At 61.8% G+C, this 281,630-nt stretch overlaps 1 protein-coding gene and 3 long non-coding RNA genes across 19 annotated transcripts; 3 read left to right on the top strand and 1 right to left on the bottom strand.

Annotated features, from left to right (window-relative positions):
• Positions 1-88,046: 88,046 nt before the first annotated feature.
• LOC113600446 (uncharacterized) lies at positions 88,047-90,306 on the top strand. Of its 2 annotated transcripts, none has more exons than XR_008292556.1 (3): positions 88,047-88,108; positions 88,843-89,598; positions 90,030-90,306. It is a non-coding gene; the product is annotated as an uncharacterized LOC113600446 (long non-coding RNA). The 2 variants fall into 2 exon arrangements; XR_008292557.1 differs by lacking the exon at positions 90,030-90,306 and adding an exon at positions 89,834-89,988.
• Positions 90,307-99,607: 9,301 nt separating this feature from the next.
• TSNARE1 (t-SNARE domain containing 1) lies at positions 99,608-253,162 on the bottom strand. 14 transcript variants are annotated; one of them, XM_027063777.2, is made up of 15 exons: positions 235,852-236,961; positions 215,932-216,057; positions 209,327-209,476; positions 207,818-208,312; positions 195,678-195,755; positions 194,769-194,838; positions 183,826-183,916; positions 181,099-181,173; positions 180,561-180,620; positions 170,189-170,350; positions 158,707-158,779; positions 157,049-157,480; positions 153,333-153,415; positions 112,813-112,919; positions 99,633-99,806 (listed from the first exon to the last, which is right to left on the bottom strand). In XM_027063777.2, exons 1-14 carry the CDS (start codon positions 235,859-235,861, stop codon positions 112,824-112,826), a joined length of 2,001 nt encoding a protein of 666 aa, XP_026919578.2. In that variant the 5' UTR covers positions 235,862-236,961; the 3' UTR covers positions 99,633-99,806; positions 112,813-112,823. The 14 variants fall into 14 exon arrangements, with proteins under 14 accessions (XP_026919580.2, XP_026919578.2, XP_053064686.1 ...); XM_053208711.1 differs by lacking the exon at positions 99,633-99,806 and adding an exon at positions 112,081-112,623; XM_027063779.2 differs by lacking the exon at positions 157,049-157,480 and having other exon boundaries at positions 99,608-99,806; positions 170,189-170,347; positions 235,852-236,980.
• On the top strand, positions 248,662-252,080 carry LOC128312918 (uncharacterized). The gene is made up of 3 exons (XR_008292875.1): positions 248,662-248,839; positions 248,996-250,208; positions 251,133-252,080. It is a non-coding gene; the product is annotated as an uncharacterized LOC128312918 (long non-coding RNA).
• Positions 253,163-253,286: 124 nt separating the features above from the next.
• On the top strand, positions 253,287-260,779 carry LOC106989392 (uncharacterized). 2 transcript variants are annotated; one of them, XR_008292642.1, is made up of 3 exons: positions 253,287-253,999; positions 254,289-255,353; positions 255,693-260,779. It is a non-coding gene; the product is annotated as an uncharacterized LOC106989392 (long non-coding RNA). The 2 variants fall into 2 exon arrangements; XR_008292641.1 differs by having other exon boundaries at positions 253,287-254,472; positions 255,145-255,353.
• The last annotated feature ends 20,851 nt before the right edge of the window (positions 260,780-281,630 follow it).

The following is a 281,630-nucleotide window of genomic DNA, read 5'->3' as shown; positions in this document are numbered from 1 at the left end:
CCAGCAGCGACACAAACCTGAAGCCGGCAGGAATCACAGTGAGACGCGCACGTCCTCCGCGGGGAAGAAGACGCGAAGGAGGCACGGGGTCCAGCCAAGCAGGAGGTGCTCCAGCAAGGGTGAGACACGCCTCAGGATCTCAGGGCTGTGCCAGCAACGGCGTGCTCGGAGCTGTGTTGGCAAGTGTTCGTCAACAGGCCCTACAGCACCACTTAAAGTTTTTAAATAAGATGAAAATCCCTGCTCATCAGGGAAAAATGGAAATATTGATTTATTGTGTTTACAGATTTCTGTGGTGCAAACACGCCCGTTATGGTGCATTTCAAGGGAACAACGTGAATTAAAGCGGCTTGCAAAGTTCCAGAAGACGTCGCACAGGCCTTTGCGAGCCAGTGCCAGCGGACCCTGCGCACCACTGGGGGGCCGCCCACCCTTCCCATCCGCCTGGGTTTGCAGGAGGCCCCGGACCACAGAGCAGGCAGCATCTCTAGCACCGGAGGCCACTCTGCAATGACATGCCCCGCCCCAGAAGCACCACGTCCCTGCCGCTCACGCTCAGAGGCAGTCGTGGGACCCCACCTCCCGCAGGGCAGGAAGTGCCATGTGCCTGTTTCCAGAAGGTGAGCGACCTCTGCATGCTCGGTGCAAAGCGCCAATGACTACCACCTACGCCGTGTCCGTTAACGAGAAGACTCCATCCCATCATGATGTGAATTTCCCCCCAAATAGTCTTTAAAGTCATTACATTCCAATCAAATTTCAATAGGGTGTTTTACAGAACTACTAGAGATTCAGAAAATTAACAAGGAAAAATAAAGGGTCTAGAACAGCCAAGATTCAGAAGGTCAACGTGTCCGTTCTGGACTCAACGGTTGGCGAGTGCCAAGAGCGGAGTCTTCGTATCCCCGGTGCCAAGATGGAAACGGGCGACGGGGTCGAGGGGACGCCCGGCTAGGTCTGTCTGCACCTGCAGAGCTGGGTAAGTGTCAGAGGCGGGGTGCAATCAACGTGGAATATTCGTAGGAAGTGGCTCTCCATAATAAGATAAAGTTACGTCCTTACTTCATACCATGCACAGAAATAAATCCCAGGGGGAGTAAATCCCTAGTATAAAGTAAACTTTACGGAGAGAATACTAGATCATATCTTCCTACACTTGAGGTAGGAAAGGTTAATTCAACTAGAGTCAAAAGGCCCATGACGTTCAATAAAGAGTCATTTTGACTCAGTGGAAATTAAAACGTCTTCTACGACAAAAACTCTGCAAGCAAAGGAAAAATACAGGAAAAGATACGTGCAGGTGCACAGCTGACGAGAGATTAGCAAGGAGTAGACGGAGCAAACTCCTGCTCCTCAGTTAGGAAAAGCCCATCAGTCTAGAAGCAGGAAGGTGGGAGGGCAAAGCCCGTAACCGCTCACGCAAGAGGACCCGTGGATGGCCAATACCTACATTTGTAAGTGTTCAGCCTCACCGCTAATCAAGGAAACACGGTTAGAAGAAGAGTCACTCACCCTTTAACGCCCACACATTGAGCGGAATCTGTCAGCTGATGACGTCCGCGCTTAGTGAGGAAGATGGGGCGGGGGGTCCCTGCAGCCACCTCGGTGAGCCGTTTGGGACATTCATGATGCTGCTGCACGGGCTCTCCCACCCAGGGTACCTTCCACCGCAAGCCATACGCTTAGAGAAGGCCACCCAGACGCACACAGTGACACCCAAGGAAGCGTTACAAGGAGAAAAACGGAGGAGCCAGGAAGCAAGACCCCCAGGGACGCGGGAAGCAGGACCTGGTTCCCCAAGACGGGACTGACGTCCCACGAGAGGCTCTGTGGCCAAAGCGGGGGCCAGGGTGCAGCTCTAGAGAGGCTTCAGGGAGGGCGGTGACCGGATCACTGTCCCTGGAGGTTGCGCCCTCCCTTTGCCGTGCAACGTTGCGGTGGCCGGCACCTAGGACTCAGACGCATCTCAAAGTTTGCGTTGTCAGCGGGACAGTCTGGAAGAGTCTTGAGAAGCGTTTGCACAGTTTGGCTGGGCCTCTCGTGTTTCTGTCATTGGCCACGGAAGACGATGCCTCGGTAGCTGCTATTTCTAGAATGAGGGACACGGTGGGGGCTGACCCGTGCCTGGCTGACCCCAGCCAGACCCAGCAGAGCACAGACACCCCCTAGCCCCGTGAGCAAGAAGGGTGTGTGACGTCGTGGGGCGTGGGGACCCCCGTGTGCGCTACACGGGGCCACAGCCCTAGCAGCTCACAGATGCAGGCAAGGAGGCCAGCTCGGGCGCGGGTCTGGCGGAGGAACAGTGGTTCTCGTGCTGACGCAGAAAGCTCGCCCCGGGACCGTGACCGCTGCGCGGGTCCCAAGAGCTGCCTCACCGACCCCGGCGCTCTGGTAACACGACACAGGCAGTGAGCTCTAAGACGGGGCAGGGATATGGGGAGGGGAGCCCAGAAACGGAATGAGCTGCCGGTTACGCTCAGGTGGGTGATAAAGATAAAAACACAGCGCCCGAAGGACAGGTTCGCGGCAGCTTCGTGACCTAAGTGCCGTCACGGCGTCGCCTGCGAGGGCGGAGATCCAGGCGCTTTATTTAGCATTGCCGTAGTTCATACCTAGCGGCTCCTGGGCCCTGTAGCTAAATTCTTAGAGTGTTTCTGCAGCTTAAGTATTCCCCTCCTGCTTGTCGCTTTTGGGTCTAAAATAAACATGTGCCCCGAAGATAAAGGAAGAAATCCAAAGCTGTGTCTAATTATATATTAATAGCACAAAAATGCACAAGCTGAGGGCAAAAATAAATAAGTGGGAAGAGAAACCACGTAAAAAAAAAAAAAAGAAGAAGAAGAAAGAAAGAAAGCTGTAGTGTGAAGGAAGGCGTAAGGTCTGAGGCTCAAGTCCTGCTCCAGCCCTGACGGCCACTCCCTGAGCCAGCCCTTCTCCTGACTCAGTTTCCCCACCTGTCACAGGTCTGGACGGCGTCCATGGTCTCAGACGCTGAGAGAGACACTCAGCCTCTGCACCTGTCATGCAGCTCAAGGCACAGGGGAAACCAGAGAGGGCGTGGGAGTCACCCAGCAGTGAGCTCCCCGCGGAACGCCTCGTCCTCTGGACCTTATGCTTCAGCAAAACCGGCTTGGCCTCCAAGGATGAGGCCTCTCCTCTTATATCCCCAAAGTCACCCATTCTGGTCTCAGGTCACGTCCTGCCTCCCCCACGAGCCTCTGCGTGCACCTCCCGTCCCTTCTGGCCACCCCATGCCGGAGCCGGCAACCTTGACCCGCATTTGGAAAACTCACTGCCTCTGGCAGCAGGAAACCAGACCCTGATGCTTACTGCCAGGGGTGTGCACTCTGACCTCGGAACCCCACGGCCTGAGTCACCTTTGTCCCCTGCACTGAGATGCTTGCAGCTGTCATTTGGGGGAAATGGCGCTGACCGGTTGCTATGACAACCCACGGGCACGATGCATGTGGAAAAATACTTGGTAAATAGTAGAGCACTTTGCAAACGTGCACCCAGGACTGGCCAGGACGGAGTAATGGCACCACCTCAAAGACAAAACAGGCAAAACAAGTAATTTTCGAGATACAGGACACCAGGGACCGAGGGACTGTGATCCCCCGAGATGGGAGAAGGGCAAGGCTGGGCCCACTGCCGTGAGCGGGTGTCAGGCCGTGGCTCAGGGAGCGAGCCCAGGCTGACCTCGGGGCTCCGGGGATGAAGAGACAGAGCCAGGGGTCTGGGGGGACCCAGGAAAGAGCTGCACACAGAGAGAAAACCTCCAGCGACCTGCAGAGGCCCCCCAGAGAGCAGGCAGACGGGGCATCCCCTCTCACGTAAAGAGACGAGCGGGGCCAGAGGAAGAGCGACCCAGGGGACCCGAGGGAAAGGTGTCTGCTGCTCACATAGCCCAGAGGGGCCCCGCCCCAGCAGGCCAGATGGGTGGGCCTCGACCGTAAAATCCAACCTGAAAAATGGGCAAAGCAGGAAACAGACATTTCACCCACGGACAAAAAGATGCTGGACGTCGCGGATCCTCCCGGAAGGACAAATCAAAAGCACGATGAGATCACACACGCCTATTCAGAGGCTGCAGGAGCCCCGGCCGCCGTGGGGATGCAGAGCCGTGTGGCTGCATGGGGGGTGGGGGGGGGGGGTCCGGTGGTGTCGGACCCAGTGATCACACGCTCACCGTATGGCCAAGTAATGCCACCCAGAAAATCCTAGGCGTCCACCAAAGTGAAGTGAAAACTTATGTCCCCACAAAGATGTGCACAGAAACGTTTATAGAAGCTTTTTCACAATCACCCCAAGCTGCAGTCAAGCCAGGCGCCCTTCCGGAATGGGATGGATACTCCACATGGCGCATGTCTGTGCAATGGAACGCTGGTCAGCAACGAAAGCAACCGACTGCCGACTGTGCAGCATCCTGACCCTTAAATGCATTTTTCTAAGAGGAAGAAGCCAGACCCAAAAGGCTACTGACACCGTGATTCCATTTATAGGACCGTCTGGAAAAGACGGGACCAGGGAACAAGTGGCCTCGGGGACCGAGGGAGAGCGGGGGGCCTCGGTGGCCGAGGAGCCGAGCTGCGCGAGGCAGCTGGACGAGGAGCCGCTCCGGACGGGACAGGGATGGCAGGTGCTTGGCTGGCTGCGTGGGCGAACCCCACGGAAATGCGTATCGCGAAGAGCGAACGTCACTGTGCCTCCGTGAAGCAAAAATAAGTGAGGGGGGCCGGGAGCCCCAGGACGGAATGCAGTGCAGAGCAGCGGAATCTAACGGTATCACAGGCTTAAGGCGTAACCTCACCGACACACGCAGCTCAAAGGAAGCCGTGATTTGGAACGGATTCCGGAAGACTAGAGGTCAAAGAACCGTACGTATACTCTTGCGCTGGCGGTAAATTACTGAACACAGAAAGCACACATGGGGCTAACGGGGGCAGGTGGCCCACTGCCGGGGGTGGGGGTTACCGGCAAGCAGGAGGGGAGGGCTGGGGTACACCCCACGGGCCCGGCTCGGGGTCAGAGGCAGCGGATGCACTCGTATTTATTTTCCGGTAGACGTGCAGAGGCGCCCCCAGGACGGGGGACGGAAACGTTCACGCACGTGGGGCGAAGCCCACACGTGCATCCCAGCTCTGCCCCCTGAGGACCCCCCACTGCCCTGAGCACACCCAGGCCCCACCAGACACCAGTGCCAGCCCTCCCCAGATGGATCGTTCCGGAACTGGAGCAGAGGGAATGTGAGATGCACCCGGGGCGTGTTGTGGTGTCTGGAAGCCAGTCTCAAGAAGGTGGGGGACATGGCCCACGGCCAGTGGGCACCAACTGAGGCCAAGCCTGAACCCGGGGGCCACAGCCGAGCAGTTTGAGCGACGAGGTAACCAGGACCCATGTGCAGGACGACCAGCCACGGGTCCGAGCCGACAGAGAGAAACGGTTGAATAAGGTGAGGGGGAGGGACAAATCTTCCTTGGGGAAGAGTTCCCAACGCTACACGCAGAAGGAGCCCGAGAGCGGAAATCCCCACTGACCTTCCCCGTGACAGTCCCTTCAGGCAGGGGACGCACTGACGGACGTCAAAATCAGACGGCAAATGTCAAGAAGTTCTTTCAGAGTCTGCATCAGCTTCTGCAGATGCTGTAACCTGGGTCCATGAGCGAGCGCTTTGATGCGCCTCCCTCCAGGGGGGTGGCCTGTCCGGCTCCCCCGGGACTGGGCTGGGCCTGAAAGACGCCAAGGACGCAGCCGGGACCCGGGAGCCTCTGGGTGCCCCGCGTGGCGGGCCAGGAAGGGCGACCAGCCCCGCACCGGTCCCTTAGACCGTGAGTCTGAAGGCAGCACCGTCCTTCTGGCAAACACACGCGGGGGCTGAGTGGCTGTGGGCAGAGATCAGAAGTGAGCCCTCGTGCCAGGTCCCGCACCCCCTGTTTCTGTAAACACAGCTTCGACGGAACACAGCCACCCCGGTCCATGTGCACACGGCCCGCGGACGGGGTGAGGTACGGCGGCGGCCGAGCTGACGGCTCCCGCAGAGACCGTGTGGCCCACGACGCCTCAAGTATTTACCATCGAGACCCTGGCTCGTAAAGTGGAAATTAGGTGACACTGGGCCACGTTGGGGCCAGGGGCCGGGCGGCCCAGTCCCGCCTGCAAGCTTCCGGCTTCTCCTGGAGGCAACGTGTCGACAGGTCAGAGCGCCAAAGGGCAAGGATGGCATTACCTTATCTGAGCCTTTGACCCCAAACTGTGAGTCGGGGCTTTGGGGTGCACAGGGGACCCGGGGAGGGCCTCTCACCCAGTGTATGTGGTCTGTATTCATGACAGGTGTTCAGTCTTGGGTGTCGGTGCCCGAGGACGTGAGTCCCCACCCGGCAGATGTTACCAGCGGCAGATGGGCTGCTGAGGGGGGATGCTTGTTCGTCCACTAAGCTGCCCTTGCCCACGCCCCCCGGCCCCCAACACAATCACGCCCTTGGCCTTGGCCCATGTGGTTTCCTGGAGCCCCCCACTGTCCACACCATCCCCCTCTGGGGAGAACAGGAGGCAGGAGAGGGAATGTCTTTCCCAGGACATCAGTGTGGGCCGCGGGGCAGCAGGGATTTAAGTGAAAGATCATTTCCCAAGCCCGCCATTCCAGGCACCCGGGTCTTGGGTAGCTTATAAGACCTTCCTGAAGCTTCCTTTCTATCACAGGTGGGTGATGCCGGGCGGGGGACACTCGGTGAGGCAGAGAACATTCCAGCATTCTGCAGACAAGCATGCCCTGCACAGTTCCACTCTCAGCTGCCTCAGCCAGCCCTTCCCTCTGTAGATGGATGAAGCCGCTGTCCCACGGCAGCCTTCGTTCAGATGCAGCAGACATCTTCTGGGTGGGCCAGACGTCTGGCCTCCACAGGGTTCTGATAAGGGACCCGTATGAGGTGAGGAAGGGAGGCCGGCCGTCATAGAACCTCACACCTCCCTGCCGGCCAGATGTGCAGACCCGGCTTCACCCACCAGGTCCCCCACTTTCTACTGCCCTACAACAATCACACAAGGCATTTAAAACCCACTTTATGGATGACGAGACCGAGGCTTGCAGTGACTGAGTCAAGGGAACCCGGATTCATGCACACAGTCTTCTCCCGGCACTGGCTTTCTCAAGGTGAGTCTCTGATGAATCAGTAACTCCAAGACCCACGCCCAAAGGAAAGGAATTCCCGACCAAACACCCCTTGTGGCCCCTCCAGGAGTCACTGTGGATAGAGCCAATTCAAGGCTCTGAGAAGTCCTGCAGCCAAGAATTCTACTCACTTCTGTTTTAGCAGCGTTTTAACTTGGCTGGCCACAGGGCTGCTTTTTTTTAGTAACATCACTCGACACCCCTGTTAGGCTTATCCTCCGGAACCCACCTCCATGAACCCCGTCCTAAAGCTTAACGTTGAGCAACTAAGCCAGAGGGTTACTCGTTAATGCTCCACGAGCTACTGGGAGATCAGAGTTTTGGATTCCTTCTTGAATTTGTATCATCATTCGGAAAATAAGAATCGACAGAGCAAGCTGTCAGGGATTTTCACGCTTCTGGGCCAGCGGAGCTTATCAGAACACGTCTCCACTCCAGTGGTGACACCCGTCCTTTCTCAAAGGCCACCTCACTTTTCTTTTAATTTTTTAAAATGTTTTTATTATTTATTTTTGAGAAAGTGAGAGACAGAGTTCAAGCAGGGGAGGGGCAGGGAGAGAGGGAGACACAGAATCGGAAGCAGGCTCCAGGCTCGGAGCTGTCAGCACAGAGCCCCATGTGGGGCTCGAACCCACGAACCGCGAGATCACGACCTGAGCCGAAGTCGGACGCTCCACAAACTGAGCCGCCCAGGTGCCCCTCAAAAGCCACCTCTCTTTAATGACCATGGCAGGGGCCACCCTGACCCGCCCACTGCTTCCCCAGCTGCTCCTTTAGATGTGTGTGCATGTGTGTGTGCATGTGTGTATAACTGGCTCCTGATCAAACCCACACAAGTGTGTGATTTACTCTTAATAGCAAAGGACAGAGGGACACAGAGTCTGCGGGACTCCCCCAGACACGTCTCCTGAGACAGCCGCTTTCATCCACCTGGGGACGTGATGCTCCTGGTGGCCAGCGCTGGAACTCTAAGTCACAAGCTCTTACTCTGGTGTTTTTCACTTGCTAATCATTTCCTTGTCGACTGACTCCCAGGGACCTCCGACTCCAGCTCAGGGATGGAGAGGGCAAGAGAGCCGTCACTCCCGTTCCTACAGCAAGGCAAACGCTGCAAAATGGCCTTGATCGAACCCGCCAGAGAACGGACGTCACAGGAAAATCGGGGACCCCGAAATCTGGAAAGGCAGGTGGCTGCAGGGAGAAACAGGTCCCGAGGAGTGGCCGACACCACACAAGCGGCTGAAATGTTTACTCATTTCGCCCCAGGAAGACGGAGTGGGGCTGCCAGGAACCCCTGGGGGCTGCACCTCCTGTAGAATTTTCTTCCACAGACCCCACCGTGAGCTCACAAGGAAGACCTGTGACCTCCCCGAAAAGGCTTCCCCACCAGGGCGCCTGGAGGAAGACGTCTGCTCAGATCACCTGTGCTACTTCTCCAACTGTGGGAGGGAGAGCCAGGAAAAAAATCGTCACCAAGGGCACTGATGGAAACCCATTGCCACAGAGACAAGAAGAAATGTGAACCTAATAGTCCCCAGCGCGTGAGGTGGGCAGGAACACGAGCTCTGACCAGAATTACCACTGGGGGAGGGGCAGGAGCCCACGTGCAGCCCGCACCCCTGGAATCTGCAGCCTGGGGTGCATGGAGGGCAGGCATCGCCACGGAAAGCCCCAGAGCCAGCCCGGCTCCTGACCAGATGAACAGCCCTTCAGGCTAAAGGCCCAACAGAGAAGCCAAGCCACATAAACCCGCCCCCAAGCATGCAGATACTCACCTCCGTATCTCCCGCCCTGAACAACAGGCCCACCTTCCAACAAAACCTGGGAGGCGCACAGAGAGGCAAGACGAAACGCGTCCCCAAGGGACCCGGCAGTTGTCAGAACCGCACTCGGCTATGACACGGAGGCTGCAAGTCTCGGTCAGGGAAATCGGAACAACTATGACGCGTGTGGTCAAGGTTCTAACAGAAAAGGCACATACACCCCATGCAGACTCCGGTGGGTACTTCCAGAGAGAAATAGAAAACTCCGTCACAGAGTTGGGGAGAGCTCTCGAGAGCCCCTTCAGGAGGCTTGACCCAGCCGAGAAAAGAATCTGTGAGCCTGAAAATACATCTACAGAAATTACCCAGCTGGAAACACAAAATGGGGGGGGGGGAAGGGGGGGAGGGAGGAAGACAGAACAGGGCGTCCGCGAGCCGTAGGAAAACTCCAAGCGGTCTAACATACGTGAGATTAGAACGGCACAGGGGCAGAGAGGGTGGCCGAGAAGTATTGGGGGGACAGCGGCCGAGAAATTAATGGTGAAAGACACAAATCACAGATTCGAGGAGCTCTGAAAACACCCAGCGGGAGGAACCTCTCTTCTCCTTCCCCAAAACATTCAAACTTCCAAGTAGCAAAGCCAAGAAGCTCTTCAAGGCAGCCCAGGTGCGGGGAAACACGCGTGACCTACAGTGTCACCATGGCAGGGATCCTATTGGCTCCTCATCGAAGTCGTGCATGCGGGAGGACCGCGGGAGGCAGCTTAAAAGTGATGCGGGAAAGTCCTGTCGACCCCACGCTCTCAGGGAAAAACCTTCCCCAAGTGGTGCACCTGCACGCGATAGTGAATTTCAAACCCTGCTCGAATATTTGACCGCGTAAACGAAACGGTGTTAATTTTTCAGTGTGATACAGCTAATTTTTTAAGTGTTTTAAATCCCTACCTGAAATGATTTGAAGTCATTATCTTTTACAGACACATTCTCAAATTTTATGGCAGATATTAAAAGGCTTTCAGGAGGAATTGGCCGGGTGTTGAGGAAATAACATGGGCCGGGAGACGGTCACTGTTAGCCGGGGAAGATGGCTTTGCATCATCGTTATGTGAAACCCCAGCTTTGGAATCTTTGATTATATAAATGAGTCAAGTTCATAAGACAAATAAAAGAGGGCTTGAGACTTTCTCAGACAAGTAAAACCTGGGGAAATTCATTGCTGACCGACCTAGTCTCCAAGAAATGTCCAAGGGAATCTTTCAGGCAAAAGGAAATCTATTAGTCAGGGGCGCCTGGGTGGCTCAGTCGGTTAGGTGCCCGACTTTGGCTCGGGTCGTGATCTCACGGTTCGTGGGTTTGAGCCCCACGTCGGGCTCTGCGCTGACAGCTCAGAGCCTGGAGCCTGCTTCGGATTCTGTGTCTCCCTCCCTCTCTGCCCCTAACTTGCATTCTGTCTCTGTCTCTCTCAAAAATAAATTTAAAAAAATTTTTAAAAAGTAATCTATTGGCCAGAAACATGTATTTACAGAGAGAAACAAAGAGCATTGTTGGAGATGACATTAATGAAGGTAAAATAAAATTCATTTTTTCTTTCATTCTAAGCGATCTAACGTAGGGGTAGGCAAAGGTAGGAAGATATTTTACAGTAAATGTTTTAGGTCTGGGAGCCACGGGTCTGTGGCACAGCCCAGCGGCAGTAAATATGGGAGCAGGAGAGCAGGACAGAGGGCAGCAAAGGGCGCGGCTGTGGACCAAGAAACCCTCGTCGACAAAACCAGGCTGCAGACCCTCACCCGAGAAAGGACCTAACTGAGAAAGATTAGTAACCTTGTGCTGTGTGTTTACAGAATCTGCAAAACAGCAGCAGCAGAAAAGGTGGGAGGGCGAGACCGGGGAGATCACGTCACCCGATTGTCACACGACATAAGGAGTCACATGAGTTGCACACAGGATCGCACGTTCCAAGGTAGACCCAGATGTCTCGAAAATGCACGTTGTAAACCCTAGGGAAACCACTAGGATGGTTTTAAAGAGAAATAAATAATAAGCCAACAGAGGACAAAACGAAATCATAACACGTGCTCAATTGAATTCAGAAAAGGCAGACAGAGGAGGAAACACAGTGGACGTGAAGCCAGCGGGAAAGATAGCACATTTGTTACAATTGGTTCGCGCGTGCATGGTCTAAGCTGGGTGGCGAAGAACCAGATAATCACGTTGCATCTTTCAAGGGGGAGACATCACATTCTGTCTACAAGAGACCAAGTTTTAATATGAAAATATAGACCCAAGGAAAAGCATGGAGAAAGATACCACGCAGCCACGAATCAGAAGACAGCCGAGGTAGCTAAGTGTGTGTCACAGGAAGCAGAGTCAGAACAAGGACGATCAGCAGAGATAAAGAGGAACACAGGGGAACGAACGACACAGGGGCCGATTCCAACGCGGCTGTACCTGAACGACACCCGCAAAACACAGCGGGCGAAGCGGGTGCAGCTGGAAAGACAAGCCCGCAACTCAGGTGGGGGCGTCGGCCCTGCCCTCCCTGTGGCTGCTGGGAGAAGCAGACAACGCTCGGGGCCGAGCAGCACCGTCCCCCCACGAGGGCAAACGGACGTGGATCGAGCTCTCCGTCGACGACTGTGGACGCACGTTCCGTTCAGGCGCCCATGGAGCGTTCACCAAGACGGACACAGTCTGGGCCGTGAAACAAACAGCGACAAATTTACAAGAAGAGAAGAGTCTAGCGCATCACAAAGCAATTAAGCCAGAAATCAGAGCCGGCAGGCCCACGCTGCGGTGTCGCGGTTTGGGCCAAGTCCCGCCGGAGGACTGACTCAGGGCCCCGGCTTTGAGCGGGCACACGGCGGGTCCAGGCTGCAGCGTCGGCGGCCGGACGCGTGAGCCCTGCGACACGGCGCACCCTGTGCGCTCGCAGGTGACAGAGGGGGCATCCGTGGCAGGCCCACCGAGTCACGGGGTAGGCGGGCCCCGCAAAACCCATCATAACTGGGGACTCGAAGAAGGTGCTGTCTTCGCAAGCAGGTAGCCTAGACCTCGGGGCCTGTCACCTTCGGCTCACACGTGAGGCCACACAGGGAATCCCAGGGGAGCCACTGAGGGAGGAGGAAGAGTCCAAACCTTGATCCTGGGTGGGTACAAGCTGCACCCCAACCTCCTCAGGGTGACCTCGGAAGACTGTGGGGAGGGAAGGCGTCCCGGGAGGCTGACCTCTGGGAGGTGCACCTGTTCACCCACTCCCTGGTGAGCTAGTGGAGTTGCCCTGGGGTAGAAGGCACCCAGACCACAAGCAGGGAGAAATGGTACATACAGCTGGTTGGTCAGGAATCTGACTGACCAAGACCGAAAGGGATGCGGGAGGCTGGGTTCACGTGAGCTGGTGAGCGGGAGAGGACACGAGGCCTGAAGTTCGTGGAGTCTCTCATCAGTGCCCTGCAGTGGGTCCAAGATGGAGACGCTCGGTGCACAGCGGGGCAGGGGTAGTGACCGGGTGAGTCACCGCCACCCCCAGGGCTGACCCGTGAGCACTTGGATGAAGCGTCCACAGAGGCAGAGAAGGAGGTGGCCCGTGGACCCAACAGCACGAGCTCCCGCCCCTCCGTGCTGCGCCCCGCACCTGCCAGCCACGTAGGGCTCGGTCCTTGAGGGGACCAAATGACCACTTGGTGGCAAAGTGGCCACCCTGGGTCCCTGCCGTCCTGGAAGGGCCTGAGGTTCACAGGAGATTCTGGGTATGGGCTGGCCTCCCAGACTGCCGCCCGTGGCACTGAGGGCTCCTGGGTGTCTGGTCCGCTGGCTTGGCCCCCTCACACCGTCGCGTCGGGCCAGGAAGCCCGTCGTACAGCAGAAGAGGTGGGGAGCAGGCCCGGGACCACAGGGACCCTGGGCCGATCCCACAGCGACCACCCAAGAGCCACAAGCTGGCGGATCCCTGGAACCACTTGCCAGAGGCACTTCTCTGAGAGGATGGGGTACCGCCCCCGCCCCCGTGTTTGCACCAGATGAGAGCCCCTGGCCTGGGCCCCAGGAGGACACCTGGGAACCAGGGGTGCGAGCAGGCAGTGCGTGTTCGGGGCCCCCCAGGCCCGCGCACCTCACCCCAGCAGCTCCAGGCTCTGTGGACTTGGAGGTCCCGGTCCTGGCGGGGCGACGGACCCCATCCGCAGGGCGCAGGGAGGCCCCAGTGCTGGCACACGCACGGCGCCCCCTCGCCCAGCCGTGGCGGTCAGTGGGCAGGCCCAGCAACCCCGGCCGAATGTCACAGCGTCGGGGCCTCGGACCCAGGTGAAGGAGGTCTGGGTCACACTCCGAGTCTGGGCCGGGTGGGGGCGGCCACCACCGGCCACAGCTGCCGCCTGTCAGGGGTGCTCATTTCCTGCGTCAGGGCCGTGGTGTCACGGCGCCTGAGGACGCGGTCGTGGCCGTGACTCCGCGAACGAATGCGCGGAGGGGTGAGAGAGTGAATGAGGCCGGCACACAGGTTTGGACGTGAGGCGCCCCAGAGCCCGCGGCTAAGGGAAGCCTTGGGACGGGTCTGACCCTCCCCTTCTCTTCAGAGCACTGGGAAATCAGACCGCCCACATCTGAGAGCAAGTCCCACGTCTGCCGGCTGTGCGGCCCAGAGCCAGCTGCAGCCCCTCTCTGTGCCCCGGTCCCTGGAAAGCCCCGATGACGCCTTTCTCACCATGCAGGTGCAACACGTCAGCATGCGGTGAGCACAGGCGGGGACAGTGGGCCGTGACAGGCACTGAACGCAGGCGTCCGTGATGACTTTTTGTTACTTCTTAGACCAGGAGCCACTGCCTGAAGGGGCCCAGTGACTTCAGCGAAGCTACACCGGGAGCCAGGCGCCGGGCGGCGGGATTTCGTGGCTGTTCCAGGGCTGCCTGGGTCCGGACGCCACCGTGTCGCGGTAGGAGGTGACAGTCCCCGGGCCTCTGGGCGCCTCCCGGTGTAGGCGGCCCACGCTGGGCCGGGAGAGCCCCTGCAAGCAGGGCACACGCGTCCTGAGCTGGAACGAGGCCGCCAGACCGGGAGAAGCTCTCAAAGCCGTTGCCGTGCAAACCGCAGGCCACCGTCGTCCCAGACAGGAAAGCAGGAGGCTGGGTTTCAGCCGCCACGTGATCTGATCCTCGGGTCACTCACGGCTCGGTCACGCGTGGCGACTGGGATAAAAGGTTCACGAGCATAGACGGAGCTGGGAAGAGCCCTTCGTCCTGCAACTACTCACAGGGACCCAGAACCTTGTCCTGGACGGACCCGTGGGGTTTCGGGCACAGCTCCCGGGCTGGAGGCAGCAGGGACCTACCGGCCTGCCTGCGAGGCCCCAGGCTTCTCGTATCCATAACCGTGGTAGCTGCTGGGTCCCGTGGACAAGCACCGAGGAAATACAGAGTTCTCTGCCCTTGCTCCCGTGCTCGGCTTTTCTTGTCACTGTTCCGGAAAGGACCGGGCCAGGCTCTGAAATTAGGGGTGAGACCGGATCCCCCACCTGCTGTGGCCGAGGTGGGGACAGCAGGGGTGCGGGAGTCCACATCGGGCTGGGCGAAGGCCCCCTCCAATCAGTCCCCCCACCTGCCCTCCCCAGGGTGCCCTGGGCTCCCCTCACGGTCCTCCCCCCTGCCCCAGCTCACCCCTGGGTCACCCCCACTCCTTGCCTGAATTATGACCTTCCCAGCTTCGTCAGGGCTGATCTGGAGCCCGTGTGGTCAGCTCTGCCCCAGGCCACATCAGTGTGTGTCACGTGGCTGCTTGAGGTCGGCCGTGGTGGGAGTATTTGCTCCGTAGAAGTTGGTCAACACTGCAGATCAGAGCTTTTTCAGCTCCGGTGACTGGTTATTAAAGCCTCACCTGCACAGGGCTGGTTCCATGTGTGAAACCTCCTGCGAGTGACCCCGAGCGGGGCGTCTCTCTCTACGGCAACCCGCAGGGCTGCATGCAGGGAGGAGGGTGGGAAGGGCCCCTCACAAGGCATCCGGTGCCCTTCAGGGAAGTCCTACCAAACACAGACCGCACGCGCACACAGGCCCTGCCCCTTGCTGCCCCCAGCCTCCCCCACTTAAGAGGCCCTGGTCCCCAGACCGGCCTTGGCCATCGTTCAGAGCCCCTGTGGGAGCCACACCTTCCAGAAAGTCACCCTGGCCCCCCATCAGGGCTCAGCACCACCCCCAGCAGGGCAGGGCCCCAGGCGGCCACCCATCACCAGGGCCCCTGGGCTCCCTGACCTGGCACGTGGCTGGCGTGGTCGGCCGGTGTGGCAGATGGGAGGGGGAGCTGCCGTACTCGTCCGGGGCTCCGTGAAGGCTCCATCGATGCAGGACGCTGCACGCACCTAAGCCCTGAAGGTCAAGGTTGTTCCAGAACCCTCCCGGCCCACCTTTCCAGCCTGGCTAAGCCCCCCAGGTGGAGCCTGAGCCATGGAGAGAGGCCTGGGGACGCACAGGGTGCACAGAGCTCCTGACTGAGAGAGGTCTCGAGACAAAAAGGTGGAGAGGTCAGAACTATTATTTGGAGCAAAGCCGTGGTTCTCCATTCACAGACCTTTAATGCTGTGTTACCTTGAGCAAGTGTCTGAACCTTTCTGCGCTTGGTTCGTTTCTACAGGGTAGTCCGGATCATCTTGAGGACCGAATGAAATGAGCCCCCGGAAGGGCTTCCTGAAGCTCTCGCCGACTCCCTGGGGTGCAGAGCCCAGACTCTGAAGTCATGACTGGTGTTTGCTCTTGAACTCACTTGCTTCCGTGTTTGTTCTCACTGGCTCTTAGTTCTGATTGAAATGTTCTTTCTGACAACGTCAAGGCGTTTCCGCTGTGTGGGGAGTACAGTGCCCACGAGGCTTTTGTCCTCTCTTGGGCCAGACAGAGACGAGCGGGCCTGGCGCTGCGGGGGCAGCTGAGGTCAAAGGGGGGCCGTCGCTGCAACACGAGCGAGCAAAACTCGGCACGGGCAGCGTCTGGACCCTTGTCAGAGCATCTGTAGCTGGAGCGGGGTCCCGGGGAGGGGGCTACTGCTATTCTCAGATTTTCGCTCCCCGGGAAGAAGGGCCAAGGAGCAGGTGCCGGGCGGGGGGTAAAGGGGGAAGTGAGAGCAGGAGGTGGTCGTATTACTGGGCGCTTGCTGTGCTCCGCATGTATACACACCCTTCCTGCCTGGTCCCAGGAACCCGTGCCTCTGCAGGGGCGCTGGGCTCAGGGATGCTGCGTCCTCTGCTGAGAACCACACAGCAAAAGGGGCAGGGTCTGGATTTGCACCGGGGACGTCTGACCCGTAGTCCGTCCAAAATACCACGCTAACGGCTGGGGAAACGTCCAGAGAGGGAAGGGGATTAGAGAGGGAGACCGAGGCCACCAAAGGCCACCTCGGCAAGCATCTGCCCCTCTCCCTCGAAATGTCTGAAAACAGAGAGAGAGACCCGAGTGGGCTTCCCAGAGGAGGAGAGGTGAGTGAGACGTCACCCCTGCCCTCCCGCGGAGGTGAACCGCACTGGGGACACCACTCCCAGTGCCCAACCCTCGGTTTCCCCAAATTCCCCTCCTGTGGGCCACCCGCCCCCATCTCAGCCCAGCCCGCCCTTCATGCACTTTCCCCTCCTGACTCAGGGCCTTTGCACCTGCTGCGGCCTCCACTCCTTGAGCCTCCAACTCCTGATCACCTCCAACTCTTGGTCCCGAGAGCCCCTGACCCCTCCCCAGCCTAAACCTGATGCCTGCTGGTTCCTCTGAGAACGCCAAGCGCCCTGACCTGGTGGTGGACTCACAAGGCAATACGACAGACAGGCACCCACACAGCCCCACCGGGAGCCGCTCGGGGTTCGAATCCCGGGCCCGGAGCTGAACGCCTCTGCGCCCCGTCTCCTGGCCTGTGAGATGGGATGGCAAGAGCACCGAGTGAGTTCGTTATGTGTGAACTGCTGTGACAGCCCGGGTCCTGGGGCCCCGTGGGGGCTGTGGCCTTGCCATCAGTGGTTCCTCCAGCGCTGGACTCGAGCCCCAGCGGGCAGGGTCGGGCGGCCAGTCACCACGGCCCTCAGAGCCTGCGGCACATGGCGGGAGCCCGGAGAGGAGTGAGGATGGACGGAACACTGAGTGGTGGCCTGGGGGCGACCAGGGAGAGGAGGGGCGGCTGGGGGGAGGCCCCGCCCCCAGCGCCCAGCCCCCTCCCCTGCCACAGCCTCCTGGTCAGCTTCCAGGGCCAGCAAGACCTCCGGGCGGGGCCCGTTTAAATCCCTCTCGCAAAGCGCAAGCTGCAGTGTGAAATAGTTCATTAAAATCTAATTAGCCAAATGGATAAATAATCTCACGTGAGAGGAACTCTTTCCAGCGAGCACGGTGCTTGCTCCCCCGAAGGAGGCAGGCGAGCTGGGCCTCTGACCTAGTTAGAGCGTCTGTCCTCCTGAACCTGGCAGGCCACCGGGTTGGCAGGGGCTCCTGAGACACGCTGTCATGTTCTCTGAGATGGTGTCCGTGTGACGGGAGGGCGCAGGCATTCTGACTGACCTTGACCGACAGTATCCTCCCTCCTGCCCTGGATTCCCGTAGAGGACAGTCCCCACGCAGAGCCACGAGGGCCTCCTTTGTCTCCTCCTCCGATGTGTATGCTGATCAGTGGCCTGGGGCCGAGGAAGCGCAGGTGTTCAAGACACAGGCTTTGCCTTCTAGAAGTTCCTGGTCTGATGGAGGAGAGAGAGGCAAGCAAACCAATAATTAGGACACAGGAAAAATTTAAAAGGAGCCATCTAAGCATGGGGGTGAGAGTTCCATCCTGTCTGAGGGCATCAGAGAAAGCCCTTATGCCTTTGCAGGGTTTTGAAGGACGAATAGGAGTTTGCCAGTTGGGGCATAAAGGCACTCAAAAAAAATGGAATAGCAGTGCAAAGACTCAGGAGTAAACCCCTGTATTCTGTATATCTGTGCAAGGACTACAAGCAATGGGGGGGGGGGGGGGTCAGGTGCCGAGCTGTAGGGGCGCGAAGGGTCAGACTCTGGGCCTTCCGGCCTCTATCTGTGGGGCTCAGGAGCCGCTGAGGCCCTGGGGGAGGGACAGGTGGGAAGTGGGTCCGAGCGGGGCGGGCAGGAAGGCAGGACGCCCAAGGAGGACGCAGCCCGGACAGTCCGGCCCAGGCTGCCACACGCCTGCACCGGCCGGCGGGGTCGCTCCCTCCAGACTCGCCGGCCTGCTGGATGTGAGGCCGAGGGAGAGGAGGAGGGAGGGGACCGGGGGTCCGTGCGCCGTGTGCGTGGCCGCTCCCCTGGGAAGAACAGGAGGCCCACGCAGGACCCGTTGAGAGAAGGCGCCGTGAGACCTCCTGCAGGTGCATCCAGGGGGCACCGACGGGGCCAGAGGGGGCAGGCAGCTGCAGAGAGGGCACAAAGGGGGGAGGGGCCTCTCCCTGAGGCCCCCCCTGGGAGGCAGAGTGGGAACGGCAACGGTCACCCCGCACTGAGCCAAGGACTCTCCTGCAGCGCCCTCTCCTATGAGGCCAGCTCCATCGTGAGCCCCAGGGAGTCGCGGCGATTGCGGGGACGGTGCAGTCTCAACTCCCAGCCTTGGACTCCCCCCCCAAGCCTGGTTCCTCCTCACCGCTTAGATGCCACTCCAGCCGCCTCCTCCAGGCAGCCTCCCAGAGTGCCCCCCACCTGCTCAGGACCCTCCCCCGAACTCCTCTCTGTCCCTGGGCCACAACACACAGTGCGCCTGGCTCAGAACGTGGACGAAGGAAAGAAGAGACCAGGGAGGACGAAGCGTCTCCAGGGAGGACCATCCACCACCAAGCAGAGGTCTGTCCTGTGCTGTCCCGACGGGCCGAGGCAGCTGAGCGGCTCCGGCAGGCGGGTCGCCAGGGACCAGCGCCTCCGTTTCCCGGCACGGCCGTCCCCTCCTGCGCCTCCCTGGGCCCCGGCCGGGCGCGGAGATGACCGCGGGCCGTGTCCTCAGCGCAGGGCGCGGGCGGGCCCCTTCTCCCCCCTGCTCCACTGTGTGGCCCCGTTTGTCCCTCCCACACGTAGGTTGTCGTCTAATGGGCTTAACGTGCATTTTTTGGTTCAATTATGTTTTGGCAAGATGTGCATCGTGACTCGTGTCCGTACTTCTAATGTTGGGGAACTGCCTCCCTTGGGTTTTCTCTGCACCGAACCGTTGCGGGCTTGCGCAGCACTCTCTCTGCACCTCGGCCGTGCGTGCCACAGGGACGCCCCGTGCCTCCCTTCCCCGCCGTGGGGCGCCCAGCTGACCTCCAACCCCCACACACAAATGAATCCCAGCACTCAGCCACCACGAAGCCCCTGGGTCTGGGGCTCCCACCCAGCTCCCAGCTCCCAGCTCCCAGGGCAGGGCAACCCCAGGCCGGCTGGCTTGGGCTCAAGTTCCGGCTCTGCCATTTGCCAGCTGTGTGACCTCAGGGAGGTCACGCTACTGCCCTGAGCCTCCAGCTTCTTCCCTCCAAAGCGGCGGTCACAGCTGGACGCTCTCTAGAAGGGCGTGGCAGGATTGAATCACACGGTACCGCGCTTCCAGAAGGCTCTGGAAGATTTCGAGAGCAGGGCAGGGGAAAGCTCTCGTCTGAGTCCATCATCCGCTCAGTCATCATCGACCCCCGGGGTCGGACAAGGGAGGGGAGGATAAGGACCCTCAGAGCCACCCTCCCTGACCCAGCACTGCCAGGGGGCAGTGAGAGGCGTGCACAGTGCCAGCCTGAGGACAGCCTCAAAACCAGGGGTCACGTCCATGTGGGCCATCAGGAGCCCGGAGTCTCTTCGCCTGGCCCAGAGCAGGTTGCACACTCTGGGCTCACGTCTTAAGAGGGAAGCTGACAAATCACAGCACACCGGACGGCCCAGAAGGCCCCGGCCACCCGCCAGGGTCCCTGGTGGCAGAGCATCTCCGGGGACTCGAATGCTGCTCCGTGCTTCCCGGACCTCTGGGGACAGGCCCGGAACTCCTTCCTGGCTCGCAGGGGGCACGGGGGCGGGGAACTGGTCAGCAAGCGACCAACAGCCCTGCTGGAATCCCTCTGCTTCTGCGACAGTTCAGACCACACCCGCTCTTTGGAACACTTCCCTCGGATTCCAACTCACTTCCAGTTGTCCCTCCCTAAGGGTGGGCGGCCCTCTGTGAACGGCAGAAGGACAGACAGGACTGTCACAGGGCCCGGGGGGGCCCCAGAGGCCGAGCGTCCGCTCACGCCAGGCCCGTCTGCAGGCCTCGCCGTGTCACCACGTCGACCCGTTTCCTGGTGACGGTGGGTCTGGCGGGGCCCCGGCAAGGGAACGCGGCCTCAGAGACCAGACAAGCAAGTTCCTCACTCCCAGAGCAGCCCGGGCCGTCGCCCCTCAAGGACACAGGCCTCCCTTGTGCCCCACTGCCCGCCCAGCTGAAGACGCCCGAGAACTAGCAGGTGACGAGCACAACACCTGCTGCTGGTGACCCCTGCTCCCAGCCTTGCGGCCGGGTGAGGGGGCTGGGCCCAGGTGAACATGGGGGGGGGAGGGGAGGCTTCTCCTGAGCTACTCCCTGCAGGGGCAGGGGCAGGGGCCCTTCCAGGGGCAGGTGGGGCCGGGAGAACCCCAGCCAGGACTCCCACCGCGTCTCTGACGCGGGGTCCACTGCTCTGTGCGCTGAACCCATGCGGGGCGGAGCCGATTCATCCAGGCGGGGCCGCGTCTCCCTGCAGCATCACCACAGCCACCAGGGCTCAGCTCTGATTCCCACTTTCTGCAGCTTTTACGGGAGGTTGAGCGGACACTCCGGGAGGCCCATCGAGCAGAGGACAGGGCACTCGGGCGAGCTCCTGCCCCAGAGCCTACACCTGTGGCCGCCTGGGGCGCTGGCTGCGGAGATGAGACCGCCCAGCAGCGGGCGGAGCCTGGCGGCCCCAGGCACTGCCCATGGCCTTGGCCAGCCCCTCCGGCACTCACACCCCCCGGAGGCCCGGGAGCCCCGCTGAGGCTTGTTGCGGGAAAGCCCTGGGTATGGAAATAAGACTTCGATGAGACGGCACGTGTCTGGGGACCTGCCCGACGCTGCCCCACCTGCCCCGTGGCCCCGTTTCGCAGATGGAGACACTGAGGGGGTCTCAGGGGCGACCAGGCCTCCGTGAGCAGCCCGCAGCAGCACCAGGCTCTGAGCGCCGGTCTGTGTCCACAGGCATGTGTGCCGTGGCTTTACACAAGGACCTTGAAGTCCCCAGATGTTTCTGGAATGCCTGGTGCCCTCAAAGCCCCCACCCCTCCAGTGATGCTGGGAGGCCCTCTCTCAGCCCCCAGCCCCCTCCACCTCCCACACCCTCTCCTTGCCGGTTGTGCCCTGTGGACACCCGGGGGTGGATGGGCCTGCTGCCTGCGTTGGGGTGCAGACCTTGGTCCCCTCCCGGTGTCCAGGGGCTGGCTCAGGACCCAGTGCAGGCCCAGTGCTGGGGGGGGTAACACAGGGGGCCTCAGCCCAGCGCTAAGTGGGCTCAGCCCTGGGCAGTGCTGGCCAGTCACCCCGTGCACCTGTGACAGCTGTCGAGGGAGACCAAGGGGGTCTCACGATTAGACGCCCTGGAGGCCCAGGAGCCACAAATAGCGGCAGACCAGACCTAACACACACGCGGCTGGTCCCGGGCGCCCGTCACCGCGGCAGGGCCTCAGCTGCAACAACAGCTGTTCCCCCGGCAGCTGGCGGTGCAGACAGGAAGGAGGCAGAGCGAAGCCAGTGGTTGGTACTCGCCTGCATTCTTGGAGAACATGAATTTCTGCAAACATCCCTGTCTGGACTCAAACGCTCTGGAGGAGAGTGAGGGCCTAGACCCTCGTCCTGGGAGCTGCCGCACATCCCCTGGGAGCCGGGGTCTGCACACGGCGAGCCCTCCGCAGGTGCGCGTGGGAGCCGAGGTCCGCATTCAGCAAGTGCTCCATAGGTGCGCGGTGAGCTCACGAGTGAACACAAAACACTCACCGAAGAGCGAGAAGGCGGCGCGGCAAAGTGCCTTCAGGCCATCGTCGTATGTTTACAAATCCAGGAACATCCCCGCCGCGAGCGCTGAACGGAATAAAGCGCCAAGGGAAGAAGAGAGATCTGCTGAGACAGCCCTGAGCGTCTCCTGGGGGCTGTGCCGGGAGCCCCGGGCAGGGAGCCGATCCGTGCTCCACTGGGGCCGCATCCCGTCCCCTGGTGATAGGCCCTGTGTCCAAGCCCCGCAGAACCAGGTCTGCCTCCAGGAGAAGGTCTGGGTCCGGGATGAGCCCAGACCGCGAGGTCCGTTGGGGCAGGGCCCCCGCCCTCTCCACCCGCACGTGAGCCAAGAAACGGCACGGGGACCACGGACGACGGAGTGACCTGGCTCGTGCATAGGCTGTGGGGTTTCCAGAACCTGGGAAAGACCAGGGAATGGTTTTGGGGGAACCCACCTGTCTTTCTGATGCAGGCACTGTGTCTCTGAGGGTGGAGGTGACCTGACAGGGCCACATCCTGGCTGTTGGCAGAGCTGGGACTGGCCCCAGGTGCCCTGCCCTGAGGACTAGGGCTGAGGTCCCAGGGAGAAGCTCTCCGAGTAGGGAGTGCAGACACAGCAGTGGGGAAGGAGAGACCCGGGCCCTGTGCCTGTGGATCTAGCACCCAGCGTCAGACACCCGCCCTGGGCCAGGCCTGTCATCAATCACTTATTGATCCACTCACTCACTCACTCACAGACACGTCCTCTGGGCCGGGCTCTGTGTTTCATGCACAGACGTGACAGAGAGCGGGGGTGGCTGCAATTAATCCCACAAATGGGGTAAGAAAGATGTCCCTGGGGCGTGAGATCTAAGCATTGCGGGGTGGTATCGATCTCCCTGCCAGAGGCCAGAAAGCCAAGTTCGCCGTGTCCTCCCCAGCACAGCGGTCTGTGACCCACAAGCTCCCGGCCGAGAGGACGGAGCAGCCGGCTGGGACCCCTTGTCCTCTCTCCTGCCCTCACCTGCAGAGGCCCAGGACTGTCTGCAGGGGGGGCAGCCAAGAAGCCTGGATGCGAGCTGGGCAGGGCGGCGAGGGACGGGCCAGGAACAGTGAAACGACACCGGAGGCGAAGTTCCGAGGCCGCCAGCGCCTGAACCAGCCGCTGCCCCCCAGCTGCCTACAGGACCACGAGAACAAGGCCCACGCCACTTTGAGTCAACGGTCAACATGTTTTGCAAAGCGCTTTCCGGGTGGTGTGTGAGAAACGGGGACCCAGCGACATCGGGAAGCCCGGTCCTGCAGCTTGACCCGGGACAGGTCAGAGCCTCTGGGCATCCACATCCTCATCTGGTCGCTGAGGGTGAGCCGGGGGCCTCGTCACCTCCCGAGGCAGAGCCGCGGAGATAAAGGCCCGCGAAGCCACGCGGTGCCGGGCGGCTTCAGGCAGTCACCCAACAGGTGACAACGCAGAGGACGGGGGCCCGGCTCCACTTTCTGTGTCGCCCCAGTTTTTGGCAGGGCACCTGCCACCTGACAGAAACCCGGCCCGTGTCCCCTTTGTGCCCAGGAGCGCCATGGACCGTGCTGGGATCCTCTGGGTGTGGGAGAAGTTGATGCGGCAACTTCCGTGTCGTGCCCTCGGAAGACACGGGCCGTCAGCCCGCTCCCCTCGCCTCCTGTCCCCGCGGGCTGACGGCCACGTGCTGGGCGAGAGCCATGCCAGAGAGGGCGCCTGCCGTGTTCCCCCCGCCGACACCTGCAGGGTTACACATGCTGAAGCCGCTAGAAATTCGGGTTCTCCATCACAAGGAACCCAGAACCTAACACACCTGCTGACCACATTTTTTTTCACTGACTTGTAGAAATCCAGCCACCTAGTGCAACCACACCCTTTTATAAATCGAGAGCACCATGGGGCCCAGGTTTGGCACGGGCTCGGTAGGTGCACTCTCAGATTCTTCCAGTTCTCAAAGCAACTGTGTGTCACAGACACACGGTTCCCAGGTGACAGGTGGAGAAGGCCAGGACCCCGCAGTCTCCAAGTGACAGGTGGAGAAGGCCAGGACCCCACAGGTCCCAGGTGACAGGTGGAGAAGGCCAGGACCCCGCTGGTCCCAGGTGACAGGTGGAGAAGACCAGGACCCCGCAGTCTCCAGGTGACAGGTGGAGAAGGCCAGGATCTCACAGGTCCCAGGTGACAGGTGGAGAAGGCCAGGACCCCATAGGTCCCAGGTGACAGGTGGAGAAGGCCACAGTCCTGCTCATAACCTGGTCTGCACGTGGCCAAGTGTGATACAGACCCTCTTCCCTCATACACACAAGACCTCTGCTCATTTATAAAATCATTCTGGACCAGATGATCTCTAAAACGCCCTATATTTCTGAGATTCTACTACCCGAAGGAAAAGAGGTCCGACTTTTTTCTCTGGCTCTGCACACCTAAGCTTACCAAACCAGCTGGCTCCGGCTAAGTTAGCCTTGTTTCCTTTCAGTACACACAGACTCAGGACAAACGCCTGGGTCGTGTGACCTCAGGCAGGCTCCATAACGTCTCTGTGCCCACGTGTAAGCTGGGAATGGGGTCTGCCTGGCCTCTGGGTGTGGTCAGGAGGACAAGCAGGAGTGTTCGCCGCTGCAAGGGTCCGAGATGCTGCCCTCTGTCACCACTGTCCCCAGCAGTGTTGGGAGCAGAAGCCACGGGAGCCATCATTCACTCGATAGCCGCCCCAAAGGTCAAGGCTCCATGCCAGGTGACGAAGGCTGTGAGGGTGAACCAGACATCGATCCTCAGGAGATGGGCACTCAGGAAATTAGAGAACAAAATAAACAAAATGCCAGACCCCTGCACACAACAGAGAGTGAGATGCTGCAGGGCCTGGAGGGAGAGATCAGTGTCGGCTTGAATTACTGGGGACAGCGTCCCAAGGTTTATTGAATGTGAGTTTGGGCCAAGAAGGAGAGAGAGCAGCTGGGCACTCGAGGCTGACTCTTACAGCTCTGCCTGTCATTGATGTTGGCATTTGGGTTTGCTGATGCCGACCGTCAGGTGCACGGCCCGGCCTGCAGAAGACTGCGACCCCCTGGACAAGGGCAAGGAGTCTAGTCGTCATACAGGCAGGGACGGCAGGGGCTAGTAGAGGTCAACTATAGACAGAACTAGATCCGGTGAGGCGCCTGGGGAGCTCGGTCGGGTAAACGTCTGCCTCTTGATTTCAGCCCAGGTCATGATGTCACAGCTCACAGGAGCAAGCCCCACATCAGGCTCTGTGCTGACAGCTCAGAGCCTGCTTGGAATTCTCTCTCTCTCTCTCTCTCTCTCTCTGTCCCCCTCCCCTGAGCTGGGCAGTGAACTGAGTCCAAGGCCAGGTGAGATCTGAGTAATGTCTCTGCACTTACCCAAAGGTGTTGACTGGGCATTGCTGGGCTCAGGTTCTGCTCAGGGCACAGAGGAAATAGACCAGGGTCTTTGGCTCGATGACCTTGTACTCCAGTGACGGGCATGTGCAGCCAGTGACAGTGGGGCGGCCAAGAGGTCCCACGGATGCCCCACAACTGAAGGTAGACAGCCGCCCACCCTGATCTGGGCCCATCGTGGCCCTAGACTGGAGAAAATCCACACCAGGGAGACCCATGCCAGGGGACATGGCTGGGGATGGTTTCAACCCCACAGAGAGCTCAATGGGAAGCCTTTTATGGAGATGCTGACCTTGGCCCCAGCTTTCTGCAACAATCCCACCCTTCGTGGTCCAGGAATCACAAAGGTTCCTATAAGGCTGACCTGAAGCCTGTCAGAGTCCAGAGCCTCACGACCAGGAGGTCAGAGATCATGCCCGAGTCCTTGAGGGACATCACTGCCCTGGGCCATAGCCTGTGCTCTCCAAGGATGTCTTCTGGGGTATCTGGAGGGAATGGTTAGGGGCTTGTGGTTCTGGGATGCTCCAGGCAGGACCATGCAGGGTGGGCCTGAATTTTCACTGAAGAGGTGACCCTGGTCTCCCCTCGGCCTCAACCCCCACCCCGGGAGCCCCACCAGAGCCCAGGGTAGGAGCCGGATGGACCCTGAGCCTGTCATGCAGGTGTCGGCCTCGTGTGTGACTACATGAGTGTGACAGAGAGCGTCCGGCCGAGTCTCCGCCTTTGCTCCTTCAACCAGGTGGCTAAGTGCCTGTGAGCTCCTTCCAGAGTGAACAAAACCAAATCAGGCAGCTGCCCCCTCATCCCGGGCTGCCCCAAGGACAGGTACGACCTTCCCCTTTAGACCGCGGGCTGCCTGGAGGGCAAGGACCCTGTGTCTCCAATCCTAGGGAAGGCTGTGTAACCCCTACCAGGGCTGTGGTTTCCCTGGAGACCAGGGGCTCCCAGAAGATGTAATCTTGCCTTCTTTGCCTTTGTCTTCCCAGCAGGGGGGCACATAGGACTGAGAGCATGTCTCCCACATCTGACCAGCAGATCAGGGGCTATGTCTCCTCCATCAGACCATCAGATTGGGAGGTTATGTCTCCCATATCTGAGCAGCAGATCAGGGGCTATATCTCCTCCATCAGACCAGCAGATCGGGGGCTATGTCCCTCCATCAGACCAGCAGATCAGGGGCTATGTCTCCTCCATCAGACCAGCAGCCTCCATCAGACCAGCAGCCTCCATCAGACCAGCAGATCAGGGACTATGTCTCCTCCATCTGACCAGCAGATCGGGGACTATGTCTTGTCCATCAGACCAGCAGCCTCCATCAGACCAGCAGATCGGGGGCTATGTCTCCTCCATCTGACCAGCAGATCAGGGGCTATGTCTCCTCCATCAGACCAGCAGATCGGGGGCTATGTCTCCCACATCTGACCAGCAGCCTCCATCAGACCAGCAGATTGGGGGCTATGTCTCCCACATCAGACCAGCAGATCGGGGGCTATGTCTCCCACATCTGACCAGCAGGTTGGGGGCTATGTTTCCTCCATCTGACCAGCAGATCAGGGGCTATGTCTCCTCCATCAGATCAGCAGCCTCCATCAGACCAGCAGATCGGGGGCTATGTCTCCCACATCTGACCAGCAGGTTGGAAGCTATGTCTCCCATATCTGACCAGCAGATCAGGAGCCATCAGACTGAATGATGCCCTGAGGCGGGGCTGTGTCTTCATGTCCTCTGACGTCACATGCTCTTGTCGTAGGAGCCCTGGCTCTGCTCGAAGGGGGAGGTGAGGGGCACGTCACTGACCGGCAGGCGGACGGGGGCTGGTGGGTGCCGGGCTGGCCCCTGATAAAGCCATCGGCGAGCGGAGCTCGAGACACCTGGCGTCGGGGGACTTATCTGGACAAATGAGTCCGCGGCACAGCTGAGCAAACAGGAGGAGACAGTGATGCTTCTTTTTTAAAGAAGAAAACATCGCTCACGAGATGAGCCGGGAAATAGCGTCATTTATTTTAACCTCGATGCCACAGAAAATAAGTCAATTTCTCACGAGAGGTGCTCTGAAAAAAAACAACAACAACACGAGAGGAGACGGATGGACGTTTGGCACGCGGGAAGCTGTTCTGGGTCCCCTGAAGGCGCAGAGCCCCTGTCCCGCCCCTGCTCACCCCGGGCAGAGCCTGGCCGCCCTTCAGAGCCCCTCGCTGGGCCGCTCGGAGCCAGAGCACGGCTCTGGGAAACGGCCCTACCCCACCTTAAGGTGTGACCTTGAGTCTGTGACTTAACCTCTTGGGAGCCACAGGGCAGGACCGGGTCAGACGCCTGGGGTCTCGTCCCCGATGCTGCAGAATGAACTCCTCAGGGAGCCGCGGCCTCAGGGCCTCAGGCGCTCGGATCCGCGCCGTCACAACCGCGTGATGCACGTGCCTGTCACCTGGCACTTTATGGAGTTCTTCTTGCCCCCGTCAGGAAACCGGGGACAAGAGACCCTGAGTGACAAGCAGAGGTCACACGGGCAGGGTCCCTGCATCCCGACGTCCACTTTCCCCTCAGAAGTTCCCCACCCCCCGGGGGCCCAGGTGTTCCGGCCTCCCTAGACCTGGGGGGACAGTTGGAAGGGCGCGCTCCCATTCCCTCCCCTCATCCCCTCCCCGGGATAAAGATATTACAGTATCGATCCCCGCAAGGCCGCAGGTTCCCGGCCCATTCATCACCGCCCGGCGCTGGGACGGAGGCAATTATTGGAGTCACTGGCTGTCCTCGGTCCACTGCTTCAGGCAGGAGCTCAGGCACAGGTGCCAGGACCCCCTCCAGGAGCCGGGGAAGGACGGAAGGGGCTCACCAGTTGGCGGGGCCGCTCTGTGCCACGCGCTTCCCAGACACGCTCCGCGGGACCCCGACCGCAAGGCTGCAGCCCAGGGCTCGGCGGAAGGTGAGGAAGCCTGGGTGGGCTCAGCAAACACGGGGCCCGTCCCCCCAGGCACGAGGCAAAGCTGAATTCAGACCTGGTGCCTGAGGCCCGGGGCCGGGCCCACTCAGGCCTGAGAGGACGGCTCACTCGGGAGAAGGGGGGTGTGAGGGCGAGGCAGCCTCAGGACCAGTGGAGCGCCACCGCCCCCCATCCCCGTCCCCTCACCCACTCGAGCACATGACACCCGTCTACCTGCTCAGAGCTCAGCGCTCAGGGAGGGAGAGAGGGTGGGCAGCGGGGAGGGCCTTCCATGGCCGGCCCTGGCCCATCTCCCCCGCTGGCCCTCCCGGCCTCTTCTCTGACCCGTGAGCCCGCCACGCCCCTTCCCGCCTCCAGGCCACCGTGTGTGTGATTCCTTCTGCTGGAGCGCCGTTCCATCCGCACCCCGGGTCCCTGATCCTCTCCATCCTCAGACCTCAGTGGAAAATCACCTCCTGCGGCCTTTCCCGACCACCCGCCTCCCGGATCCTCAGCCCCCGGGAGTGGGGCCTCGGGGACTTTACTCGTCAGGAGTGACTCCTGATGACCGCCTCCCTCGAGCTAACCTCCGCGAGGGCAGGGTCCACTCTGTCCCTGCCACGGCCGTCACCCGGCACCTGTCCCAGTGTCTAACCTAGGGCGGTGGACCCACAGATACCCAGGGAACAGACAGACCCACACGCGCACAGCGGCTCAACTCTGCTCGGAAGTTAATTCTCACAAAACGCACAGGGGCGAGCTTGGCGGGCAGCTCCTGCGAGGACACGGGGACGATCCCCAGGCGCCTCCCACCTCTGGCTACGATCTGCTTGTCCACGACTGTGCCAGCTGGACGAAGGGGACGACCCTTGGATGCACATGCCCTTATCACACCCCACGGCCCGGACGCAGTCACCTGGCCACACGTGACGGCAAAGGAGGCTGGTGAACGTGAATACGCCCAGAAGGAGGGCAAACAGGTTTTTCACTGGATGCGAGGTGGTCTCTCCACAAGGGTGACTTTTACTGGCCATGGACAGCTGGTGCTGGGGAGAAAGAGAAACAGTGGGGTCAGCGAGTTTCCTTCTAAGTCGTACAGACCAAGGCCACTGAGGCCAGGGCATCGGGGGTAAGCGTTCCTCTGAATCAGCACGTGCTTTTTCACGCAGCCCCGTGGGACATTTTTCAGGAACTCGGTCAGGTACAAGAGGAATGCGGACCCACCGTTGGTCTTAGAAGGACCACACAGTGTAAACTCCCCACCCTACTGCTTCCCGCTTCCTCCCCTGGCCCCTGCGTGCTCCCAGCGCCCCCTGCTGCCCATCAGTGTCATTGCTGCTTCGCGGCTGGAGGAGCTGTGGGTGGCTGAGCGGAGGCATCTCCCCGGGGGCACCCACAGGACGGCGTCCTCCAAAGCACCCAGCTGGGGATGGGGAGAACGGGTGAGTGAGAAGTGTCCCCGGGGTTTCTAATCAAAACGGGAACGATACAGGACATGCCCACGGATGATCCCGTGACTTGGTGCTCAGGCGGATCTGAGGTGGGCTTCCCTGGGCCCCTCATCAAGCCTGTTGTGTGCAGATGCCCCGGTGACTCTCGGAGAGCACGCGGCAGGTGCGGACACACGGACCGTTGAGCCTGCTCTTGGGTGGGTGAGTCGTGCACTGACGTTTGTGAGAATAAGGACTGACACTGACCGCTCCTCCACGCAGTGCGTCCCTGCAGGCACGGGCCGAGGCCCCGGGGGCTCTCTTTCCTTACTATTACCTGTCATTGTTACTAGGGTTCAATCCCCCAACAGCTGTCCGAGGCAGAAGCTATAACCCCAGCTTACAGATGGGATTTAGGACTGAGAGGTAAGTCAAGAGGCCGCACAGAGAGTCGTGGCAGGACTCGAACCCAGGTCTCCTGCTGCCCGAACCACATCCCCAACAGCTCTAGAGGCTGCAGACTCCTGTCTCTCCAGCAGCCAAGGTCGTGCCCCCAGGGGGGGGCCTGGGGGCAAGGACAAGGGGAGAGAGGGGAGGAAATGGGGGAGGGCGAAGGGGGGTCCAGGGGCGTGGAGGGGCCTCGTCCTCTGGAGCCCAGCATGCGCCGGCCACCCTGCCTGCCCGCCCTGCAGGGCCTCCTCCTCTGCCGGCCACGGACACACCGTGGCCGCTCGGACCCCCACTGTCCACAGAGGGCACCCCGGCTCCTCTGGCAATGTGGTGACCGGCTGGATGCCACGCGGCCCCAGGGGCCCTGTGCGTAATGTGTCAGGACATCAGAAGGGTGCAGAGGGCGTCGCAAGGAGCCCAGCCCCCTGGGCTGAGCACACCGGGGCACTGGCTGCGTTCTGTCAGCAACTCGGCCACAAGGAGAAGGTCTCGGATGCCCCCGGGGACGGGGGTCAGGTGTCTCATCTCGGCCTACGAAGGACAACACATTCGATTAGGCAGCGTTCCTGTAACCCACTTAGGATCGATCTGGGTATTAATAGGTGGCAAGGAGCCGGTCCTGGCACACTGCAGGGCCCGCACCCCCAGGGTCACACTGAAAGGCGCGCTGCGGTCACTCCCGACGCAGGACAGAGACACGGCTGGACTTGGTCCCCGGTCCCCTCTGTTTGTGTCGCCCCCTCGCCTGTCTGCCCGTCCGTCATCTGCCCGTTGCCCGTCTATGTCATCTGCCTGCCGTCTGTCTGTCCCGCACTCGTCTGTCTGTCTGCACACCGTGTGAAGCGTTCGTTCCTTCCCAACTAAACTCCAAGGGGGAGGAGCGTTAATTATGTATTAGCTGCGCAGGCCTCCAGACCCATCGATTTTGTTTCTGGTTCCCCCTCGGATCCGGTACTCAGATTCTGGTTTGATCGCATTAAGTCTCTTGAATAATTAATACGGTAATTTAACCTGAGCAGAAGGAGCTGAGGGCGTGGGAGACCACAAGTCCCCGGAGGCAGTGTTCCCAAATCCCTATTGTCTCCAGAAACTTCCAAGGGTCCCACGTGGCCCCTCCTCCAAGGCAGGGAGACAACGCCCGCCCACCCAGGAACCACAGGGGCCTCTCATCACCCCCCACCCCTGTGTGCACTGGCGGCCGTCCGGCATCGTGCGCGGGGTCCCCTCTGCCCGCCCGCCCCACACACGCCCACGCTCGGACGCCCTCCTACTTCCTCTTGTAGCTGCGCCCTGGCCTGGGGGTCGTGACCACAGCAAAGCAGAGTCGGGGGACACGGAGCCGCCCAGACCCGCCGACAGATCTAAGAATCAAGGGGCTGTGGCAAAGGAAGAGGTGGGAGAAACTCCCCGGGACACAGTGGAGAAGGCCCGTTGTGGTTTGTGGGCAGAGCGTCTCCAGGCCGCGGGGACGTGCCCTTTGCCCCCAGCATGCGAGTTCCCGTCACACGTGTCGAGACACATGTCGGTGCCCTCAGGGGAGCTGTTCTGGCCCAGGCGAATCACTGGTCTGAGCCCGCGTCTCTCCCCCCGGGGCTGCTGTGGCTCCGGGGACTTGGGAGGTCTGTGCACCTGCAGGCTCACAGCTGGAGGGAAGGTGCTCCTGGTGACGCGCGGGTGGAGCCCCAGGGCCCCAACGCTAACCCCACAGCGCCCAGCACGGCCCAGCACAGTGGCCCAAGGGTTGGGGACTGTGCCCAATGTCATCCCAGAGTCCCCGCAGGGAGGCAGAGCAGCTGAAAGCCTGAGGGGGTGTGGGAAAGGGGGGAAGCAGGGGCTGAAGCGGTGCTGGGGAGGGGCCCACAGCCCAGCTGAGCTGCCCCCCGGGTGTGTGACAGGCGCACGTGGCCCCTTGGGGACAGACAGGCTCTCATTTCTGTGTCCCCGGCAGACCGAGTGCCCGCAGCACCTTCTGTCCCACCCTTGCTGTTATCTCTGACCCAGAGCAAACTTGTGAGGAGTGAACAGCCCTGTGCCCATGCCAGTAAAACGCACGAAGGGGGACACAGGGAGGCTGTGGCCTGGTTGGGGCTCCTCTGTCCCCCTGAAGACCACCTTCTGGAAAAGGGTTCCAATCACCACCCACCGCCCCTCCTCCGCCACGTGCCCGAAGTTGGTGCTCACTGTGCACTGGGCCCCCAGGGGGCTGTCGTGAGACCCCATCAGGATAGGGTTTGTCGCCCGTGTTAATTTCCTGGAGGAAAACCACAAACCGGGAGACATAAAACAACATAAATCGATTCTCTCCCAGCCCCGGGGGGCACAAGTCTGAAAGCAGGTGCAGGCAGGGCAGGTCGTCCCTGGAGCCCCGGGGGGCAAGACGGGCTCCTGCTGGTACCCCCGTCCTCGGCTGCCAGATCCCCCCAACCTCTGCCTCTGTCCTCACACGGCCTCCTCCCCCCCGTGCGTGTCTGTGGACACGTGTCTGTCTACGTGGGGACCCCAGTGCAGCGGGAGCCCCTCTTATACCCCGATGCCCTCGCAAAGACCTATTTCTAAACAACGTCACGGTCACAGGACTTGGACATGTTTTGGGGAAGATGCAATTCAAACCACCGATCCCATTTTAGAGAGAAAAGAGCCAAGGCTCAGAGAGTCTAGAAAGTTCCCCAGGGTCCGAGCGGTTAGTCACTGGCCCCACCTGGACCCTGCCGAGCCCCGCCCACCGCCCACGCGTCGTCTGCAAGGCAGGTCCCGGGAGGCGCCCGAGTATATCTGCAGGGCTGTGGTGACACCCGTGCACGAGGCTGGCGTTTGCCCTGTTTGCAACAGCAGCTCTCACGCCTCTGGGGCACCGAGCCCGGCCTCCTGCTTCCACGCCTGTCACCCCCAGCGCCACCCTCGAGGTAGCTTTGCCCTCCTGTCTGTCCAGGTGAGAGGCTGGGGTAGCGTCTGCAGACCCCAGTGACCAGCCCTGCGGCCCGCAGGGGAGGTGAGCCTGGGGGCAGATTGGAGGGCAGGCTGGACAGGATCTCAGCCAGGGTCCCAGGCTCTCCATTCGGTGGGAGAACACCCTGTCCCCACAGCTGCAGCCTGAGTCCTGACCCGCGCACGGTTGGTGGGGCTGCAGCTCAGGCCACTGGGCCTACCCTGCCCCCCCCCCCCCAACCCGCCCGAGTCAGAAGAGGAACGCAGGGTCCATGGGTATTTTAAGGCTCGTCCACTTAGTAACTGGCAGGGCCCCCCTCCCCCAAACCCCAGCTCCCTGCTTTGGTCGTGAACCTAGTTCATGCGCTAATATGATGAATGCAAGTGGGTTTTTTAACCAGCATCAATCATTTCTCATCTTGCATAAAAAATGATTAGAAATATCTTTGGAGAAACTGAGCCCATGTTAAGCACCTACGTTGCTAAAGCATTTTGTGCTTTTCCACACTTAGACATTCAGTCCTTATAATGGTATCATTAGTAGACAAGACAGGAGTCATTTTCATAAGCGAGGACACAGTGAGAGACAGAGACGCTGACGAATTAATTGTGCCAGGCCACAGAGCGGGACAGGTCAGGGCCGGGACAAGAGCCCAGGTCTGACCCCATGCCTCGTGTTCTTTCTGCGACACTGTGGATCTCCCGGCAGAGGGCGATTCCACGGACAGTCCAACTGGCCAAAACCCATACCCCTCCGTGACCCACACACACGTTCGTCGCATTCACCGAGCTCCAGTTCTGGCAAAGCCTCGTGCCCTCAAGCTTCCAGCTCTCCGCCCCCAACGCCTTCAGCCAAGTACAGCCTTGTGTGTGTCCAACCATGACACGGGTCTGGCCCGTGAAACAGGAGCCCACACCCTTAAAGTCCGTGCGCCCCTGTCCCCGGAAATAAACTGTGTGGTTGCCCTCGACATATGGCGGCCAAGCTTCAGCTGCTCCCATGTCCCTGGTTTCTTATCCCCATCACTCACCCAAAGCAAGAACGTTCTAATTCCGAACAAACTGTGAACCTTTAGTCAGGGCCAGGGGGCGGGTAGCGGGGGAAGGTGCAGGCGTACCTGCGCTGATGGGGGGCGCCCTTTGTCAAAGGGACCCTCCTCACCTTTGAAACACGGTCCCCCCAGACTGGGGATGGCCCAAGAGGGGGAGCAGACCGAATTAAATGCCTCTAGGCAGGGCGGACCGAGATGGCTTACGCTCCCACGTTGAACCCACACACCCCTGCTCACATGCGCTGTTTCCACAATGAAAGGAGCTGATTTGATTTACGTGTGGGCACCAGGAAGAACACCGTATGAGGGCAGAGGTCTCATCCAGATGCTATCCAGGCCTGCACCCTGCTGTCCGGATCCGCCCAGCCCGCACACAGGCAGTCTCTGGTCTATCTGACCAGGAAGCGACCGCACTCACGCAGGCCGGCCCCTGCCCTGCCCTGAGGGCAGGTGGCTGCTTGAAGGCAAGGAGTCGAAACACACGCTTTCCCATGACCACGGTCTGTTGGCGGGCCCACCCCAGGGTGCTGCACACAGTAGGTACTCAGGCGATGCTAGCTGTCTGCTGGGGGCACAGTAGGCGCCCGGAATCTCTCTGAGGGGCACTGGAGCCCCTGGCAACTTGGGAGCCCCCGCGTCCTTCAGCCCAGGGGCTGCCGGTCGGCCCCAGGTCCCCTGTCCCCGGTGCGGACGGTGCCGGCCTGGTGGGCTGCCTCCTCCTCTCGGCGCCGGGAGGGGCCCCGGCGGACGCTTTGTAAATGTTAGCAGGCTCCCGAACTGGCTTCTGAACCAGCTCATTTTTCTGAGCCCAGAAGCGCCCGCGGCCTGGACGGGGAGTTGTCAGAGGTTATAAATGGATCTCTCCCGGAACGAGTGGGGCCCTGGGAAAGATGTTTTAAAATTGGAAGCATGGGGTTTTTATTTATTTATCTATTTACGCCCTGCCTTGTTCGAAAAGGATTTAGGGCAGCTTATGAAGATACATAAAGTGGAACAAAGGAAAATAAATGGGGAGCCTGAGGGGGAAGGGAGCAGCGCCACGGTGGGCGCTTCCCGCGGCCAGGAGGCCACGGCGCCCACGGCGGGATCCCGAGCCACACTCGGCGTCCTTGGGCCTCGGCTTCTCAAAGTACTGCCAGGGAACCTCTGTGTCTCCAGAGAGGATCTCCTTTGTCACACCCAGAATCCTAACGTGTCGCCTCTGAGTGTCACAGGGCACACGGACGCGTGCACACACGCACGACTCGACACGCACAGCACACACAGGCACACAGTTGCACACACACCCCCGAGGCCCCGCCCGGCAGGTGGGGGACACACACGCACTCAGCTTGCCCTGGCGGTCCACACGCAGAGGGCCCCACGTGAACCCTGACGGCCCGTCCCCACCCCCGTCCGGGCCCGGCCGGCTTCCGTTCTCTCAGCTACTTTCTGCTGAGTAAAACTACGCCCCTGCCTGGACCGCGGGAACGTCGGATGGGACCCTGTTTGGAAAAAGAGTCTTTTTAGGTGTAATCGAATCACGGATCTCGACCCGAGATCATTGCACGTGGGCCCTAAATCCAACCCATCCTGAACGACATGGGAGAGACGGGGACACAGGGCAGGCGGCGCTGTGAGGACAGCGGGAAGAGGCAGGAAGTCCCCCCCACCCCCGACCCACATCGGAGCCTTCAGAGGAGGGTCCTGCCCCACCTGGGCCGCAGAGCCCGGCCTCCGGGCCACGCGAGCGGCAATGGGCTTCCGCTGACTCCAGCCCCTCTCGGGAACCGACACGCTCGCTCGGCCGGTCTGTTACCTGCAGAACATATTCGTGCCCGTGCCCCCCAGCACGCGGGGCCCCTGTAGCAATTGTATCTAAGGGTTTCGTCTCCCACCGTCTGTTCCCCGGCTCCCCTGCCCAGACTGTCCTTCATCCCCAATGTGTGACGTCTGCCAACTAAGCAGACGTCATCGCGGCCTCCGCAGCCTTGACCCGCCGGCGGGGACGGGGCCGCTCCTCCTATCTGTCCAGGGAGAGCGCGTCTCCTCCCCTCCCGCCCGCTTCCAGCTTTCCCCTTCCTGGGGCGGGCGATCCGTGCGCCCCCGTCCTCAGATGCTTCAAACGCCGAACTCGCGTTGGCTGAGCTCGCCGCACGTACCGGTCTTCATACTTTGTCCTGATGGACACAAGTTCACGGAAGACGCGGGATTCGAATGAATGTATAAACGAATGAGTGAGTCAGTGAGAGAGTCATTTGCAGTCCTGGCTTGTCCCCCAATCATCACATGACATCGGGCAAGTGCCTTCACCTCAGCGGGACCGGGTTCCTTGCTGCCAACATGGGGGCCCGGACCTGACCCGGCTCAGTGTCCCCCACCCGACACGGATGCCGAGGCACAAAGCAATTTCTAAGCCTTTTTAAATCCTTTCTGGAACATAGCGGAGTATAAATAAATAAATACTTCCCAAGCAATTTCCATCTGCCCTCCCCCAGCTGGGACTCTTCCAGATCCCTGGCTGTGGCTCCTGAAATGGCCTGCAGCCCTGGGGCCGTGTCGCCGCCCTGCCCCGGGGAGCCCCGTTCCCCTACCTGGCCCCGCCGCGCCCGCCCTCCCGCCCGCTCAGCTCTGCCAGCTTCTCCGCAGCCTGGAGCCGCCGGGAGGAATTCGGCTCTGCAGACAAGTAATCTCTTTACGGCCCGTTTCATTGTGAATCGTCACCAGACAACTATTAATCTGCAATCATACTTTTATCAAGTGTTTATTTTTTCCCCTCTCTCTCTCCCCGAGACGGGGGATATCAATACAGCAGCTGTCACGGGTCGTTACCAACCTCGTCTTCCCCACTATTCCAGTGAAATAAAGCCAGAAAGCGAAAGCAGTCGGACTGACCGCTTATCCAGGCGTCCGAGAGAGCGTCTGGCGAAAAGACACCGTGCTGTCGTGTGTGGGCACGTCGCTCCCCCGAGAACAAAGCCACATCGGATGCCATCGCCCCGTACAGGTGGCCGTCCCACCGGGGGTAGCTTGCCCGCCACCATTCAGGTCTGCAGGTTAGGACTTCAACAAATATATCTGGGCGACACAAGTCAGCAATGACTGGAGCCCCCGGGTCCCCCCCAGGCACCCGTGTCCCCGCCACAGGGCACAGGTGGCCCTCCTGGACCTCCTCCCATGAGGAGGGTCATTCTTCGCTAAACCTCTGTCCACATCCCTGGAAGGTCACATCGCAGACCAGACTGTAACCCTCGGGCACGAGTCTAAGGTCACGAGAGCCGAGGGCCCTCACAGTCCAGTCCCTGAGTGCGGGGCCGCTTTAATGCGGGGTTTGGGCCGGAGAGACCCCGAAGGAAGGGTCTGGAGTCGCCCGCCCTGCACAGGCTGGTCCTGCCTGCCCACCCCTGACCTCATGGGCCCACGTGGGGAGCCCCTCCTTTGCCGGGGTGCCTTCTGCAAACAGAAGTGCCTGCGATTCGGGGCACCCTCCAAAGAACCCCACCATCCTGGGAAACATGAGAGGGGAAGGGCCCGGAGAAGGTGGAGGAAAGGTAGGGACCCGCCCTCCGCTTCCCGCCTTGCCCGCAGACATGGCAAACGGAGCCTCCCCGGCTGAGCCCAGACGCAGCCTCGGAGTCTTTTTCAACACGGCCCTGCAGCCGCCTGAGCTGTCCGGGGGCAGGGCCTGAGCCGTGGGCTGGAGGCAGGTGAGGGCCCGGGGACGGGGCTGGGCCCGGGGAGCCCGTGGGAGGGCTCCCCGCAGCGGACGGTGGGGGGCCCTGGCACCCCGCCCGCCACAGGCACAGGGAAATGCTGGGTTTGCTCTTTTTCCAGCATCCGAGCACAGCCACCCCCACCGGCTCAGGGATCTTGGCCAGTGACACACGGAGGCTAAACGCGCCACTGCCCCAAACCTGGACACGGTCCCTACCGGCCCTAGCTGCCACCAACTCCGTCAAACTTGAATTAACACCATCGCGCTGCAGCTCCGTGAGCATCAGGCATCCGTGGGGTCAGACCCCCGCCCACCAGCATCCCCTTCTCCCAGCAGGACCTGCAGAGGCAGAGGCTGCAGGGGGGCTTCGGAGATGGGGAGAGGCCAGGCGGGTGCCCGCTGGACGGGAGGCTGGCCTCCACGGAGGCCAAGGGCAACCACCTCGCTCCCCCGGCTCGGCCCGCCCCCAGGGCTCTCTGGAGGGCCTCGTGGGAGCAGAGCAGCCCCTGGAGACGGGACACACTGGTGCTGGGGGAGACACGCTCACACGCACACACACTCACGTGCACACACTCGCACCCGTGTACATGCTTGCTCACACTGGTGTACACTCACACCCAGGCACACGCCCGCTCACAGGCGTGCACTCACGCCCATGTGCACACTTGCCCTCACACGTGCACACTCCCACGTGTGCGTGCTCACTCGCACGTGTGTACATTCACACTGGATCCTCACTAAGGCTTCCCTCTCTACTGTGGACGCGGCAGGGGGCCCACCCCGGGACACCGAGCCAGTTCTGGGCCCCGAGAGGGCCTCCCCATCCTAAGCCAAGAGCGTGAGGGAGCCTGAGCAGGACCGCTCCCAGGACAGGACATCGGGTCCGGCGTCCAGGGAGAGCACGAGCCTCCCCCACCCCACGAAGAAGACAGGTCAGAACAGGTCACCAGCAAGCCCTCTGGGGAGAAGGGCCCAGCGTGTGGGCACCGTGGCCTCCCGTGGCCTGCCAGGGCCCGCTCTCCTTCTGCCATCACAGCCTTTCGATCCCTTCCTCTGCCTGAATTCCAGGAGGCCAAAGGGTAGGACAGTCTGGGCTGGGCCTTCTCTGCCCAGGGATAACAGCCGGACCAGGGGGGCCTCCGAGGAGGCCTGGAGATGCGGCCTGGGCCTTTGGGAGAGGCCTGCCACACCTCAGGGTTAAGACTGTGGGGACCTCAGGGCGGGGGCCCACCAGCCCACTCACCGGGAGGCCGGGTCACAGGAAGCTTGCAGCAGCCCCACAGCAGGGCCGTGCGACCTTGGAGCCTGCTGAATCGTGGGGGTCTGCCTCTGCAAATGCTCCTCTTCTGGCCCTCGAGGACCTGGCCCGAGGACATGCCGATGCCCCACCCAGCTCGTCGGCCCCGTGGTTCATCCATCCAAGGTCAGTGGCCTTGCCCAACACTCCGACTGGCTGCCCGCGGTGTGACATGTGGTGCATGTCTGCCCACAGGCGGGCCCCAGGCTGGGCTTGGAAAATGGGGAAGCTGGAGCCCAGACCATCCCTGCAAAGGAGGGAGGTGTCCCCTGACTCAAACGGGTGCAGCTGGGACTCAAACCCACGTCTGTCACTAAGGCTGTGCTTCCTCCTGGACCGCTCGCCTCCCCTTCTCATGGGACCCTTACCATCAACTGGGACAGCTCTCCCTCCCTCTCCTCAAGGAGGAGGCCGGCTGATGCAGCATCCAGGGAACTGTCCCCTCCATGGGGTACTCACCACCCTGGGGATCCGGGGTACGGCCGCCCCAACCAACCAGCCAGCTCCTGAGAGTGGCCGCCACGCCACTCAGGAGAGGAAGCTGACCGGCCCGAGACAGCCAGAACCAGCACTAGCTCCGGGGCCCCAGGAGGGGGACAGAAGACACAGCTTTTGCCACCTCCCTCCTGCTCCTCTCTCTCTGATGCATGCAAGCCGTAAGTGACTTTCTGGACAGCACTTCAGTGATTTAAAAAATATATTCAGAACAGTAACTGCGAATTAATCCCAAATATACAGGGACACAATTATGAAAGAATTTGGTTCCAAAGCACACAGCATGGAGGCAAAAGCCAGCATCTGGAAGGGGGTGGTCATCAACTCCCCTAATGAAAAGGAGGTGATTATTTCCAACAAGTGCAGCCCATAAGAAAACCCCTTCCGCCATTGTGTTGGCTTTAAGAATGACAGGAGCCACATCTTATACCCATCCACCCGTGCAGCCAATCATCACTAATATATTCATCCGTCTGTCACTCATCATGGGCCAATTCGTCCATCCACGCATCATCACCCAGCCATCCATCCGTCCACTCAACCCACCCACCAGCCCATCTACTCATTTACCCACCCATCCACCCATCCATCCATCCACTCACCCACCCATCCACCCATCCATCTACCCATTCACCCACCCATCCATCCACCCACCCACCTATCCACCCATCCATCAATCCATCCAACCACCCACCCACCCATCCATCCATCCACTCACCCACCCATCCATCCATCCATTATCCATCCATCCACCCATCCACCCATCCATCCACCCACCCACCCATCCACCCATCCATCAATCCATCCAACCACCCACCCATCCACCCATCCACCCATCCATCTACCCATCCACCCATCCACCCACCCATCCATCCACCCATCCATCCATCCATCCATCTATCCATCATTCATCCATCCATCCACCCACCCACCAGTCCACCCACCCATCCATCCACCCATCCATCCATCCATCCACCCATCCATTTATCTACTCCTCCATCCATCCATCCACCCATCCATCCATCCATTATCCATCCATCCACCCATCCACCCATCCATCCACCCATCCACCCACCCAACCATCCATCCATCCACTATCCATCCATCCACCCATCCACCCACCCACCCATCCATCCATCCACTCACCCACCCATCCATCCATCCATTATCCATCCATCCACCCATCCACCCATCCATCCACCCATCCATCCATCCACCCATCCACCCACCCATCCACCCATCCACCCATCCAGCCAGCCCACCACCCACCCATCCATCCATCCATCCATCCAGCCAGCCCACCCACCAGTCCACCCACCCATCCATCCACCCATCCATCCACCCATCCACCCACCCATCCATCCATCCATCCAACCAACCACCCATCCATCCATCCATTATCCATCCATCCACCCATCCATCCATCCATCCATCCACGCACCCACCCACCCATCCACCCATCCAGCCAGCCCACCACCCACCCATCCACCCATCCATCCATCCATCCACCGATCCATCCACCCATCCACCCATCCACCCATCCACCCACCCATCCACCCATCCACCCACCCATCCATCCATCCATCCATCCATCCACCAATCCATCCACCCATCCACCCATCCATCATCCATCCACCGATCCATCCACCCATCCACCCATCCACCCATCCACCCACCCATCCACCCATCCACCCACCCACCCATCCATCCATCCATCCATCCACTATCCATCCATCCACCCATCATCCATCCATCCATCCATCCACCCACCCATCCACCCATCCATCCATCCATCCAACCACCCACCCACACACCCATCCACTCATCCAACTATCCATCCACTTCCCATTAAATTAATATTAACTGAACTGCTGGTATGCCCAATACTGTTCTAAATGCAGGTAATAGAAAGATTAAGAAGTTGCCTTGACCTCTGAGTGTGTTGTCTCCCATTATCTCCCTGATTAAATCCAGACATCTGTGCCTGTGGCGTAAAGCTCTCCAGACCCAAGCCTCCCTGTCTGATCTCACCTCTTAGGATAGCTCTACTTCACTGTCACAACAACCTGGACCACTTGCTGTCCCCCGAACATGGGCTGTCCCTCCTCTCCCATCCCCTCCCACTCTGTGTCTTTTGTCTACGATACCCTTTCTCCCACCACTTTTCCCCACCAAGAGTCTACCCACACATCAGTGCTCTGCTTTAGTGCCACCTCCTCCAGGGAGGCTTCCCAGATTCCCTCAGTAAGATGGTGGAGACCATTGTCTGCCATTATCCTACAGCTCTGTCACACAAGTCATCCTAAGCTGGTTTAGGAATGACTTCCCCTCACCCACCTCATGAAGCTGGAGCACTGGTGGGTGAGGGACTGGGGTGGCAGCTGTTGTCACAAGAGCCAGCCAGGGCGTGGAGGGTCATCCCCAGACTCGGCGCCAGCATTCAGGCCCTGCCCTGTCCCTCCCCAAGTGTGACCAGGCAGCCCCTCACCCTCAGCCCTCTGTCTTTTGTGGACCGAGCCTCAGTTGCTCCTCCTGTCACATGGACACCACCTCATCGATCTCCCGGCTCTGGTGGGAGTAGCCAGGCTGGCTCATGGCTGCAGGTTCACCGAGCCTTGACCCCCAGCCCTACCTCCTGTGTGACAGTGTTTTTCACTCCCCTGTCTGTGGACAGTGGCTGCTGGCCTCAGCCAATTTCAGGGACCACTTGAGACCACAGAGAAGCAGGCAAGGGGCTGGGGAGCCCGTTAACCCCAGGCTCCTCTGTCCCCGAGGGCCATCTCCAGGATGCCCACGTGGTCCAAGGACCCCCACAGGCAAGACCCTCCTCCACCTGCGCCCGGGGGTGGCAGGACCAAGTGTGACCCGCCCCATCTCCATGAGCCGTGACCTTGGCGGGACGCTCTGCCTCCCCGAGTCTTGCTTTGCTCCTCTGCAAAAGGAGCTTAAAGCGGCCCCAGCTCCGGGGGTCCCAGAGAACCCCCAGCAGGAGAGGCCCTGCTCACCCTCCTCCATCCCCATGAAAAGACAGAGGGGAGGTGGGGGGTGGGACAGCCAGAAAGCAGACTCGGGCTCTCTCTCTCTCTTCACCTGCAGAGTGGAGGACCGAGCTGTAAGGGCACCTCCGATGCCCACGCAGCCCTCTGCCGCCCGTGGACTGGCTGCTGTGTGCCGAGCAGGGTACGTGCAGCCCCCAACAGCCCATGAGGCCCATGAGGTCATTGCCACTATGTGCGGACGAGAGTCTGGGCCGACCAGGACAGGCCCTCTGTGCCCCTGTGCCCTTCCTGCCACACCTCTCCCTGCCTCTGGCCGGGAGGAGCTCCCAGGAGGCTCCCACGGGGCTCTCCGAGGGAGGATGCCTCCCAGGCCCAGCACAGGGGGACAAGGGGGCCCCTGTGCCCAAGCGAGTGTCCCACACAATAGCCCCACCAAGACCTGGAGGAGGAGAGGACAGCGCCCGGGTCTCCCGCCTCCCCCAGCCCTCCGGTCACAGCTTCCTTCCTTCCAGAAGATTCCTGCTTCATCTCTCATTCTGAAATATTTATTTCAACACAAATTATTTAGTATTTAGGAGCAACTTCCCTGCCTCTGACTGTCGGCAGGGATCTCAGACCGCCAGGGCGCTCCAGGACCTTCCAGGACCCACATCCTCACAGGTGGCAGCATGGCCATCAGCCCTCAGGGTCCTCGGGGCCCCCTGGGCGCCTCAGACACAGGCAAGCCCTCCCCACCGTGTGACAGAGTAAGGCTGCCCAGAGCCCCCAGGCCTGATCCCCACCTGGGATCACTCACCGGGACCGGATGACGCAGGCTGATGGTCCAGAGGACAAGGGTGAGGCAAGGCCTGGGGACAAGCCCAAGCAAGAGAGAGCCACTCACACTGCCACACTGTCAGAGGCCCCCCCGGTGCCCTCAAGGAAGCCCATTTCCACCCCGCCCTCGGAGGCCTTCCTCTCAGCCCTTTCTTCCCCCTGTCCGTCCGTCCGTCCATGCTCCCTCAGCTTCCCCGAGTGGACAACCCCCGCCTCCGCCTGTCTGGAGCCTGCCCTTGCCCACCAGCCCGCGTCCCCGGGATCGGGGTTTGGCACCTGTTTCCTGCCACGGGCCACCCGGGAACCGCTTCCGGTGCCACGAGCCGATCTCCATCACAACTGCTCCGTCCCACTGTTGCGGCCCCACAGCAATCACGGCTGACGCACAAACAAGGAAGCTCTCCGCGTCCCAATAAAGCTTTATTTACAGGAAAAGGCAGAGTCTGAATTTGGCCCCTGCCACAAAGGGTCCCCCAGGTCGCTGGAGCGACCCAGAGGCTCCCACGGGCCTCACGGTGCAGGTCCCGTGCTCACACCCCACCTGGCAGCCGGTGCCTGAAACAGGTGCCCTGTCCCCCGCCTGGTGCCCGCAGCTGGCTCCCCTGCCAGGGGCTCCCTCCTGGACCCGTGGTGCTCTCGCCGAGGACTGTGGCTGGATATTCATCATCAGTTGTCACCTAATGAGGGCTGGCTTCACGATCCTGGTCCTTCTTGAAGGACCTCGGCATCTGTGGAGTCCCCGCCCGTGCCTGGCACACCCAGCCCCCACCTCCAGTGGGAACAGCACCCACTGCCGAACGCAGGTGCTCGGGGAGGGGTGGGGGCCCGGGGCCTACTGCCCCCTGCGCTACCGGGACTCAGGTTTCTGGGCACGATCGGAGCCCTGCCGGTGGCCGCACCCCCACTGCTCAGTTTACGGGTGACACAGCTGAGGTCCGGGGCCGTCCCTGAGCCCAGAGCACCTCTGCTTGAGCAGACACTTTGCCTAGGACCTCTCCCCCGCCAAACTAGCGCGTGTCGGGTGCGGCAAGCTTAACCCTCGCCAGCCTTGTCCCTATCCTGTCCCCGTGACACCACAGCCACTTGGGGAGCCTGAGCGGATCTCACGTGCCAGAGTGCACCCCACATCCCCTCCCCCCATGAGCCTGGGCAGGACGAGCCCCAGCGTCAACCCTGCTGCAGGCTAGCTTGCGGGGACACTCGGTGGGCGCTGAGTAACTACAGCTTGTTGAGCTGACCCCCCCGCCTTCCCCCCACGCCCTCAGTACCCCCTTTGCACCGACTCTGTGCCACCGCCCCCACCAGACGCTGCGCTCCGCATGGGCGGGGACCCTGTCTGTCCCTAGCACAGTGGCCGGCATGCCTCAGGGGGACGTCAAAGGCCACGAAGGGAAGGAAAAGCCCACAGGACCCAGCTGTCACAGCAACGTGGTGACAAACACTTAGCAAGCTGTGCTTTGTGTGCGAGGCTCCAGTCCATTCAGCTAGTCCGTCAGCCTGACAAGATGCTGATTTACTCCGCCCGCGGCCGGATTGAATTGACCTGCGGGGGTGGATAGGGCTGGCGGCAGCGGGAAGACACCAGAAGGGAGGGCTGCGGCACGGGCACCGAGGTCCACGGGACGGCCCCACGCCAATCTCTGCAAGCCCCCCCTCATTCCCGGGACGCCCTTCTCTGAGCCGCCTGCCCGGGCCAAGCAGACTGTGTGCAAGGTCCGCCGGCCACGCGGGAGGCCCCTGGGACGAGGCTCGGGGTGGCCCCGAGCCCTTGAGAATCTCACCTGGGGCACGTCTCCTTGCTGTGTATTCCGCCGTCCAGCCCCACACACGTCTTCGTTTGTTGCAGCCACGGAAAGAACGTCAGAGCCGGAAGGGGACCTGCTTCAGTCCATTGTGGGCCGCCAGACGCTCAAGCATGAGCTGCACCGCTGGGCGCTTGCGGCCATCGTCGCCGCTCTGTGCCCCGGCTCCCGCGTCCAAGATAGCACCCCCCCCCCCCGGCAGCACTGGGGCGACACCGTGGGGCCGGATGGAGGGGTCCTTGGTCAGCTCTTAGCTGGCGGGGAGCAGGTGTCACGGCCGCGGCCGGGGCCTGGAAATGGCTCCCCGAGAACACCGGCGGGGCTGGAGGTTCAGAGGGAACCCCATTTTCCCCAATGTTACGGGCTCAGACGGTCATCTCCTTCGGAAGAGGAAGGTCACGCTCAGGAAGCCCGAGGGATTTGCTCAGGACGAGAAACTCGCCTGAGGGTCTGGTTTCCGCGACCACGATGCTTTGCGGCCACGGTCCTGCCCACACGGCGTCCCGCCACGGACACGCTTCCTGTCCCTCTCCGCCGGGCGGGAGGCAGGCGTGGCGCTGCCCCGGGGCCTGTGAGTTCAGGTCTGCTGCACGCGCCTCTCTCGTCCGGGGGCCCGTGGCCACCAGCACTGCTGTCCTCACGGCAGGTGACCGAAGCGCAGAAGCCAGGCCCAACCTTCCAAAGACAGGAGCCTCGCATCCTGTCCGCTAACAGCTCGCCGGCCAAAGCCGGCCAGACCGGCAGGAACTTTCCGGACAAGAAGGAGGCCGGCTGCCGGTAAGGACGTACGGCCGCACATCCACATCGGCTAGGCTCCAAGGACGCTCCCTCCTCTGACCCGAGAGGCCCTCGAGGCTGGGAGCATCTGGGACCTCTGCTCTCCAGGTGCCCGGGGCCACCTGCTGCCCGCGGCGGGAATCCACGGTGCTGCCCCTCCCAACGCTCCCTCCCGACGCCCGAGGGCTTGTTCACTCTGCCACCCCCGGCCCTCAAGGGCTGACTTCATCGCGGGGCCCGACATGGTTCCCCCAGGGGCCCGTGGGCGGCCTGGCTGAGAGACTGGCCCGGCCGCGCGCGTCCGACACGGGGGGGGGGGGGGGGCCCCCTCAGCGCGGTCTCGCGTGACTCGGGCCTGATGGCCCTGGAACCTGGGAGACACAGAGGAGGAAACCTGGGCCGTGCTCTCAGGGAGTACAGCCCTCAGTCATTCCCCAAGTGACCGAGGTACGGGCAGTGGCCGTGGAGCAGAGAGGGAGGGACAGGGAGAGGCCGACTCGGCGAGGGTGACGACGGCCCTGCCAACGACGGTAGAGCTGAGGAGGCGGGAGTGACGCGGAGCAGCGGCCATAAAACCTCAGGAGGACGTGTCGGCCGTGGGCACGGAGCGGCGGTGGCGATGGTGACGGTGACTGTCGTCACGTCAGAGATGCCGGCGGCGACGACAGTCAAGGAGGAAGATTTGCACTCTCAGGACCGTGAGCCCCTTCTCTACACATCTCGCCAGCCTCCACTGACCATGGGGTATTTGTTGTCCCAGCAGGTTGAAGGGCAAAGCAAGCCCTCTCGAGTCCGCGGGCCCCCACCTCTGTCCCCATGCCATATCACCCCCCCGTGCTCCAGCGGAGCACGAAGGTGGCGAAGGTCACGAGGCGTCTCTTCCCCAAACTGCATGCTCTTCTCAGGTTCTGTTGTGTTTATCGTTAGCGACATGTTAGAAGCATGTGAGGACTCGTGGGCGTGGGGTCGGGAGCAAACTGGATCCTGATCCTGGATTTTCAGCAAATGTTTGGAAAACCCTGGATTCCCTCCAGACACCCTTGGCTCCCGTGGGTGGGGGGTACCAAGGACTTCTGTCCTGTGCGGCACAAAATTGCAACCCGGGTGGGGCACGTCTTACTTCGTCCCAAGAGGGAAACGCTCTGCAAAGTTGACGTTGGTGATAATATATTATGTCAGGCGAAATAGGCAAGAAGTTAATTAAAGTCAGAGAGTTAATTAATGAGATCCAGCGCACATTAACGATCATCACCTCATCTGAGAAGAGTAACTCAAGTGGTGTTGCGGTGTTTTTCTCTCCTAGGTGCCGAGTTGACACATCCCGTGAGTCACTCGGTGTTGGAGAGGCAAATCTCCCTCCGTGGCAGCTGGGACAGTCAGATGTATCAGCCACGGCCACTGGGGTCTGAAAAGCGGCCTGCTCTCGCGAGCTCCGCGTCGGGTGGAGTGGGCCGCCACGAGCAGCCGTGGATGGGAGGCACGGCCAGCACGGCCCCTGCAGCCAGGTGGGGCCCTCCGGAGGGGATGCTCCGCGGCCAGGGGCCTCCCGCGTCGCTGAGCCCTCCTCTTGGCGCTTGGGCTCACACAGTGCTGACCTCTGGTGGGGGAGACGGGACCCCGGGGCACGAGCCCCTCTGTGACGGGTACACGCGCACCCGCAATTTCCTGTGATGTGACCCCGCTTCCCTCCGGCTGCCTGGCCCCGGCTCCGCGCTGCATGATTTCCGCCTTTGTTAAGGGTGGCCCAACGAGGGAAGGCCGCAGGAAAGCCCAGCATGTAAACCAGACTCTCCGGGGGCGTGGGGGTCCTCTGAGGAGGGGCCCGGGCGCCCATGTGCCCTCCCCTCAGATGCTGCAAGGCCACCTTTATCAGATCCTCTCCTTTCCAGGAACGTCTCCCATCCAGGACACTGCCCGGCAGCTCCCTCCTGGGGCCTCATACTGTCCCAACCTACAGGCAGGAAACTGAGGCCGGGGAGGGACCAGCCTGCACTGGAGGCCCCCCACTCCTCCAGGAAGGGCAAAGAGCAGGTTCTGGCCCAGGAAGGAGCCTTCCACCTGCCCCAAGGCTGGGCACCCACAGCTGCCCAGAGAAAGAGGACACCGTGATGAGCTCCGGGCGAGCCGGGCAGCACGCAGGGGGGCAGGGAGGCGGGGCCAGCTGTACCACAGAGCCGCCACGGAGCCAAGCCATCAGCCGTGGGGAGAGAGGCTGTACCAGGAAGAAGGCCGAGAAAGAAGCACAGAGAGGCAAGAGACCCACCTAGGGGACCCCCAAGGCAGGCCTAGGACCCCATCTCCAGGTTGACGTCCTCATGCGGCTCAGAGCCACGTTTGAGGCCCTGCTCCCCACCTTTGGGAAAAGCACCGGCTACTTTGGAACTCAGTGTTCCCATCTGCAGAATGGGGCACTGACCAGACACAAGGGTGCCATACCCCTCCGGCCCGGTATCCTCCAGGAAGGAGGCGTCTCCCTTCCAGAACCAGAGTTCCCGGGGCAGGAGGACCATATCTCTCCCCAGAGCTCTCCCACCCCACGGGATGCCACCCCCTGACCTCAGCCCCTCCCAGGAGCAGCAGGGGCTCCGGGACCCCTGCCTGCAGACATGTTCTCCGCCGGGGCTCCAAAGAGTTTAAGGTCGTCAGGTGACCTGCCTGCCACACAGCGCCATGAGCAGTGACCCTGCATGCGGAACCTTCCAGAACATGGGGGTCTCTTCTGCACCTGGGAGATGGGCACTCGAGCAGCCTGGGCTCTGAGCCTCCCCTCGGAGGGCGCAGGGGACACCAAGCACACCTCCTCAGGCCCCCACACCCCCCGGATTGCCCTTCTCTCTCCTTGCCTGTCTAGGGGGTCTTGCACAAAGCAGCCGGAACTGCTGTCTTCAAGCTCCGTCACCCGGTGGGAGTCGTGTGCCGGACGTACAGCAGAAGCACCCACTTCCGTGAGCCTCTGCCAGAGCCCCACAGCCAAGCCTCTTTGGGAGCCCAGAGGAGGCCCCGCGTGGCCCGAGGGCTGGCCCGACGGCACACAACAGTCCAGTCCTTGCTCTGCTCCCGGACTACCAGCTCTGGGGGGCAGGCACCCCTCCTACTCACACGGGGAGGCCGCACCCCCAGGCGCCCGGCCGATCCGGCAGGAAGCGCAGAAACCCTGTGGGTGCCCTGCAGGCCAAAGAACGGGGCTCAGGGTGGCCCGCGGCTCAGGGCTCCCATAAAAACAAATTGCTCGTGGTTCTGCATAATTAACAGTATCTGGTAATTAGGGCTGGAACTTCGCAGGATTCGCGGACCGTGGAATTTCCAAACTAACAGCAGATAGACACGAGCACGCCTGAGCACACGCACTCACACACGCGTCAACCCCGGGTGCTGGGCGCTCTCCGCGGGACACCCCTGGGCCCTTCAGAAACCCAGGACCAGAGTGACCGCAGCACCTACCTGTCACCTGGCCATTCCGGCCCGGGGGGAGCACGCTGCCTGTGAAGAACCCCCCCGCCCGCAGTGAACCCCTTCCCCACCCAGCCCCCAGACCCCCTACACCTCCACCCTGCCTGCTCCCTGGCCCCCGGGAGATGTCTCATCCTGCAGGCACGCCCACCCACCGCAGGGGCCTGGCTCCGCCCAGCTCCTGGCCTCCCACTCTGGCCTCACCTCCCTGGGCTGCGTCCCTTCGGCCATCCTGCCCGGCAGCCGCTGGAGGACTGACGCCTTCCCGGAACTGCAGCTGGGGGCCTGCGCGGCTGCCCTCCCACCAGATCCCACCCGGCGTCTGCTGGCTGCTCCCACACCACCCAGCGGCCCCAGCCTCAGTGTCACCTGCCCACGAAGCTTTCCCCGCCTGACCCGGGTGTCCCTCAGTCCCCATGATGGGCCACAAGCCCCACCTGGACCGGAAGGGACACCATCCTCCCCATCGTCACACCCCACCGAGCGCCGACAGCCCCCAGGTTGCCAGTCACCAGCTGTCCCCAACCCCAGGACTTGGCCGGGCCCGACACCCCCCGCATACCAGCCATTTGTACCTCGTGTCTCACCGGCCTTCACTCTGTCCCCTTAATGAACGAACACAGAATATGTACTTCTGCCCCAGGGCCTTGGCACCGCCGTTCCTGTTTCTCAGGTTCTTTCGTGGCACATCTTTGCATGGCTATCTGTTCACAGCATTTGGGTCTCGGCCCAAATGTTCCCTCTTCAAGAAGCCGTCCCAGCCACCGTCCACAGACCCCCTTCTGCCAGGCGGCCCCTTGCCCGTCCTCACAGCACAAGACGTGTCCCTCCCCACTGCTCCTCCAGGACTTGAACCTGGGGGCGGGCCTTGCCTCCCCTGCAGCTCTGAACAGCATTGTCAGCATATGGAACAGAAACAAGACGGGCCTGTTTCTCGACCACAGGATGAGTAAGTGGGGAGTGAACGAACCCCAGAGGGCTCACCCCAAAGTGCGGGGGGGTCGCCTCCTTCAGGAGGTGCCTCGCACTTCTGCCTCACCCTGCCCTGGGCCCGCGACCCTGCCCCCCGCCCACCCCATCTCCCTGCCCTGGGCCCGCGATACCAGTTCATGGACCCCTCCACCCCCAAGGCAAACTCGCCCTGCGCCGTGTCGCCAGAAGCCCCTCGAAGCCGAAGGGCCCAGCCCCAGGAGGCCGGTCTTCCTGCTGTGGCCAGAGGAACGAGCACCCACCCACTCCCCGGGGGCGCCCCCCCGGGAGGGGCCGGAGCACACGCCCCATCCCTCCCCAGGTGCGCAAGCCGAGTCTCCAGCCCAGAGTGCGGGCCTGAGGCCCTGTGCTCCTCTGCACAGCCGCAGGTGAGCAAAGTGCCCCGTGACTTATGCCACGCAAACGCGTTGTCTCCCCGGGGACGCCGTGGCCCTCCTCCAGCTTCGGGTGGCGCTGGCTGTCCTTGACTGGGGTCCCTTCTCGTGGCCGCGCCAAGCCGACCCCAGCGTCGGTGTTCACGCGGGCCTCTCCCTCCGCGTCTCCGAGTCTGCTCCGTGCGGTCTCTGACCCCAGGCCAGCATGGCCCCATCTGGGGATCTTGACTTTACTCACACCTGCTCAGGCCCTAATCCCTAGGGAGTCCGTATTCTGAAGGTCCGCGTGGACGTGAATTTGGGGGGCGCTGTTCAACCCACTGCAGACCCCAGTAAGGGAGGGGTGCAGGGACGAGCACAGCGGGTCCTAGGTGGGGCGGGGCCTGTGAGGCGGGCTGGCCGCGACCCTCCCAACGCCGCTAGGGCCCCGGGCCACCCCGGGCTCCCCTGCAGCTGAAGGGACAGCCGTCCCTGCTGTGTGCCCACCTCACCGCCTGGCTCTGCTCTGACCCCTGGGCACTCGGGCACAGCAGAGGGGGAACGGGTAATGGGCCGGTCAGGAGCCACTGCTGATGCCGCCAGATGGCACCAGGCTCAGGAGGGCGCTTGGGGACAGGACCCCAATGACCGCCTGGCCCCCGGAGTCAGGACCCCTCCCCCAGGTGCACCCGAGAATCTCCTGGGGCGCTTTTTAAAGGTTCAGACACAAGACCTGCCCAAGAGAGTCTCTGTTGCCCGACCCCAGGGAGGGCCACGGGCCTGGCCCGACAAGCAGGTGCGTCCGGTGCCCGGACCAGAGAGCAAACGGGCAGATGGCCCCCCGGCAGGTCTGCATACACATAGCAGACACCCCGAAAAAGTTGAAGAAACGCCCCACTGAGAACTCTGGCCCAGCTGGGTTTACCCCTCACAGTGGAAAATGGAGCCCGTAGAGGAGAAGAGAATGTACAAGAGGGGAGCCAGGTCCTGGGGGGATGCCTCTGGGCGGCGAGGACCCCTGGGCCCCCCCCACATCTCCCTCCATCTCTGGCAGCCAGGCTGGCCCTCGCCGGGGACACGCAGGACAAGGGACAGTTGTCGGCTGCGAAAGCGATTTTAAGTTCTCTGGTGCGGCATCCGCGGGCAGCTTAGCCCCTGGTCATGTTTATTCTTTGCTTCTCTGGGACACGCTCATGCATAGCCAAGAAGATTTAAAATGTTTATGCATTACGCGGGCCGGAATAAAACGAGCCGAGGTGCTGTTATCGCTGGGTGCTCAGACTCATAGTAAGTGGGTTCCTGGAGACGATAATACAGACAGAAACCTGCGGACGCTGTGGGGCCCTTTGGGCGCAGACTGGACACGGAGCGGGAGCCCCCGCGCCCAGGCAGAGGGAGCTGCACACCCCCAGGGGCCCGTGTCTGCGGGGCTGGCGTCCAAGGGCCGAGAGCCGCCTGGCCCCTCCCCCGCTGACCCGTCCACACCACACGGCAACCCCATTCTGGAACGGGCAGAGCGAGAGGGCACAAGGGCTGATAATTCTTGAAGGCCCACGTGTGGTTCTCACACATGTTCTCTCATCTATGACCCACCCAGCCCATGCCCCATTTTACAGGCAAAGTGACGGAGGCTCAGGCGGGTTAGGGGACCTGTCCAAGGTCACGTACTGAGCGGCAGAGCGGGTTCGCGCCAAAACTTGAAGGCCTGCAAGGCCACTCCATGCCCGCCTGCTCCCCGAGCTTGCTCCGGGCCACCCTCCGGGGGGGACACCTGGGAACCAGGCACGAGCCCTGAGAGGGAAGATGTGACCCTCGTCACCTGGAAAAGGAAGCAGTTGGGGTCCACGAGGCCACTGGTAGCAGTGGCACAGGGGACACACAGGGCAGGTGCAGGCAGTGGGTGTGGGCTGGGGACACGGTGAGGCCCCGTGCTGTAAGCGCCCGAGAGAACCCAGCTTCTTCCCCTCGCTGGACCGCCTCCCTGCAGACATCTGTCTCCCCCAGCCTTGGCTTCCCGGCTGTGACATGGGGCCGCTGCGGGTGGTAACGGGATGGAAGCAGCTGTGGTTTCTTGGCCCCATCGCGGCCCAGCCCCGGTCCCCGCCCTCTGCCGGGGGCCTGGAGACATGAGGCCTCTCGGGACCACAGGTGCCAATTCAATGGAAGCGGTTTTAAACCCACTGCCCTAAACCAGCAGGGGAGCGGGTTTTGTTCGTGCCCGTGTTTCATCCTGCTTGGCAGGGCTGGTGCCGGGGCCCCTGGCACACGTACCTGGGCATCCAGCGAGCGCCCCCACTCCCAGAGGCCCTTCTCCAGGCTGCCGGGCGGTGGGCCCTCCAGGGCTCAGGTCCCAGCCTTGCCACCTCTGGAGCCGGGGCCACGTCGGCCTCTCCGAGGGTTCCACACGCCCGCCGTTGAGGGGATCCACCCAGCTGGGGGCGGGGACGAAAGGGAGCAGGCGAGCCCTCTGCCTGGGGCAGGCAGGGTCCGTCGCTCCTTCGGCGTCTACGAAGCACGTTGCTGTGAGTGGGGAGAGGGTGGTCCGACCAGGGCCCACGAGCCTCGGCCAGAGCCGCCTCCTGCCGTCCTGAGTCCGGGGGATGGAAGGAGTGGAGTGCCAGATTCGGCCAGCCGCACACACAATGCTCTCAAACTGAAGAAATATTCCTTCTGCGTCGGAACTCGGATCCTGTGTTTTAGTGTTTTCTCTGCAGGGGGTGGGTGTGGGTAGGAACTTGCCAGTCCCAGAGGTGCCCGATGGCCCAGCCTTTCTGCGCACAGCCCGTCCTGGGGGCCGTGAGCACATGTATCCCTTCCCCGCGCTGTCCCCAAACCAAACAGCAGCGCAAGGAGCCCAGAACCGAATGTTAGCCTCCTGAATACGCCCGCACTGGCCCCTTTTCCCGAGCTGGGTCCCCGGAGGAAGAAGGCCGGTGCTCTCAGTCTCCTGAACTAACCTGTCAACCAGCTTGGAGAGTCCCAAGCTACAGGGGGAGGGCAACAGTGAGGCCCCGGAGACAGAGAAAGAGCCCCGAGGGAGGGCACCTCCCTCTGATGTCCGGAATCGGCGGGAGACTCACCCCCCTCAACAGCGGAACCTCCTCTCCAGGAAGCTGGGAAGCTGCAGGGGTGGATGCGGGCCGAGATGTGGGAGCCCTCTGCCACTCGCCCCATCCTCAGAGTCTGCCCTGATGCTGCTGCAGGGACAACACTTCGTGGATGAAGTGCCACCAGGTCGGCCTCCCGGCCGGGCGGCTGTGTTCCGCTTCTGTGGGACGTGAGCGGTGCAGAGGCCGAGCGAAGGTGCCCGGGGCGTCTGCCCCACTTCTCGCGCTGCATGCGAACCCACCCCCAGCTTCCAGCTGAAATCTCAACCCTCTCCCTTCCTGCTTCCACCTGCTCACGCTCTGAAAGGTGCCTTTCACTTCTGGCCCCTCTTGCTCTGTCCCTCCTTCTCCCCTTTCTTCTCCCCTCCCCCCCCCCCACGGGCAGAACCTGCCGGAACGGGAGGGGGAGTGGCTCACTGGCACACGGCATAAAGGTCAGCCTCGCGAGACACAGATCAGAGGGGAGGTGACGATGCTGGCGACCATGGTGGTGGCGGCACAGTGACAGGTGCCAGTGGAGCAGCCCCCGGGGGTGACGGCACTGGGACAGCAGCCAAGGTGCCATCGGTGGCCTCGACTGTGAGGCCGTCGCTGTCTCCACGCATCCCAGAACGCGGCCTCGGTGCGTGGGCTGTGCTGTGTCCACCCTGAGACCGCCGAGCGTGACTCCCCTGCCAGCTCAAGCCAAGCTGTGCGCTCCGTAGAGACGGGTCCTCGGTTCGGGAAGGCTCCCCGCAGGAGCACCGTGTGAGGGAAAGCAGACGGGGCGTCCGCCTGGCTGCCACGCTCATTAGGCCCCGTCCCCACCCTCTCGGGAACAGCCGTCCTTTCCACTGGCTCCTCCAAGCTGTAATCTGGCTAATTAGAGCCAATTTGCTTTGCATCCAAACAGCATTTGCTGTCACAGGCAGGCAGGCAGGGGACAGTGGAGAATAGCCCTCCAGACGCCCCGGAGAAGAGAGAGGAGGGCGTGCCCCGTGCCCACGGGCCGTGCGAGCAGCGGGAGGGCGCTCAGTCTCCCCCGGGGCCTCAGTCTCCCCTGCACTCCACAGAGGTCAGGAGGGCCCCTCCCAGGGCCATGAGCGTGAACAAGGTGACGCTGGCTGAGGGCCACGGAGCCTGCCGGTGGGGGGGGGGGGGGGCTCACCTCACCCACCCCTCCCTTGGCCCCAACCGGCAGCATCCACACCATGGACAGGAACCCCTCTGCGTCCAGAGTACCCTCCTTGGTGAACGCCCGCCCCGCCCTGACCCTGAGTCTGCCCCACACAGGGGCTAAGGGTGCCCAGGGATTGTGGCAGGGCCCCAGGCTCCCGGCCCTGCCCGGCGGCAGGCCCGGCATGCAGTCCGCCATCAAGTGAGAACAGGGATACTTCTGCGCTCACGCGAGCCCCGTAACTACCGGGGAACCTGGAATAAAGGGCACAAGAGAAAACCCGCTCCCTGGCCCCAGGATTTGCAGCCCAGGGGAGACCCACCTCCATCACATCCTGAAGACGCAAGTCAGGACATAAACACTGGCTTGGGTGCCATGGGACTCAGAAAAGTGACGGCACAGTCCGAGCGGGCCACCTGGAGGAGGTGGTGAGGACGTGTGAGAGGCGTGTGAGAGGCGTGCGGTCCAGGGGCAAGAGCGCAGGGGTGGGGCTCGCAGTTCTGCCGGGCTCTGCCCCTGCCTTGCTGTGGGATCCCGGGACAGTCCCACGGTCAGCCGTAAAGTGGAAATCTCCCTCGGGCGGCTTAGGGATGCAAGCAGGGGGTGCCCAGGACGCCCAGGAGACAGAAGGGGTTGCCATGGGTGTTTCTAGAGCTGCAGGGAGAGGAAGGAGCGGTGATCCCGGGGTCAGCGCGGCAAGCCCTGGCGCTCCTGGCTGAGCCGACGGGACGTATCTGAACAAAAACACCTTCGACTCCGGGAGAACGTGTCGAGAGGCAGTCGGGTGCTCAATTCAATCTCATAGGCCACCGACCCCTGGAAACCGCCAGTGGGCAGGCAGCTGGGCCACAGGATGGTCAGAGGGGACCCAGGGAGCCGAGACGGTCCTCAGAGCTTCTCCCTCGGGTCTGATTCCGGACTTGGAGACCAGCTGGGCTTGCCACCCCTCCATGCGTGCCTCAGGGCATGGCGAGGGCGGGCTTGCAGATGAGAGAGCCCGGGAGGGGTGACACCTGCCTCACCCATCCAGCGTCCCCCCCCCGGTAGGGTTCCAGGTGAAATACAAGAGGCCCAGGTTGACCCGAATATCAGATAAACAGTGAGCGATTGTCTGCCGTGTGCCAGGAGGGCTGAGGGTGGCTAGGACACACTTATAATAAGAATCATTCATCCTGCTTCTGAAATTCAAACGTTCCTGGCCGGCCTTCCTAATCTGGCACCCTTACTCAGAGGTCCCCCCACCAAACCAAAGCCCTTGTGAGAAGAGTCAGGCCTTCCCCAGGGAACCCCAAAGGCAGAAGCTGTATGCCCCTCATCAGCATGCGGTGTCCCCCCAGAACGGGATCCGTCTCTCCTGCCGGACGGGGCACCCTGGGAGTGAGGACACGGAACCCCCAAATGTCTGTCTTACTGAAAGGGGCAGCTCTGTGGCCAGCCCACCCCCAGGCATTAGACCCCGACCCCCACCCCCAGTGCTAGAACTTCCCATCACTCTGGGGGCCCCAGGATGGGGAGGCTGGCCAGACACCCTAACGTCTCCCCACCCCAGTCCCTGGCCGCTTTGCCCCCCGCCTGCCCTCAGCCCCACCAGTGCTGGGAACCCCCCCCCCCCCACACCGAGAGCCTCAGACCTGAGAGGCCATGTCTCAGGATCCTACACAGCTCCAGTCCTGGCAAGTCTGTGTTTCTTCCATTGTGTTCCATCAGCCGCGGAATCCCTGCCCCGTGCCCCCCACGTGGGGCCACCCAGCATCTACTCCCCTCTGGGAAAGGCGCCTCCCCCCAGGACGGCCCGTTCCATTCTGGAACAGATTTGGCAAGCAAGAAGCTCTTTCCTGAACTAGACTCCAGCTGGCACCCCTGTGGCCACCACCCCCACGGCACGGAGCTGCCCCTGGGCTCTGGGTCCAGTGCCCACAGAGGGAAAGCCCCCTGGGGCACGAGAGCAGAAGCATGAGCCTTTCCTCCTGGCGTGCTCCTCTGGGCCCTGGAGCAGCCCCCACAGAGCTGTGTGTCCGGCGGGGCCCCAGCCCATCAGCTTCTGTTGTGTTCTAGAAGATTCCACAGCATCCTGCCCCCCAGCGGGCCCACGGGAGGCTCCTGGGACTTGTTAGTGCGAGGCCCCGAGGAGTGTGCAAACTGCTTCAGCCCGGTAATGAGAGGGTCGGGCACCCACAGCCCGGGGTGTGCTCCCATGTGTTCCCACCGACCCCCACCTGGCCCATGGGACCACACCTGACTCACGCAGCCAACAAGGCTGCCCGAAGGCGGAGGAAAAATCAGGCTCATTTCAGGAAGGCTCTGTCAGAAACTAAGGTGAGCGGCAGCCCGGCCCAGGAGAGCTGGGGTTTTCCCCGGGCACAGGCCCCAGGCCACGGGGGACAGCAGCCCACCGCAAGGGCAGAGGGAGGGGGCCGCCCAGCTCCCCAGGAGCGTCATTCCCACAGGCACGGCGGAGGCAGGCGTCAGGACTGGCGCAGCAAACGAGTCACTGGTGGGGTGGGACTGAAGAAGCTGGCAGGCTGCTGGGCACGGAGTCGTGCCGGGCCTGTCCCCGCGGCGGCCAGGAGGACGGCTGGGCTGGAACAGAGCGCAAGGGGGTCACAGGCTCAGACGAGGCAGCCTCGGGCCTGGAGAGGGTGCACCGTGCCCTGCGTGTGGGGGCCACGGTGGTCCTGGGCGGGGAGGGAAGCGTCGGTTTCAACAGGCCCGGCTCTTGGAGAAGAGCAGCATGTTAAGGCGGACACAGGTTCCCAGGTGCGTCCTCCTCCCGCACCCACCCGCTCGGGGCGCTCGACTGGAGTTCTCCAGCGGGCGTACCTTAAACCGTGTGGCACGCAGGGCTCACTCTGAGCTGGCGGCCCCCGCTCTGGAGACCCCTGCAACCCTTGGGGTGATCAGGGTGGCCCCTGTGAGAGGCCCCTGTGAGGCGCACCCCCACACCCCGAAGCAGGGCGAGCCCAGGCAGGGAGGCGTCTGAGCCTCGTGGCCACCCCCCCTGCATCTCACGACCCCCCCCCCCCCCCGCCCCAGGCCCCCGCTGGACTCCACCAGCAGCGGGGATGGGCTGATAGGATGGCCCCCTGCATGTACCTCCAGGGCCCAAACGGCACAGCCCAGGACAACGTGCTGCACGACGTTTGAGTGAATAACCAATGGGGAAGTCAGTGGGGGAGCCTGGGGGCTGGGGGCTTCCGCTGCCCTGGCCACCAGGGAGGGGGCCATGTCCCCCAGGGAGAGCTCCCGGCCGCTCTCCTGGGCGTCTGGGGGCACATCTACCCACAGGGCAGGAGGCCGGGCTACTTGAATATTGGGGAGGCATGGCCCCTCTCTCGGATCAGGAGAGGAGAAATCATTTCATCAGGTCGGGGCAGAGCCCTCAGGAAGCAGTAATGACACAATTCTGCATAATCGCCTCTTAAAAGCACTTTAACTCCTCAGAGGTGAGGGGCCTTTCGGTTTAATTGATCCTCAGGGCACCTAAACGGGGTTGGCAGCAGGAAAGGGGTCCTGACCCCAGCTCCTCCCGGCCTGCCGCCTCCAGCTCAAACCGGGGTCAGAGAGAGACAGAGCACGCGGGGACAGAGACCACGCTGGGGGCACCATCCCTGCGGGCCCCCCTCCGACCCCCCCAGCTCCCTGGGCTTCACAGTGTGCCTGCCAAACACGCGGGGGACCCGGAGAGGCCACTGCCCTGCAGGAGAACGTAGTCTCCCTGTAGCCGTGACCCCCGGGTCAGGGGTGGCCCTCTACCCACTTTTCTCTGCACAACAGGGTGGCCTTCCCCCACTCAGCCCAGGAGGGCTCGGGATGAGGTCACCTGGGTTGTCACAGCCGCAGCAGGGCTGAGCCGAAGAAGCCATGCCTGCACAGGGGACTCGTGGACACGGGCCGACCGCCGCAGGACGGAGCCCCACCGAGCCGGGTTGGGTCTCACAGGAGTGGGTTCAGCCGGGCCGAGCCGCCACCAGCTTGAGGGAGGGGACAACCTCGGGCAGAGTTGTCCACAGGGGCACCGAGATCTCAAGGCTGGACCCAAGAGAGTCAGTTGCTGATTTATTCTTATGATTGATAACAGTGATTATAATGTCAGAGAAAATGATAATAAATGGCACTCAGGGAAGGGGAAATGTAGCCGTAAGTTTGAGCGTTAGGAAGGAAGTCCAACACAGCGTCCAGCTCGAGGGGGTGCGGCCGGGGCAAGAGAACGGGTAGAGAAGAGAACGGGTGGCCAGGGAAGAAACAAAGTAGAGTCAGATGCCAAGGAAGGTGCAAAAAATAGTCCCCGATATGGATTGGTGGGAGAGCGTTCTGCACACTGGCCACCTACCTCCTTTCAGGACTGTGGGCCTTTCACTCAAGGAAGATGGGCTCTTTATAAAAGTATGGTTGTTTTCAAAAATAGAGACCTTGTCTCATTTATCTGGGTAAATTGTCCCCCCCCCATCTCCCCATCCCACCCTAGGTGGGAAAGGGGTCCCAGCACACAGTAGACACTCAAAAAATAATTGGTGAATGACTGGATGGCAGGGTGGATGGTGGCTAGATGGTGGGTAGATGGATGGAGGGATGGATGGATGGAGGGATGATGGATGGAGGGATGATGGATGGAGGGATGATGGATGGATGGATGGATGATGGATGGAGGGATGATGGATGGAGGGATGGATGGATGATGGAGGGATGATGGATGGAGGGATGATGGATGGATGGATGGATGATGGATGGAGGGATGATGGATGGATGGATGGATGATGGATGGAGGGATGGATGATGGATGGATGATGGATGGAGGGATGATAGATGGAGGGATGATGGATGGATGATGGATGGAGGGATGATGGATGGAGGGATGATGGATGGATGGAGGGATGATGGATGGAGGGATGGATGGATGATGGAGGGATGATGGATGGATGGAGGGATGATGGATGGAGGGATGGAGGGATGGATGATGGATGGAGGGATGATGGATGGAGGGATGGATGATGGATGGAGGGATGGATGATGGATGGAGGGATGATGGATGGAGGGATGGATGGATGGAGGGATGATGGATGGAGGGATGATGGATGGAGGGATGATGGTTGGAAGGATGGATGATGGATGGAGGGATGATGGACAGATGATGGATGGAGGGATGATGGATGGATGGATGGATGATGGATGGAAGGATGATGGATGGAGGGATGATGGATGGATGGATGGAGGGATGGATGGATGGATGGTGAATGGATGATGGATAGATTGGTGAGGCAGTGTTATCTAGTCCAGCCCCTTCCAGACTGCCCAGGGTCACTGTGCCAGGATCTGTGCTGTCCTCCTGGCCTCAGTCTCCTCTTCGCCTACCCCCACACCGAGGCCGGCACACCCTATCGCTCTGCTGTTGTCCTTTTGCCTTTCAGGACCCTCACTCCTGATGATAACCTGCCTTCTGTCTTGCCTCTTATTTACCTGCTGCACCCAAAGAATGTCTCTGATGGCCCACTCCCTGATTTGCCCCAGGTGCCATGGAGCTGCACACCCGTTTCACCTCCCAAATCCCTCTGGGCCAGTCCAGGCCCATCACAGATGCCCCCTTCCCTAAAGCCTCTCTTCACCTGCCGACAGCTGAGAGCCTTGCTGCCCCCAAGTCCCCTCCCCTGCTCGAACCTGGGGCCAAGCTGGGCCCCTGATTCATGGCACTGACGAGTGGGTGAACGGGACCCAGCAGATGCCTGGGAGGGGACACGGCTCGAAGCAGAACTCCAGAGAAGACGGCTTGGCAGCCGTCCTCCCTGGCCCCGGGCGCGGAGGCTAATGTGCCCAGCAGGAGGCTGCCTCCACTTCCAGGCGAGCCCATCAGGGCCCAGAGAAGGAAAAGAGTTTACCCAGGGCAGCCCAGCATGGGCCAGGGAGGCTAGCCCACACCCCTCCAAGGGTTGTTCCAGGCAGAATTCTATGATTCCAGAGGCACAGCCTGGCTCCCTGGCTCCTGCCTGCCACATGGCCCACGTATGTCATGTGTCACACCTAGGAAGAAGTCCGTCAACAGCCAGGTATGCCCTGCATCTGTCCTCAGAGAGCTGAGGAGATCCACAGCCGGGACCGAGGAGCCCAGGCTCTGGCTCCAGTGTGCTGTGTGCCCTAGGGTGGTCCGAGTTGCCTCTCTGAGCCTGTCTCTCCCACAGCCACGTTTGGGTGTCCACAGTCAAGAGCAAGAACTCAGCAGCCGCTCAGTCGCACAAGCAGGGAGCTTGGGTGCAGGACGGGGTGGGGGGCGGCAGGGAGGGTCCGCACCAGGCCAAGACGGCAGCCCCCTCCGAAACCCCCGCTCCCCGGGGCTCGCCCGTGAACCAGCCCCCCAGCGAGTTTATTCACAAGCCCGTCTTGCCTGCGCTGCGGTGCTCGAGCTGGCGTTCACAAGCCCATCTTGCCTGCGCTGCGGTGCTCAAGCTGGCGTTCACGCTCTCGGACACCCCGCGGGTGAAGCCGCCACACCGTCTGGACCGTCTCGTTCCCCGCGGATGCTGCTGTTTCGAACCCGCTGTTGCCGCGTGGACCGACAAGGGGTCCGTGTGCAAGAGGGCCGACCTTCTCTTCCCGCTCCTTCCTTATTTCTGAATGTGTCGCAGCTTAAATCAGTGCCGTGAAGGAATCAGACACACGCAGCCCGGGAGGCCTGACGGTGGGGTCCTCAGTCGCAGCAGAGAGCCGGAGACAGTGGGCAGGGCTAGGCGGGCCACGCGGCAGCCACAGGCAGGGGCACGGGACACTACGAGCACGAGAGCCACGGCCTCGCCGCCACTCACAAGCAGACAGACGTCGGGGCGCACGGAGGCCGGCGGGCCGGGGCTTCACGGCTGTGGGACACTGGGGGAGTCCTTGTGACCCTACACAGGGGCTGCAGACCCCACCCGGCACCCGCCAGCTGCTCTGCTGGGTGTGAGGGCCCGGGAGGTCCAGGCAGCAAGTTAAGGGAGCCCTGGGCGGGGAGGGCCGAGAGCTGCACGGGCCTGTGGGGGCCAGGCCAGTGCCCGAGACCCTCGAGGGCAGGGCCACCGTCTGCCCGGGGCCAGCCCACAGCAAGCCGCCAGCAGGCAAACAGGGTGCAACGGCGACCTTCACGGTGACCCTCATGACGACCCTCCGGGGAAGCTTCCCTCTGCTTCTCCGGGGGCCTGTTCTCCAGTTTGGTAAGTCTGGGGGCCACCCCGGGAGCCTGCTGGGCCCAGGGAGCGGAGGGTGGGGGAAGGTCTGGTGCAGGAACCACACCTGCTCACCGCCTCCAACGTCCCCACACTGTCCCCCCAACTGGCGGCCGCGGCTCGGGCTCAGGAGGCTCAGAGGCCACGGACGTTGCTGGAGCAGGGCTCAGCTAGAGCAGGTGTGGCCGCGGGCACCGCGCCCCCGGGGAGCTCACCCTTCGCCGCCCTGCCCTGGGCACCCCGGACTCTCCGCCCTGTTTTGTGTTTCACAGTTTACAGGAAGGAAGAAAAGAGGTCACTAACTGATGGTTTAATACATTAAGGACAAATGAGCAACGTTCTTTTGTCTCAAGCATTTCCCCACAAAAACTAGCACGCAGCTATCTGCGACAAGAAAAATCAAACGCCAACAAGAAGGAAGGGGGAGGGGGTCCCGCACAGTCCCAACCCCCCACCCGCCGAAGGTAGCTGGGTTTGTTTTTTTTTTCTAGGCAGAGCTTTGTCTTTAAAAAAATAAATAAACAAATGTTGCATTTATTCTTTGTGATTAAATTCCTCCAAGAACCCTTTCTGAGAAGGAAGCTGGGCCAGAAGGAATTTGCACATTCAGTTATAGGGTTTCCTCGAACCCGCGGGTGCCCCGTCAGGGGGTCCGGCCCTCCCCATAGTCAGGGCCTTCGTCAGAGGTGAGGACGGGGATGTGGTACCTGCCCAGGGTCCCAGGACCACTCGCCCGTCCTTTCCTGCCGTGACACTCTGGGACTCAGAAACCTGCGGGCTTCAAAGACCCCTCCGCTCCTCCGATTTGCTTCTGGAGGGCCCGAGGGACAGCGGGCAGGGGGACAGCCCTCCTGTCCTCCAAACCCATGAGCCACCACATGGCTCGGCGTCCGCTCCAGACCCTCCTCCCCCGACTGGGCAGCCCCTGCTCCGGGCCATTCCTCGAGCCCCTTGTGCAGGGAGCCGTCTGGGGACGCGCTCCTGCTGCTTCCTGAAGGCACACATCAGGGGGTCTCCTGCCCAGGTACTTACTGAGCTCTTTCCAGAACATCCTGTTCCCTCCACAGGGGGTGCCCCAGGAGACGCACACCCAGAGCTCTGGCCAGCTCAGGTGCAGTGACCCCCCCCAACGCCACGCCTGGATCACCCCTCTTCCTCTTCTTCCGATCACTACACAGGCTCCCGGAGACTGCCCGCGACCTGCCTGGCCCTCCGCCCTGGACCTGCGCGCCTCCCCGCTGGTGGGGACCGGTGCATGTCGTGTTGGGGCTCCGTGCTCTCGGCCCCGCCTTCTGCGCCCCTGCTCGGCTTCAGAGCTGGCGTGTCCTTGTGAGTCTATGCGGAGGAATTCAGAGGCCGGCCTTCTCCTGGGCCTCAGGGTAACGGCCCGTCCTTTGCCCCAGCAACTTCCACAGGGCCTTTCTTGCTCTGGCGTCCCCACCTCAGCGAGAAGGGACCCCCTGGACGTTCTTGGTGCTGCCTCCTGCGGGAGAGGGTCGAACTCCCCACGCAGGGGCTGGCAGGTGACAGCACCCACCCCGTTCGCTCTAGGACTTTGGTGGCTCCCATCCGGGGCAGGTGGGCTGTGGGGGCGGGGGGGGGGGTGTCTCACTCCACTGCCCAGCCCCTGGTTCCCCCGACTGGCTGCCGTACAGCACCGTGTGCCTCTCCCTCTCCTCCACACTTAGGGGAGCACCTCAGCAAGAGAACAGCGGCTGCCGGCTAAGCCCCCCCCACCCCGTGTCCTCCTGTTGGGGCTGGGACGCGCTCTGGCCATCCCAGTGAAGCTCACCCTCCAGGGGCACCACGCCAGTGGGGGGGGGGGGGGTACAGGCCTCAAATGTCTGTCTGGGACAGGACCACAAGGACGGGGCAGAGACCTGATTAGGTTTTTCCACTGTGCATCCTGCACGCAACCAGGGCCGCTGTCCTCGTGCCCAGTGTCTGCGTTCTTGGGAAGGGTCACCACAGACCTTGTTGTCATGTGATGGTGACCCTTTCAGCATCCTCTATGGGAGGGTTGTGTCCCCGTGTTGGGCAGGGACCACCTCACACCAGAAGTTTGGAGGAATGAAGGCCGGGAGGGAATGGGCCCGGTCCTGGAGAGGCTCGTCGGGAGAGAGCCAGGCTGGAGGGAGCCTGCCGCACCACCCGGAATCCGGATGTGGTTCTGCGCCCGGCCCACCACGCTGCAGGGAGGCCCTAGGGGCCGGGTGGGGGCACGAGGCCCAAGGCTGGTCCCTGTAGAGCGGCAGGCAGGGAGCGGGGTGCCGGGTCCCCCCTCTGCGGGCCCCCAGAAGGAGCCGCTACACCGCTGGAGGGGAGCCCTCGCAGGCCGCAGGGGCGCTGCCCAGGACGACCACCGCGAGCTCCGTGTGTGTCGTGTCGGAAATTCTGGGCAATGTTCGGGGCTTCAGCTTCAACGTGAGACACCCACGAGAGTGTAGTCGCCCGCCGTCAAAACGGCGATGCGCACGGGGACGGGTCGGCCCCTCTGAGCTGCAGCTCGCTAAATGACAAGTCCAGGCAAGCGAGCGGGAGTCATGGCACGATCCCACCCACCCGCGCGTCTGGCCCGCTCGCTGCGGGTGCTCCAAACGGGACAGGTGTCACCCACGGCCTCGGGGCCACGGCTGCCGCCTTCCTGCGCGTGTCACCCTTCGGTGCGTTCCGGTGAACTTACACCAATGTGGGGATGAAAACCAAGGGTTTGGAGATGGGGGGGTCTGTGGCCCTGCCGCGTGAGGCTTCTGAGCGTCCGGGTCCCCAGGGGGAGGCCGCAGGCAGGTCGGCCCGGTGAGCCGACGGGGCCAGACCACTTCGGACACTTGGCCGGGTCAGCTCCGGCCTCGGCCTCCCGGCCAGTGTCTTTTCTTAGCAGCAATGAATCAGCGATCCCATTCCCAGAAGCACCCCGCACCCGCCAGAGAGGGGAAGTCGGGGCCGTGAGCGGAATCGTCCACACCGGTGTGGCTGAGGGGCTTCGTGGGCTGGTGTCTGTGAGCTCCTCTGGGGAGACCTCCAACCCCGCTGGGCCCCAGACGGGGCCACCGAGACGGTTAGACCACCTGCTCGTCCGACACCGGTGCAGGGGCTCACGACAGCCAGATGTGGAGCCCCACACGGACCCCACGTGGACCAGGCTCTCGGCGTGCCCCGCCCCCAGTGCTGGAAGAGGCCACACCCCCGGTGCCTCGTGCCTCTTCCACGCCTGGCTGGCCCTGGGGCAGGCCAGCTCACCCAGGGTCCAGCCGAGGCAGGCCGTCCTTGCGAATGTCCCCCGCTGTCTTGAAGCCGGTCCCCATGCTCGGGTCCAAGCCACCCTCACTTCTGGCCAGTGACAGGGCTGGCACTCCCAGCCCTCCCCCCCATCCCCCAGTCAGGGACACAGGCACAACAACGCCCAGTTAAGTTTCAGTTTCGGACAATGAATTTGTTTCATTAGTATAAGTAGGTCCCCTGTGATAGTTAGGAAATCCTACACTAAAAAGTTCCTTGCTGTTCATCTGAAATTCAAATGTAACTGGGCATCCTGTAGTTTCTCTGCAACCCCACCCCCAGCCGGCTCTTCTCTCTGAGGCTATGGCCACCTCTTTCCACGTCTTCTAAAAACCCTTCGCGGGCTCTGCCCCGGCCACCTGGAGGAGGCCGGGTCCCCTCAGGGGTGGAGACAGGTGCTGATGTGTTTCACGGCACCATGTAGGTGGCCGTGTCTGGCCTGGCGAACGCCACGGGGGTGACACTGTTGACTGGCAGATGAGGTGACGGTGGTGTGGCCGGCCCATCCAAGTCGCAGCGCCCTGGGTAAAGTGGCATGCTGGTCACCAAGTGGCAATGACCGTCACACCGGGGCCACCAACATGGCAGGTGTCGGGGTGCGGGTAAAGGCAATTGAGCCAGAAGGGAGTCTTGGATACGACCTGGGGAAGGGACCTGGGCGCCCCAGGCCCATTCTGAGTCGACTGGCTCTGCCCCGACCACCAGACGGGCCTCAATACACTCTCGGGCCAAAGTTCAAGAAGGGGCCCACGTTGGGGGGGGGGGCACGGCTTCCTGGGGCACAGAGGGCATGAAGAACGCACAAGGCATAAATAAGACATCTAGTCGCGTCTCAGACGAGCCTGAGCCAAGAGTCACAGGGAGCTATTAACTGTGGGCGAGGCTTCTCTCGGGAAGGATGTGATCTATGAATAATGAAAGGCCCTCTGTCTTCCGTCTCAGGGCGCACCGTGATGAAAGGTGCTGTTCTGGGGCTTAAAAAACACTGACACCTTAAATCAACCTGAACGAACCTGCTGTCATCCAGGCTCGGCCCCCACGCGCGGAAACCGGCCATCCGCGTCGTGCGGCTCAGAGACTGTCTTCTGGCTGCCGGGTAATCAGGAACCATGGCTGTTTCCTTTATTTGCTCCTTTTCTGCTATCATTTTCAGCCTGAGCGTGGCCCGTGGGCCTCTGCCTCCTCCGTGCCCCTCCTCGGCCCCTGGCTGCCCAGGGCGCCGATCTAGGGCCCGGCCCCGGGGACCTGGGCCCATCTGCGACCAGCCCACGTGTGGGGAGGCAGGTGCACAGGCCTAGGACCGCCCGGTGTCAGGGCAACGGTCTGTGACACCTGGCGATGACTGTGAACAGGGGGAAATAGCACGGCAACCCGGGCCACATCCTGCCAGCCACCACCAGGGGAGCGGGGGAGGGTGGCGTGGTGGCCACGATCTACTGGGGGGCCTGCTGGGACCCCCGCCTCCTCAGTAGGGGTGCGCCTGGGGCACGGCCACACACACACAGACGACAGTGTCACATGCCTCAAGCTAATAACCGTGTGGCAAATGAGGAAACCAAGGCTCTGAGCAGCAGGGCGCCCACTCCGGGCCGTGGAGCTCCCAGCAGAGAGGAGAACCGGCTTGGCACTTGCTGTATACCTGGCCCCTTCCACCCATCACCTCTGTGGCCCCACAGAGCCTCGCCTTGTCTTCCTAGGGCATTGAGACTGTTCGGAGATGGGAAGCTGGGAAGCAAAGTGACTTCACTGGTAAGTGGCTTGGAATGGCCTGTTCAGATTGGAACACGCATGGCTACGTTACGAACGCAGCACGGATTCGTAAGACGCAACAAGGGACGTCAAGGAAGCACCAAGGCGCTTACGTTTTCCTCTTCTCCTCGCTGGGCTCCCTGACTCGCCGGGGCCAGAAGTGACCCTCACGGGGTCCTGTGATGCAGACTTGATTCTGGCTAATGAGAAGGGAAGTCGTAGAGAACGAGAGAGCAAGCTACTAGCTCAGGGTCACCCAGCAGCTAATAGGCAGATTTGGAGCTTGAGCACGTCTCACATGGCCCCAGAAGTGGGTGCCCAGAGGGGGCTACAGCCCGGGCAAGGCAGGGACATGGGGAGGTCTCGCCAGACGCAGGGATTGGAGCCTCCCTCCCCTGAATCATACACCTGACTGGGCAGTGGGACACCTGGGACTGACTCCATTGTCTCTGTTTCCAAATGTGCGTCCTGTCCCTTCTGAGCCTCAAGGGCCTTACCTCTACAGAGGGAGAAATGACACTTGTCACATGGGTCTACAGGAAGGCTGGGCGGGGACACGTGTGGACAGCAGCCAGCCTGCACTGGGGCATCAGCCCTCTTGTGTCACCCACACCCTCGTGTGTCATCAGGTGTGTGCCCACTTATCTCACAACAGCCTTTTGCCTACAACGGCCCTAGCAATGCCTTGTTCAAGGGTATGGATTCACAGCCAGGTCACTGGTCACCACCACCAATAAATGCAAGGATGGACGAATGGGTGGGTGGAAGGATGGACGGATGGATGGACGGACCAACAATGGATGATGAGTGGGTAGGCGGATGTCACGTGCAGGGGACGATGAGGAGAACAGATCAATGGGGAAGTGCCTTCTCCCAAGATGACCACCAGCTGGCCCTATGCTGACCCCTGAGGCCCTCACCCTGAAGGTCCCTTTGTGGATCTCCAAGGTCTCAGAATGGCGGAGGGTATTGGCCCCAGAAGGCAGGGTTGTACAGATGGGGTCACTTCTGAATCCCCCCTCCAACTGGGTCATCACAGAGGATCTTCTTCCGGCTGGGAAGGACAGTGACCTGAAGGAGTTCCACCACCTTCTCAGCACTCAGACATGACTTGGGACCCATAGGTGTCCCTAAGGATGAACCGTTTTCCTTCTGGATGCCACCCTCCCTGTTTTCCAGAGGGGAAAACAGAAGGCCTCGGGGTTCAGGGGGTCACCTTTGTCCCCAAGCCTTCTCCGCACTGGAACCCTCAAGCAGAACCCAGGCCGGGAGCAGGGGTGGGTGGGCACTGGTGTCGGGGGCAGGAAACGAGGAAGGGCAGCCCCCGCCACCACCCGCCCCTACCTGGCTGTGAACGGGGGTGCCCTGGACCCCGGGTTCCCCAGAGGCGGCCTAGCCTGGTAGGAGAGCCACAGCCACGGAGCCCTGTCAGCCCACCCTTCCTGGCCGTGGGAGCTGGGGGTGCCCGGTCCCCCTCCGGGAAAATGGGGACGTAACAGTGCCCACGGTGCAGCCCAGCCCTGCACACAGAGCCTGACTCCCCCGGGGCCCAAAATGTCAGCTGTTTGTCCTCGCCAACGAGAAAAACAAGGCCTTGGAGAGGCGGAGGTCCCCTGCAGTGTGGCCCCCAGAACACGGGGCCCCTGGCTCCCGGCCGAGCCCAGCCCCAAGCAGACCTCCCCCTCAACCAGGGCGCCTCCCGCTCTGAGCTCCATGCTCTGTGCAAACTCCACTGTGTGCAGGGCGAATCTTCCTCGACGGCGCGTCCCGGGCCAGTCCCGTCCGCGGATGGTGAGAGGACTCGTGGGGCGGAGTCTGCGTGGCACTGGCTCAGCGTGTCCTCCGTGGAAGGACGGGGGTGGGGGCAGGGAAGAAGAGCTCGGATTCCCGCCCAGCACGGACCTGGCCCATAGTAGATGCTCAATAAATGTTTGCTCAACTGAACTGAAGGGGAAAATTGACTTTCTGTGCCGAGTGCAGCCCAGAGCCCTCTAATCGATGGCGGCCATCGCTCCCTCCTGCTTTAGTAAGTGGCCGCAGTGTTTGTGTTCGTAATGGCCAGAGAAACGAGGAGGCATGTCTCCGACTCTAGGAAAACCATGATCTCACGCCATCGTGTTGATGGGGCCTCAGGCAGCCTCTGACTCACGGGGTCCAGGGGAGAAGGGGCCGTCCGCACAGACGCAGGGATGGGGTTTGGGCCACCACTCCCTGTGGTCCAATCACTCCGTGGCCGGGAGGAGCGGCCCCCTGCTCGGACTGTCTCAGAGCGGGAGACGACAGCCTGACGACTGAGGTGAGCCATCTGCCAGGCAACGGGGACCCAGAGGGGACTCTGCTGGTCCCCCTCCCTCTCCCCACTGCCCTGCCAGCCTGCGGAGGAGGGCCCGCCCCCTTCTGGACTCTCTCTCTCTCTCTCAGCCCCTCTTGGCCTGCACCTCTGGCTCCTTTGTCCCCCAAGGCCAGGGTCTAGCCATCGGGGGCAGCCCCAGCCCCTCCTTCATCACTACCCCTGGGCCCTTACCTGGCATCCGAGACCTGAGGGTCCCGACAGACTCGTTTCAACAGGCTCCCCAGACCCCCCCCCCCGACCCTGTGTGTCAGGCCATGTGCCAGGAGGTGAGGTGGGACCCGGGGGCAGACCAGGACCCCGCCTGGAGCTGGGATTCTGGGGCCCTCCCTCTCCACCACCCTGCCCACCGCCCTGTCCCTCCGACACAGTGACACCCACACCCCACACCAAGCTTCAGTGAAACTGGGAGTCGGGTGCTGGCACCCATTCTGCTCGGCAGATCAGGGGCACGCGCCCCACTGCTGTCACCTTGTCACCTTCCCCACCACCAGTGAGGTCACCCAGCCCACCTCCTCCAGCCCCCAGTCACCACCTCCACGATGTCATCGTCCCCACCGGCACCCTGTGCCCGCCGGGCCGGGGTATGTGATGTGCCCAGTGCCCGTCCCTCTGTCCCAGCTGGCCCCTGCCCAGAGCGCCCGGGGACACCAGCCCATGAGCTCAACAACGGCGTGACTGACAGCATAGACCCCGGACTTGAGACACACTCTCAGCCCTGCTGTCTGCCAGCCACGTGACCTCAGCCAACCCCCTTGCCTCTCTGAGCCTCAGTTTCCTCCTCTGTAAAATGGGATGGCAGTGTCCACACCGCAGGCTCAAGGGGAGACTCGAAGGGCGTGAGATAAGGGAAGGCCAGGGGCAAGGTGCAGGTGAGAAGTCCTTGGGTGCTGAGCAGGGAGAAGAGACTTGGCCTGCCGGAAACAAGCAGGGAGCCACGGAGGGCACTGGAGCTGGGGAGTGACACAGGCAGCCTCTCTCCCCTGTGGGCACGCCCCCAGGCCTGCAGCCCCTTCCCTCTCCCTAGCACGTGGGGACGGGGACAGAGCCCGGGTTTTCTCAAGGGGGCCCCGTCCAGGAGCCTGCTCAGGAGCAGCCCGCAGCTGCTAGGGACAGGGCCGTCATCACGGGGACCCGCGGTGTCTGCACTCACTGTCTAGGTCCCCTGGTGGCTCCAGGGGCCACCCAGAGGGGAAGCTGCTGAGTGAGAGAGGAAAAGCAAAAATAGAAGCCCCTGCCTCACTGGCAGCAAGATGGTGAGAGATTAAAAGGAAGAAGTTGGGGCAGGGGGGCAAGGGGGCAGGCGGGCTGGGGGGGTGGGGAGCCAGCTGGGAGATGTCAGGTGGGATATTTCTGGAATTCTCCAATAAAAGGCTGGGAGGGCGCATATATTTATGATTCAAAGTGTTTCTCCTGAAACAATCAGGCTCCTTGGAAATGTATGCAAATTCATTTAAATGCATCGGGAGGGAGGGGGAGGGAGAAAGAGGGAGGGGGAGGGAGGGGGGGCTGTGGGGGGCTCTGCAGAGGGCAGGGCAGCCAGTGACCCTGGACACAGCCCGGCCACCGGGCAGGGGTCGCGCTCCCTGGAGGGTCCTGCAGGGCCAGCCCACCCTCCTCCTTGTCCCCGGATGAGGGCTCGCCTTAGGCCCGCAGAGTCTCTAGGGCAGCGGGGAACCAAAGGTCACCTCCTCCGGGAAGCCCCTCTCCTCTTTAGTGTCCTCTCTCCTGTGAGGACAAGGGTTTCCAGGGCACTGTGCACCCTCCCCGCCATCACTTACCCATGAGTCTCTTCTACTCGAGCCCTACAGCCCTAGGGGCAGGAGGACCCTGACCGTCTTGCCCCCAGCGGCCCCCGCTCCCTGGGACGCACTGCCCGCCCCTCGATGGGATGGGTGAGGGAGAGACAAAGGAGCGAAGGAGGAATACCACCTCCCCCCTCCGCAGCCAACTCACCCTCAGGGAGTCGTTCACTTTGTCTCCAGAACAAGCTGGTGAAAGAACTCACTTTGCGGCGAGAAACCTGGAGCCGGGGGGCATGTGGCCACCTGCCGCGGTCTGGGTCCCACAAGGCTCTGTGCTCCAGGGACGCGGTGCCAGCGCTGGACACAGACGCCCGACGGGTCTTCCTCTGGGACTTGCCGGCCGCTCACGCCTCTCCCGAGACCTCTCTCCGTCTGGGGGCAGCAGTGGCTCCACTGTGGATCGCCTGCATCCCCGCGATGTCTCCAAAATCCCAGTCATGCGTCCGACACCTCGGGGGTGACCGTGTCCGGAGATGGGCTTTGTGGAGGTGGTGAAGGCACACAGGGTCATTGGGGCCCCCATCCGAGCTGGCTGCTGTCCTCATGAAAAGAGCCCAGGACACAGACACACCATAGGGCCGCTCAAGGGACGCCCACATGAGGACACAGGGTGGAGGCATGTCCACACGTGCAGGAAGAAGGCTCAGAGGACCGGGCCCGCCACACCCTGGAGCCACAAGACCACACGTTTCTGCCGTTTGAGGCACCTGCCTGAGGTGCTTTGTTACACAGCCGAGCCGACTGCTACACAATGTGGCTTGTAGTAAAGGAATGACCAAGGAGAAGCAGTCGGAGCAGCAATGGGAAGAGTGGGGCCAGGAGACAGACCTCGCTTGTCCCCCACCCCCCTTTTGATTTCATTTTATAATGAATCGGTTTCAACTTAAGTAGACACATGCGGCCGGTGGCCGGCACCCCCGACGGTTTTAGTTGGATCCTCTGGTGACTGGGGGGGGGGGGGGGGACGGTGTGGGGACAATGGGTGGAGCTGGGGACCGGCCAGGACCTGCTCATGAGGTCGGCCAGTGAGATTCTGCCAACAGGCCCTGGTGGAGACAGACCCAACCTGGAGGCCGCGCACCCACGTGGGTGCCTGGACGGCTGTCCTCGAAGCAAGAGGACACTCGTGTCCACAAACCTGAAGGGGAAGATCCTGCATCCGCGGAGTTTCGGAGATGTCCTCCCACCCCAGTCCCCACCCAGCCTGCCGGATGCTCCTCCTGACGCACGGGGCCGGCTGGCACACCCGGAGGTGGGTGATGGGGCAGCGAGCGGGGGAGGGCAGGGGAAGGAAGGACTTGGGGGGCTGCCGCGGAAGAGTCCCGCGCCCTCCTAGCTGAAAGCCCCCGCCAGCCGCCGCAATTAACACAGAGCCGTTGGCATCTAAATAATATAACAGTTATCATAAATAATATGCAGCCATGATGAAGATCAAGTTATTTATAAAAGAATTAATATTCGCTACGTGAGTTCACGGATGGATGAGCATTCGGTGGGGACACTGCCCAGATCCCTGAGCAGAATTTCTGTGGGGAATAATGAGTCCCAGAAGAAGACAAAGACCTTGAAGCTTCCTCGGCTATTTACAAACTCATTCCTGGGAACGAGGAAATTACTGTGGACCGTCACCGAGCTCTGCGGACAGAAGAGGCTGGACGCACAAGCTGGCCCCGGCATCCCGGCCTGGGGACGGCCACTTTGTCTGTTGTTCCAGAACAGGATGAATCAGATGAGCCTCTAGACCAAAGGGCCGGCCGCCGTCCAGAGCCTACGAAAGCACAGACCGCCCGGACTTGGGGTCTGCGGGCCCTCCGGGGCAGGGGCTCCGCACAAACCAGAGACAGAGGGGAGATCCTGGGGGGCGGGGTCACAGGATGCCCCCGGAGCCGGACCGGCCCAGGGGCTGCCAGGAAGGCTGCCTCAGTTTACCTCTGTTGCCAAGGACCTGCCCCACAGCGGGAACAATGAAGGAGTGCCTGGTTTCCGGATGCCAGCCTGCCGCCAAGGCCCCCTTCCTCGGTCCTTCACCTGGGACTCGGGCTCCGGGGACCCTGGGACGAAGCTTCGCAGCTGGCGGCTTCAGCAGGAGACATTTACCGTCTCAGCTCTGAAGGCCAGCAGTCCCAGACCAGCTGTCCAGGGCTGGTTCCTTCGGGCGCCTCAGGGACACTCCGTTAGGGGCCCCTCCCCAGCTCCCACAGCACCCACCCTTGCCTTACAGAAGCCCCAGCCCCTGCCTTCCTCCTCCTGTGGGGCTCTCTCTGGGAGCACATCTATACACGTTTCCCTTCTGCATGAACCCCAGTCCTATGGATCGCGGCCCACTCTGCTCCAGTTTTTCCTGGAACAACCTCATTCCAAGTACAGCCATACTCCGAGGGGCCTGGACCTGGGACCCCAGCATGAATTTGGGGCGACGCAATTCGGTTCCGGACACCCGCGTGGGCAGGGTCCCCTGGTGACCGTGGGAAAGGGCGGGAGACAGCCCAGCCGGATGCTGGCAGTCTCGAGGTGCAGGAGGGCGGCTGGGCTGGGCACCTCGGTCCTGCACACCCTGTGTGCCCTGCACAGGCGTGGCTGCCGGGGGAGGAGGTTCCACACCCGCCCCCACGCCCCCACGCCGAGGGCAGAGGTCAGGATGGGGCTACTTACTCATGTGTTTGTTTTCACAGTTTACATGCCGACCAGGAGGGTAGATCCTTGGAGTGGAGACGGATCCCCCCACCCCCGACATGGCCAGGTTCACAATGCCGTCCAAGTCGTGATCCGGTCCCCAAGGAGCCGTGCAGTGACTGTGGGGACACGGCAGGGGAGGCAGAGGTAGGAACACGTGTCCGCGAGTCTGCTCTGGGCCTGGTGACCGCAGGACGGTCCTCAGTTTGCTGTGTATCAACCAGGGCGGCCGCATCCCCTCTTTACAAGCGAATAGGATCAGAGAGGCTCTGGGACACACCCAGGGTCACACAGCCAGCTGGGACAGGTGGCCAAGCACTCCAGGCTGTGCCAAGCCCGCCAAGCCCCTCCCCGTCACCTCTGGGTGCCCTTCCCCATCGAAGACAGAACGCCCTCCCTGAAGGGGCCCTGGCTCTGGTGTCACCTGTAAATCGGGGTCACAGGACTCACCTCACTGCTGGTGGGACGCCACCATCGCCCTTCCACACACAGTGCCTAGCAAGCCTGGGGCCGGGAGGACAGCTCCCTCCCCCCAGACGGCCTTTTAGAGACCCTGAGCTGCCCCCAGAGAACTGCAGAGAAGCCTGGGAACGTTTCCCAAGCCAGGAGCACTAATGGAGCCCCACTGCATACCGGAAGCTTCCCAGCCCTCGGGCCACAGCCCTGCCCAACCCCTCCTCTCTTCCAGGTGCTTCTTTCCTGCAGGCGCTGCCTGCCGGGCTCCCAGCCTTCCATGGAGGCTCACAGCCTTTCCACGATGCATCGGAGGCCCAGGCACCGCAATCTGGAACTTACCTGCTTCGAGCCCTCCGACAACGCGCCATACGAATGGGAAAGTGATGAATTGCCTGCTCGGAGCGCCACCCCCTCCGCGGACACCCAGCTTCCCTAACTGGGCCTGGGGGGAGGCAGCCGCTCGGGGCAGGGGGTGGGGGTGGGGGGGGGTGGCGGTTAATGCTGAGCTGGTTTTATTGTCGCAAACAGAGCCTCAAATCACGAGTCCCGCAATGGGGTCAGACCCACCCCTGATCTGGGCAAAGCCCTGCCCCCTCAGGACCTCCCTTTCTTCCTTTGCAAAGACAGGCTGTCCCCCAGGGACATGGGAGTCGGACAGTTGAGGTTCCCGTAATGCTGCTCACTGGGGAGGTTTGGTCCCTCCGATGCTCGCACGCCTTCCACCCATCTAACCTTTCACCACTTTCCAGGATTCTCCTCAGAGGTTACCTCCTCCAGGCAGCCTGCTGGGCTCCTTCCCTCTGCTTCACTGGCATCACCTGCCCTGCCCAACCTCTCGTGTGGCCTTAGACCCGTCCCTTAGGCCTCTCTGGGGCTCTGTTTTCTCTTTGTCAGGGCCACTTTGTAGGACCGTGAGGATCAGCGAGGTCATGCACGACAAGCACAGGGCCGGTGAGTAGTGAGGTGCTGAGTAAGTGTCCACACCCCCTTCCCACCTCCAACCGCAGGACCCGGGACCAGGGGATTCCTCTTCCTGGACCCAGATTGGGCGTGCAGCGCCCTGAGGCTGGGACCAGCCAGAAGTAGGCCCGGACGTTCCCCTCGGGCCGGACTGTAATAGAGACCCACCCGGAGGGGTCAGCGAGGGGCAGCGACAGGGGAGGCCCCTAGGCGACTGTGTGGGCCAAGCCGGGTGGGGCCAGCTGCCTCAGTCAGACCTCATTCACGGCTCCAGAGCTCAGGGGGGCAGCTGGCTGCAGACCACCGGTCCCGACCGTGGGCGACCAGGAGGGACCAGCACCCAAGGCATAGCCCGCCCGCCGTCCCTAGGTCCCCAGGACACGGGACACAGGCTCTATCTTTGCCGCATTATTGCCTCCAGAGCACGGACGGGCCTCGGTTGCGTCCCTAATTGTAAGTGTCCTGAAATACTGCCAGAAACACAACCTTTGAGACGTTTCCTCTCATTTAAATTCTTCCGTGACATTTGCACGGCAGTGAACAGAACAAAGCACCAGTCCCTGTTCGAGCGCAGAAGGGGGAGGAGGAGGGAAGGGCCCGCGCCCAGGGCCAGAGAGGGGCCGCGCAGGGACCAGGCACGCGGGGGCGGCGGAGTGGGGCGCCCGGCTGGGGCTCACTCGGCCCGGCAGCCCCGGAGGGGAACCAGTCAACCCCATTCCTCGGGAGGGAAACAGGCTCAGAGGGCCCGGTGGCCAAGGGCGCACAGCCGGGAAGCTAGTTAAAGCTCATTCTTGCTGCTGTCCGGCAGGAGCACGATTCGGATTCAGATACACAGAATCCAACAGGCAGATGCGGCCGCCTTCCCCCGGGGCTTGGCACACCAGCTCACTGACTCCCCTCAGATGCTGGGGCCAGTGCCTCCCGCCTGGAACGCAGCTCTTTGCTCTGGTGCAGGGAGGGGACGGGCCTGACCCACCCCGGCCGGCCCTGTGGCCTCAGGCCGGCTCCCCCAAGACAAGATGGAGAAGCCCCGCCCGAGGACGGCTGCTGGCCCAGATCCATTCAGGGTCAGAGAGCCAACCGTCCCACGACAGCTGTGTCTAACGGTGATGCTCAGGGTGCCCGAGACCCCCAGTGAGGGGTTCTCTCGGCCAGCGGGGCCTCCCCCGTGACAGCGATGTGTCTTCTCAGAGTATTTGGGATCTTGTGTATCTGCAGAAGGGGGGCTTCTCCCAGGGTCATGGCCCCAGGGAAGAGTAGGGTGCAGCCAGTGCTCCCGTGGGAGCTCAGGGGCTGGGGCAGCCACAGACGGCTCTCTGCATGGCCCTCCCGCTCTTGCCCGGGAGCTGGGGCAGGCTCCCCCGAGCGTCTGCCCCTCCCTCCGGCTCGGGGCCGGGGGCCAGCCACAGCTCAGCCACCGGCCCACAGACCCACGACCCTCGGCCTGGGCAGCACGGGAAGGTCACCAGCGACCGTCCCACAGCCTGGGCTCCCTCTCAGATGCCGGCACTGCATGTGGTTAAAGCTCCTGGGGCCTGGAGGAGCACCAGGGGGGTCGCAGGGGTCCCCCCTGAGCCACCGACCTGGGTCCTGGAACATGAACTGCCCTGCTGTCACCCTGGGCCTCCGCGTCCAGCCTGGACCGGCCCGGGCTTTGCGAGGCCCAGGTTCTGGGTCCTCTCCGACGGGCAGCCCCGGGGCACATCCTCGGAGCTCCGGAAGCAGCTGTCAAAAAACTTTTTCCGGGACAGTGACTCATGAGAAGAGGGGAGGCGTCTTCAGTGCCCCGTTGGACGAGCCGGTGACACTTAGTGAGGAAAGGGCGATGCCCCTCATTCCACAGCCCACTGTGGGCTGTGAACGTGCCCACAGTGTGTGGCAGGCCCAGCAGGACACGGGAGAGGGACCCAGGCTGGCTCGTAGGGCCTCACAGGGCGCTACTGAGACCTTGGGAGCCTCTGGGGAGTTTGGGACAGGACGAGGGACGTGATCTGACCCTGGTACTGACCGGGACCCCTTGGGACTCTGTTGGAAATGATCGGAAGGGTACCGTGGGTGCAAGGAGGCCCTGAGAGGCTGCAGATGCTGACAGCAATATGGACAGCATGGACAGGGAAGGCACAAACAGGGCAGGAGGGGCCGCCTCTGGGTCTCCCGTGAAGACACAACCCAGCCCACAGGGCCTGTCCACAGATCAGATGCGGGGGGTGGGGGGGTTCCGGGCAGCGCTCTGGCTCCCGAGTGTCTGGAAGGAGGAAGGACAGAGCTGTGGACGGCACACGCAAGGTCTGTGGGAGGAGCTGGTGGGGACAGGCTGTGGGGCCCAGGGCGGGGATGCTGCACCTGCGTGCCCGTGAGCCCCCGGCAGAGGCGGTGGGGGCCGCATGTGGGGGTCCTAGAGGCAGGCCCGGCGGAACAGGGACACGAGGGAGCCGGGGTGGACTTGGGGCTCAGAGGGAGCAGGGGCGGAGCCGGGGGTGGCGCGCAGGCCTCGGGTCACAGCTGACGCTGGCCCGGCCGGGAGGGGGCGCCCCGCAGGGCCGGGTCAGCAGCTCCGGAGGCAGGACGAGGCCTCGGGCAGGACCCCGAGCCTGGGCTCTCCCCACTGGCCAGGGCAGACTGCCAGCCGGGCAGGAGGGGGGCTGGGCCCATCTCAGGCCCAGCGGGTCCTTCCCAAAGCTGCATTCCGGAACGCCGGTTCCCAGGCCCCGTCGAGCAGGCGGGGTGCGCACTTGTTGTTTTCCCTTCCTTCGATACAATTATAGATTAATTAGCTCTCACCGGGCGATATCTGACCTACATCGGCGCCTCTGTAAGACGCGGAGCCAGGAGAAAGGAGCACCGCCTATATAAAGACAAGCGATCTATTTTAGAAGAGGCCTGTGTGTGGAGAGTCAGCTGTTCCACGGCCCTGTTACATAAGGCTTATTTAAAGGCGGCAGGCGCTCTCGCTGCGCGCAAGTCACGGCTCGGTAGCTCCGAGCGTGGGGCTGATCGCCCGGTGGAGTCTGGACTGACCGTCGGGGCTCTGGCAGGAGAGCGGCCTGCCTGGGCACACGGAGGCCACGGGCACGGCCTCACCTCCCCGTCCGAGCACCGGCCGCGCCGTGTTTAACCGTGGGAGCCTCTAGGCCAGGGGCCGCCTCTCCGAGCCGGCGTCCCCCAACACCGGGGAGAGCCTGGGAGGCGTCACCGTCACCGTGGAGAATGAAGCGTGCTAACCATTGCGATAGGCAGGTGCTAATCTCCCCTGATGGCCTGGCCCCTGAGAGGTGGGCCACCTCAGAGACCCCCACGCTGACCCGCCTCCTGGAACTTGTGTCCCGGGTTCATTCCCTCCCCTCGACGTGGCCGGACTGCTTGGCTCACGACTGGCTTCCAGGCAATAGAAGGGGCAGAAGCGACTTTTCCGAGACGCCCTGCACGTGGTCCCTGCACATGCCCTCTCCCTCTGTGCTGCAGGACCAGGGGCAGAGGTCTGCCAACGACCACACAAGTGAGCTTGGATGCTGACCGCCCCAGCCAGGCCACCCTCAGATGAGACCACAGCCCCGGACGGATGGCAGCCTGACAGCAGACCCCGCAGGGGTCCCGGGGAGGCCATGCCCGCCTTTCTGGCCCACGGACGCCGAGGGAGCATAAGCCGTGCTGTGTCAAGCCCCCGGGCTGTGGGGTGACTGGGTCCACAGCAATCGATTTTGAGTACACGGCCTCATTTTCGAACTGGGGGCACGGACACCCCGAGACGTTGACTCAGCTCAGGTCACACCACGTGGCCAAGCCCGATTCAAATTCAGATTCTAGAGTGTGCTCTGGCCTCCCTGCTCTCCCCGCACCTTGCCCTGCCCTCAGCAGCACCAGCAGAGACCTGCCCTACCCGCCCCCCTCTGCCCGGGGATCACACCCACCCCATCCCCTCCACCCAGGTTCACATCTGTCCCGCTCCAGGCCAGAAGACGGGCCAGCCATTCCTTCACCTCCCTGAGCCTCTACCTCACCTGGAAAATGGGAGGGGACAGAACAACAGCTCCCCAGGCCCATCAGGCCCCAGCCCAAGGCCCTGAGGGGCCAAATGGCCCTGCAGAGGACGAGGCAAGACAAGTACACCACGCACAGGCTGTGGGTACAGTGGTCCCCTCCCTGGTGGCCCCGGCCTGGTGGCCCCGTCCAGGTGGCCCTGTCCCAGTGGCCCTGTCCCGGTGGCCATGTCCCAGTGGCCCCGTCCCAGTGGCTCTGGCCTGGGGGCTCGCGGGGCTGGGGGCCACACGGGGCTGGCAGAGGTGGTGGGGTCCGACAGCGGGCCCCCTGCCTGTGGGCTCGCTGGAAGTCAGCACGCACATTCTCTCGCCCCGTATTGTGTACTCCTTCAGCCACAGTCCACGCCGCTGCTCCGGGCACTGGGACCGCAGCAAACAGAGCAAAGTGCTGCCTCGTGGACACCATGGTCCGGGGAGTGACAGGCTGCGGAATGCACGCGCACGTCGGGGAGCGAACAGCATCTCACAGGAGGCAGCAGTGGACGCGGGGCTTTTCGGTGACGGACCGGCAGGTGCTCTCTGTTACCCCCCACCTGCTACAGGAAGTGACTCGGACCAGTAGGTCCCGATAAGAGGATCCCTTTGTCTCGTCCCCTCATCTTCCTGGTTATTTCCAGCAGGGCCCCAGCTGAGAGGCTCCAGGGGCCACGGCCACAGGCCGGAATGAAATAACACAGGTCTGTTTTCACTGTGTTTCCAACCGTTTGTGGAGAAGGGGAGAAACCCAAGGTCTTTCCATGTGTAGACAGGGTAGAAGCACCCCCAGGTGATAAAAAAACACATTGTAGGAACGATGTGAGGTCTTTGCGTATCTGTGAAGACCGTGGGGACAGGTGTGGGCCACTGGGAGGGAGGGAGCTTGGAGGTATGGCCCCTGTGACAGGAAGAGCTCTGTGCTGTCCGCTGTCCGAGGGCACGGCTGGGGAAGGGGCCTCCCAGCTCCCAGACCTGCCCCGGCACCCAGCTTGGCACAGGCTGGGCCCCCGGATCCTGGCCAACGCCCCCGGAAGGAAGCCGGCTGCCCCCTTCCTAACGCAGCCTGAGAGCCAGCTCTCCTCCCCCCACCTCCCTTGTTCCAACTGCCTCCTCTCCTCTCCCTTGCTGCGACTATACTTAGGTATCCCTCTAGCACGGCACTCGGTGACACCGTGCTTGGGTGTTACACACGCCACGCAAGCCAGAAGGGGACGGCCGGGGACGTTAAGTCGCTTGCCCGAGACGCACACCAAGAAGCAGAAGCAATATCTGCGCCCACACCCCCAGGCTGACGACCCCCGCCCTTTCCAGCGGGGGCCCGCCTCCAGCACAAGCCCGGGCACAGACTCAGAACCCCCACGTGGTGAATCCCCGCCTCCAACAACCCTGGAAAGGTAAACGGAAGCCAAAGTTCGATTCAAATCGGCAGCATCCGGTCCAGCCGACGGAGCGGGGCTCTGCGGAGCTGGGCAAACTGAAGGACTTTTACAGACGGAGCCAAGAGGAGTGGTTGCTCGCCTACTTGCCTCCAGGGGCTGTTGGGGGTCCATCAGCAGATGACCTAGCCCTTGCTGATCAGACGGGTCCTGGCTGTCTGGCCTAAGACGCCACCTCCGGGAAACGGCAGGAAGTTAGCCTCAGCTTAGCGATGTGTGGCCTTGGCCTGAGCGACTCCATCTGGGGGTCTGTTGTCTTGCTCTTGACAGTCTGAGCATTGACAGCTTTATAAACTGCCCGCGCTCTCCCGCCTAACACGGCAGGGTCGGAAAACCCCTATCGCTGGGGGATTCCTCACCGAGCTTGCTCTGCAGAGTGGAGTCTGGAGATCAGCAGGGCCGGGGGCACCTGGGAGGTGGTCAAGAAATGCAGAATGTCAGGCCCGGGCCCAGATTTGCCCGGGAACAAACTGGATGTTGACCGCACTCTACACGCGGAGGGTAGCTGTGGAGGGCAATGCCTCCTGCCCACTGAGGGTGGGATGCCGGGCACTGGCGGGGAAAAATCGGGAATTCAGGAGGGACCGCCGAGTCGGCTAATATTACGCCTGCTGACGGCTGCCCGCAGTAACGCTGGCTCAGACAGCGAGCCTCTGGCCAGATGGGCCCTGCCCAGGCCCGGGTCTTCCGCAGGGTCCCCAGGCCCACAGGCCAAGCCAGGCTGTTGATGGAGTCTGGGCTCCTGGCCAAATATCATTCTGGCTTTGAGAGCACTTGATGTTCCTTCAACGTATTATGCATCCACGTGAATTGCAGAGTGAATCCTTCAAAGCTGTTAAACAGACACACATGTACACACACACACACACACACACGTGCACACACAAGCTAACCTAGTAATCAAGATCTGTCTCCAGTCATCCCCATTTCCACCATATCTGACCCCCGGGCCCAAACGTACTTCCCAGCTTCTCTCCCCTGACTCAGTCCAGAAAGAGCCAGGACTAGACGTTCTAATGTCTGGACCCCAGTTTCGACTCTGCTGTGTGACCATAGAGAAGTTGCTTTGCCTCTCTGGACCAGACCTAAGTACCAAGACTCCGAGAAGCTCAGATTGGAACGAGTCTTGGGGCTCTCCCAGGTCAGCAACCATAGCATACCCCAATCCTGTCAACAGCACCTAGTTCGGAAGGGGACCCATGGAATGCTTGAATACCTCTGGGGATGTGGAGCCAACCCCCACATAAAATCGGAGACTTAGCACAGATAACTGAGGCCCCCAGCTGTGAAATCTGTGATTCTGCCATTTCCTCCCTGCTCTCCGTTCCCTCTGCCCAGAGAAATATTCTGGCACTGGTAGGTTGCCAAAATACCAAATAAAATCAGGATGACGGGTAAGTGATCAGGGAATTGTTGATTGGGTTTCTTATCCTTTTTTTTCCCTTTCTGACACTTCAATTATCTCAGTTATGACTTTTTCATAAAACAGTTCATAGATTGCAGGGGAACAAGTAACCTTTAAATCTCCCATTTAGCACATTACAATAATTTCCTAGGAAATGCATTAGAATATCACAGGTGCTCACGTTGTGTGACCTACTGCAGGCGCTTGATCAGCAAATTAATGTTGAGGTTAATTCAAACTTTGGGGGAAAGTGCAAACTTGACAAAGATTAATCCAGCCATTCACGGTGACGATCAGGGCAGCCCAGGCAGGCTGCCGGTGCCTTCAACGGGAGAGCAAGCCTGGGAGGCAAGCGAGCCTGCGGTATTTCATCAGAAGTTTCAGTAAAGAGCGGGCATCCCAAGATCAGGTTCCCTGGGTTCAAATTCTGGCTCCAACACTGGCAGACGTGGGATCTCGAGCAAGTGAGTGTGCCTTTCCCGACCCCAATCTCTTTATCTGAGATATGGGTAGACAAGAGCATCCATCGGGTTGCGAGAATGAGACGCGTTAATACATAGTGGTATTCGAACCATCATTCATGTAAGGACAGTAAGTGATCCCCGGCATCACTACCGTCGTCAGAATCACCAGCATCACCAGCATCACCTCAGCAGGTCCTAACAGCACCCCTACCATCCTGCTGCTGCCTGGCCCACCAGACCCTCGCAGGCCCGGATCCAGGACTCCACCCAAGCCTGCCCGCGTCACAGACCTCAGGCAGCACAGCCCCTCCCCCCCAGTCGTCACCAGCCTGTATCCGTGTACTCACGGCACCTCCCTAACGGCTTGTTTGCAGCTGGCTCTTTCTCCTCCCGGGAAGGGAGCATCCCCAGGACCTAGAACACTGCAGACAGAAGGTGTTCAGGGAAGGTTTTGAATAAATTAATTGCCGAAAGAGGGGATGCATGATCCAATGAATGACCCAACGAGAAGTCCCATTGCTTCTCCAAGCGGAAGGCCAGCATGCCTCCCTGCCCACTTCCCTACCTGGGAGAGGAAGGAGCCTGGACCCGATGTCACCAGAGTCTGAAGCTGCCACACGCTGTCGCCTCTCCACTTTACTCAGGCAGACAACAGCCCGAGAAGACTATTTTACAGATAAGGAAAAGGAGCTCCTGGGGGTCAGGGGTCCGGGGACCAGGGCTCAAGCCCATTACTAGTAAATGGCAGAGAAAGGTTTTCCTGAATCAAAGCTGTTCCTTCTCTACCTTAACGCCCTTCCCCTCCCTCCCCTAAATCTAAGAGCCAGGAGTCACAATCAGGATAAAGGACGCCTGTCCCCTCCTCTCCTGCCCTCCTCGGGTGCCATGGTCTCACTTCTGTGGGCTCTGAGAGGCAGGACTGTGTCCTCATCCCCTGGTCACCAGCGCGGAACCTGCACACAGCAGGTGCATAACTAAATCTCAGATGGGGTCTCTTGAATTGCCAAACCCGGGACAGGATAGGGACAGCGGCCATTGGGGTGGGATGCCCCACGTCCCCAGATGCAGGGGTGCAGAGTGGCAATGTTCTCCTGCACTCACCCTGGACAGGCTGCATCCCAGCTGTGCAGATGGGCAAAGGTGCTGGCACCCAGAATCCTGGCAGAGGAAGGGAGCCCGAGGTGTGGAGAAGTATCAGGAAGGTCTGGGAGGGGCCAGGGCAAAGGGGCAGAGCCCAAAACCCCACCTGGGTTCCCCGGTGCCCGGAGGCCTGGCCCGTGCAAGGCTCAAGGTTCAGCTTCCTCCAGGCCAGGGTGAGCCCGTCAGCAGGACACTCTCCAGAGACGGGTGTGGGACAGTTTCCCCTGGGGCACAGGGTGAGGAGCTTCTGGGGTTCCCTGCACCCCAAAATTATGACTATTCACTAACAATTGCCCACAGAGCCATAAGCCCCTGGACAGGGAAGAGCTTCTCACAGTGTGCCCTTGACCCTGGGGACCCTGTGACTGAATGGATTCTGATTCTGTAGGTCCACAGTGGCCAGGCTCCCGGGTGACGCGGCCGCTGCAGGGCCCAGAACCGCACAGACCGGCAAGGCCTGGTCCCAGGGGAGCAGGGCCAGCACATAGGACGCCCAGGGAGAGCAAGCTGGTGGGATTAGTGGGACACAGGGGACAGAGGGGGACTCAGCTGCATCCTGGGAGCATGGGGCAGGGGCAGATGTCCAGGGACCGTATGGCCCATTACCTCCTAGGGACACAGGCCCTCAGGGGACTGCTGGCTGGGGCTGGGAGCTCCTGGGGCCCTGCAGTTGTGGGGAGGGCGGAGTCCCCACACGAGCAGCAGAGGCAGCAGTGGGCCGCACATTCACCACCACGGGCCCCAGGAGGCGCAGGGCTCCCCATCAGCAGGACAGTTTAAACCTGACCTCGCTCTTGGCCGTGACTTGGGAGAAGGGCTCAAAGGTCTGATGGGGGTTGGGCTGGGCTCCCACAGGACCACTAGGCCGGGAGGGGCCGGCCGAGGCCCCCATTGCATCGGACCCGAGAAAGTGTTTCCCCAGCCCGGGCTCCCCAGCCGCCCCCTGGTGCAGACTCCCTCTGCTCCTCTCCCTCGGAGCTGGTTCCGGGCGCACCTCACGGGGGCTGGTGGGGGGGGGTGGGAGCACAGAGCTCACAGGAGACTCCAGGGGGGAGGCAGGGGGAGGAAGAGCATTTCTAGCCAGTAAGTGGTATCAGTTCCGGAGAAAAACCTACCAAGTTGGGACGGAGGCCCAGGAACCAGCGACAGCCGGGGGGTGCGTCCAGCTCCCCCAAGGGGCGTCTCCAGGAAGGACTTGAGGGCCTGGGGCAGAGACCCTGAGCAGAAGCGCGGCCGGGACCAGAGAGCAGAGGGCGGCTGGAGACGAGACTCCCCCACCGTCCGTTCGTTCCTCAGCAAGTCAGAGCGACACGTCGTCGCCCCTACAAGTCCAGGCAGGTTCGCGGTCAGAAAACACGGCAGGCGGCCTGCCGGCCGGTGTTTGGACAAGAGACCCGGGGATGCCCGGCCGTGCCCCAGCCCAGTCACCCCGAGGGGCTCGTGGAGGGGCTGTGCCCCTAGAGAAGCAAAGACAGCAAAGGGCCCACTCAGGCTTAGTCAGCTTTGTGCCTGGACCCCCTGCTCGGGACATGTGTCCGGCTAGACCCATGGGCCCGGTGAGAGGCCGGGTGCCCAAGAGGACGCGGGCAAAGAGCAGCCACACCCACACACCGCCCCCTCCGCACGCTAACCCGGTCCTCCCGCGAAGGAGGCTCCTCCTGGTCCCAGACAGGGCAGGCGCACTGGCTTTGCTCTCTGGGCGGGAGGTGGGGCCTGCCGGTCCGTGCTCTAGGCCCTTGGTGACACAGACCGTGAGGCAAGCCACCTGGGGGACACGCCGGCTGCCTCCTGACCCACAGTTAGCCCCACAAGCAGGCCCCAGATCCACCCGGCCTCCCCTCCAGGCTCCCCAGACCCCGCCTGCGGTCAAATCGCCACCATCAGCAGAAAGGTATCTTCACTCAGAGGTCAAAGGGACAGCACGTGCCCCGGACCCACAGCCGCTGGGGCTGGCGGCTCCCGGAGCAGGGCCTGGGCGCACGGGCTCTGCCCGCAGCCTCCCCGCCCACGTGCACCCACGGCCTCGGGTTCTGAGCCCAGCCTCCCACCCAGGGCCACGCGCTCAGCAAGGGCAGCCAGGATTTGCCCCGTCCAGCAGGGTGGCCCAGAGAACCTGGCCAGGCGTCTGACGTCAGCACCAGCACCATCCAGGCAGGGCGGAGGGGGTAGGGCCGTGGGGCAGAGTCGGGGACGGCATGGCCTCCAGGCCAGGACTCGACCTGCTCCCTCGGGGGAGAAGGCCATCAGCAGGGCGCCGGGGCCTCAGTGGGCTCACCTTGGCTGACCGGGCCAGGATTCCAGCCCTGCGTGGACACTGCCACCACCCTGAGGCAGGGCGGCCCGTCAGGCCCCGGCTGTGGCTTCCCCCCCCACGTCTGGTCACATGGACCTTTTGCAGAATATCCCCTCCTCCCTTCCCTGGTCCCTCCGCACCTCTTCCCAGCTCCGAGCTCCTGCTGGTCCGCCAGCCCAAGCGGCTCTTTCGGCTCTAAGAAGGGACAGACGTAAAGTGCGGCTGACGACGGGCCCTCGTCAGCGCACGGACCGGAGAGTTCCCAGCAGACGGGCGTTCGGCTGGATTTTGACGGATGTGTAGGAGTTCACCAGCTGGTCAGAGGGCCAGTGAGAAGCATTTTGAGCAGAGACGCAGAGGGTGGAAAGTGGGGGGAAGGAGAGGGACCAGCAAGGCTCACGTGGAGAGTCAGGGCCGGGGAGGCCTGGGAGGTGACAGAGTCCCCGTAGGCGTCGGGCCCAAGGCTCCGGACTCTCACTGGCAGGAGCGCAAAGGGGACCTCGGAGGCGTGGGAGGGGCAGGGTCACGTGGCCGCTGCTGCCAATTCTGGCCGGACCCTGGTCCCGTCGGGCCCGCCAGGGCCATTCAGGAGGCAAAACAAACGGAATACTTAGTTTTGGTGCTTTTTATAGATTCAAAGTCACTTTGTTAGCTTGAGAACATAAAAATGTATAAGGCATGGCTTGATTTGTTCATAAAATTACCATGTTTTGGTCTATTTAGAGAGAAGGCCAGAGGGAGGGGGCCGCGTGGGAGGAGAGTGCTTTCTCCAAGGATTTGTTCAACTCACTTTTTTCAGGTCTTTGCTGCAACGGCAACCTGTCATCTGGGTTACGCTGCAGCGTGTCAGGGGTCAGAGGTGGGAGGTCAGCCCGGCGGGCGAGCCACAGCCCCTGGTCCCGGCCAGCGTGGGGGTGGGAGGAGGGACACCTCTCAGAAGGAGTCTGGGGAAGACAGATGGCCAGCTATCCTGGGGTGGAGGGGGGGGGGGAGGCGGGCTCCTGCCGCGGGACCAGCCCCTCCCACAAGCCCCGGGGGGGTGGCCTTGGGGCCTGCTCATAGGCTGGGGACAGCCAGGCTCCGAAGGAGCAGAGGGAGCACTCCGGGCCTCTGCTTGATTTTCCCACCTGGAACCCACTCTCCCTGGGGAGGCTCCTTGCCCCCCACCCTCCCCAGTCCTGCTCTGAAGGCCATCCCTCGCCTGCCCGTTGGCTCCTTTCCTGGGGGTTGTGTCTGATGGTCCCGGGGACCCCTGCTGCCCCGCCCAGGACCTGCCTCAGCAAGGGGCCACCACGCGTTTGTTGAGTTACTTGATGACGGGCCTCTGGCTCTTGGCCCAAAGCCCCAGCCAGGAGGGCCCGCGCTAGGGTCCGGCTCCTCGGCTCCGGCTGGGGGCCCGAAGGCGGAGCAGGAATGAGAACAGTCTCCTCGCCCCCCCCCCCCCCGAGTAGTTTCGGTGGTGGAAGTGATGTCTATTGCTGAGCACGTGTGCTTATGAAGACATGTGACCCCTCAGCAGAGCCCGGGGATGCCCACGTTGCACACGTGGGGACTCGGGTGCAGGGAGGTGGCAGGGCTGTGCCCGGGGTCACGGCCGCACAGGGGCAAGGCCTGGATTTAAGCCCAGGCTCCCTGACGGCCCGCTGCACTGCCTGCCCCAGGGGAAGGGGAAGGGGAAGGGGAAGGGGAAGGGTAGGGCCTCTGACGTGGGTGGGGCAGGGGCCTGGGAGACGGCCGGGGACGGGTTGTGCCCTGCCGCCTCCTGGAAACGGAAGGTCAGCTGGACACTGAAGCGGCCGTCCCCTCGCCCGCACCAGGGCCGACCAGCCAGGGCCCCCAGGCCCCAGGCCCTCGCTGCCCGGTGTGAGGGTGGCCGCTGCAGTGGGTCCGCACGCACACCGCAGCGGCCGGTAAGGACCCAAGGGGCAGGTGAGGGATGGTCTGCAGGGCAGGACTGGGGAGGCTGTGGGGCAAGGACCCTCCCCAAGGCAGTGACAGCGGCAGCAATGGGAGCCCCTGTGCCAAGTGTTCTCCAGGTGAGAACGTTCATAAATTTTTGTAAAGTTTATTGATTTTTGAGAGACAGGGAGCAAGAGAGAGAGACAGAGCCTAGTGGGGGAGGGGCAGAGCGAGGGGGACCCAGAATCCGAAGCAGGCTCCAGGCTCCGAACTGTCAGCGCAGAGCCCGACGCGGGGCTCGCACCCACGAACCGCGAGATCACGACCGGAGCCGAGGTCGGACGCCCAACCGGCTGAGCCACCCGGGCGCCACTGTTGAGCAAGCATTATTTCGTTCTGGTTTTTCGGGGAGCTGTGACTCAGGGGGCTCTCGCCTGCACAGCCCACCGACAGGGGCGGGTCACGTCCCCGCGTCCAGCCCCACGATACGTGAGCACCGTCTACAGACGGCAGCGAGGGAGTGCCTGCCTCGGCCTCCCCGGGACCTGGGGCTCTCCGAGGAAGGGGCAACTCCCCCCCCCGCCCAGCCCCTGGGACCCCGCTGGTCGGGAAAAGCAAGCCAGCGCCCGGGGCACCGTCAGCTCCTCGGAAGAGGGAAGGGTTATTAAGCAGAAGAGCCATAAATGTATTCTGCTGGGTGTCCTGCCGGCCCGGAGAAGATCGATTATTTCTGGTTTATGGACAGCTTACCCGCGAATGTTGCCGGAGCCCGTGACGCCCCATTGGTTTGTCTCTGCCTCTCCCGCCCCGGGACCGGCGTCAGGAGCCTGGAGTGCTGTGATGGATGGCACCGGCCGGTGCTCCCGCCGAGGCCAGAGTCCGCTCTGCGTGTGCAGGCCGCCCCGGGGCCTCACGCGGTGCCGCAGGTGATCACGGGGGCACTGCCAGGCAAGAGGGCTGGGGCCCGGGCTCTGCCTCTCGAGCGCTGTGTGGCCCCGGACAAACGTCCTGGCCTCTCTGGGCGCCTGTGTGTGACTACTCTCCTGCCTCCCTGCTTGGGCTGAGGGTCCGTACAAAAATGGGGCGCCGTGCGTGAGCCTCGCCTTCGATGCAAGCTCCCCTCGGGCCGGCCATTCGATCCAGAACCTTCCGTGCCTGTGCTCGCCTCACCCCCAGGCAACTCCGCAAGGCTGCCCACGTGCCCCAGCACAAGCGACCCCACGGTGGACTCGGGCCCGGACTCCGTGTGTCTCTGAGACTCACTTCCTCTCGGTGTCAGGTGGCGTGGAGGGGCGTCGCCGGGCCCATAACCCCAAGTGCCGGGTTCAATGTCATCACCCCCAGGCAGGGCCACGGAAGGGGAGGCACGGAAGGACCACGTGGTCAGCTCCACCCCAGCGGACGCAGCCTGTCTTCCTGCCCAGGAGCTGGGGCGGCCCCTGCACACCGGGGCCCCCAGTCACGAGGACCCGGCTGCTTCCAGGCATGAGGCGAGTCCCCCGTGAGTGCTGGTCCCTCTCCCTTGCCAGCTCTGTCCTCGGCCCAGTCCCACTCTCCCTCTCCCCGCTGCCCCTGCCCTGTGAGAGGCTCTGATCCCGCGGGATTCCTGGCACGTCCCAGGGACTCCAGGCCATGCTTCTCGGGGACGGAGGGAGGGGCCGCCAGCCCTCTGGGGACAGGGCCGTTTTGGCACCTGCTAATTGGGAGGCCTGGGTTTGAACCCACATTTTCCGCAGGCTGAAGGAGCCTCCGCACTGATTCTGGAAGAGGCCAGATTCCTCCTTCCACATTTCCAGCCCTGCCCCACCCCCTTCCCTGGAGCCCTTATTCTACAACAGGACCGAACCACCCGTTATTTAATAAAATTGTCAGAACAACTGATCTGTGCGACATACACAGCTCTCTCTCTCTCCCTCTCTCCTTTCTTTCCAGATTCGATAAACCCTGAGAGTGTTCCAAGAAGCCAGGAAAGTGATAGGAGGCATCAGTCACACGTGAGATAACGTGGCCGTGCAGCACCCAAGCCCAGTGTGGGGAAGCCCACCCCAGAAGAGGTCAGACCGCTGCTCTGGGCAGGGGAACTGGCCGCAGGCAAGGGCAGCAGCTCACAGGGAGGACAGGGGAGTGGAAGAAGCTTTGGAGGATGGATGCAATCCGGGGAGGCTTCCTGGAGGAGGAAACACCAGCACTGGGTCTTGAAGCACGAACAGGAGAGTTTGCCTGTGGGAAAGGGGGGGGGGGGGGACTTGCCCGCCAGAGGAACACTGAGTGTGCACGGCCACAGGCAGGACAGCAGGGGCTATGGGACAATCCTTGGTGGCCGAGTGTGAGGCACCTGGGGGGCCAGGTCAAGGCCACAAACTGGATGTGGACGTGAGGTCCTTGATGTTGGTGGCCCTGAGATCACTCAACAGCCACAGGATTTCAGGAGAGAGGGTGCTCTTAACCACAGGCCCTGGGCCCTTCACCCCCTGAGGGCGAAGGCATGCCCGGAAGCCTTCTCCTAACTGTTGCCTGGAGGGCGTCACTCCCCACCCACAGGGCTGTCTGGGTGGACCCTGTCCCCTCCGCACGTCTTCAGCGTCTCCTGTCCCCACACTTTAGGGCCCTGAATGGGTGACAGTTCTGGATTCGTGGGCGAGTCCTAGTAGTCACAAGGGTCCTGGCGGGGGGGGGCGGTGGCAGAAGGCCCACCCACACGAGCAGATGTGGCCACAGACCAAGGAAGGCAGGCGCCTGCAGGAGCCAGGAGAGGCAAGGAGCGGGTTCCCCCGGAGCCTCTCGGAGGAAGCAGCCCCCTGGCCACGGGGGGTTTAGCCCCTGACCCCCAGGCTGGAGCTCTGGACCGGCTGCGGCCGCGCAAAGACTCACGCAGGGCGCCGGCTCCCAGCCGCAAACCTCAGCACCGCTCCTTAACCTGGCTTCTCCCCACCAAACGCCGCGGCCCCAGGATTTGGGGAGGACCCCTGCCCCGGCCGACACACGGCCCGGGGGCGGCGACATCTCCCTTCCACGCCGAACAGGGCCCAGGGCTCCCGTCAAGGCCCCGGTGGCCACATTACCGGCAATGGCTGGGTGTTTTATGCCGAACATTAAAGATATTTTACACGGGAGATTTACTACGGAACATTAAGAACCATTGAGATCACTCATATCAATTGAAGATACAGTAATTGAACCCCATAAAGATTACTGAGAAGCCGGGGCAGCTCTGAGGAGAGATGCGCACAGAGATAAACTGGGCCCCTCCCCCCCTCGCCGCCCCCCCCCCCCCCCCCCCGCCCCCGGACGCACTCCTTCCAGAAACGCAGGGGCCACTCCCCAGGGGCTGCGGCGGAGACCGGGGCATGGACAGGTGGGCCCGAGGCCGCTGGTCTCAGAGGGCCTGAGAGGTCCGGAAGTTTCTGTGCATTTCAGATATGTGGCTAACGGAGAGAGCAAAGGGCCCGGGACATTAGCAATTTCATTTCATGAGGCCAGAGTGTCTCGCTCTGTCACAGGGCAGTGCCCCATGCCCTGACCCTGGTCAGACCCTGAGTCCCGACCTGGTAATATGATGAACCCTGACTTTCTTGCCCAGGAGAGTCCTGATCCCAGGGGTGGAGAGCCCCTGATGGCACACACTCATTCACCAGCCCCTCCCCCAGCGCCCCGTGTGCCCGGCCCCGGCTGCCTCTGTGCGTCTCACGCAGGGTCCCTGCCCTCGGCGAGTTTGAACCATGGTGGGGGGTGGCAGGGAGAGACAGCTGTGGTCGCCCCAGTGTTGAGACACGGTCCCTGGCGCACCTCCATGGGGGCAGGGAGCCCCCCCCACCTCCCACTCCCCGGCCACCAACTCTGACGCCAGGGCCCTCCAGCTTTGGCTGCCCCTACTTGGGGCCCTCAAGCAAACCGAAGTCCTGCTCCTGGATGTCTCCTCCCTGGTGCTCTGTGCGGGGTCCCTGTCCTAGTCTGAAGTGTGTACAAGCCGAGGTCATTCAGGCCAAGCCCTGGGGCTGAGCCCAGACCCTGCTGCGGGTCCTTACCCCTGCTGCCCCCCAGCCTAGTTCAGAAAAGCTGAGTGGGAAGGAAGGTGCACCAGTCAGTCTGGCTTCGAACCCCCAGTCTGGCCCTTCTGCGTGTGACACCAGAGCAAGTCACTTAACCTCCCTGAGCCTGGCTCCCCCCTGCAGCCCGGGATGATGATCCATCAGATTCCCGGGGCAGGGGGTGGGGGTGAGCATCATCGCAGGGGACCCAGGTAAACCCTCAGCAAGTCCCTGGGACACGCAGCCCTCGTGAGCTGGGCTCTGGGCCCAGGTCCAGCGGCAGTGACCACGGTGGGTGATCGGCCGTTGCCCCCGCCGCCCCACCAGGTTCGAAGATCTGCCCCAGTCCCCTCAAGCCGACACCCAGCCAGGCTGCCTACACCACCTCCTGTATTTCACTTACAGGCTGGTCTGCTGCCTGACTCATAACCGATCTGTCACCCTGAGGGATCGATGCATTCCTGGGGAATCACATACATAACACCTGGTGCGTAATTGGATTTGGGCTTCCTGGCATCTCGGTGCGGTTCAGGGCCCCTCCTGCTCCCAGCCCGGGGCACGGATCCCGCCCGGCCCCGGCACACCGGAATGGGGTGTGATCCCAGCAGCAGGGCACAGGAATGTGATGTCGAGGACAAGGGCAGGTCGGTCAAGGAACCAGTCGCTTCGGTGACTGGAGGTCACCCTGGAGGTCCCGCCTCTCTCTTTGACCTCACTTGGAAGGGCCTCAGAGACCAGCCCCCCAGGCCCGAGGGCACGGGGGACAGTACTGGCCAAGTACCTACCTACGTTGTCTCGGGTCATCTGCTCAAAACTCTTAAGGAAAGCCATCATTTTCCCATCTTATGGATAAGGACCCTGAAGTTGAAACGCCAGCTTCCCCGAGGCTGAAGTGCTGGCTGTGAGCCCGTGTCAGGGCCCCGGGGCCTGCCCCCTACAGGGGTGCAGCCGTGCCTGCAGGCGCTCTCCCGTCCCCCAGGCCGTGGGGCTTGCTCGTTCCCCGGCCCAGCATCCCTGCCGACATCACCTGCAGCAGCTGCAGCCAGGCCAGGCCCTCCCCTCCCCCAGATCTTTCTGGAAGGCTGTGGGGCTGGCCTCCCAGGGTCAGGCTCAGCACAGGGCGCCCGCTCGGGGCCCTCCCCTTCCTCACACTCCAGTTACTGATTCTTCCTTTCACAGACGGGGCGCACAGGATGATAACGACATCTTGGCTGCTACAAAGATCTATATCCCAAAATAGCAAAAAAATCCCCATTGTGCAAGAATTTTTTAGGTCGAGGCCGTGCAGGATGGAGTTATTGGGCTGTGTTTCCACAGGTTCCTGATTTATGGACACACCTAGCCCTGGGGACCGCCAAATAAATCTGCTCGGAGACCCGGGAAGCCATTCCCCTCCCGGGATGCACCAGGGTGGGGAAGGCTCCAGGGGACAGAGGCCAGACTCTGGGCCTGCTCGGCCATGGTCCCTGTCCTTGGTTTCCCCATCCATCACAGGCAGGTGACTGACCCCTGCCCCACAGTAGTGTAAGGGTCAGGCCACATCTGCACATCTGTAAAGGGCCACACAGATGTTCCTCATCCACAACCCACATCACAAATGAGAAACTGAGGCCCAGACAGGGACATGAACTGCCCCAGGTCTCCCAGGGTAGGCCAGTATGGAGCCAGGACGCTGTGCCCTCAGGCTTTGAGAACCGCCCTGGTCACACAAGCGTGTGCACACACAGGCACAAAGAGACACGCACACACATGCACGCACCCAGAAAACAGTTTTGTTTCATGTTTAGGGGAGTGGCCATGCGATCATGGCCTCTTGTTCCCTGGTGGCCTGGCCTGCAGGGTCACCCCCTGGCCGTCTGGGTGCCGAGGTCCCCCACGCCTCCCACAGGACATGCTGGGACAGGGTGTGGGGCTCAGCCAGAGAGGCGTCTGCACAGCCACCCCGCCCTGGGCTCCAAGGCTTCCCAGACGCGGGCACTGGGCAAGTCCACACTCTGTCCCATCCCTCTGACCCTCTGTTTCCCATCTGGAAAGCAGAGGTGGTGACGATGTCCACCTGCACACCGAGGTGGCCTATGCCAGCCCCCAGGCACGGAGCCCAGAGCGGACAGTCCCGTTGGAGGTGACAGTCCCGCTGGAGGTGACAGGGGAGGGCGATGGGCAGAGGAAGCCCCTCTCAGAGCAGCTGTGCGTCACAACAGGAGAGGCTCTCCAGGCAGGACAACACGAGGATCGGGGTGGGGGCAGGGGGGACAGGGGGGCCACAGAAGGCCCGATCCAGCACCACGTCCTTCTTCCTGATCCTACTCACAGAACGTCACAGCCGCAGGACCCCAAGACCTCCGGCCCACCTTGCAGATGTGGAAACTGAGGCCCAGAGAGGAGAAGAGCTTTGCTCAGGAATACTCAGCAGAAGCAGAGCCCTCAGAGCTGAAAATGCCTCTCGCCCGCCTCCCTCCTGCAGGGGGACCCAGGAGCAGCACTGGGCAGGGCAGGATCCCCGCCTCCCCTGGTGGCCTAGCGCCAGCCCGCGGGACCTGAGCGGTGATGGGGGAGCCCCCTGGGGAGACGGGTTTTATGGGGGCCGCAGATCACAAGGGGTGGCAGTCTGGAAGGGAGGACACAGGGAAGGAGACGCCGAGGCCGCGGCAGCTCCGGGAGCACAGCCTCTGTGAATTGTGGCAATTCGTTATCCTTCTTCAGTTGATGAGGATGAACTCCAGGACAATTAGTCTCGGAATGACTGACGGAGGAGAACGTTAAGAGAAAAATAAATTAAAAAGAAACCCATTCACGCTGTAATTGTAATACCGCGTATCATAGTCAATTGAATCTCAAATACATGCTGGTCCCTTGTCAATTGATTTCAGCGAGTAAACAATTTGGGTATTTAAATTGGAAACTCACAGGGGAAGGGAGCAGGGATTTGGTGAAAGGGAGAGCTGAAAACTTCGGGCCCAAAGTTGGCTCTGAGCCTCCGGTGCTGCTAGACTGAGCCAGCAATTCTGGGCTGGGAAGAGGTCACTTGCTCCTGCCCTGCCCGCGGCTCACGGGTCACCTCTGGGTACCATCCTAGACCCCAGCCGAAGCAGACGGCTCCCTGCTCTGTGACACCTCTGTTCCTGTGCCCTTCCACTGCGCCTCCACAACAGATTATGGCTTCTCTGTTTACATGTGTGAATCGGCCTGCACACCGAGAGCCCGTGGTAGGAAGGGGTCCTGGTTTACTTCTTGAAACAAGACCAGGTGGGAGGACATGCAGCTGATAAGAGGATACATAAATGGATAAATGGATGGTGAATGAATGTATGGTGGGTGGATGAATGGATGGATGATGGGTGGGTGGATGGCTGGGCGGGTAAGTGGATGGATGGATGGGTGGATGAATGATGGGTGGGTGGATGGGTGGGTGGGTGAGGGGATGGATGGATGGATGGGTGGATGAATGATGGGTGGGTGGATGGGTGGGTGGGTGAGTGGATGGATGGATGGATGGGAGGATGAATGGATGGGTGGGTGGATGGATGGATGGGTGGATGGATGGATGGGTGGATGAATGATGGGTGGGTGGATGGGTGGGTGGGTGAGTGGATGGATAGATGGATGGATGGATAGATGGATGGATGGGTGGATGGGTGGATGGATGGATAGATGGATGGATGGATAGATGGATGAATGAATGATGGGTGGGTGGATGGTTGGGCGGGTAAGTGGATGGATGGATGGATGGGTGGATGGATGGGTGGATGGGTGGATGGATGGATGGATGGGTAGATGGATGCATGCATGCATGGATAGATACATGGATGGACAGAATAATTGATAGATACATGGATGGATAGATGGATGAATGAACAATGGGTGGGTAGATGGTTGGGTGGTGAGTGGATGGATGGATGGGGGTGGGATGGATGGATAGGTAGGTGGGTGGATGGTTGGGTGGATGAGTGGACAGGCAGATGCATGGATACATGGGTGGATGGACAGATAAAAGAGACTGACGGATATTTTCTGAGCTCTTGAGGACAAGTGGCCACTTCTCTGCAAGAAACTTTGTGCCTGAGACTCTGGAGCCTTCCTCAGCTTCCAACTGAGAAACCCTTTCCGAAGCCAAAAAAGAGCAAAGCAATGCATGATGCTCAGAGGACCCACTGGTCTCCCCATCACCCAGAGCAACTAGCCTTGAGCACAGTGGAGACCCACCAGGGACCACACAGCATCAGGAGCGGGCGCCATCTTGCAGGACGGGCGTGTGCTGGGGCCCCTTCCCCCACCGTCAGAGCAGATGAAGCTGGTACCTCTCAAAGTTACGCCCCCCGCCAAGTTACAACGTCTCCACCCGGGGACTGCCCACGTTAGTGCCCGAGGGAAGAATGTTCCTGCTGGCGGTCGCGGGCCCGGCTCTGCTGCAGTGGGGGCCACTGTCCAGTGCCACTGCGGGCAAAGAAGGCACGGAGGCCATGGCCAGGTGATTGGGCCCGACAGCCCAGAGCAAGAAGGTGGGGGCAAGGCAGAGGCGGACGGAGCCCAGAGGAAGTCCCGGTGCCGTGCGTGTTAACGCGGTCGCCAGCGGAGGATGCCTCGGCCCCCCTCAGGCAGGACCCCCACGCCGTGAGGCCCTCAGAATGAATACGGAGGAAGAACTTCCAGCCAGCTGAGACCGAAACAAAGGAGAATTGGGGCAGATTGCATCTTCTAAACGCAGTCATTCGACCCCTCCCAGCGAGAGGGCTCGTCTCCTGGCCCTCCCCTGAGACCCGGACAGCCACAGGAGCGCTGCAGAGGGGATGCTGAGACGGGGTCCCATAAAAGGACACGGTTTCTGCCCCGCTGTCCCTCAGGACGCTCCTGGGGACGCTTGCCCTGGATGTGTGCCAGGCTGCGAGGAAGCCCTGACCACGGGGGGAGCCACGGCCAGCAGCGCCCGGCAGGCACGTGACCGAGCCAGCCATCAGGCGATCCCAGCCCCACAGGCAGGTGGGGGATGCTTGGCACCCGGTCTGTCACGGCAACTGGCCGTTTCCCTTCTTTACTGCGCCGCTCCCCGCCCCACCCCCCTCCAGCACCACACGACCCTGCGGGGACTAGTTTGCCACTTAGCACAGGACACTGCGGTCGCCTGGTGACAGCAGTGCCAGCAAGTGTGCTGATTAAGAGCAAAGACGCATGGACGGACCTGAGCACCCGCCCCCCCACGGGAGGGGGAAGGGGTTTTGCTCTCTGTCGTCTGTCATTTGCTTGTTCGCCCGAGTTCTATCCTAAACGGAAAGGCTGGGGACACAGTGTCCGCCCTGAGCTGCAGGGCACCCTTGCCTGTGGCCCCAGTGGGGGCTGGCTCGGCTGGGGGCTCTTGCAGACCCACGGCTCACAGCCAGAGGGGCCCAAAGCACCCGGGGCCAGCTCCTGGGCAGAGGGTCCCCACGGCAGGGTCCTCGCGGGCTCCTTTGGCAAGGAGGGTGCCAGACGGCCCAGCCAGGGTGGGATGGAGGCTGAGCCCCACACCTCTGCAGCCTGCCCGCCCCCCACCCCCCTGTGATGGAGGTTCTACTCCCCTCCCCCCTTCACAGCAGAGGAGCTCAGGCTCCTGAGGGAGGGAGGGAGGGAGGGAGGTGTGCGGGGGGCTGCGGGGTTGGGGGGCAGGGAGGTGTGGGCTGACAACGAATGGGGGAGGGAAGGCTCCGGGGTTCTTGAGATGCGATCCCCACACCTCGGGCCCACCGCTGTGTGCTGAAGCGGCGTTCTCTCCTCCCCCTGGCTTCCCCAGAAGGAAGTGCGACGGCCCACACCCCCCGGGGCCCCCAAGAACCCTGTCCGGCCTGGGAAAGTCTGGCCTCCAGTCTTGCCTGTGCCTCACGGTCCCTCTCTGGGTCCTCCTTCCAGAAGGGGGATGGGGAGGGTCCTTCCACCCCGAGCTGCCAGTTCCACCGGGTCCACGCCGTGCCCACACCAGACAGGCACCCGCAGGCGTCCCGGCCTCCCTCTGGCTCTTAGCCAACCCCTGCCCCCTGCAGCGCGGGCTGAAGGTCACTCAGACACGTCACTCGAGAGCTCGGAGGCCGAGTCCGGCCAGCTGGTGGCAGCGGCTGCCTCCATCAGCACTGTCCGCGGTGCCCTCCGCCTGGCCCCGTGCTGCCCTAGGCCCGCCGGCCTGAACTCCTCACCTCAGAACACCTGCTCCCACCAGGGCCACCGACAAGTGCCGACGGGGCCGCGGGGGATGCCTGGGGCCCTGTGGATCCCACCCCCACGTTCCAAGGTCACGCAGCCAAGAGGGAGTCCCAGCCGGTCTCCTCCCCGGGAACACTGAGGCCAAAACCCCAGCCCAGGGACCTCAGTGTGCGGCCCCTGAGCCATTGCCCTCCACCACTCTGGTCTCCCGGTCCCCCATCCCCAATTCCAGGGCTGGCCTTGCCCCCGGGGCCCATCCTGGACGCGGCCAGCAGCTGCAGGTCTGCGGGCTCAGACACGGGCTGAGTGGCCGGCTGTGTCTTCGTGTCTTCCCTCGCACCTGCAGCTGGAGGTGTAAAATTCAATTTGCTCCCAACGCCTCCTCTGGATCCCCCCGGGGCTTGGCCGGCCGCAGCCACTGCGCAAAGCTGACAAGGCGGCCACAGCTCAGGCGTCGGGCGGGGGTGGGGGTGGGGGGGTCCGTGCATGCCCACCTGTCCCCGCTGCCCACACCTCAATGGTGTCGCCTTTCAGGCCCCTGGAGGAGAAAGAGCTGAGACACGCAGGGCTTCACAGAATCTTCTGAAGCATCTTTGGAACAAAGCAGCCTGGATGCAGAAGGCTTTAGAGCTGCCCCAGCCCCAGCAGAGGACCGGGGCTGCGGGAAGGGTGGGGAGGGGTGGGGAGGGGTGGGGAGGGGTGGGGAGGGTCAGGGCCCTCCGCTCCTGCCCATCTGAGCTGAAAGCAGATTCTGGCAGGCCTTTCTGGAATGTGCCTCCCAGGTGGGCTCACCCGGGGCATCTGGTGGGCAGCCACGCACCCCCTCCCCCCGTGAGGTCCTGAGCTCGGCAGGGGCTCCGGAAGGGCACTGCTGACCCTGCACTGTGCCGTGGGGCCCTCAGTCCCCCGCCCGGTGCCCACTCCCCACCGTGAGAGGAGCTGCCTCTTGCCCTCTCCCAGGGGCCTCTCTGGCTCCAGCCCCTCCTATTTAGGGGTGCCTCCCCCACTCCCTGCCCCCTTCTCCACGCCCTGCCCCTCAGCGGGATGCCCGCAGACAGAGAAGCTTCTAGCTAGGGAGCAGGAGGGGTTTCAGGGCTGCATCCCACCCCCAACCCCCCGGCCACTGCTTCCGGGGTGGGGACACCGAGGTCCAGGGAGGGGCTGGGTCCCTGCTGTGGGGGGAGGGGCAGCCCCGGTCCAGCCACCCGGGTTTCACACCCAGGTCACCATGCCGCCTGGAGCACACTCACGACACGCACACACACACAACCACACACATTCCCACTCCGGCCACGGCCTCTCCTGCCCACTGCGGCCCAGGGTCCGTCCCCAGGGGCCCCGGAGCCGGAAAGGACGTAGACCGCGGCCAGCAGCGCCACGGCCAGCGAAGCGGGCAGTTTATTAGGCCAGGCCCGCCCAGAGGTCAGTGTAGAGATGTCCGGTAGTGCCCTGGAGGGAGGCAGGCAGGTGGCGAGCTCTCCAGGGTCCCCGCAGGCCAGGTCACAGCATCGATCTGCAAAACAGACTCCATCAACTCCCAGCTGGGAAAGTGGGGGCTCAGGCGTGGGGAGGAGGCCTGGGGGGAGGATGGGAGGGGGGGGCGCTGGCTCCCCCCCCCCGGCTCTCTCCACCACGGCCCCTTCCTCGGGGAGCCCACAGCTCCCCCACAAAGTCAAGTGGGGCCCCCCTTCCGGTTCACCCGGGGCGGGGGGGGGGGGGCTGGGGGCTGGGCAGGAAGGCCTGAGGCAGCAAGTCCACCCTGGTGACCCTCCCCACCTGCCAGCCTCGGGTTTGCCCCAGGAGGGCGCCCCCCGCCCCGAGGACAGGTCTCTATTTCACGGATCAGAAGCCAGCCAGTGACTGCCGGGGACCACGGCTGCCAGCACGGACTCTCCCGGCCGGGTCAGGATGCCCTCCCGCCCCGCTCGCCCCGTCCTCACCCCCGGGACCCGCCTGAGCCCCCGACTCCGCTGCCCTTTGTGCACGCGCCTGGGGACCCCACCAACAACCCCAGCTCCTGGGAACCGGGGAACCTTGCCCATTTCTCCAGGGCTGCAGCTGCGCCGGGGAGGAAGGGACGGAGCTCCGTGACCTCTGCGAGTCTCTCTGGGTGGTGAGCCCACCAGAAAGCGGACTGTCCGGAACATAAGTGGACACCGGACAGAGGCCCCCCTGCCTGCCCATCACGCTCGGGCCTCGGGTCAGTCAGGGGGGCCTCTCCAGCATCCTCCCATGACAGGCCGGCTCCCACGTCCCTCCACAGGACTCCTCAGGCCTGGGGAGGGTCCAGAGGCGCCGGGCCTCAGGAAGGACCGCCCCTAGCTTGTGTCCCAGCCCACAGACTGGGCTCTCTGCCGGGGCCCTGCCTGGGGTCGCCTCCACCTCCCAGTGGTTACACGCCGTTCCTTCCATCTGGAATGCTTTTCCCTGAGATACTGGTCAGCTCTTCAAACGTCACCCTCTTGACGGGCGGCCCTGAGCACCCTGCCGAAAACCACGAGCAGCCTCACCCCCAGCCCCGAGGTCAGGAGGCGCACCCCCTGTCCCCTGATCCCGGGGCCCAGCCACAGGAGGTCCCCAGCACAAGCTGGGCCCAGGCAGGCCCTGTCCCGACAGCCGGGTGCGGGCCACGCCTCCTGAGCCTGGTTCCCTCCTCGACAAACTGAGGAAGTCTCAGCTGGCACCCCTCAGGCTGGCTTCGTGGCTCCAGGGACCTTCCCAGAGGGCTCGGGCCCGGCTGGCCCATCCTGGAGTCAGCAACCCTACCCCAGCCCCCTGCCTGCCTCTGGGCGTGGGGGCACCTGCAGTTGAGTGGCCTCGTGCCGGACGGGGGTGGGGGTGTCTCAGGGGGGGACCCACCCCATTCCCAGCTCTTCTAGGTGCCTCCTGGCCCCAGGACCCCAGCGCGGCGCCATGGCAGTGTATCCCCAGCCCTCAGGCGCCCAGCCAAGTCCCTCCTCAGACGGAGCCTCAGCCACAAGCCACACAGATGGATGCCGTTGAGCAGCACCAGCACACGGGATTTGGGTGGACCACGGAAGGGACAGGGGCGAGGCGGGGGTGGGCAGGGCAGGTGACGCCCAGGCTCTTCCTGAACAGCTGGGCTGCAGGTGGCCCCTGGGCTGGGGTCCTAGAGGGGCCTCTGGGACCTGCACTGCCAGCAGGGCATCTGCTCTCAGGGGGCTGGGGCTTGTCCGTCTCCAGGCTGCCCCTCCCCCTCCCTGGTCGGTGGCCCCCCTACACCTCTTCCCTTGGCTGGGGCCCCCCAGAGCCACCCCTCCCCGGGCCCCCCCACACACACCCTGCTTCTGTTTCTGCCCCGTGTTGCCTGTCGACTCTCAGAGAATCCTCACGCGCGGCCACCTTCTCCGTAGCCACCTCAGATACAAACTTCCCTGTCCTGTGTCCCTCCTCTGGCTCATGCACGTCCCCACGCGGGGGCTGGTCGGCACAGGAGGGGTCAGGGAGCCCCTCCCAGCTGCTGTCCTTGGGCAGCCCACTCACCGCATCTTGAAAACGGGCGCACGTTTTCACTGACCCCTCAGGTTGGATTCGATTCCCCTCCCAAGCGGCAAATGTGCCCGCATCCCTGGGCCACACAAACTCTGGGGTGACCCAGCAGACTCGCAGGCAAAGTCCACAGGGAGCCCGTGGATGAACACAAAGAAGCTGCCCAAACTGGCACTGGGCAGAGAGCGACAGGGCTACTAGTAAACTGGACGGTCCCTGCCCGGCCCAGGGAGGGCTCGGGGGTGTCCCTCACCAGCTGTGCCACCCGCTGTGTCACCGGAGCGTGTGGCCGAGGGCCAGGGACCGCGGGGACGTCGGGAATGCCAGGTCACAGGACTTGGGGCCAAGGACGAGGAAAACAGAGCACCTGCCGCGGGCAACTCCATAGGCCATGCTCCATGATGGTGGGGCCCTCCAGCCCCAGGAGCCAGATGCCTGGGCTCCCAGCTTCACTCCTCCCACCTGGCTGACCCCCAATGGCTGAGTGGGGGCAGGGACAGTGGGTGGCAGGGTCCAGGCCTGCTCTCTGGCCCTCCAAGCCCCCCTGCCTTCCACCCTGGAGCACTGAGCCCAGCCCCTCTCTCCCAGACCCCTGTCCCACCAGTGAGGCCCACACCGGCCTCCCCAGCAGAGGCTAGGCAGAGGGCAGAGGCCGCTCCTCCCAGCTCCCGGGAGAGCACCTTCACTTCCAGCGCCTGTGGAGGGACGGAAGGGGCCTGGGGGGCCTCTCACCCGGACCCGCAAATGCCCCGAGCCCCACGATCACAACAGACCACACTTACTTCCCAAGCGCCTGTCACACGCTAGGGGTTCCCCTGGGTTTGCTCATTTATCCTAAAAAGAGCCTGTAGGGTGGGGGGGGGGGCAGAGCTGGGACCCCGCTGAACCCGAGCCCTGACCTGCCAGGACGCTCAGGGGAAAAGTTAGGCACCACCTCCTCCTCCGCCCCCTCCACACCTCCTCCCTGCGCCTCACCCCTGCTCACTGGCTCCTGTGGTGACTTCTCAACCTCTCCTGTACCCGGGACGCCAGCTGCCAGGAGCCCCGGGAGGGGCGGACGGCCCTGCCGCGTGGGCGGACAACATGCAGGACGCCAGCCTCCGTGTCGCGGGAGCGGTGAACGCTTGCGTTAGTGCAAGAACGTCCCAAACGTTGCACGGGGCACACTCACACCAGCAGATGGTTTGTTCTTGATCGGAAGTTCACACTTAACCGAGCTCTTTTGAGTCGGCTGCATCTGGCGATTATGGTGGGGGTGTCGACTGGCTGAGCTCTGCCTGGGGCCTCTCGGTGCCCACTGCTGCGCGGCCCCCGACCGCGCCTGGGGGATCGGGGCGCTGACACAGAGCCCCGGGGCTGAATTCGGGTGCGGGGCCAGCTGGGGCCGAGCTGAAGGCCGAAGGGCCCAGTGGAATGTGAGCCTCAGGCAGTAGTCCCAGCAGCCTCCGGCCCCGGCCGAGGGAGCAGGGCCGGGCTGGATCCGGCACAGGCTGCACCGGCCCCAGGCAGGCCCTCCTGGGGACCCACCGCTCGCGGCGCCCACCCCTCCGCTCCCCCTGCCCCAGGCACGGCGCACCCCCTCTTCCAGCCCGGGCCCTCCCTCTCAGCCCCGGTCTCCTGGGCAGGGGCCACCATCACGGGGCCAGCACATCCACATAGCCCCACCACCCCTGCCACGGCTCTGCCCGGCTCCAAACACCCTCAGTGCCCCAACGACACTGGGCTGAGACCGGTCCCTTGGGCTGCATTCACCGCCCTCCAAAACGGGCCCCGGGCCTGCTTACCTTCTCCACCATCACCGGCTTTTTGCTGCAGCCGAACACAATTGTCACGGTCTGAGCTTTCTCGTCTCTTAAAAAGAGGTTCGGGACCAGCTTCGTCATGTGACCGGGGCCAGGGCTCAAGGTGTGACCAGGGTCAGGGCTCTGAAAGTGACCAGGGTCGGGGCTCAGAGTGTCCAGGTCATGCCCCGCACGCACCCTGGAGCATGCCCTCTGACCGGCTGAGGCCAGGCCACCCGTAAGCTCCCCCCGCTGCGTGGTGATGGCTGAGAGGCCTGGAGCACGGGTGTCACGCAGAGCCCTGGCCTGGCTCACCGGGGTCCTGGTGGGGACAGTCCCCACCTCTCAGGTCACCGTCAATGTCCTTCAGGTGCATCCTTCTCTCGTCCACGAACCACTCCGCCAAATGGTGCTGCTGCCGTCCCGCGACGAGGGGCCTCGGCTGCCAGGGAGGTGCCACCCAGACCCTGTGGGACCTCCTCCTGCCGATGGCCCGATGCCAGCCTCATGGGCCTGCCGGCTTCCTGGCAGAGTGTGGCCAGGGCGTGACAGCACATCCGGGCTAGCACACTGTCTCCCTCCTGGACCGAGGCCCGTGAGGGTCAGTCCCGCCCCGGGAAGGAGGTTCCTGGGGGCCTGGCGGGGAGCACCCTGGGGCATACATATTCTAGTGGTCCTTGCTGGTGACACTCTCTGAATAGCTTATTAGAGATTAATATTTAATTCTCTTCTGTGGATTTAGCTTAATTATTCAATTTATTATTGCAATTGCTGAGAAGCACCCAGAAGCAAAACTGCCTGCTTCGAGCAGGGAGATGGCACAAGAGGAGGGGCTTGCCACCCGCAGCTGGTTTGGCCGACTCTGCCCAGCGGGGGCCCTCCTGGGTCCCCCCGAAGCATCCTTTTCTTCAGAAAAACCCTCTTTTGTCTGTCAGGATGGGCCAAGGACGCTCCCGCCCAAGTGTCTTCCCTTCGGTGGGGCCAGAATCCCTGCGTCTAAAGGGGCCCTGAAGGCAGAGTCCCGTCTCCTTCTGCTTTGCGCTGGAGGCCACAGCCCAGAGAAGCAGGATGAGGAAGACGGGAGGAGGAAAGCGGTCAGGCACTCCCATGTCCCCGCAGACCTGCTCTAAGGGAGAGACTGGTTCATTTCACACCTGACGCCAATGTTCCACGAAGTTCAGTGGCTTAGTGGGAACAGTAGGCGGGGACTCAAACCCAGGGCCATCTCACCATCACAGACAAGGTCTTTCCTCAATCGGGCCCTCGGGTCGTCGTGCCCTGCTTCCGGCAGGGGGCTCACACCTCCCCAGTGAAGGGGAGGGCTCCTCCCTCCCTCATCTGCTGCTGGGTGTTCCTTGGGGGAAGAGCAAATGTCCTGGGGCAGGCAAGCCCGTGTCTCCTGCCACCTGGTGAGCAAAGGACACAGCAATGCCTGCGTGGCTGGCTGGGAGGGCTGACCCTGAACTCTGCCCCAAGGCCGAGGTGGGCATGGGGGTCAGGCCTGGCTCTGACCTTCTTCCTGCCCTGGATGAGCCCCTCAGAGACTCAGCCGACACCCATCAGGTGTGGCTACAAACTCTCGCTCCACCCTCCTGCTCACTGAGGGCCCAGTGCCCTGGCACAACCCTCAAGCTGCTGTGTGTTTGTAGCGACCGTGGTCACTGCAAGGAGGGCGTGGCCCAGTGGAGGGGCGCTGGCCCAGAGCCAGGAGTCGTGGACACCAAATCTGAGGCCAATGGGAGCTGGGGACGAAGGGAGGTAGGGTGGAGAGATAGATGGCAGGGGCTAAGCCCGACCTTCTTTCCAGGAATGAGGGTGGGGTGGCCCACAGGGCTCACGCTCCCTCCCTGTGACCGGGACAAGGGCCTGGCAGCTCAGGTCTGGGGGATGTTACCCAGGCCGAGGTTTCAGAGCTCAGCAGGGGAACTCGAATCCCCACTCTGGGGAGCTACATGGTGGGGGCAGGTCAGTGGCCAGTCTGGGGACAGTTCGCTCGAGATGGGGCTGTACAGAGAAGAAGGGGTCAGGCCAAGGCCCAGAGCAAGACAGGACGTAGGGAGGGGGTTGGAAACGCACCAAATGTGTGCACCAGCTGCGTGCACCAAGGACACCCATGGCTTCACCCAAGCCGTATAAAACACCCCAGCGAGGTCTGAGTGTCCCGGGCCCAAAGAGGAGGAACCTGGGACTCCACGCGCCACCTACCCAAGGCGCAAGGTTGGAAAGCCGGAAGCGTTCGGCCCAGGTCCTTTGACTCCACTCCCAGACCAGTTACGGCCCTCCAGCCCCGGCCCCGCCCCCAGGTCTAGACCCGCCCCGCCCCGCCCCGCCCCGCGCACAGCTCCAATCCCAGGCCAGTCGGCCACCAGTCCCGCCTGTCAGCTCAGCCCCTCCCTCAGCCACGCCCCCAGATTCGTCCCAGGCCAGCCCCGCCCCCAGACCCGGCCGGGTCCACCAGCTCCAGCACCCGCCTGCCCGTGCAGCACCCCACCTGCAGCGGGAAACTGGCCAACGCGCCAGCGGCTCCAACTGTGTCCCATGGTCCCGCCGTCCTGCCGAGTCCCACCCAGGGACCACGGGGCAGCTGTTCCGGCCGTAGATCCCAGGCTGGGTCTGGTAAGATGCCACCCCCTCTCCATGCTGGCTGACAAACTGCATCATGTCCGTCAACACCTCCCGCGCCACTCACACACTTGCCGCCTTCTGTGCCGGCCACCAGCACGCTCATGCTTTTTTTTTTTAATTTTTTTCATCTTTTTCCTGGCCAAGAGCCGTTTCCACTGGCTGCTTCAGTCCTGCCCTCCTCATATGGCCATCTGCCCGGCCGCGGTGGGAGTGCCAAGGGGCGGGGCAACCACATGCAAAGGGAGGGGGTCTGGCGTCTGCTATGGCTCCCTCAGGCCCACTGGGAAAGAACTGCTCCAGACAAGTGCCCCAGGGAGCCTCTGGCCTCTCGGCCTCTCCACCTGCCACCTCTCTCCTACTCAAGGCCCTGCACAATCCGGCCCCACCCAGCTCTTGCCTCAGTGCTCCACCCACTCTGCCGCCACACCTCTGCCTGGGCTGTGCCCTGGGCCTGGAGTGCCCTCCTCCTGGGCTGACAGAGGAGCCTATACCCACCTCTCGATACTCTGCTTTCAAGAGCCGCCTCCTCCAGGAAGCCCTCCAGCAGCACTGCCCCCATTACGGCTTCCACTGTGCTCCTGGCCGTTCACACCTCAAGGGCCTCCCTCTCCCTGAGGCTGTGAGCTCCTCAGGGTGGTGCTGGATCTGACCGCACCTGCAGCTGGCCAACAGGGAGGGACTGGGGTAGTTACCGAACCACATGGACACATCACCAACCTCTAGGTGGCTCTGAGCCCTGCCCTAGGCAACAGAGAGAGCAAGATAATGGCCCTGCTGGCTGGAGGGCCACACGGGAACATGGGGGAGAAAAGGCCAGCTTTGTCGCACCTCCATAAAGCAGAGCAGGTGCGTAATAACAGCGATACGATTAACTGTGCTAGCAATGATGGGGACAGTGAAACAGCCACCATCATGGAGTACAGACCCCCTCCGGGCCAGGCGCCCAGCAGGCTTTCATCACTAATGCTCACCATGACCCCAAAAAGTATGCTCCCATTTCACAGAAGAAGAAACTGAGGCTGAGGGCCATGGTGAAGCCCACCGCCCCCTTCTGCTCCTCAGCTCTGCTTCCAGCCTTCTTACTGGTCTCTGTCCCATCTGCCCTGTGACCGGGAGCTCTGGGAGGCAGGACCTGGGCCCCAGAGGAGAGATTTCCATGTGTAAACCCCCACAGAGCCCCCAGGACACCCAAGGAAGCCTCCAGCATCCCAGGCCTGGGCCAACCTTGGCCGGCGTGCTTACAGGCTCAGGCAGAGCAGCAGGGCAGCCCCAAGCCACCAGATCCCCGGCGACTGGACTCTCGGGACTTTGGCTCAGCACAGAGAGTTCATCCAATTCATCTCCCAAACTTTGGGGATGAAAGGTGCCACCACGAACGATCATGCCCCGACCACGAGCGGTCACCACTGAGCCATCTGGAGCCACCCAGAACACACACGCAGACCCTGGATCCACCTCAGGGGCACGAAGACCGGGTCGGAGGCCTGGCCATGGCACGCCCAGCTGTGTGGCCCGGGGCTGCACTTCACCTCCGGGCAAAGGTTTCTCTAACAGTCCCAACGGCGGATGATCATCCCCTCCCCCATGTTGCCCACTTCCGGGAACGGCCCTCCATCGGCCTGCACCTCAGTTCACTCGTCTGAACAAGGATACACCAGCACCTCCTTGATAAGGCTGCGGATGAAGTGAGACAATCCCCGGGCAAAGCTCCTACTAAGCGCTTGATGAGCAGAAAACAGAGCCACTGCTGTGTCCTGCCCTCCCAGGATGACACACTCAGGCCCTTATTCAAATTACAGCTCCAGGGAGCGGGGCCGGGCAGGGAAAGGTCTTTCCTGACCACACACGTATGGAAACATGCACACAGGCAGACACACGCAGACACATGTGAAAACACACATGCGTGTATGCACAGCAGAGAAGCATGGACATAAAAATCCAGGCTACACGTTTCCCAAATGGGAATCAATGTCTTTTGGTCGATATTTCACAGCTTTCAGAAAACATTAAAAACATGACGTGCTAGAAGCCTCCATTTAGCCCCTTAAATTTTTTGTGCTCGTGAAAAATACTCCATTGATTGTTGCCTAGATACCGTCATCTTCTGTCCCCCGAAGCCCAGCCTGTGACTCCGGCAGGGAGCCTGGGACCCAGGACAGGCAACTGTCAGCGCTCTGCTGGCCTTCTACCCCTTCACTCACCCATTCTGCCCCGGGTGCTGCACTTGGCCGGCGACCACAGACGGCTCACATCCCACAGGGACCCACGGACAGTCCACGGCAACCAAAGTCCAACATGAAAAGCGGTCCTGGGCTCGGCCGCTGCAGCCGTGCGTGCTCAGGAGGGCGGTGGGGTGGGGGGCTCCCCGGAGCCCAAGGACTCCCCTGCTTCTACAAGGTTCCACAGCCAAGATCTGGACAGTGGCGCACCAGGAGCCCGTCCGCCTGGTCTGTTCAGACGGCTACTGTGTGCCCACTGCAGCAGCCGGGGAACGAGGGACACAGGGTGAGCCTGCAGCCAGAGCCCTCTGCCCCCTGGGCCCAAAGGAGTCCCAGCTGGGCTGCCGGGGGGGAGCTGTGGTCACCTCTGGACACCTCAGTGCCGTGGGCAGTGCTGGAGACCCAGAGTTACCCTAAAATCCTCTTCCAGGCCCAACATGTGAGCCTGACCCCGAACTTCATCTCCAGTGTGAGGCCTCCTCACCAAATGACCAGGCTTGGACATGCTTCTGGAAACAGTTGCACTTTCCTGGGCGGGAAAGGGGGTTCCGACAGGGGCATCGGGGCTCAAGGCCGGGGCGACTTAGGGAGAATGGGCACGTGGGCTTGTCCCACTGTGTTTTCCCACTTGCCTGCCAGGGCCAAGGAAGCCCAGTCCTGACCACAGACTCAGTCTACACTCTGGTCACACCCGGAGCCCCGACTCAGTCCCAGACCAGCCTTCACGCTTACATAAATTGAGTAAGGGGACTCTGGGGGCGCCTTCCCCACTGTGGAGCCTCCTGGCACTTGTCCTCCCGGACGTCTGCTTGGTGGCAGCCGCTGTCCCCACCCGAGTGAGCTCCCCCTCCTGACTCGTCCCTCAGGCCCCATGAGGACCGGGTGCGAGCTGGATGTGCAAGGCCCTCGGTAAATGGGAAAGAGCTGAGCCACGGTGGGGGTGCACAGGGGGTGACCCAGACCGCGGTGTGACGTCGGTTGTGGGGGGCTCCTCTGCCCCCTTGGAGCTGCCCGGATGGCAGGGTCTCACCCGTCGCACAGAAACGGGCACATGCACCCGGCCGTCATGTGGGGGGACTTCTTCCAAGTCGGGGAGCCGAGCTCCTCCCCCAGAGACTGCTGTTCTCTGAGGAAATCATACCCCAGCATTTGCATCAAGCCTCTTCCTTCCTCAGAGTGCTGTTTATATTTAGCTGCCTTCGTCCTCAGAGCAGCTCGGTGGGGCGGCGAGGGAAAGAGGGCAGCCTCCCCAGGCCCGCTTCTCTGGGACCCGAGCCGGAGGGCGGCCTCCGCGTCCCCCAGCGAGACCCTGCAGCCCTGGCCGGCTGCTCACAGACGGCGTCCAGGGTGCCCGGCCCCTCTTCTGGCCCAGCTGGCGCACCTGAGCCGATGTGTCCCTGCGTGGCCTGCGGGGACCCTTGGCCGAGGAAAGGGCTCCAGGGTGCAGAGTGGGGAAGCGGCTGGGTGGCCTCAACTATTCCCCAGCCCCAGAAGGGAAGGCGGGGGGTGGGGGGAATCTGAAGGGGAGAGAGGGTGTGCTGGCAGGAATCAGAGACCCAGCCCTGGAGGAAGAGCGAGGGGAGGGTCTGGCCTTTACAGCCCCGCCTCGCCTCACCTCCAGATCACTGGGCATCCGTCTGTGGGGCCCCAGCTTCCTCCCAGGCACCTCTGTGTGGCTCCTGCAGACGTGGGTCATGGCTTCAGACAGCAAGATGTCCCCCAGGCCCCCTCTGTCCTGCTGCCTTGCCAAGCCTCTTCTGCCCCTTCTGAGCTCTGCACACGAGGGGCCCAGGCTTTGCGTGACTGAGGGCAAGCCCTGAGGACGGGCCGGTGTCCCCGGCAGAACGGGGCACCAGTGCTGATGGGCGTCCATCCCGTGGGTAACATGCCTGCCAGCCTCAGGTGTCACACAAGTGGAGCTCTGGCAGTGTCCTGGGGCTGTGGTCACACGTGACCGCAAATGGAGTGACTTAAAACAACAGGAAATGCTCTCCCACAGCGTGGAGGCCAAAGTCTGGATGCCATGTCCACAAGGCCTCCAGGGAAAGATGCTGCCTGTTCTGCCCAGGCCCCCACACCTCCAGCCGAGGGGCACCAGCTGTGGACCCCAGCAGGAGGGGGCCGGGGACAGGCTTACTGCTCCTGAGTCCCAGCTGAGGACCTCCCAGGTCGGGGGGCAGGAGGCACCGGCTCCCCAGGTGCCCAGGAGGATGACAGTCCCCACCAGGGCAGCCACGAGGGCGGGGCAGGGAGGCTGCCTGGGCCCCGGCCCCCCCCCTCGCGGGGCTCCAAGGCCTCTGCCCCCTCAGGGGTCCCACCCCACCCAGCCTGCCACTTGAGGCAAGCTGCCGACCTCACCTGGAGAGCAGGCCCCTCCCATAGTCCCACCACCCAAGCAGGAATTCTCTCTGCGGGCCCAAAACTTCAGCAGCGAAGGGACCCCCGGGGGAGCCAGGCCGCGCAGGGCTGCCGTGTGTCATCGGGAAGTTCTGCAGCAGATCCAGGGATAAGCCGAGTACCGGGCGCCAGGGCCGGTTCACACACAGCGTGCTCCCGGGGAAAGCCAAGACCTTCTGAGTCCGGGGCTCCCTTGGCCCCAGGGTTCAGCCAGGGTGGGACCCTGCCCAGCTTGGGGCACCAGGAGGACCAGCCCCTGCAGGCTGACAGCAAACGGGTCTCCCTCTCCACCCCCACCCCTCCTTGTTCTGGCTGCCTGCATCCCAGCCCAGCCGTAGGGACAGTGTGACCCAATCAGAGGCTGCCCGCCAGGACAGGGCTCTGGGCTGTCAGGGCTCCCCACTCCTGCCTTGTTGGGGTGGCTCTCAATGAGAGCGGCACTCATTTTTGTTTTTTGTTTTTAATGTTTATTTATTTTTGAGAGAGAGAGAGGGAGAAAGCGCGTGTGCATGGGGGGGGGGGGGCGCAGAGAGAGGGAGACACAGAATCCAAAGCAGCTCCAGGCTCTGAGCTGTCAGCACAGAGCCCCATGTGGGGCTTGAACTCATGAACCACGAGATCATGACCTGAGCCAAAGTTAGCCGCTCAACCAACTGAGCCACCCAGGCACCTGGAGAGAGCAGGACTTCTAAGACAAGTCTGGATGTGGGACCCTGAGGGCTCTGGGCTGTACTGACTGCCCACAGAGCACCCTGCAGCCCCCCCTCACCTGCTGCCCGCCACAGACACTGCCGTAGGCTGTGATGGGGATCATGGGGACAATGACTGGGGGGGACACCGAGGGAGGCTATGGAGCCCAGTGGGGTCTGCTTGTTCCTCCCTGAAACCCCCACCCAGCACCCGCAGTGTCCCAGAGCTGGGCCCAGGTGCTGGACACCAGGGCGCCCTGAGGAGACAGATGTCCCTTTGCACCATTGCCCCCCTCCACCCACCCCCTCCCTGCAGCCAGAAGGACCCTTCTGAAGTGCAAAGCCTCTGCAGCGCCCTGGATACAAAAGCCAGCCTCCAGGGTGACCCCCTGGTCCACCCTCCCTGGAGCCATGCCCAGTGAGGCGCCCCTCACCCCCGCGGGGCCGGCCCCGAGGAAGTGGTAGTCTGCCTGCCTCCCTGGGACCCCTCGCTCTGGGGGAGCCAGATTCCAACCGGATCGTCCTGCCCCTCATGTGCTGGGCCCCTCGTGTGCCGAGCTCAGAAGAAGGGGCGGAAGAGGCTTGGTAGGGCAGCAGGACAGAGGGGGCCTGGGGGACATCTTGCTGTCTGAAGCCATGACCCACGTCTGCAGGAGCCACACAGAGGTGCCTGGGAGGAAGCTGGGCCCCACAGACGGATGCCCAGTGATCTGGGTGCAGCCCCAGCCCACATGTGCCTGCACCCTCGGGAGAGACCCTGAGCAGCGCTTCCATATTCCTGACCCACAGAACCTGTGAGATAGTAAGTGTTTATTGCTGTTTTTAGCCACTAAGCTCTAAGCCAATCTGTTTCGCAGCCACAGAGAAGCCAGACACCTGCTCAGCACGCCGTGCCGGCTCCCACTGTCGCTGTGGCCGCGTCCCATGCCCCGTCTCAGTCTCCCATCCGCTCCAGCTCCTGCCCAGCCCCAGGACAGGCCCAGCACCTGCTCCCCACTGTCCAGCACCCCCGCCAGGGTCCTGGCACCCGCCCGCTGCACCTCCCAGCATGCTCTGCTCGCTGGCCGGCCCAGGGGAACTGCCAGTCGGGACCCTTCGGAAGTCGGTGCCTATATGAAGGGAGCTTTGGGTCAGCCGCCCCCATGGCTGTGGGCTCCAGGAAGGGGGCCCCCACCTGCCACATCCCCTGCTGGGTCACCGGGGCCAAACCCACGCCAGGCACAGAGGAGGCTGGATGGATGCACAGATGAGCGGAAGGGTAGAGGGCCAGATGGCGTGGGGGCAGCTGGGACACTCACCGTCAGTGGCATTACTTTCGGATAGAGGTGGCAGTGATGAGGATGATGACCAGCAGGACAGTGACTCCAACCAACAGGAAGCAGCACTTGATCTTGCGTCTCTGGAGCTGGGAGACAGAGAGAGAGAGACAGAGACAGAGACAGAGAGAGGGAGAGAGGTTGTTATGGTGACCTGTAACTCAGCCTCCCATCCTGGGGGCATTTGGTACATGCCTGCTTCAGGCTGTGGGCCAGGAAGAGCCTGTCCCTTGCCAGGCGCTCTGCCCTGAGCTGGCACACAGGCTTCGGGCTGGCCCTGGAGCCAGGCCCAAAGGGAAGGAGGCAGCCAGGCCTCGATGTAATGTCCAGTTGGCCCCCTTTAGCTCGGGAGGGGGGGGAGTCCTTAGCCACAGCCCTTCTTCGAACCTTGTTTTCTTTATAAGCACAGGTTGATGCCCCTGACTCTAGGGGGGACATTTGAAAGCCTTAATTAAGACGAGGCATGGAAAGTACAGAATGTAGCCCTCACCAGATATTCTTATTCCTGTATATTGTTGTGGTTACTATTAATTGAACAGGTTCTGGGCCCCACCAGCAAAGTCCTCATGGAGAGGGAGACACACAGATCTGTGCTGGGGACTCATGGGTGGATGACGATTGGGAGGCTTCTGGAAGAAAAGATACTTTATCTGGGTCCTGGAGGAGGGGTGGGGACTCTCCAGGAAGGTCAGGAGGTGGAAGGCAAGGGACCAAGGGAGAACCCAGGGCAAATGGGGGCTTAAAATGATCTGGTAGGTCACCAAGTGGCCAGCGCGGGTAGGGAAGGTAGGAAGGCAAGGGAGACAGATGGGATGGGCCTGCAGATTGTACAGGGGTTTGGGCAGCAAAGCCAGGGACAGCACAGAAGACAGTGAAGAATTTTAAGCAGGGAGAGAGTGTAGTGAAGAGGCCACTTGGGAAGCAAATGGAGAAGGTGGGTTGGAAAGTGGAGAAGAACCATGAAGACTGGTCACAAGGAAGGCTGATCCGTGGAAGGGAAGGTGTCTGGAGAGAAAAGGGAGGATCAGAGGGGACAGAGGCAAGACCAGGAGAGGAATCCTCAGAATCACCTGGTTGTGACTGAGTATGCAAGGGAAGTGAGATAAATAAGTCAAGGATGAGTCCCCCAGGTTGCCCATCTGGGTCATCAGGTGGATGCTCTGGCTGTCCATTCATTTATCCATCCATTGATTCCACCCATCCACCCATCCACCTATCCTTCCATCCATCCATCCATCTGCCCATCCATCCATCCATCCATCCCTCCATCCATCTACCCACCCACCCACTTATCCATCCAATCATCCATCCATCCACCCACCTACCTACTCATCTACCCATCAGCCTGTCCATTCACCCATCTACCCACCCATACATCCACCCAACTCCCTATCCATGCACGTATACACCCATCCACCCACCCTCTGTCCATCTTTCTCAAAATGGCTATAGGTGGGGGTGGGGGTGGGGGTGAGGCACAGAAACTCAGCCATGAGTGAGGGGAGGAATTGGTGGTGACGAGGGGAGTTAGGGGGCTTCTTGGAGTAGGTGTGACTGAACTTGGGTTTGGAGGGGATGGTGTCCACAATGAGTTTTGGGGTGAGGGTCCAGTCCCACTGTAGGGTGGCAGGGGGGGTCTGCTGGGTGTTGGATGGGTATTTAGCTCCTTCAAGCTGCCTTGGTGTCATTCTACTTTGGAAGGGACGCACACACCATTTGAAGATCAGCCATCATCTGAACAGCTCTGCTTCCCAGCCTTGAGTGCAGTATTACTACCCCGGGTTCTAGGCCACCACACAGTCACAGAGAGGTTAGGTGACCTCCCCCGGGGTTCCAAGATGGTGCATACAGATCTGAGGCTCAGGTCTCCCTGCCCCCAGCTGTTGTCACGAGTCACATGCCAACTGTGTGTGGGAGGGAGGCAAGGAGGGGCCGGGAGGCCCAGAGTAAATGAGAAACAGACCTCTAGTTGCTAAGAGCCGGGGGTGGGAGGGCAGAGAAACCCACAGCCCTGCTAGCAGGGAAAGAGAACCTGAGCCAAGGAGCAGTTCAGGACCCAGGACAGCGCCTGGGCTGAGGCCCCTGGTGTCTCTGTCCGTGGTGCAGACGCACAGGCACCGTCCTCATCGGCAGGACAGCTGCCCTTTCCCGAGCCTTGCGTGGTGCCGACAGCAGGCTGTGTGGATTTGTTCACACTATCCTCACCCAGAGCTCAGAGGGTGCCCTGTCAACACCCTGGTCTGCAGATGATAGCTCAGACAGGTGACGTAGCCTGCCCAAAGCCACCGGCTTGTGAGCTGCAGGGCCAGGATTCAAATCTGGCCTCCAGCGACGCAGCCAGCTCTTAAGCACTGCACGCCCCCCACAGATGGGATGCCCCGAGGTCTGACCCTCCACACACATCCGGCCCCTAAAGGAAGCTTACGCATGGAACCGGTTACATGCTTCATCACCCGCACGGATCTGGGAGCCCCCAAGGGAGGTGATGTGCCGTACGGAGCACAGCACCTGCGGTCAGGAAGGGCTGGCTTCAAGCGCCGTCCTCACATCACAGCCTGACTGCCTGACCTAGGGCATGTCACTGGCCTCCCGGAGGCTCCAGTGTCTGGCTATCCCATCTGTGCAGCCCGGGCAGAGCCCAGCCAACGGGACCCTGCATGGCCTCATGCTCACCATCTGCCAGGGTTGTGTCCACACCTGCTCTGCCTGGGCCCAGATCAACCTTCCCGGACCATGACCTTGTCCTGGATGGCAGCCAAATGCCTCCTTGGATGTGATCTGCACTCAGACCTGTCTCTCCACCTCTACCCTCCAACCCTCCACCTCACTGAGGCAGGGAAGGGAGGCGGAGAAGCTGGGAGACACAGGAACAGCCAAAGGGACTGGGCTAGGGTGGAGAAGGATCCCCAGAGAGGCAGGAGAGATCACCTGGAGAGGAATGGGGGGACAAGTGACTCCTTGGCACCTTCCAAACCTACAGCAGCCTCCACCAAGCCTGGCCCCTTCCAGTCCCCTCTCTACCCCACCAGCAAACTGCCACTGGGTCTCTCCACTGACTTCAAGGGGAAGAGGCAGGTGGGGCCGTGACAGGCAGGGCCCAGGGGCTACCAGAAGCCCAGGCTAGGACATATGGTGGAGGTGGAGGCAGTCCTTTGATGAGGAGCTCTGCAGACCCAACCCGCAGCTCCCCTCCTGGCACGAGGCAGAGCCCACCCCCAGCCACCTCTGCTCCAGCCCCCAGCACCTGCCGCCTCCCCTGCAGGGAGGGAGCCTTGTGCAGAGGCACCAACTCCCGAGGGGGCCACTGGCCAGGAGCTGAAGATGTCACCTCAGTTCAGCGTCCAGCAGCAAGATGAGGGGCGGAGGGCAGGGCATGGGTCACCTGATGGGCTGACCTCTCTGGCTCCCTGGTGACCTTCCAGTAAAGCATGGAGAGACTTCCTTAAGGATGTGGAAGGGTTTTCCCATTGAATATCGCTGACTCTGAAAGGGGAGGAGGCCACACAAGGTGCCAAGCTCGGGCCATTTTTAAAGGCTGGAGGAGGGCCCTGGACCCAGGCAGGGGCTGCTGAGTGGGCGGATGGCTGGGGCCTCAGAACAGCCCCCCCATGAGCCCCCCATTTCCCTGTGCTGGGGAGGCACCCTCATCTACAGCAAGCCCTTCAGTGGTTAGAGGGAAAGTGCCAACAGCGATGCCACAGCACTGCCCTGGGCGATCTGGTGGCACGGGCTGAGCTGTGTCCCCCCAAAAGGATATGCTGAAGTCCTAGCCCCCAGGACCTCAGAACAGGGCCTTACTTGGAGACGGGGCCTTTATGGAGGTGATGCCGTTAAAGCGAGGTCATCGGGTGGGCACTGATGCATCATGACTGGTGTCCTCGTAAGACGGGCAATTTGGACCCGGGTCCACAGGGAGAACGCCGTGTGAACACGGGGACGGCTGTCTGTGTACTGGCCAAGGAGAGGGGCCGGAAGAGATTCGCCCTCACGGCCCTCAGCAAGAGCCAGCCCCGGGGTGCCCGGCTGGCTCAGTCCATAGAGCATGTGACTCTTGATCTCGGGGTTATGGGTTCAAGCCCATGTTGGGTATAGACATCACTCAAAAATTAAATCTTAGGGGCGCCTGGCTGGCTCAGTGGGTTGAGTGTCCGACTCTCAATCTCAGCTCATGATCTCATGGTTTGTGGGATAGAGTCCCAAGTTGGGCTCTGTGGTGATAGGATGGAACCTACTTGGGAGTCTCTCTCTCTCCCTCTCTCTCTCTCTGCCCCTCCCCACTCACTTGCACATGCTCTCTCTCTCTCAAAATAAATAAGTAAACCTAAAAAAATCTTTTAAAAAAATTAATTTAGAAAGAGCCGATCTTGCTGACACCTTGACCTTGAACTTCTGGTCTCCAGACTATGGAACAGTGAACACTGGCCTTTCAGCTGCCGCATCTGTGGTGATTAACTGAACAGACCCAGAGCCATTTCCTTGCTGACCCTGGAGAGTGGCCTCCTGATGGAGAGCTCAGGGGCGGAGCCAATTCTCAGCCTCACCCAGCCCAGCCGTGGGCACCCTTGCCAGAGAAGAGCTGTCCCTTCCTCCTCTGCCCAGGTCTCCCCAAAGCCCTCACTGCCCAGAGGTGGGGAGCCCCCGCAGCAAGGGGCCACAGGTCACTCTCTGGGAGCAAGGGTGGAGTCCCCCAGCCCTCTACCCATGTCCAATACCCAAGGGGCTGTCACGAGGCCCCCAGTGACCAGACTTCCAAGACACAGAGTCCCCCTGTCCTGATGGCTGCCCGTCTCCGTCCTCCTAGGGGTGGCGCTGGGCACCACACACCGGCCACGATGCTCAGGACGGCCCGTTTCAGAGATGCAAACACCGAAGCTGGGAAACGCCCTCCCAGCCCCTCAGTGTGGTTTTGGGACAAAGCTGTCCGGGGACCAGACAGGAAGGAAAGGGCAGGGAGAAGACACCACAGGGGACAGGGACCCCAGCCCTGCCTTCATGCCCAAGTGGGGGTCTGGGTCCTGCCTCCGCTTGGCTCCCTCACACTCCAAGGAGCCACTGTGACTAATCACTCTTAAATGACAGCCCTGCATTGAAGGAGCTGATGGGGCTGACAGTGGGGGGCCAATTAACCCAAATTATGAATTACGCTCTTGATGGGGGCCCAATTAGTGTCAGCTGTGCGGTCAAAAGCTCCTGCGCAGTAACAGCTGGGGGAATGCGGCCCCTATCAGGCCTGCTCGGCCTCCGAGGGGGCGGAGGGGTGGAGTCTAAGTTACAGGGGTGGGTGGAGACAGGGAGAGGGTGGAGTCTAAGTTACAGGGGTGGGTGGAGTCTAAATTCGGGCGGGCCTTGCTCCGCGGCTCCTCCTCTGCCTACCGGGCGTCACTCAGAGAACTCCTGCTCCATCGGCAAAACCCAGGCCGGCACCGCCACCTCCAGGATGCCCTCCCCCAGCCCGTGCTTCCTCCCACACAAAACCTGCTGCTTCTGCGCCAGCTCGGCCTCTTTCTTCCCACTAGGACACTGCAGGTGGGAGCGTGTTTGGCCGACTGCTGCCCTGACCTGGGCAGGGCTTAGCGGAAGCCAGAGGACCAAGGGGAGGGGACCGGCTGTGCCCACGTGGGGCCCTGCCGCCGCCCTCAGGCCTCCACAGGCTCCGTGTCCACGCTGAGAGAGGACGGACGCTGGGTCATCAGTCCAGGGGGCACACACGCGGGTGCCGCCACCCTCCGCCTGCTCCCCCTTCCGCTAAAATGAGGGAACAGGGTGTACCCCCACAACAGGGACTGAGGCGGCAGCGCTGGAGGGGGCGGGTGAGCCCGGCTGAGGGGAGAGGGGCTTCGGGGCCTGCAGAGGTGCGCAGTCAGGTGAGAAGCAAGGCCGGAGCCAGCCTCAGAAGCAGGGGAGGGTGAGCGGAGAGACTCCCAGGCTCCCTCCTCCCCACCCCTGCAATTCTCTGGGACTCCAGGCCCAGTGGAGGGAGCCAAAGCTGTGGTCACAGTAGCGGCTGGCCGGCCGGAACCTGGGAGAGCTTTCTCCAAAGGCCCACGGGCCAGGCTCTGGGAATACCCCACGCACCCCTGGCCTCTGTGCGCCCCAATAAAGGTCACGGCCAGCTCACACTAGGTGAAGCCCCAACGCGCGCGCGCACCCTTCTAAGCAGCATTTCGGTGCCGCAGCCTTAGATACGGCACCGCGTAAGGACCCCACACAGCGGGGAGCACGGTCATCACAAGGGACGGAAAACAAAGCGAACAAAAAAAGAAATTCAAGGAACTAGAGTCTGTGAGTCTGTGCAGGAACAGAAGGAAACTCCGCACAACTGACAGGATCCTCGGAGAGCAGAGAACACGCCCCCGGGACAGGCTGGGGGGAAAGGCCTGGGGGGAGGGGCAAGTCCCCAAAGCTCTCCAAGCCCTGCCCCCTGCACCTGCAGGCTGCGCGAGGGGCGGGGCCCGCCTCCCAGAGCCGGGCCAGGGAGCAGCCCGGCGGGACTGTGGGGTGAGAGGACCCCAGGGCAGCACGGGAAGGCTGCTCTGCCCACTCCCCAGCTGCCCGACCAGCACCAGGGGCGGGGTCTGGGGGTCCGCCGGTGACCTAGTGACAAGCATGGCCGCCCAGACACTCCCTGAGGAACTGAGGACACTTGCCCACGGAGCTGCCACGAAGTGGGGTGTCAGGCCTCCAGCCGGCAGGCCGGGCCCCCCAACCTGCTCCCCTCCGGCCTCCACCTGGCTCTCCCCACCCGGAAAGGGCCTGGATGGGGCTCCAGGGCGGCCCGCCCTTCCCTCCAAGACTCCTGCTCTGAGCCTGCTTCCTCGTGTGACAGGAGGGGCGATACCACCCCTCATGGCTTCTCTGAAGGTGGACGCCCGCCTGGACCCAGATGATGCATCTCTGCACACCTCGGCCTCGAATTCTAGGGCGGGCCCCTGCACAGGCGGCCGGTGACCCAGGCCAGCAGGGCCTGCGTCCGGTGGGTGCTCACCAAAGCCAGAGCCTCTTCAGGGGTCCAGGGCAGCTGGAGGCCTCTATGCCTGACCTGACGCTGCCCTCAGCCTCTGGGTCCTGCTGTCCTGTGTCACAGTGGTCCAGAAGGGCCAAGTGGGGGTCCTGGAAACCCGTCTCCAGCAGCCATGGGCTCACTGGGGAGAAGGGAGCCAAGAGAAGGGAAAGCAGGATGGAGGCTGAGAGGGGCGAGGGCATCGGGGCATCAGGTGCTGGGCTTGGGACTCGGTGGGACCAAGGGCAGCCCCCGCCTTCGCCTCCAGGGACCCTTGCTGACACCCAAGGCCTCGAGTACTGGGCCTGGTGGTCCGGGTGAGGACGCAGCCCAGGGAAGGGCAGTGACTGGCCCAGGGCCTCCCAGTGAGGGGGCTGGACTCCTGGGCCAGACCCCGTGCCCCCAGCCCACACAGCTCTGTGCCCTCTCTCTCGGCTGGGAGCTCGGCCCCTCCGCCCCTGCCCTCTGACCCACCAGTACCCTCCTTCCCCACCCCCCCCCCGAAAGCTGCCCAGCCCCCACCCCACTCCTCAGAAGCCGCTTCCCATGCAAATGTATTCAGAATACATGACATTTCAGAAACATCTATTTGTATATATTTAGACTCCATTTCAAAAGAATTATTCAAAATCGGAGCCATTTGGATAGACGGGTGTGGAACGGATTGTTTCTTAAGTGTTCACGTTAAAAATATCATGTTTTCTAAGTGGATCAGAAATGCTGTAATTATTGAAATGGGCACATTCTGCTGGGGGGAAATTACAGAATCATGACTTGATTTACGGATTCTGTGTCCTGAGGACGGTGCTCAAGGGGCACCTGTCCCAGGACAGCACTGGGGCACCTGCTCCAGAACAGGGCACGGGGCACCTTCCCCGGGACAGGGCGCAAGGGCACTCACCCCAGGATGGCACTGGCCAGAGCCCCGGGGGCTTTGGTGGATGCCACACTCCGCCAGGTGAGTGCTGGCCCTGCTGCGCTGGGACCCGCCCCAGGGGACCGACAAGGTGTAGGGCAGGAGGGGGCCGGTGCAGGTCAGTGTCTGAGGCAGAGGTGGGGCTGGAGGTTCTGAGGTCCGGGGAAGGAGCTGGCTCATCCAGGGGCCTGGGACGTGGAGGGGCTGGGGCTGGGGCGGCCAGGCCTCATTCTTCTCTCCTGGGCTGAACACCAGCCTGGCCCCCCCAACCCCAACTCAGCCCACCCCCACGAAAAACCCCACCTGTACACCTGCCTCTCTCAGCTTGATGCAAGGCCTCACCAGACTGCCTCCTCCTCCCTAAATATGGCCCCAGCCCCAGGACCTTTGCACTGTTGCTCCTGCTGTTTGAACCATCCTAACCCCCTTTCCCACGTGGCTCAGGTTCCAACCTGAAAGTATGTCCTGATGCCTCAGGGGATGCCCACCTGCCCACCCCACGTCGCTGCCCTCTGTGATCAGGATGGTGGGCTTGTCTTCTCCTCCCCTCTGAGCCCATGACTTCTGGTGGGCAGGGCTCAATTACGCCAGGCTCAGGACTCCCACCCTGGGCAGTGTCACTGGTGGGGACAGAAGCGGGCCAGGGAGCCAGGCTCCGTGCACTGCGGTCTTCACTCACTGGCTGTAGAAAGCAGGCTTGGTGACCACCCTTCACGCATGCGTGCAGGGGTGAGGCCGGCATCCCTCCGAGGGGGCCCCGGGGGTTGGCAGAGCACTTGCCACATGCCGGACCCAAAGCAGGCGCCTACCAGGGCCAGTCCCTCCAACAGAACGTCTTGTCGGTGAAAGGAACCCAGCCTGTGCTTCCACGCCGGATGGAGTCAACCCTGACCAACCTGGTCCCTCCGTCGGGGACCAGGTGTCTCCGGGCGCTCAGGGGAGGGTCCCCTGGTGGGACCTCCTCAGGGCTCAAGGGGACACAGCATTAGGTAGAAGCCTCCGAACAAAGTCCCCAGGCCCAGCAATGCCACTTGGGGAGTACTTGGGGGACAGCTCATCCCAAGGCCGCTCTAGCTTCCGAAGGTCACCGGCCACATACTGGGCAAGTGCATCCGGCCACTCGGCCAGCCTCCTGCGGCGTCAGAGGGGGGTGCGCTGCGTGTGCTGCCGGGAGAGAGGCCCCGAGACGTGCGAGTGGGAATGAGCGTAAGACAGTGCCCGTGGGCAGCCGTCCATGTCACAGACACACGTGCACACGCAGGACAGTCGGGTCACTGCAGTCACATCACCACTGTCACTTCCCGGCACTGCTCTTCTCCGGGGGGAGCTTCTATTTTGTTTGATTTTTGCTTTTGTGTTTTGGCTTCAAGGAGCTTCTGTGATGAAGACACAAGTCTGAACGGGGAAGCCTTTTAAGACCCACTGCGGCTCCTCCCAGCTGCCCGGGCTGTGGGACGTGGGACAGTGGGGCCAGAGCGTCTGGGCTGGGACTCGTGTCCCCAGGAGGCCACGGACAGGACCAGCCCCCACGAGCCAGGGGCCAGTTTGCAGGTGTCAGGCACGGACGTCCCACCAAGGTCCCGGCCCCCGTCCCGTCTCTGTGACTCAGTCCTGAGCTGCTCCCCACCAGCCGCGTCCCCAGACCCCCTCCTGCCGGAGCTCCCCGACAGCCGTGTGAACAAGTGAAGGCCCCTACCGACATCCACCCCCACCCCCACCCCCAGCTGATTGCCCCGAGCTCCTCTCTCCTTTCCCAGAATTAGTAACAAACACGCATGGGCCCCCCCACCCCCCGTGTGCCAAGTGCCGTCCTAGCGTTGGAGCGACAGCAGGGAACGACGATGCCTCGGCGTGGAGGCAGCTTCCCAGGAGGAGCCAGGTGAGAAGCAGGCTCTCGGGAAAACCCACAGGGCGCGGGGGGGCAATGAAGAGTGGGAGAAGAAGAAGCAGGGCTCAGGGCCGATCCGCGAAGGCATAGCTACGAAGCTGACTTTTCCATCTAGACCTGAAGGCAGGAAGGGAAGGAGTCAGCAGATTTGTGAGAATGGTCCAGGCAGCAGGTCTGTGCGTGCCAAGGCCCTGAGGCAGAGAGTACCTGGGTGGCCCTGGAATGAGGGGGTGAGGCTGGTGTGGTCTGAACAACGGAGAGCAGGACTGAGGCCTCGGGCCTCAGGACGTTTGCACGCACTGTTCACGCCATCTGGGCATAGCCCAGCCTCACCTCCTGCCGCTCTTTGGTCGCTTGTCAGCAAAACCCTCGCCGGCCATCCTAAGAGGGCCCGGCCCTCTTCATGCACACCGGCCATGCCCACCCTGGCCTCCTCGCTCTCTGCTCGGTTCCCCGCGTGTGGTGCTGGGTACCTCCCGCACTCCCGATTGTGTCCGGCTCTCCCGACTAGCGTGTCCGCCCTACGGGCCCAGGACCGGGGCTGGCTCACAGGGGGGCTCGTATCTGGGGGAGCTGCATTGCTAAGCATCACCACACGAGGAATCCACGGCATTACGCCCGCTCGTGCCTGGAAGGGGCCTGGCTTGAAGGCGGCTCTCACGGAACGAGCAGGTCTCCCAGCTCCGCCCCTGGGCGCTGGCCGGCACCTGGGCCCCTGAGCCTCAGTTTCCAGTCTACAAAACATGGTAACGAGCGGTCTCGTGGAACCCACGGCGGGGACGCCCGTGGTCCCTGGTGACTTCACTTCGTGCTGTAAATGCACACGCTCTCGTTCCTGTTAAGGAAATGTCCCCAAACTCTAGGATATGGTGCCGTGACGCTGCTGCCCCAGCAGGCTGGGGACCCCGCTGGACCCCGAGCGACAGCTGGAAGAAATGCGCATCTTGGTTGAGTGGACACTGCTCCCCGGGCAGGTGCGTGTGATGACACCGCACGCGGGTCCCCACATGTCACTGAGGCGAGTGTCGGTCGGGGCCGCTGGCAGGTCGGTCGGAGACAGCTGTCTGCTTGTCCTTCCCTCCTGGCCCGCGCCATCTGCCTGGGTCTGCGCGTTCCTACCGAGGGCGGCGGCCAGCCCCATCCGGCGGAGGAAGCCGGGCCGCTTCACCCACGAGCCCCTGCCCCCCGCCTGCCTCTTCTCTGGGAGAAGGACGCCCCTCTGTCTCTTTTGGGCCCCAGGACCCCCGCCCCTCCCAGGCCGTGCAGGAGGTACTCAGCTCCCCCAGACCCTGCCCCCCATCAGCACCAGTCCCCAGCTTCGCTCCCCTGCCTCCCACCTCCTTTGTCCTCCACTAGCTGAGCTCGTCCAGCTGGGGGGGCGTCCCGGACAAACACTCAGAGACACAGAGGACAGAGGGAGGGTCCCACCTGCAGCTCAGCCCACCATGCTGCCAGGGTGCCAGCTGCCAGCCGCTCCCCAGAACCCCAATCTCCAGCAGGACCCTCAGTGGGACATCAGCCCCTGTCCCCTGCCTGCAGCACCCACAGCCGCCTCCACCCCCCGGGTCCCCCCCCCCCCCCCACGCACAGGCGCTAGCCGGGCCTGGGGACAGGAGGAGAGGCGCAGGTCAGGGGGAGGCTCCGGGAGGAGGTCCTGGGGGCGAGGGCAGGTGGAAGGGGAGAGGGTGGATCGGCCGGAGCTCCGAGGTCAAGGTCCTGCTAGCAGTCAGAGGCCGCACCGCAGCCACATCCCCCTACCAGGGCCCACTGCGGCCCCTTCCTAGGAGGAGCCTGAGCCCTGGGTCGGCGCCAGCCCCCACCTCAGCCATCTGCTTCTGTCTCCCCACGACGCCGAAGGTGGTCCTGACTCGCAGGTCCCCACCCTGCGCCCTCCCAAACCCAGTCTGCCGTGCAGGCGGGGAAGGGCGCGAGCCTGTGTGGAGGGCCCTGCCCCTGTCGCCAGGGCGCTGACCCGTGCATGCCGCTTCAGGGGCAGCACTGACTGCCGCTGCCGCGCGGGGCCCCTGCTCTGTCCCAGGCCCTGCGTGGCCACCTTCAGGATGACAGTAGTAAACAGTCTTCACGAGCTAGATCCACGCCGGGTCCGCCAGCGCGGAGCATCTGAGGACAGGTGCGCCTGCAGGCGCTGGGGAGCTGATGGTGGGGGGGGGGGGGTGTCACACGTGGACGATAAACACACGTGTCTTTAAATCAGACAGTAGGCGAGCAGGCAGAAGCCGTGATGGAAAGAAGATGGTGTGCAGCGAGGGCAGAGGCGAGGCGTGGGCGGGGGGGGGGGGATTAACAGGCCTCAGGGTGGAGCTCACTGGGGGGATATTTGAGTCGAGCAGGGTGGTAGAGAAGTGCATCTGGGCAGAAGGAACAGCCAGAGCAAAGGCCCCGAGGCAGGAGTGTGCTGGTGAGGGTGAGGAACCCCGAGGAGCCTGCTGGCCGGTCCCAGTCCTGCCCCTGTGCCACGTGCTTTCTCGGGGACCTGGCAGCCTGGCCCTGGGGACCCCCGTCCGCAGGAGACCCCAAAGATGTGAGCAGAGGGACAGATGCCTGGGGAAGCTTTGTGGCGTGGGCAGTGAGCCTGCGCCTCCTCCAGGGTGACCCCCTGGGATTCCACTCTCCTGTGCGGGGACAGGTCTGCTGGTGAAGACACGGGCGCTGGGGCAGACGCCCCGACCTACACCCTGACCTCACCACTCACTAGCTCTTACAAACCGTGAACTGTCTGCGCCTCGGTGTCCTTCTCTGACACGGGCCGAGCACCCCCCTTCCAGGGCTGCGGGGGCACCGAGAAAGGTCACCCCGGTGAGCGCTGAGCATGGAGCCTGGGATGGAACAGCTGCCCAGAAACGACAAGCGTCTGCCTGTCGCTGAGGCTGTGGCCACCAGCCCTGCCCCAGACAAGAGGCCCACAGGGCAGAAGAGGAGAGGAGACCGGAAAGGGGTCCCCTGCAATGCCAGCACTGGGACCCCCCCCCCGGGTCCATCACGTAAGGCGGTGGCTGGCAGGAAGCTCAACCCCCCACCCCCACCCCCAAGCCGGCTCCTGGTACTTAGAATTGCACCATTAGAGAGTGTTTCCTTTGGGGTCAGGAAAAAAACCCCAGATCCAGCTTGAACCACTAGCACGTGTTGGGGAGGTGTGGTGTGGACACCGACCTTCCTGAGCACAGGTCACCCGCTGCCCCCCTCCCAGGGGGTGTGCCCGCAGGCTGCCACAGCTGCTCCCACCCCACCCGATTCCTGGCTGGGACGGAGCCTGCCCAGTGCAGGCCAATCGGCCGGCTCCGCTCAGTGGCGAGGCTCACGGTGCTGCCGCCTGGGCGGGACCCTGCAAGGGGCACTCTCCGGGACACGCTAGTCCCATTCGAGGTGGGCCTGGTCCCCAGGGATGCCCCTGCTTCAGAGAGTGATGCCTGAGCAGGCCGAGCCGCAGCCGGCAGGGAGGACCTGGGGCGACTGCCGCCTCGACGGTGAGCCCCACCTCCTGCAGGGATGCCAGACCCCAAGGCCAGCTCACAGCCCAGCGAGGGCCCTGGGGGCTGGGAGAGCGCAACGGAATGCCCTCTGGAAGAGAGTTTCGCGGTTCCTGGTGAAGCCCAGTCACAGGCTCGTAGCCAGACGTCATCCAACAAGCCAGAAAGCCACACGTCAAGAACGGGCCAGACAAGCAAAGGATATAAAACTGGCCGGGACACAGGGGTCAGGGGTCTGAGGAGTTCAGGATGTGGCCATAGAAGGCAGCACGAGACCGTCAGGAAGGAGCAGATATCCAAGAAGAAAAGAAATTTTGGAAGCGAAAACCATAATTTTCGGCAGCCTGGGCAGACTCCACCCAGCTGCAAAGCGGGGGATACGCCCCGGTAAGTTACCCAGACGCCACAAGACGCCCAGGGCTGCAAACCAGGACGCGGCGACACAGGCCGCCGGGACGACGGGCAGAAGCGGCATGTGACGAGTGACAGCGACCACTGTCGCAAGTCACGAAAACGGGAGTCCACCGACCTGAGAAGCACAGAAGGCAGAAGTTAAAAAAAAAAATCCGTACCAGAGGCGCCTGGGTGGCTCAGTCAGTTGAGCGTCTGCCTCTCGATTTCCGCTCAGGTCATGATCCCGGGGTTGTGGGATTGAGCCCTGCGTCAGGGTCCATGCCTAGTGTGGAACCTGCTTGGGATTCTCTCTCTCTCTCTCTCTCTCTCTCTCTCTCTCTCTCTCTCTCAAATATAATTTTAAAAAAATCCATCCCCAGACATATCGTGCGAAAACTGCAGAACCCTGAATACAGAAACAAGACCTTAAACTGGCCAGAGGAAGAAAGACAGGTCCCTAAATGATCAAGACAGATGGACAGGCAGAAGGTGGAGTCCAGAAGGTGCAGGATTAAGTTCGCGCCCAAACCAGGAGTCTTTGCTGAGCGACATTCTCCGTGAAACACGTGAGCAAACAGCACTACAGACACACACACACCGTCCGGGTACCAGCAAGGGGCCCGCACTAAGGAGAGGCTCTGGGAAGAAGGAAAAGAGGCCAGAAGACCTGAGATAAAGGAATGAGGACTGGGCAGGAACACATCGCACGTCTGTGTAAATCCCACTCGGCCCCAGCTGCGTGAGTGACCACGTCCCGTGTGCGGGCAGGAAACACTGGGAGGCAGCGGCACGTGCTCAGGAAGAGCTCGCGCCACAAGGCGTCAGTCCAACTTCAGACTCCGTTAGGGAGCGGTCACCTGGTAAAGCTCAAGAAAATCAAATGAAAGGTTGAAATAAAGTATATGAGAAAATTTCAAAAAATAAAAGTAGAAAAGCATGAGCTAATTTTTAAACACTCACTTGTTTAGAGCCACGGCAATGAAGCATAACAGGTGGTCCTGGCCTAGATCCTGGCCCAGATCCTGGCCCAGATCCTGGACCAGATCCTAGACCAGATCTTAGACCAGATCCTGGCCTAGATCTTGGACCAGATCCTGGCCTAGACCCTGGACTAGACCCTGGACCAGACCCTGGACCAGATCCTGGCCTAGATCCTGGACCAGATCCTGGACCAGATACTGGCCTAGATCCTGGACTAGACCCTGGACCAGACCCTGGACCAGATCCTGGACTAGACCCTGAACCAGATCCTGGACCAGATCCTGGCCTAGATCCTGGACTAGACCCTGGACCAGATCCTGGACCAGATCCTGGCCTAGATCCTGGACCAGATTCTGGACTAGATCCTGGACCAGATCCTAGACCAGATTTGGATCAGATCCTGGACCAGATCCTGGCCTAGATCCTGGACCAGACCCTGGACCAGATCCTGGCCTAGATCCTGGACCAGACCCTGGACCAGATACTGGCCTAGATCCTGGACTAGACCCTGGACCAGACCCTGGACCAGATCCTGGACTAGACCCTGGACCAGATCCTGGACCAGATCCTGGCCTAGATCCTGGACTAGATCCTGGACCAGATCCTGGCCTAGATCCTGGACTAGATCCTGGACCAGATCCTGGCCTAGATCCTGGACTAGATCCTGGACCAGATCCTGGCCTAGATCCTGGACTAGATCCTGGACCAGATCCTGGACCAGATTCTGGACTAGATCCTGGACCAGATCCTAGACCAGATTTGGATCAGATCCTGGACCAGATCCTGGACTAGACCCTGGACCACATCCTGGACTAGACCCTGAACCAGATCCTGGACCAGATCCTGGACTAGACCCTGAACCAAATCCTGGACCAGATCCTGGCCTAGATCCTGGACCAGATCCTGGACTAGACCCTGAACCAGATCCTGGACCAGATCCTGGACTAGACCCTGAACCAGATCCTGGACCAGATCCTGGACTAGACCCTGAACCAAATCCTGGACCACATCCTGGACTAGATCCTGGACTAGATCCTGGCCTAGACCCTGAACCAGATCCTGGACCAGATCCCGGCCTAGATCCTGGACCAGATCCTGGACTAGACTCTGAACCAGATCCTGGACCAGATCCTGGACCAGGTTCCGGACAAGACCCTGGACCAGATCCTTGGCTCTTAAAGAATGTGCTAGAAAAATCGGCGCCACCTGAATGGGATCTGTGATTACACAGTGAGACTTGATTGGTGTCTGTGTGCTGCTGATGGCGAGTGGCATGGTGGCCAGTGCTCATCCACCGCGGCTGCGGGACAGAGGAGTGCGGATCCCCGAGTGGCAGCGAGGTGGTGACGGGGAACATGGCTAAGGTACGTAGTGATCCCACATTCTATCCCTGCCACTGCTGTGCACATTTGCAGTTTTTAAGAAAATAAAAACTAAAAACCAGAGAAGCTTTCAAAAATAAAGAAAAATACAAATCAAAAAGGAAGATGTGAGAAACCGGTGCGAATACGTCAATAATGGATTAAACTTGCCGGTGGAAAGACGGGAGTTGTTACAGGAGATTATTTACACCCAGACACACGTTATTCACCGCAGATATATCGGAAGTGTAGAGGCACAGAAACAATGAAGAATAGACAATGAAGAATAGAAAAACATATCATGAACACATTAATCAAAAGAAATTTGGCACAGACCGACTGATGACAGACGCCACGTGGGGTGGAGAAGTCACGTCATAGCACTGACAGCTTCATTTTACCAAGAGGAGACGGCGATTCTTAACCTGCAGCCTGAAAACTACAGCCAGAGAATACAGAAGACAAACATTCACAGACCTGCAGGGAGGAATCTCCAAATCCAGTGACGCAGCGTAAGACTTCACCTTATTTCCTTCATTCCGTGACTGGCCAGACTGACCACACACGGCAAAGACACAGACACTCTGAGCTAGCAAGTCAACGAGCTCGACTCATGGACGCCGACAGAGGGGTCCACGCACGTGGCTCACACGGCATGCCCCTTTCTCAAGCACACGTGGGGCACCTGCAGAGATGGCATTCTCTAAGCCTTACATAAAGCAAGTCTTAACAAATTTCACAGAACGAGCATCACATAAAAGAAATTTTCTGGATGAAATGCAGTAGAATTAAAAAAAAAGCACACTTAAAATGCTCATGGGTTAAAAAACTTTTACAATTCACTTCTTAATAGCTCTTGGGTCAAAGAAAAACTCGTATAGTGATCATACATCACACTGAGCACTGATGAAAATACACGGGGTCCCAGCGTGCGAGGTGCAGGAAACACAGGCTGCGGCTCAGAGTTCTAGAAAGTGTCAGGCTGGAGCTTCAGGCCTTGGCAGCGAGAAGAAGGGGCTCAGAAAGCCCCACTGCGAACCCCAACCAGCACGAAGCAGAACGACAAGGCACAGACGCTAATGAAAAAGACAAAAGTCTAGAAAGACTGATCAGGGCGAGAAGTCACTGGACGAATAAGACTGGGACTGAGTGGGCGCAGGACACGGAGTGGGGGTCGCGCAGAGGCGAGGGAACACTATGAACACACTTGCAGCCTTGCGGTCTGAACGGGGGAGATGGATGAATCCCCCGGAAACATACCATTTACCCAAAGCGACTCCAGAACAAGAGAGAACCCAAGCGGTCTTACATATGCTGTGAGCACAGAATATCCGGTACATAACAGAGGAAAAAGAGTGATCCCTGACTCGTTATGTGAGGCTGATATAAAACCGATACCAAAATCAGACAAGATCGGAGAAGTCAGGACAGGTAGAGGCCGAGACAGGTGCCAAAACTCTAAATAAAATAGGACCACACAAGACGCTTCCATGACCGTGAACCAGCCGCGTTGAATTAGAGCGGCTCAGTGCCAGACGTGTGTGCATGTGTTGCTCACACTAACCGAGTGAAGGAGAAAACTGAACCATCTCAATGGATCGAAAGCATATTAGATGAAAATCAACAGCCGTCTAGGATTTAAAACAAACGGCCACCCTAAACTTTCGAACCCTTGGCAAACTTCCTCGATCTGACCGGAGTATCTACAATAAATGTACAATTTCTTCCCTTCGTGGGGCAGGACCGGAACCACGGGGCCTTCCCCCTGGGCCGGCACTACCCCCACCGCCCCACGCAGGACCCGGGAGGGCAGCCAGCGAGGTCACTACGCCAAGGACGGACACACAACCGGGTCATCGGCAATGACAGGATTATCCCGAAGCCTCAAGCAAAGCGCCGGAAATGCTGAGCCCCTGGTGTGGGGCTGGCTGGCGCTCAGTTTATGGGATGACACACATCCGTGCACACAGGCAACACGCTGCCACGTGGGCCATTCAGGGAAACAAACAAAAATATACGTTTAGGAATCAATCTGAAAAAAGATCCGAAAGCTATACGCGGAGAGATTCATCGTCTAAATGTACGTAACAGCGTTGAAGAAGATAGGAATACATGGAGAGGTACCTACGTTCACAGACAGGCAGACCCAGCGTCTGCCTGTGAAAATGTTCGAGTGAAATGTTCGAGTTTGCCGGATTATCTCGAGTCAGCGCAATGGCAGTGACACTACCAACTGGGTGACTGACGGAAGCGGACGAGGCAGACACGGAGGGCGTCTTACACGCGGTGCGGGGCCACTGAACAGCCGGGGGAGGAATGTGAACTCACAAGTGCCAAGTCCTTAGAAGAAAACAAAGGAGAAAGTCTTCCAGACTCGGGACATGGGGAGTCCACAAGCACGCACAAAATCGGGGGGTCTTCAAGAGACCCCACGAGGGACGGGGCAGGAAAAGCGCAGAGGGAGACGCTATTTGCAACACATGCGGACCAAGTGGCATCCAGACAGAACACACACTCGCCCATATGTGTGTGTGTATATGTTCCACAAGCCATTAAACGGGGAAAAAAACAAACAATCCAATTCTTAAAATGGGCAAAAGGCATGAACAGACTTTTCACAGCAAAGGAAACACAAATATAAACATATGAAAAATTCCAACCTCGTTAGTAATCAGAGAAATGCAAATGAGGACGACAATTAGATACTATTTCACACCCACCGCATTGGCAAAAATTAAAGATTCTGACAATGTCAAATAGCACAGAGGCAACGCTCTCACGTCGCTGGCGAGCACAGGACAATGCACAGCCGCCCTGGAAAACCACGCGGTCTCGCCCGGTAAAGCGGAGCCTCGCGTCCCAGCACAGCCACGACCACGGACGGGGTGGCCCTGGCCCCGAGCACAGACCCAGGGAAACCCCACGCCCTGCAGCGAGGCGGACACGCGGCCTCAGGGCGGGGCTGGCCCGCTGGCAGTTGAACCACTGGCCACGCCAGAGGAAGCGCAGCTGTGCACGAGCCCGTGGCCCGGTCTTGGAAACGAAGTGGAATGAAAAAAGCGAGTCCTGGAAGAATACAAATGGTGCGGCTTGATTCTTATGCAGCTAAAAATAAGCAAAACCAGACAATCCACCGCTTAGCGAGCAACACATTTTACCGACGTTGTCTGTTTGATACAAAGCTATTTTAAACTATGTGACAGCAAGGGGATCGCACGCGCAAACTTTAAGGGAGAGCTTACGTGTGGCGAGAGCAGACGGCAGGACGGGGACGCAAGGGGTAGTTTGGGCCGTCAGGTGAGGAGCGGTCAACCCAAGTTCATCATGTTACACCTTGTATCATGTTGCACCTGTGATATGTACGACCTTGTGTGAGTATCGAGTAACAGACTGGAGGGTGCCTGGGCGGCTCAGGCGGTTCAGCGTCTGACTTCTGCTCAGGTCGTGATCTCGCGGTTTGTGAGTTCGAGCCCCGCGTGGGGCTCTGTGCCGATAGCTTGGAGCCTGGAGCCTGCTTCGGACTCTGTGTCTCTCTCTCTCTCTCTCTCCTCTCTCTCTCTCTCTCTCAAAAATAAACATTTTTAAAAACTTAAAAATATGTAATAGATTGGAAAATATCACCAAAAATGACAATATTGAGACCTGCTAGGGCCTCCCTGATACATCATCTCGGACCATCACAGAACCTTCCCTGTCTGTGAACATGATTCTAAAACCCTAGGGCTCTAAGATTCTAGCAGAATTCATGGCTCTTCTCATGCAGCGATGCTGCCTGTGTGCCCAGGGGTAAGATCCTGACATCCAGCATGAGACCCCCCACCAATGTCTGGTCCCAAAGACCCATCCCATAAGGAGAAAGGTCCCAGATGTGTCCGCTTGCAAGGCCACAGGGGCCCCGTCCTCGCTGGCCAGCGCTGAAGAGGGCCGTGCCTCACACACCCCCAGCCCACATCCCACAACCCCCCCCACAGCAGCCCCCCATGAGAGGCCCCCACAAACTTCCCCCTGTGCTGATGCTCAGGGGTCCCTTCTCTCGGGCTCAGCCAAAGATGCTCCAGCTGCTGTGCCCCAGCCCCAGCCTGACCCCAGAGCCGGAGTCAAGAGCCAAGAGCCAGCTTCCAAACCTTTGCCCACCGCCTGCCCGGCATGCCCCCCGCCCCCTTCCCCTGCCATCTCTGGGCACAGTCCTGGCTCCTTCCTTCATCCTCAGAAGAGGAAGACAGCCAGGCCCTTGGCCTGGGGTTGAGCAGACAGGGTCCCAGTCGAGTGTAGTTCGGGGAAAGCCCCTTAGCTGCGCTGAGTGTTGGCCCTGTCCTTGCACACAGACTGAGGATTCCGTGAGATGCCGTCTACACAAGGCAGAAGCTGGTCGATTCTGAATCCCTCCACCTGTTGGGGACCCAACACACTCCTCTTCCTGAGCAGTTTCTGCCAACCTGTGGAGCACCTGACACGTGCCAGCATGCCCTGGGCTGTCGGGCACGGGCTGAGTGAGGATATCACAAAGGCTGCTGCCCACAGTGGCCATAGCGTGCCGTCATCCACGTGCCCATCAAGCCCTCACGGACTCAACAACTGTACATTTGTGCCCACGAGTGCCAGGAGTGGCCACAGCCACACAGCGCCCCGCACGCACAGCTCTCCTCCTCGACCGGCACACACTCAGCCCTGGATCCACTACACCCACAAAGCCCCGAGCCTGGGCGCCCAAGGGAGGAGGGAGGGGCAGGAAGTGGGGGCTCCTCCAGGGCCCTGAGGCCCCACCCGGACCAGAGGTGGAAGCTGAGACCTGACAGCAGGCTGAGGCCCTGTGCCAGGTGAGTCCTCTGTCGGGGCTGGACTGAGCAGCGGGGGAGGGCTGAGGAGAGCGGGGCCCGCAGGGGTGGTGTGAGGAGAGCAAGGTCCAAACATGGAGGGTTGCCAAGGTGAGTAGGGGGGACAGGATGGCACTGGGGCCCCTCCCTGGCACAGGGGCAGTCTGCTACTAGGAACTCACCCCAGAGAACTGAGTCCGGGAGCGGAGGAGCAGCGGGTGAGTTTCCCAGACCCCCAAGGTGGGCGGGGCCTGGCAGAGGGGAGGGGAGGAAGGGCCGATGAAAGCCAGGGGGGCAGGGGCACAGCGGAGAGGGGGGGCAATTCTGGGGATGTGGAGGGTGCATTCTGTTCCGTGATGCCCACCGCCCTCCGCTGCCTCCCCCAGGGCAGGGGGACCGCCCCTGGAAACTCCGGTCAGCGCACCCGAGCAGGAGTCCCTGGCTTCCTCCACGAAGACCCTGCAAAGCCACGGCGGGCTCTTCCTCCACTCTGGTCTCTCCACCCGGAGCCCGGCGACGTCTAGGAGGGCGCTGCCCCGCCAGCCTGGGCCCCCGAGTCAGAAGCATAGGAGCAAAGCCACCACCAACCCGCCGTGGACGTGTAAAAACCAGGAGAAACCAGCCACGAGACTTGGGATCCTTCATGACCACGGCCACACAGCCGACTGAGGCCAGGAGGCGCTTGAGAAGCTCCGGTCAATGGAAGGGCTGTCGGCAAATCCCGCCACTAATCTGCTGTGTGACTCTGGGGCCCTTGCTCCCTTCCTCAAGGTGGACAGGGAGGCTCTGGTGGCCGCCAGCCGTAGGGACCGCGGGTGGCACGGTGGCAGCTCGGCGGGGGATGCGCCAGTCACACACGGAGGCTGGGCCGGAGGAGGGGGGGCAGCCACGCGTCACAGCCTCGTCAGCGAGCGGGAAAGCCTGCTCTCCGATGAAAGCATGTGCGGCTGTCTCTCAGTCCTGGGACCACAGGCATCCCTGTGCTTTCGTTTTTTCCTTCAAGGCCTCTTCATCTGTCTCGCCGATAGTGCCATTAACCAGCGCTCGCTGGCGTTCCCGAAGCAGCCAGTACGGAGGGGTGGAGAACACAGTCCACGCAGCCTGGGAACGCACAGACCGGATGGCCGCCCCGGACCCCTGACCTCACCGCGTGCAGGGGCAGGCGACCCGAGGGGTCAGGTGGAGAAGGGCAGAGCCCGACACACAGACGGCCTCCCCGGCTGTCCCCTCCCGTGTCGCTCGCACAGTGACGAAGGCACGCCACTGCTCCCCGAGGCCGGGGTCTGCACCTGGGCAAGGAGGGCACAGGGACCCTGCACGACTCAGTGGCCCAGCCTTGCCTCTGCCTCCGGAGGGAGAGGGGGCTGTCCGTGGTGCTGTCGCTCAAGCCCGAAACTCCCTCCGTGGACCAGAGAGCCCATTTACAGGATGGGAATACTGAGGGGTGGATGACCCCCAAGTCATCTGTAATCAGATGCACACCTCCCACCCCACGCACTTCGGGCACATCCTTGTTCTCCAGACTCCGATGCCCTGTTCACGGGGTCCTCATCCCAAGAAACCCACTCCGGGGGCTTCTCTCGGAGCTGCGGCTCCACGAGACGTGGCCACGGCTCATCAGGGGAGCAGGTCACGTCCTGCGGTAACTTCTTGGCGGGCCGGGCACCGTGTTCTATCACAGAGCACGCGCTTTGAGAGAGAGCTTGTTTGACGTCTGAGCGATTTATTTGGTTTAATTTTGTTCTTCTCCCTTTCTGCTGTCAAGAGGTAAACAGACACACTGCTTCACCTTCCGAAGGTGGGCCAGATTAATAATGCATTGGAGCAGGCGGGAAGAAGGCCAGGCAGGGCCACCGGCCGGCTGTGTGACCCAGGCTAAGTCACTGTGCCTCCCGGGGCCTCTTCTCTTCAGATGTAGCTCAGGGCTGGGACTTGGCCCGGCCCTGAGTTCAAGGTGGTGCTGGCAGTGGCTGTGTTCAGTGCGAGAAGAGGCACCCGCGTGTGCTGAGCTCCCGGCAGGCAGTCACCTGCGTGGTGTCACTCGAGTCCCCCAGACCTGGGAAGGAGACGTTCCGGATGACGAGGGACGGCTCAGAGATGGTGGTTTCAAAGTCCCGCAGCAAGTAACTAACACAGCCAGGATGCAGGTCCGGGCACTGCCCACCTTTGTGTCTTCCGCGATCCTGAGCTGGTGGGGACAGCGAGGCGCCCCGGTGTACCGATGGCCATCACCGCCCTCATCATTCCTGTCTGCAGTGGCTTGGAGGCAGGCCTGGGGTGGCCTTGGCACAGAGTCCCCATCCTGGCTCCTCCTTGCGCCAGGCAGGTCCCCTAACCTCCCTGCGCCTTGGCTGTTTCATCTGTGTGATGGACATGTCACTTTCTGCCCTGTCTCCAGCCTAGGACAGGTGTGAGGCCGGGCTGAGTGACGAGGGGACAGGCTAGCTCCTTGCCAGGTCCTGCCCAGGTACGAGGACATGCAAAGGAGCACACAAGGCCCCCTCCCCTGTCCTGCACCCCGGACGATGGCATTCTGTGGCTCACAAAGATGAGTGGCCTCAGACCAGACACAGCTCCCCCTCAGGGGGCATTTTAGGGAGACTGGACAGGGCAGGCCGTGCTGACGGAGGAACAGGCTCAGTGGCCGGAGGGGCTCTGAAGCCACACAACCAGGCCCCGCCCAGCCAGGGCTGGGCCTGACCTTTCTCCGTGACGCAGCAGGGAAGGCGGAGGCCACACTAACAGCGGGGCTGGTGAGAGGGCAGAAGATGGCCTGCTGCTCATTCCTGCCACCTCCAGCCCCCTACAGACACCAGGCTGGACTGGGAGGAGGGATGTGGGAAGAGCGGAGCCCTTTCCAGAAGACAGGAATGATTTCACGCAGGTATTCCCAGCTTTTTGCTGAGAGCAACACAATTCTGTGTCTCCTTTCCCTCTTTGCTAGCGGAAAGCACAGTGGAGCCGTGGGCCCTGGCCCCGTGGGCCTGGCAGCACTGAGGTGCTCCAATGAAATCAAACCTGTGTCTGTCTGTCTGCACAAGGCAGGGCTCCGCCAGCTGGACTCAGCCGCCTCCAAGGCTCGGGCTGCACTGGCTTCTCCAGTGGCCACCTGCACGGCCTGGCACGCGGGCCCTCCCTTCCTCCATGGCTCCCTCAGCCGAGCTGCCCAGCCAACCCCCTTCGGCCCCGAAGGAAGCTGCCTGTCCCGTCAAGCCCACTCCAGACTCCAAGTACACCAAACAGTCCCTGAGCTTCCAGAAAGTTCAGAACACCTCTCTGTGCACGGTGGGTGGGAGTGAGGGCTGCCCCCTGGGGCCGCTGCACCCGTGGTTCTCCCCGGGCCACCGTTCTGTGGCTCTTCCCTCATACCGGTCCTTCCTGCCTTTCTGGCTCTGCCAGAAGTGTTTAGGGACCTGGGAGAGCCTGGCCATCAGAGAGACCTAGATTCCAATCCTGCTCCATCACCTCCCAGGTGCACGATTCAAGGCAAACGCAAGCCTTCTCGGGTTTCAGTCCATATCTACAAACTGGGCAGACAGCAGCCAATTGTGGACGGCACGTCGGCCCAAGAGTGGGATAAGGGACCGGACCAGACCCGGGGAGCTCTCGGTGCCCCATGCCCTCTACCAACCGGCAGTGCCCCAGGGGGAGCTCCGAGAAGGCCAAGCGGGGCCCTCTGGCAGGTCCTGTACCTTCACTCTGCACTTAGCCCCGTGCCGACCCCCAGAATGGCAGCGAGAGACAAGATTGGGCCCTCCCTCCGGGAGCCGGAGGCCAGCTGGGAGGCAGGCCCCTCGGGTGTAATGAAGACAGTGGGGTGGGGGCTCTGACGTACTGAGGAAGTCACAGGGCCCTGCAGCCCACAGGGAAGACAGGACAGGGTGCGGTCCTGGGTGCCAGGCCATGTGGCCACAGCCCCCGCTATGCTCCCACCTGCCTGGCGTGGCTCTTTTCCAGGGGCTCTGGAAAAGGTCAGCCACGGTCCCCGCTAACAGGAGAGGTGGCCGTGGAAAGAAGCTGAATAGTGGAGCTCTTAGGGACAGAGGCCTCCAGTGCTGAGAGAGTAGGGACACAGGGTGGGGTAGGGACACAGGTTGGGACACCGGCTCCACACTAGGGAGGCATCTCAAAGACACAGATGCCTTTCTTCTCCACTATCCCAGTGCTCTGTGCCATGCCTGGGAAGAGGACCCACCATCACCACCACCACTGTCATCAGAACAAGTCACTGTGCCAAGTGCCTCGCATGCAACCCCCTGAGGCATTACTGATGTGTATTTTACAGAAAAGAAACACGAGAAGTGGAGAGATTAAGCAATTGCTCGTGGTCAGACACAAGCAGCCATTCACAGAACTGGGATTAGAACCCATGTTAAGTAAACAGCAGTAGCCCGCCCTAAGCAGCACAGCTTCTGGAGGAGGGGATTCTTGCTGTGAAGGAGGCAAGAGGCTGGGCTGACTCTGGGCCTCTAGAACATGGTTGCTCTGGGCCACAGGTACTGGAAGGAAAACGGGTTCATTTGCATATAATTTGCATACAGCTGCTGAAAATAAGCCCAGATTCCCGGTCCCTTAAAAACTGCATTGTTTCGGTCTTGAATGGGACCTTCCCACGCATACACCCACCCCCAATCACCCCGCTGTGGGGTGGCGTCCCCTCGTCACCCCTTTCAAGGAGGCAATTCCCCACTTGGGGGTGACCTTAGACACAGAACCCCTCACTCTGGAGGACCTAGGCCTTCCCACGGCCCTCCCAGCTGAAGCCTGCGAAGCTGGCCCGGGGCAGGGTGGGAGGCCGACTTCTCCTGCAGCAGAGAGGCCGAGCAGGCCCGCTTGGCGTGGGCACGGGTTCTTTGTGAGCCTGTCACATCCTTGACAGCCGGCCTCGTGCATCTGAACACCGGAGCTGGGCAGGAGGCCAGGTGCTTCTCCAGGGGCGGGCTGGTAGCTGCCCGCCCAGCCCAGAGCCTCGGGGCGCTCCTCCCTCCTCCCCGGCCGGCCACCCACCGTCTTCCAGGCCCGGCCCTCCCACCTGCCTGCCCTGTGGCCAGGGCTCAGGGACGCTGAGCAGCTTCCCTGCAGGCCCAGTCCTCCTCCTCCGGAGCTCAATCTGGGACCTGGAGCTGCCGGGCTAGCCAGAAGCTGGGCTAGAAGGGGCCCCCGGAGGCCGGCGCCCCAAGTGAGAATCCAGAGGCACTTGTGGATCGGTCTGGGCCTCTCTGGAGATCCACCCTAGACAAGGGTCTGTCTGGCAAGCGGCCTGGGTGGGTCGTCCCCCTCGCACGGTGGGGTGGACAGCTCAGAGGCTGGGGGCCGGGCCCCGGGCCCGCTGCTCTTCCCCGCCCCCCACCCAGCTCCCTGCATCCCCATCAGCCCTCAGCCGCTTCCTGCAGAGCTGGCCAGCTCCTGGAGAAGCCACATCCGGAAAATGGGCCACTTCTTCCTCTGTGCTCCTGCCACCGCCCCAGAAGGCAAGTGTGCTCAGGCGCACACACGCGCACGCACACACACACACACACAAGCTCGCCGGCGCCCCCAGGGCATGCCCGTGCCTGTCTGTCTCCCCCGGGGCTGTGGGCAGGTGCTCCCTGAGCGCTTACTGAGTCTGGGACAAGTCTCCACCTCTCCGGCCTCAGGTTTCTCACCTGTGCGATGGGGTGACAGGCTTCTCGCCTCATGGGGTCGCTGTGAGGACCCAAGTCTGAGCTCCCCCACCCTAGCGGGTAGGCCTTTCCAGCTCTAAGATCCCGCTGGTGTCTCAAAGCAGTTCCATTGCCCTCCTTTGGGAGGCCTTTCCCAATCAACCTGAGCCATGCTGACCTATCCTCCACCTTTGTCCGGCCCACAGTGCTGGCATTTAATGAGCCACTCTCTCTGGCAGTTTCTCCTGGGCCTCAAGGACACCCCTGACCCTGGCCCATAAAATAGGAACACGGTGGCCAGGCTGGCCAGCCGCCTCAAGTCGCCCTCCCACAGCCTGTTGGCCGGCGTCCTGCTGACCCTCCAGCACCCAAAATGCGCACCCACTTTCTTGACCAGCCAGGCAAGAACACGGAGTGGGGTCGGCACACGGGGTTCCACAGCCATGCCCCAGGACCAGCCCTGTTCTCCATCTGGGCAGATCAAGAAAGGGTAACGCGGCCTCTGCCGGGGAGGGGCTGGAGGGCTGCGTCAGGCTCGGGGGGGGGGGGGGGGGGGGGGGCGGGGCGCCCCCTGCAGCCCAGAGCAGCCCGGAGGCCTGGCCCCAGGACCCGCACCCGTCGCCCCGCGTGCCTACAGGCTCTACAGGCCCCAACCCCAGGATGCCCCCGCTGCCAGCCCAGAGACCAGACCTGTCACCCAGTGTCCCCGACATCCTGGGCGTCGTACAGCAGGCTCAGAGGAGCAGGACCACCCCAGAGTCATGAGGGAGCGGGACTGTGGCAGTGCCGGCCCTGAACTCAGGCCTGCCCGATCTGAAGCTGCTCCGAGTGGCCGAGGACAGTGGGACAGGTAGGTGGGGGGCTGAGTCAGGTGCAGGGCCCTGTCGGGAGCTCATCTCCCAGGAGGCTCTGGGACAGAGTACCCAGCTGCTTCACACTGATGAAGGTAGGAGAGCATCCCCCTCCCTCGCTGGACCCCCCTGGCCTGTCCTCCACCCCAGCCCCGCCCTGCAGGTGGGAGGGGGTCTGCGGCTCTGGCCCCCAGGTGCTGCACGCAGGGCATTTATGAAACACTGAGCGGATTGATCTAAATCTTGGCCGAGGGTTGTTTTCCTGCACGGCGCTCATCCAGAGCAGGGCCGGTGGGTCTCCGCACAGCCGCTGCAGACGGGAAGGGCAAGGCCCTGGGGCCCAAGTGCACACAGGGTCACCCTCTGACCGCCCCCCACGTTCCCACCAGCTGTCTGGAACACAGTTCGCATGTACATTTCTCAGCAGACGGAGGAGAGAATCTGTAACAATCTGATCACCAAAATGAGATTGTTCCCTGCACCCAGGGACATCGCACACACTTGGGCCCTCACAAAATCAAATTGCTGCTTATTTAACCTGCTCAGTCTCCAAATGAAAAGGCAGCCCCAACCCCCGTCGATACACACTCCCCTCCCCCCACGGCAGGCTTCAACAGGCCCGGCCAGGGGCAGCGGGGTCTCTGGGCAGTGGTGCTGAAAACACCCCGTCACCAAGAATGCCCAGAAAAGAGTGCCCAAAGCCTCCTCTGGGTGCTGGCTGGTGGCCAGGAAGCCAGCTGGCCTTCAGGAGCAGGAGAGGGGCTCCACCCACCCAACCCGGGCCCAGGGATGACCCCTTCCTCGGGCCTGGACAGCTTGAGCCCAGAACCCGACGGCTGGCAGGCACCCAGCAAAAGTATCTGAGATGCTGACCAGATCCAAACCTCTAATTTTACAGAGAGGAAATGGAAAAGGTCAAGTCATGATCAGGGGACAAGCAGCCCAGAGCCTGAGCATCAGGGAAGGTCAGCTGACTCTAGAAGGAAGGAAGGAGGGAGGAGGGGAGTGGAGGGGAGAGAGGAGGAAAGGAGGGAGGGGGAGGAAGGGGGGATAAAGGAACAGAGGAGGGGAGGGGAGGGAGGAGGGAGGAGGGGAGAAGGGAGAGGGAGGAGTGAGGAGGGGAGGGGAGGGGAGGGGAAGACTCCAGGCCTGACCTCACAGGACCTTCATGTGCCTCCTCACCTCACTGCCCAATGCACCAGGCCCAGCCTTGCCTCCCGGTGGGGGGGGGGGGGGAGGAGGGGGGGCAGGCACCTATGAAGTCCCACCCCCACCAATTCCCGCACGATGTGCTTTTACTGAGCACCTACTGCATGCTAAGCACTGTCCTAGGCACCAGGCAGGGACGCGGCCAGAGCCCTGCCTCGTGGAGCCAGTGTCATACTTGGGAGAGACAGTGCCCCAGCAGACAAGTCGGCACGGGGTCAGCACGAGCGTGCCAGCCACAGGGGATGAACCAGGGGGATCCTCTCCGATAGGAAAGCAAAGGGGAGGGCGACTGGGGAGGAAAGGAGACCCACACTGGTTGAGCATCTGCTCTGGGCCAAGATGGACATTCACCACTTCCTGCTGCCACCGGGGCCGGTTATTTGGTTCCCACAGGTCAGGCAGCTGGGCTCACGGGCAGAGGGCCAGGCAAGGGGCCGCAGGGCGACAGTCAGTCAGTGTGCAGCACACAGGTACTGTCGTCAGCCCTGGTCCTTGCAGCAAAGACCCCTATGCATGCAGGTAGGTGTGTGTGTGTGTGTGTGCACACGAGTGTGCACGTGCATGCATACATGTGTGAACACGTGTGTATCCTACTGCACCTCAAGCTCTGGAAAGGTCGGTCACGGACACAGTGTGGCTGGCTGATGCTTTACTCGGGATCGCCGTGTCTACGGTCCTGGGACAGGCAGGGCCCGCTGTGCTCCTTTGCCGTGTGGCCATCTCTGATTTGCCCCTGTATCACAAATTTGGAATTCCCCTCTCTCTGCTCTCTAGAAAAGTCTGTAGAGCCCAGACCTCTCCCCTGGAGGTCGGAGAGGCCACACGGGCCCAGTGCTCTCTGCGGCAGCCGCTGGGGGCCCTGTGCCTGGTCTGTGGCGGCCCAGCACTTGTCCAGGAATCGGCCCGTTTGATTTCTAAGTTTCTAGCTAGGGTGGCATACATTGTTCACAGAATTCTTATTTTGGAATTTCTGCCCTTTTCCTCCTGCATCAATCTTATCAGTGGCTTGTCTATTTTCACGGTGTTCCCGAACAATCTGCTTTTGGCTTTGTGGACACTCTATTATGACTCACTGAACATGTCCCGTCTCTACACCCTTCTAAGTCTCTGGTTTTTTTTCTGTGGTTCTTTTACTTAATCTCTCTAATATCTTCACACAGTAACGTTCAGCCTCTTCCTGGTTCGTGGTCGAGGCGTTTCGGGCCAGCAATCTCTGAAGCGTCCGGCAGACTAGGACATAGCACGCTTCATCGTTACTCGCTCACGTCTTTCTCACACACCCATTGACGGTTTCTTCTTTGACCTGAGTTACTTAGGACTCTTCTTAAATTTCCATACAAAAAAACAAAACGTATTTTTTAAGTTACTTACATCTAAAGATTGCATTTCTCCAACTGCATTTTCTAAAAGTCGCTGTTCTATGCAGTACTGGCTCTGGCTCTGCAGTCTATTGACCCTTTATATCTAATTTGTGGTCGAAGCGTGCACAGGTCCCAGGCGTACCGGAGAAGGGCCACGTGTGCTCACTGGTGCAGTTCAGTGAGTGTCGGCAAGTGGAACCCTGTCTGTCTGCTAACTTCCTGTGCACGAGCCCCGCGTGCGGCTGGAGCCTCCAGGATGCTGGGCTCCCTCTGGGGAGGGAAGGCCGTGACTTACCTCATTTTGAGCTGTTCTATTAGGTGTATCCAGGTGTGGAGTTTTCATTTTCCTGCCGGGTGGCCACTGTCACAGGATAATTCTCTTCATCACATTTAATTCATTTACTCCTTTTCCTAGTATTTACAAACATGTGTGTCCTAACGTCCACTGTCTGAAGCCAACACTGCCTCCTGCAGTGTAGGCGGGGGGGGGGGGGGGGGGTGGTTTCAGCGGGAGCAGCTACATCGTCACCTTGTCCTCTTACAAACGGCAGAGACCTTTTGCCTCCAGTTGGACGATCTTGGACATTCCCCGGGCTCTTTGAACCCACCTGCAGAAATGTGTTTCCCGGACAGGATTGCCCATTTCCCTTTTGCTGTATTTTTTTCTCCTATATTGTTTTTGTTTCCTTGTTTTCTTCTTTTCATATTCAAAGAGAATTTTTGTTTGCTTAATTGTATTCTTACTGCATTTTTACTGGTTTGGAAGTTAGATACCCTAACCCTCCTCTTTCAGAGGTGACCCTGGCCTCAGATCTCGCACTTCTTACTAGTTCCTTCTGTGCACGTCCGGCCTGTGTGATCCTCCCAGGCGCACAGATTCTGGCCAGCACCGTGGTGACCCACACACCTCTGCCCTGCGGCGCTCGGGCTCCCTCGGGCAGCCCCCCGCAGCCACGCCCGGCCACCTCGGCTCCCCTTCCGCCACGCATCGCCACAGCGCGGCTGTGGTCAGGTCCCCTCCCTAAGCGGCGAAAAGCAACCTCAAGGCAACCTTGCTCTTTGCTTACTTGACAACATCCGTCACGACCTTGTAACATGAGATCACCGAATCACACTACACGTTTGCATGTTACGATATATGGGAGTCAAAGAAGCAGAAGATATAGAGAAAACCATGCCACATGGCGTTCGGGGCTCAGTTCTTTGGGTACGAACCCAACTGAGCGGTGCCGGCAACAATAAAGTTGCTTCTGGAAAGAAAAGCCTCGGTGTCACGACTCTCTGTGCGAGACTCCTGCTGCACAGCCACTTGGCGAGCGTCCTGTACAGGGACACACACGGCACATGACCCCCAGGCCTGGCCGGTGGGCTCAGAGCCCGCAGGCTGCTCGTCCTCCTTCACCGCTGGGCAGCCCTCCGCGGCGTGGACATGCTGCAGTTCCCATCTACCACGGAAGGACACCTTGGCTATGTCCGGTTTGGGACTCTTACAGACGCAGGTGCTGCGAACATGTGTGTGCAGGTTTTGCTGTGAACGTGACTCTCTGCTTCTCTAGGATAAATGCAACTGGTGTCAGTGTATTTAACTTAAGAAACTCCCAAACGGGCTTCCAGGGTGGCCGTCCCGCCGGCGGTGCACAGGCAGCCCGGGATCCCCGCGTCTGGGCGTCTCCTCCTTTGGCCACTCGGGCAGGCGGCGGTGGGAGCTCCTGACGTGCCAATTTGCATTTCTCCAACAGCTAGTGACGCTCCGACACCATCTATGCATCTTCTTTGGTAAATTTCTGCTCAAATCTTTTGCCCATTTTCTTACTGCTGAATTCAGAGAACTCTTTAGATATGCAGGATACAAGTCCTCTGTCAGATGTGTGACTTGCAAATATTTTCTCTCCGTGAGTAACTTGTGTTCCCAACCTCTGAACAGGGATTTTTGCAGAGGGTAAGTTTTTAACTTTGATGAAGGAACCCTTGAGTTTTTACCAAGTGTAACTATTAACAGAAGCTAAAATTAACCAACATTTAACTTCCCCGCAAATAACAGATGGGATTAACCATTCGTCCCAACCGGCACACTAGCTTTGTCCGACTGTTGGCCTGTGCTTTCTAAAAATGCAACCCGCGAAATAGACGCTGTTGTCACAATTATTGTTTTGTCGCAGAATAACTTTATTATTTCACACGCCCGTTTGTTGGACCCACCTCCGTATTCACCTGTTACAGACCTTCCAGCTTCGCTCCCTCCTTCCTGCAGTGCATCCTTCCGAAACCCCTCTGGGGAAAGTCTCCTGGTGGTGAGCCCTCCAAGTTCCCACGTGTATGGAAACGTCTGCATTTTGTCTTTGCTCCTGAAGGACCGTTTTGTTGGAAACACAACGTTACATTGACGGTTTGCTCAGTGCTCTGTCAGCCTCCCTCCCGGTTCCGCAGTTGCCCTAATTGCCGCTGTTGATGTAAAACAGGCAGTGAGTCAGGCTCTTCCCTTCTCTTCGCTGCGACGAGATCCCCTCCCTGGGACCCTGGTGTCCACGCTTCTCTCCGAAGGCCTGCCGCCCACGTCCCTCCGCCTCCCCCGTCCTGGATGGCGGGCTGGACGAGCTCCTCTCTTCGCTGCCGCCGGCTCACAGCTCTAACACCGTAGCATTTCCAGGGCTCCCTTCATCTGTTGTTGGGCACTTTCTGCGACCAGACGCCTGGACACACGGCCCTCCGTGAACTTCTTCATGACTTAAAGTTGCACTTGATTTTCCAGACACACTGGGTCGCTTCTGATAATCTCTCATTATTCACTTTTGTGATTCCATCTTATTTGAAAATATTTCGTAAGAACTATCTATGTTACATGCTTGATTCATTCCAACAGCTGAAGCCACTCTGGGGCCTGTGTGGTCAGCTCAGCGGACAACTGACACCACGGGCTGGCACCTGAGACCATGGATGCGGGCTCCTCCCGGCCGTGGCAGCCGTGGGTCCGAGACCCAGGAGCGGGCAGGGCCGGTCCTCCTGAGGCCTGTCCCCGGCACGTGGGGGGCGTCCCTTCCCCGTGTCCTCACGTGGTCGCCCCCCCAACCCCCGTGCATGTCTGCGTCCTGGCCTCCCCTTCTTGTGGGGACACCAGCCTGCATCAGGGCCCCCGGTGCCTTCCTTTACCTCAGTCACCTCCGCAAAGGCCCACCTCCGAGCACAGTCACCCTGCGGCCCTGGGGGTGGGACTCAGGTGTGGCTCCGGGACACGGTTCGGCTCATAACGGGGCCTGTTTTGTCATTCCTGCAATTGTTGCTGTGTCCTCAGCTTTCCACTCAGCAGCCCCGTGACTCACGGGCTGACCTCCGACTGTGGGCTCACGTGGGCCTCTCGTTCTGTGCGCAGCACAGAGGCCCCACTGTCCTGTTCCCTCAATGAAGGGCCCTGGCAGGTCTGGGATCGCAGGTCAGCCAGCCCTAAACTTGTTCCCCATTCCAGCACATTCCATTAGGGCGGTGGGGCGAGGCGACGGCCGGCAGGGAGCCAGGCCAGTTACTTTGTTTATTCTTTGCAAGGCAGCAAAGCATTTTTCTTTTCCTTGAGGGAAAGACAGAGAGAGCACGCTGGAGCAGGGGAGGGGCAGAGGGAGGGAGAGAGAATCCCAAGCAGGCTCTATGCTCGGCACCATGCCAGACACGGGGCTCGACCCCACCACCTTGGGATCATGACCTGAGCCGAAATCGAGAGTCAGACACTTAACCAACAGCCACCCAGGCGTCCTGCAAGCCAAGCTTTTTAAATCATGGGTTTCCCACGTTGAACTGTTCTATACCGGGAGAGCCGTCCGGGCTGGCTATGCTCCAAGAGCAGATGTGCCCCAAGGCCCGCATGTCCCGAGGCGACTCCAGGGCGGGACCCGGCCTCGCTGGTCTGCAGGGAGAGCCGTGAGGGGACAGGGCAGGGACCTGGGCATCACCCCTGCACCTCCAGTGCACCCCAGGCTCTCAGGTTTGCCATCTGTACAGGGGCGCGCGGTCAAGTGACCCGCAGCCTCTCCAGCCTTCCGGAACACACCACGGAAGGCCCTGTGGTCAAGCCACAGACCCACAGAAACGCCTCCCGTCTCGGTCGCAGACACCTTCTGGATGCACCCAAATCGGGTGCGAGGCCGACGTCCAGGACCACTCGGCTCCCCTTCCGTGCACAAGGACCCGCACTCGGGGCTGGCTGGGGCCCCTGCTCTCCCCGCGTCATCGCCCAGCCCCCTCATGCATCCCTGAGTCCGGGCCGCTGTCCCCGCCATGCTAATCCCCGGCCCTCAGTGTGCAGCACAGGGCTCCAGCCGCAGAGGCCGGAGGGCGCACGGCGGCCTCAGGACCTGGACGCCCCACCTCTCAGGCCCCAGCAGGGTGGGGTCGCTCTTCCCCAGCCTCACCCTGGACTCTCTGCCAGCCCTGCCCCTCTCACCCGCTCCCCTGGCCGCATTTCTGCCCGGTCTTCAGGGCCACTCAGTCGTACCACTGGCTCCCATGGTGGGGCTGCCCTTTCCCAGCTTCTATTATGACTTAGTGGGGGCACCTGATTAACTTCCAGCCCATGGGAGGAGACGCAAGGAGGGGCATCCTCGGAGGGAGTGGATGTGCCTACTTATCCCTTCTCTTCATCCTGCTACCTGGGACATGAGCGCGATGGTGGGAGTCCTGCAGCCATCCTGGACCATGAGCACCGCCACGGAGTAGGGGGCCACAAGCCACGTGGGTCCTCGAGGACCACAGGGCCACCCTGCCGCTCTGGACCACTCGCCACAGAAATCTCTTCAGTAAGAGTCATAATGCGTGTTTTCTCTACAACATGCTACTGGGGGTTTCTTCCAAATACAACCAGATCCAGTTCTGACTGGTACACAGAAAACACTTAACTGATACGTGTTTACTTGCTTCGTGTCGTTTCCTACAGCAGACCGTGAGCGCTGGGAGGAGAGGCCTCTGGTCTCCCTTGGTCACCTGTGCATCTTTGCACTTAGTACAGGGCCAGGCCCCAAGGGGGCTCCTGATAGACATTATGGAAGTAAGTGGGGCCAGGGCTCAGGGTCAGGGTGCAGCACGTGATCAGGGTGAGGGGTCAAAGCGTAACAACAGTCAGGGCTCAGCGTGTGACCGGGGCCAGGGCTCAGTCTCCACTGGAGGTGGCACAAGCAAGGGGCAGCAGTGCTCACGGACAGTAGGGAGGTGAATGTCAACCAGTCAGGCACGTTTCATTGGACAAGGACAGCCCATCCCTTCCACCCACAGAGAAGGCCAACGGTGGCTTCGAGAGCGTGTGGAGAAGGATGCGAGGTTTGCGGAGCGGACGGAAGGCTTCGCGGGGCGGGGCCACCTGAGTAAGGCGGCCATTGACAAACGGCACCACCTGCGACTAGAGGGAGAGGAGGCTGCGAGGGTGGCCAGGCCGTGTCGCGGGGGGCAGCTGGCTGAATCGCCGGAGAGTTCTGGCTCCCTTCCGTAGACAAAGTCACCGACACGCTGCTGGCTCACGGTGAAAATGGAACACCAGAAGAGGGTCCGCCCAACGTGCCAGTGACGCGGGTCCGGCCCCTCTTCGGTGCGGGGGCTTCCCCGCGAGCCCTGGCACCAATATGCTGTCCGGCCCATGCCGATCCTTCAGGCTTCTGCGTGAAGGATTTTATCCACAAGGGTCAGGAGAAGGAAGAAAAGGGGAGGCGGGCAGAGGGCACGAGGCCCAAGACCAGCAAGGCCCTGGGGACCCCTGCCCTCCCCTCCTGGCCCCCAACAGCCTCCCAGGCTGTGTGGCTGCAGCCCAAGCTCGGTCTGAGAGGGCCAAGGGCTGGCCCCAGCTCCCTGAGGGACCCCCTTCCCCCCCCCCCCCCCCCAGGGGCACAGGAGGTAACAGAGAGCAGATCTGAAAACCCAGCAAGCGTTCAGGGCTCCCTGCCGGGGCCGAACACAAAGGCACAGCCTGTGTGAGGAACAGGACCGGGCTCCGTCTCATTTACTCGTGAGCATCACCACCGGCAGGGCCTTCTCCGTTGTTATTTTATGCTTATGTAGGAAAAATAATTCTTTTTGCAAGAAACATCAGTAGGTACAAAATGGTATCCCGCCCCATACAGTACCAGATGACATAAATGCACACGTGTGTCTGTCAGACCACAGATCTAACACCGGGCAGAAATGACCGCAGGCTGCAAGACGGGGGCGTCCTGGGCAGAACCAAGAAAACCACAGGAGCCCAGCCCGCAGTGTCCCCACGTCCAGGAGGAGGAGGCTTCCGGCGGGCCCTCTGGGTCACCCTCTGGGGACCTTCCTGACACCCCGCTGAGCCAACCCTCCAGGTCTGGGGACACCGAACCCTCTATACCCCCTGTGGCCGCAGGGGGGTGCTGGCTCTGCCCTCCAAGGCACTCGGCACAGCAGGTGAGAGCGCGGGACTGGAGCAGAGGCCGGGCCCCGCCAGCGCCCCTCTGCGTCTTCCAGCCACAACGTCCCTGAGTAGACTTCTGTCCAGGACCACTGACCGGCCCCAGAGCCTTTCCCTGCACGAGTGTGTCCTGTGTCCTTGCCGGCTCCATCGAGGCCCCAACTCCACCCTGCTGTCCCCCAGCCTGCCTCTCAGAAGGGCTGGGGTCCCCGCTCCTTGTGCAGCCCCCCAGGGACCAGACCCTAGACCTCCTCTTCCACCTTCAGGATCATCCCTGAGAAGACCTCCAGGCCCGGGTGGGGGCCCTGGGGGCTGCCCTGGGGGCCTCTGGTGGGCCCAGAGGCCACTCCCCCAGCAGGGGTGCCGTCCAGGACTGTGGGCGAGGCTCCCCGGGCCGGGCAGGCCTCCACCAGCTTCTCGAGGGTCCGGTTGAGGGCCTCGACGCCGTCGGCCAGCCGCTGGCTCTGCTCGGCCAGCCTCTGGAGCAGCAGGTTCTGCTGGGCCATCAGTGCATTCTGCTGCTGAGACCAGTGGGAGAGCAGGGCGCCCTGTCGCCGATGGGAGTCCAGCAGTCGCTGCTCAAACTCGGAGGCCTCCGCTGCGGGCCTCCCGGGGGGCGGGGGTGGCACAGTGGAGGGCGGGGAGGGTCCAAGGGCCCCTGGGAATGCAGCTGCAGGGGGCACCGAGGCCGGGGAGGCTGGCGGGGAGGGCGAGGAGGCAGGTGCAGGGACAGTTCCTCGTAGGTCCAGGGGGTCAGGTTCGGGCAGGCTTGGCCCATCCAGGGTCCGCAAGGGTAGCCACAGGCAGCTGGGGGCCTCGTCTTCCTCATCCGCTGGTGAAGGGGGACAGGAAATGTCAGCCTCCAGCAGCCATGACTCTGGGGCAACACCTCAGAGGGATGGGGAGGTGACGGGTGGGGGCCCTCTGCACACGGCCCTACTTTGGTCTCCTGATGCCCCTCCATGGTGGGCAGCAGCACCCGTATGAGGAAACCAGGACTCAGAGGTGAGTCTTCCTCTAGGAACACTTAAGTCCAAACCTTCAGCCTGGCAACCGCAAAGCCTCGGTGCTTGTCCCCCATGCCGCCATTTGTCTACACTCCACCCAGCTGGCTGCGGTCTACCGTCCAGTCTGTCATCTGTTCACCTACGCATACCACCCACCAAGCTATCTGCCCATCAATTTCTTCATCCGTCACCCATCCATCTCCTTCCTTCTTTTCATCTTTCCTTATACTCATCCACCAATCTTCCTTCCATCCATCCATCCACCCATGCCTCCGTCTGTCCATCCATTCACTATCCATCTATCGTCCGTCTACTCATCCATCTACCCATGCCTCTGTCCACGCATTCATCCATCGTCCATCCTCTCTCGACCCATCCATTTACCCAGCCCTCTGTCTACCCATCCATCCATCATTCATCCTCCATCCACCCATCCATTTACCCCTGCCTCTATCCATCCATCCATTCACCCACCCACCCACACATCATTCATCCACCCATTCATTTACCCACACCTCTGTCCACCCGTCCGTCCATCCATCCATCCATCCATCATCATCCTTCCTCCATCCACCCACCCATTTACCCCTGCCTCTATCCACCCATCAATCCACCACCCATCCACCCATCCATTTACCCACGCCCTGTTCACCTATCCATCCACCCACCCATTGACCCATGGTTCCATCCATCCATCCATCCATCCATCCATCATCCATCCACCCATCTGTCCATCCACACCTCTGTCCATCCATCCATCCATCCATCCATCCATCCATCCATCCATCCTTCCTCCATCCACCCAGCCATTTACCTATGGCTATTCACCCATCCGTCCATCCATGCCTCCATTCATCTACCCATCCATCCAGGAACCCATCCATCAACCTCTGAGTGCACTCCTCCAGCAAGTAGATGTTCCAGGAGGGGGGGAGGGTGTACATGAAGCAAAGCTTTCCCCGTGCAGCAGGAAAAGCCCTGGACATGAAATCCTACAGCCTAGGCTCCAAAATCAGCTTTTCCCCTTGAGACCCATGTGGCTTTTGGAAACCCTTTTGCTCTGGACCTTCAGTCCCCAATCTGCACCTGAAAGGTCTGGCTAAGGACTAATCCTCCCTCCTGTCTGGGTGTGGAGGTCACGTTGGTCAATGCCCCAGGGAAAACCTGAACCTGAAACGTGGGGCTATGTCATGCCCTGTCTTGGTGCACACTTCCACCCCTCCATCCAGTGGAGGTGAGAGGAAGGACATGCCTGCGTGGCAGCAGCTTTGGGCCGCACCTGTCAGTCTGAGCCCCACTCACCTCACCTAGGGCACAGGGGATCCTGAACTGCCACGGAAATGGGGTGGTGACAGCATCACCCCAGAGGACAGGGTCCGATGAGCAACATGGGGCTGGGGTAGGGGTCTGAGCCTGATGAGGTGTCCGTGGACACAGGTGGCCCCCCATGCCACCTCCACACCGCCTCCTGCTGCTCCTCCTGCTCCGCTGTCACACCTTCTTTCTGGGGTCCTGGCATCTGCAGGTCCTGCTCGGATGGCCCCAGGGCATTCGTGGAGGGGGCCACCCTGCTGGCCTGTTGCTTCCCTCTCAAGACGAGGCTTTCTGGTGGTGAGGGCTTCGGGCAGGCACTGCCACTCGGAAGAGTTTCCATCAGAGAGAGGCCGGGCCCTGAGCTTCTGGCAAGTCTGTGTCGCTTCATTCGCAACCTGAACCTTCTGCTCCGGAAGGCCCCGGAAGGACCAAGCCTGGTGGAGAGGCCCCAGGTGAGGGCCTGGCTGCCCTCGGTGTACCACAAGGTGGCAGGGGCCGTGAGCCGGGCCGGGAGCACCGAGCTGCTGTTCTCTTGCCTCTGCTCCCATCTTGCAGATGAGACCTTGCCACGGCCCCTGTCTTCTCCTGGTGTGGCACTGACCAGCTCCCACGTGTGACCCACCCATAGGCACCCTGACTTCAAGTCTGACGGCCACTGACGGAGAAAAGAGGAAGCCGACACTGACACAGCTTTGGCTTCCCGGACACCCGGGGAACGAGAGCCCAGGGAACCACCCGCCCACCTCTCCCGGGAGCCCTCTGCCCCGCTCCTGCCTGCCACGGCCCCCACACAGGGGTCACGTCCAGCCTGCGTGTGGCATCCTGAGCTTGCCCGGGCAGCTCCTCCTTTGGCCTCCGAGCACAGCGTCCTTTCCACCGAGACGATCCCACTTGGCCTTCAGGATGGAGCGTGTACTCTCCCAGGAAGCCGTCCCTGCTCCGCTAGCCTGGGGTCCCCCTGTCGCCAGGCTGGACCATCCGCGCCACCCCACCCCACCCTTAGGATGCCCACTGGTGGAGAGGCGGGCTCCATGGGGTCCATCTGCGTGTCAGAGCCCAGCGTGGAGCAGAGGGCCAGTGTGTAAGTGACGAGTGAATGGGCGCTGGCTCCCGAGCCCTCCCTCCCAGCCGGACCAAGGCCCAAGCCCGCCTGGCCTGATCAGGTGCTCACGTGGTCGCCGCGGGTCAGCACAGAGGCCCAGTGGTCCGTCCCCAAGGCCGCTCTAAGCCCCGTCGCAAGCGAACAAAGGTCTGATATTTGCTCTCTCTCCCTCTGAGCCACCCAACTGGTCCCAAGCCAAGCTCCACTGGCTCCAAGAAGGGAGGGTCCCTCCCAGCTTCCAGCCCGGGGCCAGGCCAAAGGCAGACCCGAAACACACAGGCACCTAGACTGCAGGTGCAGGAACAGGAGGGTCGGAGGAGCCCTCTCCACGGCCGGTTCCCTCTGGGAAGGAGGCAGACACTGCCCGACACACGTCGCCCTTCTGGGGAGAAGAGACCACAGAGCTTTCCATAGGGCACCTCGGTGAGTGTGCTCCTGGGAAACCATGGGTGGGCACCCACACAGTGAGACCTCCCGGGCGGGCGCCGCTCGCACTCTCAACCAATTCCCTCCCTGCAGCTTCCACAGAGCTAGCCGGCAAAGGCCCTGGCCGCCTGCCTTCGCGGGGGTGCAGACGGCGGGCGACCGTGCACAGCGTCCTGGGTGCAGACCCCGCCGTCCTGCCTCTCCCCTCCCGGACACCAGTCCACCTCGGCTGGGAAAAGACCCTGTGGGCGTGCCCCTCCCACATACAGGGCAGGGCCTGGGCCTCCCAGGGAGACAGGGGACGGAGGGGGCCACGGGCCAGCCGGGCCGTCCCCTCAAACTGACTTACTTGGTGCCGGCTGGCTCCAGCCAGGAGCTCGCTGGCCGCCTCTGTGTGCGAGGACGCAGCCTCAAGGCTGGCTTCAATACTATCTGCAAATCAAGACAACAGAAGCAATTACAGAGTGGAGACCCTGAGGGTGTGACGAGGGCCAGCCCAGGGAGCCCAGGCCCAGGGGCTTGGAGCAGGGCCTGCCCTCCTGTGGCCACTAAGGCCCCGCCCTGGCTTCACCAGAGGCCAGGTGAGGAGTCCAGACTCCAGAGAAGCGGAGGCTGCAAGGCGCTGGGCCACCTGGCTGGGGCAGGCGCTGGTCGCCAGAGCCGTCAGAAGGTGCCCTCGGGGCAGGGGCCACCCACTCGGGAAAGGTAGAGGCCAGCCCGGAAAGAGGCCCCACCCTGCTACTTTTCTGCACCCTTGGGCCGTCCTCCAACTCCTGACCATGGCCCCTGCTTCTAAGAAGGGGCCAGAGCCACCGTGAGGATGACCGTGACCGGGTCCATGAATGCAGGTGCAGGGGGCCGGGCAGCGGCACGCGCTGGCCTCTGGCCACTTCAGCGTGGGGCTCCGGGCACGGGCCTGGTGGGGGTGTCCACACAGCCCCTGACACGTCACACCGGCAGCAACAGCTAAGCCACCGTCCCGAGGCCCAGAGCAGCCCCAGGAAACCAGAAAATTCCACTCAGCAACTGGCGGGAAAGAGGCGGCATCATGAAAACGTGTGCCGAATTCATAACCAGACCCATTCGGGACACGCAGCCAGGCCGCAGGGACGTGCGGAGCAACGGTGAGCTGAGACAAGGACGTTCGCCCACGGTGGGAACCGGGTTGGAGTCCCGGTGAGGGATGCGGCTACGCTGTTTCCTCTCCTACCACCAGGGATCCTGGTGGCGCCGGACAGAGGGAGCGGGTGACCACAGCAAGAGGCGCTCTCTCCACAGACCGGCTGCTCTCGCTGCTGGCCACTGCAAACGCCCGGAGTCCCCTCTTCCAGGGAAAGGACACAGGCCTCCGAACTCCTGAACTTTGGTTGGGACTTCGGAGGCAGAAACAGGTAAGTTCAAGAGGCACCTCTCCCCCGGGGCACCCCGGGCACCACCCGAGCCGAGCGACGCGGGAGGCCCGAGGCCGGGGACAGAGAAGGTACAGATGGACACAAGTGCCTCTGGGGCACAGCGCCCTCTGCCCAGTGGGTCGCTCTGCGGGGGTGTCTTCCCCGGGGCTCCTTCCCCTCAGACTAAGCACAGCCCCCCCACGTGGAGCCCCACTGGAAGGAGAGGAAGGAAAGCTTGGCCCCCCCTTGCGCCGGGTCACCCCTGCTTCTCCCACAAGTGCAGCGCCCACCCCCCAGCGTCCATCCAGGCCCCCGCCCCTGCCACGGCCCAGCTCCTATGCCAAGAAGCCACCTTGCACCCCCAGGCCATGGGCGGCAGCAGCCCCACCTGGCTCCCGCTGAGGAAAGAGGCGGGCGCACGGGGCAGGAACAGCTGCCACCACGCGCAGGAAGACAGCAGGGCCACAGCCGTGCCGGGCGCTGGGGGCCGCACTCCTAGCTGATCTCTCCCGTACGCAGCAACCACACGGAGCCTGGGCTGCCCCAGGACCCTGCGCTCAAGCTCCGACAAAGCCCAGGTCTGGTCTGCACCCAGCAAGGTCCTGGGGACACCGAGAGCCCAACTCTGATGGTACAATACTGCCCGGATTCACAAGTGGTCCCCACAGCTGAAGCCCAGCTCAGACCAGGAACGGGCGCACTCAGCACTCAGCCAGCAGAGCCCTCCCCAGATCACAGTTCTGCCCCTGCCCACCCGCTCACAGCCAGCTCCCCCGTCCTGAGCCCCAGGGGCAGCCAGGCAGGCAGGGGGCACCCTAGTGCTCCGCTGGCCGTGAAGCACACGGCCTCTGCCTCACCTTGAAGATCCCAGGTGGGTCAAGGGCAAATTGCAGGAGCCCTGAGCTGACCCCCAGGCCCCCTGCAGGACTGCTCAGTGGGAGCTGCCTTGCAGGGCTCTGCTGTGGAGAGCTACAGGGCATCTGGGCACCGGGCCAGGCCTCCAGGGCCCAAACAGACCCCCCATTAGCACTGCTCCCCCAAACACTGACAGAAATCAGGGGGATGCACCCCAAGGTGCAGCAGATAGCACCCTGTGGAGGCCCCACAACACTGTCAGCTGGCTGTCCTCACCCCTGTGGCCTTGACGGGGCCCCTGCAAGCCTGCCCCTGCCCCAGCCCCTGGGCCAATGCTGACCCAGATGGAGGAACTGGTGGGACCTTCAGCAGCAGTCTCTGCACAACCCCCCCCCCTCCACCCCCCGATCAGGCTTTGCAGCCACCTCCCTGCCCCATAGCTCAGCCCTGCCAGGGAGGCCGGCCCCATGCATTCCCATTCGGTGACAATCAGCACTGTCCCAGGAGGGACACTCCCAGGAGGAGCCCAAAGCGCTAAGAGACCGGTCAGTCAGCTGTCCCCATGGGGCTGCAGGGTCTAGGGAAGGGGGCGCCTGGCTCAGCAGGGCAGACAGAGTTGTCTGGGCTGGACTGGGCCCCACCATCAGCCAGCACAGGGGACCTTCAGGAGCAACACAGCCACCAAGTTCCTGCCCTGCTCCAGGGCTGGGGACTTAGGGGGTGGGTCCGGGCACACCAGTGCCACCTCTGCCAGCACCCCCTCCAGTGGGCACACCCTGGACCCCAAAACCGGGTCTTGCTCTGCCTGTAAGGAGAGTGGGGCGCCCCCCCAGGATGACAGGCTGGTCGCGATCAAGGCCAGCCCCCAGGGACGGCAGCAGGTCCACACACGTCCCCCAGCGGGTCCACCAGCAGCTCCGAAGCGGCCATCCATCATCAGGGGCTCGTGGCCCTGTCTCTGCAGGGCTGAGTCCTGCGGTCCACTCCGCGGCCTTCAAGAGGGAGCCGTCCTGCTCCAGGCTTCATCCCCACCATGCTTCCAGCAGCGGCCCGAGAAGCGCAGGGTTCGTCTTGGCCGTGAGGAGGGGCGCAGCCCCCGAGCAGACTGACCAGGACGTGCAGAGGTGTCTTGAGGAGGAGGAACAGCAGGAGGGAGCACTGAAGGAGGCGGCACAGGAGTCCGAGGCGGCACCACTCTGGAGGCCAGAGGAGGCTGGGTGCGGCAGAAGAGCCCATCGAGCACCCTATGCTTGCCTCACCAGGCACAGAAACTTCCAGCAAAGGGGGGCCCTGTGGGCGGGCGCGCGGGCTCAGGGTGGGGCGTCAGTGTACCTTGGGAAGCTGAGAGCCACCGGAGACCGGCCTGGCCTGGTCTGGGGCCTGAGGGGCCCTGGGGAGAAGAGCCCCCACAATGAGAGCACAGGAAGGGGTCAGAGGTCAGGAGCGGTCTCCCCTGCCCCACACCAGGAGAGTGGCACTGAGTGGGGGCAGGGAGAGGAGCGCGGCCCCTCGTCGTCTGCTCCCTGAGCCTCCAGAGGCACCTGGCTGTGCTGTGTCACGGTGGGGGCACCCCCAGAAGGGTCCCAGCTTGGGGCCAGGATGAGTCTGACTCTGAGCCCCAGCTCCTTTGCTCCCCATGTGGGCCGGCCTCTCCCCGACCGGAGGCTCAGTTTCCCATCTGGAAGCAGAAAGGCCCCACGTGGGTGGTGGCCACGCCCACAGGCCCGCAGCCCTCCCCTGAGCGTCCTACTCCCCAGAAGCCCGGGCACGGTGGGGGGCGGGGGGCAGGCCCGGGGCGGGGTGGGGGGGGGCCACTTACTTGGCAGGGGCTCGGCAGCCTGGCCCTCGCCTAGGGGGGCTGGGGCCGAGAAGGTCTCGGCCACCATGCGCTCGACAGGGGTGAGGACGAGGCCGGGGGCCCGTGGGCGCTCCGCCAGCTTCTTGCGCACTGCCCCTCGCAGGTCCCTCCACTTGTGCTTGAGGTCACCCAGGTCCCTCCGGCAGTAGCCCAGAGCGTTCACGGCCTGCAGGATCTTGCTCCACACTCGGTGCTTCCGGGAGGGCGTGCCCCGCAGCGCCCCAAACAGCAGCGGGTAGTGGCGGGCCACCCTCTGCACCAGCACCTCCGTCTCCTGGGGGCTGAAGTTGGGCTTGCGCGTCTTGGTGCGGGAGTGAGGGCCCGGCCGCAGGGGCGCCACGGCTGGCTCGGGGCTGGAGCTCTGCCGGCACGTGGCCCTGCCGCTGCTGGACCCTGGAAAGGCACCAGAGGCTGAAGGAGCAGGCGGGCTGGGAACAGCAGAGCGCCACCCGGCTCAACCCCAGGCATGCACTGTGTCCACAGGAGCGCACACGGGCCCCTGCCCATCATCCATCGTGGTGGGATCACCCACGTCAGCACGCGGCGGGATGCCCAAGTCCCAGCTACTCTGGTCCCCAGGCCCGGACCGCAGTTGCCACAGGTCAGCCCTTGCCTGTCCCTCTCCCCTTCCCCGCCTGGAGACGGCCCCTCCCGATCAGCCCGTCACGGGGACTGAGTGACCATCTGGGTGACATGCGGGTATCCATCTGGAGTGGACACGCACTCTGCATGCCCAGAGACAGCCAGCCAGAGGTGGAACCAGCTCCAGCAGCTGTGCTGAGGCCAATGGGGGCGAGGGGTGGGGGACGTGGGCCCAGGCAGGGGCCTGGGGAGAGAGCGCCTCGAGGGCACGCTGGACCCGCCCGCTGTCCAGCTGTCGAGCAAACCCCTGCCTGCAGCCCAGGCTCTGAGAAGGAGGGTAAGGGGAAGCCTGCCGGACAGCAGCCCCAGGAGGGAGGCGGCCCCACCCTCCCCTGGGGGTGCAGCATGGCCAGGGGGACGGCCGGGCTGGATGCCAGAACCTTGGAACGGGGGTGCAGAGGCTGGCGGGGGGCTGCCTATGCCGGCCAGTGGCTTTGGCCTACCCCACACACTCAGGGTGCCCAGGCACGCGAACAGTAGGAGGGCCCACGTAGCCACATGGGGTGCAGAGGCCAGGCTGAGGGGGGCTGAGGTCCTCATGTGGAGGGAACACAGAAACAGCAGGGACATCAGCCTGCTCCCGGCACGGCCCTGCCCCCACCGCACCCATTTCCCAAGAAGCGGCCCCTCCAAGGTGACTCTGGGCGCCACACGTCCAGTGCTCTCTGCCGAGGCACCTGCTGCAGCCTCGGCCCCTCCCCCACCCAAGGACAGTTTGTCCTCGCCCAGGGGGGGTCCCTGGGTGGGAGAAAGGCCCGGGCTCTTCAATGAGCAGAATGGATGGGCCACCCTCTCGCACAAGGCTCCCTGACCCTAGCCTTCCTGAGGGGCTGGGGAGACCTGGGGACATGGAGAAGGAGGGCAGCAGATACGCAGACCCCTGGAACTGCCCTGGGTCTCATTCATCCAGGAGGCAGCCCTGCCCACACCTGGCGGAAAGGGCAAGGGGCTGTGGGGCAGGTGGCTCAGATACCCACCAATGGCATCTCCTTGCTCTGACACCATGGAGGCCAAGTCCTTGATAATCTGATTTACATCCAACAAGTCACTCTGTGGAAACAAGAAGGCAGGTGTTAGGTGCAGTGGTCAAGGGCACAGCCATCAGAGGGTGCTACGTGAAAGCCAAGAGAGCCTAGGGTCCCCCCTCCCAACCAAGTCAGAGACAGGGCTGGAATCTGAATACTATTTCCTGACTCCAAGGCCAAACCCCAAGCTCTCTGAGAATCCCAGGGCTGTAAGCTCCCTCACTGGGTACAGAGGACCCAGGGCTGGCCCTCAGAGAGCTGCAGTCAAGTGCAGAGCAGTGTCACCAACACTGCCTGCACCTCCTACAGGCCCATCAGTCCTGTAGCCACCTTGTTCCCCACACTTGCTTTGGGGCTCCTTGATAGAAGGATACCTTTCCCTCTCTGTACAGCCAGCACCTGGCATAAGGCAGCACACGGGTGCCACTGAATAAGTCCTGAAGAAGCAGGATAGGTTGATGGATGGATAGACAGATGTATGACTGGATGGTGGATGAATAATAGATGGACAGAGGGTGGCTGCATGGATGAACAGTGGATGAGTAGATGAGGAGACGGTGGATGGGTGGGTGGGTGGATGAACAGATGAGTCGGTAGATGGTGGACAGGTGGATGAGTAAACGATGGGTGGATGGATGAGCGGGTGGTGGGTGGATGATGGATAGATGGTGGATGGATGGATAGGTGGGTAGACGTGGGCAGATGAATGGCTAGATGGATGGGTGGATGGATGGATGGATGGATGGACGGATGATGGAGAGACGGATGGAGACGGTAGGTGGGTGGATGACACACAGTGGATGGTGGATGGATGGCAGTCCCACTGCCATGGAAAGACTGGGTGGCTTCATGAAGCTGGTGAACAGGGCAAGGACTAGAAATTTGGCCCAGGGGGGTCTGGGGCACCTCACTCCTCCATGCTGCCCAACTGCTTAACTCCACTTGCCAGGGAGCTAGCAGTGACGCCTGTGGGGGACACGGCCACACCGTTCACACAGGCCACATGCTGGGGGCACGTCACACACCATCCTGAGGCCAGGTCAAAACGCCCAACTGACAGTAGACGTTGGGCGCTCAAGAGGCTCCGTGACCTCCGGGGCCTCTCAGACAGGGGGAGGGCTGGTACTGGCACCGGGGCCCACTGGCTCCAAGGCCACCCTTTTTCTGAATGCCACCCTGCAGGGACCAGCTCTTCCACTGGCCAGCCAGGTCGCCCTGGGCAAGACCGTTCACCTCGGGGCCAGGTTTCCTCACCTATCGTGTGACCCAAACCAAAGCTTCCTCCTTCAGTGCCTGGCTTGTGGCCAGGGATGAGCCCCAGTCAGGGAAGGCTCCTCCAGGCCAGTGAGAGGGGCGGGGAGGGGGCGGCGAGAACCCTACCCCAGGCCCACCCACTCTACAGCTCATTCTGGAACTCAGATCGATTTCCACAGGGGTCACTGCAAAATATTACGGGGAAATTCATTCTCTTTTTAGGAGTGTTCTCGGAAATGAAGCAATTAGCATGTACTCAAACCCACGTGTGCTACCGACTACAATTCAATTACAGGCTTAACCACGGTGCAGGCAGATGGCCACCCTGTGGAAGCGGCCCGTGGCCGGGAGGGTGGCCGTCAGTGTGGAGCCTGTGGGCCTCAGCCCCGGGGACTGAAGCAGGTGAGTGGGTGCTGGGTAGCCCTGGGCCTGGGCCCATTTCTGGGATCTCGGTCACCACAGCCTCCCGAGTGAGGCCACCGGTGGTGGGGGGTGGGGGGACACCCAACCTAGGCTCCACCCTCACGTGGAGACGTCAAGGTCACAAGATAAAGGCTGCAGGCCCAGCGGGGCCTCAGTCAGACTGCCTGCCGCCCAGATTCCCCAGCTTCCACCCCAACCCTGTCAGAGGCTGGGCACAGACCAGCCACACCCAACCCTGACCTTGCCACTGAGGCCTCTCTCACACGAGGCTGGCCCTGGATGCACTTGGACTCGACTCTTGGGGGCCTTTCTACGCTAACTCAGTCCCCCCTTATTGTGTGTAAGCACGCCTTCTGGTACTCCCACTTTGCAGACAGGTCAGGCAGGGAAACCAAGTCACCCACAGGTTAAGGGACTCTCCCAAGGGCATGTGGCTGATAAATGGTGAGCAGCAAATACCTGACCCAGGTTACCGCCCACCCAGACGGCACTGCTGGAGTGACACAGGGAGGTCGTGTGGCGCGGCCGCTTGCACGGGTGGGATTAATGGGCACGTCCGGCGTTGCTTCCCACGGGCAGGGGCCACTGAGGGCCACAGCTGGCGTGGTGCTGCCCGCGGCCCTGTCCGGCCCACAGGGACACAGCCTCAGCAAAGGACAGGGCAAAGAGGGGCGTCGTTGAGCAGGGGACACGAGCCCGGTGCCCCCCTAGGGGCCTGCCAGGGTAGAGGTGGCCACCGTACGGCCACTAGCACGCCACTGATCCCAACAGGCTGGGACAGGCCCAGACGGAGCACAGAGGCCCCATCTGGCTCACGTTCTGGGCTTCGGGGGAGACCTCCCTTACAGACGCGGCGGCCGAGGCCGTCTTCCCACCTGCAGACACACCGGTGTAGAGGCTGACGGCCGGCCTCACACACCTTCCCTGCCGGGACCCGACTCGTCCCAGGCAGGGGGTTCCTGCGGCGGGGAGCCCTCAGCACACCGCCAGGGCCATCCATGGCCCGGCAGCTCAGGCCGGGGGTGCCCATCCGGGTCCCTGCCCTCACCCCCAACCACAGCGTAACACCTGCCGGGCCCGCACGTGGGGCCCTGATCGAGGGACAGACGGAGGCGGGTGGACTGCCACCTGGGCCTGCTGGCTGCTCCCGACTGGCCCAGTGGACCGGCAACCCGGAGCAGAGACGGCGTGGTCTGCTGGCACGAGCGGGGGTTCCCGGAGCCCTCGGTGCCCTCGGTGCCCGGGGCGGCAGCAGGATGGAGGAGGGGACCTTACGCGGGGTGACCCACGCTGGACCACGGGTCAAGGGCACCCACAACTCAGGGCTGCGCGCCTGGGAGGTTCCCACGCACAGGCCCCTTGGCGGTCAAGGTCACCTGTCACACACACACCCTTCTTTATTCTGGGCCTCTCTCTTTTCAAAACGCCCAACGCTCAGACCCCTGACCCTCACCTGCCCCCAAGCGGATGGCTCAGCCGACTCTGCAGGACCAAGGCTGGCCCTCGTCCCAGCAGACCATCCTGAGGCCCTGCTCCACCCCCCAGACCCGTAACACACGATGCTCTCCGTCATTCAGCAACACATAAACAGAACGTCATCCGTCCTGAACGGCAGCTCAGGCTGGGCTCCCGGAAACAGTGACACTAAGAACCGCCCCCTCCCCATCCCATCCCTTTTGTGTTCTGGAAAATGCCCTAAGCAGAGAATCCCTTCCCCGTGTGACTTAGACCTGTTCGCCACATGGGACAGACTCCAGGACACCCCCTGTTCACCCAGGACCAGGCCAGACGCAGAGCTCTTGTTCCCACCCTGTGCTGAATGCTCATCATCCCCCTGGCCTGTCAGGACAAAAGGCTTGGGAACAGACTCTGAGCTCAGTGTGTCTGCTGCCTGGGCCTGGACACCCCCTAACCCAGACACCTCACCCACCCCTCCACCAGACACAAGAGGATCCCCGCTGCCCGGCTCTAGGGGCATATGCACAGCCTATGGCCCCGGAGTTCACCTGATGGGAGACATCGGCCTGTAACGATCCTTTTGAATAAAAACTCTCCTTGCTCAACAAAGCAAGTGAGCCCTGTGGGGGAGGAATGAGGGGTGTGAGAGTGTCCCAAAGCCCCACGTGCTGCAGCTGGTCTCTGCCAGGTCTGAGGGCTGTAGGCACGGGAGCGGGAGGACAGGACGCCGCGAGGGGGCCGGGCTGACTGCCGGGCCCCTGTGCAGGGCCAGCCCCGTGAGGCAAGCGGGATGCACACACCCATCACGAACAGCAGACAAGACCACAGGGCAGGGCTGCGTTCTGATGGCTTCCCTGCGGAGGCCCTGGCAGGGCAGCCGTGCTCCCCAGACAGGTGGTCCCACAGCTGTGCTTGGTTCTGTGGCTCCTGAAGGATGGCTCAGAGGCGCTGGGACATCCTGGCGATGCGGGGTTCGTGTCTCATTCACCCCGGCACCCAGTGGCTGTTTGCATAATGGATGGGGTCATGAGGACTAGGCAGGCTCCGGGGACAGAGCCCCTGATGCGCCGGGACAGGGAGGGCCCACGAGAGGAGGCGCAGACGGGCACCCCAGCAGCAGAAGGCAGCACACAGAAAGGGAACATCTGGGCAAAGGCAACTGACACTGACAAGCGTCCCCCCCAGGCCCTGTCCCGGGCGCCCAGGACACTGGCAGGCAGGCCTCAGCTCCCGGAGGAGGATGCCGAGGGCAGGGGGGCCCAACTCCCAGGCAGGCCCAGGGGCACCCCTGAGACGTAGATCCCACCAGGAGCCGGGGTGGGAGCCACGCACGGGCACAGCTTGGGGCCAGGCTGCCCACGGGCCTGAAGGTGAGCTTCCGCTGGGGGCCCGGAAGCCCCCAGAGCCACCCAAGGACGGCGCCCACCAGGGACGTCAAGCGGCAGCAGCTGTGGTGCGCGAGGGCGGCGGGCGCTGGGAGCCGTGCGCCTGGCGTGGGCACCAGAAAGCAGAGGAGTGGGTGACGGAGAGACTCAAAACACCTCGACTTAGTAAATGTTTAAATCATGCCATTATTTTCCTGATTGCTTCTAAAACTAGGGCTCGTCAAAAGCTCTCATGGAATCTTTTTTCTGTTCTTTTGCTGGCACCACATAGTAACAACCTTGCACGGGACATAATAAAACCTCGATAAGTGTGCGTGTGTGTGTGTGCGTGTGTGTGCGTGCGCACACCTGTGCGTTCCTTCACTTTCAAGAAGGAAAAGAAAGAAAATACCACTGCGTTTTTTCTATTACGCGATCTCTTCTTATAATTAGAATCTTGGCAACCATCCGCCTATGAACACGACTGTTCCAGTTAATGGAACAGCCAAACTTTACTGATTTATTCCCATATTTATAGGTATCAGCCACGTCACCCCCTCCCCGCCCCCCGCCTTCTGGCTGCACAATGCCACCTTCAGGGAGGGTAGTTGGGCCCCGTGGCTCTGCCTCCTCCCCAGCCTCCTCCCTCCCAGGCCTGCCAGGCAGCCATGGCAACAGACCAGCTGGTGTGCTGGGTCAGGTGCACACGGCTCCGGAGGGGGCAGGGAGCACCAGTCCTCACAGGTGAGATCAGGTGAGGTGGGCTTGGGGGGGAGCCCCGCGCAGACACGGCCGTCCGGCCCCGGGGGGCTGCCCAGGCTGGGAGCGGACAGACGACTAGGGCTCCGGTGCGGTCAGCCGGACCCGAGCCCGGCAAGCCTGCCCCACGCTGGCAGTGGCTAGGGGCACGCGCCCATCTCATTCGACCTCCCCCCACCCTGGGAGACGAGGCACTGCCCTCCCTCCGGACAGGAAGAGCCAGCCTCAACCAGGATTACGTGGCCGTGGGCAGGGCAGGGCTGGGGCTCAGGGGCTGGCTCCTTCCACTCCCGGCTCCTGGGCCCCGCGCCCCCTCGGCGACCGCCTGCATCCTTCCCATCTGGGAGAGAGGCTGAGAGGCAGGGGTCAGACGCTGCAGCCAGCCGGCACAGCCCCACTCCTGAGTCAGGCAGCTTGGGCTCGAATCCCTGCTCTGCCACACACGAGCTGCATGGCCAGGCCAAGTGACGCGGCTTCTCTAAGCCTCCGCTCCGTCTCCGACAAAAGTGGAACACGGGAGTGCTCACTCTCACAGAGCTTTTGTGGGGGCTGCTAAAATGATGCATATAAATAAAGGCAACAGAGCCCTCTCATTAAGTCACAGATCTGCTGTGGAGTCCCAACACTTAAGACACATTCATCCATCCACCCCCCCATCCATCCACCTACACACCATCCATCCACCCATCCATCCATCCGCTTATCTGTCCACCTACCATCCGTCTCCCATCCATCCATCCCTCGTCCTTCCACTGGTCTATTTGCTTGTTCGAGGAACAGTCATCGAGTGCCCAGAGAGCATCATGTGTCCTTTGTGGTGCTGGGACCGCTGCAGTGACTAAACAGACAAGGGTCCCTGCCTCCACGGGGCTTCATTCTCACGAAGAGAGATAAATATTAACATAATGCACTGAACACTATGCTAGACAAAGGAGAGAGACACCGGAATTCTAGACGGCCAACATTTGAGCCAAGACCTAAAGGTAGAAGGAGTAAGTTGCTTGAGTGTCTGTGCCAGCGTGTGGAAAGAGCCAGGACAGCTGGAGGACAGGGACGGGGAAAGTGTGGTCCACAAAATGGCGTGTGTGTTGGGGGGGGGGGGGCCTGGAAGCTGCACCTCCCAGAGATGGCCACCCCGACATACCTGCTGTGCTTCTCCTAAGAAGGGACCCTGACATGCCCCCACCAAGGGGTGGGCCCGCACAGGCCTCCGGAAGCACCGTAACCAACAGGGCAGAGGCGAGGCTGTATGACTTCCAAGGCTAAGTCACAAAAGCACCACGGACTCTTCACGCTAAGAAGCCGGGAAGACCCCAGCACCTGGAGACAGCAGAATCTTCCTTCCCTGGGAACACGCCGGCACCCCGGAAGGCCCACCCTGCTATTACCGCATCGGCGCCCAGGCTCTCAGCCGACCTCAGCACCTCAGTGACGGCGGAGCCTCGCACCCGGGTGAACCCCCAGTCGGCAGCAGGCTGCGCCAGGCTGGGGAGGGTCTGACCTGGGGCAGGGGCCTCAGAGGAGCTCCCCAGGGAGGGTGGGGAGGGGCCGCCGTCAGCTAGGCGCTGCCCCAGCCACACCTGCCGGCGCTGACCCTGCCCAGGTGACGTCCCTGCCGGGCAGCTCAGCTCTGCAGCACGCTGTCACCCGTGGGCTGACAAAGATCTTTCATGGTCCCTTAACCCTTTCAAGGAGAGACTGGTCCCCTCTCACAGGCAAACTAAAGCCTCCACAAGAGACCCCGGGGCTCCCATGGCCAGGTGGTGGCATGGCTGGGGCTGGGAGCCCGGGGCCAGACTTCTATTTCCCCTCTGTGACCAAGAGATGCCCGAGGCCGGCCAGCCTCTCCCCACAAGGGAACAAGGAAGCTTCTACCTTGGCCACTGGGGGGGGCCTCCCCTGCCTCCACCCTCCCTCCAGGCTCTGGCCTGCCTGCTGCCTGCAGCGAGGGACTGTTCTTTCCGCCACAGCCCGCTGCTCTGGTGGTGACAGGCCACGAGGGCCCAGGGATGGTCCCGGCTGCAGCTGTGAGGACAACGGGCAAGCCACCTTCCAGGGGCAGCCTCGTTTCCGGGAGGAAGAAGCGAGGGGCAGCCTCGCCCGCGGCCCTGCAGCACAGGGTCCCGGACACGACCTTCTGCTCCCCTGGGAGGTAGGCACCTCCCAGGGCAGGGAGCTCAGCCAAGGTCTCGAGGGGCGCCTTCCTGTTACTGACCCTTAGCTCCACCTGAAGTCACCACGGTGCCCCCAGGGATCCCCAGAGCCCATTGTCTGAGGTTCCCCATTTCTGACAGCCCCACAGGACCAAGAAATGGGCTCAGAGAGGGGACCTGAGACCAGAAGGGACGGGAGAGGTTGTGGCTCGGAGAGCTGGCTCTGCCCAGGCTGGCGATGGCCCTGCCGTATGTGCTCGGTGGCCGAGGGTACGTCGTCAGTGGGAACAGGAAGTAGGACTCACCCCTGCGGGCCAGACTCCCAGGAGAGGACAGCCAGAGAGGAGGGGTCAGCCGGCAGTGCCGGCACTGGCTTTGGCACAGCTTTGGCAAGGGGCAGCACGCGGGCCTGGGGACAGAACGCTCCGCCGCCCGTCACCCACCGACCCACGGTGGGAAGGGGCAGCAGCTCCTAGACACGACTTAACTGTGTGGCTCGTGGATCCTGCTTCTTCCCGCCCACGCCCAGTTAAAGCCTGAGCTCCCACTGGGACGCGCAGTCCCTCCCTTCCTTCCCTCTGCTCTACTGACAGGGCCGCTGGCCCAGAGGCTGCCAGGCACCAACACCTGCCCCAGCATCCCTGACACCCTGTCCCCTGGAGCCCTGGGAGGTCTGGGGTCACCTAGGGCCTGGCCCATCTGGGACCACCGTCAGGAAGGGGCCTGAGGCTCGGAAGCCAGAGACCACCCGCCTCCAAATCAGGGGCCAGGAGAAGAAGCCCCAAGGAGGCCAAGAGCTAGCCCCGTGGAAAGTGGGCCGTGTCCCAGCCCCCTCCACTCCCTGTGGGAGGGACCCGCCCGCCGACCTGGCTCCTGCAAGTGCGCTGCTCACCTCCCCCGGGAGGGGCCAGGGCCCCGGGCCGCATGGGCCCCAGCAGCGTGGTCTCCCCCATCGGGAAGTGGGGGACAGGGTCCTGACTTGTGAGCACGTTCCTGGGACCAGGGTGCCCGGGCTGGCACGGCTCCCTTCGCGGGTGCAGGGCTCCGGCCCTGCGCCTCTCACTGGAAAGGGCCGTCTGAGCCCGAAGGCCTAGCGCGGCCATCCCTGGGGCGGTGAGGTTCCTGACACAGCCAGACGCCGCCCTCTGTGGGTGGGTGTCCCCAGAGCTCTCCCTCTGAACCCTAGTCTCCCCGTGGGGAACAGAAGGGGGAGGCCACCAGCCCGGGCCTCCAGACTGTGAGGGAGAGTGTCTGGGGCAGGGGTGTCTCAGGCTAGCCCTACAAGGCAGCCCTGCTCTCATACTCCACAACTCCGGCAGCCTGATGACAGCCAACCAGCACTTCCCACGGGAGGGGATGTGAGGCCCAGGGAAGGCCTGGGCCCGCCACAGGCCTGCCAACACTTGGTGGCAGGAGGATGGAGCCCAGGCTGGGAAAGCACGCAGAGTCCAGGCCCAGGAGGCCAGGGGTCAGGACAGAGGACAGCTGAGTCCAAGCCCGGGGACAGCTGTGCTAAGGTCATCTGTGAGCAAGGAGGAGCTGGACTGAGCACGGCCGTCAGGGGCATGGCACTGGAAGGGCAAGGCAGCGCAGGGCGGAGCTGGGCTAAGGGCAGAGCTGAGTGCGGCTGGGCGGGGCTGCACTAGGCAAGGCAGAGTGGGGGGGAACTGAGTGGTACTGAGCTGGGCAGGGGGCGGGGCGAGGCTGGGCAGGGCAGAGTAGGGAGGGGTGGAGATGGGGAGGGCGGGGCTGGGCGGGGCTGGAGCTGGGAGGGGAGGGGCAGGGCAGGGCGGAGCTGGGCGGGGCAGGGCAGACTACGGCGGGGTGGGGCTGGGGAGGGCGGAGCTGGGCGGGGCTGAAGCCGGAGGGGTGGGGCGGGGCCACCTCTTCCCAGGGCCAAGCACTTCTGCTGGAGAAGCGGAAGCAGCAGAGCTGGATGAAAGCAAGGGATACAGGGACACCGCTTACAGCTTTCTGGGCCAGCGGTCTGGGCACAGGGACCCTGCGTGGGCCGGCGGGGAAAGGACACGGGTGATGGCACTGTGTCTGTGGGGCTCCAGGCCCCCTTCCCAGCCCTGCACAGCCACCTGGCCAAAAAGCAGGTCCAGGGCTGGGCAAGCAGGCAGAGACCCTCCTGGACAGCAAGCTGAAGGGCAGCAGCTGACGACCCGGGTGGACAGGAGCAACTTCCTACATGGGAGCCACTAGAGGATGACAGGCTGCTTACGGGGGTCCTTACCCGGCCTGGAGGAGGGCGGCCCAGACATGGGTGTAGGACACAGGCCTCTATCGCTAGGGGGAGTGGCCCCTGTGATTGGGGGGGCTGACCACTTGTCTGGGTTCATTCAACACATCTGTCGAGCAAGCTGCTGAGGGCCCTGGGGATTGGGCCGGACACCTGACAGGTGAGGCCCCTGTTCTGCTGGACAATAACAGGCTAGCAACCAAGGCAAAGGGGAGACCGTGGGGGGCAGGTTGTGGGGGTGGCAAGAGCCTGCTCAGCTCCACAGGGAAGCTGCCAGCAACTCAAGTGTGAGCCACCCCTGTGTCTCCTGAGGCTGCTCCCCACAACCCACCCACACCACGGTCCGCTGTCCTCTCCAGCTCTGGACAGACAACCCCCATCACCCTGAGCAGCTAGGCTCCAGGCTGGCCTCGTGGGGGCCGGGGGACACCCGTCTGTCCCTGGGACTCCAGCCTGGCCTCTGCCCCTGGCTCACTCATCACATGGAGAAGCTGTCACTGGGACCAGCTGCAGCACTGGGGGAGGGAGAGGGGACGTCGCAGGTGCACTGGCACGCGGCCTTGGGAGCACCATGGCAAGCCCCTGGCTGCTCCCACGCCACCCTCGTGGGGCAGAGGAGGGAACTGAGGCTCAGCACACAGCTGGCCACAGTCCATGCAGTCCCCCGCTGACCCCCGTCAGGCTCCAAGGCCCACAGACAGGACTGACTGGATTCAGGCCCCAGGTTGGCCCGCAGCCCCAGGCCCCTCCAGCTCGGCTACCCCGCACAGGCCTCCACGTGGGGCCCATCACCCCTGGTGAAGCCCACCCCTCCACCTATGCTCACCACACAGAGAACCACAGCAAGGCACGAGGAACCCCACAGCCCACCTCAGAGGTGGGCTTCGACCTACTCAGGGGCTCCTGGCCCCACCCTTGTCCTCACGTCCCGGGCCATGCACTCGGTCAGCAGGGTCAGCTCCCTGGGCACCAGGATGAGGCTCCATCATGGAGAGCAGCACCCTCCCGCCTGGCCCCTGCCCCTGCCCTCACCGCCCACGGTGACAGCAGGGCTGCGGGCCCTTCCCACAGGACCTCAGTTCTTGAGCCAGAGACAACAGCAGATCCCCCTCTAAGGACCCCAGCCCCCCATGTCTTTAAGGGTGACCATGCTTGGACCCCCTTGTCAGCCTCTGGTGGAAAGTCGGTCCTGTTGTGCCAACAGAGAGGCGTGGGCGTGCACGTGTTTGGTCCTTATCTGGTGTCTCAGGGAGAGCAGAGGCCTGTCTCCGGTGCTGCCTCCTGCCAGGGCCCCGAACAGGTGCACCTTCCCCTTGGGGGAGCAGGACAGGGTGAGGGGGTGGGGGCTTCACCGAGGCAGCGGCTGCAGTGGGGGGACCCCAGAAGTAAGGGGCCGAACCCCGCCTCTCTGGGGGGGCATCCACCTCCTTCAAGGTGGGACAGGAGACACGGCAACAGGTCCTGAGCTGGTGACTCAGTTGACCATCTTGCCCAGGTCCCTGTTTCTCTAGACAAAGCTGCTTTCAGAGGACGTTTGTCCAGAACCCCAGCCCCTGCAAGAGGCTCCCCCTCCCCCTGCAGATGAGCAGAGGGAGGCCGAGGGGAGAAGGGGGGGGCGGGGCTCACAGGGCTTCAAGCCCCCCACTGGCAGGGCCAGCAGCCCTCCTGCATTCCCGATGCACCTCCGGTGTCCAGGGACAGGGGCCACCGGTGCGGGGACTCACACGGTCACGCCCCCGCTTGCACACACGCGCACACTCGCCAGGCCAGGGCCTCACCTCAATCTGCAGGATGGCCTCCTCGCGCAGCCGGATGGCCTCCTCATCCTCCTCGGTGATCTCGGGAAGCAGCGCCTGCTCCTGGCCCTGCCACATGCCGTCACCCCCATTAAAGATCTTCTCATCATCGGGCAGCTCAGCAAAAGGGGCCCGGGGACTCTGCTGGCAACAGAGGCAGGCCGGTTAGCCTGGGTGCAGCCCAGGAAACGGCCTTGTCCCGGGCCGGCAGCGGCAGCTCCACGTCGGGGCTAAGTGCTCGGCTCTGGGCACCAGGAGCCTCCGGGGCTGCGCACACCCCCCCACCCCACACTCCTGGGAGGGGAGAGGCCCCACGGCCCGGGTTCTGCAGCCCCGACGGGGCCTCTGGCGGGCTGCCTGGGGGGGGGGACGCCCTCACAGGGCTGCCCCAGCGATCGGGGTCCGGTGGACATGCCGTGCCGGCCTCTGGCCGTCCCAGGCCCGGCTACGGGGCGCCCCCCGGCAGACCCCCACAACCCCACCGGAGCGCAGGAGTCCTGGCGTCCCCAGCTCCTGGTGAAACCTGTTCACACACCAACACAAACCGCAGCTTCTCACGGGAGGCCACGCGCCCACCGGTTCCGGAGGCGGCCGTGGGTCCCAGCGGGAGCTGCGGAAACCGAGGCGTGGGCTCCCACACGGCTGGGGCTGCGTGCCACCGGGGACCGCGTGTCGTCCTGCGAACCCCTTCGCTGTGACCAGGCCGCGGGGAAGAGAAGCCAGAGGGTTTTTCATGTGGTTTCATTCTTTACTGATTTCTTTAGTTTACCAAATTTGGGGATCCAGTACAATGGCGGCTTTTCCCTTCCATTACCCATCTGCTCTCTGACGGGATACTCTGAGTACAAGTGAGGCGAGTGTCAGGTCCTGAGCGGGGGAGCTGGGGTGCCTGCGGGGGGCTGTCTCCACCCTGGGCACCGCACAGGGGCGAGGAGAGCGGGAGGTAGGGATGAGCCCCACGCCGGAGCTGCGGCTTCACGCAAAGGATGTGCACGCCTCGGCCCTGCCCCCATCAGGATTCTGGGCCCAGCACAGCCCAGGTCCCCCCACCCTCCCGCCACCCCCGGGTCAGTCAAGCTCTCCTTCGTGTCAGAGAGGTGAGTGTGGGTACGCGTGTGTGCATGTGTGTGTGTAAGAGAAAGAAACCAAAAGGGCAACCGGGAAGGCTGGAGGACAGGCGGAGCCACCCGGCAGCCCCAGGTCCCCCCCAGCCCCCCAGTGTCAAATCTCCTTCGAGCCAGCTGTCTCTGACACTCCTGACCACCTGCAAAAGACAAAGCACTATGGGCCCATTTTACGAACGAGGACACCCGGGGCCGAGAGACCAAGGAACCCACAAGAGGCAGCAAGTGAAACCCAGCTGAAGGCTCCGTGGTGCACCCAGCCCAGGGGTGGCAGGGGGGGGCGTGAGTCCGAGCCCACGGCTGGAGCAGCTTCCTCCCCAGCTGACTCCGCACCCCAAGCCGCACCCGGGCCTCCTCAGCTCCCCTCCTGCCCTCCATCCGGCCCCACGGCTCCTCCTCCTGCCCAGAGACGGAGAGCAGGACACAGCTGCCGCCCCCAGTCACCCAGTGCCAGCCCCGAGCTCCTGTTGAGCCCCTCGTGCGTGCTGGCGACGGGCCGGGGCCGAAATGCAGGGCGGGACGTCCGTCTCGGGGCCTCCCTCCCCAGACTCCATGTCGCTCTGCGGTGGTCAGCCCGCAAGGAGGCTTCAGAAGCTACCACCTGCCTACCCTCTCCTTTCCCTTCATGACGAGACCACCTTCCTGCTCTCCTGTGCCACTCGGCCACGTGGCAGGGTGCTGGCCGTGCCACAGCCACCACGGCCCGCCAGGCGGCCTTCAGATGGCCCGGGCAGCAGGGAGAACACAGCCTGTGCCGCGCGCGCTCAGGGCCCGTGACCACCCACCCTGCGTCAGGCCTGGGGACACGGCGGACGGACGCCAGGAGCTCCGTGCACAGACACAAAGGCTTCAGCGCGGTTCTCACCGACGCCAGCACGGGCAGGCCCAGGACACCCTGAAAGCCACGTGTGCATGTGCGACGACACCAAGGAAACACAGGGATGGCTGGACGGCCCGGGCGACCTGCCTGCGGGAGGCCCTCGTGACCACGGGACCACCACTAGGAGCCCCGGAGGGACAGGTGCTCTCTCCAGTGCCGCCCACGCCCCGTGCGGTGGACGCGCTCACCCTCGCGCAAGGAGGGCACCGTGAGGCCCGCACTCACCCAGCTCTCCTTCCAGAGCCCACGTCCTCCCCCAGTCCACATGCCACGGGCAGAGCCCCTTCCCCCAGAGTCAGCAGAGGCCTTTACGTAAATAAATACGTGGATACGTGAATATAAAATAAAAGACCCAAAAAATCCGCTGACAAGCACTACTGGTCCAAGGTGGCAATTACCACCCCCCCTTCCCGGTGTGGGCGGGAGGAAGCGAGCAGTGCCAGGAGGGGCTGGCACGCAGCCGAGCCACGGCGTCTGGCCCAGCGCCTGCCGGCACGCTCTCCGGGCCTCGGCGTCCTCATCTGCAGAACGGGACGACGACCCCACACCCCCCGGTGCCCGCCACACAGCAGCGCCCCCCACAGGAGCGACCCTGTGGGGCCCCCCTGCTGCCTGCCGGCGCCTTGGCCCAGGTGGCAAGGCCCTGGGGAGTTCCCCGGATCCCCCAGCCCAGGGTCTACCCCCACGGCACGGGGCTGACACCCCACCCCGGGGTCAGGACGGGAAACCTCACTGCCGTCCACAGGCGCACAAGGAAAGGAGGTGAGCGCAGGCAGGCTTCGGGACACAGACGCGGGTTCCTGCGTGGAAGCCACGGTGTCGCCCCCAGACGGGAGCGTGTGCCCCGCCTCCCCCCACCCCCGCCCCCCCAGGCCGTCCCAGATCAGCAGCAGCGGGAGGCTCCACAGGGCCTGGTGCTTCCCAGGGACATGCGACAATCCCCCGAGGTGACAGCTGCCCCGAGGCCCCCTCACTGTGGAGCCGGGGACAGGACACAGGAACCCTCACTGCATCTGCCCCCGGAGAAGGCACTGGAAGACCACAGTGCTCCTATACAAGGATCCCTACAGACCCACTAACGGAAGCAGTCAGACACGCCCGTGACAGACGTGCCACGGGGCACCATGTGACCTCCCCCGGAGTCTGGGGCTCCGCGGAAGCAGCACGAAAGCTGGGAGCAAAGGGCGTCTGCGTGCCTCGCCTCCCCAGGTGCCCTTGCCTCCCGGGGTACGGCCCACCCACGCCTCCCCAGGTACGGGCCGCACTCCCTGAGCGGCTCGTGTCAAGACAGGGCAGCAAGAAATGGCTTGAACGCCTGACCTCGTGCAAGGATCAGAAAGTGTCCCTTTATTCTCCTCACAAAGACCCGATTTGGGGATTAGGGATTTGCTGGCAAGACGCTGGGGCCGGCGTGGAGGGGACAGCCCTGTGATGGTTTTCCAGCTCAGGAGGCGGCCAACAAAGAGGGCTTTCTCCTCCCTCCAAGGCCGACGGTTTGGGTCCCGCTCTGTACGGAAGAGACCCACAAACCAACGTGACTGCCGGACCTCGGGGCTGTGAGTGGTTTCCCGTGAGAAGAAGCAAGGCCTGCGGCGCCTTCAGGGAGGCGGGGAGGAGGCACACCAGGGTCCCAGGGTTCCCGGGGGCTCTGGGAAACGGGCCACTTTCTCGCGCACTCTGACCCTGGGCTCCGCGCAGGAACACCCGTGACCCGTGGGAGGGCAGGGGTCAGGGTGCGCAGCCCAAGCCCGGTCACAATTTCTCCACAGAGTAAATGCCTGTTTGTGAGCTAACGGACGTTTCTGGAGACTTGTCAAAGCCCAGAACGTCGGAACTGGCAGGACTGTAGCAACCCTTCCCCCAACAGCCACATGAAATAACAGAGCTGGGGCCCTCCCGCCCTGTGCCCAGCGGGGCGGTGAGGCAGGATTTCTGGGGAGCACAGGAAGGTGAGGCGTGCTTTTCCCGCCGCGGCCGCGGCCACGCGCACCTCTGCTGGAAATCCGTGCCGAGCCGGCCGACGGCAGCACAGACCACGGACGGTGCCCCGTGAGGGGCGGGAGCCAGCCCACACACACCGCCTGGCCTCACCTGGCCTGAGACTGGCCCACGTGGCCGCCGGCCACGGCCCAGAGGGCGGACACTCGGCTCAGATGGGAGAAGGGGGCCGCTGGGCACCCGTCACTCCCGCCAGGACCACCGCCAGCAGCCACGCAGTCTGCGGCATCGGGGCAGCAACGGTGCCCGCGTCGAACGGGGGACGATTGTCATCGTGTCGTTTCCAGTCTGCAGAACTCCCGGAAATAACCCGATCTTTCACAATTTCTCAGAAGCACTGCTGACCCTTCCCTTCCTTTTCTAAAAATTCTGCTGAAACACAACACATCTACGTACAGTCCGATGCCCGAATCAGAAGCGTGCGGGTCTGAATTCTTAGATGGGAGAGACCGCGAGCACTGCCAGCATCCCAGCCCCCCAGTCATTCGGCTGCCCCCAGCCAAGGAAAACACCGCCTGGCTTCTAACACTGCCCACCACTTTGGCCTGCTTTTGATCTCCGTCCTCCTTGGTTTCAGGCTTCTTTGGCTCGCCATCCTGTCCGAGGCCACGCCGGGGGGCCTGGCTGGCGACAGGCTTCTGCGCGTGAATTCCGCACTGAAGATCTCGCCGTTCCACTGAAGGCTGGCTCCCTTCCCAGGAGTCTGCTGTCTCATGTCCGGCTGCCACGGGCACTCTTCAGTGTGACCTCTGGTGGGCACACGTGTGCATCTCCCCCGGCTCTGTGCTTGGGGTGGAATGGCGAGGTCACGGGAAAGAAGATGCGTGACTCCAGTGAACCTTTCGGCGTCCCAGAGTGGCGGTGCTGCTCCACACTTCCAGTGCGAGGACACGAGGCTGCCGGCCGCCCCGCATCCTCACCAGACTGGGTGTTTTCCTGCGTGTCTGACTGTTCTTAGTTACTTTGGTGGTACAGGGCGACGTGTGGTGACAGCACCGTGGGGTCACTTTCCCTCTTCTGATGGCAGCTGCTGAGCACACGTGTCCCCACCTGCCATTTGGATGTCCCCTCCTGTGATGTGCCTATGGCTTTTGTCCTTTTAGGTTTTTGAAAGTAGCTGTCTGCCTTTCTCTTATTGGTTTGTTGGAGACCTTTACATGTTACGGACATAAGTCCTTTTCAGATACACGTTATGTAAACACCTTCTTTAATGCCACAGGTTGCCTTCTTCACTCTCTTCAGGGTGCATTAATCTAACAAAGTCTCTTCTTTATACTTAGTGCATTTTCATCTGTGTAAGAAACGTTAGCTCACCATAAAGATGTGAAGATAGACCCCTATGGTATCTTCTAGAAGCTCCGTTGCTTTATCCTTCACATGTATGTCTGTGATCCAGCTGAAGTGCTCTTTGTGCACGGGGTGGGTTACGGTAAAGGATATGCTGGCAATGGCAGTCGCGTGCACACGGGCTCCCGGCCCCTCTCGGCCACGTAAGAATGGGCCGTGGCCTGGGGCACTTTCTCACCAAGAGACAGAGCCTTCACAGCTGTGCCGGGCTTGGCGCCTTGGACGACAACGTCCTTCCCTGTTTAAGACTCAACTCGTCCTCCTTTGTTCGGCCAAAGCACCTGCATCACGTGGCACTCAGCCAAGCCCACTGCGGGTGGGGGGCGGGGGCAGGGTGGACAGGGGCCTGTCGCTGCAGCACAAGAGGGATGCGTGCAAGCCAACAACCCCGCCTCATCACCAGGAGGGCCCCACTGGCCACGGAGGACATGCCCACCGCAGGAGCTGGCCTTGCCAGCTAGTCTCTGTGTGAGCACAGCACTGTTCTATCGGTAACTGACTGCACCGTTTCCCTGGCGACCCCGACACTGGGATGCAGGGGCTGGGGTGTCTGCACTTGGACTGGCCATCTGCTCAACAGGATCCTTTTTCCCAGTTCAACCCCCCGGCCGGTCCGGCGTCAAGACCTGAACGGACCTTCCATTCCCTACTGCATGGCGGGACTCTTGTTCAAACAGCCACTCAAAGGCCTCTTTCAGTTTTGATGTTAATACAAGTGGCATTTAAATTTCACTTTCAAGCTGTCTTTTGCTAGCACGATGTTTCTTGTCTACTGACCCTGTTACACCCACTTACTAATTCTAAGTTTACCTGCAGATCCGATCACCTTTCCTAGTAATGCCGTCATGTCTCTGAAGTGCTTTCCTCCGCCCCAATTCTTCTACTTTTCATTTATTTTTCATGTCTTAGTGCACTGGACACGCCCTCCAGCGCAGTGGGGAGTAGAGGTGATACGACTAGACACAGTGTCTTGTCCGCAGTCGCAGGAGGAAAGATCTGAACATCTCCCCAGTAGGTGTGATGCTAACTGTGGGGCTTTTGAAGACACCCATCATCAGATTAAAGGCATTCCTACCTACCCGTCCGCCGAGTCTCTCTCCTCACCCTAAATGGGTGCTGGAGTTCACCAAGTGATCTTCCCTACTGAGACTATCAAGTAAATTTTCTTACTTACTCCATTAATATGGCAGCTGACACAGGTTATTTCTGGATGTCAGCTAACCTTGCATTCCCAGACTAAACCCACTTTATAATGATGTACTGCCCCATCACATATTGCTAGATTCGGTCTATTCGTGATTTGGCTAGGGCTTTTGCTCCTGTGCTCACGAGAGAACATGTTACTTTCCTTTTTGTGATATCCTTGGAAGAATTTGGAATCAAGGTCTGGTGGCCTCCTAAGGCCAGGTGGGAGGTGTTCCCTCTTGATATTTAAGATACTTAAGAGTTTGTATAAACTGGTAATATTTACTCCTCAAACACTGGAAGAATTCACCAATAAAACCATCTAGGTCTACGGTTTTCTTGGTGGGATTTTAACTATGGAAATTATTTAGTTATTGATTTCATTTTTTTTAATAAACACCGGACTTCTCAGACTCTGTATGTCTTGGTAACTTACATTTTCCTAAAACAATTTATATTTTACCTAAGTTGTCAAATTTATCGGCATAAAGTTGTATCATAGTATCTTCATACCTCTGCTGTTTCTAATTGGTAGGATCCGTGCTATAGCCATTGTCATTCATGATACTAGTAACTTGTATTTTCTCTCTGTATTGTGATTAATCTTGTAGGAGTTCATTATTTTCATTAATCCTTCTAAAAAGTCAAATTTTGGCTTTGTTGAATTTGTCTATTATGTATCTATTTTACACTCCATTGATTTCTGGGTTTCTTTTCCTATATATTTTCTTAGGATTTAATTTATTGTTGCTTTTCTAGCTTCTTGAGATTGAGAATCAGAGCTGTGATTTTTCATCCTTCCTTCTTTCCCAGTGGAAGAATTTAAAGCTGTGAGTTTCCCTCTGGGAGCTGCCTTGGCTGCACCCACAGGTCTTAGCCATTCTCATTTTTGTTCACGATGGTTTCTAATTTCTGCTGTGACTTCTTCTCTGATTCATGGGTTCCTTCAAACTGTATTCTTTCACTTCTCAAGCGTGGCAATTTCCTTTTTGTTACCAAATGTGAGTTTAATTGAGCCAGTCTGAGTGTCCTCAGGGTCACACCAACGCTCTGGAATCCGTCGAGACTGGACTCAGCGTGTGCTTTGCACCTGCAGAGAATGCTCGCTCCCCTGTGGCTGGCTGCAGTGACATGTCCACTTGGGCGGAAGTGTATTCCTTAACTGTGACGAGTCTTTTAGATCCTCACTGAACTTTCCTCTGTTCACCTCATCAGTCATTTGGATGGCTGTGTTAAAACTTCCAACTACAATTGTGGATTTACCATTTTTCCTTTTATTACTATCAGTTCTGTCTTGTGTATTTTGAGGCTATGTTATTAGGCGCCTATACAGAATTACACCTTACATCTGAATTACCGTGTCATCCCCGTGAAGCACACCTCTGTCGGCAGCGACATTTCTTCACACGGACTCGCTCGTTCAGGTATCAGCACCGGACACAAGTCTTCTTTGGTTTCATAGTTATCTCTGACCGTCCTTTTACTTTCAACATTCTCCTGGATTTAAAGTGTGTTGCTTACAAGTGCTGGTTTTTTCTTTTACCCAAATCTGACAATGTGTGCCTTTTCATCAGAGGGGTTAGGCCATTCTCCTAATTCATAAGTGAATTTGGTATAAATCCACCACCTTACAATTTGTTTCCTACTTTCCTTCCTGTTTTTTGTTTTTTTTCTTTTTTTGCTTTCTTTCCAAATTTTTGAGAGAGAGAGAGAGAGAGAGAGAGAGAGGACATGAGACATATACAGACAGAAAGAGAGGGAGAGGGAATCCCAAGCAGACTCTGGGCTGTCAGTGTAGAGCCTGATGCAGGGCTTGAACTCACAAACCGTGAGATCACGACCTGAGTCAAAACCAAAAGAAGGCCGCTTAACCGACCGAGCCACTCAGACACCCGTGTTTTCTTTTAAATTAACCCTTCGTTATTTCATATGCTCCTTATTTTACAATTCATATTCTTATGTTGTCCTTTAGTGTCACCTGCCTAACGCAACAGGCAGCCGCCTCAGATCAGGGTTCTCATCACTCCTCAGAGGATGGGGACGTCGCACGCTCTCTCGCAGCTACTCCTCCTCCTGTGCTGCCGGCCGAGCACTTCCACCTGCCCCACAGCCAGATCCCATGGCCGGGGCCACTATTCACCAGCCGCACTGCCTCACACGTGTCCTCACGTCAGCGTTCCCAGGACGCACCGTCCCTTCCTGCTGCCGCACGTCTGCCTGGGACCACTTTCCCTCTGCTACCGTCAGAGTTCTGTTGACGATAAATGCCCTCGGTTTGTGTTTCTCTAAAAATGTTTTCATTCAACCTTCATTTCTGAAAACTATCTTCACCAAATGCAAACTTCCACGTGAGCGATTGCTTTCTGCCTGTTGTCCTCCGGCTTCTACTGATTTACCTTAGAGTCGGGTGTGAGTCTTGTCGCTCCTTTAAAAATAACATCACTTCTGGGGCGCCTGGGTGTCTCAGTCGGTTGAGCGTCCAGCTTCAGTTCGGGTCATGATCTCGCGGCTCGTGAGTTTGAGCCCTGCGTCGGGCTCTGTGCCAACAGCTCAGAGCCTGCAGCCTGCTTCGGATTCTGTGTCTCCCTGTCTCTCTGCCCCTCCCTCACTTGTACTCGGTTTCTATCTCTCTCAAAAATAAATAAACACTGGGGCGCCACGGTGGCTCAGTCAGTTAAGCGTCTGACTTCGGCTCAGGTCGTGATCTCGCGGCTCGTGAGTTCGAGCCCCGCGTCGGGCTCTGTGCTGACAGCTCAGAGCCTGGAGCCTGTTTCAGACTCTGTGTCTCCCTCTCTCTCTGCCCCTCCCTCACTTGTACTCGGTTTCTATCTCTCTCAAAAATAAATAAACACTGGGGCACCACGGTGGCTCAGTCAGTTAAGCGTCTGACTTCGGCTCAGGTCGTGATCTCGCAGTTTGTGGGTTCAAGCCCTGCGTCGGGCTCTGTGCTGACAGCTCAGAGCCTGGAGCCTGTTTCAGACTCTGTGTCTCCCTCTCTCTCTGCCCCTCCCTCACTTGTACTCGGTTTCTATCTCTCTCAAAAATAAATAAACACTGGGGCGCCTCGGTGACTCAGTCGGTTGAGCATCCAGCTTCGGCTCAGGTCGTGATCTCGCAGCTCGTGAGTTCGAGCCCCGCGTCGGGCTCTGTGCTGACAGCTCAGAGCCTGGAGCCTGTTTCAGACTCTGTGTCTCCCTCTCTCTCTGACCCTCCCCCGTTCATGCTCTGTCTCTATCTCAAAAATAAACAAACATTAAAAATAAGTAAACAAATAAACAAACATTCAAAAATAAAATAACATGACTTCTTTCCTCAGGTTTTAATCTGCTGTTAGGATTTTATCTTTGTCTTAGGTTTTCAAAATCTTATTATGATACGAGTAAGGGTGGTTTTTAAGGAACAGGGTAAATTTATCCTGTGTATGACGGAGGCTCTTCAACCCGTGGCTTGAAATATTTGGACACTTTTGAAGAAGTCTCAGCCACTGCACCTTCAGACACGGTTCCCGTCCACTCCCTGCCCTGTTCGTGTAGGACTCCAGTTTCTACCCGTTTCTCCCCCCGGGAGGGCTGGCGGGAACAAGCCCGTCCTGAAGGCAGGCAGACGGTCAGCCCCCAGTACCCCGTCTCAAGCCTGCGCCAGAGGACTGAGGCCAGAATACCGGCTTTCTAAAAGGTCCTTCATCAACTCAGATCCCCCTCCCCCAGATGGGGCCTCTTCCCTCGGCGCCCCCTGCGCCTCCCCAAGCACCGAGGGCAGTGAGTGGACTCTGTGCCGTCACCTAATGCCCCCCCGACCGTGGCGGTCCCTCAGCACTCACCTGCTGCGTGCCGCCCCTCTGCGCGGCGGGAAGCAGGGCTCTGGACTTTTCTGCGATTTTCTGTTAAATAATAGAGGGAGACGGGAGGAACAGAAGGGTGGGGAGGAGAGAAGAGATGGTCAGCTGAGCACGCAGTACGGGACGGTCACCAACAGCAATGCACACCGTCAGCTCCGCGGCCAGAGGGAGACGTCCAGGTCTCAGGAAAGCCGGGTGCTCGGCTGGGCACCTGGCCGGGCTCTGCTGACAACCCAGGGGGCGGCCCCCTCCCACACTCTTAAGCTCCGGGTCTCCGTGTCCTTCCGTCAGGACGAGGGTCTGTCCCACCTCCCGGCAGGGCTCTGCTGATGCCTCCTGGGCACCAGACGGTAAGGTTCCTCCATTGCACACACTGGGAGCCTGTGGCTCCGGCCCAGCCCTCTGCTCTGGGGGCCAGAACCACACCAGGCCAGCCTGGGGACACGAGTGCCTGAGCGGGTGCCCGAGGGACCGAGACCCACCCCCACCTGGCCAGCCGACCCCGCCAGGAGTGCCTCACCTTCTGCACTGCGCCGTAGCGCTGAATGGCATCCGACAGCTGAGTTCTGAGGCGGTCCAGCTGGAGATGCTCCTGCTGCAAAGAGGGAGTGTGGCCTCAACAGGCAGCCGAGGCCCTGTCCTGCCCTGTGGCCTCCTCCAGCCGCTCATTCCTCACACTCCTCGGCCCCCCGTCCCTCAGGGCGCAGGCCACACCATGCCCCCAGCCCCCACCCGGCCCCACACTGCCGTCAGGCCTCTGCCCTGGGAACGGGGCTCGGCCCCATCCACTTCGCCCCATGCCGTCTCGTGCCATCTCAGACACCAGCATGGGCTCCACAGGCTCGGCCTGCGTCCCCGCAGATGCCTCCCCCCGCGATCCCACGCACGACACCCTCGGCACCCGCCGCGGAGCCAGGCGCTGGGCCTATACCATACACGTGTCTGGTCCGCACAACATCTCGCTACCTGAGGGCTCAGGAAACCTCAGTCTGAGTTCCACGGGGCCGGTTCAAGGCCACACGGGTGGTGGAGCCAGGCCACTGACCCAGAGCCCTGCACCCAGCCACACGCAAGGCTGCAGCTGACACCCCCAGTGTCGGACCGTCCCCCTCACCACTGAGCTTGGCAGCACGCACGGCCTCACCCCTGCACCGAACAGGACTTGGCGTGTCTGCCGGTGCGCCCTGGTGCCCAGAAGGACGCCTGGCAGAAAAGTGGTGCTCGAGCATACTTCCAGAGCAGAGAAGGACGAGCAAGCCCTGAAGGCTGCCTGCCGGGGTCGTGTGAGCTCCACAGGCCGCCAGGAGCCCCTCCCCTCCCCTCCCTCCACGCAGCACCGGCACAGACAAAGTCACACCGGCGCCCTGTACCCTCACCCCAGGACGGGACACCGATGGGGACCCTGGGCACCTCCAACCTGAACTCGGCCCCTGGGCTTGGTGCCCACCCCCCCCCCCCACCACCACCCTGCGCCCCCACGCGAGCCCGCGGAGGACCAGCTGCGGCCGCGCAGGCAGGCTGTTCACCCTCAGCGATGCCAGCAGGTGCGGGTCTGTGGAGCCCTCTCTGAGCGTCCGGCTCAGGCCCTTGCGAGGGGCCCCACACGCGCACCTCGGGACAGAGCTAAGAGCCCAGGCACTGAGAAAATGCCTCCGGCTCTCCGGTCCGTGAGACCCAGCAGCAGCCCATGTGAGGGCACGGCCTTTCTTCTGCGGGGACAGCAGCCCCTGCAGCCCCTCCGGCCACGTGTGCTACCAGGGGACCACGAGCACCTCAGAGGGGACCCCACTTGTGTCCTTCTCCCAGGGGCACAGAATAGGTGCTCAGCGTGTGCTGGGTTCTTACGCGGGCAGGTGGGTGGACACAAGGAAGGACACGTTAGGCTAGAAGTGATCCCTCTGACCCCCAAGGGATTCAAGCTCTGATCCCTGGCCTCACCAGGGGACACCGGCGACACCACAGACTCTGGCCCCAGAAAGACCAGGGCTGCGATCTAGCCAAGGCTACTCCCTGGGGCTACAAAGTTCCGGACGGGGCCCTCTCCCAGCCTCAGGGTCCTTCCATATAAACGGGGGTGGGAACAGCAATGCGCAGACGGCCAGGAGCGCCCAACGCGGATGCGGCGTGCAGAGCTACGCACAGGAGGCCCTGGAGACATGCTCTTGGATGAAGGAGGCAACACGGAGCCCACGAGCAAAGAGCCACGCCACGTGTGAGGAGGCCACACACGTGGCCAACGCTACAAAAGCACCGTTCCCCGTGCCCCCGTCCACCGGCCCAGAGAGCGCCTGGGGCCCCGCGGGCCCTCCCAGCTCCCCTCCAGCCACGCAGCCCCCACCCCTGTGGTCCGCCCAGGTCTGCGTCTTGCAGACCCTTTGTGCAAACGGGGCCACACGACACAACGCATGGCTTCTGCACCAGCCTCTGTCACTGAGCGGACCTCAGGCAGCACAGCTGGCATCTCGGGCATTCCACCGGAAAGCCACGGTGCGCCTTCCTCACCAGCGTCCCGCCTCTCTCTGCGGAGGCTGGACTTGAGCGTCCCCAGAACCCGCGTCAGCCGAGGCAGCGTGAGGGGGCCCCGGCACCGTGTGATGGGCAGGGAAAAACCACAACTTAAGAGCACGATCCCGCTCTGTGGCGGCTGAGGGTCTGAGGGTATTTACCGTTTCGTGACAAGCGCCCTCCAGCGTTTGGGGATTGGGCAGGGCGGGGAGGGACAGCAGACAGGGGTGCGCTGACCTAGCAAATGGGGGTGGAGGGAAGTAAGAGGCCGACGGTGAAGATGACAGGGGAGGGGCTGTGGGGGGAAGGGCTGCAGGACAGAGGGGATGTGGCCATGGGGGAGGGGCTGCAGGGGGGAGGGCCACAGGGAGGTGTGATGAGGGTCAGGGCTGTGAAGGGGCAGTTGTGACCACAGCGGTAATGCTTGTGCTCTGATGACGAGCGGTGGCGTTGGCGAGGACAGAGATGACGGTGGTGACAAAGAGGGTGAGGGGTGGCAGGCTGGGTGGCAGGGAGATGTGGGGGGGGGGGGGAGGTTCATCCGTCTCCGTCGGGATGACCCAGCAGGGACACGGACTCCACAGCAGCGCCCAGCATACAGTGGGCGCCCAGTGAGCGCGCTGAGCTCCAGCCCGTGCAGCCACGTTGGCCGATCCCAGGCCGGCGTGGGCATCTTGGGCACGTCAGTGTCCCCGGGGCCCCCTGCCACGGCCCCCCTCCCATGGCCTCCAGGACCACCTACCCGGGAGCAGCCCCGCAGGAGCTCCGCCATCTGCTTCAAGGCGCTGGCGCTGGCCGCGACGGTCTTGTTGGTCCCCTGCTGCGCCGCGTGCCTGAGCCAGGACGGGGTGGGGGTGGGAGCAGGACCAGCACGGACGGAGGGGGAGACGGAGAGGAAGTGGGGGCAGGGGCAGCAGAAAGGTGGCCAGACAGACGAGGGCAGGGGGAGGGGAGGGCAGGAGACACGCGTGGTGAACGAGAACACGGGAGGGGAGAATCCCAGGAAGGAAAGAGCCAGAGGCACAAGAGACAGCGGCCATGGGAGGGGACGAGGATTGGAGGCCCAGAGAGGGACGGACAGACACACCCACAGACGGAGAAGGCAGCAGGGAGCAGAGAATTGGGGCAGAGACAGGGGTGAGGAAGGGGGAGAGAATGACAGGAGTGAGACCTGGATCGGGACGGACCCCCTCTGTGCACGGCGGCCCCACACCCCACAGGCAAGCATGAGGAGGCCGGCCACGAGCCCTCCCTGGGGAGAGGGCCACCCCCCGCCAGGGTCAGCAACAGTCGGGAACCTGGGGGAGCAGGGGGGGCCGCAGACATGCCTGGGACCACGGCTCTGTGGGCTGCGGGGACACTCCCACCTCCTGACCCAGGAGCACAGGGAGGCTGGGCCCGGGCCTCCCCGCCGCTCACAATTTACGGTTCTGAGGGTGACCTGGAAGGGACTGAAAAGACCAGCCCCTCACCGGCTTGGGTTGACCGCTGTCCCTCTGGATGGAGTGACACTGGGCCGGGGCGGGGGGGGGGAACCCAGCCCCGGGGCCTCTGCAGGCACACACGTGGGGCAAGGAAGGGACCCTGGCCTGGCTTTGGGCCCAACAGATACCAGAGTAGAGCCCTCCTGACCCTTCAAGCTGCAGCCTGATGCCCCCTTTGCTCCCTGCAGGACCCTGTGTGGCAGAGGTGGGGGCGGGGGCACCATCTGACAAGGTGGACGCCTGGCAGACGTGGGCCGGGTCCCTGGCCCCTGCCTGTGGGCCATACAAGCATGTGGCATAAAGAGGGGGAGTCACCCATGCCGGAAGGTGAAGGGGGGAGTAGGATGGGAAGGAGACCCCAGGCCAGCCTCGGGGGTGCAGCGTGTGAGCCCCCTTCCGCCAGCGGAAGGGTTCACTCACACGGTCGCACCCACCACTGAGCCCTCCATCCACCTTGCCACACCTCCTCCCGTGGCCCCCACACTGCCCCCCACCCCCTGGTGCCCACACTGCCCCGCATGCCCTGTGGCCCCCACACTCCTTCCCACGCCCCCTGGCCCCCACACTGCCCCCCACCCCCTGGTGCCCACACTGCTCCCCACGCCCCATGGTTCCCACACTCCTTCCCACGCCCCCTGGCCCCCACACTGCCCCCACCCCTGGTAACCACACTGCCCCCCACGCCCGTGGCCCCCACACTCCTTCCCACGCCCCCTGGCCCCCACACTGCCCCCCACCCCCTGGTAACCACACTGCTCCCCACGCCCCGTGGCTCCCACACTCCTTCCCACGCCCCCTGGCCCCCACACTGCCCCCATCCCCTGGTAACCACACTGCCCCCCACGCCCTGTGGCCCCCACACTCCTTCCCACGCCCCCTGGCCCCCACACTGCCCCCCACCCCCTGGTAACCACACTGCTCCCCACGCCCCGTGGCTCCCACACTCCTTCCCACGCCCCCTGGCCCCCACACTGCCCCCCACCCCCTGGTGCCCACACTGCCCCCCCTACCCCATGGCTCCCACACTCCTTCCCACGCCCCCTGGCCCCCACACTGCCCCCCACCCCCTGGTGCCCACACTGCCCCGCCCCGTGGCGCCCTCCCAGCTCGAGGCCATCCTGCACAAGGTGCTCAGCTGGCCCCTCGTCCCTCTGACCTCCTTGTGTCTCAGCTGGGGGCTCAGACCCTGGACCACCTTCTTCACTCCCTGGGCTCGGCTCTTGGATGTTCTCATGTGGCCTCAGGGCCTGAAGTCACATGTGTGCCGCTGTCCCCCAGTCACACCCACACCTAGGCCTGAACTCGGGCCCAGCCCCTCCAACAGCCCCGGAGGTCCAGCGGACATCTCAACGTCCACATGCCCAAACCGCCCTACCCCCTTCCAGCCCGCCCTCCGCGGGCCCCCCCACGGCAGCTCGGGGCAGCGCCGTCCCTCCAAAAAAAGCCCTGGGGCTGCTCTTCCCGAAGCCTCTCTCCTCTCATTCTTGAGGGCGGCATGGCCCTCAGACCTGACCCAGACTCGGGCCGCCTTCCACCGGCCCCCCCACGCCCTCGGTGCCCGCAGCTCCCCCACATCCTCCGGACCCCTGAGCTCCCCGACGTGGCCGCGTGTGTTCCTGCGGAAGTGCAGTCCCCACCTGTGTCACACGGTCCCACGGCCCCCTGTTCCCAACGTGCCGGACAGACCCCTGCCTCGCTGCCCATGCCCCACTGCCACCTCCTCAGACACCCTGACGGATGGTGCACGCAGCCGCCTGGACAAAGGACGCTGCGGCGGTGGGGGCAGTGAGACAAGTGCCTCCACAAACTGGGAAGGTCAGGCACGCCCCGCCCCACCCCCGCCCCGCCCCCACCGCCCTCTCCACTTCTGCCCTCCCTGATGCCACCAAACTCCTGGCAGGGAAAGGGTCACAAAGTGCCCCCGCTCCCGCCCAGCCATGCCCGCGGCTCCGCGGAGCCTCTAGCTAGAACACAGAAATAGTGTGAGGAGACGGTCGGCCGCTTCCCATGCTGGGGGCGGTGAGCTGTCTCCCCCAGGAACGGCGACCGCTCGTGCAGCGAGCGAGGCCTCCCTACCCAACCCGGCCCTTCCCAGGCACCACACCACTCTGCTGAGGCCCCCGGCAAACAGAGGGATGGCAACCAGCACACCCCAGAAGTGACTGGGGCTCCCAGAGGCTGGGGGGTGGCGGCCATCAGTCAGGGCAAGGCAGCCAGGGCCACAGGGACGTCTGGACGTGGCCCACCTCCGTGCCGCTTGTCTTAATAAGGAACCCGATCGAGAGACCCAGCGCGGAGCGGTGTCTGATGCAGGCCACCTGTGCCGCCATGAACAGAGGGAAACCGGGAGGAAATGAAACTCAAGGGACGAGAGCCGCGGACGCGGCGCGAGCGGCCCTGGAAGGGGAAGCGGGGCTCACCTGCCCACAGCAGGGAAGACGGAAAATGAATGTCTTACGGCTGCCCGAGAAGCCAGCCGCCAACCGCAAAGGAGGTAGAAGACGAGAGACACGACAGACACGATGAAGCTCAGGAGTTAATGAAGTACAGCAGACCAATAATAGAAGCGATCCATAAAATCACAGGGTATTCTTTAAAAGTACCAAAAAACTGCACAGCTCTCAAAACACCGTGTCGACTATGCAAAAATAAAACAAACTGCACAACTCCGTCTAGACAAGTTGAGGAAAAAACTCACAAATTACCAATACCGAGACTAAAAGAGAGAACAGGACTCCAGCTCCAACATGAAAAAGTTTATTAGGAGGTTTTATGAATATATTATGATAACAGATTTCGTAACTAAGACAAGACATGAAAATTTCTCCAAAGGCACGAATCGTCAAAACTGACTCAAGAAGAAAGGGAAAACCTAAGTAGCTCTGTCTCTATCAGAGGACTTAAATATGTTCTTAGAAACATTCCCGCAAACACCCAAGGACAGACGGCCTCTCCACCACATGTTTAAAGCAGAGGTTGTACCAACACCACATGCTCCCCAAACACCGAGGAACTGCTCACCTCTCCTGAGGCAAGCGTTACACCAACACCAGAACCCAAGCAAAGACTCTAGAAGAAAAAACACCTCCCATCACTCACAAACCCAGGAGCAGAAACCCTTAACACCAGAGTCACTGAATTCAACAATACGTAAGAGGAATGATACATCGTGGCCAAGAGGAGTTCATCCGAGGAACGTAAGGTTGGCCTACCATTCCAAAAGCAATTAATGAGGGGCACCTGGGGGGCTCAGTCGGTTGAGCGTCCGACTTTGGCTCAAGTCATGATCTCGTGGTTCGTGGGTTCCAGCCCCACGTCGGGCTCTGTGCTGACAGCTCGGAGCCTGGAGCCTGCCTCGGATTCTGTGCCTCCCTCTCTCCCTTTCTCTCTCTCTCTCTGCCCCCCGCCCACTTGCATGCATGTGCTCTCACTCTCTCTCAAAAATAAAATAAGCATTAAAAAAAATTTTAAAGCAATTAATGAAATTCTCACATTTACAGAATAAAATTTTGAAAGGAGAAAACCATCCCAATACATTATACAGAAAAAGCGGTTGTCAAAATTCAACATCAATTCACTATGAAAACTCTAAGAAAACTCAAAAAAAAAAGAATGGAACTTGTTCAATCAGATAAAGAGAATCTAACAAAGCCCGAGGACACAGGGCGACACACAATCAGGGGCATTTCTGCGTACTCGTAGCCAACAACTGGAAAGTGAAATTTAAACAGTAATAATTTGTGTAACAGTATAAAAAGTATGAAATTGCTAATGATAAATTGGACAAAACACACGCTAACCTACGAGGAACAGCTAAACAGGAGAGTACATAAATGAAAGAAATTCTGAGCACACTCACGGGTTGGAAAACTCGATCATAAAGATGTCAATTCTTCCTTCGCCGGTCTACAGATTCAATACAATCTTAATTAAAATTACAGCAGGACTGAAAACTCAGGCACTGACCGGCTACTGTAAAATTTATATTGAAATGCCAAGCACCGGAAGTGTCCAAAACAACTCCAACCGCAGATGAGCAAAGCTGCAGGTGCCCACAGCTAGCACCGGAACATCCTATAAAGGTTCGGTGATGGAGACAACGTGGTGCCGTCGAACAGACCGACGTGTAAATGGGACAGAATAACCCGAAACACAGCCGCACAGACCAAGTCCAGCAAGTTTTGAAAAAGGTGCCCAAGTATTCAACAGGGAAAAGAAAATCCTCCCAACAAACGGTGCTGGAACTGGATAATCATCAAACCAAATAAATTAGCCAGGACCCCTACCCACGCGGCACTCCCAGGGGCTTAACCTCAGGGGCGCACGGGACGGGACACACAGCAGGCAGCCCGCAGGACCCAGGCGCCCCCCCCCCCCCCCCCCGGCCTCAGGGAGCCAGACAAGTCTGTGGAAGGGGCGAGGGAGCTCTCTGGGACCTTTCCCAAGGGCACTAACCCCACCCACGAGGGCTCCACCCCAGAACCTCCTCGCCTCCCCGAGGCCCCGCCTGCCGACACCGTCCCCCTGGGCTTAGTTCCAACCTAAGGATTTGGAGGGGCACGAGCATCGGGACCACGGCAGGGTGTGTCCACACAATGGAAGATCACTACTCGGCCGTACGCAGGAGTGGACGGGTCTGTGCCACAACGTGGGGCAATGTGACGCACCCCGTGCCTTCTCACGGTCACGGGGACCTTCCCTTCTGCCAAATCCGACAGTCAGTCCCCGTGCACCTTCCCCAGTCCTTCCTGGATACTTTCAAAAACCCCTTCCCCTTCCTGCCCCCTTTCCCCACGAAATCCAAGAGCCCCAGGAGGCCCGGGCAGAAGGGGGCTCCGCCATCCTGGGGCTGCGCCCTCGGGCAGGTTCGGGGAGACCAGGAGGAAACAGCCCGTGCCTTATGGGCCCAGCCACGTGCCCAGCATGTGCTCACCAAGCCTGGAAGCCTGGCTATACCCAGCCCGAGGGTAGGGGTGAGCCTCTCCCGCAGCACTGCATAATTCACAGCTGCTTGGTCGTCAGGGATGCTCCGGGGTCCTGGCTGCCTGGGGTGGAGGGGTCTGTCCACAGCCCCTGACCTGCCAGGCTGAGGGGGCACTTCTCCAGGCGCCGCCCAGGGCTCCCTCCACCCACAGTGACAGCCTGCATCCATCACACCACTGCCTTCTAGAACCTTCCATCGGCTTTCCACTGCTTTGGAAATAAAGCCCAAGCCATCTGCCAGGCCTACAAGGCCCTGTGCCCACCTCACGGACACCTCACTCGGCTGCAGGCCCCTCCTCCTGGCTCCTCGAACGTGCCACGACCACTGTGCTCTACAGCGTGTGGCAGCTTGGAAAGAGAGCCTCCCCCTGAGGTGGAGCGGGTCCCTTCTCCTTGGCCCAGGGGGCTCACCTCCACCGTCTCTGCAGCAGCGTTTGCGTGGAGCCCTGTGCTGAAGCAGCACCGTGAGGCCGCCGTGCCACAAGAGACCGTGTGCAGGCGCTGCGGGTGCTACCCTGGCTGGGCCCATCGTCAGTAAAGAAGCTTCCAGACGCACCAGCCCCAGCTGTGGCGTCGCCTCAGCTCTGAGTGTTCCCGGCAGAGTCCCAGACGTCTGGAGGCAGCACAGGCCTCCTCACTGGCCCTGCCGACCTGTGGTGCACCAGCTCTGTGGCTTTCGGTCCTACTGGCCTCGGTTTCCCCTAGAGACGGGGCCCAACATCACGTCCAAGTCCCCATGGCGTCTCCAGGCCCAAGATGACAGGTGCACACCACGTCCACTTCCCGGGGAACGGTCTTCCACAGCTCTGCTCTCGCTCCGTGGCCCCGAGAAAGCCCTCCCCTCCCCAGCCTCAGTTTCCTCATGTGCTTAAAAAAAAAAGACCTGGTCGGTGAGGCTCCGACCCCAGAGGCAGCTCCAAGGAGTCAGGGGCAGGTCTCCGGTCAGCCCAGGTGATCAGGGTCCATCACAGATCAGCGGTAAGAGAACGGGCTGCAGAGGGCGCCCCGGGCGCCCCCCCCCCCCCGCCCCCCCAGGTTCTCGAGCAAACTCCAGCTCGGCATCTGCGCAGCTGTGGAAAGGCTGGAGTCAGAAGCTCGGGTGGTCTGAGTTCTGGGAAGAGGAGGGACAGAGCCTGTCCAGTGCCCCTGCAGCAGCACCGGGCCGTCGGCACAAAGCCCCTCCGAGAGCCCCGGCCCGCGTGGTGCGGACCACCCTGATCCAGGCCCCCCTGGTCCCCTGGATGCCCATCCTGACACACAAATCCTTGCCGTGGGGAGAAGAGGGAGGGCTGCTCACTGGAGCCAAGAGCCCCACCCCCTCCCTGCACACCCCCCACCCTGGGCCTCGGCCCTGCACCCTGGGCGGCAGCTGGGCAGACGTCTCTCACAGACACCCCCGCTCAGGGCCACCTCGACTTGCACAGGGTGAGGCAACAGCCCCGCAGACCAGAGGCAGCCAGTCAGAAAGCCCCAGGGAGAGGGTCCCCTCTGTCACACACTAGGAACGGAACACTGGGTGGTCACCTCCCTCCTTCAGGGTGCAAGCCCCCCAGGGAGACGGAGGGAGGCCGCCGGGGCTGGGACGCGAACAGAGTCCGGCTGCAGGGATGGGACCGGGCCCTCGGCACCCCATCAGGTGCCCCCGCCAGGCGTGGCCTCCATTATCAAATGTGCACCTGTGTACCTGTGACTCAGGTGGGACGGCCCGGTTACTAAGGGAAGGGGGCACTGCCGAGACCCCCGTGAGGACGGGTCAGGGCCCCACACCACCCAACCTACCCCCACGCACACCTGCCCCATCCAGCCCGTCTCCAGGCGGAGACCCCACAACACACCCGGTGGATTGGTGAGCGCCCACACACAGGCCTCAGTCCTGAGACGCCACCGTCTCCAGCAACGGGGAGGGAGGGGCTTGGAGCTCTGGCGACTGCGGCAGGGACCCTGAGCTGTGGGCCCAGCGGCCGCCAGAGCCTCCAGGAGCACTGCCACCCTCCCCACACCACCCTCTGCTCCCACTGTGCACCCACCCCCTGCACCCGCCCCCTGGATCATCATCAGGCTGCAGCCAGGCCTGACTGGATCTCTGTGGGGCCGGGCCCAGCACCAGGCGCAGACGCCGTCATTGCCTCCTCCAACAGGACATCACCCAGAAGGGTCCGGACCCACCCAGGTTACAGGGCCTGTCACGCAGCCGGGAGGGGACAGGCTGGCCCTCCCCAAGCCCCACTGCCGCAGCCCGTCAGCACACGGGTCTAGGGCCAAGCCGGCCCAGGCACCAGGCTCCAGAGGCGGCAGGGCGCTGGGGGGTGCGACGGGGAACGGGGGGAGAGCACCATGGGGCGTTGTGGGGGTGCGCCGAGGGAGGGGTTCTGGAGTAGAAGAGGCAGGCCATGCTGGAGGGCGGGATGGCCGATGCATCCCTAGGGTCCCCTGCTTCACGGGCTCAGGCCTCTACCCGAACAACGGCCCGGGGCCATCTGTGGTCACGGGAGCAGGACGCAAGAGGCCAGGTGTTTCTGGTGGAGGAAGCTGAGTCGCAGCCCCTGAGGGAGGTGGCACCAGGCGGGCTCCGGAAGAAGAGATGCCCCCCGTGAAGGTGGAAGGGCGGGAAGCGGGGGCTGGCGTGCCCCCCTGTGCACCCCAGGCAGGGCCGCCCACCTGCATCTGCTTTCTGCTCCTTGGGTACACTCGTCCTCGCTCGGAGCCCGGCTCACTGCAGCCTCCAGTGCCCCGGCACCCCCTCGCTCCGTCGTAGCGAGGCCAGGGCCCACAGCCCGTTCACAGATGGCGCCGTGAGAATCAGAGGGGAGGGCCTGTCTGGGCGTCGACCACCACGGGACTCGGCGAGTGCACCCAGCCCCACGCCTGCTCGGAGGAGCCGGGACCAGCAGAGCACCGGAGCTGGGGGCCCTCCTGTCGGCTGCGAACCCAGGCTGACGACAGCTAGGTCATCCAGACGCCGTGCCTGGGGCCCTAGAGACAGGAGCCAGGGCCGCCCCGCTGCGTGGTTTCAAGGCTGAGGGTACCGCGGGCAGACTTCCCGTCAGGGCTCCTGGAATGACCACCCATCTGTTCAACAGCACTCTGGGTGACACCCCCAAGAGACAGACAAACCAGGTCCCGCTGTCACCTAGCTTCACACCACGGGGGAGAGAGAGCTACAACCCGGCCACCCTGGCCAACCTGGGAGCCTACGATGGTGTGCCCAAGGCAGGGTCCCTCACGGTCCCGACAAAGATGGCCAAGTCCACACCTGTCTCGTGCAAGGCGAGAAAATCACGTTCAGCCCTGAGGTTCACAGGTCACTAGCTTTATTCATCTTGAAGGAACGTCCTCTCTCCCAAGACCGGATCCCATCTACTTCCGTCGCACTGAAATGTCTTGCCTTCCACAAAATGATGGCGATAACGGATGCCATAATGGACTTTTTAAAATGTCCTTATCTGGCAAAATAAAAAGCCAATGAACGTCGATGTGGAGAAAACAGAGCTGGTTGGCCCCCTATGCTGGTCTCCATCGTTCAGAAAACACTAACAGTCCACGATGAATGGGGCCCTGGAAGGTTCCAGGCTTGTAGCCTGGTTGGGAACTGCCCCTCAGAAGGAGGAGCCAGATGGGGGTGGGGGGTGGGGTGGGTATGGTCAGGGGAGGGGATGTGGGGCAGGCAGGTGCTAAAGCCCAGAGTGGCTGCATCTGAAGGTGGAGGCGGACGGGGCAGAGGCCCCCACAGCCCTCAGTCACCGCGGGCAGGCCCAGAGTCCGGCCGGGAAGGCAGGAGCCAGCTCTCCACTCCAGACCCACGTTGGTGACATCGGCCTTCGGCCAGCTGGGCAACACAGCCCAGGAAACGTGTTCGAGGGCCAGGGGCCCTGAAAATGCCATCGCTTGACCCAGAGGACACCACTTCAGGGACCTACCCCGGAACAGGCAAACACAGAGACCAACCCCAGCGCCCTCCCGGGGTCTGGTCATGCAGCGGACCAGCGGGAAGAGCCACAGATACGGCTCCAGGTCTCAGCGCAGTAACTACGCACATTGGACAGTGTCCTCCGCGGCTCCACAGAACGTGTTTTTAGTGTGTGATGAAGGGCACACGCACCCCAGAACCCTAACAGCAAAAGGCGGGACCGGAACATTATTCACTGAAATCCAAATCTGCGAGACGCGTAAGGATCTGGGAAGAGGTTGGCAGGAAATACCAAAATGTTAACAGTGCCTCCTCAGACATCCTGTGTGTCCAAATTTCCTATAACGAGCATATGCTACTTCCACAATCAGAAAACAATACGTTATTTTAAAAAAGAAATAAAAAGAATAATTAAACAAAGAGTTGCACAGAAAATCTGCAAGGGCCCTCAGCTGCCTCAGGCTCTGGACCCCCACACTTGGCCGGAGTGGTCTCAGGCAGCCCGTAGGGACGGCCGGAGCACAGGCGGGCGGGCGGGCGGGTGGGGTGGGTGGGTGGGTGAATACACAGACAGAGGGAGCCGTGACCTCGCCAACGGACATCACTGCCAGGAAGAGACATGAGGTCTTGGCCGCGGCCCACACCCCCCGAGCACGTTTGCTCCGGCATCCACACCATCGTCTTTCCCAGGCAGGAGGCTCAGGCTCACACAGGACCCTCCCGGGGTCCCCTGGCAAGAAGGTGGCAGGGGAACACCGGCTTCACTGCAAGTCTCAGGACCCCGCCTCGGTGCCCCCCGACCCACGCCATGCCGGGACCACGTGGCGGCCTTGTCACGTCCCGCCAGGCCCAGGGTGGCAGGGCGTAAGCAGAGCTGCCCCCTGCCCCCTGCCAGCCAGGCTACCCCCCTGCAGAGGTCCCCTTCCTTCTTCCCCAGGGACCCAGCCCCCGGAAGCCTTTCCGTCAGGAGAGGAACTCACCCGAGGCCATTGCTTCACCCAATCCAACCCAGGGCCGGCCTCTAGGCAACCCCAACAGGAGCCCCTGGGGGCAGAGTCAAAACCACAAAGCCACTCTCCAACCCAGCCCGTGTGTCCACTACGTGCAGGCGGCACGAGTGTGCCCCCCAGAGGGCGATGCCGGGCACGTGCGGCCTCGGGCTCGGGGCGCAAGCGGGGCTGGCCCTCGGGCGTGTGGGGCAGGTGTGGGGTCCGGGCAGCTGCTGCACCGGGACGTGGACAGGCAGGCGTGCAAGGGGGTGCAGGGCACACCCGGGCACGCCCACGGCCACGCACACGATCGCACACTCACAGGCTCTCCCTCAGCTCCTGCGTGTCACTCGGTGTCCCCAGGGACCGGAGGCTCTGCTCCAAGGAGGTCACTGCCAGGAGAAAGGAAGGACATAAGGAACAGAAAGACCTCCCCCGGAGACCCCCAGACTCCAGCAGAGGAGGGCCGGGGGGCCCCAGGACATGGGGGCCAAGGCCAGGGAGACCAGCCAGGTGACTGGGGGCAGCTTCTGCCACGGCCCAGCCCCAGCCCCGCAGAACCTCCCAGGGAGGGACCCTCCCCCTGTTCGGGCACAGGCCCCCAAGGCCCTTGTGGGCGCAAAGGCTCTTGGGAGCCGCCTCCAGGGCCCTCAGCCTCCAGGGCCCCTGGGTCTGGGGATCTCTTTCTCCTCTCCTGGTCAGCACTCTCCGGCGGGCCTGACAGAACTCAGGGTTCAGGGCAAACATCAGCCCTCACCCACAGAGTGCAGCGAGCCACCCCTGTGTCCCTGTGTCCTCCTGCCTCCGTCCCCCCCCCCCCGCCCCACCCCCCAGCCACCGTCTGCAGGAGCTAATAAGGATAAGGCCTGGCCCAGCCCCGTGAGGCGTGACTGTCGCTCCTGACCCCAGTACCCTCGGCCCGTGAGCCAACCTGCACTGCCCGTCTGAGGGAGGCTCTGGGGCCGCCCTCCCCCACGGGGATGCGTCCAAATCACAGCGGCCGGGCCAGGGAGCACACACGGGCCGCCCCGCCCCGCCCCGCCCTGAGGCCCCAGGGCTCAGCCCATGCTGTCCTAAGAGAGACGACAGGGTCTGGGCTGCAGGGTGGCCGGGTCAGGGGAGGGCAGTGGGCACGCCACCTCCCCCAGTCGCCTCGACCTCCTGGGGTGTGTTCGGTGGCCCGGGGGCGGCCATGTGGGGAGGGGTGAGGCTGGGCCCACCACGGACTCACCGTTGGAGTTGATCCGGAAGACGCTGGCCGATGTCTGCTGGAACAGCTCCTGGAGGTCACCTGGGTCCACCTGGGTGGCTAGAAGACAGGAGAGGGAGCACACAGGTTCACGGAGCAGGGGCAGCAACACCCTCCCAGCTGGGGTGGCCCCACAGTGTCAGAGAGGGAAGAGCAAGCCCGCCCCGGGGCACCCAAAGCCCCTGGAAAAGAAGGAAGGCAGGGGCGGCCCCTCAGAAAAGCCCCACCCGGGTACCAGCTGCCCCCAGCGCCCCTGCACCTGCACATGGGGCGCCCTTGAAAGAAACGAGAGCCCAGGCCCACACGAGAGCCTGCACAGCCGAGGTCACTGCAGCTTTATTTATGTCACAAAACAGAAACAACCCAACGGGGGCATCTGGGGATGGCCGGTTAAGCACCGTTACGCGTCTGACTCTCGATTTCTGCTCAGGTCATGATCTCACGGTTCACAGGATCCAGTCCCATGTCCGGCTCTGTGCTGACACAGCGCGGCCGGCTTGAGATCCCCTCTCCCTTCTCTCCGCCCCTCCCTGGCTCGTGCTCCGGTGACTTTTCTCAAAATAAACACACGTTTTTAACACAAAGAAGGCAGCAACAACCCAACGGCCGGCATCTGACGACGTGGGGTCCGAGCCCACGGCGAGCACCACGCAGCCTCGAGAAGGAGCTGGTGGCAACAGCGCAGCGACGGCGTCGCACCGGTGAACGCGGCTGGACATGGGCCTCCCACCACGCGGCTCCGTGTACGGGAGGAGTTCAGGTCCAGGGACAGAAAGCAGACCCGTGGCTGCCGGGGGCTGGGCCAGGGGACGGGATGGCTGCTGGCGGCCGTACGAGTTCTCTTGGAGTGACAAAACGTTCTGGATTACTCGCGGGGATGGTCGCGCACACTGCAGGATACGCCACCAAGCACAGAAACGCCCACGTGAAGGCGGACGACGTGGTGAGTTTTATGTTGTGTGAACTTTATCTCGATCTGAAAGGCCGCGCTGAACATCGTGTGGTTACCACCCACTCCTAGGGGGACGGGAAGGCCCACCCCACCAGGCGAGCTCGAAACTCTCGTGGACGCTACGGAAGAGTCTGCCCCCTTCACGGGACGAGGCCCTGCCCGTGGCCACGGCCTCTTGGGTAGCTGCGCGCAGAAACACAAACGTGCCCGCACGAAGCTTGTGTTAAGACACTCACGGTGGCTTCGTTCTCAGAACCTGGAAAGGCTGCCACCAGCCGGCAACAGAACGCACAGGGCCCCTCACCTGAGGGGGCCTGGGACAGGAAGGACTCCCACGTGTGTCTACACTACCCACCGCTACCGGCCCGCAGGGAGGCTGCGCCTCGGCCTGAATGGGCCAGACCCAGACGGGGATTTGTGCACGATGACAAGCTCAGGGTGCACACTCTGAGCTTAACGCAGAGGCAGACGGGCGGGAGGCTGTGGCCTCCGGGCCCCGCCTGGGCTGCGCAGCCTCAGCCCACACGTGGGGAGGCTGGTGTGCGTTTTCCTACAGGACAGGCACAGGCAGGGGCGCAGCCTGGCCGCCTGCCTCACCCGCTAAATGCTGGGAGGAGAGGTCCAGCTCCAAGAGTCGTTCCTGTTCTCCAGGTCTGTGTGTAGGTGATCCCGGAGGCCACCTACACTGGGACAAACAGCCACCCTTCTCAGAGCCACCTTCCTCTGGACATCCCTTCAAGCCCGTGCCCCGGCTGGTCACCGTGGCCTGTGCCCTGGGCCGAGTCCCGCCCCCGCCGGTGCCCTGTCTACTCCTGACCCCACGGGGCACGCGTCTTTCCAGACGACACGGGCTTGTGGCCTTTGAGGCATTCTGTCTCCGAACCAAGGATGACAGGGCCGGGCTCCCGGAGGCGCAGAGAGTGGCCCCAGGGAAGGGCAAAGGCGGAACTGGAGCTGCAGCCTTTACAAAGCTGAGGACAGCTACACCCCGCGGGGCCGGGCGGGGTCGGGCGGGGCCGAGGGTCTCAGCAGGAGACCAGACCTCAGATGCAGCTCTCCAGCCTCCACTCCACTGGTCAGTGCAGAGCCCTCGGGGCGGGCAAGCGGGTGATCGGGCCCATCACTGGCTAGGGTCAGGGTGTGGGGGGCAGGGCTGCAGGGGGCAGCAAGGCAGGGGTGCAAGATGTGGGGGGCAGGGGGCAGGGGCATGGGGGGCCTGGGCTGAGGGGCAGGGGCGAGGGGTGTTAGGAGGGCAGGGTGTGGGGGACAGGGGTGTGGGGTGTGGGGGGCAGGGGTGAGGGGGGGAGGGGCGGGATGCAGCAGGCAGTGGGGGCTGGGTCAAAACTGCCCCGAGGAGCTGCATCCAGGGCCGGCATGGACTCTGGCCGGCGGGCAGGTGCCTGGGCCTGGGAGGCCCCAGCAGGGCGGTGGTGGGCATGCCAGCCTGGTCTACACCACCACCACCGTGGGATTTGGGGCACATCTAGGAGCCCCTGTGGAAACCAGGGGAGGGGGCAGCTGGCAGATGCACAGGGCAGGTGCGGGGGGAGGGGGGGATTGGCAAACATCCCCGCCCCGCAGCAAGGACAGCAAGTCCCCCACCCAGACGGCCTTCCACCTCCACGGAGGTCTGGGGGAGGCCATGGGGAGGCCGTGGGGGGCTCCTACCTCAGCAGAGGGGATGCCAGGGATGCCAGATGCCGGCTGCAGCTGTGGGGCAACGCGGGGTGTCTCCCTCAGACCCGGCCTCTCCCTGGTCCTGGCACCTGACCACACAGCCCGGGACACCCCCTGCGGCCAGGAGGGGCCGCGTGACTAATTCTCACCCTGGAATGAGAGAACCGAGGGCAGTTTCCCCTCCTGTTCTCACAAGGAGGCTGGAGCCCTGGACTGCCCCTCACCCTCTCCCCCGGCTGGGACACAACGGGGTGTGACGTCCCTCCCAGGGACACCACCGAGGGGGCGCAGCCACGGCCTGGGGGAGCCGCGGGGGTGGGGGGGCTGCATGAGGGGAACGGAGGCTCCGTGTTATCGCGGGGGCAGCTTAACCTCTTCTTTACTTTTCGCCAAGGAAGGGCCGAAACCCCAACAGAGGCCCGTGTCTGCATACACGCGGCTGGGGCGCTCAGGGCCCGGGTTCACCTGGAGCACGTGTGCCCAGATCCCACACCGAGGCAGCCGTTGGACAGGGAAGCAGCAAGACGGTGACCACACAGCACGAGCAGGGCCTCTGAACGCAGCACAGGGGACCAACGCTGGGCAGAGACCGGGGGCTGGGGGTGGGTGGGAGGACGAGGTGACGGGACTGGAGGAGGCGGGACTCGCAGGGGCGGAGGGAGGATGTCGTGTCTGGTGGGCATGACTGGGGATGGAGGGGGGCTGGCCACCAGCTTAGGAAACAGAGAGGAGGAACAGGGACATTAATCCCCCAAACATAAGCCACTTTTTCATGGAATGACAACGCAGGGCGGCAGATCAACTTGAGCTTCTGTGGTGGCGGAGCGGGGGGGGGGGGGAGGGCAGGGCCCAGGCCCCCCCTCCCCTGCATGCAAGCCGGGAAGCGGTGCTCTGACCACAGACAGCCCTGGTGCGGCCCCGTGGCCCCCACGGCTCGTCACCTGGTGTCTCCTACAAGCAAGTCCAGACTGCGAGCAAGGAGGGCGGGTCTGAGCGGAGCTGGCATCACTGGGTCCGGGGGTGGGGGACCCCGGGGCCTGGCAGGTGCCGCGGCTGCCCTGGGGCAGGAGACAGGGGTGAGGCGATGAGGCAGGAGGGGCTCCAGAAGCCGGCCCCGGTGCCCTGGTCCCTGGCCAAGCACACGTCTGTGCTCACACAGGGAAAGATGCCCCTCGGCCAAGGACCCGGGGAGCACAAGGAGCTGGAGGCCACTCCCCCCTCCCCCACACAAGGTCAGTGTGCGTGGGTGGAAGTCACACGAGGAGAGAGGAGAGGACGCCACTCAGCACCCGCAGCGTCGGGCAGGGACCGTGGAGGCCACAGCCACAGCACAAGTGCCCTCAAACAGCACCGTGACCCCACCCCCCCGCAGGTTTACTGCCCCTGGACAGAGTCCAGTCCTCCCGGAAGGAGAACAACCAAACCCGGGGAGGGAGGACACAAAATTCACACTCACAACTCGCGGGCCATACGAAGAGGCAGGAGCACGTGACCCCAAACCGTGAGAAAGGTCACTCAACAGGAAATCAGGCCCAGAAATGGTGGAGACAACCTCACTAGTGCAGAAAAACAGGCATAAAAGTTGCAAAAGGCTGATGGGACTCCGAGGTGCGTGCAGAGCAGCAGGGGAGGCCCAGAGAGGCCGCAGACGTGCCACCCCCCCCCCCCAACACCCAAGGAGACACTGAAATGACTTCCCACTGCACGGGGTCAGCCGCGGGTGCGATGCTGCACCGAGGTTCCCTGCGGTGACAGGGCCACGGGGCACCTCGGGGCGACACCCGGCGACCCGGCAGCCACAGAGCCACAGAGGGGAGCAGAGTTTCAAGAAGTAAGAACCCAAAGTATCCAAATTCCATCCAATAAAAACCGACTTCCAAGAACTTCATTAAGTCACAAGCAGAATAAATACTAAAGTCTAAGGGCGCCTGTGGGGCTCAGGTCATGGCCTCGTGGTTCGTGAGTTCCAGCCCCGCATCAGGCTCACTGCTGTCAGCACGGAGCCCGCTTCAGATCATCGGTCTCTCTCTCCACCCCTCCCCTGCTCACTCCGTGTCTCAAAAATAAACATTTAAAAATGCATATATTAAAAATTTAAAGCCCAAAGCACAGTAGTGAAAACCGCAGAAAGCCTGTGGCGAAGGGGCCCCTTTCGGAGGGGCCAGAGACGCACGTACCCCACCCCAGAAGGAAACACAAAGGTCGCTCCGCCCCCGTCAGAGCCGCGGAAGCCAAGCCCAAACACGCTGCAGGGACATCTTCAAAGTGCCAAGAGAAAGAAAACAAAAAACACCTTTCGACCAAAATTCTACACGCAATGGAAATATATTTCAAAGATACAAGCAAAATAAAGATTTATTTTAGACAAGAGAGCCGAGAGACTGTCTCAGCCAGATGTGCACCATAGGAAAAGCTGAAAGAAGTCTGTCGGGTCAAAAGAAACAATAAAAGGCAATTTGGATCCACACGAGAAAGCAGAGTGCGGGAGGGAGGCACACGACTCATTTTAAAGGTATCTCAGACGCCATCGGTCGATAAAGCAAACTGCCAGCCAGGTGCTTCCAGCAACAACGTGGCGTCCGGGGTCGGCTCTGGGAGGTTCCCGCGTCACGCGGCGCGACACTGTGTTACCCGGAGGCAGGCTGCGAGCGCAGGTGTGGGTACGGCTAGCGCTAAACCACGAACGGAGCGGGTGTCACTAACACGCCAAGAGCGGACTTACCATCATCAGCAACGGAATCACCATCAACACAATTACCCCCAAACAACAAAGGGGAATACCACAAATATTGGGGCTGGGGATGTAAGCCTGAACATATAGGTATTTCTGCCTAAACCTGAGGCACCCGTGCGGTCCCCAAGTGGCCAGCGGTGGCCACGCCATCATCACCAAGGCCCTAGAGGACAGCACCACTGCCACCGCTCTGGGCAAAGCGGAGACGGTCAGATGGGGCCAAGGGCAAACCCCACATACACGGGCTATGAGGAGGGCACTTCCTACAGAAAATCAGACACACCTGTGAGTAAAGGGACCGGAAGATCCGTTGTGTGACACGGCTGCGTGAAAGCTGCTACGCTAACATGAGAGAATTCAGAACAACACGTGAAACTAGAGATAAAAGAAGGTTTTACAGTGACAAAGGGGGCAATGGACGAAGAAGACAAAAATCCTCAACGTTCAAGGCGCCTAACAGCACAGCTGGAAAACGTGCGAGGCACAGACTGATGGGCTTGAGGGGAGAAGCAGACACATCCACGGCCGTGGTCATCAGCATCCTCTCAGCAGAAAGGAGATCGGGGGACAGAAGACCCGTGAGGATACCAAGACCTGAATGGCACCGTCGATCACCTCGGCCTGAGTGACAATTATGGGACACTCATACCCAACGACAGATGGACACACTCTTGTCACACACACGGGGAACACGCACAAGACACGCTGCACCTCCAGTGTGCAGCAGGTCCCAATGCATGCGTAACAGCTGAAACCATGGGAAACATTCGCCAACCAGGACAGCACTAAACCAGAAGTTAATAACAGAGGGGTATCTGGAAACAAAGAGAATTATTTGAAAATTAAGCAATACCCTTCTAAGCAACCCTTAGTTAAAGAATAAACCACAAAGGAGATTAGAAATTATTTTTAAATGAAGAAAATGAAAATACAATATATGCAAAATTGTATAAGTAAAGCGATGCACAGGGAAAAATTTACAGCAATAAATACCCGTTACTAGGGAAGAAAAAAGGTCTCACGTCAACGATCTAACAAAAGCAAATTAACCCCAGAGTAAGGAAAAGGAAGGAAATCATCAAGATGAGCAAAAATCAATTAACTCAACATTGAACAAATAGAGAAGATTAATGAAATCAAAAACTGGTTCTTTAAAACAATCAATAAAATTGATATACTCACAGTGAGACGAGTCAAGTATGAAACAGAGAAAACACAAATCAGCAATACCAGAAATGAAAAAGGCAGTCTTACTACTGACCATACAGGCATTCAAACAATACTAAGGCAATATTACAATTTTGTGCCAGTATGTTTTACAAGTCTGATGAAATGGGTAAGTTCCTTGAAGACACAAATGATCAAATTTGACTCATGTGAGTAGCAGCAGAAACCTGGGCAACACTGCAGCACGGTGACACGGTGACGCCACAGCATGTAACACTGTGTCGCTACAACGTTGCCACCTACGGCTGTAACACGTAACACCACAGCACTGTAACGCTACAGCTACAACATTAACACGTATGCTAAGGCCTATACGTTGTGATACCACGACACTGTAACGCTGTACCATGTAACATGTGACACGGCAACGTTAAAGAAACTGCAGTCTCAAATCTTCCCACGATGAAAATGCTCAGCTCACATGCTTCCTTGGAGAATTCCGCCAAATGTTTAAGGGAAGAATAATACCAATTCTACACATACCCTCAGAAAACAGGAGAAACCAATTCCCGACTCGATTCAGGACTCACTTTATAGTTGCACCAGTCAAGGCAGTTCCGTATCATGTAAGCGGAGACCCAGGTCGATACGGCGAGTCAACACCCAGGTGAGCAGTCACGGGGTTTCAGACACAAGCGTCGAGGTGACTCAGTCATTTCCCCCAACGAGGATGACCAACTGGACAGCCACTGGACCCCGACCCATATCAACAAAACTCAGAACCCACTCAGCCTGGCTCACAGATGCAAACATAAACGCTGGAACTGTAAGACTTCAAATCACAACAATTTGCGGCCTTGTTGTGGGTAACAACTTTTCAGGTGGGATACAGACAACAGAAGTCCCAAGGAAAACGCTGGTAACACTGAAATACAAAACCTTCAAAAAAGACACAATTAAAACAAAAGGCAGTCCAGGGGCACCTGGTGGCTTGGGTCACGATCTCACGGGTTTTGAGATTGAGCCCCGTGTTGGGCTCTGCCCTGACACCACGGAGCCTGCTTGGGATCCTCTCCCTCTCTGTCTGCCCCTCCCCCGTGCTCACTTGCTCTATCTCAAATAAACGTAAAAAAAGTTTTTAAATAAAAGGCAGTCCAAAGCCTGCAGAAGAGGTTTGCAGTCCAGATCTCAGACGCGCCCCTTGAACTCAGAGGCAACAGACATGTGCAACACAGGAAGGCCCACAGCTCAGGGCAGCCTCTGGTGACAGCAGAGGAGACACCAGGCAATGCTCAGTGATGCTTGGGCAGACACAGAAATGAGGCCCCGCCCCTCCCCAGCACAGCCCCGCCCCACCACAGCACAGCCTCACCCCACCCCGCCCCCTCAGCACAGCCCCACCCCCGTCAAGCCCCGCCCCCAGCACAGCCCCACCCCACCTCACTAGGCCTCACCCAGCCCCGCCCCCTCAGCACAGCCCCGCCCCACCCCAGCCTCACCCCGCCCCATCCCCAGCACAGCCCCTCCCCCAGCACAGCCTCACCCCGCCCCTCCCCAGCACAGTCCCGCCCCACCCCGGCACAGCCTCACCCCGCCCCACCCCCCAGCAAGCCCCACCCCATCCCAGCACAGTCTCACCCGGCCCCGCCCCTCAGCACAGCCCCGCCCCCAGCCACCCTCACCCCGCCCCGCCCCCCCAGCAAGCCCCTCCCCATCCCTGCACAGCCCAGCACAGCCCCGCCCCCAGCACAGCCCCGCCCCACCCCAGCAAGCCCCGCCCCCTCAGCACAGCCCCACCCCCAGCAAGCCCCACCCCCTAGCACAGCCCGACCCCTCCAACAGCCCAGTACAGCAAGACCAAAATCAACCCCAAGTGGTGGCGGGAATGAAGGGTAAACCCAAGCTCATGGCTGCAGGGCCCAATAGTGGGACAGCCAGTTTCTTAGAAACTTTCTTGGAAAGTTTATCAATCAACCCCCACAAGAATGACACTATCTGTCAATGCAAAGATTTTATACAAATGTTCCCAGTACCTCCACCCGGCCAAAAGCCGGCAACCACAAAACCATCCATCAGGGCAGACAGAAGGACAGGCTCCCGGGACACAGACACACGGACGGCCCTCCAGCACCCCCGCCCTCTGCAGAGACAACGGGACGCTCCTTCCTGAGCACGCAAATCCGGGGAACCACCTGAGCATCTCCACAGAGGTGCCCAGGGCAGGACGGGGACTCGAGGCTTCCAACGCACACTTGGCAATGCCCTCTGTCCCCTACAGGGCCCAGCTCCACGCCTGTTCCAGACACCTGCCCTTCATGCCGCCGGGTCCAGAGGCAGCGGCCCACCCAGCAGTGCTGGAGGGACCAGCGCTGGAGCCCCCTGGAGCCGCACATCGCCCCCACCTGCCCTGTCACACATGGGCTGGCCGGACAGCTGGGCTCTGCCCCGCCGCCAAGGGCTGGCTGAAGGACTGCGTGCCCACTCGGGCCAGGCAGGAGGAGGCCGAGTGGCAGTACGGTGCCCCAGACGCGGGATGAGCAAGGAAGTCAGGGGGCCTCTCGGGTCCAGAGCGGACAGGTCTGGGAGAAACCCAGTGGCCCAGTGCGCAGGCGCTGCTGCCCAGGTGGGCTGCTGGGGGTCCGCCAGCACCGCGCCCGCACAGACCCAGGGCCCCGAGGAGGCTGGTGATGACAGCAGCAGCCCGTTCCCTGGACGACACTGGCCGTCCCACAGACAGGACGCGGGGATGTGCGAGCCCCACGCTGAGCAACCCCCAGTGAGGGCAAGTCCAAGCACACCCAACGGGCACCAGCGGCAAAGGAAAGGACAAGGTCCCCTGGCCGGCCCCTCGGCTCCCCCCCCCCCACACACACACAGCCGGCCTCCACAGGGGACCATGCACCTCTGGCCTCCGGGCCCAGCCAAGCAGCTGCCGATTCCGTGGAACCCAGTGGGGTCACGAGTGCCCGCCTGCCTCCCACCCCACGGGGCCACTGTGCACTGGGGCAGACAGTGAGCAGAGCTGGGGGACCAGTCCCCTGAGGGCATCCCCCTTCTGAGCCTCACATGCTCATCACAGCTGCACAACACGGGGAGCCCCACCGGGTGTACCCCACACCCCAGAACACGGCTGGAGCAGAAGCACAGGGAGACCCCCTGGCCAGCCCCACCTCTGCCAACCGGAGCGGAAACTCAGAACCGAGGCGCTCTAAGAGCAGACCGGAGTCACAACGTTCGGGCGTCACAGGACGCTCCACTTCTGGGTCTACTCACCCTGCGGACACAGGCTGGATCTCTGCCCCTGCACCAAGCGGAGGGAGGAAGCGGGGCGGCGGTGGTGGGGGGACGGGGGGAGTGGATCCTGACCCACGTGTGCATGAGGCACAGGAAGGAAAGAGGGACAGCACGGGATCCTCTGAGCATCAGAGGCGTCCTCCTTCCTAAGCAGCAGGGAGCCCCCACTGGACAGGGCGAGAGGAGGTGCGGGGTTGGGGGCGCCTGGCCTGGCTCTCGGCCCGGGGCCCGTGCTGAGGGCACCAAGGAGGACCCAGGGAGGGGCTGCGTTCCAGGGAGAGGCAGGGACAGCACCAAATCTCAGGGGGATGACCCTGAATACACAGGTACTCTGTACTTTCCTGTTTCTCCCGGAGAGATCGTCTCCTTGTTCTGCAGCAACAGCCCCCCCGCAAAGCGATCTGGGGAAGAAAGGCCATGTGACCAGATCCAAGTCTGGGCGGGCAGCAGGACGTCCCCGGTGCGGAGCGAGGCCCGCCACCTGCACCCGGGCCACACCATGGAGCCTCCCACACATGCTCAGCCACTCCCCGAAACCCAGGTGTGCGGCAGGCCACGGTGCCAGGGAGGTGAGAAGGTGTGTGGACAACCATCACAAAGCCGGGAAAGCCCGGTGCTGGGAGCCAAGGGCCCGAGGGGCCCGTAGGGAGCCCTGCCAGGGGGGCCACACTCCTGCCTCAGGGCCTGCAACAGGGACAAGGACCTGGGGGGAGGGGGAGGGGGAGAGTGCTGGAGGGGGAGGAGCCGGAGGGCGGGGCTGTGAGGAAGGTGTGCACTTTGGGTCCCCCACCAGTGAGAGTACCTCCACCCTGAGCCGAATGCACCGGCCCCCCTCCCCCCACGGGGGGAAGGGGAGACCCAGGAGGCAGAGGGGAGCCCGAGGGACCGCGCAGGGCTCAGTCTGGGGCCAGGGCCACAGCAGGGCCGCAAGCGGGCTCAGGGTCAGCAGGGCCAGGGAGGAGGGGGCCTCGAGCTCGGGGTGCGGGGCAGCAGTCCGGTCTTGGAGGAGGGAGGCAAGCGTTGGGCTCCGTCCGGGAAGAACACGGGAACCAAGGAACGGAGGCACAGGTTCTGGGCACCTCGAGCTCTCCCGCTGCCCACGGCAGGCCACGGAGGTGTCCACACCTGACATTACAGAGCAGGAGGCCCTCAGCCTCGGGATCCCACTGCTTCGTGGCCCCGGCCAGCACCAGGTGCCACCGAGGACACCACAGGCAGCGGCACCCAGACCACCGCCTTGCCTGCCACCGGCGGAGACGACGTCCCCAAATGCGGGGCTGGCGGGGGAGAAGCAAGGCAACGCCTGTCCTGTCTGCTGCACAAACACGTGTCTGCTTCTGTTTTGTTTCTGACGTTCTTTGTGTATCTTCTGGCCCCGTTTCAAAGCCGAACACCAGGTACGGACTTAGAAACGGTCCTCAGGACCTAACACCGGCAGTCCCGATGACCAAGGAGGCACGCACAGATGACCTGCACGCCCCCCACACCTCCCCTGTACCTGCCGTCCTCCCCCCTCCCCCCCCACTACCGGCCTTCCTCCGCCTCTGGCCCCAAGGCTGCTGCCGCTGCAAAGCCCCACCCAGCAGTCCCTGCCCCTGTCTGGGACCCACCCACTGGGCTCTCTGACGCCCCGCTGGACCTCCACGGGTCCCCCGACCCCCTGTGCCCGACAGGAACCTTCGAGAAGTGACCCCCCCACAGGGCAGCACGCCCCAGAGGACTCAAGGCGCCCACCCCCGCCGCATCCCGACGCCACGGGGCCGGCTCTGGGCGTCAGGCCAAACCCCAGCTCTACCACCCAGGCCTTAAAACCAGAGAGTCGGCGGGAGCACTTTACTTCACGCACAGGCTGAGAGCCCTGGACGGGACAGGAGAGCAAGAGAGGGGCACGCCGAGGCACAGAGGGTGACGTGGGGTGAGCGCACGAAACCCGCGTGCTTCGGGTGTGTGCGCGTACACGGGACAGCAACAGGAAACGCGTTTCCTCCTGGGGGCCGGGGTCCAGAGGCAGGAAGCGGAGTCCTCGGGGGAAGACCGTGTCGTGTGCCCGGCTCCCCGCTCCGCAGCCGCGAGGGTCAGGGCTGAGGTGGATCCACCTGCCACGCCCGGACATTCAGAAGGCTGTCCCCGTGCGGGCAGGCGAGTGCGCCAGTCCGGGGGCGGGAGCCACGGGAGGTGGTGCAGGTGGGGAAGAGGAGAGGGGAGGAGAGCGTGGCGGGAGGACCGAGGCCTGGCCACGAGCAGGCCACCGCGGGCCTGCGCCTCCCGCCGGCCGGACGGCCGGGGCAAGGCACTCACCTCTGAGCGGCTCCAGGCCGAGGCCCTCCGGGGCGGGGGCCTGGCAGGAGAAGGTCTCGGCCACCACCTGCTCCACAGGCGTGAGGGCCGAGGCCTGGAGCCGGCCGGGGCCGCGGGCCACGTGGCGGAGGTCGCCCAGCTTGCGCCGCACGACAGCGCGCAGGTCCCTCCACTTGTGCTTGAGGTCCACGACGTCCCGGCGGCAGTAGCCCAGGGCGTTCACGGCCTGCAGGATGCGGCTCCACACGTGGTACCTGCGGGTGGGCTCGGCCTTCAGCAGCCCCGTGCCGAACAGCAGCTGGTGGTGCTTGCTGACCTTGGACACCAGGACCTCTGTCTCCTGCGGGCAGAAGTTGGGTTTCCTCTTCTTGGCCCGCGTGGCGCCGGGCCCCGCCAGCCGGCCGTGGGCCCCGCCGGCAGAGTCCTTCCTCGGGCTCGCGGCAGGCGGTGAGCCGGGCTCTGGTGTCCCGCTGCCTTCGGGGGCGACCCCTGGCCCTGGAACGGCACCAAAAGGCGGGTGTGTAAGGCCCTGGGCCGGCGGGGTGGCCCCCAGGGCGCCTCCTCTCTGGCTTCGGCTTCAGGACACTGCCGGCCCCTCCCTGTGGGTGTCCACAGGTCCGACTGGGCTCCGCGGGCAAGGCGCTTCACTTCCGGGCTGCGGGGCACGTCTCCAGAAAGGGCCACCTCTGGCAGCCGTCATCGGGAGCCAAGGAACCAGACAGGCAGGAGCATTCCCAGGTCATCCCTCCCCAGGGGACAGCCTGGCCACGGACGCGCCCGGCGGCCCTGGCGGAGAGGCCCCGCCCCGCCCCTCCGAGCCCCCGCAGCCTGCGGTCCTCAACACACGGGGGTCTGGGGCTGGGCGTGCAAGCAGCAGGTCCTCGGGCCTCTGCCCAGCTGGGAGCTCTGTCCCCAGCCGGCACATGCCTGCCGGGGGTGCAGGGGGCCATCTGTAAGGGCAGAGGAGGCAGCTCCCCCATCAGACCACGGGTTTCCCAGGCGTGAGGAGAAAGCCCCTGAGGGCAGAGGGATGTCTGAGCCCCGCGGAGCACGCAGAGAGCAGCCCCCCGCCTGTCTCCCTCCAGGTCCCCGTCAATCAGAAGGCGACCCCTACAGAGGCCCACAGCCCCTGCCCTCACTACAGCGCACGCCAGGGACCCCGACTCTCCCTCACCAGCGCCCCCTGCGGGGAGAATCCTGGCTCCGGAGTGAAGGGGCCAAGGGAACCAGTCCCACAGGTCTGAGCCTCATCCCTGGAGCCCACGGGGCCCCGACCAGCACAAGTCCTCATGCCGCACCCCTCTGTCACCAGTCCAGCCCGGCCACACCATCTGCCATCCCTGGAGAAGGGAAAGGCTAGCGGGGGGGAGGTACAGACTAACCAGAATCCCGGCCAGCCTCAGGCCGCCTCGCCCAGCTCCCACCTGCTGACCCTCCCTCCTTGGCGCTGGGCATCTCTGGGCGGCCTTCCCCGGAACCCTCCCGGACCCAGCACCCGAGCGGAAGTACCTCGCTTCCTGGCCCTCGGGCCTCTGGGCGTGCCCGCCGACCCCAGATCACCTTCCCCGTCCTTGCCCACACAGGGGTCCTGCGGGCTGCTCTCTGGCGACGGGCAGGGGAAATGGCGTATTCCATACTCGGTCCAACATTTAGCGCACTCTACAGACAGCAAGGGACAGTCACAGTTACACCCAGCCCGTCCACAGAGCAGCTCGGGTGCTGCTGGCAGAGCAAGGCCCCCACACAGGACAGCAGGTGCCCTGAGCCCTCCAAGCATCCACGCCAAGAAGCTCCATTCAGTCCCACCTCCTCCAAGAAGCCCTCCCAGACTGCCAAACCCTCTGCCGGAGGCCAGCACCAAGTTCAATACTTTAAATGCTCCAGATCTTTCTTTGAACCACCATTACTCCAAAAGGTGACCCCAAACAAGGACGAAATCGCCTAGAGCAGGGCCTTGAGGCACGGCCCACAGACCAGGCCAGGCCTTCAGCGGGTGTTACCTGTCACCTGTCTGAAACAAATGATGTACACAAACGGGGGGCAAGGCCTTAGGGATGTTTATGGCAGTTCAAAATCACCACAGCAACCAGGCACGGGATCATTCTGTTGTAAGAACGTTGTTCCGTGGCTTCTGGGCAGCGAAGATAAATATAAAACCCGCCCTCCTGCCTCTCGGCTGCACAGCTGAGGGGCAGTGGCTCCGGGCACCTGGGCGGCCTCCTCCTGCTCCCTGGCCCCCAACAGGCTCCCATCATGGGGTTGGTCCCCCAGGGGAGACACTTGGTAATTTTCATGTATTCAAAAACACTTCCTGGACACATTTTCCCGTAATGCGTCAACCAAAGACACGCCTTATAAAAACACCTTTACGTCTCTGAGAGATGTGCCCTTCAATCCATGGCACCTTGAGTCGATGAGGGGGTGCGTGCAGCCTGGGGCCACCCAAACCAGAGCCCGGGGCTGTCTGTGTGACCCTGTTCTCTCTGGAGCTCTCTCTGAAAAGGCAGTTTTCAGGGAGCGAGCTCTAGAAGGTGTCGGCCGACCTGACCACACTGACAACTGCTCTGAAACCCAGGGACACGGCCTGTCCCAGGCCATTCCCAGCTCAGAGCTCCTGAAGGGGCAGCTCCTTCCCGGAAAAGGCCTGAGACTTGCATCTCCCCAGAGGGGACAGCAAAGGACACCGCTCTGCAGGGGGCGGGGGGGAGGAGGGGCACGGCGGCCCAGTGTGACAGGGACAGAAGGGCTGTACCAAGCAATCCCCCTAGGACCCCACCCGGGGTGGGAGAGGTCTCCAGGCGGCAAGAACCCAAAGCACACAGGCAGCCCCCGGGGCCCCCGGCCAGACTCGGGGAGGAGGGCACCCCTCGGGAGGAGCCTCCACCCTTCCGGGAAGGTGGCCCCTGTGCCTGTGCCGTCAGGGGAAGGACGCGGGACGGCAGGACGGCAGCCGGCTTACTCGAGGGGGGAGGCTCCCCGGCCACAGACAACCGCAACAAGCACGTCTCCGAGTCAGACCGAGAGAATTCTCCTCCGTGTGTGGGGAGGCAGGCGCGGCCCGGACGGTCAGGGCACGGGAGAGGGAGGCGGGGGCCGAGGGCCGACACGGAGGCATCTGTGGGTCTGAGCACGAGCCTCCAGGCCAGGGCCCGTCTCCCGCAGCCCCTCTTCCTGAGGGCTTCGTGGGGAGCCTGCGGGGCGGGTCCGCTCCCCAGACACCTGCCAGGTGCCCCTGCAGGCACGCATTCCCCGGGTAACAGCGTCCAGGTACCTGGCAACTGGGGTCACCCTGTGCTTCGGGCCCCCCAGAGCTCCCCCCGTGGGGGCAGGGAGACTGGAGGCCTAGCTGGCGCCCGCATCGCCACCCGATGACCTCGCCACACTGGCATCTGGCCACGGCGAGCCCGGGCCCTGCCCACCTCCTCCTGCTCAGTCCACACGGTCCCCAGACACCTGTGGAGGAGCCCGTGTGGCCTGCCCTCCGGAATCACATGAGCCTGGAACTTTGAGGGGGTCCGGAGACAACTATTGTTTCTGACTATTAGAACACACACGGTTGCGAGGAGAAGTTCGAACGCAGTTATAAGAAAACGATACAGATCATCTGTGATGATGGCATCTGGAGGCGAACACTGTTACCGTGGGGGCAGGGGTCACACACAATTAGAACGCTCCGGGCACGGCTCCGCGTCCTCCAGTCAGCACACCCGTCACCACGTCTGGACATGTGCAGAGGCCGCCCAGCCACCTTCAACTGACGCTAACACCGCCATCACAGCCCGACCCAGGCTGCGCCTCGCCCCGCCGGCTCGCTCAGCGAATCCTCTGTCGGCCACCGCCACACCCGGCACCCCTGCCCACAGGTCGGTGACTTCCCAGCCGTCCAGGAGGCGGCGGCACCGGGCCAGGAGAGGGCAGGCTGCGGGGTCCGGGAACTGCCCGTGCCCTCCCCTCCGGAGCGAGCCGGCACGCGGTCACCTCCAAGTCCGTCTCTCTGGGCACAGTGAGGCCTCCCGCCCGCAGTGAGCTCGCGAGTTGGCCCGCTTGCGTGAGGACTGTCGGGTTTCCCTTCGATTTATGTGAGTTCTTCACGTGTTAGTTGTCGGCCAGTCAACTTCCTGCTGTGACTCCTCCACGAAAAGGTCACCCTAAGCTCTGCATGACTCCCTCCAGGGTCACATGTACCCCAGGGCTCGGTGCACAGTGGGTCCCGGGTGACGGCAGCCGCTCCCGCACACGGGGGTCTCCGCCCGGCCCCACCACCCAGGCCCCTACCCGGACCCTTTTCAGGGCGCCCCGCAGAGGACACAGTATAAGCAGCCGGGTCCCGACAACTGTCAACAAATCAGGACAATATAGATCCTGTTCTGGCAAAAATGCAATTAAGTAGAATCCTTTTTTAAAGATAGCCAGAAAAAAAACACATATATTTGGAAACGATGAACCACAGTTTGAAATAAATCCCGAGTCAAAGAAGAAATCATAACGGAAATGAGAAAATACACCCGAAGTCTAACTTAAGAATAATATATACTTTTAAATGTCTGACGCTCAACGAAAGCAGTGATTATTTGGACATTTATAATCTAAAGTGGTTTTATTATGAAAGAATAAAAACTGAACACGAATGAGGTAAACATCCTCCTCAGGAGTCACAAAAATCAAACAGCTCCAGCTTCAAGAAAAAAGGAAGAAAACAATAAAAATGTGAGCAGAGATCAATCACGTACAGACGCATGTACTGGAAGGTGTCAAGAAAGTCAGGAGTCAGTTCGTCAGAGAGACTTACAAAACTGCCAAGCCTCAGTCAACACGATCGTAAAAGAAGAAAATAAGGAAGGTACAAATAAACTCTATCAGGAATAAAAAAAAAAAGAATGCGATCCAGATACCTTGACTGTTAGTAACACAGCAGCCACCGCAAGAGTGAGTGCTCCCAGCCTTTGGGATTTGCCGCGGTCCGTGGGAGGTCACGCACGTCCAGGTGGTGGGGCAGGGGCAGCGTAGGGCAGGCGGCCCCCGGCCAGGCCCTCAGCGACGCCACAGGGCTGCCTCATCAGCAACCAGCGGCTACTGTCTGCATTTCACTTCCATAAATTCGAACGTTTACATGAAGCAGACGGAGGTCTCACTTTGATTTAACCAAAATGACCCAAGAGGAAATAGAGAGCCTGGGTAGTTTTTACAACTGGAGACATGAAGTGCTAATCTAAAAAGCATTCCCCAAAGGGAACACTACGCCCGATGCTTTTACAGCAAAATCCAGAAACACTTAAGGAACATGGAGTCCTGTCCCTCCAGAGACTCACACAGGAGACAAACACCCTGTCGCTCAGCATCACAGAGGCTCTGAGCGGCTCAGGAAGGCAGAAGAAGGGCGAACGCACTGGGGAAGAAGAGAAAAAAATGTCACTATTTACGAATGACACCATGCAGACAATGATTACGGTCAATAGGAGTTTGGCAAAACGGCAGGATATAAAGTTGGGGGGCAAAAATCAATTACGCTCCGCAGGAAAAACGGGGTTTCTTCAAGAAATAAACTTCGAGGAAAAAAGGGCCAAAACGATGGAGAAGCTCGAGCTTCCGAGAGACGTAGGAGGCCTGTCAGCACACGGGTCTTCCCAGGGTCCCGCTTCCCAGCGTGAGGCCACCGAGCTGTGATTGACAGCGGGGCACATCCGACCAGGCCCTCTGGGGGCGCTCAGAGGCACGTGGACATGTCAACGGAGGGTGCGCGCTATGTCTGGGACTCAGCACAGAATGACGCAGGGGCAGGCCAAGGGCACGAGGAGCTGGACGGGCCACGAGTAGAAACCTGATGAGGTGGAGCAGGCAGCCCCGGGGCTCGCTACGTTATTGTGTCTACTCCTTGTTTTTCTTTTTTTGAGAGAGAGGGGGCATGAGTGCACACACGAGCAGGGGGGCGGGTGGCAGACGGAGGGGGAGGGGGAGGGGGAGAGGGAGCGGGAATCCCAAGCAGGTGCTGTGCTGTCAGCATGGAGCCCGACACGGGGCTTGATCCCATGACCCTGAGATCATGACCCGATCGGAATCAAGAGTCAGACGCTTAACCAAGTGAGTCACCCGGGCGCTGCAATGTCCACTTTTCTATGTTTGAAACCGTCCACATCTTGAAAGTTTAAAAACTAAATAAAACGTCAAGACTGCTTTTTTAAAAAACCAGTTCCCGTGTATGTGAACCAGCAACAAAGATTTCGAACGCGTAATATTCAGAACGGTGCCGCTTACGACAGCATCGACAAACACGTGTTCTTCGTGAGAGCAAGGCTAACAAAAGGTATGTAAGATTTCTACGGTACAAGTTGTAAGACTTTGCTGAACGATACGGAAGAAGATCTGAGGAAGACAAAGGCGCACTCACGGACCGGAAGCCCGCGGCGATGACGGGGCCAGGACTCACCTGTACCAGGTGAGTGCGGCAGGTGCACGGCGGCTCCCGCCAGTGCTCCAGGCCCGAGGGGCGGGAGTCTGAAGTTCATGTTCAAGAACGAAGGGCCAGAAACACCCAAGCCATGTCTGAGAAAAACAAGTAGGGCGACTTACGTAAAAAATACCAAAACCCGTAACCCTGAAAACTAAGGCGGGATTTGGGGCAGGAAGAGAAAAACTGACCAAGAGAGCCCACGCGGAAGCTCCCAGAACTCTGGCTCTGCGGGCCTGCAGGATGGGACGGCATCTACGGAGACTAGCCCCAGGACTGGAGAAACAGCATCACGGCCCCACCCCCACACACACCTCTCGCCGTAAACAGAAGTCCAGGTGGTGAAAGACTGACCCCGGAAAGCCAAACCTCGTCGTAGGAAAGGAAACCCGGTACCAGCTCGTGCCAGGACTTGTCACACTGAACCAAAGTGCAAAGGTGACAGAAACCACAGGCACGCTCAGGCGCTCCAGCAGCCCGCACCCGCCCAGCAGGCACCACAGAGGGAAGCAGGCCCCCGCCGGGCAAAGATGCGGAGGGCCAGCTGACGACGGGTCCGTCCAGGATGCAGAAGGGACCCTTACAGATCAGCAGGAACACGGCAAACCTGAGAGGAGAGTTAACGGGAAGAGTTCTCAGCTGGAGAAGAAATGGACCCGACCCATCGGTCACCAGAGAAATGGAAAGCGAAGCCAGAAGACACTGTTCCCCACCCACAGACCGCACACGGTCACCGGCCGCCACCGGCTGCCACGCGGCATGACGGGGACGGGGCGCCAAGGGCACCGGGGTGGCACCAGCACAGCTGACCAGGACGGGGCACCAGGGGCACTGGAGCGGGACCAGCACGCGCCTCGGATGCGCGGCAGCCCAGACACAGCCAACGGGTCCCCTGCACCTGCCGGGCGACGGCGCCCCAAACAGACGCCCACGCTGGCCCTCGCACGTGGACCCGTGCAGGTGCCACGCAGCCACAGAGCAGGAAGACGCAAGGGGACAGCGACATTCGACATCAGGGATTCAGGAGCAAAGCCAGCAAACGGCAGAATAATAAATTGTACGGAACAAAGTTCTGAGACATGCGAAGGCAGCAGGGGGGCCTGTGGGGACGGACGGACGGACACACACACACACACACACACACACACACACACAGGCAAAAGTAGGAAGAAGACAAAGAAGCCAGAACCACGCTGTTGAGAGTGAGGCGGTGCTGGGACAGGGCAAGGGGACTTGGGAGTCCTAGAGGGGGGTCCCCGCTCTGCCCTGCACCAGCTGCATGGAGCCCCCAAGCCCGCCTGGCCTCAGTTTCCTCCCCTGTGTGTTGCAAAAATTACACCCCTGCACCACACTGTCATTAGGAAGACCAGTCTAGGCCATCCATCCACTCAGCTGTTGGCCAGGTACCCCAGGCACCCCCAGACCAGCTCGGGGCACCTGCTGAGTGCCAGCCTGAGGCCAGAATGGCCTCAGACACCAGGTCCGTCCCCACGGCGGGCCGCCTCTCCTGGTGCTGACCCAGTCCAACACCAACCACCCCGCCCCAGCCCCTGGCCACAGGCAGCACTGCTCCCACAGCCCACCTACCCCTGCCACCACCGCGACACAGCAGAGACCCGCCCACTGCCACCCCTGCCACCCTTCCAACACCACGAGCCACTGTCATTACCTAGGGGCTGATAGCCTTGTCTGGAGGGTCCCCCAAAAGGGCTGTGGCTCCCCAGGCCACCACTGCCAGCGATGGATCCATAGGACATCTTTTTACAGAGAGCAAGGCCACTGCCTTCCCACGGAGCTGGAGGAGACAAAAAGCAGGAAGGGAGAGAAGAGGAGTTAGTGCTCCAGACCCAGGGTCACTCGGGCCCCTGCCCGCCCAGCCCACCGGCCTGGCTTCACGTCGTCCCCACCCCTGCATCTCCGCCCAACTGAGCCCCTTCAGGTGCCTACCTGTTCCACCGTCCTCACGTGAGGACACCGGGAATCACCTCTCCCCTGAGCAAGCCCACCCCTGCCTGCCGAGCTGAGAACCCACGGGGCTTGTGAACCCGCCAAGCCCCTGGCTCCAGCTCAGTTCTTCTGAGCCTCACGAGTCGGCAGGAGGGCTGGGGACAGGCTGCCTGGGCCGGACCCACCTCAACACGTGTACCGATGCAGCTCGGACGGGACACTGACCCTCTGTGGGCTCAGCGACCCCATCTGTAAGATCAGGGGGACGCGAGGCCCTGCCTCCCAGGCACACAGAGAGCAGGAAGTGACACCCACGGTCCCGGCACTCTCGGAACACGACCGCCTGTATCGCCGCCTGAACACGACACCGGCCGTCCCGGCCGCGGGCACTCGGCCTCCTGCCCGCCCCACCTGCTTCTCCGGTGAACCACAGCTCCAGGGCGGCGGAAGGGACATCTCCAGACATGAACTGCCCCCCAGGACCCTCCAGTGTCATCAGCTTCCCGGGTGGCCGCACACGTGCCGTGTGCACAGAGACCCGTCCGGCGAGCGGCTGATCGGCCACGTCCCGACGGCGCTGGCTCGGCCCACGGAGCACTCCCGGCAGGCCGGGCTGGGCTCCCAGCACATCGCAGCCACTACTCCACTGCCCTGGACAAAAGCCCACGCGAGAGCGCGAGAGGGCAGGGCTGGACCTGAGAGCTCCCGGGGCCGGCGGGGGCCCACGGAGCGGGCTGCCCGAGCCGTCTGCCAGCCAGGGCCCCTCCACGGCCAGGAACTCCGGAGCACCCCAAAGAGCTCTGGTTTACGGGCGGGACGTCCACTGGTGCTTACTGGGTTACAAATTAAAACATGGTTATAAAGCTATATTCAGTAACTCATCTTAGAACAACAGTAAATCCATCAGCTGTTAAGTAAGTGACACAACTTTAGGACACACAACTGCATGTGCCCGGACAGAACAGCTCAGCAAGAAGACGGGCCGCCCGGCTCCCGGTAAATCCGCAGGCGGGCTCGACGGACGCGCTGGTTCTCACAGCTGCTTCCGGCTGCGATGGGACGGTGGTGGTTGGAGCGGATGACGAAATCTGGCCCCAACAGGACAGCTGTCAGGGGGGGCCCCGGGGGCCCCGCACGTGCTCCAAGGAGTGCGGGCCTCACATCCCGGATGCCTGCCGAGGTCACCGCTGGACTTGGCTTCCCGGATGCCCCACGAGGGGAGACGGGCCGCGCAGGGAGAGCGGGAGGAGCCAGCAGCAAGAGAGGACGCAGGGGTGACCGCCGGCCTGGAGGGGAGGTCTCGGCGCGGCAAGCCGGGCACCCGCACGCTTGCCAGCCCCTGACGGGAGCACGTCGGACGTGGAAGACGGAGCCCAGGACACACGGGGACACAACCCGGAGCGAGCGGCACCGGGAAGAGCCGTGTAACGTGGCGAGGAAACGGCTGGGGCTGGCGCCCAGAGTAGCGGGCACACTCACGCTTCCCTGCGCGCCTCCACGGGCTTGCACGCCGTCCTCACGAGCAGCTGCGAGGACACCCCACCACTGCTCACGCCGCAGACAGGGACACTGAGGCACAGAGGGGTAAGCGCCCAAGGCCACACGGCCGGCAGAAAAGGGTTTCGGATCTCATGGGGCGACCCCAGTGCCCACGACCTCCCCAGGTGGCCTCCTTGGGGGCAAATCCAGGTCACCCAGCCCCTCGCCACCAGCCCTGGAGACAGGAAGCACTGCCCCCAAAGCCCCACAGGACGCTGTCCGGGGCGCCCGGGGCACACAAGGTGCTGGGGACACCACGGCGCCCAAGTGCGGCGCTTGGTGCAAAGGTGGGAGACGTCTGCCCCAGGAAGCAGAACAGAGACAGAACGGGACCGGAGGCCAGGATGGGCCTCCTGCCTCCGAGGGACGGGAATCGTGGGGACAGAGGAAACCAAGGGAAGGGGATGAGCAACCAGAAACTCAAGGCAACGGCCCTCATGAGCCATGAGGACAGAACCTAAAACCACGGCAGCCCCGTGAGGGCACAGAAGACACTTTCTGACACGGTGCAGGCCCTTCCCTGCCCTTCTTGGGAGAGGACAAGAGTCCACACTCCACCTAGGACGGAGAACCCAGGAAAACAGGCACGACCACCTGCAGCACGAGCCAAGAGGCCCAGGGCCCAAGCTGTGCCAGGGCCAGGGGGGCGACTGAAGGTTCCAGAGCGGCAGAAGGTTCCAGACACACATCCTCGGGAGGGTGCAATCATGGCCGCGGCGTCTGGACCTAACCGAGCCCCAGGGAAACACGGTGAAGGGGAAACAAGGACGATCCCAGGTAATGACGAGGCTCAGCCCTCAACGGCTGCAGTTAGGAACGGCCTCATCCACCTGCCAATAGGATGCAGCACGGAGCCGTGCTGGAGGAGGGCAAGTGTGTGTGCGCGAGCGTGTGTGCACAGGTGTATGTGCTCGAGCGTGTGCATGTGTGTGTGCGTGTATGCTCAACCAAGCGTGCGTGCGCTCAAGCACATGCGCGTGTGTGTGTGCATGTGTGTGCTTGGGCGTGTCTGCACATGTGTGTGCATGTGCTCGAGTGTGTGTGCACAAGTGTGTGCGTGCATGCATGTGCTGTATGCATGCATGTGCTCGAGCGTGTTGCACAGGTGTGTGTGCTCGTGTGTGCACAGGTGTGTGAGTCATGTGTGTGCTCAGTGTGCATGTGTGTGAGTTCAAGCACACGTGTGAAAGGACACTTCAGTCGTCATCTTGCAAGACAGTAGATAGTGTCTAACTGTTGGAAACGACGGAGAAGTGGTGAACGAGCATGTTATTCAGAGAAAAGTTACCCAAAGATCTAGAAGATCAAAAGTAGCAGACCCTGGGAAGAGGAAACTGGAATCCCTGTTTTTCCGAAATAACCACGTAGGGCTCATTTTTTCTCTACACTCTGTATGTGTATAATCCTGAAACATTAAAGCTTCATTTTTAAGATTCCACTGAGATCATCACGCAGAAAGAGGAGTCTGGAAACAGAGCAGCAGGCTGTGGGGGTGTCTGCCTTGAGCAGACGACCCAGGCAGAGACCCACACTTTCTTCAGATGCCTGGAGGGTGGCCCCAGGGTCAGCATGTTGTCCTGGGGGGGCTACGAGGACCCCAGGCAGGCACAGCGCACTGGGCACCGTGTCCGGTGTGAACATGGTGGGCCCCGGCACAGCCTTGGGGTCGTGAGCATCTGTCGGAAGTCGGCGGGAATGTCCCCTGGGACAGGAAGCTGTGGGGACCGGGGGCCATGGCTAGAGCCCCAGACTGGGCGGGCTTGGCAGCTCCCCAGAGGAAGCAGCTCAAGCGGGGTCCAAACGGGCGCAGGAAGGACTAGCCGACTGGGTCGGAAGGGAGGGGCAGCCCGCACACAGGGGAGCCCGGGGCCTGCCAGAGGAGGTGACAGAGGCTGGTGGGGAGAGGGGGCAACACTAGGGACCCCCAGCCCGAGCCCACAATGTGCCCAGCGCAGGGAGGGCAGCAGAAAGGGACAGAGGGGCCGAGCCCACAGCACCACTGAGGGGCAAACGGAGGCCACGGGGGCTGCCCTCAGCTGCATCCGGGCAAGCAAAGGACAATGAGCAGCCCACCTGCAGAGGCAGGGAAGGGAAAAGACCCCTAGCCTGCCGCCTCGTCTGGCTCGCAACCTCCTCTCGCCGGGCACCACCCGCAACATGTGCCACCAGCGTCTGCTCGGCAGACGGGGGTGAGGCTGCCCCACTGCCAGAGCCACAAAGAGGCGCCCCAGCCTGAGGACCAGAAACACCAAACACCAGTACCTGTCCTGGGCCCGCTGCTCCAGCCCCTGGGGGACCCAGAACCCAGCAGGGCCGCCCCCCCCACCCCCATCGCTGGGAGACAGCGAGGGGCCGTGGGCACACACTCAGGTCCCCCAGGCGCCCTGTGCCCGGGCCGCGCCATCAGCTTCCTCCACACCGCTCCCACTCAGCCGCCGGCAGCCAGTTCGCGCCCCGACCCTCAACGGGCGAGGGCAGGCGGCAGGCGGCGGTGGAGTCAGACGGGGAGGGGGAGCAGCTGGACAAAGGCCGGGGCGGCCACCGGGGGCCCAGGCGGGCGGAAGCGGCAGCAAGGCCCACGGGAGGGCCGGGGGTGGGGGATGCTGATGGGCCGCAGTACCCGGGAAGGGCCCTGGACCGCCTCGGAGCTGCCGGAGGCCACGGGAACACTGCCTGCTCCCGAGCAGGCCTCCCGTCGAGCGGCTTCCTCGAGCCGCCGGCTCCTGGGGCCCTGCACCCGCAGGGCTGGCGCCAGGCTCGTTGCCAGCAGCCTGAGGGAGCCGTCTGTCCTTGTGGTGCCCAGATCCTGCTTTTGGGGCAGCAAAGGAAGCGGGGGGTGCCAGGGAACGCCCCAGAAACACGGCCCTGCCCCCAGGACAAAGCCCCTAGGCCCCAGAGGAGAGAACAGATGGACAGCAGGACGCCCCCGGACCCTGGTCGGGAGAGAGCAGCGGACACAGCTCCAGGCTGGAGTCCAGCGGCCTGGACTCCAGGGCCGGTGCCAGGGCCAGGACAGGGCCGGCTCTGCCCCAGACGGGCTCCCGAGCAGGACATGACCTCTGCCTGCAGCTTCCTTCCATCGGCCTGGGGCCGTCAGAGGCAGGGGAGCCCCGAGACCCCGGCTGACCTTGCTGGCAGCAGACAAAGGACGGTATTTTCTAGACTAGGGTAGCCCTCAAGCTGAAGGGGACCCCAAGGATGGAGAGCAGGCGTCTGTCTTCTCAAGTGTAAAATGGGCAGCTGTCCAGCCCTCAGTGAGCTAAGCAAGGAGTGAGTTCACCTTTGGGCCTGCATTCCCTGGACCGCTGACCTGCGCTGTGATGGGGACACAGCAAACTCAGCATCACACAGTCCCCCCTGCCCGTGGGGCCTCACGCTCCAGCTGGGCACAGACAAGGAAGGAGGCGGGAGACCGATGCACCATCATGGGGACCCTGCCTCGGTCCCACCCAGACTTCGCCCTGCCGACAGCCCTGGGGACCTGGCCCTCAGGCCTGGGCTCTGGCCTGGGGCGCTGTCCTTCACCTGAGTCCTCGCCCGTCTCTACCCTGCTGCCCCTCTCTTGCCCTTCTTCCCCACCCCTGCACAACCACAGCCCTGGTCGATCTGCCTTTCCAGGCAACACTGCACCCGCCCGCCCCTCTGGGACCCAAGTGGGTGTCGGGCCGCGGCGGCACCGGGACCCCCCGCCCCTCCCTGGACACATGGCGAGCCCTTCTCTGGGCACAGAGCCGGGCTGAGGGACAGGACCCAAGCCATGACCCGAAACGTGTCCAACACAGAGAGCGGCAAACGGGCGCCGGCTCCCTTCAGTGCCTGCCGTGTGAGGGGTCAGCAGGGAGGCGGGGAGGCTTCCTGGAGGAGGCAGGGCCGGGTAGAAGAAGAGCGTGGTACCAGGCGGTGCAGAAGGAAAGCTGGCCGGGGCCTCCCCCCACCGCCCGGACCGTCCTGCTGCGAACCACCTTCCGCTCACCTGGCCGCACGCCTGGCACGACCGAGGAGGCCCTCTGGGAGGGGACCCGAAGCCAGCGCTGCCCCGCGCACGGCTCCGCCCGGGGCCCAGCCACCAACCCCGGCCACGCCGCTCCAGGGAGGCAGGAGCCCCAGAGCTGTGTTGCCCAGAGACCGCAGCGCTGCCCCCGGGGAGGGCAAGGCTGGAGGCTGTGATGGCGATGCCCAGTCCCGCCCACGCTGCTCCAGGCAGAGGCCGGGCAGCCCCGGCTTGCCGATCGGGGCAGGTGGACACCACGAGTCAGCCCAGGGGAGCAGCGTCAGGCTGGGCCGCTACCCTCTACGCCCGCGCTTCCCTCAACGGACTGCTGCCCGTGGGCCCCCCAAAATGCCTGTCTCACCAACGTGCCCTCACGGGTGCTGTGGAAGCCAAGCCGGCCTGGAGACCCTGGGCGAAGGCCACGACGTCACAAGACCCGGCTACCCGGCACGCTCGGCCGATCCGGGCACACCCAGCACCAAGACAGGAGCGTCACGCAGGCAACGTCTGGGACGCGTCTGGATTCACAGGCAGCCTTGTGTGAGGACGGACGTCTACCGTGCGTCCGCGGCAGGGGTGGGGTCACCTGTGCCGGATACTCCCTGACCCAACCCAAACCCCAATTTTTAAGATGACAACACTGAACGCACAAAGAGAAAGTGACTCACTCCAAACCACAGAGACAGGCAGGACCTGGGAGCCGGCCACCGGCCCTCGGCACCCTCCCCGGGCAGCAGCAGGAGGATACCTCCCCTCAGCCTGTTTCACCTCTGCCCAGCACCCTTACCCTCCCCAGGGAGCACCACTCGACCGGAGCTTGGAGTCTCCCGTTCGGATTCAGGTTTCAACACGCACAGGCCTGTGCGGGTCGATGTCACCACAGGCATGGCCGTGTGTGTGTGTGTGTGTGTGAGAGAGAGAGAGAGAGAGAAGCTCGTTACTTCCTCGCTTCGTCTCCCCACAGCAGGGAGCACACCCAGCACGCTGATCTTGATGCTAAAACACCATTTTTCCCCAAGAAGAACTCAGACTCCCCGGAGACACGGCTGATCCCAGGGCTGGGGCAGAGCAGGGAACAGATACACCGAGAACAGGGTGTTCCCGCTCGCTCGACAGAGCGGGAAGTGCTCCAAGGTAGGTGGGGACGTCACCAAAGGACGCGGGAGCAGGTGGGAAGGCTTCCATCGCCACATCCGGGACAGTCTGAGCCCCAAAATAAGTAACAGTAACGAAGGATTACAATCATTGAACAAAATAAAAACCCACGGGTCCACACGGTCACCAATAAATAAATGAGGGAAAAAAGGAAAAGCTCCTCCTTCGAGCAGAAAGCCGATAACGCAGAGGGAGTGGGGGAGGGGCGGCCGTCACGACCCTGATTCAGACAAGCGTGTCCAGGGTGCTACAGCTGCCGGGACAGGTCTGCTACATGAGAGGCCAGTCGCACAGGCTCCAAGATCTTCCCCAAGATACCTGCTAATTAAAAATGGAAAAACTGTAACTTTTCAGAGGCAGCTGGCAGACATCCCCTTAACCAAATGATCTAAGTGAACACGGTCACCGCGCACGGAGGAGCACGCGACGGCACCTCCGCGATCCCTCCCCCCCACCCCCGCGAGGGCCGCGAGAAACAGCAGAAACGACCAAACTGGGAAGCCGTCTACTCAATAACTGACCTGCCATCTTCACAAACACAATCTCGGGACACAAAGACCAAGGGATCGTCCCAGAGCAAAGGATGCTGAAGACACGTCATCGCTGAAACTAACAGGCGGTCCTGGGTTTCTTTTGTAAGAAGGTGTTATGAGGACAATTCACAAGCTCTGCCCCGAAGAACACGAACAAGATCCTGGGACGAGAGTTGTACCTGTGTTACTTTCCCGACTGGCACTGCCGCGCCGCGGTTGTGCAAGATGGTGTGTTTGGGGACCAGGGAGCATCCTGTCTGCCGCTCACCATCAAGCGGTCCAGAAGGGAACACGTACGCGTGCGTGCACACACGTACACACGGAAGGACAAAGCCAAGGTGGGGAGGGGCACCGGGGTGCACACTGGATGTCTATCCATCTGGTAACTCTTCTGTAACCTAGAATTATCGTGCCCCAAAACTTTTAAGTTAAAAATGAAATTAGGGGCGCCTGGGTGGCTCAGTCGGTTGAGCGTCCGACTTCGGCTCAGGTCATGATCTCGCGGTCCGTGAGTTGGAGCCCCGCGTCGGGCTCTGTGCCGACAGCTCGGAGCCTGGAGCCTGCTTCGGATTCTGGGTCTCCCTCTGTCTCTCTCTGCCCCTCCCCTGCTCATGCTCTGTCCCTGTCTCTATCTCTCTCTCTCAAAAACAAATAAATATTAAAAACTGAAGGAAAGAAGGAAAGCAGAGCACGCGTACGTGAGTGAAGAAACGTGCCGTGTCCACGGACGGACGCTTGAGGCTGGGGAACTAAGGCACTGGCATCAGCATGATCAGGTATTTTAAATGTGTCCGAAAACCAAGAAGCCCCTCCTATTTTAAACACAATGCATTAAACAACTCTTAGGAGAAGAAAGAAAAAATACAAACAAAACTTTGGAAATTCCCAAAAAAGAACCAAAGAGTGAAAACATCACACAAACACATCGATAGGATACATTTAAAAGAGTGACCAGAGGAAAATCCACGACACTGAACGTTTCGTGGAAAAAGGTGAAAACAAACAAAATTCTTGGTTTAAGGGTTTGGAAAAAGCCATGCGTTTACCCACGCACTGCCAGCTAAGGTGCCCACCGCGCACAGCGCTCCGAGGGTGGAGGGCGGTGTGGCAGGAATGACGTCGACTCCTGTGCCTGCCGTCCGTGTCCCCTCGGCCTGCGGCCGTCCTGTGGCCGCAGGCCCGGGGGGCCTGCAGCAGCTCACGCGCAGGGGAGCCACGGAAAAGTGCGGTATCCCCAACACCTGCCTCCTGCCCGCCTTTGCTTTCCCGTGAGCTTCGTGGGCTGCTCCCACGTCACGTAAGCTCACGTCAGTTTGATTTCCTGTTATTTGCAGCCCAAGATGTTCCAATGAATACACCCACCCTTAAAAAAAGTAAGTTAAAAAAAGCAATAGGATAACTCAAGAGTACCCAAAGAAACAACATAAATAAAAGCAAATATTAATGAGGTAAGAAACGGAAAAACAATAGATCTGACTTGTGAGTCAAAACCCTATTTTCTCAACTACGGACAAAGGAGACAACCACAAACACGCTCAAGAAAAGAGGGAGGAAGCAGAGATATGTCATGTGAAAAATTAGAAAGAAAGAACAGTCGCTGAAACAGAAAGAAGGTTACGGAATCGTAAGGCTGTGCTTTCCAACGTCTACACGCCAAAGTGGTGCAACACAGATGAAGGGGGTTGTGTCTCCGGAAAGTGAGGTTCACCAAAAGTGACCCACCCGAGACAGCCTGAACAGACGAATCTGGAGAGAAGAAATAGAAACCGTTATCATGAAGCCACCCCCACAAAACACCAGGGCCAGATGGTTTTGCAGGGGAATTCTGCCACATTTCCAATGCTCCATAAATTATTCCGGGGCGCTGACAATGGAGGGAAACTTTCCGACTCTCTTCAGTGAAGCACGTATCACATTGGTACCGAAACCTGATAAACGCGGTCCAAAAACAAATGGCGAACCGGTTTTGCGATGATGTGAAAACACTCCATAGGTTCCTAAGAAAACAAAGTCCAACCCCCCAGGTGTTTCTTCCTCCCTGAGTGTAAAGCATAGTCAACGTCAGGAGCCTGCAGCCACAGCAGTGGACCACAGGGAAGCCTACAAGCTGTCCACAGATGGCCACCAAACCCTTGACGGAAACAGAGGAGAACTTTCTGGAGATGATGAGGTCAGCGCCCCTTAGACAGAAGGCCCAGGAGAGGGCACAAGCACCGCCACGCCCAGCACCGCCCAACGCCGCTCCGGAGGCACCGGCCCACGCGGCCTGACGGCAGAGGCCACCGAGGGGCGACGAGGAAACGGAACGCACAGTCTCTTTGCCACCGACACGAGGGCATGTGTGTAAAACCCAGCCTGAATGCCGAAAGGCAAAGATGCGGGTGTTGCAGGAGGGTGCGAAATTCGCCATCAGAGGGCAGGACCCTCCACACACGGACGCCAGGGAGAGGACGGAGCAGCAAAGACACAGCACCGACGACGAAAAGGACAGGACACCCGGGAACACACGTGCAGGGACGAGAGAGGAACCGGGAAGCACGTCTAAGAGGAACCTGTAAATCCCTCCAGGGGGACAGAGGGGCAGAACCGCTCCAGCAGAAAGACCCCCCCCCTGCTCCCAGATGGGACGACCCGGCCTCATGAAGATGTCCGCTGTCCCACCCCGATAAAAACCCCAGCAAGCTTCCTTAGGGAGCTCAGAGGCTGAGGGTGAGTGCGCGTGGAAAGGCAAGAGGAACAGACGATATCCAGGAAAACAGCAAACAACTAACGGGAAGGACCACTATCCCCAGACCCGACATCCTGAGAATGACGGGCGGGCAAAGGCCACGACACGGACGGATCTGGAGAACATTCTACGGGCAGAAAGGATCCGGCACGGAAACAACACGTGTGTGATTCCACTTAGGAGACACGTCCAGCACGAGCAAATCCGTGGGAACAGAAAGCAGACAGGTGGCTGCCGGAGGCTGGGGCAGAGGGATGGGGACGGACTGCTCCTGGCTGTGCGCTTTCTTTTAGGCCGGCGAGAAGGTTCTGGAATGAGAGAGTGCTGACGGAGGCACAGCTCTGTGAACAGCCCGAAAACCGCTGGGCTATACGTTTCCAAAGGGTGAGCTTCAGGGTATGTGAATTCTCTCTCCGTAAAGCTAGTACAATAAACACCAGAGCGCTTCCAAATCTGCAACTCTGTGCGTGAAGACGTCAACCGACGGAATAAGGAAGTGTCGAGACAGACCCACGTACACACACACGTGCAGCAGACAAGAAATGGGGATTCTCAGCTCACCCGAGCGCAGGGAAGCTTCCTAGGCAGGACGCACAATTCCAACATCGTCAAAGGAAAGACCGCACGAGGGACGGGCGCCCTGCCCTCTCCTCAGCCTCCGGGGTGCTGGGGGGACAGTGAGCCTGTGCAGAGGCCTCCGAACACTAACTAGTGAGCCCTCCTGCCACTTCCCTGCTGTCTCCTGTCAAGGCACACTCAGCGAGGCCACCCCGCGGGTGGGCCTGTGGGGTCTAAGCGCCCGCCCCTGCTTCTGCTTTCTTCCTGTTCTCTCCTCCGGGCCCCTTGGCCACTCAGGCCCCACCCCCTTCCTAGCACTTTCCTCCCTCACCTGTCTGCGGGGACGCTGGGCTCTCAAAAGACACGCGTGTGTGCGTGCGTCTGTTCTGGTGCCACAGGAAGGAGAGACGGGGAGACAGGAGGGCAGTACCCAGGACCAGCTCCCTGGGAAGAGCCCCCTCCGGCTTTTGAAGCAGCTACAAGTCAGACCGGGCTGGTGTCCAGACCCTCCCCACCCCCTTCAGAGGTCAGGGCCCTGGGAGCCCAGGACCCGGCCCGGCCTCACACCAATGGGAGGCAGGGAGACGACAGGGACAACCCGGACCCTCCCCCCGACACCCACTCGACCCCCAACGTGCCCAAGAAGCCACAGCAGAGCGAATATAATTCAGTGACCGCCGCCCTCCTGGAGGAGGCCAGGGTGGGCCTCAGAGCTCCCGCCAGCACTGTCCATCGGCCACCGTCCCCGGGACCTGCCTCAGGCTGCTGCGGGAGCCCAGGTCGGTGACAGGTGGGGACTCGGACATCAGGGACCCCAAGACCGCCACGCAGCAGAGGGCCTTGGCCCTGGAGCTCTGCAGGGCAAGCCCACCAACAGGTCCTGCTGCCACGCAGGGATCTGCCCCAGCACAGGCTCTTGGCCGCAGGCTGGCGCTCCAGAGACGGGCCACCAGGGTGAGCCCCGCAGGCACTGGGACCCCTGAGGCAGAGGCGGGGAAGCAGACAGACAAGAAGGAAGGAGGGAGGACTCAGCACACAGGGTGCACAACACAACCCCGCAAGATGAAGCCCCAGAAAGAGAAGCCAAACCTGGGCGGACTGGGTGGGGCCGGTCGCCGGGGACACGGCTTCTCAGCACGTCACTTCAGAAGCGGGAACTCCATGAACCGAGGCCCCTCAAGAATGCTCTCAAATGAAAACAGTTTGAAATGGGAAAGAGGCACTGGGAGAGGGGGCAGAAAGAGGCCAGATGGCAAAGGGGGACCCCCGGGGCCCCGCGCCCTGCCCTCAGGGGGCCTGGAAAGGCCTCTGTGGCTCGCAAACCCACCAGACCGTCACCGCACACAAGTGCACGCTGGACACAACCCGCGGGGCAGGCACCCAGACCCGGGAGCTCCGGTCCCCTTTCTACCAGAAACACGGTGCGAACACCGTGAACAGGCGCGACCCGGGAACACCTCGCCTCCAGGGCCTGCCCAGCGGTGGCCCCCCCACCTGGGTGGCGTTGCCAGAGGACAGCACGCCTGGGGCCACGGCACACCGGGCCCCATTCTCCGTGCTCCAAGACATCTCTCGGGGCCGCCGGGCACCCACAGTGCACTCCGCATCCGGGGCCCTGTGACAACATGGGTGACCTCCCAGCTGCTGCCCACCCTGTGCCTGTGGGAAGCAGGGACAGGTCAGGATCACCACAGAGCAAGGCAGTGTGGGCAGCAGCAGGCCCGTCCCTCCTTGCCTCTAGGCCCCTGCATAAGACATCCCCACCCGGGGAAAGAGGAAGGTGGGCAGGGGGAGGGGACAGGTGGAAGGGGAGAGGAAAGGGGGAAGGGGCAGGTAGAGGGGAGGGAGCAGATGGGGGGGTGGGCAGGGGGAGAGGGAGAAGGGAGGGGAGGGGAAGGTAGACGGGGGTTGGCAAGTGGAGGGGGAGGGGGGCAGGGGGAGGGGGGTGGGCAAGAGGAAGGGGAGGGGGGAGGAGGAGGGGAAGGTGGAAGGGGAGATGGGTGGGGGAGGGGGCAGGTGGAGGGGGGTGGGCTGAGGAGGGGGAGGGGGTGGGCAGGTAGAGGGGAGGGGGCGGGTGGAGGGGAGGGGGCGGTGGAGGGGAGGGGGTGGGCACCCACGCAGCACAGGCCCTGGGGCGGGCACCAGCTTCCTCTCTCCTCAGCATCTGCCAGGCAGGCCTGGTAGCAACCAGCCACAGAGCCACCCGCCGGGCAGTCCATGATGCGTCTCCGGCCGAGTCCCCGCCCCCACCAATCTGAGGGCGCACGGGGCACAGTGTCTCACAGCCCTGATCCTGGAGAGAACACATCAGATCATTCACACGGAAAACACCATCGCACCCACCGGCCCATGTCACGGTCCTCGCGGCACGGCCCCAAAAGCAGGAGCCTGCTTCCACCCCCAGCCCCCACTCCGGGGGTCCCACACGGGAGACACGGCTCGGTCCCTACCAAGCCCAGGCCCAGGCCACAGCAAAGGAAGAACAACGTGTGGACGGAAGAAGGGAGGAGGGGGTACCCCAGGCGGGAGGCTGGTGACCAGCTCCCTCTTTACAGGACAGCCCCAGGCCCAGGTCCCCACGTGTCACTCGCCAGCCTTGTGACAGGACAGAGCCACTCCTGTCCCCGCTGTGTGCACTCCGCGTCCCACAGAGCGCCCAGGAGTGAGTGCGGGACAGCGGGACAGGCTCAGCCACCGGGGCCACAAGGAGCGCCTGTCCCTGCCATCCCTCACAGGGAGACCTGAGCCCTGGGGAAGGTGCAGGGACAGGACAAGTTGAGGACCAGAGGCCCTGCCACCCGCAGGGTGCAAATGAGGAACGCACAAACCCACCAGCGGACACTCCGGCTGACAGTCCACCTGCCCTGGGGAAGCAGTGGCTTCAGGCGGCCCCGTCAGGACCCAGGCTGGGCAGGGGCGCAGCCGCAGACCAGGGTCGAGGAGAAGTGACTGCTGAGCTCACAGCCACCCGCAGGGGCCCTGCCCGACCGCCTTCCTCAGCGAGGACTCCAGGCACACGGAGGGATGGAGAGATGGGGGGATGGAGGGATGGGGGGATGGAGGGATGGAGGGATGGGGGGATGGAGGGACGGAGGGATGGAGGGACGGATGCTCACCGGAGTTCACACAGGCACCAAGGAAGGGGCCCTCCCCTCCCGGAGCTCACCCCTCCCCCCACCAGGCCACAGTGTCCTCCCTTACCCCGTGCTTGACACACCGGTGAGCACAGAAGATCCAGAAGACACCAAGCCAACTGGTTCCTCATCTAAAACCTAAACAAAGCCAATCCACAAGGACCAAAGGGTTGAGGATTTAAAAGAATTTTTTTAATGTTTATTTATTTTGAGAGAGAGAGAGAGAGAGAGAGAGCGAGCATGAGCAGGGGAGACACAGAATCAGAAGCAGCTCCAGGCTCTGAGCTGTCTGCACGGAGTCCAAAGCAGGGCTCAAACTCACGAACCATGAGATCGTGACCTGATCCAAAGTCGGACGCTCAACCGCCTGAGCCACCCAGGCGCCCCAAGATTTTGAAAACGTATTAAATATAGAACATCAGGGGCACCTGGGTGGCTCAGATGGTTGAGCATCTGACTCTTGGTTTTGGCTCAGGTCATGATCCCACGGTCTGGGGATCAAGCCCCACGTTGGTGCCTGCTCGAGATGCTCGCTCTCTCTCTCTCCCTCTGCCCCTCCCCTGTACTCACTCGTTCTCTAAAATAAAAAAATAATAATAAAATAAAAAATAAAAATAAATAAAAGATTAAAGCAACCCAAAAGACACATCTCAGAAATACAAAAGTAATGTTAAACACACACACACATACACACACAAGAAAACACATTTGGCAGCGTATTAAATTTAAAAAAGATTTTGTAAATCAAAATGCAACAGCGGCAAGTTTAAAAGGCAGCAACGCTAGAAAGACCCGCACCACAACGGGACAGAGGCTGCTCACGTTCACATGTCAGGCACCCCTACAAACTGATCTTTAAACACATTCGAGGGTGATGAAAACCAGCCAGGATGTGTGCAGATAACCCAAAGAAGAAACGTGCACGGCCCAGCCACCCAAGAAACAAGCCCGGGGGAAACCACAGGCGGGTGGGTCGGTGTCCCCACGGGGGAAGAGACAAACCCGCACCCGCCCTCCAGAATATGGTGGGCCTGCAGGCACAGGACACCCGGGGACATCGCGTCACACACGGGAAGCCAGACCACGGAGAGTTCACGTGGTACACCACGAATGTGAAATTCTAGAACAGGCAGCGCGCGCGTCTGGTGCGGGGGGACCTGCCAGTGGGCGGGAACGTTGACCACGGCGGCGGTGGCGGTTTCACGGGCGGACACAGCCCTCAAAACTCAGCACACCCAGCACAGGAGAGCTGAGAGCGTCGCCGTCCGTCAGCTCTGTCACGGTCAAGGCAGCGCGTGGAAGAGTCGGATGAACCTGCTGAGACCGCCACCCTGGCAGACGAAGCGGGACAGCTGTGAACGCCACGGAGAGCCACGCGAGGGCAGATCCCACTTCTACGAAATGTCCAGGACAGACGAGCCTATGCGGACAGATGCAAACCAGGGGCTGGCAGGTGGATGAGAGACAGGAACGGGAGTGACTTCTGTGGGCCGGGGATTTCCATCTGCAGGGGTGAAAGCGTCCGGCAACCACAACCCGTGAGTGTGCTACAGCCGCTGAAGCGCACGCGCTAAACAGGTGCCCTGCAGGGGGCAAATCATACGTCTAGGTGGTCACAGAGCTGCTCGGAGCTCTGAGGCTGAGTGGCAGGTCAGGGGAGGCCGTGGGCACATGAACCGCGCTTGGGTCCCAGCACCCAGGGTGTGAGCTGCTCGGGCTTTCCGAGTTCTCTGCCAGGCACACGTCGCTTCTTATTTTCGGGAGAAATAAAACGAATGCCCTCACTTAACCAGGCACACACATCAGCGCTCCTGGGCTGGGCAACAGGGCAGGACGACAGGGAGGACAGGACAGTCTGAGGGGCTGGAGGGCGGTGGTATGCACAGGCATCCGGGCCATGGCATGTGTCAGCCTTGGTCACGGATGCGTCCCCGGGGCCGGAGCGGCGAGCTCGAGTCCTTGTGCTGGCTGAGGGACCCCTGGCACTCCAGCACTGGGCACAGGCTGCCCGGTGCCCCAGGAGCTGCCCCGGGCAGCAAGGATCTGGAGCAGCCAATATGTGGTTCGACATAGTGCGAACCTCTGCAAATGGCCCACCCCGTGTTGTTCATCTCTGCTCCCTGGGAAAGACGTTCATTGGGGACACTTGGTCCCCACCCAGGCCACGGCCTGGCCCAGGATGAGCCCAGGCTGACCCCCGATTTGGTCACCAGCGGCAAGTGGCTGGGCCACATGGTGAGTGGCCCACGGCCGGTGCCCCATCTCAGCCACTTCTGCATCACTGGCACCTGGCCCACTCCGTAAATGTCTGCAGACGAGTTATTCCCTCCCGCAGCCGGGTGCCGGGGCCATGAGGCACCAAGGGAGCCAACTGGTGGCCAGGCCCAGGTGTCCACGCCTTCTCCTTCACACACCCATTGCGGCCTCCAAACAGGAGCAGGGGCACCCGTGGTGGAAGTCAGGGCGTACACAGGGCTCGGGGCTGGCGGCAGTGTTAGGGAGCAGAGGCAGGGAGACTGAGGGCTGGCGCTTTCCTTCTTTTCCTCCACGTGGTTTTCCTGACAGTAAGAGCGTGGACACAACCACCTTGATGTGACAGGCCCGACAAGACCTTCCCAGACGTTACCACCCGACTCATTCCCCCGAGGCAGGCACAGCCATCACCCAGGTCCTGGCCACAGGAGACCCTTGGTGGAGGCCCAGGGGGTAGAACTTGCCCCAGACCACCAGGCAACTGGGCAGAAGCGGGTCCCCCAGCCGTCTGTCTGCCAAGGTGGGCCCGTGTGTGTGGCCAGGGGGTGGCTGCTGGCTCCCACGGATGCTGCCGCCTCAGGCCGGCCGGCCGGAACCCAGAACCCCTCCCCAAGGGGAGGACACGGCAAAAGAGGTGTTGGGGAATCGTGACTACTGATGTTCTTGTTTCCTTCCGCGGGAGAGTTGGCTGCGGGCCAGAGTGAGTCCCCTCCCACGGGGGACCTGGGCACACACCCTCACCTCTCTAAGGTGCATCTGGGCGCAAAGACCCGGAGTCAAAGAGCCCCAGTTCATGCTCTCATCCAGTCTCAGGCCACCATCCCCCTGACCGATTTCTGCCCTCCCCCCCCCACACGCCCAGGCCAAATGCTCGGCCCCACGCACATGTGCGCCCGTGTGCACCACAGAGCCAGAGGCAGAGGAGGCCAGCTGGGGGAGCTGCGATGGCGCGCCTCGGAGCGTTGTTATAGCAACGTGGACTCCGCGTCACGCAGAATGCCAGCCAGGCACCCCAGGCACCTCGCGGAACAGCGCCCAGAACGGGCCGCGGAGCAACAGAATGGCTGACGGCACCAAGGGGCGGTCAGGACACCAGCCGAGCACGCCCTTCTCTGTCTCCACCTGCCGCGCCGCCCCCGCCCCAGCCCTCGCTCCCCTCTCCGGGAAGGCCACGGGAGGCCGGCCCACCGCCCAGCTGCCTGCCCCACCAGCGGAGCCCTCGCCCAGGATGGTGGCAGCAAAGGAGCAAGGAGGCAGCCTGAGTCAGAGGGGTGGGGGCGGAGCCATCCACACAGCTGCGGGAGGCCCAGAGACTTCTTACGGGGGTGGGGGCAGGCAGCGGGGGCAGGGTTGGAGCGGGGGCTGGGCTTGGGCACAGCTGGACCAGTCACCATCTAACCCTCGGACCCACGGCAAGGGAACCTTAACTGTCATACTTCACGGCTGGGAAACTGAGGCTCAGAGAGAACAAGAACTTGCCCAGGAAGCCCTATCAGAGGCCGAGGCAGGATCCAGAGCCAGGTCCCTGTCCTGCCAAGGCCTGTGTTGGCCCCACCCCACTGGGCCTCCGCCATCGGACCCGACCGTCAGGCTGCAGCTCAAGCCATTCCGGGGCGTCACACCCCAGCTCTCCGCACAGAGGCCAGTGAGGGAAGGACAGCCAAAGCACCAGGAAGAGCTTGCCGGCAGGACAGCACAGCCCCAGGACCCCTCCGTGTGGGACCAGGCGCGGAGGGGTGGGTCCACCGGTCACAGGGAAAGGGGGCAAGGGCACACAAAAACCTCACTCGTGACAGCACCCCCTGTACGACCCCGTGCCCGGAGCACCTTCCCCCTCAGGGAGGGAGGACACAGGGCGCTGGGGGCACAGTGAGGAAGCCCTGTGTAGGGGGAGCAGGGGAGACGCGGGACGGGGCCTTCTCCCAGCAGGCACCGTCACCACCACCAGCACCATCAACACCCTATGTGTCTAGCTTCACCTCCAATCCCGCTGTCCCATCACACTGTCCCAGCAGGAGCAGCCCCACAGCAGCAGGACCGCCAGGAAACACCCCCGGCACTGCCACCTGCCATCACCCCCACTGCAGTGTCCTGTCCTCCCATGAGCCACCAGCCCCAGGGCCACCGCCCAGGCCATCAGCACCCCTCCTCGCCTGCAGCAGGGATGGGAGGCTGGTGGCACTTTGTTGTTTTAACGGGAGGAACTTCAGCAGGGTACCAGCTGAAGAGCAGAGACCTGTGCTGCTGGAGGGGGCAACAGCTGCAACAAGGTGTCAGGGAAGATGGCGGGGGAAGTGGGGCTCCCCTCTTTACAGATGGCAGAGTTAAATCACAGAGGGGTGCCACCACTCACCCAGGGTGGCAGGCAGCAGGCACAGGCCAGGGCCCCTAAACCCACACTCTTCACCACAGCACTGAAAACACAGACCCACCCAAGAGGCGTCTCCCGGTGAAAGGAGAGCTCTCCCTCACCCCCAGCCCCCAGCAATACCCCACAGCCCTCCGCTGACTGCACGCCCCAGCTGCTCGTACCGAGTGCCAGGCCAGTGGCTCTGACACCAGGACAGACCTGCACCTCCAGCCACTTGCCCCTGGGGTCTGGGGTCTGCAGGGAGGAGGCATCCCTGTGGGCAGGAGGGGCTGCCCGGGACGGAGGCACCCCCACTTCCGAGGCTCCCACGGGGACACCCTGGAGCTGTCCACGGTGCTGACTGCAACAGGCCCACTCAGCTCCGAGCCCCCACAGGGCCAGCCTCTCCAGCCTGGAGCTCAGCCCTGCAGGGCTGGTGGCCCTTCTGTCATGGCAGAAGGGGGCCGGGGTGTGGATGAGTCCTACGTGCCAGCACCGGAACAGGCACGGGAACCACACCGACCTGTTTTCCTTCCCACAGTCTGGATCACTGAATACAAGGAAATGAACTGAGCATAGTTTTTCCTATTTCCTCCCAGAAATCACATTACAATGGTGAGGAGAATGACCCTCCCCCCACCAAAAGGTAATCAAACAAAAACCTTAAAACTAACTGAACACTTCGTATTCAGAGGAAGCAAGAAATGACTACAATTTGCAGCCCTACAACACAGGAAAAACCCACAAAGAGCAGGTGAGCTGAGCAGAGTCCTCACAGGAGGAAATGCAGGGAATCAGAGTGGGCAGGTGAAGGGGCAGGTCTCGGAAGGACCTCACGTTCCCTGAACACCACAGACTAACCCTGAGTCACTGAGAACAGAGCCAGGCAAGGAGGGATGTCAGAGGCAGCCCGAGAGGCCGGTCAGGCTATGCCAGCACAGCAGCCGTGACTATGGGGAGAAGTGCCCAGATGGGTGGCCTGCGGGCACAGGCTGCTCCCCTCTAGGCACCCCCTGCCCCACCTCTCTGAGAAGGGGGCAGGGAGGGTCTTACGAGGACTGATCCAGGGAAAAAAAACAATTTGTTCCAAAATGAACAATAAAGTCCCAAGAGCCAAAACAATACTGAAAAAGAACAGAGCTGGAGGCCTCATACTTCCCGATTTTAAAACTTACTACAAAGCTACGGTCATCAAAACTGTGATGTCGGCATAAATGTCGGCATAAAGACGGACACACAGACAAGCGGCAAAGACCAGAGAGGCCAGAAACAGACCCTCACGTATGCAGTCGAGTGATTCCAACCAGGGTCCAGGACCACTCAACAGGGAAGACCAGTCCCTTCAGCACACGGCTGGGAAACTGGACATCCGCACGCAGCAAAACAAAGCTGGACACTTACCTAACCCCATACACAAAATTAGCGCAAAAAAAGATCAAACATGGGAGCCGAAGTCTAAAACTCAAGAGAGAAACACAGAGCAGCAGTTCCGTGGCGCTGGACGTGGCCGTGGCTGTTCAGTGTGGCACCAAAAGCACAGGAAAAAGAAGGAAAAAAAAAAAAAAGATGAATCAGATGCCATCAAAATTAAAGACTCTTGTGCATCAAAGCACACGATCAGCAGCGTGAAGAGGCAACCCACAGACCGGGGACAAACATTTGCCAGGCACGTCTGATAAGGGATTAATACTGAGCATGTAAAGAAACCTCCTAAAACTCAACAACAGAAGGGCCAGTCCTATTACAAACGGGCAAAGGGCCCCGCACAGACATTCCCTCGGAGAAGACGTGTGACGCGGACCCACGCTCAGCATCGTGTGTCAGAGAAACGCAGGCCACGGCCACAGCGAGGTGCCACCTCACACTCAGAAGGACGGCTACTGTCAGAACAACCCAGGAAGCAACAAGAGTTGGAGAGGATGTGCAGAAAGGGAACCGCATGCACTCCCGGTGGGTGTGCAAAATGACAGCATTCCCACGTGACCCAGCAGCGCCACGTGTGGGCAGATACCTAAAGGAATTGAAGGAAGGGACAGAAACCACGTTGGCAGCGGCCAGAACACGGAAGAAGCTCAAGTGTCTGTGGACGACGGGGGGACAGATGTGGTCCCTCCACCGCGCTACTGCTCAGCCTTGAAAAGGAAGGAAATCCCGACCCTCCAGCACAGATGAACCTGGAAGGCACGGTGCTAAATGCAAACAGCCAGACACCAAAGGACAAAGGCTGTGTGACTTCACCAGTAGGAGGTCCCCGGGGGCCTCTTCTGAGACAGGAAGTAGAACAATTGGAGGCACGGGCTGGTGGGGCGACGGGAGCTGGTGTGCAACAGGGACAGAGTTTCAGTTTGGGAAGAGGAGAGTTCTAGAGGTGGACGGTGGTCGTGGCTGCACAAGCTTATAAATGCATCGAATGCCACAGAATGATACACTTAAAAGTGGTTGGAGTGGGTGGCGCCTGGCGGGCTCTTGATCTCAGGGTCATGAGTTCAAGCCCTACACTGGCTGCAGAGTTCACTTTAAAAAAAAATGATTATAATGGCAAATTTTATGTTATGTATATTTTACTAGAATAAAAAAAAAAGATTTTAAAACTTTTTTTAAAAAGACCAGTGAAAGAATTGCCCAGCATTGATACAGACACTAACGAGGTGGGGGTGAGGGACAAAGAATAGAGCAGGGACACCTGCCAAGAGGTGAGGGACACCCACACACCCCACACGAAGCAGAGCAAAGCCCTGAACTGCAGAGTCACAAGCACTTGTCCCTACGTGGGAAGTCCACAAGCAGAGTTGCAAGAACTGACTCAGAAAGAGAGAGAGAGAGTCTCAGCCCAGAAAACAAAGACAAGGGTCACAAAGGACAAAGACAAGAGAGGTGACCCGCTGAGGACAAAAGAAAGACATGACAGCCTCAGGAAGAAAACAAGCTGGGCAGGCCCGGGCGCCCTCCGAGGGAAGAGACCAAGGAGGGGCCTCTACAGGACGTGCAGAGGACAGAGGGTCCCTTCAACACGCACGCGGCGCCCCAGCCCAGAAGCACCGTCTGAACACGCAGGCCCCACCCATCAGCCATTCTGAAAAAGCAAGTGCAGGGCAACCCTCCGCCTTCGGGGGGGCCAACGAGAGCATGATGAGAAGGGTGGGGAGCACCAAGCAAGCTTCCCCATAGGTGCAAGACAGACAGACGTGGGGCTGGAGAGACAGACAGAAGGCAAACCACACAGGTGAGTGTGGAGAGGGGATGGAGGAGGAAGGGGACGGGAAGGGAGGTGGGCGAACCAGGTCCTCACCTGGGCAGGAAGAGCTCCGAGGCAGAGGACAGACAGACCGCCGACGCTTTCGTGACAAGTACAAGTAATAATGGCACGAAGGTAGAGCTGAGGAAGGGAACCAACTGTGCTGACCACACCCGAGTGAGGAGAAGAAAATAACAAGGCGCATCATCACAGCCACGACTCGTGGAAGGGGTACTTGTTCCTCGCTGCCGTCGAGCGAGGACCGCGGACTTGACGGCAGACCAGACAGAGCCGCAGTCTCAGTTTCTGCAGGTCAGGAGTTCGCCCGGCCGCCTGCGGCTCTGGGAGGCGGCTGAGACCCCTGGCTGAACACGGGTCCGTGCGGCCACAGGGCTGCGGTCAGCTGGTCAACCCTGGGCCAGAGCCCCCCCCCCCCCACCTCCGGCCCTGCACCACAAGTCCTTCTCACTCTCAGACTCTCTCACTTCTCCCTGTACAAAGTCCTCTGCTTTTAAGGGCTCAAGGAATCACTTTGAGCCTACCCAGATAATCCAAGATCAACTCTTCCTTTTAGGGACCACAACCTTAATTACACCTGCAAAGTCCCTTTCTGCCATAACACACTCCCAAGTTTCATGGCTTAGGGTGGCTCCACAGGGTTGAAGGGTCGGGGGGTACAAAGACAGGAGGAGATAATATTCTGCTTGACACAGAAGGTACTTAATAAGGCAGTCCCCACACACAGAGCGCTAATGGCATTAGTGAGGCAGCAAAACAAAGGGAACCCTTACGGCAGATACAGACTCTGCCTAAATGTCAGAACCATACAGACTTCAAAAAATAAACAGAGAAGAAAAACCCACCAGAGAGTAGAAGACGTCAAACACACACACACACACACACACACACACACACACACAGAACATGAGAACTTAAATCAAATATAATTGATCTACCAACTATCGTACGTTAGTTTACCTTCTCCGGTGAAATTAAAAACAAAAATAAGATTCTCAGATCGGATCACACAGCCAAATCCAACTTCATGTGGCACATAAGAGACACATCTGAGGTCCTTCAAAAGGGTCAGGAATAAAAGGATGTACAAAGGCATACCAACAAATACAAACTAGCAGAAGCACCATTTGTCACGACCCGAACGCAGGCAACACAGAAATGGGACGGAGAAGGGCACTTCCTGATACTAACAGGTGCAATTGAGAATAAAAATAAAATAGTTTTAAATAGCTGTGCCCCACGCCACACAGCAGCCAACATTCACAGGAGAGACAGGGAGAAAGAGACAGAAATGTGCCGACGGCAGAGACCACGATTCACTCGCCTTGGTCCACGGCAGAGCCAGCGCACAGGAACCAAGGGGACGTGTGACCCAAATGACACGGCTGAGGCTGTGTAACTGACTGGTACACACATCAGCCTCCATACATCCAGGTTCGAAAACAGAGCCTCTTTCCAAGCACCTGTGACACAGTGACAAAAACAGAGTCCACATTAAGGCCACAAGAAAAACTGCATAAAACCCAGAAAGTCCAAAAGGGAACAGTCCGTATTCCCTGATCAAAATGCAACTAAAACTTTCGTTAAGGACAAAACCAATGACTCAAAAGGCACGTCACTTGGAAATTTTAAACCTTGCTCCTGAACGATCCTTCGACCAAACAGGATGATATAAGCCAAAATCCCAGAGCTTCCAGCAGTGATGATACAGAAAACATATCTGATCAGAACTCAAGGAAAAGCTCTTCCACACGAAACACTTTTTGGAAAAGAACATAAACAAACGAATCAAGCATACAAATCAAACACCGAAGAAAACGGGACAACCTGAAAAAAAGCAAAGGAAGTTAACTGTAAGCGAAGAGCAATGAGTTACAAGGCAGAGAAGCAGAAAAATGAACTTAACGAGAACATCTTAAAGCCGAAATCTGTGGACAACAGTGAGAGTGATAAAAGAATCACTGCGGTCGGCCCTTGAACAAGGGGTGTCCGGACTTCAGGAAGGCTTCCAGCCAGCAGGCGGCCATCTCTGGCCAAGCTTCTGGGGAGGCGCAGGCTACACACAGATTTCTGACCGTGCAGGGCGACAGTGAGCCCACCCCCCACTGTGTTCAACGGCCAAGTGTAGCAGCTAACCCAACCAAGCAGCGGTGGGAGCAAACGGGAGGGAAATAGCCCCAGAGACGAAGAAAATTAAAAGACTCATAAGAGACCATTTTCCTCGAGTCTACGTGAATTAATGTGGCAGCCTGGATGAGACTGATATTTGTCTGGGAACATGTGTGCGATTTAGAAGACTGACCCCAACAGAGAAAACTTAAAAAAGAACTCTCTTTCTTAAAACGGAAACAAAACAAACTAACAAAAAGCCCAGCCCCCTCCCCCACAAGCTTCACAGGGGAACTCTACTTGCCCCGTAGAGACCTCGTCATTCAAAATAAAAATAACAAAAAGTGAAAAGACCATGTAATTCAATGCTATCAAACTGTTCTTGAGAGCACACAAGATTTCTTTTTTTTTCTCTTTTTGATGTTTATTTATTTACTTTGAGGGGGGGCGAGAGGGAAAGAGAATCCCAAGCAGTCTCCGTGCCATCAGTGCAGAGCCCAACAAGGGGCCCGACCCCACGAACCGTGAGATCACGAGCTGAGCCGAAATCAAGAGTTGGAGGCTTAACGGCCTGAGTCCCCCAGGCGCCCTGAGAACACCGAAGATTCCTAAGTGACCTTCAGGAAGCAAGCGCAGCACTGGTACCAAACCCCGAAGAAGGCGCGGATCCACCTTACTTGTAACGAGCAGCACACGGACGCTGAAGTAAACGAAAGCAGAAGCACCGGGCGGCCCTTACGCGATTACGTATCAGACCACGCGAGGCACGTCCACCGGGTCAAGAGCGCACCACCCTCGGCGACGCCACCAGTATGAGGTCTTACGTTTACGTATCCAAGGAGAGAAGGGCTACGATTGTCCCACACATGATCTTCAGAGAGGGAATTGACCAATTTCAACGGTGATTTTTGCTTCAAAAGAAAAAAACACAAGAGAAAGGACGGGCTCTTCCTGGGCTCGTGACACATTTGTACCTTACTCCAAAAGCCACACCCACCAGGCGCCCATGACAACCGCAGTTAGTCACGGTAACAGTGTGGAACCGGCCCCCACGACTGGTAACAGGCAGAACCCAGGGACGAGACTGGAGAGGGAGGGGTACACAGCACCGCCAGCTCTGCCTGGACACCTGAGAACCCACGATAACCACACTAAACCACAGGAGGGCCCAGCGAGGTAGCAGGGGACCGAGTTTTATGCAGATACCGACAGGATTCGCACACACTCACGCAGACAGAGGACAGCACGGAAAAGGCTCCTCGCGGTAAAAAGGCCAAAACTTCCTGCAAAGAGAGCGCGGCGATGCTGAAGAAGAACGCAAAAGGGGACCAAAACGAGTGGGAAGATAAGCCACAGCTCGAGCGGAAGTCTCGGGATCACAAAGATGTCACTCTCCCGAGTCAACTTACAGCTTCACCACAAGTCCAACCTGAAACCAAGCTAAAACCAAGCTGGTTTGGGGGTTCTGAGTGCGTGCGCACGTGTTTGGTGGACGGGCTGGGCAAACAGACAAGCTAATTCAAAGTCCACGTGAAGACAATCTAGAAAACGCCCCCCACAATTAGGACAGACGAGCACTGTGTTCTCAGAGATGTGAAAACACACAGTAAGGCGTCAGTAACTGAAGCAGCATCTACATCTGCACACGCGGACAAGGGAACAGCTCGCAGAAAACAAACACCGTCGACTCAACAAAGAGCAAAGAGTTGGGAGACATCACACGCCTGGACTTCAAAATACATCACAAAACCACAGAAGTTAGAACAGTAGCAACTAGCATGCAGACAGACATATGGACCAACACAACAGAGAGCCCAGGAATAAGCCCACACAGCCAACTGACCTTCGACACGCACGCCGAGAACACACGGCAGGGAAAGGACAGTCCCTTCAACTAAAGGTGCTGGGAGCACTGAAGCCACACATGCAAAAAATGAAACTGGAGCCCATCTTACACCGTGCACAAAACCAACTCAAAATTAAAAATGCAAAGGTTTATAAGACCCAAACTGTAAAACTCCTAGAAGAAAGCCTAGGGGGAAGCTTCATGACATCGGTCTCGGCAACGGCTTCATGGAGCACAAGGCGACAAAAACAGAGAAATGTCACTTCATCAAACTAAGAGGCGTCTGCAGACCCAAGCAAACCGTCAACAGAGTGAGAAGGCACCCAAGGAATACGACGTGTGCAAGCCAGAGATCTGATGAGGGGCTAATCTCCAAACCATACGAGGAAATGCTACAGCTCAACAGTAAAAGATAATAACATAACTCAATTATAAAACGGGCTGAGGACTTGAACAGACATTTCTCCAAAAAGACATACAAATGGCCAACAAATATGTGAAAGAATGCTCAACACCACTAATTACCAGGGAAATGGAAGTCAAAACCAGTATGAGATACTACTTCACGTCCATCAGGATGACCATCAAAAAACCAAAAGCTAACAAGCGTTGGGGAGGATGTAGAGAAATTGCAACCTGTACACACGGTTAATGCAAAATGGCACGGCCACTGTGCAAAACAGCGTGGAGCTTCCTCAAAAGAATAAAACTAGAACTACCAAATGACCCAGCAACCCCACGTCTCCGTATTTACCCAAAAGAACTGAAATCAGGATGTCGCAAAGAGAGGGTAGCACTCCCGTGCTCACGGCAGCACCGTTCACAGGGGCCGATACAGAAACCACCTCCACACCCATCCACAGAGAAACGTCACCTCCATGCCATGGAATGTTATTCAGCCTCGAAAAAGAAGGAAGGTCTGTAACACGCGCCAGCACAGATGAGCCGTGAGGACGCTGTGCTCAGTGCCATCGGCCAGTCACAGGACAAACACCGCACGACGGCATTACATGACGCATCTGAACCAGCCAAATTCACGGAGTCAGGGGCACGGCAGCCGGGACTGAGCGGAGGGGGAAACCGGGAGCTGCTAATCAACGGACACAAAGCTTCGGTCGAACGAGACGAGTACGGCCGAGAGATGGGCTCCACGACACCGTGCCTCTGGTCAGCAACACGCTTCGTACACCTGCGTTTAGGACAGCAGGCTTCGCGTTGAGTGTTCTCGCCATTAGGAAAAAACACACCTTTAAGAAAAACCTAAACAGAGATGGGAATTCAGGGCATGACTAAGCTAGAACCTAAAACTGGCAGGGTAAGACCATCTGGATGGGACTCCTGCTGAAGCATCTGGAAAAGGCTAGTCGGACTCGTACCTCACACCACACACCATAACAGACACACGGATGGAAACTTTAAAAATAAAACAGCGAACACTAGGAGAAGACTGCATTGCTTTGTAAACGCGAAAAGCAGCCCTTGTTAACTGTACTCGAAATCCAAAGCCACGATATAAAGGTTGATGAACTGAACCACAGAAGAGCTTCTAGATGGCGAAAGAGAAACAATAACCAGAGAAGGCAAGTGACCTAATGCATCTGACAGTCAAAGAGCTAATTTCCATAGGCTATAGGAAAAAGATCAACAACGCGCTTTGTAAAAATGAACAAAGAAACAAAGTGCACAAAATACAAATGACTCTTTGATGTATAAAAAGATAGCACACTTATTCCTAATGAAGGGAATCCAGACGTGTCCCTATCTGAAGCTTGCTCACTGCCGGCACGGAGAGTCGGGCGCCTCTCGGCCTTCCCGGGGCACAAAACACACTGCACTCGGGAAGGCGGGTTGGCAGTGTGCCTCATAACCCAAAAAGCATGTCTCTCTGGGCCAGAGTCGGCACTGCAGGGCACCTACCCTGCACACACACTGTCCTTAAACAGGGACGAAGGCTGTTCCTTCCATAACACATGAGGACCGGAAAGCACCTGCGTTGGCACCAACAAAGGACTACCGAGTTGATTCTGGCACATCTGTGCTGGAAACACCCTGTAGCTGTGTTCAAAAGGAAAAAGAGAAGCCCTCTGTGTCAATATAGAAAGGTCTCCAGGACATTCTGTTTAGAAGGAGGAAACAAACACCAAGGCGCACAGACTTGTCAGCACACGACTCGCGAGACACAAAGGAAAAATGTTTGGCTGATACTGATATTCATAGACCGGGCAGCGTGTATCAGAAACCAGGAACAGTGTCACCTGTGGAGCGGAGGACGGGGCCGGCTGCCATGGGGGCACTTGGAACTCTGGGCTGCGTGCGTGCTCGCGGACCACATAAACCGTTCGAAGTGCAGAAACGCGAGGGCACCGGAAGGGTTCCCTGCGGTGCATCCACACCGCAGAGCAGGACTCAGTCACGAAAAGAAACAGACTACTGACACGTGTGGCAACCTTGGGAAATCTCCAGGGAGCTATGCCAAGGGACAGAGCCAGTCCCCAGAGGAAACATGCCATACGGGACTCCGTTTAGGTGACACTCTTGACGTGACACTGGAGCAAGAAGGGCGGATTGGCCGGTCCCAGGAGTTGGGGGGGGGGGGGGGCAGGGCAGGAAGATGGGCGTGGCTGTAAAAGAGCCACACGGGAGGGGTCCTCTCAGCGGAGGGGTCCTCTCAGCAGCAGAAAGGAAAACAGCCTGTGCTTGAACTGCAATCCTGGGTGTGACAGCACACAACGGCTTTGCAAGACATCACCGCGGGGAAGGGTCCACAGGATGGCTCAGAATTCTTTCTCACAGCTACATGTGAGTGTACCATTGTCACGAAATTAAACACGTAACAGAAAAAAGGCACCAGGCTGTCCGTCTCCGTGCCCGGAGTCACTGAGTGGACAGAGCAGGGGCCATATTCAATCTGAGCTGGTTTCCTGAGCACCTGCCTCCTGGAATGTGGGACTAGACAGGGCCCAAGCTCTCTGTGCATAGGGGACCCCCCAGGAGGAAGAGGGAGGAAGCCCAGGAGAGAAGGGTGGTCTTCCAAATGCACAAAGTCGCCTGGCCAGGCGGTGTGAGCATCAGCAGAGCTGGCCACCAAGTCTGGTTCCCTCCCTCGGGAAGCAGGGCGGCACCACTGTCCCCGGCCCCCTGAGGCAGAGCCACTGGAGTCCTTCCGGACAACGAGTTGGGAACAAAAGCAACCCAGCTCCCTTCTGAGCCAAGCGTTTAGTTCCCAGGACCAGAGCCCCAGAGTTCTTTCCCTGTGGCGGGAAGGCTACATTCTCAACGGTGGCTGCTCGGTCAGCCTGGGTCTCTGACAGCACCGAGCCCGTCCCGCCGATCCCTGGGGGATCGCCTGGGGGACGCTGTTACCTACGGCGGCGAGAGCCAGCCTGTATCCTTAGGACCCCCACCCGCCCAATCACATCCGTGCCTACACCCGTCTGTCTGACCTCACCCCCGCCAACCTGGCCCTCCTCCGTGCTGCCCGTGGGGCCCCTCTCCCACGATGGCCTCCACACCCTCCTGCAGGTGGCCAGAGCCACAGAGGTAGCAGGTGGTCTGCCCCAACGTGCTGTCAGACCGGGAGGCCGGGCACGGCTGGGGCCACAGGGGCAGGCAGCTCTGGCCTCTGCTCCCCGCGTGTACCATGAGTGCCGAACCAGGTTCACAACTGTCCCCGGTGACAGAATCCCTCCTTCGGACGCACGGTACTGGAAAGTACAGGTGACACATGAATCCAGAGCTGTTCCGGGTAACGGGAGGGGGCACACAGGGCAGGGGTGACTAGAGCCCCCATGCCCGGTCCCAGTGAGCGATGTCAAACCTGCTGGCCTAGGAGCTCTCCACACTCCAGGCTCCACAGTGCCACGGGGCAGCCGGCAAAAGACAGAGCCCAGATTCCATGGCCGACACGCGGGCTTCCACTCCCAGGTCTGCCGAGCTTGCTTCCGGCCTTGGGAGAACGAAGTCCCCTCTCGCGGTCCAAGAGAAGGGACCTGCCCACTGCCCTGCTCCCATCAGTGACACAAAGACCACCCACCATGCACTCGGCTCACAGCCTGAGGCGCTCCTCAGGGCCCCCGCGGCACTGTGCACACATCACCCACCTGCCAAAGGTCCGTGGCGGCCGGCTCACCCCTGTCCTGGGAAGCAGGGAGCTGGGAGTCACCCCTCCCCCACCCCGCCCCGCTCCGGCTCCAGCTCCAAGCAGCCCTCTCCTTTTGCTGTGAGGAGTGCACACGGCACACGTGAGTAACCTGCTCAGGGCTGGCCCACCCGTGCTCTCAGCGCCCCTCACAGCTTCCCACCCACTGGAGATGTGGGGGTGACCCCAGGTGCACCAGGGGCCCAGCAGAGGGTAACAGCCCTTTCCAACTGCTAGCTGGTGCTTGCACAAGTGTCTATCGAGCGCCTACTATGTGCCAATCCCTGCCTGGGGCCACGGGTGACCCAGGAGAGCGCACGGGGAGCCCGACACCACGGGCAGCGAGGAACCAGCCAGGTGAGACTCTGTGTGCCCTGCCCTCCCGAAGGACTCAAGCAGGCCCCACAGACGGGGCAGGCTTCCAGACAGCAGAACTCAACCCAGCCTTCACCTGGAGGGGACCACCTGGCAGGGCTGGCACCAGCTGTTCCAGACAGACAGACAGACAGACAGCAGAGCTGACATCTGGCTCGGGAGGCCAAGAAGTCGGCCAGGCAGGCTGACCGAAGGCCGTAAAGGTGATCAGGTCAGACGGCGAGGAGCTGCAAAGCCGAGGGAGGGAGGCGGCCCTACGGTGCGAGCACCCCCCAAGTACTGCCCGCAGGAGAGGGACAGACCGACCAGCACCACGCCTCGGCAAGGACAGCCACAGCATGAGGAACGAGAGAGGAGCCCCGGCTGGAGGCTGCAGACTCTCTGGACCCGGGACCAGGAAGGAGGAGACGGGGCTCTGCCCCCACCACCGGCCCACACTCATTAGCACCCTCGCTGTGGGTGACGCAGCAGGGGAAGGAGGTCAGACCTGAGTAATGAGTCCGACTCCTCGACTCCTCGTCAGCACAGCTGCTAAAAGCCGGTGTGGAGCAGGAGCCCAGCCCGGGAAGGGGGCTGTTGTGCTGAGTGGGTCTAATGTGGGGGAAGACTGATTCCGGGCTGCTGGTTCAAAAACATGCCCCCTTCCAAAGACTTGGCTGGGATGGATTATGGATCCCAGTGGAAGGCAGCCAAAGGTGGCCGGGGGGGTGCACCTATCTCCTCCGTGCTGCCTCTGTCCAGCACCTTAATGCCCCCGCTGTCCCTCAGGGTGCCTGTCTGCCCCCCCTCCCGCCATCTTCCCCAGAGGCCATCCCCCCTCCTCCGTCACAGCCACCCTGCAGCCCCAGTGTCCCCTGCGGGCCCAGTCTGCACCCCTCAGACAACACCCAGGGTCTGCCCCGGGGGACAGGAGGACACATGTGAACAGGTGGGTGCCCAAGCGTGGCACCAGGCCCCAAAGCCCTGAGAATGCTGACTCAGTGACAGGACATCTTTCCGTGGGTCGGGGAGAGCCAGCCACCAGCCACCAATGAGCTCATTCCATCCCCCCACCCCCTTCCATCCAGCTTCACTGGTCCGCCTCGGCCTCCAGTCCCCAGGCGATAGTTTGCACTTTGATACCTGGATTCCCTAAAGCCCTCAGACCTTTGCCAAGCTTTCCTTTAGAATGAGCCTGATGGCAGCTCCGAATGGGAGAGGGGCCCAGGATTAAGTCTGTATAACATAATCACGGCACCATTAACACGGCCACTAACTCACAGGGCATCCTTCAAGGCGGAGGCGCCTTCCAGTCCCCAAGCAGTGGGACAAGAATGCGGGGCAGACGGGGCAGCTCAGGGATGACCAGACGGGTCCCTTATGGGCCTGTGCCTGTGGATGAGCCACCCAGGCCGGGGAAGTCTCCTGATCTGAGGAACACAAGGAGCCCAGCAGGGGCCAGGCAGACACCAGAAGTCAATAATCAGGGGTGACTACGGTCGGTCCCCCCGCATTCCTGCTAATCCAACTCGAAAACGACCCACACCTCACCTTCCCCGGCCGGCAGAGCCGGCCCTCCGAAGGGGGGTCCAGCCCGAGGTCACTCAGAAGGGGGGCACTCCCTCAGCCCCACAGCACCCCCCTCCCCGCACCCTGGGCACCCCTCCCCCACCCCAGGGCTTCAGTGTCCGCCCCTGCGACGGCCCCCGCTGCCAGGATGGCTGCAGGACCACAAAGGGCCAGCTCGGGGACACACTAATGAGGACATCAGTCAGCACGCTACAACTAAGACCCTGAACTGCCACATCTGCAGGGCCTCACTGTTTCCGTAGCAGGATGCTAACTCAGTCAGGGCTGGTCCCAGTCCCCTCTCAGGGGACATCAGAGACAGAAAATAAGACCATTTCCCGTCGATCCATTAAAGAAAACAGTAAAGGTTTACTGGGGCAGAGCTCCAGGCTGGGGGCTCATGGGGTCAGCGTGACGACCAGGCTCTGCTCTCCCAAAGCAGGAGCCCCGCGAGCACCCCGCCATCCCGGTCCCCGGCCCGTGATCCCTCCACCGAGGGGATCTGCGGCACTGTTACACCACCACGGACCCAGCCACATGATACTGAGCCACGGGGCCCACAGGCCTGGACCTCCCACTGCCCCCGGCAGCCTCCCACCACCAGCCCTGGGTGCCATCTGGCCCAGACCCCTGCCCCGCCCCCCAGCCTAGTTCCCCCAGCGATCCTCAGCTGGGCTGTGGGAGACCTGCACCCCTTTATGCCTTCCCTCGTGTCTCCTGCTGCCTGCAGCCTCCTTCCCACCCCCGAGCCCGGATGACGCTCAGCTTTCAAGAGTCAGCTGAGGCCTCACCAACACCCAGGACCCCTTCCCAGGTATGTACCCAGACCCTCCAGCCCCACCCACAGCCACACGCAGAGTGGGGGCCCTCTCTACACCCTGGCCGACCACTCACTGTGACCTCACTCTGTGACATATGCATGGTAGCATCCTTGAGGACGCCAGGAAAGCCGTCGGGGTGGCCCCCAGCTGCTCACCACGTACCCTAAGCCTCTGTGCAAGACCCGGCCTTCGAAACTCCCTGAAGAGTGTTCCACACCTCAGATGGCAGCCCTGAGCAAAGACCGTGGGAGGGGCCCTGCCAGAGATCCTGTGCGTTCAGGCACCGGCCCAGCACACCTGTAAGGACGCCTGCAGCCCCCCAAACTGGGTCGAGTCCTGACGAGGCTTCCCCAAGCCTGGGGCGGACCTACAAGCGGGGAAGGGCTCCACCCAGCGTGGTTTGGGTTTGAAGCCAAGTGTGGAATCACCTTTCCTTTACTTCACACCTGTCCCAGCCCTTACTAGGGTTTCGGGCTGACGGGGACAATCCCATAGCTGTAACAGGCTGCGGAGGGCAGCCCTGGGCTGCAGGGAACACACGGAACCAAGGGCCCCCGGGAGACACCACTGTCCCTGTTGCTCGGCTGGCTCAGGCACCTGCAAGGCACCGGGTTCAGCTCGTTGGTGAGTCCTGTTTTCTCCACCGGGATGTGGGCCAAGACAACTAACTCCCTTCCTAGGAGAGGTTCCCTGGCTCCACAGGAGCGCTGACCGCAGGTTCCAGCCGGCCGGCTCTGTCACAACCAACCTCACTTCTTCAACAAACAGCCACCCGCAGCCACCGGCTCCAGGCCCGGGCCACAGACGGGCATTCAGAGGTGCGGCTCCCGTGGGTGGGGGGTCGGGGGGCAGGCCGGCTGCATCTGCCACGGAGGCCCAGCTCGGGTGCAGGAGGAGCCCTCCCTGGGCCCCAGGCCATCACCTGGCAACAGGTACAGTAACTCTCGTCACCTGCCTCCGCACACCCAAGCGGGATCAGGCTGCTCACGGCAGGGCGCAGAAGCACAGGCCGGCACCAATGCTGAACCACCAGACGTTTGGCCGCGCAGGAGGGCCCCCACCCTGTCCCTTTGGTCTGTCTGCTCTGTCACCCAGGCTGCGGCACGGGCCCGGGGTGGGCTCAGGAGACAGGCAGCGCGGGGCGGCCGGGGGCGCAGAACCGGAGTCCAACAGGATGCCCAGCTTCAGATTACCAGCGAGTCCGTCCAGACTGTCGCCACCCAAACCGGATTCTGACACACGGCATCGACTCCAGCTGCCCTGAGCCACACACCTAGTTCCACTTGCACACACACAGCAGTCGGGACGGATCCACTGACCACGCACACAGCGTGTAAGTTAAGTAAGTAAGTAAATAAATAAGTAAGTAATTCAATCAATCAATCAGGCCTCAGCCTGGGCCAGCTGTTCACCCCAAACAGGAGTAACAACAAGGTGCCCAAACCTTGGAAGCATCGGTGTCCCAGGCTGGATGGGTGGTGGTACCTTAGGACTTCACAGTTAAGGGACTTGGGGCAAGTCTCCTTTCCTGTGCCTCAGTTTCTTCATCTGTACTATGAAAACATAAGAGGCCCTGTCCCGGGCTCACTGTGGAAATGAACTGAGCTATGGAGCCTAAACAGCTGAGGACCAGAGCCTGGCCCCCAGAGCACCACGTGAGCACGGCAGGTACGACTAGTGTTAAACCCCACGACACCCACCCACCCTTTCTGGCCAACCAAACATCACCGTGCTGCCTGGCCGGCTCAAAGCCCATGACCTGCGAAGCCCCCCTTCTCTGCAACCCCGGAAAGACCTCTCCCTTCTCTGGGACCCCGGGAAGACCCCTCCCTTCTCTGGGACCCCGGGAAGACCCCCCCTTCTCTGGGACCCCGGGAAGACCCCCCCTTCTCTGGGACCCCGGGAAGACTCCTCCCTTCTCTGGGACCCCGGGAAGACCCCCCCCCTTCTCTGGGACCCCGGGAAGAACCCCCCTTCTCTGGGAACCCGGGAAGACCTGCCCCTTCTCTGGGACCCCGGGAAGACTCCTCCCTTCTCTGGGGCCCCGGGAAGAGCCCCCCTTCTCTGGGACCCCGGGAAGACCTGCCCCTTCTCTGGGACCCTGGGAAGCCCTCCCCCTTCTCTGGAACCCCGGGAAGACCTCCCCTTCTCTGGGACCCTGGGAAGACCCCCCCCTTCTCTGGGACCCTGGGAAGACCCCCCCCTTCTCTGGGACCCCGGGAAGACCCCCCCTTTTCTGGGACCCCGGGAAGACCCCCCCTTCTCTGGGACCCCGGGAAGACCCCCCCCTTCTCTGGGACCCCGGGAAGACCCCCCCTTCTCTGGGAACCCGGGAAGACCTGCCCCTTCTCTGGGACCCCGGGAAGACTCCTCCCTTCTCTGGGACCCCGGGAAGACCCCCCCTTCTCTGGGAACCTGGGAAGACCTGCCCCTTCTCTGGGACCCTGGGAAGCCCTCCCCCTTCTCTGGAACCCCGGGAAGACCCCCCCCTTCTCTGGGACCCTGGGAAGACCCCCCCCTTCTCTGGGACCCTGGGAAGACCCCCCCCCCTTCTCTGGGACCCTGCAGCACACATCCATCCTTGTCGTTAAGGGCCCAGGGCGTGCTTGGTCCAGTACGAGTCTTCTCTCCCCAACCGGAAGGTAACTGAAAGGTAAGCCGGCCTCCTTGCCTCTAGCTTCCCCTCGTCTTGAACACACGCCCAGCCATGACTGCATTTCTCACCATGCACTCTTTGCTGCCCTGTGTCACCAGTCCACTCTCTCATCGCAGCCTGCTGGGCGCCCACACCACTCCAGACTCTGGGCTAGGCACCCAAGATGCAAGGGTGACCAAGACGGAGGTCCCTATGCCCCAGGGGCTCTCAGCCACGTGTGCGAGATAAACACACACACACACACACACACACACACGGATCACTTCAGTGCAGCAGAGAAGGCAAGCTAAGCACCAGGGCCCAGGGCCACGAGCCTGTGGGTGAACCTCATCCAGGGGAGGCAGGGGACAGGAAGGTTCCAAAGGGGATATCAGGAACACTAGGGCATTCCAAGCAGAGGACCTAACTGTCATGTCGGTGAAAAAACGACGTGGGATGCAGGAAACAAAGCATCCGAACTGGCTGGGTACCTGAAGCAGGCCGTGGAAGATGTGACTGGAGGGACAGGCAGCAGCCACACCCCGACCTTCACCCTGCAGGCTGCAGGGAGCTGGAGAAGGGGCTTAAGGACGCCTGCCTGCCTGTGACCCAGCAGACAGCAGCTCCTGTGGCCAGGCACCCATCTCACCCGCACAGGGAAGTCATCTGGACACAGGGCAGCCAGGCCAACGGAGAACAGATGTGGAGGTGGCCCGACCAAAGCGCCACTCTTCCAGGAAGCCTTCTCGGATCTGCCCATCTCCCACAGCCGCCTGCAATGGCGACTTGGCTCCTGATCCCGTGCTGTCCTGGGCAGGCATTTGCTGCACCAGATTTCTACCGAGGACCCAGCACAGGAGAAGCTGAACCTCACCAGAGTACCCTCTTAAACAGGCTGGACACTGCAAGACTGACGAGCGTCACCTGTGTCTTTCACCCAAACTCGGTGCCCCTGCTAGGGTAGAGTGGAGAACCCCCATCCCTGCCTCCCAGGGACGGCACACACACGTGCAAGTGACAGAACAGAAGAAGCCAGAAAGGTAGGGAGGCAAACCCTGGCGGGAGAGGTAGTCAGGGGAGCCGCCCAGCCCCCAGAACTAGGAGCAGGGCCCAGGCGGGCAGCGGAGGGAGGGGGCCAGGTGAGGCTGCGACGGCAGAGGCCTATCTCGTCCAGCGGCCAGGCCCGCAGAACTTTTTGCGACGGGGCAGCGTTCCATACCTGTGCCACGCGTGGCTGCTGCCACCACGCCGGACGGCGCCCACGGAGCCCCGGGCCCCGGAGCGGTGAGTGAGGTCCCCGACAGGAGGCCCCAGCTGGGCTCCCACGGGGCCAGGTCACACCTGGTCACCTGCAGACTACTCGGGCGGGAGGACCTCGCGCTCAGAACCGGGAGGCGCCTCGTAAGCCAAACGTGGCTGAGGGCAGAAAGGCGCGGAGGGGCCTCCCCCGAGGCCTTGTGGCTGAGGGCTGCCCCCTGCGCCCCACAAGTGGGAACCGAGGCCTCAGGGAGACCGCGCGCATGCGCCCTCAGGTGGGTACCAGCAAGGGCGCCCTGGGGGCGGAGCCGGAGCGCCCCCGGCCCTCCCGTCGGCCCCGCCCCCGTCCACCCGGGCCTCCCGCCGAGACCACGCCCCCTTGTGACCACGCCCCGCGCCGGCCCCGCCCCCTCCCGCGGCCAGCCCCTCCCTCGGAGGCCCCACCCCCTCGCCCCGCCCCCGCAGGCCCCGCGCGCCCCTCCCGACCCCCGACCCCCGACCCCCGCACCCCCACACCTCGGGCCGCTCGCCCTTCCCGGAAGGGCCCCCCTGGCTCTGCCTGGCCCCGCGGCCTGACCCCGCCACCTCACCTCGGCCGGGGTGGTTCGCGGGCGCGCTCCGCTCGCTCTCGGCGGGAGGGGCGGTGCAGGGGGCGGAGCCGGGACCCAAACATCACGTGACGACCTCTCCCGCGCCGGGCGAACGCCGCGAGACCGCCCCCCGCGCCCCACCCGCCAGTCCCATCGGCCTCGGCGCCTTGCGCCAGCCAATGGCCACTCGAGCCGCGGCGTGCCGTGGACGGCGTGCGCCTCAGGACTACAAGTCCCAAACTGCCCCGCGTGGACGACCGGAAACGGCCGGAGACGGCGGCCGGTTGGGCCAGAAAGCCTTCTCTGACTGGAGCTCCTGGCTGGCGTCGAGGCCGTGGTCCTCGAGGGCCGCACGAGGGTCCCCGGAAACGCTCAGTCCCTTCCCCAGCCCCTTGAGGTGGCAGGTGCGCTGTCACCCCCGAGCCTCGGTCTCCCATCCGTGGAACCAAGGCGGGCGGGGGTGAGGAGGATGAGGATGAAAGTGAGCTTGGACAAGGCGAGCCCAGCCCTCGGCCTCAGAGGCCTTCGCCCCGGGTGGCAGCCCCGCGGGGCCTCTGTCCAGGAGCAGCACTTGGCCCTCTAGAGACCTTCGTGGGGTCGGGCTCCCCCCTGCACGCTGCCTGCGCCCCCTGAAGAGCTGGACCGGTGGCTGTGTGCCCTCCGGCCCGCATGCCCTGTGCCTGAGCCTGCCTGCCTGCAGGCGAGCCCTGAGCCGCCGCTGGGGCTGGGTCCTTCCCGCCTCCGTACCAGCCCTGCCTCCTCGGCCCAAGTCCAAGGCAGCGTCCTAACAACTGCTGGTGATCAGGCCTGGAGGGGTGTGGGCAGGGTTGTCCCCACACGGCCAAGCATCTCCATGCAGGGGTTGGGCGCGGGCCGCCTCCTGTCCGCCAGGACTCCTGGATCGCCCTGCTCCCCGATGCCCGTGACATTACGGGATCTTCAGTTTGGGCACAGATGTGTGTGTGAACAAGTCCTGGGTACGTGTATGCACGGCACACAAGTGCAAGGGCGTGCACATGGACACTGGGCAAATGCGTGTGCACGACACGAGTGTGAGCACAAGGGTGTGCAGCGGGTATGCTCGGATGGGAGCAGGGGGATGATTGTGTGTGGTACGTGTGTGTGCTTGTGTGTTGCGTGCACGGGTGGGGAGGAAGAGGCGACAAGAGCAGGCCAGCACACATTGGCTCAGATCAGCCTGTGCCGGGGCTGGGCCTCGTGTGCTCACCACAGCCTTGGGGCCGATGGCCTGTGCCCGTTTCACAGGCCAACCCGACTTCCGTCAGAGCTCGTACCCTGCCCCCAGGACAGCTGGAATGCAAAGGAAGCCAGTCCCTTGCCCTGCAGAGGCCATGATGGTGACTGCTGACCACAGCTTAGGCGCTTCCAGAGAGAGGTCTCCCGAGACAGATGCCCGTCTGAGAGCCGGACACTTTGGCTCTGCTGGAGTGTGAGGCCAACCACTGGGCTGAACTCTATGGCCCACAGGACGAGTGACAGGCATCGGCTTCTGCAGGGAGGGTTGTTACCTGAGAGCAGGGATTGGCTTAGCTCAGAGGTCCCCCCACCCCCGTGTGGATCTTCCCTTTAGGCCTCAGCAGGGGTGTAAGCCACAAGGTTAGGGATGGGTGGAGGGTCTCCAGAAGGAGCCTCCATGCAGCTCCCACTAAAGCTGCCCTGGAAATGCTTGCTCTGGCTTCAGGAGCAACACGGGTTTCTCCATGGTTATGCTGGATCTCCGGGTCAAACTGTCAGCGTGGGGTCTGCAGTGAGCCACCCGCCCCCACCCTTGCTCTCCATGCTCTGGAGCCTGGCTCCCTCACCCCTGCCCAGACCGCAAGGTTTGCAGGTCCACACTGCTCCCGTAGCCCTCATTTGTCCATCCATCAAGTCTCGTGAGCACCTGACTCGCTGTGGCCCAGTCTCCAGTTGTCCCTTACCGACAGAACTCCAGTTTTGTTCAGGGCGGGAATGTGCCCAGCGTCACTGGCAGCTAGAGCTGGCCATGTGACCGTCCTGACGGGGGGAAGATGGGAGAAGGCACAGTAGTCTTCAGGCCCCTCCAGAAGGGACGGAGGAGGCCGGCCAGCTCATCTGACTGTCCTGCCCTCTTCTGTCCCAGCCCAGAGTGTGGGCAATGTGCGGAGGACAGCAGCTATTCCGGGAGGAAGAAGATGGGTCCCAAGCCGAGGACAGGGAGCCTCTGCCCCAAGTGCGCCCCCAGACTCATCGTGACGGGAGAAACAGGTCCCTGCTTCCTTCGTGCTGCTGATGACACCATTCCCAGCAGATAACAACCCCTGTGCGCCTCAGGATGGAACCATCACCCTGGTAGGTGTTGTCCTGCCCACAGCAGGAGGGGTCCCCTGAGGGGAGGCTTGCACAACAGCACACAGAGGACGGCCTGGCGCACGGGGTGGCCTCAAGGGCAGCGCCGAAGGGCATGAGTGAGCACGTGAGCTGTACCTGCCGGTCTCCCTTTTCGCGCGGTGTCCCCCATGTAACTCGGTGAGGCCGGCCCAAGCGCGGGCGACGTAGAGGGCTGGGCGAATCCGGGAGCACGGGGGTGCCGAGGCTCCTGTGCAGGGGACACGCGGAGAGGGGCACACACGGGGAAGGTGTGGCAGGGGCCCAGCACATGGCAAGCGTTTGAGACCGCTCTCGTCACAGCCCTGGGCTCCTAGGAGATCGACTCCGGCGTGAGACTTGTAACAGCCTCCCAAGGTATTTGACGCCAAGAAGGAGTGGCAGAGAAAAAAGCAAAAGCAAACCGTGAGTGTTGTCTCCGCCAGTCACATCTTCAGTGAAGGACGGGTTTGCCACCCCTCCTGGGAATGGCAGAGCCCACGCACGCTCCGTCCCCAAGGGAGGGGGCGTCTCCACACCCCGGGCTCGCCACCTGGCAGTGCGCTCCCTCCTCTCTCGCCAAATCTTACCCTGCTCTCCGTCACTCATTCATTCAGCAATCTTTGCTTCCAATGTCAAGGCAACATGCCAGGCCCTGGGGATACCATACAATTAGATTCAGTTGCTAAGGACAGAAAGCCCCAATAACGTCGGCTGAGACAAAATCGGTGTTTGCTTCTGATGTTGCACACCCGAGTCCAGGCAGGCGATAGGGCTGCAAAGGTGACCTCATGGTCACCAGGACCCCAGATTCCTTTAGTCGGGTTGCTCCCGTGACCCTCAGATAAGATCTTCTGCCTTGCGGCCGTCATGGCTGCTCTCCAGCCTGCAGGAAGAACGGGACCCTGGAGAGGCGTATAGGCACGCTCCCACCCCGGTCCTGCCCTTGTGAGGACACCTCCCCGATCCCCACCCCCTTGGCCAGAGCCGGGTCCCTTGTCGCGGCACGGGAGGCTAGGAAGTGCCCTCATCCTGGGGCCTCGGTTCCCAGCCGCCCTCGGAGCCCTTGTGCCTAACACGAGGCGGGGGGTGGCTCCCCTAGCAGTCGCCGTCAGGACACGGCCTCTGACACGGTGCTCACAGTCTGGCAGCCACAAATGGGCACTGGGAACCTGAGTGGTGGCCATGCGGGAGCAGAACGGGGTCTTGGGGAGCAAGAGGCCCCCCCCAACAGAGAGGCTGGCATAGGGAAGGCTTGAGGGGTAGCGATTCCGGGAGGGGGCTGCGGGTGTCCTGAGGTAGGCGAGGAGCCTGGGGACGTCCCCGTAGGGCTGTCACACGCTCCTCTGTGCCCACGTCCTGAGCCCTGCAGCCACCGCCGACTCCAGAACCCCTGCCCTCCACCACCGCTTCTGCTGCACATCCCCCAGGTGGGAGGGGGCACACGGGGCCGCGTCACCCCGGCCACAGCAGACACACGGACCGTGGACACGGCCCTGCCACTCCCTCTCTCCACGGCCGGTGGCACACAGCTCAGCCTTCTCACGCCGGCACCTGTTTGTGCGGTAGACCCCGGCCCCCATAGGGTGGCACCAGGGACCTTGGCCCGACACCCAGGCGGCCAGCGACAGCTCACGGTGAGAAGGAGTGAGCAGGAGGTAAGCACGGGAGGGGGTAGGGGAGGCGCCGTGGCCGGGACACTTCCGACGCTCATCTCTGTCCCCCTGGAAGCGGCACAGTTCCCAGCCTCCTGGCGGTGTGGTGGCTCCCGGTGGCCCCCAGACACAGGACCCTGAGCAGAGGCAGGGCTCAGCCTCTCCGGGCCTCATGCTGACGCACCGGCCACAGGAGGGAGAGGACGGGCAATTGGCTTTCTTAGGGGGTGACTGATTTCGGGGCAACAAAGGTTGGGTTGCAGGAGGTGGACAGAGGCAAGGGCACCGCCCTCTGCAGGACCCAGGCTTTCACCTTTCTGAGCCCAGGCCACACCTGCGGGTTTGGGGGCAGGTGCATCAGGCCGCCACCATCTCCCAGGGACTCGGTAAGCACAGCAGTTTCATCAGAGAGAGCGGGGGGCTTGAAAATCGGGGGCAAGAGAAGTAGGCGGCGGGGGTGTGCAAGCCTCGGGGGGGGCCCCCTCCACTTTGCATGGGGGGCCCTCCCCCAGACTGGGCTTCGGGCTCCTGGGGGTGGGGGGGGGGGCGGCTCAGGGGGAGTTCTCTCAAGGCAAAGCTGGAACGACAGGCCTGGCCGCAGAACTTCCCACGAGTGAGGGGCGGGGGCCCGGGGACCCTCACACCGGAACTAACCTACCTACAGCCTGCAACCCGCTGTGGTTTCTTCCGAGGTGCTCTGCAAACACGACGCGTTGTCCTCCTGGTAACGAGTATCCGTTTAGGGGCAGGTGGGGTCCACCTCCCCCCACCCCCCGCCGCTGCCCTTCTTCTCCCTCCGGCTGAGCCGCCAGCCCACTGGCCACAGCCCACCAGCAGCCCCAGCCTCCCGCCTCCCCGTGGCGCCTGCCCTGGGGTGTGTGGCTCGACCCCTGGTTCCACCACGTGCCTGCCAGGAGGGCCGCAGTCAGACACCTGCCCCGAGCCAGCCGCCTCCTCACGCGTGCGAGCGGCACAGGCCACAGTGTTTCCAACTCTGTGGCGTTAACGGAAGGCTTGAGGGGGTCGGTGCCAGGGAAGCTTTTAGGAGCCCTCAGCCCAGCACCTGGCCCCCTGGCCTTTGGCACATGAGAACATGCGGACGGCACCCTCAGAGCATCTCAGAGGAGCAGAGGGGACAGACAGGACCGGAGAATCCCCTGCTGAGCCATAAGGTCATCGTTAGGTTGTGTGAGGAAACAGCACGCCATTGCCAGGGTGTCGGAAAGGTTTCCCAGAGAAGGGGCATTTGGGCTGGGTGCTGAAGGGTGAGTAGGAGTTTGTCAGGCAGGAACAGAGTGAGTCTAACATGGATGCTGCAGAAGGCTGCCGCATCCACCTCCTGTGTCCGTTTCTGCCCAAACTCCTATTTCAAACATAGCGCTCGGGGGTTGCCCCAGCCCCCACCTCCCTTCCCCCTTTCCGGGCTCACAAACACAGTCCCAGACACTCACAGAGCAAAGAATTGACTTCAGTATGCTCCCCCCCCCCCCACCCCACCCCAGGAGCCCGAGCCCCCAGCCCCCACCGTTGTTGCGCGGAAACATGGTAATGAGATGCTAATGAGCGAAGGTAAAAATCACAGAGAATAGCAGTTTGCAAAATCACAACACTTTGTGCCTCCGGAGGCTTCCCCCCCCACCCCCCCGCCACAAGCATGCCACCAAACCTCACGACAGCGCCATGTGTGTGGGCAGAAAGCACCCACGAGCCCCACTTCTTGGGGTTGTTGACGGGGTCCAGGGAGGGCAGGAAGAGGAGCCCCTGGCCCCAGGCCCTGCCCAGGCAGGGCTTCTATTCTGCCTGGCTCATGCGCCTGGTCTGATCTGGGGGAGGGTGGTGGGTGTTCCTCTCCTGGACCACCCGTCACACCGGGGTCACATCCAAGCTCCCTGCCTGGCGTCCCAGACCCTTCCGGACACTGCCCCGAGCCCACGACCGCCACCTCTGCCCGCACCCCTGGTCTCCACCCAGCCTGGTGTGTCTGCCTGGAAGGTGACTTCCTCCGGCCTGCGAGGCTACCCTCCCCACACTCTCACCTCTGCTCCTCGGTCTGCGTGTGGGGCCTCCTCCAAGCTTACCCCTCCCACGGCACCGACGGCACCGTCTGCCCCCCCGAACAGTCAGCTACTTGTCGGCAGCGACTGGCACATGGCTGCTTTTCTTGGTGTTTGTCGAACGAATAACCAAGTGAGGGAATGAATGATGGGCTTCGTGTGACTGAGCTGAAGGGCTCTTGGAGATGGTCTGGACTATTCCAAGGGAAGCTGACGCCCAGAGGGAGGATGCGGCCTCCCAAGGCCTTGGCCCTGAGCTCCTGGCCCCCAGGCAAGCTCATCCTCTCCCAGCTGTGGTGGTAGGACAGGTCCTCGGAGCTGGGGACCCTGCCTTCGCCCCACTGTCTCTCCCACACCCCTGGGTCCTCACTGCTGCCCACGCTCCATCAGTGTCCTCCCAGCCAGAGCCCCTGGCAGTCCCTCCTCTGTCCCGGATACCTGCCCCTTGGCCAGGCTGCGGGCTCTGACTAACAGCAGGCCGGGGGGACTTGACGTACCACCAGGGGCTTCTGCTCTGGGGCTGACGGGCCCTGCGCTCCTCCACCTCCAGACCTCGTGGGGCCTGAGTGGGCACCAGGGTGGACAGCATCTCTGGCCCCCTGGAGGTCGTGGAGGCCGAGAGAAAGGTGATCTGGGCTGGACCCAGGTGAGCCGCTCGCTCGGCCCCTCCGCAGGGAAAGGGCTGGAGCACACGGGGCTGCAGCTACCTGCCGTTGACCACCAGGGTCCCAGATGGGTCCGTCCAAGGCAAGTGCAGGGGGTCTCTGGGCCCTGCGCAGGCAGGGGTGGGGCCTCGGGAGGAAGGGAGCCTCCATTTTGAAGATCCTAGCGTGGGTTGATCGGGCTCATGGTGGCAGGGAAGGGGGCTGCGGGCAGGACTCCGGGCCGAGGGGCTGGCCGGGCAGAGCTGGGCGGGGCTCCCAGCAGCGGCAGCGCTGTGATGACCACAGCCGGGGGATCCAAGCTCCCCTGGGCCACTGGGCACCACTCTGTTCCACGGCCCAGCCACGCCCCGTGAGATGTGGCTCCCGGAGGCACCCCGGAGCCTTGTCCCGGTTCAGACCTGGCTGCTGCTCTTCCTTGCTCTGTGACTCTGAGAGCAAGTCCCTCTGCCTCTCTGAGCCTCAGTTCCTCCCGGGGAAATGGGTGCCTGGCACCAGCCACGTGGCTGTGACGTACGCAGAGGCTGGCACGGAGCTCTTTGTATTTCGCACCATAACTGGGAAGAAAGGGGAGTGCTGGGCCGTCCAAGACGGAGCAGAGATGAGGTCTGTCCTCGAGAGCCTCACGCACCTGTCCCTGCCCCGTCCCTGGCCATGCAGGTGTACTGCCGCTGGCCTCCCCTGGTGACCGTGGGCCAGTGCTGGGCTGGGAGGTGTTGGGCGCATTGCCTGTGTTTGGTGATCACTGTTGTATTTATAGGGCTTGATGGGGATAAAAATAAAGTGAGTGCGGTCTTGGGAGTTACCGCAGAGCACAGCACAGTGTGGTCTCGCCGTTCCTGCTTGGAGGCGGGGCCTGCAGGGGACAGGCAGGGGCGCAGGGTGACGAGCGGACATGTTGGTGGATGTCAGTGGGCTCACGTGAACGACCTGAAGCAGGGTTCGCGCCGCTCCTGCCCTCTGCTTCTCCCACCCAGGCCTCCGTGGGGCCAAAGGGTGCGTTAGTGCATATCCAGTGTCGTAGGGCTTAGCCTGGGACCAGGGTCAGGGCTCAGGGTGTGACCAGGGTCAGAATGTGCTAGGGGTTGGGGTTTAGCATGTGTCCTGATCTCCAGGCAGGACCAGTACTCAGGTCCCATCTGGGAACCTATGTGTACTTGAAAGTGTCCCCATCAGGCGTCCTGTGGTCTGGATCCCTCTGCACCACAGACTGTCCTGAGTGCTTCGCGGCAGGGACAGTGCTCCACACGTGATGGGAACCCTGTGGCCCCTCCCTGTCTGGGTCTCCCCATCCCTGTCCTCCAAAGAGGGCAGTCCCCCCCCCCCAGCTACATCCCACCCCCACTGGAGCCTTGTCACCCGGGAGACCCTCGCCTCACGTGGGGAAGCCTCAGAAGCAGGTGCTTTGCCACCAAGCCTGTCCCCTTCCCTGGCTGTACAGCCTGCAGTGGCCTCCGTGGACACCCCAGATTCCCCTTCAGGCCAAGGGAGCCGGCTCCCTGCCACTCGTGTGCCGCCTCCGTCTGTGGGACTGACCCTGGCTGACCGGCGTTCACTCGCTCGCCGTCCGTGGGGCAGCCCACACCCAGGACTGGCTGATGTGCGCTGCAGAGGCCCGCACCCTTGTCCCTGCTTGGGACAGCTCCTCAGGGCCATCCCTGCTCCTGTCAGCCAGCTGAGGCCTCGGGGACACGGCAGCCTCTCCCTCCCTCCCCCCTGCCACATGTTCCCAGCAGCTTTCCCTAGGAAAGTCCCAGCAGGCAAATCTCAGTCTCAGGGTCTGCGTCCTGGCTGAATCCCTCTTTCCTGTGGACCCCGTTCCTGATGCTCCCCGCTCCCAGTCAGGCCCTCCCAGCCTTTTCTGCTGTGAAGGCACCGGCTTCTGTGCCGCAGGCGGGAGCTCGTCTGAGAGCTGAGGAGCAAGATGGGGTGTGTGCGGGACCCCCCGGGCTCCTAGATCCACCCGGGCCTGAAGCAGTATCCTGCCAGGAACGTATGGGAGTTTATTGGGTTTTCTTTCCCTCTGAGTTCGGAGCCCCACCAGCCTGGCCGTGAAGCTCTGTGAATCGGGAGACACCTTGCCAGTGGGGAGGCTGGGGACGCTGAAGGGCCGCCAGGTGCACTGAGGATACTGGACGTGGCTCAGGGCCGTGCGAGCCACCAGGAGCTCGGGACACCAGCTGCTGTGTCCCCGAAGGTCATCTCCGGCTATCACAGCCCACCACCGCTGGCTCCAGGGGGCAGCGCCGGGGTCCTTGTCCCCCGGGGAGGGGCAGGGGTGGCCCCTCCGTCAGCTGACCCGGGCCCCACAATGAGGCCCTGCACAAGGGGCCGTGGCCACTGCAAGTTGGGGCCCCCCGCCCGCCCCCGCCGGGTGGAGGAGGATCCCAGGGGAAACCAGGTTGGCTCGGGCAGAGAGCGGCACCAGGCCCGGTGTCATCTGGGCCGTACCCAGCCCACCAGCACATCAGCTTGCCGTGGAGGGGACTCCTGCCTGCCTCGCTCCCGTGCAGGCCCCCCCAGCACCACACCTGCCATCTACCCCCCAAAGCTGCTGGCCAACACAGACATCCCTCTGTTGGCAGAAACCAGGGTGCCCGGTAGCTGACCCCGAGCTCTTCCTCCCTCAGCCCTGCCTGCCCGCCCCTCCCTTGTGGGCCAACGGCTCTCTCTGCCTTGGGTCCCTGGGTGCCCCTTTGCCCAGCCACCCGGGCAGAGTCTTCTGGAACCTGCAGTCCATGAAGTGGATATTAGACACGGGGAGGCGGAGGCTCTGAGAAGGGGAGTGGCTGACAGCCCTAAGACAGCAGGACAGACCTCTCTGCTGCCCCACTGCTGGGGACCCGCCAGGACTCAGGCCACTGAGAGGCCTGGGCCTGATTCCAGGGGCCAGGCCCCTGCCAGCCCTCGGCGTCCGGCTGCAGGGGGTTCGGAGGGGCGGCGGTGGGAGGGCTGGTGAGGACAGCCCAGCCACCTCGGCTGTGTAGAGGTGTGCCCGCGGCTCTGAGTGGTGTTGGCCACACTCGGGGGTGAGAACAGGCTGGGAGGTGCAGAAGGGGCAGGCCGCCTTGAAACGGGGTCAAGGAGGCGTGGGCGTTCGCGGGCCAGAGGGCAGCGAGGACACGGGTGCGAGGGCGGGGGGCTGGGGCAGCAGAGGCAGGAGGCCTCCCGCGGGCGCCCAGGCAGGGAGGCTGCTCAGGCCGTGCTGTGTGGGGGTGGCGGGCTGGCCACCCCCCGGGCCGTCCCCGGGACACCTCTCTCGCAGACACTCTGCTCTCCCGGCCCCGCCCCTGCTCCAGGGGTTCATATCACCCACTGTCCAGCAGCTTTGTGGGCCTCTCTGGGTCTCCATTTTGGGGCTGGGAGATCTCAGCAGACCACCTTCCACCCTTCCCCTGGGCACAGGGGCCCCACCCACAGAGCCACACTAGGCCGTCGGAAGGGTCTCTGGGGGGCTGGGCTGCCCCGGAAAACGTCGTGAAATGCCCATGGCTCTGCAGGATGGGTCCTCAGGGTCCTGGACCCGGCCACCCCCCCAGGCCCTCCCCAATGACCCCCTCCCCAAACCTGGTGGGAGAGTCTGGTGCCCTGACTGGAGCTTTTGATTCCCAGAAATGCTCCACACCAAGAGCCGGACCACCTGAAACTGTGCTTCTTCTGTCCTGAAATCCAAAGTCGCTCCTTCCAAGGGGAGGCCGGCGAGGACTCACTGTGCCCACCCCCCCCCCCGCCTGCCCTGCCCCCACCCCAGTCTTGGCTTTGGCCAGTCCTCCCGCCCCCATCCCCACGGCCAGACCCCCCTCCAGTCTTCCAGCGCCCTTCTGTGAGCCCTGACCTCCCCTCCCCCCGCCCTCTCCACTAGCACCCAGGCTCACCTGCTGGGCCCCCCGCGAGGACCCAGGGCAGCCTGGCCTTTCTGGGGCCTGTCGCACTTGTCCCTCGTGCATCCTCCCCAGCGTCCCGGGTCCCCACGAACTCCAGCACAGGTGTGCACTCCTGCCCTTCACACGGCAAAGGGGACGCGGCCCCTGGCCTCGCTGGTGTCCGGACCCTTCGCACACTGCTTCCCGTCCTGGAGGGGCTCCAGCCGGTCAGCATCCCCCACCCGTCAGAGCACAAGAGTGGGAGGACGGGCCCCTCCACTCGTGTCCCCAGGCCCCCACCCGCGGACCCCTCGGCACGTTCTTCCTGTCCTCCTCCCAGACTGACCACGTGGCTGCAGCCCTGCCTCGTGAGGCCCCTGGGCCGGGCTGCCTGGGTCTGCTGCCCACGTCACCCCTGCCTGGGCTGTGCAGAAACCTTGGCTTCTCTGTGGTTGCGTGTGAGACATCTTCACAGGACGGCTGAGGCATGGCAGGAATCAGAGCGTAAGGCTCACGGTAGGGCGGCCCCTGGCCAGGACCCCATGCTGGGACCTCAGCTCCCTGCTGCCCTCCTCTGTCACCCGCCTCGGACAGTGAAGGGGTGTCACTGGCGGACCTGGGCCCTGGCGGGGTGGCCAGAGTCCAGAGGGGGCTCACAATTGTCAGGGGCCTGGAAGGCTAGCCTGGCGCCCGCGCCCCTGTGGGCTTTGGGCCGGTGTCCCACCAGTCCCCACATGCCTGACTCAGCCACTGCCCGATGTCGGGATGGGCTGCACCAGAAGGCAGGTAGGTGGTGGGGGTGGGGGGGGTGCCCGACGTCGGGTGGGTCCGAACGTTCACAGCAACTTCACATCTCCGCCTGGCTGCCACCCCTGACCCCTGCCATCACCGCGGGGTCACCAGCACCTCCATCGCCACCACCCTCAGTGCCACGGTGCCACCCGTGTCCCTTCTGCTGCACCACGTCACCGTGCAATCCCCGCCCGTTCCACACCCGCTGGGGGGCCCGCCGCCATGTCACGGGCTCCTCGTCCCCCCGAGGCTGCACTTGGTCTCACAGATGATTGGCTTTCCCGCCCAACTGATGACGGGAAAGGATGAGAAGCTTTCGGACAAACATCTATCAGACCACGGGCCGCATCCAGCGAGAAGATAAAGGTTTTTCTGAAGGGTCAGGGAGGGACGTTTAGTCTGAGCAGTGCAGGGAGAGAACACTTCACTTTATCAGAGAGTCAAAGAATCTTCAGGTCAGACAAGAACCCATCTGAACTCAGGAATGATCCGGGAGCAGCGCGCAGGCCGCATGGTCAGTGACAGCTTCAGAGGGTGAAGGCCCACCCACGGCCTGCCCTGTCATTAGGCCTGGTTAGCTTTGCCCCCACCTTCCACACACGGGGTGATGCCTTGGCTTGACAGGTCAGGCTTAGACAGGAGGGTCTGTGACTCCTCACTGTTGGGAAGACAGACGGTGACTCGGGGAACCCCCACCCCCTTGTGCCTTCTCCTCCCACTTGGAAATAGGTAGGCACCCCTGGGGTTGAGACCATGGGGAGGAGGGGGTCTGTGTTAAAAGTACCTGGGGTTCAGGTTCTCGGTGGGACAGAGAACTCACTGCCCCCTCCCACCGAACGTGGCTACGACACCCAGACAGAGCGCAGGGAACAGCCGTATCAGCACTCTGGAAAGTCAGCGTCAGCAGGTGACTGCAACTCGAAGGAACCCTCGGGTCACTGGTGTCAACCCTCGGGTCACCCCTCTGGTGTCCTCAAGTCTAGGGTGGGTGTTGGTGCCCAGCCAGAGCTCAGAGAAAACCCCTCCAGTTCTGGTTCCCAGAACAACAAAGAGGACTCCTATCACGGAGAGTGGGAGACATTCCTTGCTTGATTTTCCTTCTCTGCTGTCCCCACACCCGGCCCCAGGAGCACCTGCGGTGGCTGGCACGGCAGCAGTGGGTCTGCGGGCACCCAGCGTGAATGCAAGAGGAGAAAAGTCCCTCTCGGATCAGGACCTGTGCCCCCAAGAACGTGAGACGGACCCACGCTTTTCCAATCTGTCCTCATCCAACGTGGCCCCAGATGTAGGCACAGCGGCAGGCAGTGAACACGGAGCGTCCTAATGAGAATCCCCACCTTTAGACCGGAAGACCAAAGGGAGGGTCCCAGGAAAGGGCAGATACCCGGGGAACACAGAGAAGGGGCCGGAGAAAGTAACCGCGTATAGTCCTTTCTGGTTGGTGAGGACAAACCCAAGCCGAACATGCGTGGCCCCTAAACGGTGCACCACCCACGGTGAGAGGCAGCCACGGGGCGGACACAGCCAGTCCCACAGCAGCCACGGAGGCCCGCATGGGGCAGATGGGAACAGCACCGACAGCCTGTCCACACTGACTGGTAGGAGGAACCGCGACCCCTGAAGGCCGGTTGGAACTTGCAGCCTGCACCCAGCTGGCCTGTTGCCTCCGCGAGTGAAAGTGTCTACACCTTCACACGACTTAGAGCAGAGCCAGAGCCTTCTAATACAATCTTCAGAGTTTCCAGGACACGATCCAAACGGCTTGGCAAATGAAGAAACGGGAGAGTCACAACTTGCGTTCTGTACGGCACAAAACAACAAACAGAAGCCAACTCAAGATAACACAGATGTGAAGATTAGCAAACAAAGACGGAAAAGCTGCTGTCATAAAAAGTGTTTCAATAGGTAAGAGCAAACACTCTTGAAACAAGCAGAAATACAGAAAGGCTCAGCAAAAAGAAAAAAGAGAGAGAGAGGGAGAGAGAGAGCACATATAAAGAGGAACCAGAAGGAAACATGAGAAGTGAAAGACACAACCAAAACAGAAGTACTCATGGTTTAAGTTCAAAGCTGAACAGACGGGACGGAACGACCAGGGGCACAAACAGCACAGGAACAGAAACAGAACCTCCGGGACCTAATGTTCACGAACGTGGGGTCCCGGAGGGAGATGGGGAGGAGTCTGATGCAGGAAAAAATGTGAAGAAAGGGTGACTGACATTGTCCCACATTTAGTAAAATGCACACACCTACAGATCCAAGGTCAACAAACCAAAACGTTCATCCTTGGGCGCATCAGATTCAAACGAACAACTAGCGATAGACGACAAGCCCTCGAAGGGGGACAGAGAAGCATCACAGATCGCTTATGAGAAAAGTCATCCGAAGGCTTTGGATGCCTCGTGGGAAACCGTGGCGTCCAAAGGTGAGTGAGGCAATGCGTTCAGAGCTGGGGCCCAGAGTTCTGTGTCCAGCTAAAGTATCCTTCGGGATCGGAGGACAAAAAGAGATGCTCCCAGAGGCAGGAAACCCACGGGACCTGTGCCAGTCCCCATGAGCCTGTCATGGTTCTGAAATAAAGAGTTAAGGAAAAGGGCAAAAGAAGAGACACCCCACCCAAGAGGGCGTTGGGTGATAAGAAAGCACGCGCGCAACATCGTTAGTCCCCAGGGAAATGCCGACCCAGACCCTACGGGTTTCCACCTCACACCCGTTAGAGCAGCTGAACTAAAGGTGCCAGCGAGAGAGGGTGGGCGACAGGGATTCTCGCTGCCGGCGGGAGCACGCACGGACCCCCGCTCTGCACAACAGCTTGGTGGCTGCTGCCCGAGTTGCACACAGGTGTGCACGGGCCCCGACGGCCTTCTGGCAAGCGGGTGTCCGCCCGAGGCATTTACCCATGTGCAACAAACAGCCCACAAGCGTGCACGGCGTCTTTGTCTGTGCGAGCCCCGAGTTGAAAACCGACCAGCACGCTTCCGTGCAGGATGGCAAAGCCACCTGGGGCAGCCCCACGCCCCGGAATAGTCCCCAGCCAGAAGGGACACAAGCTGCTGGTCGACCCAACGATGCAGCTGCATCTCAGGTCCGAGAAGCCAGCCCCTGGGGGCTGTGAGCCTCGCGAGCCCACCCACAGGACGTCCTGGAAAGGACACGACGATTACGACAGAGGTCACAGGAGTGGTGGCCAGAGGCTGGGGTCGCGGTAGGCGCGACTGCAAACACCTGTCTTTTCTCCTCCCTGCCTCTTTGAGCAGGTCCGTACCCGAAGTCAAATGTCTAGAGGGTTGGCAAGTGTGGAGCGAACCAATTCACACTTGGCCGGGGGGCCCCCTCCCCCCACCCCACGCAGCCGCCTCTGGGGCTGCCCGCCCGCCTGCCCGGGCCGTCTCCTTCTGGCTTGGTTCCCAGCACCGCTGCCCCCTGTGTGCCTAGCGTTGGCGACTCTCGGCCCCGCCAAGTGTGTGGGCTGATGGTGTCATTCCGTACATGGACTGTGATGGCAGATTCGCAAATACAAAAACATGTCAAAACTCCTAGAATTCCACGGGTTAATCTATTATCTTTAATTGTCGAGGATAAAGCCTCAACCCCAGGGACACAAGGCTTCGGGACCACTCCTGGTGGGAGCATATGGGGTGCAGGTGGCCGCGCCCTGGCTGGGCCCCCGCGTCCTTCTCGAGGTGACATCATGGCCAAGGGTGACGCTTGGCCCCAAGCGTCTCCTCCGCCCCCTCCTCTATTTGCACCTGTGGCCTCCCGGCCTCCGCCTCCCTCCTCCTCTCTCTGGGTGTTCTGCCTCCCCCAGGGGCTCTCCAAGGGCGGGGGACCCCCTCCTCGTCGGACTGGCTGCTCTCCAAGCAGACTGGGGTTCCCTGGGCCCCTCGAGTGTGCTGGCCTCTGCCGGTGGAGATGCTGGCCCCACGCGACAGGCACAGACGCCCAGCCCCAGGGCAGCCCAGGTGCAGGAGGGACCGGGATTTGAAAGCAGGACGGGACGAAGCCAGCAGCCCCCCTCCCGGCACACAGCTGACCTCTGTTGCTTCTGCCTCGTCCTCAGGTCGGGTCCGCACCACCTCTGCCCACCGTCAAAGGGCATCGTGGAGCCTGGGCAGCCGCCGTGCTGGGCGGGGGCAGGAAACCCGCGCAGAAAGCCCGCGAGGCCTCCGCACGGCCCCCAGTGTGGGGGATGCCGGGATGGGGGCTCGGCACCTGAGGGCCTCTGGGGTGGGGGCCCGGACTTGGGCGCCTGCCTGCCAACCGGCCCTCCGGTAGCCGTCAGAATCGGCTGTGCTGAGACCCTCCTGCCAAGCGGGGGAGGGCTTGTGAGCTAAGCACGTGACACGCGGGCTCCCCGGATGGCCCGGGAGGACAGCCCTCATGGCTCTGAGGATCCGGGTGAGGCGAGGAGGGCAGGAAGCAGGCAGCAGGGGCGGGTGGGGAGGGTGGGGAGGGTGGGGAGGCCGGGAGCCCGGGGCCCTCTCTGCCGGTCACACGCCACCTCCAGCCCGTTGACACCGGCCGGGCACGGGCACTCGCTTCTCCGCTCTCCGGGAGGCAGGCCCCGCATCTCCTCGGCCGCACAGCGCACCCCTGCGTGGCCGCTGTAGGGCGGCCACTGGATCGTGTACCCCACTGCCACCCGTGGGGTCCTCTCTGCCGTGGCCTGCCCTGCCTTCTCCCTGCCCGAAGCGTTGGAAGGAAGCCCGTCCTCAGCTCTGTCTGGCTCTCTCCCGTGTCCCTTGCTACGGCTGCCTTGCTCTAAGGCTTGTCTCCCCACCAGGGTGTGGTGACCTAGGGGAAGCACAGTGCCTGACTCGCCCGCTGCCCCGTCTGCTGCTCTTGGAGCAAGGCGCCACTCTGCTTGCCCGTGGGCACTGAGTCCCGGTTGCCAGCTGAGCCTGGACTGCCAGGCCCTGTGCTGGGATGTCCCGGCGGGGGGCGGGGGGGTGGGGCTCCCAGGAGGTGGCGTCTGTAGCCATTTGGCCCGGGCCCCATTACCTACTGCCCCTCTTCCACAAGAATGGAAGCCTGGGTGTCTTGCTGGGTGAGAATCTGCCCGAATAAACGCCTCACTTCCCAGCCTGCCTCGCAGCGTGGTCTAAGTTCTGACCAACAGAATATGTGGGAAGCTGGAGCCCCGATCGCACTTGACCTGAAACCCACAAAGTTCAGACTTCTCGTTTACATGAACCAATCCATCCCCGTTATGGTTTAGGCAGGCCCGGGTGGCATTTTCTGTCACAGGCCAATGAAGCTTCCCAAAAGCTACTGTGGGGGACACACGTGCCGTGAGAGAGGCATACGGCTCAGTCCTCCTATGCGAGGAGAGTCCTGACGAGGGAAAGAAGCCTGGGGAACACGCAGAAGGCTTCCTGTAGGAGGAGGAGCACTGGAGGGGAGGGGGTAAGAACATTCCATACGGGCGTCGGGGGGCTAGGGCATAGGGGCTGGCCACACTCCGGCCAGTCCCACAGACAGGGAGAAGCCACGGCCCCCAGCCCCACAGCCATTCTAGGGCCAAGAGCCTGGCCACCCGCGGTTGCCAAGCCCCAGACACTTTGCCAGTCTCCACTTGGCCCAATTTAAAATTCACAGGTAGCTCCCCACACCTTCCTCCGAGCTGTGAAACGCACAGCATGACCTTTACACAATCTGGGAGGTTTATTTCACACGCCACCCGGACTTTTCGAGGCCACGGGGATTTGCCACTCCGTTCTCCGCCGGCCACGGGCACGTGTCAGGCATGCGCACACATGTGTGACAAGCACAGGTACCTGTGCCCTCATACTGTGGGGCCTGCACATCCCTCGTGTGTTCATACGTGTCCACGCGTGCGGGCTAGCCACGTTTGTGCTCTGCCCTCACACCTGCATCCACGCCCAAGCGTGAGTGTGGGGTGCGCACGTGTGTGGTGTGAGTGTGCGTGTGCATGTCTGTGTGCACTCCTGTGTGTACGTGATGCGTGTGCGCACACCCATGTGCACGCACACACACACACGTGTTGCACACAGAGGCACCTACTAACACACACATTCCCCCTCCAGATTCAGCAGTGACTGAGGCCCTGGGGGCGGGGAGAGCCAGGTGAGCTGGGGCCCAGTCACACCTGAGGGGCGCCCCCACCACTAACTCTCCGGCCCCCACTGTGGCAGAGCTAAGGCTCTCCGATCAGACGGGGACACGGCTACGGCCACGGGCAGAGGCCCGGGAATCCAGCTCTGTGTCCGCTGGTCCGTATGACATCAGAGCTCGGGCCAGAGCCCCCTTTACAGGTAACTCATCTGTGGAATGGGCATCCCCTTCCCTCCCGGGGCTCTGAGGAAGGCAGAAAGGGACGGGGCTAGCTGGTATGCAGAAAGCCTTGGGTCAGGAGGGCCACGGTCCCCCCTTGCCTGGTCCTGGGGAACCGCCCGCTCCCTGGATTTCTAAAACGAGGCTCCAGAGGTGCCGAGTCAGTGTGTCAGAGCCCCAGAGTCACCCTGATGTGGCCGCCCCGTCCCCATCCTGGCTCTGGGAGGGAACAGGCCGCTGCTCCCCAGGTCCCAGGGGACCTCAGCGAGAGCTGGTGGGGGCTGGGGGGGGGGGGGTGCCCGTGAGCCAAGCCCCTCCCCTGGCAGGAAACCAGCCTCCGCTCCTGGTCCAGACAGTCCGACCCTGGGGCGCTGCAGGCGGGGGCTGTGCGTCTAAGGGTGAGGGAGAGTCTCCAGCACCGTCTGATCGGCTCTGGGCTGCAAGGGCCTGTCTGTCTGACTCCTGTTCCGACCCGGGGAGGGGGGACAGGGAGAGAAATCCTTGCGTCTTTGCTCCTTCACGCACTGGGAAGCGGCCTCCCCACCTTCTCGGGGTTTGGGGAACAGCTGTCCTTCACACCCTCTAAATATGGGCCCTAAGGAGGTCAGCCCAGGAGGGACAAGTCCCACAGCCGTGGCCCCATTTGTGACCCACATCGCCTGCCTGTCCCACCCTGGACTGTGCCATGCACGCTGGCGTGTGGTTCTGGGGGTGTGGGTGGCAGTGGATGTGTGCCGAGGCCATCACTTCCTTACACACACACACGCACACACGCGCACACACACACGGTCCCAGAGAGCTGTCTCCATAGACACCAACGGGGGGCGTGCCCCAGGCCCCCACCCCCCCACCCCATCCTAGGAGTGGGACTCTGGGCCAGCCGGGGTGGGAGCTGGACAGGCAGCCCCTTCACATGGGGACCCAGCCGGCACCCACTCCATCGCCCGTGTTACCCCAACCCCACCAGGGACACTGTCCACCTGCCATGTTCCCACCCACCTCTGGCCCTTGGGGACTGTTCTGTCTGCAGGACATGACCTCAAGGAACACAGGCAACAGAGCAGTAGGGTGATGACTCTTGGGGGCCTGGCTGGGCTCTGAGCTGGCCCCACCCGGCAGAAGGTACTAGGTGCCCCCACCACTGGTCTGACATCAGCATCACCCCGGCCCCCCAGAAGCCGCCTAAACCATCAGCACCGCCACATCCCAGTCCCCTTAATGCCGCGTCATCCTCCTCTGACCAGTGCTCCACCCCGCCAGCCCAGCGCCACCACCAACGTCCTCAGTGCTGTGATGTCACGCATCACGGCAGCAGGGACGGGGGGCACACGGCGCGGGTCTGTGGCCAACCCTGCCTTCTCCAGACACACCCCAGACACCACTGTGGCCCGGCCGCCGCCCGCCACGCACCCTCCCTGCACCACCGTGGGCTCTCCCTGTGCCAGGCACCAGGTGACCCCCCCGCCCCACAGCCGCGGTGCCCCCCAGGCCTGCGCCGCCCCTGGCCCCGGGCCCACCTTGCTGGCCGCCGCTCCCCTCCGCTAACTCCCTGAACCAGCACTGAGGGAACCCTCTGGGCTGCGTTTCGGTTCTGTTGCCTGTTTGTTTTTTCTCCTGCGCGCCTCACTCTTTTTTCTCCTCTAAATTGGCACGGCGTGGGGATTCGCGATTCACCCTCCTGGTTCCCATTCCACACGCTCTCCTCTCCGCTGCCTTAATTATCTAATTTGTAATATTTCGTCTCCCCGCCCTTTCATCTCTCTCCGAACACCCCGACCGGTTAAAATAAATATGTATTTTTAATTTTGAGGCGCCTAATTTAATCTGGCAGGCAACGCTCTGCCACTCGCTGGCACGCAGCTCTGGCTGAGTCACACTCCAGGCCACCGGGCGCGCCCGTCCTGCCAGCGGTGTGCGGGGAGAGCCCCGGGAGGAGGCCCGGCGCGGCCAGGCGCTTCCCCGGCCCCAGCGGCGTCCGTTCCCGCAGAGGGCCCACCTCACGCCACCGCGGAACCCCGCAGGAAGCTCCTGGCTGCGAGCATCGGCATCGGGGCCCAAACCCTCAGCCGGAGCCGGGGCGATGGGAGGCTCTCCAGGGGCCCGTCAGGTACTAAGGGAGGGCTTGCCCGCAGGTGAGGGGTGGAGCCCCCCAGCCAGGTGAATGTTGCTTCTTCCTGGTACCACTTTCCAACCCTTCATCCCCTTTGCCAGGCTCCTCTCAGACCACCCGGAGGCCCTTGTCACCTCCCTGGAGACCACCGACCGCTCCCACAACCCCATCCTTGCCGCCGAACTGGAATCTGCTGTTCTGCTCTCTCCCCTGCCCGCAGCGCTCCAGGCCGGGCCAGGCCCCAGAGGTAAGGGCTGCACCTGCCAGTCCCCGGGTCCTTGAGCCAAGGGTGCCGGAGCACAGGAGGCAAGAGCCCGCCCGTGTCCCCCGGCCCCACCTGGGGAGACCCCCGGGCCTCCACTCGCCCAGAGATCTCCTGTAGCCCGTTGACCGGAAGCGACCGTCACGTGCCCAAAGTACTGTGCATCTTGCTCCTAAGGGAAGTCCGGCAGGCTTGTCCATTCATCCGTCCACTCGGCCTCCGGCTCATTCGCTTACCCAAGTGTGTGTCTGGCTGGCCGGGAGGACATTCTGAGTCCAGGGATTGAGAAGGCGGTGTGTTGGGGGATGGGGTTCTGGCATCCGGAAGGCTCAGTGTTGCTCAGGGCTGGAGACCTCGGGAGCGAAGACCGCCGCCAGGCCTCAGGGTCTCTGGTCTGGGCTTGGCTGCCACCCCCACTGGTGCTCACAGTGGAGGCCTGAACCCGGCCTTCCTGCCCCTCCAGGGCCTCCGGGCGGGACATCTGCCAGCACTCCTGCCTGGAATGGGACTCACCGACCTGTCCCAGCCTCCCCGCCCCGGGACCCGAGTCCCTTTCCCCGTCAGTCTCCAAGGCCAGGGGGGATACATGAGGGACGGGGACAGACACCAGGAGACCGCAAGATGCTCATCCTCGGCCCCCAGGTGGGACCAGCACCCCCGACGAGCATCCATGATGGACAGCAAGGTGTGCCCCCCCCTTTGACCTGTGAGCGTGTTTCGAGGCCCCCCCCCCCCGCCCCACACCTAAGAGGTCACCAGGAGGACGTTCCGTGCAGCCTGATGTGGAGGGAGCCTGCAAGCCTTCCTGCACGTGCTGGCCACTGCTCGGGTGTGGTGGACACGACACCTCATCTACTGTAGGCAATGCCCGGGGGCTCTGGGCTTGGGGCCGGGACAGGAGAACGGGTGGAAGATCGCGGCCTGTCCCTGACGGGGCGCCAGAGCGTGGAAGAGGACGCACAGAGCTGTGCCATGGGCGTGGCTCCATGTCACAGAGGACGACGCCGGCTCCTGGGGGAGGGGGGTCCAGGCGACCCCCACCTGGGGCCCCTGCAGAGGCTCAGGTGGCATTGAAGGCCAAGTGGGGCGGGGCAGGGTAAGCACGATCCAGGGTCCAGGAGGACAGGTGCTCGGACCGGCTCCACCCTGCCCGGCTGTGTGATCTGGGTCCTGCGTGCTGCTTGTGTGTGTACAGGAGCGTGTGCAATTACGTGGGTGTCAGTGGCTGTCGGTGTCCACAGGTTCTGTGTGTGTGTGTGTGTGTGTGTGCACGTGCCTGCACGCCCGGGACTAGACCAGGTGGGATCCACAGCCCAGCAGGGAACATGGGGCAGACGGGGCCCCGGAGGCCCTGCAGAACCGGGCTCTGGTGCGAGGGCAGACGGGGGCAGTAGCAGGTGCCCAGGACTTGGCAGTGGGCAGGGGCAGGGGCAGGAGGGAGGCGACGGAGCAAGAGGGCTCTTCAGGGTCTGTGGGACTCTTCCCCTTGCCTTCCCATCTTCACATCTGGACTCATTTAGGCCTCCACGCATCAGACACTGGTCAAGTAAGGAAGCCCCTCAGCCCTCCCCTCAGCTCAGCGTGGGATACATGCAGAAATCAGGACGCGCCAGGCCACACCACCCGAGCGCTGGGAGACGGAGGCACAGCCTCGAAGGGGCCGCCTGGGAGAACAGGATGTAGGGAGAGCATTGAGAGGGAGCCCACCCCCTCCCAGTGCTGCACACTGGAAAAGGGGACAGTGGACCAACCAGAGGCAGAGGACACAGGCATTGAATAAGCCGGCCGCTGGCGTTGGAGGCATTGAGGAAAGGGCCACACAGGTCCTTGTTCTTGGCTCCCTGAGTCCTTCCAAACCGGGCAGACCCATGATCTTCCCCCATTAGGTGCTTGGCAGAGGACTAAATAAGTCAAATGGGGATGGGCGGAGGGTAGAGAAGAGCAGAGAGGATTGGCGCTCCCAGATCCTTGCCAAGTTACTCACTTGCCACGGGACCTTGCACAATTGACTTGCTATCTCTGAGCCTCCGTTTCCCCACCTTTAAGGAGGAGGAAATTATGCCCCCTGCCCTCACTACCTTTCGATGTTGTTTTGACAGCGAAATAACTGGAAAGCGTTGAAGGTGTCACGTGACTTCTAAAGTATCACCATGTGAAGTTCAGTCCCCGTCATGCTCCCCTCTCAGCCGGCCACCAGCAACCACACGTTGACGGGTCTCGGGAGATCCACGGTTCCAGACGCCAAGGCCGGGAGCTACGAGAATGGTTCCACCTTTGAGTAGAATGCAAACAACATACAAATGAACACAGAACTGCCTCCGCTCCTTTGGGAGATCCCAGCCTGGCGCGGGGTGGACTGCTGCCTGCCTCTGTTCAGAATGCGGGGAGGGGCGAGGCTGTGGGAGGCAGAGGAAGGCAGGCCCCAGACACCAGCTCCAGACTGGGCCCTCAGGGGGCACCGTTCTCGCCAAGTGTCTGCTCCACCAGATACTAGCGTGTGTTTACAGGCCGCCCCTCACGGCCTCCGGTGCTGGTGTCCGTCCCCCATGGGCCCCGGCCCCTCCTCTCCTCCCCTCCCTTCCTCCAACTTTCCCCGGCACCTGGGCAGGCCTTGGATCCCATCTCTCCCAATGGCAGTGGAGCCTCGGCGACGGACAAACAAGAGGTGACCCCCCAAGCTCCACCCCACAGTCCCACCAGTCCCACAGCAGCGACTCCATATGCAGAGGGATTTGGGGACACTGAGGCGGCTGGTCACACTCACCTCGGGGAAAGGCAGGAGTCCTCCCCCAGGATGACATGGTCCAAAGGGAGAGGGTGTCCCAGACAGAGGACATATCCGGAAGGGACTTAGAGAGCAAAGAAGAGCCTGACTCAGAAAGGGAGAGAGGCAGGGCAGGCGGGGTGGAGGGGGGGCACGTGGGATGGAGGGGCGGGGCAGGCGGGGTGGAGGGGCGGGGCAGGGGGGTGGAGGGGCGGGGCAGGCGGGGTGGACAGGGACATGCTCAGGATGAGGCTGGAGGGGCAGCCAGGTGGACCGGGAGAAGGCCTCGGCCCGGCCTGGGTTGGGGCTTCTTTGGCCGGAAACAGCCCCTTCAGGCTTCGATGCCCATGACAGACGTGGTCACACCTGCCTTCGGAAGGGTCTCAGCTGCTGGTTGTAGCTCCAGAGTCGGGCTTAACAGCCCCGATGTTTGACCCAGCTCTCTCTCTCTCTTTCTTTCTTTCTCTTGCTTTCTTTTCTTTCTTTCTGTTTTTATTTGAGAGACAGAGAGAGCATGAGAGTGGGGGAGAGGGGCAGAGGGAGAGAGAGAGAGAGAGAGAGAGAGAGAGAGAGAGAGTCTCCAGGAGGCCCCAGGCTCAGCACAGAGGCCACGACCCTGGGATCATGACCTGAGCTGAAATTGAGTCAGGTTCCCAACCGACTGAGCCCCCCAGGCTTCCAAGACCCAACTTCCACTAAACCCACAGGAATAGTGAGGCCCAGGCGGGGAAGGCCCGGCCCACGGCCACGCGTCCCAGCTCAGGTCCCGCCTGTGTGCCCTTTGGCCCACCCCAAGGCAGAGGGCACCTCCTGTGCGTGGGCAGGTGGGCTCGTCCTGCACAGAGGTGGATCCAAGGCCCTCCCACGCTGCCTGCGAGCTGGCCCCCAGCCCTGTCCCCTGCTGCGGTACACTTAGGTGTGGGCGCCCCAGGCCCAGGCCCCGCACTGTGCTCAGGTGCCCTCCCTGCGGCGGCTGACACGGGAGGAAAGAAGCCAAGGCAGCCCCCACGTCATCACCTGAGCCCTAAGCGGGGCTCCCCCCGTCGCCCTGGTGACAGCCTAGCTGGCTGGAGGAGCCTGGACTCTGCCTGTGGGGAGGGAGGCCCGCGGAGGCGGCCCCACCGGCCCCGAGCCAGCGCTGCCCATCTACTGGGCGGCCCCAGGCCCTGGAAACCCTGCTCTGGTGTCTAGGTGGGGAGGGATGCAGGGATGCGGGGGGGGGGGGGGGTCTGCGTCACATCCTATCTCGTTCTCCTCTTTGCTGTCAGTCTGCTTGGGAGGGGCCGGCTGTCCTGAGGCAGTGCCTGTGTCCTTGCTGGGGCCTGCCCTCAGCCCCGTGTCCTCTCTGGGAGTGTGAGGGGAGGACAAGGTGGAGGGACCCCATCCCCGCCCCCAGGCGGATGCCAGGCCCATGGCCCACACACGCGCACTTGCACACAGACACAGGCTCACACGTGCCTCCGTGCCCCTCACGCTCCCGCTCCCTGGCGTGCACGCCCTGGTCTCCTTCCCCCTCCATGGGGCGGCTGCATCCCGGGAGAGTCTCTGTCACACGGTCACATGGGACCCAGGCCCTTCCGTCCGTGGCCTGCCAGCCCCAGATTTTGCCTGGCGTCATCTTTATGAAGCAGGGGGGAAAGTCTGGGGATCCTTGAGGGCCCGACCCCATGGGCTGGCGCTCCATCGGCCAGAGCCAGTCACGTGTCACAGTTCAGGGAGGGGCGCTAGGAAGTGAGGCACCTTATGGGGGTGTTGCCTTTAAGCGGTGGGGCACGTCAGTGTCACCATGGAGTGTGCACTGCGGGGTCCCATCCAGCACACAGGATCGCCCAGCGGAGGCCCTGCTGGGACAGGGCAGGCAGGGAGAAATGACCCCCGGGCTGATGGGGATGGGCTGGGAGGCTCGGGGCAAGAGTGGGGGTCGAGCTTCTGACCTAGGCCCAGCCCGTATTCTCCCCCCGGGTGGATCTCAGACTTCTGGGCTATGAGGACCCACGGGACCCACCCCCGGCATGTCAACCCCATCAACCCCCAAGTGTCCACGGCCACCCTTTGGGAAACCTTGGTGTGGAGTCATGTATCTACTGCCCTCTGTGCTCAGAGTCAGGGCTCAGTCTGCCATCGGGAATGAGGATCAGTATGTCTGTGCACCCACCTGCCAGGCTGGGCTGCGTCCTGGGGTGCCCGGACCAGACCCCACCCCAGGGACGGCTGGAGACGGTGAGACCTCCTGGTGGGGCCAGGGGTCTGGGACATCGGGGCCTGGAGTGTGGGGTGTGGGGAGGACGCACGTGGAGGCCCAGGTCACGTCTGCGTTTCTGTGCTGAGTGTGCAGAGGCTGTGAATGTGCGGGAGAGTGCCATCTTAGCGGGGGCCGGGCGGGCACCGGGTGGGCGAGGGAGACCTTGGCCTGCCCCCACAAGAGGAGCGAGGCGGCTGGTTCGCAGTCCGTGCCGCCGGGAGCCTGCTGTGTGCTGACTGTGCAGAAGCCACCTGCGGCTCCCTGATCCCGCTGGTCGTCTGTTCGGATGCTCACCGCACTGTTTATTAAACGCTTGGTCTCCACCACTGAAGGTGTCCCAGGGCTTGCTTGGTATCCTGCATTCACCGGGGCTCGCCAGGCCCAGAGAGAGGGCCTGGAGGGGAAGCTGAGGCAGCTGTGTGCTCAGGCCCTAATGTGTATCCAGCCTCCACTTTGGGGACCAGCGCCGTCTGGGGGGGGCGGGGGGGTGAGGGATGGGCCTGGTGGGGTCAGGGCACCAGGCCCACAAGAGGGGCTTGATGAAAACGGGGCAATGACTGCAGGTGATGCTTGACCCCAGGATGTGAGTGGGGTATTAGAGGGTCAGGACTCAGTCTGTCGTGATGGATGACTGATCAGTGTATGTCTGGGATCCGGGCTCAGTCTGTGATCAGGGATGTGGGCCAGGGCCAGGGCTCAGTCAGGCGGCTGTGCGGGCTGGAACCGGCGCTTGGGAAGCCTCCAGCGCCGTTCCTGGCCAGGGGCCCTTCGTTCCCTCTCCCGCCCCTTGTACCCGTCAATCTTGAAGACCCCCTTTGAAGAACAACTCTTCGACTCTGGGCCCCACCCTGGTCAGAGTGAGAGCTTCAGGGTCAGTCCGAGCCCCTGGCGGTGTGACCTTGGGCAGCTCGCATCACCTCTCTGAGCTTCCGTTTTTCCGGCTTTGGAATGGCCCCGTGAGGGCAGAAGGAGACAGCGCAGCTGCCGAGGAAGTGCCAGGGGGCTGTCTTCCCAGGTGTCACCATTTGCAGGGGCTTCGACGGCCCCAGGGCTTCCCCAGCTCCCTCCGGCCCCAGGCGCCCCACAGCAGCCCCGCGGGGCCACCACACCTCTCCCTGACCTGCATTTCCTCTGCCCGCCCCCCCCCCCCCCACAGTGTTAGGAAAACCCGCCAACTGCACTTGGTTCTGAGAGTTGTGAGAACCAGTGGTTGACAATAGCCTGGAACTACCTGGCCTGCCTCCACCCCCACCCCAGGGAGGGCAGGGGCAGGCAGGGGTGCCCAAGGAGTGGGCAGGGCCACTCGGGTTACATAAGCCTGCCCGTGGCACCCCACCCCCACCCCTGCACTTCTTCAGAGAGGGCCTGGGGACACGGGCACTCGCGAGCAGGGGCGTCCCCGCAGCCAGGCCCCTCGTCCGGGCCTGGACCAGCGAGAGGCGGTTGGCCCGGCAGGCTCTCCAGGGGCTGAGGGCTGTGTGCACAAAGTCCTTCAGAGCACTTGGTCCTGAGTGTCCTCCTCCCTCCTGTCTGTGGGGACTCGCTGTGTGGCCGTGGCCGGAGCCTTCCCCTCTCTGAGGCTTTCCTGTAGAACACAGGGAAATAATGCCGCCCGGCCCAGACAAGAGCAGATGTGGCCACGGACGTGAGCTCAGCAAAGTGGACCGGCCGCTCTCCTCGCTTCCCCAACCCTACTCTGTCCCTTGCCCCCTCCCGGCCTGTGGGGCCAGGTCTCAGGGCACGTGTCTCACTTCTGAGCGCCCACACCACGGTGCCCCGCAGGTCTGACACCGTCCGTGGAAGCGCCTAGCCGACGGGGCCATAGTCTTTCCAGGCCCGGCGTCCCCCCCCCCCCCCGAGTGACCCCTCGGTCTGTGAGGTGAGACACTGCCCCAGGAACTCTGTGTCGGGCAGGCCTGGCCTTCTCCCGGGCCTCACACAGAGATGGTGAGAGGGATCGGACGGAGGGCCGGGCACAGGCCGCAGCACGAGGGCTGGAGACCAGCCGTGGGGAGAACTTCCAAGGGGCAGGCGCTCTGCCCTGCTGTGTTCCTGCCCCGCCAGCCCTGGGCTCCAGCACGTAGCTGGGCCCACGGGGCCAGGGGCTGTGCTGAAGGTGTGTCCACGGTGGGTCCCCGAATCGCCTCTATGGTGCTGGAGTGGGGCGAGGCCGGGGGCCGTCATCCACGACAGTCACGCCCGCTGCCCCAGAGGGGCTGGAACAAGGGGGTCCTGGACTGAGTCAGTGCAGGGGAGGCAGGGGCGGAGCCAGAGCGGGGCCCTGGCCCGGAAGTGGGGCACCAAAGAGCGGGAGAAGGGGGGGAACGGGGCTCGGACCTCCACTGGTATCCCGGGCTGTGCCGGGCCTCCTTAAGCAATTTGCTCATTTGAGCCTGACAAGGACCGTGCAGGTGGGTGCTGTTATCATCCCCAATTTACAGACAGGCAGGCACAGAGGGGTAAGTAACTCGCCTGAGGTCACACAGCTAGAAAACGGAGCGGTTGGGACAGAACCCTGCAGTCTGGCGGCAGCAACTACATCGCTCGCGGAGGATGCACCACGTCCATCTTCCCGGGACCCACGGATGATTGCCTGTCAGCCCAGGTCTGGGCCAGCCCGGGATGTAGAGCCTTTCTGTAGTGGGAGGTCTGGCCACTGTCCTCCTCTGGGCCCAGGCAAGAGGAGGGTCCAGGGAGGGTCCCAGAGTCGTATCTGTCCCGTGCCTGGAACACAGGAAGGGGCCTTGCCTGCTGAGAGGGAGGGAGGGCTTCCAGGAGGAGGGGTCTCCTGAGCCTCATGCTTTTTTTCTTTTTTAATGTTTATTTATTTGAGGGAGAGAGAGTGAGGGAGGGGCAGAGAGAAAGGGGTACAGAGAATAACAAAGCGGGGCTCCATGAAAGCCTGATGCGAGGCTCGAACTCACAAACCGTGAGATCATGACCCGAAGGCAAGTGGGATATTCAACCGACCAAGCCCCCGGGGGCACCTCCTGAGCCTCATTCTCGAGAACCTGGGCCTTCCCAGGGAGGTGGGAGCCCCTTTCTCCCCAGCTGCTCCTCTTCTTGCCCCCCTCCCTCCCCCAGTTTGGCAACCTGGAAGGACTGAGGGCCCAGCTGGGGGTGAGAAGGGGCGGGGGTGCCCGAGGGCACAGGGCGGGCCGTTTCTGCAGAGCAGCAGCCCCACAGGCTGCGTCTGTCCCGACTGGGAGGCTAATTGGGCCTTGTTGCTTCCACAATTAATTATCGTGCCTGTGAATCAGCTAATTGCTCACCGAGCTCAGCCCCCACCCCTCACCCTCTGCCTCAGGCTCGCGAAGTTCACGAGTAGCTGGAGAGGGACCACGGGATGCCCTGGGAGGGAAATCCTGTGCCGTCCCCTCCTCCCCTGCCACCAAGTGACCTCACTCCACCTCTGTCCCAGCGGGCAGAGTGGAGAGACCATGGACCAGAGCCAGTGAGCTGGGGTCTAGACCACCCCCCCCCCACACAGAAGGACCTCAAACAACCCCCCTTCCTGAGCCCTTACTTCTCCCTCTGAGACCAGGATGGTCTCCGGTGACACGC

The sequence above is a fragment of the Acinonyx jubatus genome, chromosome F2 (assembly GCF_027475565.1).
Source record: "Acinonyx jubatus isolate Ajub_Pintada_27869175 chromosome F2, VMU_Ajub_asm_v1.0, whole genome shotgun sequence".
Lineage (NCBI taxonomy): Eukaryota > Metazoa > Chordata > Mammalia > Carnivora > Felidae > Acinonyx > Acinonyx jubatus.
Note: the sequence above shows the minus strand (reverse complement) of the source record. Positions and strands in the feature narration are given on the sequence as shown.

What these genes read in the sequence shown, in the direction of transcription:
- TSNARE1 (XM_027063769.2), bottom strand. An exon ending in AGAGCAAGGAGATGCCATTG is followed by an intron (nt 157,481 to 158,706) that starts GTGGGTATCTGA and finishes GTGCCTTTCCAG; the next exon opens with GGTCCAGCAGCGGCAGGGCC. An exon ending in GGCTGCCGAGCCCCTGCCAA is followed by an intron (nt 149,967 to 157,048) that starts GTAAGTGGCCCC and finishes CCCCTTCACCAG; the next exon opens with CGGATGAGGAAGACGAGGCC.